This window comes from Stegodyphus dumicola, chromosome 1 (genome assembly GCF_044657685.1).
Source record: "Stegodyphus dumicola isolate Sdum_Otavi_A_Nest chromosome 1, ASM4465768v1".
NCBI classification, from domain to species: Eukaryota; Metazoa; Arthropoda; class Arachnida; order Araneae; family Eresidae; genus Stegodyphus; species Stegodyphus dumicola.
The window spans coordinates 254561829-254850186 of NC_140768.1; the positions used below are offsets into that span (position 1 = coordinate 254561829).

General features: G+C 32.7%; 1 non-coding gene across 1 annotated transcript; it reads right to left on the bottom strand.

Moving 5' to 3' along the window:
- Nucleotides 1-13515: 13515 nt before the first annotated feature.
- TRNAA-GGC (transfer RNA alanine (anticodon GGC)) lies at nt 13516-13587 on the bottom strand. The gene has a single exon. It is a non-coding gene; the product is annotated as a tRNA-Ala (tRNA).
- Nucleotides 13588-288358: the final 274771 nt, after the last annotated feature.

Here is a 288358-nt window from a genome sequence, read left to right on the forward strand (position 1 = left end):
TGAAGGTATAATCAAGATTAACGCATATTGAGAAGATATAATCAAGAATCAACGAATGGCAGCGGAGTATTGCGCTCGCGTCTATAGTGACATTCAGTGCTGATAAATTCATTGGTATATATCACTGTGTTAACATCGGGAATATTTATAGTTGGTGTTTTTGTAATCACTTGTGCTTGGTAATCTGATATTACACCATAGAAAGAAAGGCAAAAACAATAGGCCAGTGTGAAATTTTGCGTTAATAGTGTGAATATTTTGAGATTACATTAAGGGTATAAAGGGGGAACAATGGGCCAACAGGAAATTTTGCTTTAAACTGGATAAATATGCCACAGAGAAACACTTTGGCATGCTGGGAAATGAGTAGTATATAATGTTTCAAGTGGCATAAATGTTTCAAAGCTCTTTAAGTTGATGAGCGATCTGAAAAATCTTCCTCAGACATTATTCCCGTAAAGCTTGAGAATTTAAGCATATGGATAGTCAGATGACGATATACAGTACTGTAGTGGTGTATTGAACGAGTCAGTGCATACATTCCTAACCTAGGAATTGAATATACGGAGTGTCGCTGCCAAGTTTTTCACTCGACAGTTTACCCCTGAATACATCATATCGCAACGTAACACGATGACCCGTCAGTATGCCACGAACAATTTTTCTTTCACCTTGAACGAGTAGGCAACGAATCTTGTGTCTGTTAGTATCACTCTGAGATAAAAACGGCAACTATTGCTAAGGAATAACCAATCACCTCTAGGTAGTAGGCGAGAATGATCCACAGTGTAACGAGAACTCAAAGAGCTGCAGTGTGATTTCGATATCCGCGACATTTCGTCCTCTCGGGCAAGACTATCAACACAAACTTTTATAACGAAATTCTGCCACATTTGAGTGAACATTCACCATTCGTCGAAAGCTAGGGCAAGGCCCCCGAAGTCTAGCTGTTTAAAGGTAATGATGCCTTTGCTAAGGACATTTTAAAAGAAAATGTCTCTAGTCATATTATGCTTAGGCAAAACCGCAACACGCAACCATACATCCAGCCTTTTCGTCGAGATTCTAGCCCAGACGAACTATCAGCGCTAAGCTGTTTGGTTTTAACCACTCGGGCATTAGGGGGACCGCAATTGCCTACACTGTGTAGTACCGAATGAATAGTTTCAAGACTTTTAGAATGTCCTTTATGCCACTTGAAACATTATGTACTACTCATTTCCTAGCCTGAATAGTTTTAGGCATAGTGTTAAAACATTGTTCATCATACTTTACTTTAAGCATTATCTATGTGTAAATCTAAAGTACGCAACAAGAAATTTAGTTTTCCACTAATAATGCTATACATCTTCTCTTTTTTTTTTAAACACTAAAGCTTCTAAAATCACAAATACTATTCATGTAGGCCCCATAGTACTATTCGTGATTTACGATATTTTATTAAACACAAAAATAAAAAAATAAATAAATAAGGATCACGAGAAATTACGTTTATTGTCTTCTTCAATTTTCGGGATAGATAACATGTGCACAAAGATTAATATACCACAGCATTTTTAAGTAGATATCAACAATTTTTGAGCTCTTCATAACCACAACAAGTGACGAGTATGAAAATGTTACCTCATTAAAATATTGCTACGTTTAATTTTATGGGAGCTTGATTTAGATCTTCGCCTTCATTTATTCTCTCATTTGCGAAAAGCCACATATAGGGATTGCAGATGTTTTTGAGCATAAATTTTCCCAAACTTCAAACGTTTATCACAGATTTATACTTAGTTCATAGTGGTAAACGATAAAATAGACCAATGCTTGCATATACTATTTTTTTCCTTTTATGATATATCTAAGTTTTTTTCTATGTCTAGGAATTGGTCTGGAATTATTTATTTGCAAAGTATTCGCAAAGTTACTGTTATTCAAGCTTACTTGAGCTCGACATTGTGTTCCTAAAAGGTGCATTCCTTTAATATTCCTTTTTATCCTTTATACAAAGAAAAAAAAGTTATTTAACTTATTTATCTTACAAACTTCTCAAGTTTAGATTTGCACAATGTATTAAAAAGAAGTAAGTTTTACTGGTACGTGTTACATTGTACCAGTCAACCGGACTTTTACCAAAAAATAATCACTTGCTATTTCTTCGATCATTTGCCATTTTGTTCAAACTATAAAAAGCCAAAATAATTACAGCCTTGATAACAACCATACGCTAATAGCTTTCCCGAGAAAACACAAAATGTCAAAAGTATTTACAACACTTTTAGAAAACATAAATTTTTGATGCTCTTTTTTTATTTTGATGCTTTATTACGTCTATAAATTGCCAAAAAATAGCATATAACTGCAAAAGAAGTGTAATATTCTCTTTTACCTATGATTGATAGTTTGTATAATTAGACAATAAGAACTTTATGCATTCCTTGTCGAATTTGTGAAAGATGCACAAAGTTTCTTTTGCACATTTGCATTGGTTTACATTAATTATTTAACAGCAGGTATATTTTTAGGCATCCGAAACTGCTTCATAGAATTAGATGTTAATTTTTTAACAGTTTTATGCTGAAATCGTATAAGGTATGTTCTTTACTTAAACCTAAAAAGAGCACAAATTTGCACCATACGTACATTGATGAAAGAAAGTGTAAAGAGATATTTAATAAAAGTGTCTGTACAAGCAGGACTCAGGACATGTCATGTAGTAAAAAATACAAATATTAAGAATTAAAACATTAACATAGATAGGATGACATTTTACAAGTACACAAGAATGGCAATGGCACTGCATACTCATAATCAGACCATTTACACTGATAACCCATATTGGTTCAATAAATTCCATATTTCGAGAAGCGATGGTCTAACTCGAAAAAGGGTTGTGATGATGGCTACTGTCTAACAGTTTCTTTACCAAAGTAGTCCACAAGCATTCGCCCCTCTTTCGAGGCAATCTCCCTCGGGCCATTTGAATTGGATAAGTATGCGAGAAGCAGAACACAATAATAAACCACAAACAATTTCTCACATTTAAATAATAATAAAAATTCACCACCTTGTATTTTGGCGTCTTTATTTAAGCTATTTAATGCGCATACATCTCAATTTTCGACCGACTGTGTAATAAGCTAGTTTTTTTTTAACCTTAATTTTTTTAATGAATATTTGCATACAATATACAATTTTTACCTAATTTTAACGAATAGCCAACTTATATTCCAGACGGTAGTTTAAAATATATGTAAATTGTACAGTAATACGAACTCTATGGCTAGATTAAAATCGGAATATTTGAGATTGGTATGTTTAGTTGATGGCGGATGGTTTACTTCAATATAAAGATAAGGCAACATAAAGTAATTTATTTTAATCATTAAGCTTACAAATGAAGATAGAGAGTTTGATTTTATGAAGCAGATACCAGAGAAATTTTGATTAGTTTATGAAAATTGCCCGAAAACTATTGAAGATTTATAAAAGAAAATCGACCTGCATTTACATTACCAACAGCAAGACAAAGAAATATGCTAACAAAGTCATATACTCCATCATTTCAGTCACAAGAACTTAGTGACAGGCCGATGCAGCTATCATTATTTCGTAGTCTTAGCAATTTAGTTACTACTCAATCTATGCAATTTTTTTTTACAAAAAATTTGTAAAATGACGTATATTTGAGCTCATTGATAATTTTATTCAGCACAGTGTACCATATGAAACATGAAGTATATCAAAGAATTATCTTACATGCGCATAAAACACTCAGCACTGCACATAATCTACACTGCGTAGGACTGATACAGCGTAGAATTGTAGAGTTGTTACTGCATATGATATGCATAATAAAGGTGAGCATTCGCATGTCACTGACATCACGTATAAGTGACAACACTATAGGATCGACACGGCAGAGGTTCGACAACAGCATACATTTCACACTAGCACAGCGTGAAAAGTTCGTAATATAGAAAATGTTAATCATACACCGGGGTAATTTTTCATGATTATGCACTGTTGTAATTAGAAACAGTGCATAATCAACTAGAAAAAAATATCATATTATTGTTTTTCAACGTACTTGTCAATACTGCAGTACCGAATTATACAGCGCATGCGCAGTACTGTGTTATACAGCGCATGCGCTGTATAATATTATAATTCGTGCTATAATATCGTAATTCGTCTCTAACTGTATCGTACTCAACGACCCACTGTATGGATTAAAGCACGGTGGGTATTTCCAACACAGTATACTGTATGTTATTTCCAGCGCGCGAGACTGTATAGCGAAAATTCTAAAGATATGTTTATTTTTAAATATTTTTAGATTTAGTTATTCAACTGAATTTTATGCGGCGTAAGGGCGGAGGACATATTTAATTATTAAATTTAGCACACGAAACGTTAATAATAAAAGGACAAAAAGATTTGCAAGCAATCTTACTAAAAAAACTGTAAATTGGTATGAAAAACTGAGAAAAGATGGAAAACAAATAGAAAGATATATGCCAACACTTTAGCACTTCACCGAGAAATCTAAATACATGCTGCTTTTAAAATTTTTGTAATTTTGTTTTTGAACTGTAGATGGCATAAGTACGAAGAAAATGATGCTCAGTAATAAAGATAAAAAGAAAAAAGGAAAGCGGTTAGCAGGAGTGAGTGCAACAGCACATTGGTAGACTGCGAGCTCAGTGAGAGCGTAGAAACACCTTGACAAACCCTTCTGGTCTACTGTAAAAGTCTGAATTCTTTCAGATTTTTTTGATTATTAGTCCACAGGGACTTTATCCCTGAACGATTATTGTCTTTGTTTTGCGATTTTGCGTTGAATCACTATAAATGTCCGTTTCACTTTTCAAACTGTTGCCACCAAATGTTAGAGTCTTGCATTATATTTGAAGAAATTAAATAATGAAAAATCTGCACAATATTTCTCGCATTGTGATAAAACAACGGTACATAGAGCCATCGAATTTTGAATGACGTAATAATCCTCCTACGAATGTGGGCATGTGGAAGACCAAATTTTAAATTTGGAATTTGTTTTATTATGGATTTCATATTTTGTAAAACTTTAAATGATATTTAATAAATAAAGGTAACACACAAAACGTTAAAAAACGTCCCTTTCAACGTAATTTTAAAATCTGCAACCTTTCAGATTTTTTTGTTATTATGTATATATTTATTTATTTTGTGTGTGTATTGGGTGTGCTGCGTGAACTATGAAGCTGATTAATACTCTTCAGGAGAGTTGCAGATAATTTGTATGTTACATTGCATTGTCATAATTGCCATAATTCCCTAAAAATGCATAATTATAGAAAGAGCGAATACATATTTTTGAAAATCTCTTTAATTCGAATTATTTTAGCATCAGCAAAAATTACTATTGTTTTCTCAAAATTCTTAAATGAGTAGTAGGATGAAAATGATATATGCTTTGTTTCAGTTGGAAACTAAGTTCAGTAGGAAACTAAGTAACCCAAGTTAGTAATAATCGCAAATTTAATGTGCAGTAATAATATCGTTCTTACTACTTCATATCGAGAATAGCATATATTACTCTTCTTGAAGAATTCTTAACTTACAAATAAAAAAAAAAAAAAAAAAAAAAAAAAACGAAATAACTGTGCATAGTGAAAATTTTTATGAACTCTTTGTTATCTCTTGACTAGACAGAAATACAACGAGCTAACGTAGGCCTTTATAAATAATATGTGGTCAGTTATCATTGATAAAATTATGGGAAGAGAGGTGAAAATGTCATTCGTGTGAGTTACACATGGTTTGCTCTTTAGCAAGCAAAAGTAATGCGCATCGAAATTCAAATACTTACTTCTTTCGATAAGACTTTTAATCCTTTAATTTGTGAAATAAATGATAGGGGAAGGAGATTTAGAGATGTCTGGTTTTCCTATCTCACAGTTCAGAAGAATATAACGCAACAGATGTCATTTTTATGCTTTCGATCCTCAAGATATAAAAACAAAGAAGAATGTATAATTATCGTTTGGTTTCCGTTATCTTTCCTCTTAATACTTTTACATTTTCGCATAAGATCTTTGTTTATATATTGCTGTTGTTTTATAACCTATTTTGAGATTTCTATCGTTGTGAATGCCCTGTTTCAGACCACAAAAATCTTAAAATAGAAAGCCACCAAAAGGCTTTATGTTTCGGTTGGTTGGTTACTTTGAATCATAAGAAATGTCTTTCATACGTAGAATTGTATAATTCCATACTTCTGTTTGAGTATATTTATGTGGATATCTGTGGATGTTCAATCATTTAGATAAAATCTGACGATATGTAACTAAACTTCCTTATTTTCGAGAAGAAATTTTGAAATGTTTGTAATGCCCATAACCCGAGAAGGAGAAGGAAAAGCCTAGCCAGCGAAATAATTAGTCCGACGGAGGAGGTGGTTCGTTGGACGGAAGGAGAGAGGACGAACAAAAAGACGAGGGGGCGAAGAGGTCTTGGCACCCTGGTTGTTTGGCACCGTGGTCTTGGCACCCTGGCACACGGTCGGAGTTTTTTTGGGGGGGAAGGAGAGTCGCCATTTTCTTTCGTGATGCAGGTTTTGTTTTTCTCATCCGGCGGAGACCATGCCGGACTTACCTATTCATGCTTGTACATATAATGTATAATAATCAAGAATTGTTTACTTATTAAAGTTTATTGTTAAACAAACAAAAAAATGGGTGTCATCTATGCGTCGATCGACGGTGACATGTGTGAAGCAACTGAACCTTACGCTACGGTATAATACAACGATGCTTATCTGTCTCGGCAAGACTACCACAGTCAACTACAATGTTTGTGCGCCTAAGCTTCCCAAAAGATGTCCTCGTGAAAAGGTTTGTGATAAACTCTTCTGATAATCGAATTACAAAACAGAATTATTCAAATAAGTGTTATCAAGTTATCAAACTAGTGTAAACAAATTATCAAATTATAATTATTCAATTCATTTACAAATGTTTATTGTTTCTTCCTTTGGTAATATAAACAAAACTAAGACGATGATCAAATCTTTTCGCATCATTATTACTATTTCTACAACAGTAATGAGGAAGTTTTTGAGGTTTGTAGTCGAAGAAGGCATGAATGTAACAGCTTTAACACGCCCAGGAGAGAACTAGGCTGCATGGCATAAAACTGGAGGATTTAAAACAGGAAGTTATAGACCCCAAATACCTGCTTCCTTTGCTTTGATTACACCCAAGCAACCAATTATAAAATTTGTTTTTAAAGAAAACATTACATTCTCCATAAATTAATACCAACATTCTAAAATTCGTAAACACGTCTTCACGTGATGCATCTAAAAAAGTATGAAAAGTATGTCCTTAGTATACGAAATTATATTCATGTGAAACTGGATCGATCATTATGAATATCCCACATAATCAATTTCATGATTGTTTAATCTTCCAGTATTCAATTGTGATGTAATAAAATGTGTCTAAAATCGTCATTAAATCAAAACTTAAACATACTGGTAACAATCAATAAAGAAACATTGTAAAGAGCACATATTTAATCGTTCTTATAATATAGAAATGCTAGAATTTAAATCCTGATATAAGAATGTGGCCAAAAGAAAAAGTAGGGGTACCTACCTAGATGCCAGGATGCCTCCGAGGAAGTCATTTTAGGGTAAACTTGCTTACACATGAGCCTTTTCGAATAGCAGACTTTTCATATTTTAAGATGGTTAGTTTTGAGGATGCAAGTGAAGTACTCCAAAATTAATATTGCCTGCATTCGACTTCACACTAGCGTTAAAGCATTTTTTAGAAATAATGACATTTTAAAATTGGCTCTTGGAGGGAGATAGCAAAGTAAAATTTACCTCCCAAGAGCGTCTCAGACATGCTCTGTAGGGTTAAGGTCAGAAGATTTGGCTAGCCAATTCATACGGCGAATATAATCACTTTCCACGTAATCGTCGACCAGCGGAGCCTTTTGTGGACGAGAGCTGTCGTCCCCAGAACTAACTACGTCTACGCCCCTGAAAAGTCCAATGTAGGGCCGAAGTCTCTCTGTACCTTATGGTAGCCAGGGAGGGCTTGTCAAACACACGCAAGGGTGTGCGACATGCCCTGAAACATAATGCCTGCCCAAACCATTAGAACTCTACCACCACAATGATCCTATTCCCTAATAGGGAAGGGATGGTATCGTGTTCCAGGCTCTCTCAAGATCAATGTCCAGGCTGAATTTCGACTCATCTATAAAGTGCAGGGTGCTTCACTGAAGTCTAGTCTAAGGCGCATGCTGCTAAACCTTGCGTTAAGGCGCCTTGCTAAACGCGCTCTCCTGCATGCTACAGTGAGCGGACGCAAATGGCGCGTCTTCTGGCAAACAGCGCCTATTTTATGAATCCTTTGGAGAACGCAGACGGTAAATTTCGGATTCCAGTCGCAGCACAGAGCTTACGTCAGAGCTGTGAAGCTGTCGCCACGCTGAAAGTGCTAAATAACGATCCTTTTCCGTCATAGTGGATCTTGATTGGCCATGTCCAGGTCTTCTCGATATGGATACAGTGTCCTGAAACTGTTTCCGTAAGTTGTAGGGAATAGTGGGAGTTATATTGAGCTTTGTAGTCGTCTGCGCTTGTGACTCACTTGCCTCTAACCTACCGAAAATTCTGCATCTCATTCCGTCATTAATATGTTCATACTTGTCTAAATTTGCACATCTAAATTTTATATATCTAAAATATCTAAATTTTGATGCTCATTTTTTAAGGTCTTCGAACTCTGTTTTCTGAGTGTTGTTAACTATACTCAAATTAAGAAAAACAGCGAACTTTCTCTGTTTTGAAAAGCAGTCTAGCCCAACGCTTCTTCAAAACAGCATTAAGCTGTTTTAAAAAATGCTTAATGATTTAATACGGAAATGGTAAATAAAATGGGTTTGAAACTATCTTTGATAGCGTATTTAAATAATGATTAATGATACTGTTGAAAAAAAGGGAAAAGGGAAGTAAGCCAATAAAAATAACACAAAAATCTGAAAGCTTTCAGATTATACATTACACCCAAACGGGCGTTTTTTCATTTACAGACAAATACACGTTTCGAGAGCATTTGGGCTAAAGTCACATTGGTCTAAAATAATTAACATAAATAAACATCTTTAGAATACATTATAAACATAAATACACATTATACATTATAAACATAAATAAACATTCAGAAGTCAAACAACAAAAATTAACGTTATATTTTCAAATTTTCACACTGAAAATTTGAAAATATAACGCTAATTTCCAATAAAAAGTCCCGCTCGCTGGAGATAAAAATGTTTTTTCCCGTACAGTGTTGCCATCACTCGCTTTGAAATCAATGAGCTTGTTAATCAAAAAATCGTTAAAGTTTTACAAAATATGAAATAGACAATAAAATAAATTCAAATTTGCTCGAAATTGCGCACATGTTCGGCTGGAGGACTATGCTATTGAAAATTTGATGACACTAGGTACCATTGTTTTTCACAATGGGAGAAACATATAGACTTTTATGTAGATTCTTCATTATTTAACTTCTTTAAATAATATAGGGAGATAATACTCGGTTGCAACAATCTGAAAAGTAGGACAACCATTTATGACAATCATTCGACTCAAAATGCCGTTTCGAGACTAATAACCCTTCTGGGCTAACGCCAATTAGGGTTAATAAACAAACAAAAAATATTTTTAGCAGTCAGCTAAATTTACAGCTTTTACAGAATTCGTTCGAAATATATACTTGGAGTGATGGTTCGAAATATATACTTGGAGTACTCTGGAGATTAAACTTCTTTCTAAATTTTACCGAAATATAAAAAAAGATGATTTCATTTACATTTTGGATAATGGAGTACCTCTTATCTCAATATAAACACTTTTCATTTCCAGAAAATTCAAATAAAATTCGAAGTTATGTTAAATTAATAACTAACAAGCAGACAAAGCCTTATTTGATTTTAAAAGAACATTTTTTACGACGAGTCTGTTTAAAATTACTTAAGTACGAAAAGTAAAAGTACGAAAGTAGTACTATAGGATCAACGCTAAACAGAACAGAAATCTGCAAAATAGTGCTTCTAAAAAAGAATTTTAAAATTTTGAAACATTTTAGACCTTTATAAGAAAATAAAATTAGAACATACACTCAGCAATTATCTTTTATATATCTATCAAAATATGTGGCCTTTTCTTTCGATATACTGTAAAATATCAAAAATTATCAGATCGGCCTAGTAAACATATTTTGCTAAACACAACAGAAAACACAGTCCCTAGTTGCGACGCAGAGTTGATGATGTGATTAACATGGATGCTAAATTGCAAAGAAATATTGGAATTTGCTTTTATTTAAATTCATTAATATTGTTACGTTCAGGACAAATAACTCGAACTCCATTGAAATATTTTTCTTGACCTTCAAGACCGAGAATATTTTCCTTGACCTTTCAAGAAGTATAATATTTAACTATTATGTTTTAAGCAACGAATTTTTAATTTCGGGTTCATCTTTATTGTATACCATCGATTTTATTTTGTATATAAAATACATAACAAGCAGCATTACATTTGAAAAATTATCGTTGAAAGTGACCTTTGCTTTTATAATGAGGAAAGTAACAAATCGTACCAATCAGATTTACCTCAACGCACATGTAGAGAATGAGACCCTTCATTTATTACAAAAGCAGTTAAATCTCAATTAGTGAGTCAACCTGATGGATAAGCTTCACAGTCGGAAACTATGACCCTGCAAGATCTGTGACACGAGAGAATAAATCCTAACGGATGATCACTTAGATTTAAGTGATTACTTAGGTTTGCAGTTATTCACCTCTACGTTTCAGCTGTTCCTGGAAATTTTTGAGTTATCTGTACGTCCGTTATAGATTATATTTCGCATTGTTTAAGATTTAACGATGCAAGTAGATGACAGCTTCGTTTATTTTAATTCTTGGGCTACAAAAAGTAAACAAAAGACAGATGATGTATGAGGTGTTTTCTCTCTGCTTTGTGCGTGCTTTCATGGTGTAACGGTAGTACACTCGGAGCATATTCGAGAGGTTCAGGTTTGAGTTCCGGCAAAGGCACTGAATTCTTCATGTCCCCTTCCGCATAAAAAAAACCTAATGATTCTACAGATGTTCTTAATGTTAGTTCCGTTGCACTTGTTTTCAACAAAAGGTCTAGTAATATTCCTCCATAATATGAAACATAAATACCAAAAACAACAATGATGTGTCAATTGCATATGTTGTATCTTCTGTATTACAATGTAGAATGTTATCACATAACGTGAATACTGTTGGTTGAATTTTATCGTTTTATTTTTACAGGGATAATGTTGTTGTTCCAAAATGATGGACTTGCAATTAAATGCAAAATGACTGGATACTTGCAATTAAATGCAGCTGTTGGGAATGATCAAAACCCACAGTCATTTAAAGAACACGTCACCGTTGTGCAACGGAGGTGGGCTACCAATTTACACCTGTAAGAAAATTTGCAAAGTTGTAACAAAATGAAGATTGGAAAGTTGACTAAAATAATCACACAGTGAAAAAAAAAATACCTTTCAAAACACCGTCAGCAACATCTTGTTTTAAAATGCTCAATCTTTAGTTTATCTAACCAAGAATCTAGAAGTCTAATCTAGAAGTCTGTTTAAAGGTGGAAAATATATTGTTACGTTTTTCTTTTTCTCTTCTGACACCAGTTGTTAAGGTTCTTTTCTTCCTTCACGTTCGTACGGGGTTTGTAGATTTGGAGTGAATAACGACGACCACGGTGGAGACAGCTTCCTGCAAAGCAGCCGACTCTGCTTTCCGGAGTACAGCTCCCGACTCTGCTTGGTCGTTTTCGGAACTCCACGTACTCTCGAGACTCTCCACGCTACAACTCGCGATGCAATCGACGACGCACGAGCACAGCTCCCGACTCTTCGGTTCAGTCTTTCCCGGAGCTCAACACGCTCTCTCGACGTTGCACTAGCCGCGATACACTAACAGACTCCTTCGGGGGACTCGACGACCCACTCGGCACTCGCTGTCCGGCTGCCAACTCGATCGACTCCGCAGGGATTTACTCTCTAGACGAGGCACACACACTCTCGATGAGAGACACACACACCCTCGATAAAGCACACACTGACTGCGAACCAGCAGGGTTTATATAACTATCGGCTTGTGTTCGGGAACATTCTGAACTAAACCGGTAAGAATTCGTTCCAAAAGGTTCTCCAATTGTCCATGGTATATCGCCAATTTTATCCCCAAATGTCGCCAAAAGGGCTATTTTTCGCCAAACGTGGCAGCCTTGCCTTCCCTTGCCATTTTATGGCAACTCTAAAACTGCATTGCGGGGAAGCTATCTTACCGCGCCTGTACATTTCGTAAAAATATTATGATGTATTACCCTATAAAAATGTTGAGAAGGACTGCATTCGGTTCAGTACCGTATTTTAAAATGAATGATTTTCTGCATTACATGATATACAGGGGGATTCGGAATTGTTAATAATAATAATAATAAATAAATAAATAAATAAAAAACCAATGTAGCGTGATATTTTTCTAATACAGAAAGAAGATAGTATGCCGTTTGTCGTTGTTAATATAAAACTAATGCAAAATTGAGGTCACGTACTAGAGAACTGTATCTGTGACGCTGCTTCTATGCAAATGTTGAGAGAATTCTTTCTATAGCCGCCTGGACGGCATAATAGTTAGGAGAGCTTACTGCGGTGCCGTAGAGCCCTGGTTCGAATCCAGGAGAAGGCATGGGTGTTTGTAAATGTATAGTGTCTTTGCGGCATGGGGTAACTCTAAATGGATGGCGAGCCGAAAACCCTCTCTTGTGGTTTGGTGGCGGGGAAGAGAGGTGACCCTGAACTTCCCCTCCAGAGTGCTCTTCCTCAAACCTGGGGTGGAAAGTAAAAGTCCAACCTCCTTGAGGCTCTGGCAACCATTCATCCATGAAATTACGTGGACAAGACAACAACTCTTTCTAAAACTATCCATGTTACCATGCGGTAACGTGGACACTCTTGTCACTACGTGGTATCCCTTGTTGATATGCACACCACATAATTTGTAATTCCGTCTTCTGCATACACAACTGGAAGCTGAAATCTTCAAACATCAGCCAAGTCTACTAATGAACTTCCGCATATAATCTGATAGGTTGTAGAGTCATTAGGTTAATTGGAAGCAGAAAAGATGAAAAATATGCAACCGCCTTCGCCGGGAATCGAACCACGAACCTCTGGAATACCGGCCCAACGTGCTATCGTTACACCACGAAGGCACGCTAGGGAAGTGGGAGAAATACCTTATGTACTCCCCTTCTTAAAGGGCGACTAGGGTTTTAGGGAACCTATTTGCCAAATCCTGGGTGCGGAGAATCATCATCCACAACCCTTTTAGTTCGGGCGCCACTTGTAGAGACATTAGGTATATTTTTGGAAGTATTAAAGATGAAAAATATGCAACCGCCTTCGCCGGGAATCGAACCACGGGCCTCTGGAATGCCGGCCCAGCGTGCTACCGTTACACCACGAAGGCACGCTAGGGAAGTGGGAGAAACACGTTATAAGGTAACTATCGAACAGGAATTGATAAGGATAGCTAATTGGAACTTCAGGATTAAACTCTAAGAATGTGTATGGGATGAAGGCAAATAATATTCGGACGATATCAAATGTAAAAATTTTTCAATGCTTCCTAGATTGGTATAAGCGGTTAGCAATGTTGACTGTCGTCTCGGTGGCTCCGGTTTTCCCGGAGAAAACACGTATATTTGAAAATGTATAGTGTAACTGTGCGCCGTGGGGACCACAGGCCAAAACTCCTCTCGGGAGGCTTGACAGCAAGGAAGGAAAGATGTAATTTATTTATTTAATTTGATAAAACAAACAAAAAAATATTTAGAAACGTATTTGAAGAGAGAAATTAATTCAGACAATATAATGAAACTTTTTTTTTCTGGTTAAGAGCTTAATGCAGCAGCTAATCCAAAGTCACTTTTAGTAACCCTTGAAAGATGCTTAATATTTTCTCTTTTAACTTCTGAAAACAAAGCAATAGCTTCCATTCAGACTGCATTCTGAATCAGCGCTTCTGATTCAAAATGCAACCTAAATTAGTCATTATCTCGTTGCTGCTTTTAAACTACATAGAGATAATAGCCATTTATCTCATTCATTAACTGAACAAATCAAAATATATACCAGTATATACAAATCATTATTTAAGGATTTGTATAGGGTAGTGATATGTTAGAGTGGATGTAATATAGCAGTAAAAGAAAGGGTAGAACGTTTTAACTTGAAGCAAAACGTATTAGAATATAAATAATATCAGAAATAATTTTTCTAAAAATTCATCGAAGAAATAATTTCTCATTTAATTACAAAAATAAACATTAGAGTGCTTATATGAAAGATAAAAAAATATAATTTGTTAAACCAAAAGTCATTTGTTTTGGTGAACCAAATTTCCTGAATAAAACCTGCGTGCTGAAGATATATAATGAAATGTCGATTACATAACGGAAGGAGCATTTTGATTCAATATAGTATGCAATTTTCATAACATTAATAATTTTACATTATTGTCAGCCAAAAATCTATCCTTACTAAGCAATACGTATTCTTGCCATTGCTTTTGCGAAATATAAGAGTAACTGATGATTTTAGCATTATTTAAATCATTTGCAGTAGTAGTAAATGATAATTTTAGCATAATTTATTATTAATTGAGCCGGCCAGACGGGAAAGTGTTCGTGAAACTGAGTGCCGTATCTAAGGACTCGGGTTCGAATCCTCAAAAAGGCGTGAATTTAAAATTGTCTCTCCATAATAAATTGACCACCGTTTCCGGCCTTAGTAGTGGCCAACGTCTATGACCAATTGTGCCTGCCATTGGGAGAAAAAAAAATCTGAAAGCATTCAGATTTTATATTACGCACAGAGGAGCATTTTGTTTTCATTTACGCATACATACACGTTTCTCGAGCATTTGAGCTAACGCATTTGGGCTAAAAATATTTAAAAACAAGATATCTTTAGAATTTCCGATAGACAGTCTCCCGCGCTGGAGATAAAAATATTTTATTCCGGATAGTATGCTGCCGCTGCTCGTTTTGAAATCTTTTGAGGTCCTTAATCAAAAATTCGTTAAATAAATATTAAATAGATAATAAAACAAATTCGAAATCCAAGATTCGGGTTTATATGTGCCCATATTCGAGGGGAGGACTTCGTTATTCAAAATTTGATGGTTCTAGGTATCGTTGTATTTTCAAAATGCGAGGAACATACATACATTCAAGCAGATTCTTTGTTGTTCAACTTCTTTAAATATAATACAGAGAGATAATATTTGGTGGCAACAATCTGAAAAGAGATACAGCCTTTATAGTCATTCGACTTAAAATTCCGTTTCGAGACTGATAGCCATTTTGGGTTAATGCCCCTTTGAGCTAGAAAAAAAAGTGTTTGATGATCATATAGACAGTTATTGCGTCTTATCAAGAATATAAACTAGGGATGCTTCCCTTTGCTGGGGTAAAAAAGTTATATCTTCTTTGCATAGTTTTTATTTAATCTTGAAATGATGTATTATATTGATGCTTCTTTTAATCAAAGATATTAATGAATTTAAAAATTCATCACGTCTTACGTATTATTAACATATACATATACCTATGTAGCTTTAAAATGAAAAATTATTATTTACAGACAACACAGTAAAGCACTTTTGAAACTGATAAGATTAAATGCGAGATGTATCAAATTAGTTTATTTTTGAATTGGCTTTCATTTGTCTTTTCTTTATGTACATGTTTTGTGAATTCACGTGGGAAGGATGTTTAACTGCTAGATGTAAGAGCCAAAATTTAAGTTTATCTCATTTCGGAATAACATGAGGTGGAGTCGAATATCTTCCATTAGTTACGTGAGTAGAATCTCTCTAGCCTCGTTTAATAGCAAATAAATACTATGACACCTTATTTAGATATCAGATGGAATATGTTATAAGCTATCAACTTTAAGAAGAAAGATGTTTTAAGTGCTAAATGACGAGAGCACATTGAGATTTTATTAAATTTTAGTCAAAATGTTACAATCGACTCTCGTTCTAAATGACAACTGAATTAGATGCAAGAGATCAAAAGTTTTGAATCGTTATTTTTTGGTAGAACCTGCCTAAGGAGCTACTAAAAAGAGTATCAACTGTCTAACCATTGCAAGCATGATTGTTTTTGCATATTTATGCTACTTTAATTATTTATATATTTAAGTGAATAATGTGAAATAGTACCATTGGGTATTGAGTACTGTTACGAATTTTGTACATAGATGATTTTAGCGCAATGAATACACGAATTTTTTTATTTTTCTGTGTAATATAATAAAAGAAAAATCTAAAGGAGATGAGTTATGCCGGAAAGTAAAAATACAGGAGCAGGTCCATTTAACATCGAGAAAATGGGTATCTCGGTAATTTGGAGAGATATCGCAAGCTAAAAACGGCTTGGCGACTTATTTTGTTGCCAAATTTGTCAGTAAATCGCGAAAAGTCGCCAAATGGGGCTACCATTTGGTGATATTTTTGCCTGGTCCCTGTATCACCGGTCAAGTTTTGTAATTGAATAAATGTAATTACCACTGTGTTAGCTATAACCGTAATTCGACCGTCATATTGCTTTCCAGTAATTTCGAGATGCAGAAAGTACTAGAACTATCCTGGCGGCCTGTTGAAAACTATATAAGGTCTGAGAGAGAGTATCTGATCTTAGTTAGTTAGTTGCTATTGATGTGAGTTGTTTGTTTAGCCTAAGATCGGAGATATATCCGGGTTAGCTTTCTCTTTAGATGCGCTTTGCATTGCGTACTCTGCGATTGTACTGCATTGCGTACTCTGCGATTACTTCTGATTGTACTCTGCTATACTGTGGATACCTGCACGAGAATTTCTAGGAAAAATTCTAGAACTTTGAAGTGTTTTATTTGATAAAAATAAATTTTACTAACCTATCATCAGACCTGTGTGCATTCAATCAGCTACGAATCCGAACGCACGCAACAGTACAAAAGACTTCTTGTATCTCTGGCTTTTAAGCATATTTACCTCTTGAAATTATTTTTGCATTCGTCTAAAATGCTGATGCACATCTATGAATAAATCATTAATTTGACTGCGGCTGTGAAAGTGTACTGCGACAAACAATGTTTTGATTTCATTTGGGGAGCGAGAGTTTCTTGATGGGAAAGGAGACTGACGATAAGCAATGGATAAATTGAAGAGATGTAATGTCTTCTATAAGCTGTTACAGCACAATGCTTTGGTTGCTTTCTGATTACGCTAAATGAATAATAAGTGCTGTTTCCGGCTAAACGTCAGGTTGTGAGGTATTATAGCTGTCAGCCATATTATTATATTAAGTGATTCCAAAAAGAAAAAGGATTATTAGTGTCAGCTTAGCAAAGAAGGTCTTGCCAAGGGATATTCCATCATTTATCTCTGATTCAACAATGTCAATTCAATAGAAGCTTACATGAGTGCTTGGGAGAAAGCACATGGCTGCATGGTTTGAAACTGATGCATGCGAGATAGCTGCATTAGACTATCTGATACGAAAGTAAAAACCTCACTAACGCTAAAATATCTCATCAGTTATCAAACCAGCAATGAGGTCTGCATGCGACTGGACATTGCTTATCTTAACATTTTATTAACAGGAGGAGGGGAAAAACCTTACTGCATAAACTAGAATAGATAATAGCGTGACGAGCTACACTAGTGCCTGATAATTATCTGACATAATTGAGAAGGCAAAGTGATCACAATAGCAATTTGAGTGCAGTCGTCGGATATCAGATAAAAAGTTTGAATTCAGAAAGCAATAATTTAGGGTGGGTATATTTCTGATGCATTTTGAAAATCACTAATTATACTGAACAACTAAATTGAACATAATTTTTATTTCAGAAACATAAAATACCGTATACATACTAATTTTTCTAACTATCAAATTTTAACTTCGGGAATTATTTTTGCATAATAAACGTTTTGGTTTTACTGACATGTTGTGGTTATTTTATAAGGTATTTCTCGGGCCTTCTTATAGCATGCCTTCGTTCTGTAATGGTCAGCACGCTCGACGCGTATTTGAGATGCCCGTGGTCTGAGTCCCGGCGAAGGCGTTGCTCATTTTTCATCTCTTCTGCTTTCGAAATAACCTAATGTCTCTGCAGTGGCGCTCGAGCTAAAAAAAGGTGGTGGATGGATGATTCTCCTTATTGGCGATTGGGTCCCCTAATTCCCAGTCGTCCTTTAAAAGGGGGAGTATATAAGGTATTTCTCCCGCCTTCTTAGCATGCCTTCGTAGTGTAGTGGTCAGGACGCTCCGCGCGTATTCGAGAGGCCCATGGTTCGAGTCCCGGGGGAAGGCATTGTAATGACTCTAAAATTTTACCATGTCACAGATAGTGATAATTATCTTAATTCTGTCAATTTTCTTCGATATGAATACCTTTTTAGGATCCACTATATTCGAATAACATTTTATGGTTCCATTCTCGTTTCTAAAGTTGTATCACTCTTCTTTTATCCTGAAAGCTACAGCATTCAGGCTTTTGATTAAGGCTTTTAAGTTTTCTTATAAAACGTCAGAGTCTGGAAATGGGATTTTGAAAGGTAAGTTCCATGTCAGTATTTTATGCTTTATAGAAGCTCTCTAAATGTATAATTATCTCTAATTTTTGCCCTTTTGGCCATTTGGTCTCTAATTCTTGCCCTTTTGCCCATTTAAGAAGTTTTTCATCATCTTTTTAAATATCTTCCATGCATCAGGGTCAGCTTATTTAATACACCTTGAAATTCTGTATCATTCTTTCATCCTCTAAATTGTGGACTAACAGTAGAGACTTCTTTAAATTTGATTACAGTAATTATGAGGAATGAAAAATCTTTTCCATCTATACTCATTGCCTTCTCAAAATTTTTACTAATTAAATATACTTTCGTGTGAAGAGGATATGAGTACATTTTGTGAGGAGTAATGAATGTCTCCCCCCAACTGGCTGGCTGTAGCCGTTTATAGGCGCTGGCCGCTAGTAAGGCTAGAAGGTGGTGGTCTCTTTATTATGGAAGCACTTAATAGGTGGGCCGCCTTTGCCTCCTGAGAAGGAGACGGACAATTTACGTCCAAGCCCTTTCCGGTATTCTAACCCAGGCCTTTCGGCATGGCAATTAGAATCACTTTCCGTACCGAAAACGTTGTAACGTTTTGGGATGTTGGACGACCGCCGTTCACGTGTTTAGCAAAGGCTCCCTGACTGCTATGAAGTATATAGAGGAGCTTTTAGAGCCTTATATTCTGGTCCTAGGTTCCTGTTAATGAACGACAACGCTCGTCTACATAGGGCTCAGCTGGTCAACGCGTACCTGGAAAGTGACGATATTCTCCGCCTGAATTAGCAAGGTCTCCTGACCTTAACCGTACAGAGTATGTCTGAGACATTTTTGAGAAAGCAGATTTATATTACCATGATCACTCGAGGACCAACTCGGATTTGAAAATTACCTTGCTGCAGCAGTGGAATCGAATGCCACAGTGACTCCTCACTTGCCTCCTGTCCAGCAAGGCTGCGTAGCCTGTCTGGCTGTCATTCCAGACAGTTCGGTATAATGCGTAAATTCTTTTGATTTTGCCCACGAGTGTATTACATTAATATTTCATTTAATTCAGCAGCTGCATTTTAAATCATTGGGGTCATGAGGAATGATCGCATTTGTCTACGTGCTGTCCAATATGTTTGCATGTACAGCTAGCATATTGGAAAATCAGTGGTTCTGGTTCCAGCGAGGCTATATTTAATTTTTGACATTTTCTTGGCCCCTTAAAATTTCAGTAATCTCTACATTGCCATTTTAAGCCAGAAATATTAATGTAATACACTCGTGGGCAAAATCAAAAGAATTTACGCATTATACCGAACTGTCTGGAATGACAGCCAGACAGGCTACGCAGCCTTGCTGGACAGGAGGCAAGTGAGGAGTCACTGTGGCATTCGATTCCACTGCTGCAGCAAGGTAATTTTCAAATCCGAGTTGGTCCTCGAGTGATCATGGTAATATAAATCTGCTTTCTCAAAAATGTCTCAGACATACTCTGTACGGTTAAGGTCTGGAGACCTTGCTAATTCAGGCGGAGAATATCGTCACTTTCCAGGTACGCGTTGACCAGCTGAGCCCTATGTAGACGAGCGTTGTCGTTCATTAACAGGAACCTAGGACCAGAATATAAGGCTCTAAAAGCTCCTCTATATACTTCATAGCAGTCAGGGAGCCTTTGCTAAACACGTGAACGGCGGTCGTCCAACATCCCAAAACGTTACAGCTCCACCACGGTAATGATCGTATTTCCTGATGAGGAGAGATGGTATAGTGTTCCAGGCTCTCTCCATGTACAGGTACGCATCAGTGTCCAGGCTGAATCTTGACACACCTGTAAAAAACACAGTGTTCAACTGAAGTCTGAGCAAAGGCGCATATTGTCTGCACTATACTAAACGCGCTGTCTTGTTTGTTGCAGTGAGAGGGACGGAAACAGAGGATCTTCTTGAATACAATCCTATCTCATAAATCGTTCGGGCAACTATAGACCATGAAACTCGGGTTCCAGTGGCAGCATAGAGTTTACGGGAGAGCTGTCAAGCTATATCAGTCTTGTATCGCCGTGCTAGAAGTGCTTTGTGGATCTTGGTCGTCCTTGTCCAGGTCTTCTTGAAATGATTCAAGTCATCTGAAACTATTTTTACAACTTGCAGATGACACTGGGTGTTACATTTAGTTCTGTAGCTACCTGAATTTGGCACTCAAATATGTCTCCAATCTACAGACAATTCTCCATCTCGTTCCGTAATCCAATAATTTGGATAACTTATTTTTCCTGATACCATGTAAAATTTTAAACTGCTAAAAACCCCTCGTACAAAAACTCCTTGCCTTTGAGAAGTCTATAAGCAGCTTCCATTTTATAATATCGTGTAAATACGCCAAAACTCCAAATGATTAGTTCATATCGTTGCAATATGACCAATTATCCTGTTTTGAAAATAAGTATTTCGAAAACTGACTTTTGTTTTGGCTGAAGAAAACTGAAAATTCTTGTGTCTTTTCTATGAAACTGTGTAAGTTTAATCTTGGTGCAAATATCTCAGCTTAAAGTTTTTATAAGCTCGTGAGAAACTTCAACTGATCGCTTTTCTAGGGAAGGTGGGATACGTGTAATATAAGCTATGATATATATTAAATAACTGGTATTTAATTTTTAAAATCATAGGCTAATCTTCCACATTGATTAGAAATGAAGTTTCCATTATTTTAATCCATAATTTTGCATCATTATATATATATATATACTATATTAAAACCATTTATAGGGAATATATTATGTTTACGATCGGGATTTCGTAATTGCTGAGGTAAGTTTTCTCAGTTATGAGCGAAGTGAACATATATTCAGATATTTTGTGAATACAATGTTTATTGTATGTTACTTTAAAATGTTAATTTGTAAACCGTCCCTATTGAGGCTATGGCCGCCTTTGATGGCTGTCGAAATGAGCTCGTCCTGAAGCATGATTTACCTTGCTCTGTCTACCTCTAGTCACCCCCCTTTTGAAGTTTTCACCCTATCTTTTCTCTTTCCCTTTCTCTCTATCTGTCGATCTATCTCTCCATTCCTCTGCCCCCCTCGCAGTTCTTGATTTATGAAAATGCGCGTGGGTCCTTCTCTTGAAATTGAAACCTGATTTATAGTGACAGACAAATCTGATGGTATCGTCGTAATAGTCTGCGGTTTATTATACAATACTGTGCGCCTCTGCGATGACGAGCGCCACCTAGTGGATGGAGGGTCAGTCTTCTAACGCATCTTTGGGAAGAGGATGCTGGGAGATTCAACACTATAGGGAGAAGGAGAGTAATAATAAAAAAATGCAGATCTGAGGAAGTGTGTATTATAAATAAAGCCGAGTTCCTAGGAGTTAATTACTTTTTATTACAGGCAAGGGGAGGAGAATGAACTTCGGAATTTTTAGCCAGAGGTTTGAAAGGTGGGAAGGCGGTAAGAGAGGGGTACATAACTGGGAAATACAAAACCAAATGAGAAAGTGCTAATTTTGAAGGGAAAAAAACTGGCGGGGAAAATACTCGTAGGATAACATCATAAACCTGTCTTTGGATGTAAACTACCCTGCACATATATCACGTTTGAAAGACTGCATTCAGAAATTGCAACAAAACTATGCAATATAATTCTTCTTTATGTTAGCAATATATAGAATAATCTTTTTTAATTCGCTTGATAAAGGAAAAAAAAAGAATTGATTAATGAAATTGGTGTTTTAATCATTTCTTATTTCACAAAGCGGGTAGAAATCTTATAAAAGGCACTGCATTTTAATTAAGCGATGTATATGGTTCGAGTTCAGAAGATCATTGAGCAAATATTTCTAACGTTCCATGTATACTTAATGAACACGTCTTGGTGGAGATTCTATCTGCATCAGTCAATACTATGAGCAACCATTTTTATGAACAATATTCGAGTGCATTGGCAGTATGCGAAAGCTTAGATTGAATCCACACCTAAAATCATATTTTATATTGTTTCTAAATTTATATTATGGATTTCTTGTTCCTTGCATATATTTTCTATATTAGTAATTTTCTTAATTTTACTTTTTTATTATATTTTCTATATTAGTAATTCGTATATTTTCTATATTAGGAATCGGGAGGATTTTCTAATTGCTACCCTTTGCTCTAATTACATCCCTTTGGAAAGAAAATGGGAATTAATTAGCTTCTTATTCATCACTCTCTTTACTGTTATTACTATATGAAGATAATTATTTTAATTTCAGTTGAATTTGGTTTATTTATTAAACGGCAGTATTTACCGCTCATAAGTTTACATATTTATGAAGTATTTTATATTTTATGTTACTATACACACATGTATTTGTAAATTTACATATATATATGTGTAAGAAAAATGAAGAATATATAAAAAATTAAATTAGCAACGTAAATTTCCCTTCCCAATTCTAAAAATAGCAAGCCCTCTCTGCACTGCGTCGTTTCGAGACTAATCTATGTCATATGATTCTTACGTAATTCTGATGATACAAATGAAACCAAAACTCAACCAGCCAATAGTAATTTTACAGGAATAGTAACTATCCAATCAAAATGCTTTGAGAACCAAAACTAACTCAGTCTGACTTAAGATTTCAGCCTGAACATTACGCCTTGCTTTCCACGCTTTGGCCTAGCTGTACTGCTGTCTGTTTGCTCTGCTTCTTTGCTACAAAATTATCAAAATGTAAGCTTTTTGGAACAGGCACATTTAATGTGCCGACTTGTGTGTAGTCGCAGTATGTTGCTGACAATAAAACTGAAGATTTAATTTGCCTTCGCCTTTCATGCTCTTGAAATTATTACATGTATGAAAGACAAAATATGTCTAATTTATATAAATATGTCTTATTTATTTATTTGAAGTATAAATTAAACTAGCAATAGACTCTTAATTTCCCCTCTCGTCTTTTTCTGCAGTGTGTAACGCTGATGCTCTCTTCTTATTGCAACAGTATCAAAAATGTGAATGTTCTTGAAAGTTCAATAAATTATGTCTGCAAATCTGTGACGGAAAAGGCCCAGCAATATTGATTGCGCAGAACGTAGAATATTGAATCCGTAATGAAGAGCAAACTTGGGAATCTAGGCAGATTCATCTTTTATTTCAATTTATATTTGCAGTCGCAATTTAGTTGGCACTCTAATTGTGCTTATTCAAGGACATCTGCATTTTTGGTACTGTTACGATAGGAAGAGAGCAGAGCAAAAGAGCGCCTTAACGGGAAAAGAGTTAGGAGCTAAAGTGCGCCGTTATCCAACATGGAAGCTCACCAAGAGAAAAGTGTGTTAAAGGTGTCAGTGAAAGTTGCTTAATAAGAGAGAGGGAGAGTTTCAGTTCTCGATATTCTGAGTTCAAGTTCCGAATGAGCTAAGTCATCAGCGTTACGCGTTGCAGAAAAAGCATTACAATTTTCAGAACAGAAAAAAGGAATTAAGAGACTATTGCTAGTTTAAATTATAATTTTGATTTACATATTTTTTATTTTACATATAATTAATTACATATATACATACAAAGAAAGAGAGAGAGAGAGAAAAGGTACTTAAAAGGAAGGGGCACAGTTTAATTTTTTTTGCAATGGGAAACGTGTCATACATCTTCCAACGAGTAAAAAGTGAAAATTCTCTGATAGGCATTTTATGTGTGTACTTTTCATTAAGCAACATACTTTTAAGTGATAGTCAGTTCCGAGTCACAGATACTACACTACCTCTAGAGCAGTGGTGGCGAAACTTTTTGTGGCCGCGTGCCCAAAATTAAACCAAAATCCACTTATTTATACCAAAGTGCCAACACTCCAATTAAACCTAAACATGCATTGTTTAATTTTTGTCCTTATTTCGAAAGTCATGAAAATGGGAATTACTCAGAGACAACATGGCCTTTTAGATTAAATCCCCATCAGAGAGCGGTTTACCATGTTTTGCTAGCCACAGTGAAATTTGAAAGGTGGACGTTGTGAAATGGTTTGTTTTAGAAAGATAATTCCAAAAACCAACTTTCTGGTAATTGTAATTCCTCAATTTCTCTCCAATAAACACCTTCCGTTCAGCTTCATCAAATTCCGCCGCAATCTTATGGTTGGTATTAAAGTGCTGTCTGACACTAGATGTTCCACACACAACACTTTCCCCGCACAGAATGCATAATGCTTTCCTATTGTGTTCAATAACTCCAAATGATTCTGTCCAGGTCTCTTGCAAGATCTTCCACTATCAATGCTTAATTTTGTCTTTTTTGCTGGAGTCACTTGTGAAGGTTCAGGACCTGGAGTATAGAAAAGAGCAAAATTAAAAAATGAAGTATTAAATATAAATCAATCATGCACTAAAAAGAGGTAACAATATTAGCCAATAGTAAGGAACTGGATTTTCACTAATCAACAGTCTGCAGATTCAAATATGAACAGGGGACAACAGTAACCGCTAACACGGGGATCTCTTTGCTAAACTTTAAATTTCATATGCTCCTTTTCGGCTTTGTTGGGCTTATTTTGGCTGAGCTTGGCTTCCCTAATACTCTTTCGTGTTTTGTTATATTATAAAACTGAATGTTTTTACATTATATTTGTACATTACGCTTAAGATATTATATTAGATTATTCATAAGTTACCTCAAAATGCTTAGATCTGAAAACTGGAATCTATTTAATAATGAAAGTATTAAAACTCACCAGCAGTCTGCAATCAATTTGAATTCGTTTAACAAACATTAGCTGCTTCAACTTTGGCGTGTTCTTTGCCATGCAACAAACGCTGTAACAAGTAATATGATTATCATGGATCTGTGATATTTCAGTTGTTTACTGAAACGTCTTAAATTGGGTCAATAAATATGCATATCATTTCTATGCCGATATATGAAAATCTTATATCTAGGCTTAGGCCCTGTGCCAGTGGCATTATGCGATAAGTAAGTAAGTGAAACGTTCAAGCACATACTAAAACACTTTTCTAAATTACATGGTATCATTTTATTGTGATTATTGATTAAAGGAAGTAATATTTTAGTTGCGCGCCAGCTAAGGCTCTGCGTACCGACTGTGGCACGCGTGCCATAGGTTCGCCATCACAGCTCTAGAGCTATGGATTTTACTGCTACAATAATTTTATGATCAGATTTTGTTTATGTTAATTTTATTAACAGTTAAATTTTAAGTTCCTTTCCTGTCAAATTCTTAACTTCAACTTACTACTTCCGGCCAGAACGTAGTTTTGGAATCTTGCTGAATATTTAATGAGGAGGAGCGGTATTTAAACTACGAAGTTACTTACAGAGGTAGAGAGAATCAGAGTTTCTGATTTAGGCGCGTCTGCCTTTTTGGCCACACTCTCTCTCAAAGCTGTTTTTACGCTCGGCCGTACTCAAGCCCTTGCTAAGCTTCATAGTCAAATACGTTAAGGGGCCAACTCGATTTGAGTCTTGATAGCTTCGGCTATATTTCTTTAGTTAATCTTAGTTTTAGTTTAATTCTTAGTCCCTTAAGTTCAAGCCCAAGTGAGGGCTTTGTTTGTACACTCTCAGGCGGAGTTTTGTTCAGTCTTATTGGAGTAATAAAGGGTTAGTTACCCTTCTATCTTGTTGTTTCTTGTCACCGAACTTAAACGATTATTCGCTTATCAGTTCTTAAGATTCTTCACTTCCAACATTAACTTAGAATTACAAAGTGAGGAACTCTACAGTGTGTTAGAGGCGACCCTTACACAAATATTTATAAACGCTCAAGAGAAAATATCAGAAGATTTTATAGAAAAACTATAAAGTATAAAAAGCAGACTCTTGTTTTAGAGCAAGGATGTCAAACTCGCGGCCCGCGGGCCGCATATGGCCCATAACAAATATTTTTGCGGCCCGGCCAATATATCGCCAAATAATAATATATAATAATAAAATAACATATCGACGAAGACAAAAATGAAATGTTTACTGCTAAGTAAGTGCGCTCCATCAATGACCGGGAAAAACAAGGGCTTCGTAGCATTACTAAGAAAAAAACTTAGTGAAATTCACGGTTCAAACATTCATCATATGCATTGTATTATACATCAAGAAGTTCTATGCACGAAAGTAATAAATATGGAGAATGTTTTGTCATATATAAAAAAAGTTATAAATTTTATAAGATCTCGAGGTTTAAATCAGCGTCACTTCACTGCTTTCTTAAGTGAGTTAGATAGTGAATATTCGGGTTTGTCCTACTATACCGAGGTACGTTGGTTATCTTGCTACAAGATTCTCAAACAATTCTGGGATTTGAAAGAAGAAATATGTCAGTTTTTAAAAACGAAAAATCAAAACGTAAGTTTGTTTTACGATCCAATATGGATACAAGATTTATCTTTCTTGGTTGATATAACCAAACACTTAACCGATTTAAATTTATCGTTACAAGGAAAAGATCATATCATTACGAACATGTTTAACATAATTAAGGCATTCAAATGTCAACTAGTTCTTTGGGAAAACCAACTTAAAAATGAAGATTTGACGCACTTCCCGACTTGCAGCATGAACAAGTCAAGTTTAGATGATACTTGTTCGTATCAAAAATGCGCAGAAAAAATTGCAAATTTAACAACTGAATTTGAAACGAGGTTTAATGATTTTAGTTCCCTCGAAGACAAATTTTTTTTTGTTTTCTTCGATTTTCTCAATAAGTATTGACTCAGTACCCAGCCATATGCAAATGGAGGTGATCGAGATTCAATGCAACTCAAATTTGAAAGCAAAATTCATTGAAGTGTGCGTGCCTGAATTTTACAAATATTTACCAGCCAGGTTTGAAAATACTCGAAAATTCGCATATGAAATTATTTCCATGTTTGGTAGCACTTATCGGTGCGAGCAGTTATTTTCAGTCATGAAAGGTAATAAGTCTCCTATTAGAAACCGTATTAATGATGCTCACCTTGGGTCAGCGTTGAAAGTTATCACTGCAAACAAATTTCTCCCGAAATAGGAAAGATAATAGCAGAGAAGAGATGTCAAGTATCAGGACGCAAACATTAAATTTTTCTTGTTCTTTTCTATATAAATATATATATATATGTTTATTATTGTATTATTCGAAATAAATCTACGTTTCTATGAATATTGATTTTTTTTTTTTTTTTTTTTCCGGCCTGCCTAAAGTTAAATCTTGTTTGTTTGGCCCAAGTGTACCTATAAGTTTGACATCCCTGTTTTAGAGGATTATAAGATTTTTATTGTCATTCCTTTCTTTCCATCAATTAGCTATGAAATTGCACGTATTTTACAGAAATTTAACTTTCAGGTATTTTATTCTCCTATCAATTAAATTCCGACTTCCATACACAAGGACCCAGTTCCGGATATGAATTCCTGAATTATTTACCAGTGTGGTTTAATTTACATTGGTCAAACTAAGAGAGCCTTAAAATTTCCCGTTAAGGAACACGAGACATATGTTAGGAAAAAGGAAGCACAGAAGTCCTCTGTTGCTCACCATTGTTGGTCTGAAACTCACACTTCCAATTTTTCTGCAGCCAAAATTATTCAAAAAGCATCTTCCATTGGTGAATTGGATTTTCTGGTGGCGTTTCACACACAATAAAAATATTTCTGTTTTAGTTAACCACCCTAATTACAGTCCATCTTTGCCTTGTATACGAACCAGTTGCCCTTAGTAAGTCCTCCACGAAGCCATTTCTTCCCTTAGGCAGATAGCCTTAATGTTCTTTGCCGTAATAAACTAAACCAAATCATTTAATATTCTTTTAGTTTGTAATGACAGACAGATAACCTTAGTGTGCTTTGTCATAATCAAATAAACCAAACCAAACCAGTTTATAAGGAAATTCAGAATGCAAACCGTTGACTGATGAACTTATTTGAAAACCAATGATTTATATGCCAATATACTTTCAAAAGCAGCTGCTAAGTGATTTGTGTAAATATCTACCTCATAATAAAAGGAACGAAAGTCGGAAAGCTATTTTTTAGTTTCAAGAGCTGTTTTAAAGTGTTGGCTTCGTAATAAACAAAACTTTAAATCAAAGTAATTGCAAACAGCAAGCGCTTCAAAAGTAGGCTAAAAATTATGTAAACAAACGCTAGCGAAGCCATGTTATTTACCATTAAGTCCGTCCAATGAAACAGCTGCCGATTCTTCCTTTTGAAGATTACCAAAGTTCAGAAACAATGACTATAAAAGGGCGAGATAAATAAAACATAAAAGAGATTGAAGCTAAGTGACCCTTGTTTTATTATTTTGGTACAAGGATCAAATAAGTGAGATATATTACAAGATAATCCGTTTTATTAAATATTAATTTTGTATGGCATCCGAAGAAAAGAAGATGACACAAAATATATCTTAAATGTGTTGCAGAATAAAATGAAATTGACGAAAAGTAGTAGCATGTGAATATTACAACCGTAAGCTTTATAACCGAGTCCACAGAAGTGTTTACCCGGCCTTTATTTTCCAACCATTGGTCGTTAATTTCCAGTCGCAAAAATTCCTTAAATGATGCAAATATTCTTGTTTTTGAATTTTTAATATAAATAAACTGGTTTTCCCGGTCCCTATGTCTTAGGAATATTAAAAAAAATCTCAAAGCTTTCAAATTTTATATTATGCTCAAAGGATTTTTTTAAAACTTTTTGTGTTTTATCTGTATTATGTGTTACCAAATATCATGTTCTTCGCACTTAAACCATAAAATTCAGTTCAACAGCAATATCACAAAATATTTAAAAAGAGCATAACTATAGAATTTCCGATACACAGTCTCGCGCGCTGGGGATAAAAATGTTTTTTTTTCGTACAGTGTTGCCATTGCTCATTTTGAAATCGTTGAGTTTGTTAATAAAAAACTCATAAATACTTTACAAAATAAGAAATAAATAATAAAACAAATTTAAAATTCAAAATTTGGGCTTCCAGATGCCTATATTCGACTGGAGGACTCCTTTATTCAAAATTTGATGTCTCTAGATATCGCTGTTTTTTCACAATGCGAGAAACATGCATACATTAACGCAGATTCTTCATTATTTAATTTCTTTAGATAGAATGCAGGGCTCTAATATTTGGTGGCAACAATTTGAAAAATGAAGCGCCGTTTTATAGTGGACAACACAAAATGCCAAAATGAAATTAATAATCCTTCTAGGCAAATTGCCCCTTTGAGATTTAAAAAAAAAAAAAAAAAAAAAAAATCTTTATGAAAGTGTTTTATACCCTTAGGGCAAAAGCTCACCGAGGTATTACATACCAAAGTTGGAAATCACATTTATGAGCCATACACAAATTGAACAACTGAATGTTTGCATGCATGTGTAACTCAAAATAAAATATCAGTTTAAGGGAAGTTTATACAAAAAGTCTGTGTATTATGCCATATAAGGAAGTCATGGGGTGTCCACATAATACTTTTTACATTAACAGGCGATGATTAAGTTAACACAAACGATATACAACAGAGTAGAATAGATTGCTTTCCAGTACGTACAATACTTGTTCAAATAGTTTTATAAACGTATTTGCCAACAGAGTTTCAATTTATGTTTATAATCAAATGTTGACGTATATATTTAAATAATATTTATAATCATTACAAATTTAGATATATTTTGGATTTCTTCGCAGTAACTTTCACAGGAGTTTATGAATGAATAAAGCCTTCATTTCCAAATACATTTATAAATAATTTAATAAATATTTATGTATTTTGTTAAAGGCAGATACATGCTTTTTACAAGCATACGCATAAATACCCATACATATTTCATATTTTTATTTTCGACTTGCGCAAATCTTTAATTTCTGTGCATTCATTTTTTGAGTAATTTACAATAATCTGGCATATACCAGAAATTTTTTACATAAGAAATATGTATAAATATAATTTGAATGAAAATTACATGCCCATTAAAAGGTAAGTTTTTCTTCGAAATTCATCAATGGTATTTCTCCCATTTCCATTTTTTCCTCAATCGCAGATAGCCCTTGTATGCCTTACTCTATTTAATAAAAACTCAACCTGACCTATGTGCTTAATTACAAATATTTTAACATGCATAATTTTATGTTTACACTTAGCCATTAAGTTTCAAACATTTGACTTAAATCACGTTTTAGGATACATTCATTATCAAATTCAAATCTTCTAGTAAATATTGTTACGCAATGTCCAGCCTCAGTAAGATAGCTTCCCCGCAAAGCAGGTTTAGGGTTGCCACATTTGGCGAGAAATCGCTCCTTTGGTGACATTTGGCGACAAAATTGGCAATATGCCATTGACGGATGCAAAACCTTCTGGAACGAATTTTTAGTGGTTTAGCCCAGAATGTTCTCGAACACTAGGCAAAAGCTATATAAATCCTACTGGTTCGCGGCAGACAGTCAGTCAGTGTCGAGCCCATCGAGTTGATAGTCAGCCAGTGAGTGCCTAGTCGAGTCAGTTAAGAGTCAGCGAGCTGGTGTCTCGTAGTCTAGTGCCGAGTTGGTCGTCGAGTGCATCGAGAGAGTCTCTTAGTACATCGCGAGTTAGTGCGTTGTCGAGTTTCATCTAAGAGTGTGTTGAGCTTTTAAGAGTGAGAACGACTGAACGAGACGGGAGCTGTACTCTAGTATATCGTCGAGTGCATCGCGAGTGTTGTATCGTGGAGAGTCTCAAAAGTACGTGGAGTTCCGAGAATGACCGAGCAGAGTCGGAAGCTGTACTCTGGTGCTTTGCCGTGAAACTGTCTTCACCGTTATAGCCTGATAATCTGAAGGCTGTGTCGCTGATTGTTTGAGCAAGTTTATAGTAGTTCTTCGACGACTGTAAACATGTTATTGGAGTTGTCTTGAATAATGCTGGCCAATAAAATGTGTTTTTACCTCATCATAAATAAAGTGTGTTTTTACTTGTCAAATGTCATCTTTATTCATTCCAAATCTACGACCCCTTAACGTGAACAGAAAAACGCAACAATATATTTTGGCTGAGCACTCAATACCTCTTTTAGCGATTTTATTCAGTTTAATAATTCTCTAATAATATAGTAAATAATAACTATCCACTTCACATTTAAACATTAACATCATAGTCTTCAGATTGCAATCCGTCACACAATGAATGTTTCTTTTATGCAGAAGTGTCCCGTTTTTCGATTTGTATGGAACTGTCATGTGTCGAAATGATCCAAGCTGTCAAGGGAGCTTCGGATGTAAACAAAAAACACCCTATCTGGAGACCAAAGCCAGGGAGTAGTGCTTCACTGGTACTGCGGGGTTGGCCCCTCCTTTCATTCTTACCTCCATGTTTCAGGGTTGTCATTTTCGCAAGCCGCCATAATTCAGTCATACCCACATTAGACACTCGGACGTTTGATTTCTCCTTTTGTGTGAGGTCAGAGTGTCCTATGTTTATCCAATTATTATATTAAGTCTTTGGAATGAATTTTAAAGCAGCAATTAACAGTAACATAAAGGGATAACAACATGGAAATTATAAAACAGCTACATCAGTTTTTAACTCACTTTATTCTTCCTTTACTTGAAAAGATAAGTGACATTTGTGAGAATTCAAGTAACATATATGTTTGACCGACATTTTTCTTAAAACAAACTACAGCCAGAACTATACTTGAACAGTTCTATGAATCTTTCACCCAACAATAGTGGATTTTATCTTCAATCGTTAAAATGCCCTAATGTGCCTATTTCTAATCATGTGCGTGTGTCAGCCGCAACCCTGATTTTCCAATTTCTTATCAAAAACTGTGCGGCGTTTTCACGCAAGACTACGGGAGTTGCAGAAATTTTCACATTTTGAAATAATATTTCTAAAAAAAAGCAAGTATAAGAACGAGAATATAATTATAAGAATTAAAGTAGATAAAAGAGAAATGGAAACTAACACGGAATGCATGATTTTTTTTCAGAAAATTAAAATTGTGACGCTCAGGGTCATCACGGGATGGTTTTCGCGAGTCAAGGTCTACTGAATTCACATTATTCATCATGTTCTAAAGAGCCTCTCAATTAAAGTCAATACAATTTAAAGTTTATGAGTCCAAAATTTTGACATAAAATAATGAGAAGGTGGTTAGATCAGGATTCGAAAGATTCAAGTCATGAAAAACGCGCGAAGGTTGAGCTTTTGGCTCTCGAACGTTTTTCTTAAGATTAGAAAGATTTGACGTCTCATTTTAAAAAAAAATTATAATGATGGATTCACACTGAAAGAATAAAATTCTCACCGCAGTTTGTAGAGAGAATAGGAGAAACTACGCATATAAAATATGAAATCTTCCTTACCCTTCTGAAAAATGAGTTTCTTCATATATTGCACAAAGCTTTCTTCTGTTCAATTTATTAGCAGTCCCCAATCTCGCTTTTGATCTGCAATCTGCGCTGTTTGGACTGATAAACTCATTTTGGAGCCTTTCTTTTTTCAAGCCATCAATTTTACAGCTAGCATTTCATCCCCATTCGAAGAAGTGGAAAATGCAGAAGAGTTCTCACAAAATATTTTATATTAAAGGTCTCTTTTCTGCTTAAGGTGAAATACTTTTGGACCCTCAGATCATCTATTTCTCAAACTCAATTTTCAGAAATCAGCTTTCACCATCTGTGATGGTAAAGAAGGGAGTCCCCCAAAGATACAGTGGGGTCAATGTTTAACACCTCGTAAGGGCTGCGCATCTAGAGAGCGTCACGCCTTTGCGTATTGTGCACGCTCAAATAGATGGCGACGCCTCAACGTTCAAAATCCATAAATCTCCGGCATGAAAACGCCCAGCACTTCGAAGTTTTTATGTTTCTGAATGACTCCTTCAGGAATTTCAAAATCTGTTCCTAACAATATGAGGAATCAAGTTAAATGATGGCCCGAATATAATTTTTTAGCTTTGTTGTTTGATGTTTTTAGGAGAAATCTTTGTCCTAATTTACCTTGAGGGCATTTTTTACTACGCTACTGATTTTGATTTATTTTTATTTAGAACGACTTATTATTCTTTGATTCTGATATATATACATTTTTTCTCAATATTTTAGATGTTAAAAATGAAAAGTCTTAAATTTTCAAGGTACTAATTTTAAGTCTACTTTAAACTCAGCCTTATCAATACTACCAGCTTCGAGCTTTAATAATATCAGTTTTCGAGCTTTAATAATATCAACACATTTTTCGCATATTAAATATTTTTTACCTAAATATTATGAAAGCTTTAGGTACTTTATACTATTCATTGATAAGTATTTCCCTTTCCTCACTTTTTCAATCGTTTCAGGCATAAAAAATACTTTTTTTTAAATGGGGGGCAGTTGCCTATAGGGGTACAGCTACTTCTAAGGCCAGAAGTAGTGGCCATTTTATTGTGGATGCACCTAATAGGCGGCCACCGCTACCTCCTATGAAGGGACATACAATTTTACATCCAAATGCCTTCTCCGGGATTCTAACCCGGGACCTTTGTTATCGCAGTCAGCCTTCTCTAACCATTATACAGTCTAGGCGGCTAAAAATGCTTAAATATGCCAAAAACTGTACAATGAAACAAATGAATTATTAGAAATATTTCTTTAATACGGAAACGAAAATATACCGAAAGGCTGCAGCTTTCATTCGAACTGAATATGCAGTTCGAACTTAAATCTCATGTATAATAAGAAACTGCTAGTGCTTCTGTATCTTTATGTTGCATGTGGTTCTCGCTTTGCTGTACAAAATCAAGTTATGCTGTCTTTGATTTTGATCAATGGTTGTCTGGGCTTTGCATCGCAATAGCCTTACTCCGCTTCTTACCGTTAGTGCGGAAATCCACCAAGAGGTGATGTTTCTTACTTTGATTTTATTCAGACGATATCTTTCTGACAGACACATACTACTGTATTCATCAGTCTGTCTTATAAAGTATCCGGTGTCTCTCTTTCTTGACAGTTATTTAAGTTTGTTACTATGATATCCTCTGCATAAATGTTGAGGAAGTGTCTTAGGTCGGCATATCTGCCAAATCTGCTTTTAAATCCCCGTTATATTACATGCTCAGTGGAAGCCTTTAGCTTGAATTTTATTATTTTATGTTCCCTCAAGAATTATGCTGTCTCAAGGAGGCCGGGGATCTGACTACACACTTTCTAGATTTTGGGAAGATCTGCATATTTTCTGCATGTCTGTAGCTCATCACACACTATACCTGCAGCAGACACTTGAGCTTTTGTTGGTGCCAGAGTTACACAGCAAACTGTAACAAATCGATTGTTTGAGAGCAGCTCTGAGCCAGGCGCCTTGTAGCAATCATATCATGAACTCCAAATCACGGCAAACTGCGACTTTGGTGGTGCCAAGCTAGAACTCACTGGAGAGCACTATCGTTGGGTTCTCAGATTACAACCGTTTCTGTCTTGGTGGCAGTGATGGCCCTATTTTGGTTAGAGTATTATGTGAAATAGATAGAGACCAGGCAAGCATTTCGACCAGCTGTCTGTGGCGTAGACACATTGGATTTACACCAGGAGTTATGATCTCATTTATGATTGCACCGGTTGTGCTGCGATTCTTGAGCAATATTCCAAGGAGCATTTTAGAACAGGATAAAGCTCGTCCCATATTCAAACGTGCTCTACAGAGTATCGACAATTTACCTTTGCCTGGGGAGATCGTTCGATCTTCCTGTTATCGAGCATGTATAGCAAATAACTGGAAGAGAAAGCATCATCCACTACCAGAACAGATCGTTTCTGAATTGACTGACCAAATGCAACCAGCATGGAACTCCATACCATAAAAAGACATACGGCACCTATACTACACAATGCATGTGTGCTTGCTTGTTTGCATTCAACATCGTGGCGACTGCACTGGTTGTTAATGTACCACAATTTCATATATGAAATGAATCTTTTCGAGTATACTTTAACCCGTGACCTTGAACCATGAATCAAATAAGCATGTTACCTAGACAAATGTTTTGCCTACATTTCATTTCTGTAAACTGAGTTCTTAGTGTTGGGATTTCATTTTCCATCAGTGTAGTTAGTCGTTTCTAATCAAACCATATTCGCGCTTCTTTCTGTGTCGTTTTTATATTCAATGATTTATATGCCTTCGCGTTATTTTTAATAAACGAAATACGGCTTGAAAAAACAGGAAAATAAAGTTAAAAAGATAATTAAAATTAAAAATTCTTTGTAGTATGCTTAGCTCACAGTAAAAGAAAAAATAAGTTTCTGTTTCATTTACCCTTACAAAATTTTCCAGTTGTTTACAATTTACAGGGAGAAAAAATTATCTTCTTTAAAGTACAGTCCAAATATACATTGCAATTTATTACGTTACAAATAGGGGGTAATGGTGTTGGCCTCACTGGCGTGGGCAATATGAAAAATGTGCCAGTACCTTTTTCAAGTTACCTATAGTTCGTCAAGGCACAAGATCACGATAGCATAAAGGCATAAATGTGCTAGTACTATTAAGTTCCGTATCGGGAGGAAAGCAATTCATTAACAAGTGTTCTGGGAACTCCGTGTGAATGTCTTACTCTCGGCGAAATGTCACCAAATTGCAAAAACATACCGGTATCTATTTTCAAGTTGGCCATCGTTTGCCAAGACAAAAGGCTGCCCTCACATAAAGGCATATATGTGTCGGCACCCTTATGAAGTTCGGTATTATGAATAAACCAATTCGCACGAAGGTTGCTGGGACAACCTTGTGAACATAAAGTCTTAATCTCGGTGGAACAGTTGCTTAATGGTGCCGGCATCTTTAAAATATTGTATGAAATCATCCAAGAAGCGGGACAGGAAAATTCTTTGCTTTTAACAGAGTAAAGCATTAGATCTAACAATTATGAATTCACAAGAACTAGCTATGATGCGCTTAAGATGAGTTTAATATGATTTTCAGGTTATCGTTCTACTTTTAGAGTATCATTAAACCTTTTTCTTCCTATGAATGTATCGTTCTTTGCTACGTGAATTATATAATAATCTGATATCTTTTTTAAACCGACGGTATCAGGTAACAAAGCATAGATATCGGTGCCTCAGGAAATTTCCTCAATTCCCGATAACCCATCCGCCTCTGGTTGTAGTATTTCCTTGACCGTGCTTTTATAACAAAACTGTCAGTTCACTAATCTCATAATTTGTAGATCCCAAACATGCCAATTTTTAAAAGGTTCCTGACTTTTATTCATCTCCACAACTGGCGCCAGTACGCGACCTTAGTATTACTGCATCATGAGTATATTAACCGCTGCACCCTAAGATCAGACGAAGTAAACATTTTCAAACACCTTTTCAGCTCAGAAAGTTTGGAAGCGAGAAATCATTGATAAACTTTATCCGAATTTAGGCTTGGTATATCGAAATTGTCGGATGGATACCTAACATATAACAAAAATACACAGGAAGTCTTTTAATTTTTTTCATAGTATAGTCTTAAAAAATATTTAAACTGCAGATAATGTTTTTTTAAAAAATTCAGTCATTTCAAGACAGCTTTCAGCTATCAAAGAGGATCAAGTGCGTTTATTACCTTTAAATCCCCAATTTGTTAAATAATTATATAATATCAAATATATACATTAAGCACCTTATGTCATACTCGAATTGTAATAATTTGGAATCTGGTTGCTTGTCATCACTTGCGAGAATAAGTTTAAGGTCTTATTATTTCCTGCAGTAGCAATACATGCCGGATTGTGCGGATGACAAATGGTATGATAGTATAATGTAAGATAATGTAATTGCTAAAAAATGTAGAAAATCTTCTAAAAATATTTCTGAACTCGAAAGGAGTTTTTGAATGAATTTGTCGGATTCTTCAATTACTCTTAGACAAATATATAGCTAATATATACCAGTTCAGAATTACTGATTTGATTAAAGCAAAATCAGTAATCTAAATAGGTATAATATTAGCATAGCTTAATAAAGACTTGGTAAAACTTAATATCGCAATCGTAAAAATATTTCTTTTTTATTAAAATGTATAAAAATTACCGAATTTTAGAAGCATTTTGAGCTTTGTTTAAATAAAACAGTTTTAAAACCAGTTTTAAAAAAAAAAACACCACTTGCTAAAGTTAATAATAAATGTCCCCCAGAGCTGTTTTTCAGTCGATACTCACAAGTGACTTTTAAAAATTGATGTTGTAAAAATTAGGCATTTCTTTACGATGCATATTTAAAATTAAACGGTTTATTTTTTCAATGGATAATCCAATCTGAACGCTGATTGCGCTTAATAAGTTTTTTAGAGCAGTGCAAGTTTTTCTACGTTCTGTTTGCATATAAACATCCTTTCCGGTTTTGCAGCGTTAAAATTTCTTTCCATTTTACTTCTGTATAAAACTTTTTGCTGCAAAGCAGTAATTAAGGTGCATTACAGTTTAATTGTTAAGGTGGGAAGCAATAGTATTGTAAAAGTAATACTGAGGAACCTATTTTAATGCTAACTAAAAAGGCAATCGCTCGATGGAGCTTTTTGTGTAATGATTCATAACTTTTTCCCATTGAACGAACTCTGTACTTCTATTACAGTTAAAGAAATCGACTTTGAAATTTCATAGCACAAGTGTAGCCCATGATTAGAGAAACTGTGCTTTATGAGTTTAACGCTACACCTTTGTTGAATGGGTAATTACTTTTTGAAAAACGCTGAACTTACATTTTAGGGGAAATTTAGAGGAAAAAATTCTGTTTTTATGGAATTTTTAAAAAGTTGCATTTTTCATACAAATTAAGCTATTGTGAGTTCTTTTACGAATAGAATTCTGTTAAATAGTAGTTTAGTACATAGATACGATTAGGTACTTCAGCTTAAAAAAACTGATGTTTACAACACATAACTTCCTTGTATGCCCTTTTAAATTATACATACTTTTTGCTGCATTTCATTTAAACTTATTTTCTCGAATTTCATTAGAGATATATTTCTCATTCAATTAATTCAGTTCTCAGTTCGCAGCAGAGCAAAGATACATAAAAACTCAAAACATCTTCATTAAAAATTGTAAAATATAGAAAAACACAAAACACCAAACACACTTAAAACTGTTTAAAAAAAACTACAATTAAAATTAGGGTTTCTATGCAAAAACCAGCAATTCGGCCAGGGTGCAAGAAGGCAGATTTTTTTGGCGCACAAAACTGAAAGTTTACTTATGGTCCCACTCGATAAAAGAATATTGAAAGCGCAGAAATTTAATTCGCTATTCTACTGATTTCCAAATGTAAGAAAGAAAAAAAAAGGCGGTTCGTCAGGCTTATGTCTCCACTTAAACTTTTAATTGATTACATTATCTCCTAAGTTTAATTAAAGTTATATATATATATGTAATAGTAAAATTCCATAGTCAAGAATACACTTAAAATTCTAACTGTATGTTCTTTTCCCATGTTCATTTTATGTACGTACACATTGCTTTTATCTGAAAAATTTCAAAAATTTAATTATTGTTTATGCAAAAGCATAGCAAAATTAAAAAGAGTACAAAACTTGGCAGTTTCGGGAACGTGTGCAAGACCTTTGAAAGTGTATTCTGCACTTCATGGAAATGAAACTGATTACATTTTAGGATTGCTCATTAAAATATATTACCAAAACAAAAGTAATGTATCTTTGTGCTGGACTGACAAACACGTTCAGGATATCGAAGCTTTGTTCGTACTATTCGAGATACCTTTAGATTTTGAAATATAAAATTTTTAGAATTCTTGTTCATCACTTTGTTTCAGCTTCACCCACTGATTTGTTTGACAGCTTTAGTGATTTCTCTGTGAACTAGCGCACTGATCATACCTCCAGAAGCAGCGACAGAGATTCCTTCATTGTAATCTGGAGATGGAATAGGAAGCACTTTTTCCAGTCTTCCAATGAGCGGTTAAAATGAATATTTTCGTTGAAATATGATACCCGAAACTTTTCGCGATTACAATAATTCCTTTACTTCGTACAAGGAAGTAAAACACATGAGCTATCAAATATGTTCTCCAGGAGATCCGAAACATGGAGTTTCTCCTTTTCAGCTGGATCTGATAATTAATGCAGATTAATTCCTTGCGCTCCTTTCTACTAAAGAGGAACTGGGGAAAGGGAATAGACCCACTAAACAAAATTTAAGTGGTGATGAATTACCGCCCATCACATTTTCAGTTAGAACACAATGTAGAGGCTACTAGACATTTATAAGCAAAGCATGAAACATGAAGAATAGCCGTGTACTCGCCATGATTTTAATCACGTATCTTCCATTTGATTACTGGATATGTTAATTACTTAACTTACTAAAGTACGTATGGGGGGATACGGATAATTCCTGACAAAATAGCAGCAAATTACACATAAAAACTTTTACATCACAAAAAAAAAAAAAAAAAAAAAAAAAAAAGAGTAATCAGCAATGCACAAAATTTGTATTAGCCAAGTTAGAAAACAATGTGTTCTTACCACAGCATCTCTACTTTAGCCGCCACCTCTAACATAATAATGGATAGGTTCCCAAACTGAATTCATTTAACTCTGTTTGGTGTAAAATAATTCTATTTATTACAGTCATTTAACATTTATCACATAAATCACTATTCGTTATAGTGATTTAACAGCATTTTATTTTATTTATGTTTAACAAGTAGTAAGAGGTCAGTGGGCGAAATACTTAGACGTATAGTGGTAAATATTAAATCACATAAGTGATTTAACATTCATCACATAAATCACTATTTGTTCTAGTGATTTAACACCATTTTATTTTAGTTATGTTTAACAAGTAGCAAGTAGTAAAATGTCAGTAGAAAAAATACTTAGACTTATAGTGGACAATCATTTATGAGTCTACTTAGTTTTTAGTTACCTTTGAAACCTTTGCTTTAATATTGTCTTCTGACTTTCTACAGTATTTTATTGATCGAATTCTGAATCACTTTTATTATTATTCGTTATTCAGAATTCTCACTGTTATTGTACTACATTTTAACTTAGCATCAGTAGCACTTTTTGGTATGATTTAATTAAATTTCTGATTTGCGAAACAAAAGCAAGTGATTAAAAAATAGGATAAGCAATACAGATTCTTGTTCTTTATGTTGTCTAGCTCATATATATCTATTAATGTAACTTTTGTTGCGTATAAATGTTAGCTTAAAGCGAAATGAAGCAATTAGGAAAAGGGAAGAAGCTGATTAGAAAGCGGTATTCCTATGTCTTAGAAAAAGTATTAATTGGAATATAAAGCTTAAAAAAATTGTGATGTTAAGATTAATATTTCTGTGATTGGTTAAAAATGCATAGTTAACAGTAAATTTTTCAAATTCTGAAAAGCTTTGTTTTACTTATGTAAAATATATGCATACAATTTTATTACTTACTTTATTTAAAGTAATTCAGAACTAGCTGAAAACCATGATTCACATGGAAAGTTCAGTTTCCTCTCGAAGACGAACTAGTTCATCTTAAAAAGCATTACTTAAAAATAGTAAAAGTTCATCTTAAAAAGGTATGATGTTATTATTTTTAGTAGTGTTGTTTGAAAATTGGCGAAAACCAGAATATATGGTGAACCGCTTTTCATGTGAGTTTTAATACTTAGGACCAATATAAATTTTCAGTTTTTCTTCTATACAAAAATCTGAGAGATTTGACAGTTTACTAAAAGTCTTCAAACCCAAGTTTGGGAGTGGTAAGATCTTAATTTAAAACATTTTATGACTTACATCTAGTACCCTATAAAAAACATTTTCTAATATTTAATACTCGAAGACGCATCATCCATTTACTCTTGGGCAATGTGGAATCTATGAGTAAAAAATATCTAAAATAGTTCTTAATGGAGGTTTTTAGTTTGGCATTCGATCTGCTGCAATTGATTGGCATTTGAGAATCCTTATTCGAATGCGTTGTGTGAAAAATTATTTATTAAGGTGAGGCGTAAACTATTATTCTTTACCGAAGAACAAAATATAAGGGATTAGAAATTTCTTTTACTGTTTATAATAGTGAGGTTTATAAATATCATCAGTTAGAATACGAATTATACTGTGCGTCACATGCATTGCAAACAATTATATTATTTGTATATAAATTAGATGCATTATGAATTGCATCAATTAAAAATACTAAAAATGAAATAAAGATATGGAATGAAATATATTTACTTCTTTTAAATCACTCATTTTGTTAAGCTTGTTTTGTAAAATTTTAATTTAAAAGATAAATTAGAGTTCTTAATGTGACTTCAAAAATTTCTTTGACAACTGACAATCTGCCAGATCTCCTTTTTATACTGAGAAGGGTGGCAACACTTACCAAGTCGGATGCCGATTGTTTGTTAACTAAGTCCATAAAAACTACTTGTTTCCTGCTGGCCGTCATATTTAATTTTCATTTAATTATTAAGCTATTTTTATTCAATATAATAGTATCTATCTAGAATTGATAAAAATTCCGTTTTAATAGTATTACTTTTATCTAGTTGCAGAGATAAAAAAGGGAAGATTTGTTACAGAAATATATATAAAGGAAACACATTTAAATTAAATTTAGCGCCATTTTAAGTAATTTTTAAATTCTAAGAATACTTGGTTAATCTTGCACAACTGCTGAAAAATTAAATTAATAAATAATTGCAATTATCAAATAAATATTAGTACTTCCCAATTAAAAACAAACATAATAACATAAATACACCAATAGTATTACATAAATAACAATTAATAAATTTCAAGCTAGGCACTACGGTTAATTTTTTTTAAAAATGAGTACATAATTTAGTGAATGAAAATAAATAATGAAGGGAATAAAAATAAACAAAGGCAAATAAAAGTTAATAAGTAAGCCTCATCTATTTATTTGAGCCTCGTCTATTTATTTGAGAAAGAACCATGTTATATTAATGTTTATTATTCTTATTCCTTTCATTAATTTAATAATTTAAGAACCATTTTAGGGAAAAAATAACTTTATCATGCAGTCTGAAATTTATTAATTATTATTTATCCAATCACACTGCTGCTTTTATTATTTTACGTTGGTTTCTAACTGCGAAATACTAAAATTTATTTAGTAATTGTAATAATTGTACTTCAGAAAAATGGGTATAATGATTTCAAAGTTTCACAATGAGGGATCAGTTACCTCATTTCAATTGGTAAAACTAGAACTATATTTCGAAACTTCGATTATATTTTTTATTATTTGTCTTAATATAAGTAATTTGCTGAGCAATATTATCTTGCTTATAATTATTTTAAATATAAATTCTTGTATGTAGAATTTTGTTTGCCTGATTAATTGAATGCAGCAAAGCTCACGAGGACTGCCTGATTAAAAAAGTCTGATGTGTACACCACATGACTTTCTTGTAAGGAATATTAAATTATGCGTATTTTTTCTTGCATTTCATTTAAACTTATTGGGTTGAATTAAATCTACTTCGTCGATAGCGCATAAATCAAAATAGAACAAATGCAGGCTTTAAAATTCACTATATTAGTTTACCATAGCGGTAATCTGACGCTAGGTTCACTTAACAGCGTTACATCTCATTCATTTTATTACTCTGTATGCACAAAATTTATATCATCTAAAGAATGATCTAATCGTTACCACGTGTTTAATTCAAATACTATTAAAAATCTAAAACGAAGTATAAAAAAATTAAACAAACAGCAAGAACAAAATGAAACAGTTTTTCACAGACGATTCAGTATTACTCATTCAAATAATTGAGTTCTCACATCGCGACAAGGCAAAAATACATAAAAACTCAAAATATCTATACTAAAAATTACGAAGTAAATCTTAAACGCTTATTTCGTCGAATAAATTCCAGAATGGATTAAGCATGATTTAATTCGCAATAATAAAGAAGAGGTTATCTTTGTTGTTGTGAAGCTTAGTTTCCCTAGATTGGCAACAATTCGGTTATTCTGCTAAGTTTCAAATGCAAACAAATATGACTGCTATGGTAAAAATAGTTAGGCTTAGCCGCACTTAAACCACTTTTAAATTGTTGATAATTCTACAAATATTGCATGCAGATATACTAAAGGCATAAAATCCTTAACCGGAAGATAGGAACATAATTCAATCATTTTTAAAGCAAAAAATTGCACAATTTACAAACATACAAGAATAAAGAAACTGAGATCACTGAGCCGAGTAACAGAGTGGATATACATATATATACATATATTACATATATTTACATATATTTGTATCCTTTTGGTGCAGCTGATTGCAACCAAAATAAGAGGTTCACATTCTGTTTTACAATTTTTTGGGGGAAAAAGAATCCAGTATTCTGTCCTTATGTACAGATGTCTCTCAAAAACATCGTTAAATTGCATTCGATAGTGGTCAAAATTGATATTTACGTTGAAATATGATAAATTTTGACAATTTTCGCGATTACAATACTTCCTTTCTACTTTGTGCAAGGAAGTAAGAAGGAAAATATCGTTTCCAGATATTTTCTAAGGCAAACTGACTCGATTCACTTCGAGAAGAACCACCAAAACAGTCATAAAAGAGCCTAATAATACGTGTTTGAGGCTAAGTCGAGTTGTAAATGTTTAGAGGGTTATCTGTTCATTTACTGGTTGGACCCAGGGTCGCTTAAGTCCTGGTCATTGGACCACAGAATTAGCTCAAAAATTGTACATTTATTTACTGTTGTTTATCGATTATGGGAAAGGACGCGAGGCTTATTTCATAAAATACTTCGTGCTTTATGGGCTTATTCTAAGGGAAATTAGCTAAACAGTTACAGAATTTCAGAAATTTTTCGTATTGTAGCTGGATATTCAATCTTCTGATTTCAGTAGCAAGACATATTGAGAAAACATCCGAACGGTTGACATCTAATTGTTTTATTTCAGCTTTATTACAGATACCAATAGAATATATTCTGTTTGCTGTAAATTCAATAATATTATTTGTTGTTGATTCAGCAGTATTTTTTATACATTCAAACAGTCAATGCAATTTATGCTATATAATTAATTTAGGTTTCATTGTATTTTTTAGTAGAACGTCTACCTAGAATCTTGTTTTGTTCACAAAAGGTAGTATATACGCTGTTACATAGACGTTTTTCATGAAAAAACTTTTAGAAGGTTATGTTGCACCTGTGTTGTTTTCTGAAGCAGAATGAATTTTGTGCAGAAGGCATAAATCCTGATTTACTGCGAATGAGTTGTCAAATTTCCCTTCTTCCTACAACAACCTCCTCCTGTGACTTACATGACAAGTAAATGTTCAGTAGAATATATAACTACAAATTTGTTAAGCTCTTTGTAACTTCTTCCATTAAAAGTATAATGCCCTTCAATGACCTCTTTTTTGGACAACTTCCATAGTACTTACGAAATCGCTGATCGTGTACAGAAGACGCATATTGCAAGCCGAAATGTAAAACTGCAAAGGAATTTTTTGCTTATTTAATACAATTTATAATACTATTACTTTGACGTGAATGTCGGATTATTCCGCGTACGGTAAAAAGTAAGCTCATATCAACTTCCATTTACTGGAATTTCTTTAAAGAGAAATGGCAAAGAAAAGAAGTATTGAAACAGTGTATCTCGAAAGTAAAAAATCTTCAATATTTTTTTAATTAATCAATTTTTTTCGTTTTCATTTTGAGAGGTAAAATATATTCTAAAACGAAGACTCTGAATACTGTATTAAAAAACTGATATGTACACCACATAACTTTCTTGTACGAAATATGAAATTATACTCATTTTTCCCACTTTTCATTTAAACTTATTGAAATGAATTAAATCTACTTCGTCGATAGCACATAAACCACAATAGAATAAATGTGCTTTTTAAAATTCACTATATTTATTTGCTATAGCGATACTCTGGCGCTAGGTTCACTTAACAGCGTTACATCTCATTCATTTTATAACACAGAATGAAATAATAATAATAATAACAATATATATATAGATATATCTATCTATCTATCTATCTATATATATATATATATCATCTGAAGAATTATCCAAAAGTTCTATTCAAATACTAACGATGTATAAAAGAAATTAAACAAATAAAAAATAAACTGTTTTTCATCGACAATTCAGCGTTGCTTACCTAATGCGGATGCGCTACTCGTAAACATTCTCCTCTGTAGGAAACAGACTGGCTACAGTACTTTCTGCTGATATGAAACACTTATTTCCTCGAATTTCATTACAGATGTGTTTCTCATTCAATTAAGTTAATTCAGTTCTTATTTCGAGGCAAGGCAAAAATAATAAAAACACAATATCTTTATTAAAAATTTAAGAAAAACATAAAACACAATTAATTAAAAAAACAATTTTTACAATTAAAATTACAGTTTTTACGCGAAAACAAGCAATTCGGCCGGCGGGCATGAGGACAGATTTTTCGGTGCACAAAACTGCAAATTTACATTTGGTCTCACTCGGCAAAAGGACACTGAAGGCACAGAAGCTGACTTGATTTGTTGCGAACGCTATTCGGAGTCAATATACGAGATAATTTAATAACTTAAATGATAATTCCAGAATGGATTAAGCATAATTTAATTCTCCATAATAAAAGAAGAGGTTACGTTATTGTTGCGAAGCTTAGTTTCTCTAGATTGGCAATAAATCCACTATTCTGCTACGTTTCTAATGTAACTAATTTTTAAAGGAAAAAAATAAACAATTTAAAACATATGAGAATAAAGAAACTGAGCTCACTGAGACGAGAAACAGAGTGGATATATATATACATATATAAATATGTATAATTTATTTACTAAATAATATTGATTAATTGATTATATTATCTCCTAAGTTTAATTATAGTAGAATTATCTTAAAAGAGTGAATCCATACTAGTAAGTTATATTTTGAAAAATGTTTTGAAGTAACTTGAAAGTAAAATGTTAAAAAATGTTTTAACGGGGAATGGAATTAAATCATGAATAACAAAATTTCAGTTGTAAAAAGGAATAAATTAAAGGCAAGAATTAAAGTAAATGCATATAATCATTGTCATTCATCGGAAATTAGTTGACTTTTCAAGGGGAACAAACCAACTCCCGTTCAATGAACAATAATTAATAAATAAATACGAAGGTGTTTCGTCTTTACTTGAGCAATAAGGTTAAGCCAAACCAGCAATTCAAGTCAGGCCAAATATTTCCGTGAATAGAAGGGATTATGAACCAATGCTGATATTCAAAGAACTTATTCCTATTAAGCATTTTAGCCAATTCAATTTTGCGTGAAAAGCAACTTCTGCAGTAAATTTCGAAAAATACTCGAGTAGCCGTCCCCCGACACCCTCGTGTTTAGGCATTTGAGTTCAATGTTATTTGCAAAAATTAAAAATTGGAAATTGTCATTATGAAATAGCATTCAAAGTAGTTGAAATAAACTTGAGAAAATTACAAAATATAAGATAAATAATGCGAACTTTGTAAAAACAAATCAAAAATAATATAAAAATATAAAAATAAATATATAATAAGAAAAGTGAATGTACATAAAGATATAAAGGGCCAGAAAAAGTATTAATTAATTCAAGTTCTTTCTAGTGGGGAGTGGACAAAGTGTTCTCTTCGCGTCTGACTCAGAAGTGTAGTGTTTCCGAAAAATTCTTAGCGGCAGCGGGGGCTTTGAATAATATTAGTCGGTAAGACTTGGGTGAAGTAATTTATCGTAGTGGGTGTGACTCGGAATTCTTGAGGGATGTATTCTGTGGAGTTCTTATTTGAGTAAAACCGTCTGTTAATTTTTTTTTTTTTTTTTTTTTTTTGAAAATAGTAGTGAATGGAAATTAATTAATTTCTGGCTAATTGTCTTGTCGAAACAATTAAGAATTTAAGAAAGGAAAAAGAGATTTTCACTGTCAAAGAGCTATTTGACAGACTAAAGATTATGAAATAGGCCCATTTTTTTTTAGTAACAGCATAAGTCTGAAGACAATAGCTTTTTACAATATATACAACTGAGTAATTACACTATATACAAATATTTCAACTGATAGTTTCGAAATTTACTTCAGAAATTGCTTTTCACGCAAAATTGAATTGGCTAAAATGCTTAATAGGAATAAGTTCTTTGAATATCAGCATTGGTTCATAATCCCTTCTATTCATGGAAATTTTTGGCCTGACTTGAATTGCCGGTTTGGCTTAGCCTTATTGCTCGAGTAAAGACGAAACACCTTCGTATTTATTTATTAATTATTGTTCATTGAACGGGAGTTGGTTTGTTCCCCTTGAAAAGTCAAATAATTTCCGATCAATGACAATGATTACATGCATTTAGTTTAATTCTTGCCTTTAATTTATTCCTTTTACAATTGAAATTTTGTTATTCATGATTTAATTCCAGTCCCCGTTAAAACATTTTTAACATTTTACTTTCAAGTTACTTCAAAACATTTTTCAAAATATAACTTACTAGTATGGATTCACTCTTTTAAGATAATCCTACTATAATTAAACTTAGGAGATAATATAATCAATTAATCAATATTATTTAGTAAATAAATTGTTATTAACTTACTTTGCAGGAATTGAGCAAGTAGTAGTAATTTATTTTCGCACTAAATGAATTTAAGATCATATACATACATACATACATATATATATATAATAATTTATTTCCTAAACAGTATTGATTAATTGATTATATTGTCTCCTAAGTTTAATTAAAGTAGAATTATTTTAAAAGTGTGCATCCATACTGGTAAGTTATATTTTGAAAGATGTTTTGAAGTAATTTGACAGCAAAATATTAATAATGTTTTAACGGGGACTGGAGTTAAATCATTACGAAGAATAATATATCAATTGTAAAAGGAAAAATTAAAGCATGTAATTATTGTCATTGATCGGAAATTAGTTGACTTTTCAAGGGGAACAAACCAACTCCCGTTCAATGAACAATAATTGAGAAAAATACGTAAATGTTACTTCAAAACATCTTTCAAAATATAACTTACCAGTATGGATGCACACTTTTAAAATAATTCTACTTTAATTAAACTTAGGAGATAATATAATCAATTAATCAATACTGTTTAGGAAATAAATTATTATTAACTAACTTTGCAGCAATTGCGCAAGTAATAATAACTTGTATTCGCACTATATATATAATTAAGGTAAAGAGAACAAACGATAAAAGACCTGTGTGGTCAAAAACTTTGAGCAGTGAGCTGCAAAATTTAGAAAAAAAGTTAAAAGAAAATTCCTAATTCGTACGCCAAAGTCGGTCCGGCCGATTGCAACCGAAATAGGAGGTGCACGTCTACATGTTATAGCAGTCCTATATACAAAATTTCAACTTTCTGAGGATACTCGTTTTTGAGGTTTGCAAAATACACACATACATACATACGTACATACAAACATACGTAGGTATGTACAGACGCCACGAAAAAATGTCTTCAGAATCCATTTTAAATCAGTTTTATAATTTTGGGAGGGGGTAAAAAAGGGTCCTTTATTCTGTCCTTACGTATAGATGTCAAACAAGAACATCGTTCATTGCATTCGATAGCTGTCAAAATGGATATTTTGGTTGAAATATGATACCCGAAATTTTTCACGATTACAATACTTCCTTTTTACTCCGTACAAGGAAGTAAAAATGGTTTGGTGTTCTTTTAGCCAGTGGATTTTTAGCTACGAGGGAAAATTGAGAAAATGGACTTTTACCCAGAATTTCTTTCCTTCACAGAGAAGGGGAAATCGAGGCAGGTTGCAATAAATAAACGTTAAAAAAACGCCCGTTTGGGTGTAATACAAAATTTGAAAGCTTTCAGTTTTTTTTTTCTGTTTTTTTTTTTTTTTTTTTTTTTTTTTTTTTGTTAATTAATTTGAAATAGGGTTAAATTAATATAAATTGTATTTCACTGTTGTTCTACTGCTCTATAGAAGACAAGTTTAGCAAATTATCGCCAAATGTGCAGTTGTGCGTATGGAGTAGCGGAAACTGTTCATTCAGGCCACAGCTGATAGGAGTCGGTTACTTGCACGTGTTCCTTAAGTTGGGGTGGCTAAGAATCCTCTTTCTTCCTTTCTAACTCAAAATCCATGGTTGGAAGAGGACATTACCGTAAAAATAGGGAAGGGGGGGGAATAGGGAAACTAGTTTTGTCTAAATTTAGAAGATGATTAGGACTTTTAGCATACATGGCACATCAAATAATGGCACGATATAGGTATTCGCAAGCGTTACGGAAAAACAACACGAAAGATTGTACATTACTTTAATTAAAATATATGTAGAGGAGTATGAATATTTCCTTTAATGTCTTAAAAGCTTCATTTAAAAGATTTTTTCCGCATTATCTATTGGTGCGAACAGTAAAATTCTAAGATTTTTAGTTTTGGAGAGTTCAGGTATTAATCTTAAAAGAAGATACGGGCAAAAAAAAAATAATTTGAAAAATAAATCATTTAAAAAAAATTCCAAGACGAATATTGAAAAAAAAAAAACTCTCTATCATATTGTATTGTCATAATAAAAAATATAGAAATTGTCTAATTAATGTTTTGTGAATTTAAATATTTGTTTATAAAGGAAGAGAGAACAAACATAGCATTTATATAATGTTGCTGCCATTTTATAAAATGCATTTATAAAATAGCAGGGCATTCCTAGAGTATATTTAATTCCTTTGCAAATATATGCAAAAAAGAACGAAAGTTAACAGCTTGAAATAAATAAATAATTTCCTTTAATTTAATCTTTAGGTAGAAACAAGTCATCACATATCTTTCTAGTAATCTAGGAATTTCCAGACTGGAAATAAATTTTTTCTTAGTTTTAGAAGACAATATAGGTGCTCAGTAAATTCAAAATTTCATTAAATTAATCTAAAATCTAAACGTCAACTCAGCTGAACTAATTGCAAATGCGATTAATATCGTAGGTTTTTATCGTACCGTTTTTTACCGTTTATACGGACTTTTAAATTGTATGCTTTAAATCGTGTTCTTGGCAATGCTAACCAAAATTTGTACCGCGCTGTTATCTGAAGTCAAGTGAAATTATTTTGCTGTGTCCTGTAACCTACTAAAAGATCGAAGAGTCTAGACTGGCCCATACCAGCTTGCTTTAATAGAGTTATGGAAGCTGGCTTGCCGTATACCTATTGAAGCAAGGGTATGTTGGCTCAATGTATAATATCTTTGTTTTATGGGAACACTTAAAGTACTGTCGAGAGTTTTCTAGAAAGGTAGCTGGTAGAGGAAGAAAGGTTGGAGTTAATTCGTAACCTGAAGGACTCTCCTTCTGCTTCTTATAAGCGCCCCTGGGTAAATTCGTACCCTCACCTAGAAAGCGCCCAAGGCCTCAGATAAAAACAGGCGTAACCCCTTCCTTTTAGCCACAATAAAAGTAATGAGCCATTAGATTAGAAACAACAGCAACAATAGGTTGGTTCAGGTGTTACAGACATTTTCATTCAAGTTTTTACCACATATCCAGTGATATTTCCATTGTTTCGTCGGATTGTTAAAACTTGAGAATCCTTTCCATGCGTGTAATAATTTTTTAATGTCATGCGCTTTTTAATTCTGGCATTCTTTTTCAATAACTCTGTTTTACTAACATCTCCTATCTTAAAAATCTTATCTTGCTTATTTGTGTTAAATATTTCATGTGGAAAGATTTTTCTCCATAAGAATACATTTAAAGTTGTTAAATACAAACAGTTCTCATTGCCAGCCACTCTAGTTTCATTGTGTGTTAATAACTACTTTTAAGCAAATGAATAATGTAAACGATCTGATGATCCTTGTATGTCTTCACCAAGGTTAGACACGATCATTTTCGAACTTTTTTATTTTCATCAAATTCAAATATTTTTATATCCAAGATTTAACAAAGCAAAATATGCAGACCAAATTATTACGAAATGCAAGAAATGTCACTAGTTGTAAACTGTTATTCATAGTTTACTTCCTTATTTTATTCTGAGTTGTAAATTAAAGAAGTTAGGATCGAATGGATGATATCACAAAATTACGGAAAAATAATAGTGCATGGAAAGAAGAAGCATAAACCTGGACTGTCTCATATTAAATTAAATTAAATTTAAAATTAAGAAAAATGGCTTCACTTAATTGATTATTTGTAAAATACCCTACTATTTAATCAAACTTTTTCACCCATAATCCACAGGTTGTAATCTTAGAATCTTTTGTCAGTGGCGTAGCTAGGATTCCAGCGCCCGGAGACAACTGAAGAATTTGCGCCCCTTTCTGTGTGTTAAAATGGAAAACATTTCATTAAAAAATCTCGTTGCATCAATTTGGCGCCGCCCTGGAAGCTGCGCCCGGGGACAGATGTTCCCCCTTGCCCCACCCTAGCTACGCCACTGTCTTTTGTTGATTTTGAAATACCATATCTTTTGTTAAAAGTACATTTTGAGGGAAATTCATATATTTTATTGACATTTAGGATTAAAATATTTACATTTAGTCTGAAATAAATAATATCTAATTATAATAAATATACGCTAGAGACAATTCTAATAGAAAATAAGGCAGTATTACTCTTGTATTATTGTTTTTAAAATATTACTTCTTAATTATTTATTTACTTTATGTCCTATAACTCAAGTATAATCAAATTAATTAATGCATGTGTTTCAAGTGTTCAAGCATAGTGTTCAAGGCAAGAAAGTACTCAGCGAACTTCAGTATTCAAATCAAAAAGATGTTAGGTAATGTGTTACTACATTATCATTATTACTTATATGTCAAAGAACACAAGCTTGTTTTTATTGAGCAATAAGCGAAGCATCTTTATCTTTCATATGAATAATATAATGACTATTTGTATCATTACCTGTGTTATTTCTGTACATCTAATCCATTATAATGTTATGAAATCATAATATGTTATAAAAACATTAATCACATAGCTAGGTGTTTTAGTCTTAAATGATCTTACGTAAGATAGTTCCTTAGTTTCCTAATATTTTCATTAGGAGTGGAGAACTTTATGTTTATCTCGGTATCTAATTTCTTAGACTTCCATAAATATGCTCATATTTAAGTTACTCTTAGCCTGTTGTTTGTTTTTCACTTTATTTGTGTTACTGGTCTAGCACTGCATCTTTCGTAAATTGAACAACTCAACTTGAGTAATTGTACCTCGACTATATAATTTAGAAACCGAGAAAATTCCTTTTGGGTCATTTGAATTGCATCATTTCTTACCTCGAGGACATTTGTATAATATCAACAATTTGTGACATCATGCTCACTTCTTACAAGTATAAGCGGAAGTAGCATTCCGAAAGGTCCTTGACAGCCTTGAAATGATGATGGAATTCATTAATAAATCATATTTTACTCAGCAGATCCCCGGGTAAATAAATATGTCATCTTTATAAAATATTTGAGAGTTCGAATTTGAAATATAGGAATCTTCTAATAAATTAGAAAGATAAAAAATGAACTGAACATTGCTAAATATCTTTTGCTTTGCCAGAACTAAATCTGCTCTCCATCTCCTTTTTCACAGATGTCAGAGCTTGTGTAATACTGGAAACCTTTCTGAAAGGCATTTATAACAAAGTCAATGATTTTGTCTAAATAATCTTAGGAAATGAAAACTGCGACACTTCAGTTTGGAATTCAACCGTAGGAAAAAATATATGGGGGCCATATCTAGTGAAAAAGGAAATGAGGAATTCCAACAGTTTTCGTTCCCGATAAGATATTGCTGCTTCTTAAAAGCATAATGTTTTATCATTTTATTTATTATTTTTATTGTACAGATCAGGATTTTTACGACGAGTGTCCTCTCTGAACACCTCAAACGTTCGGAAAAAACGCCTCGTTAGATGTTTGCTCTTCAGAAGTCACTTCTTGGTCACACCAAGCCTTCTACTGCATTTTCAAATTAAAAAGTGCTTTTAAATTCAAAGAATTAATTTCAAGTCATTTAGCAGGAAAAATTTTTCTAAAACTTCATTATTTGGAAGTCGAAATGATTCAATCTTATTTTTGCATGATAAACTAAAATTATACCTTATCATGTATTTTTTATAATTATTCCGTTTCTCTAGTTAACCTTTATACCCCATGCAGTAGATGCTTTTTTTTCACTCTGATTTTATATTACTCTCTAGTCTAGTTACGTTTTAACCGGCCTCTTGTTCAGACATATTTTTATTAAGATTCTTTTCCTGCAAATCCAATTCTTGATCCACATATAGGCGAAAGTATAATTCTAGTTTTGAAAGCTCTCCTGCTGTTTCTTGTGAAATTTTTTGTACATTGTTATGGATTTTTGCCCTTTAATTCCACCCCCTTTTTTTTTTTTTTTTTTTTTTTTTCAGAAATTGGAATTAAATTGACTTCAAATGAAAAAGTGGGAGAACAAATATGTTAATTATTGAAAATAAAGTGAAGGTGTTGAAATGTCATGAAAAACTGAAATTATCTGCATTTATGGGATTCTGTTTCAAAACAAGAATAAAGCAAAAGGTGAAAAAACAAATTATTTTCATAATTCCAATTAAGTTTACCACTGTTCAATCATTATGATAAAATGATCAATCATTATAATAAAACCTCTGCATAAAAGTAATAATTTATTAAAAGCTTAGTAATACGGTGTGTGCATATTGAGAATACGGCAAAATACACTAGGGCTATCTAGCCTAAGGGAAGGAATGCCTTTGTGGAGGACTTTCTAAGGGAAACTGGCTCGTATATACGTTACACATGGAGAACACCACGAAAACGCCCATACAGCCAGCCCCGTTCGCGGGATTCGAACCTCGGACCGAACTACCAGTGTTCAGCGATTTTACCGCTCGGCTGCCTTAGTAATACGAAAAGCAGGTATAATTGCTGAATGTTAGAATTAGTAGTCACCTTTATTTTTTTATGCTTGCTACAGCAAAACTGCTACAACTTAAAAGATAAAAGTATTCATTGTAAATGTAAACATTAGAAAATAAAAGTATGTTCTTTATGATTCGCAGTGCACTGTATAAAAGTTTTACATTAAAAAAGAAATATGTATTGCGATGGATACGGAAGGAGTGAATAATACGTAATTTGCAACTTTTGGTGAGTTAATTTTTAAGAGTTAGCTGAATTGCGGCTTTTTTCTGAACATTACTTCTGTTGGTTGCAGCTAGATCGCACCGACATGTTATTATTATTAAAATAACAGAATAAGTAAACGAAAAATAGTTAGGTAATAAATATAATAAAAAGGCAATCAATGGACATAATAATAATAATAATAATAATAGTAATAGTATTAACAGTAATAACAGTTCCTAATACAATTTTAATTTGATCTAAAAAGCTATATTTTGGTATATCGAACAATCGAAATTCTAAAATGTTATTATATTACTTTTTATTTTAGAGTTTCTTTGACTATTGCACGTAGTTTATTAGTCAGAGTAATCGTACATTTAATCTCATTGACAAGTGCTTGAATTTTAACAAAAGCAGGAAATAGTAGAAGAGATATCCAGTATTGCTGAAGTTAGCAACGAAAAAATTTCCAGGACGCAGGAGCAAGTTCAATTATTTCTCTTCCATATAATATTGTATAACTCAAGAACTCCTCGGATAAAAGGCACTCAAAAATACGAGACGAATCTCATCACAGCTCGTTAAAAGATGGGCCTTTAAAACGTAGCTAAGAAGGCATTTTCAGAAATTCAGAGTAAGCTCATCATACAAAGAAAGCATTTCTCATATTGGAGGAGATAAAATTTTTATAAATTCTAATATTTATTTTTTCCTATCTATAAACAACTGTGTAGTGGACTCGTGTATTTCGAAAAATTACCAAATTTGACAAAATATCTTTAAATGTGTCCAAATTTGCGTCCAGGTTGCCTAGCGAAAGAATTTGAGGATTCCTGTTTTTATCAAAAGCTGGTAATGGCTCTTGAACTAAATTTTCTTGTACTAAAACATATCAAAACATTCAGAAATAATAATAAAAATAAAATATAATTAATTAATTAATTTAATTTAATTAATTTTTTTTAAATCTGAATGGGTTCAGATTTTAACGATCGCCCGAACGTATTTATTAAAGATTTTTACTCTATCACTGAAATTGCAGTCTATCACTTCTGCTGTTACATTCACTTCTGATAACCCATTTCTTTTTGTTGTTTCCGTTTTGCGATTTTGCGTTGGTTCACTATAAATGTCCGTTTCACTTTTCAAACTGTTGCCACCAAATGTTAGAGTCCTGCATTATATTTGAAGAAATTAAATAATGAAAAATATGCATAAATGTATGTATATTTCTCGTATTGTGATAAAACAACGGTACATACAGTCATGAAATTTTGAATGATGTAATCCTACTGCAAATATGGGCACGTGGAAGCCCAAATTTGAAATTTGGAATTTTTTTTATTATCGATTTCATATTTTGTAAAACTTTAACGAATTTTTGATTAACCAGCTCAAGGATTTCAAAACGAGCAATGCTAACGTTGTACAGAAAAAGCATTTTTATCTCCAGCGCGTGAGACTGCTTATCGGAAATTCTGAAAATATGCTCAATTTAAAACTATTTTGCGATATTGCTCTTGAACTGAATTTTATGGTTTTTAAATGCGAAGAACGTGATATGTAATAAATAAAGTTAACAGACAAAATGTAATTAAAAAAAAAAAAAAAAACCCGCCCGTTTTGAAGGTAATTTAAAATCTGAAACCCTTCAGATTTTTTTGTCTTTTTATTATTAAAGTTTTATGTATGTGATAACTTTATTTACTAAATATCACACCCTTCACACCTTAAGTCGTACAAAATTCATTTTAACAACAAATTCAAAAATTCACCTTAAGTCGTACAAAATCGTACTTATCGTATTAAATCGTATCACCTTAAGTCGTACAAAATTCATTTTAACAACAAATTCAAAAAACATTTAGAAACAGCATATTTTTAGAATTTCCGTTAGATAATCTCGCACGCTGGATGCAAAAATGTTTTATTCTGTACAGTGTTATGAGTGCTAGCTTTCAAATTGTTGAGTTTATTAACCAAAAATTTATTAAAGTTTTACAAAATATGAAATATAAAATTCGAAATTCAATCAATAGTCGGGTTTCCAGATGCACATGTTCAAGTGGAGAACCATGTTACTAAAAATTTTATGGCTCTACGTATTGTCGTTTCCTCACAATGCGAGGAACATGCATACATACGTGCAGATTCTTCATTATTTAATTTCCTTAAAAATTATACAGGGTGATAATATTGAGCAGCAATTTCAGCTTTTTAGTGTTAAAGTGATTCTTCGTTTATAGTGATCTGACGCAAAATCCCATTTCGAGACTAATAGCCACGTTTTGATTAAGAATGCATATCTATTTAAACAAATTAAATGTAATAAAAACAAAATATATAAAACTAATTCTGCAGATTTCTAATAATGATGTTTATGGTAATCAATTTGCTATTATCCAGATTTTCTTGGTTAGTTTATTTGTATAAAGCAGCACACAGAGTGTTACGGATGTGTTAGCAGAGGATGTCCTAAACAAAACTGACTCATTTTTTGAGTTACATATTAGTAAAATCAAGGAAACATCCTCGCAGCTAATTATTTTCGTCAGGATTCGATTTTTACCGAGCTGAACTACCAGTGGTGGTGACACTTGCACTAGGAGAAAGGTCAACAGATAAATTATTGCTTTAGTGAGCAGACGAACTAATAGTAACAGACTTTAATGTGGTATTAATGTGTTTCCACTTACGAAGTAATAAACGAAATACTTAAGTTATCGCAGATGCAGTAAAGAGATACCTTTTATAATCAGGTTCTATCAATCTAACTTCATTATAATTCGGTTTTTTTCATAAGTGTAAAATGATAAAAATATAGAAACAACAGTATTTTAATAAAAAGTATCATAAGAGTTTGAAAAATACTCAGTTGCAAAAAATTAGTTGCTTTTAAATTTTGTATTCGCACTAAATGGATTTAAGTTCATACAACATTTGTGTATCTCTCTATATATAGGAAATAAAGAATCTGAAAAGAAATATTTCTTTTCATCGGTATCCGTAATAGTTGGGTAAAATTTGTTTGTATTGGTGTCTTTAATAGACAATAAGATATCCTTAATAGACTATTAAAACAATAATTATGGTAGAATAAATACAAAATAAAAATGCAGTTCAAAGCCTAGTCCACTTGCACACTACAAGCACCAACAAGTGGCGGTAATAATGCGAAATCAACTAAAATAAATAATACCTTTATAATTCATCCCATATTCAATTCGGAATAAACATATGAAAAAACAAAAAACAAAAAGCGAAATACCAGAAGCACACTGGCAAACTGCAAGCAAAAGGACAACCATGTGAAAATAAAAAACGAAAAAAAGAAATTTACATCTTTCGCAGCATCGTCATCAGAGGGTTGGTGCAACGAAATAAATCAATAAATCTGCCTGTTTTTAAGCCAAAAAAAACACAAATTAAAGATATTTGTATATATGTAATATTATATATATATATATATATATATATGTAATTTTTATGTAATAAAAATTACTTCCTAATTTTTTAAGTGCACATTAACAAAACATTTAAATTCATTCGTTATTTTTATTACTCATTTTAAACATGGAATCATCATCAATATACCGATACCGATAATTCAGAACACATTCTTAGAGCCCATTATCATATTTTTAATAGAATGTTTCCTAAAATAGTCGGATTTTGAACGTCAAACCAACTAACGACGCTTTACTGTATTTTTATTTTAATAGTTGTCAAAATGTTTTCCCGTTCTTCGAATATTCGAACTTTTTGAAATAATCTGCCTCATAATTTTTTCAGTGTTAAAAAAGTGTGCATTAATACAGACGAGGAGCGAGGAAAATATTCTGTTACTCTAGGCTTTGATATGGGAAACATCAGCACGTATTTTTAAATTCAAGCAAATATATCTTTACGCCAGTTTCTTCCCGTTCTATTTATTCAGAAGCTAAACAAATATATCATTTTAAGAGAAGAAACGAGCATCATATGCATGCGTATGATTTTTTAGAAACTTTAGAACTGCCAAGCCAATAAATAAAGTCAAAACATTTCTATTATCTACAGAGAAAAAAAGAGCAATAGTTGACTCAGTTATACCAAAATATTGCTCAGTTTATGACAAAAGCTAAATAAATTACGAAAACATATTCTGGCTTCCATAAAGGCAACTTTTCTCAAAGAAAGCAGAAATACGATTAATCAAACTCTTGAGCACGGTCCTAAATTTCTGTTTTTTAGGTTTGTGCTTTTTTATTTTACGTTCAGTTTTCCATTAATGTTAAAACACTTATGTAGCATAATTACAAAATATCAACTATGGGTTACGTTTTGTATAAATTTTGCATTAAAGTATTTAAATTTACTGTGATATAAAGTATGTAAATAAAAACACTCTGAAGCAGAGCTTAATACTCCCCTTAAGTTTCAAGAGTTTTTTTATTTTACATTAGAGGTTCGGGAAAACGGTGTTCATCTGTTCTAAGAAAACTTTAAATACGTGATAAACGCAATATTTATTGAAAATCCAAATCAATTAAAAAAGGATAAATTTAAATATATAGCAGTTGTAATATTTAATAAGCATATAAATCAATTACTTAAAGATAAGTTTAAATAAGTTACAGATATAATATTTATGAATACATAAACAAATTAAAAATGCTTCATTTTGTTAAATTAATTTTACAATTTTTTTAAAAGTTTCTATTAATTTTTAGAAATTAAATACTGACAAAATGTTTTAAAAAATAATGTATTTTATCATTAAAATTAATTAGGTATACGAAGGAAAAATTATTTCTGATATAGGTTTGGGGTACAAAAACTACCCTTGAAGTTATAATATTTACTAACATTTGGAGAAATTCAGCTTCTACTTGGCCTTCATTTCGAGAGAAATGTTGAAAAATGTAAAAAATAAATTAAAAACTCAAATTAAATAATTAGCAAATAAATACTAAAAAAATGGAATAAAATCTGGAAGGTTTCAGATTATATATTACGTCCAAAGTGGAGTTTTTTTCACGGGGCATTCAAAACGGGATTTGAAAAGTGATGCAGCCATTCAAAGTAAATACCGTTAGACATTGTAACGTCTTTGCGTTGCTATGCGACCAACATAATACCAGTAAGAAATTTAAAGAAACCTCGTGCATAAAATATCCGAGCTTGAAAATGCACGCGATGTTAATGTTGATGGAACGCTTCGAAATCGTTGAGTTTGTTAATCAAAAATTCGTTAAAGTTTTATAAAATCTGAAATAGATAAAAAAAAATTCGAAATTCAAAATTTGGGCTTTCAGATGCCCATATTCAAGTGAAAGACTAAGTTATTCAAAATTTGATGTCTCTAGATATGTTGTTTTTTTGCAATAGGAGAAACATACATTCATGCAGATTCTTTATTATTTAATTTCTTTAAATATAATGTATGGCTCTAATATTTGGTGGCAACAATTTGAAAAGTGATTCAGACTTTTATAGCGAACCGACGTAAAATTCCAAAACGAAATTAATAGCTATTCTGGGTTAGCGCCTTTTGGGCTAAAAAAGTACTGAGTCCTTACACATAAGATCCAGTTAATGTAATCGATTTAAAATAAACAGATCTTTTTTAAATTAAAACTTCTGTTTAGATTAAAGAAGTCAATAGGCAGTAATATTTATTCTCAAGCAGTAATTAAAGTAGAAAAATATTAAAATATTTTATTGGTTTAAATTTTTCTTCCACAGCGAGATAATTCCCAATTAAACCTTCCTTAGAAATGATTGGCTTAGTTGGGTACTTTGCCGAGGCCGAAGGCCACGACTTTGCCCTCTGGCGAATTACAGCGTTACCCGAAACGTAACAGCTCTTAGAGTAGATTCATTCTGAGCCAAGGAGGAATATTAAACAGCCTAAATATTTTAGATGCTTTTCCAGGAGTTCCAGTACGGACTTACACTTGTCGAAGCTCAATCCACTATGTATCATATAACGACTTGCGTTCATAGGACCGACAATGTTTGCAATCGAATATTGTAATGCCTCACGACATAACGTCGATTCGAAGTACAATCGACATCAAAACAAAATCTACACTGGCTACGATAAACAGTAATTATTAGCGTACAGTCGAGTTGATAAATTAGCAATGCAATAATGCATACTTAGAAAATGAATGCATACTTTTCATGTGCATAGAGCCGTCTGAGGCATACGATCGATGATGCATTGTATCGATATCAGCATAACATCAAAATAAATGACACCAGTATGCAACTGATATTTTAAAACCAAGGACAAGGCTTATATTTAACAACTTCGCATAATGAAGAAGGCAAGAATTTGATGAAATTATCATTTTTATGGTATGATACCAACATAAAAGTGACATTGTCCCAGGCTCGATAGCGAATTTTCAGCTGCTGTGTTGATCCTGTGTCGTATTTAAAATGGATTCAGAAGAAATTTTTTCGTGGCTTCTGTACGTACGTGCATATGTATGTAAGTATGTATGTATATATCTCGCATAAATAAAAAATGAACAGCCTCAGAACGTTGAAATTTTGTATGTGGCATTGATATAACATGTAGATGTGCAATTCCCTTTTTTGGTAGCAATCGGCCGCATCAAAAGTATATACATCTACTCCGTTACTCAGCTCAGTGAGCTCAATTTCTTTATTCTTATGTGTTAGTAATCTGTGCATTTTTTGCTTTAAAAATGATAGAATTTTATTGTTCTTATCTTTCGGTTAAGGTTTCTATGCCTTTAGTTAACCTGAATGCTACAGTTGTATAATTATTAACAATTTAAAAGTTGTTTAAGAGCGGCTAAGCCTAATTTTTTTAACATAGCAGCCATATTTGTTTACATTTGAAAGTTAGCAGAACAGTGGATTTGTTGCCCATCTAGGGAAACTAAGATTCGCGACAACAAAGTAACGTCTTCTTTTATTATTGCGATTTAAATTATGCTTAATCTATTCTGGAATTATCATTTAAGTTGTTAAATTGTCCCATACATTGACTCAGCATAACGACCACAACAAATTAAATCAGTTTCTACACTTTCAGTGTCTTTTCTGCCGAGTGAGACCAAAAGTAAACTTTCAGTTTTGTGCTCCGAAAAATCTGTCTTGTATCTAGACGAATTGCTTGTTTTTGCGTAGAAACTGTAATTTTAATTGTAAAAATTGATTTTAAAATTTTTTAACTGTATTTGGTGTTTTATGTTTTTCTATATCTTTAAAAATTTTTAATGAAGATATTTTGTGTTTTTACTATCTTTGCCTTGCCGCGAAATGAGAACTGAGTTAATTGAATGAGAAAATACATTTCTAATGAAATTCGAGAAAATAAGTGTTTCACATTAGCAGAAAATACTGTCGCCAGTCTGTTTCAAACAGAGCAAAATGTTTGCGAGTAGCACATGCGCATTACGTAAGCAGCGCTGAATCGTTGTGAAAAACTGCTTATTTTTTAGTCCAAAGGGACTTTGTCCCGGAAGGACTATTGCTTTCGTTTTGCGATTTTGCGTTGAATCACTATAAATGTCCGTTTCACTTTCCAAACTAAACCAACTAGACTCCACCAAAGGTTAGAGTCTTGCATTATATTTGAAGAAATTAAATAATGAAAAATCTGCATAAATGTATGTCTATTTCTTGCATTGTGACAATCATAGAGCCATCGAATTTTGAATGACGTAATTCTCTTACGATTATGGGCACGTGGAAGACCGAATTTGAAATTTGGAAATTTGTTTTCTTATCGATTTCATATTTCGTAAACACACAAGAAAGTAGAATCTTAACTTAGCTTTATTTTACTTTATTACTTAAGGTCCAAATTAAAATACTTCAAAATAAAAGAAGTCTCCCTGACTCAGAAAATGATTGGACGTACAATTCGAATGGCTAAAATACAATCGTTTCTACTCATAAATGGAACACACTTGATCGGACAACCTATTCTAAATCAAAATTCATTAACCAACTTAGACTAAAATCGACAGTATCCTTACTTGAGCAATCGCTTTCTGATGCCAGGCAAGAGTAGAGGCCAAAACCATAGCTGTACTATAAGTCATGCGATTACGATACTTCTTCTCAGTTTAAACTACGCTAAATCAAATCTGCATAAACCACTGGACTGAGCGAAGACGTAAAGAAACAAAACATAAAGGAAAGGTGAAAATTAAATTTAGCTGTTAATTAAGCGGAAATGATATAGCACATATTATCCAGCAAAATTATATAATGAAATAAAAAATTACTTATTTATCTCTGTGTACAGTTTCTGTTAATGAAAATCCAAATTTTTCGAAGGAAATTTTAAAATTGTTACTCTTATTCTTGAATACATCTTAATGTTTCTGTATATACCCACTAATGAAACTTTTAAAGTGCTTCAATATTTAAGTTAGAAATACAAATATAATTAATTAAAAATTTCTAAAATCTAAAAAGCTCCTCTGTTGTTTTATAGATTCTCTCTTTTGAATTTCATGATAAAAATTAGTTTTGGGTGGTGCACAAAAAATTATTTTCTATCAAAGGCGCGTGTATAATTCAATAAGCATTATTTTTTAATTGCAACAAAGGTGCAAATATTTGTAAAACTATCAGTTGCATTACAAATTGCACGAATTAGATGTATTATAGATAGCAGAAATAAAAGATCACATTAAAAAGTAAAGTTTTAAATTATGAAAAAGTGCATATATTGCTTTTACTTTGCTTAGTTGGTTAAACAATGCACACTTTTAATTTGAGAGATGAAGAACTTGGTATGATATCGAACTGCAAACTTCTAAACTCTTGTAATTTTTAGGCAGCATGTTCGACAAATTAAAGATGTTATGTCTTGTATAACGGCAATACTATCAAAGCCGTGTGGATAATAAATGCATAGCGTAATCTAATGACAGCAAAAAATGGAAATGGTTAAATTATATAAGTTTCAGAATCGAGAGTATATTTATGTTATGTCAATCAAAGTAAGAGATTATTTATTTAAAAATAAAATTTTGTAAAAATCGCTTGAGAATGATAATTTTTAGCTTTCATTTATCTTTTAAGAAATAACTGAGATTGCATTTATGTAAATTATACCTTTGGTAGTGCAACAATGGAAAAATGTTACTTCTAAGTGCACTAATTCTTTCTAAAATTTAAAGCATTTTCTAAAAGAATAAGTTGAAATAAAAGTTTTTAGAAATACAATTTTTGGCACTCAAAATATTAATATTAATGGTTTTCAGACCTTTTTACATGGGTTTCAAGGAAGGTAACAGTAAAATTATTACCTAAATTTTGGTAATAATTGGTAAACAGATTTTTTTTTAATTCTGAAATTATTTTTGCATGCCGTACTCAACAATTTGAATAATAAAAATAAAATTAATCCCGTATTTCCGATATTTCGAGTTACTTAAGTATGGCTTTATTTTGTTTAAAAAATGTCACGATCTTAGCTTAATTCGAACAAAAATATTTGCAGGCTTACATGCATATCTAAAAAAATAGGTTTCTCGGTTTCTGTAGGACGAAACAAAGAAATCCTTAATAAAAAAATTGAAAATTGAGGTCGAGTTTTTCTATGCATACAACCATATGATTATTATACAGTTTTGAAGTCACGAAAGGTATGACACCGTTTTAATAAATAAAAGGGGAAAAATACTTCATTTTAAAAGGATGCATATTTGGTAGGATAATGGATCCAATCTGACCTATTGTACACATTTTTCTTCCTCTTTATCAATCACGAAAACTCAGTTTTACTCAACCTACAGTCAGCTCTTAATTCCTCTAAGATTTTACCAACTGACAACCAAATTTGGCTTACTTATTCACGTTTTTAACCTTACATGTCAAACGCAATGCTATTCAGCAATCATAATTCCATATACCAGCCGTAGGATAAGTGATGATTTAGCGATGAATTTTTGTTTATACCGATAGTTTCAAAGCAATCAAATCTAGTGGCCATTGATGTGTTACTGAGAATTTACAAAGTAAACTTTTTCGTCTGTGTAATTAATCTAATGATACTTCCGAACGAAACAGAGTTTAAAAGGTCGCTCCAGAATTTTTTTTTTTTTTTTTTGCTTATCTGAAATGATTTCTTAAGGGATGGTTGCTTTAACCAAATAATGAAATCAAATGAATACTTAAATATTTGAAAGAAAAATTATTAGAATACTCAAATCTGAAATGACATTATTATTATTTATTTTTATTAGGTTTCTGAATTTGGATAGTCTTAAGATATCTGTAACCCATTCTAGTCAGTTAATAAACGATGACTACTAATCAGATAGAGTTGCATTCAAATCCGTGAAAAAGCACTGACTATTCTTCCTACACTGCACGTGAAGAAGGGAAGCACTTAAAATTCAACGATTCGAAAGTCTTTGCTCTTAGCTTGAAGATGGCATTTAGGAAAAATCGTTGTTTACATTTTGCAAAGTGTGCTTGACCATAAGGTGCCGAAACTGGCAAAAAAAAAAAAAAAAAAAAAAAAAAAAAAAAAAAAAAAAAAAGCTGGATAAATTAGTATTGAGATATATTGCTGAAGACAGGCTTGAAGTGTAACCACTGGCACAGATATTAGGTCATTTTGATGCTGGAGACGTGAAAAATGGTGCAATGCCCTCGCCGGTACTCGAACCTGGACCTCTCGAGTAGGCGCCGATGTGCTAACCACGGAGGCATGCTGGAAGGAGGAAGAAAATACCTTATACACTGAGGATTATTTATGAGGTCTTTCATTGTTTGGACATTAGATCAGCAGTAGCAATCGAATTTTATGAAACTGTACACAATTTAACAGTTGGAGAGTTTGATATATTTACGTTAAAGCCACGAGAAATACATTTATTTGGCTTAAAACTTGTTGCAATATAAATACTTTGCTTTACTAAATACTTACCTGCGTTATACTGGCTACAGTTAAATTACTGTAGATACATCTGAAGAAATAGACTTTCTCAGGAAAGTTGTTATCTTACAACTTCAATTCAATCAAATTTTTCTTCAATCAAAAATTTTGCAAAAAAAATAAAAAATAAATCGGATGTAACAGGATTCTGCATTAATGTTTGTTTGTAAATAAAATACTGATTCTTTATACGATGTTGGGTGGATTAAAGATTAAAGATTAGTAAATGCAATCCTTAATCCACCCCCAAAAAAATTCAAGAGCAATTGGTAAAAAATTTCAAGAGCTAACAGCCAACGGAGGCTGTTTTCATGGATGACTTCATAATATTTAGTTCGCACTAGGTGCCCTTCTAGTGATTTATGGTTTGGGCCAATCATCATTTCACGGCAGCTGGTAATTGCTGGATACGCCTGTATTAAAGGAACTAATTTATTTTAGTTTCAAAACAATAATTTTGTAATTAATACTTAAACTCCTCTCTGGAACTAGTATAATAGTTCTGAACTCTATACCGCGAAGATAACAAATGTCCCAGATCGTGCCGTAAGGAATTGAAACTCATTTCTGCGGAAATCTGTTACATTGGTATACAAGGCCTGTTTTTCAATACACATTTCTTTTTGTGTTACAAGGTATTTTTAATTGCACTGAATTACATATGAAAATTCATATTTACATAGTTGAATACTTATCTATAAAGAATTATATGGTATATATACATACATATGCGTATGACAGTCCATTAAATGAATACTACATTTCCTGTATAAATAAGTCAAATGTGTTACATTTAAGGGATGACAATGAATGTGGAAAAAAATTTTTACACTACAGATATATATAAATGACATTATGCAGCACTGTTTTTGATATTTCAAATGTTAAGTTGAAATATTTACTATAATGCAGTGAGCACGTATTACGAGAATTAGCTATACCTAACAATGAATAATACCGGAGGAATAACAATACAAGAATATGTCAGGAAGTTGATTCGATGGAACCAATACGTTAATATCATAAAAGTTAGATAACTATGTAATAGTTCTGAAATGGTAAAAGTGAGCAATACTCTTATTATCACAAGTTGCTTTTAAAAAAGAAATTTGTGTTTTCATTAAATTCACTTTATTTAAAATCTACAGGAATATTTTGTAATATTTAGCAATTTTTTTTGTTGTTATTCAAAATACAGAATGGTCATGAAATAACGTTTTGTACGTACAAGCTTCTAGCGACCGCCAGAGATCGAAACTGAACTAGCAGGATGTAAATTTTGTGATATATTCATCCGAGAATAATTTCAATAACAGTAATTGAGCTCTTGCATTTACGATTACAGAGAATAAATTTTGAACAATCTTTATCGCATCGTCGTGTTATTTGAATGATGGAAAACCACAAATAGTGTTCGAATGGTAGCTGTAATTCGAAAGAATGCCGTCACAATAATACTGGTAAAAAAAAGAAATAGGAACAATAACTAAGGAATGGAAAAGGACATGCAGGAAGCACTTAATTTACATGACAGCAAATAGAATACACTGCTGCTGTCGAAGATTTAATTGCCAACTAATACAGTAGTCGAAGATTTACCTCTCCTTCGAAATCGTAGATTCAAATCCCATCGATTATATAGTAGAAAGCGTTAAAACGGTTCTTGAACCCTTACTTTTGTTATTAATCACATGACTGAAACAACTTCTGCTTCACTGTGGGCCGAATTTTACACAGTTTATAATATATAGATACGAAATTAACTGTTGTACACATCTTGAGAAATGAGAGTACATATTATCAATTTACTTAATTTCAGTAGCCGTAATTCGTTATTTCTTTTATAGTTACATAATTTGTTATTAGCATGTTTGTTAAATGAACATCAAAGTTATGAAACGTTTAATGTTTTTTATTATGTGCATGTATTTAACCTTCCAAATTATATACTACAAGACATATGTGAGACTATTTTCGGTACAAAAAATCGCTTATTTACAAAACGACCTCTCATTACGAAGAGATTAAATATATTAGTCTTAGTCCTCAACGTGTTTGTTTCAGTTTTTTATGGAATCACTTTTCACGTAAAAGGATTCTGCCAACAAATGTTATCGCTGTATCGTTGTATCTCATTTAAAGAAATAATATAACAAATATAAATAATGCACTTGCCGAATATTAAAAGATACCTATGGCCACACTGAACATTGTACTGAATTCTAAAGATTTGCTGCTTTTAAAAATGTGTGATGATTAAGTCATTGATTTGGTGAACCCAAAATACTATATGACAGAGAATACACTACAACCAACGCGATATTATCAAATGAAAGACTGAGAATGGATATGTACATAAACACGCATAGTTGTCATTGTCCATTATATATGAGAATAGGAATAATCAAAAGAAAGTAGTGTTTATAAACATAACAATGAGCTATAAAGTTTATAAACAAATTTATTTGCCAAATTATCAACCAAAAGTTGGTAGTTTACTTAAAGCTCGTTGCTATTCTGTCAATTCCATGTTAAGACATGGTATTGGCGGGAGGTTATGGGTTAGCCTTAAGAGATTTTATTTTTATTTTAAAATCTCTCTTCCTTTTCTTCTTCTTTTTACTTCCTTGCACGAAGTACAGGAAGTATTGTAATCACGAAAAATTCAGGCAGCATATTTCAACGAAAACATCCATTTTGACCGCTATCGAATGCAATTAACGATGTTTTTGCGTGACATCTGTACGTAAGGACAGAATAAAGAACTCTTTTTCCCCAAACGAATTATAAAACGGAATTAAAATGTATTCAGAAGAGATTATTTTCGTGGCGCCTGTACGTACGTATGTATGTACGTATCTCGAAAAACTCGAAAAAGAGTGGCCTCAGAAATTTGCAATTTTGTTTATAGAACTGCTATAATATGCACTTGTGCAGCTCTCTTTTTGGTTGCAATCGGCCGCACCAAAATCTTCGAGTTGTTCTACTATATGCGCAATTGCTGCAAAGTAAATTAATAATAATTTATTTACTAAATAATATTGATTATATTATCTCCTAAGATTAATTATAGTAGAATGATCTGAAAAGAGTGAATCCATACTTAGTAAATTCTATTTCGAAAGATGTTTAGAAGTAACTTGAATGTAAATTGTTAAAAATGTTTAACGGGGACTTGAATTAAATCATGAATAACAAAATTTCATTTGCAAAAGGAATAAATTAAAAGCAAGTAATTTCAAGTTACTTCAAAACATCTTTCGAAATAGAACTTACTAAGTATGGATTCACTCTTTTCAGATAATTCTACTTAGTTTTAGAATTATCAAAAATTGAACAGTTGTTTAAGTGCTGCTAAGGCTAATTTTTTTTACCGTAACAGCCATATTTGCTTTCATTTGAAACTTAGCAGAATAGTGAATTAAGTCTTCCTGCACCTTCAGTGTCTTTTTGCCAAGTGGGACCAAAAGGAAACTTTTAGTTTTGTGCACCAAAAAAACTGCCTTCTTACCTGCTCGCCGAATTGCTTGTTTTTGCGTTGAAACTCTACTTTGAATTTAAAAAAAAATGTTTTTTAACTGTTTCAACTGTATTTGATGTTTTATATTTTTCTACATCTCTCAATTTTTAATGAAACTTGTTCGATTTTTTTGTGTATTTGTCGGGAAGTGACCTGAATTATTTGAATGAGAAATCTATCTCTAACGAAATTCGAAGAAATAAGTTTAAATGAAATGCAGGAAAAATGCGTTTAATTTAATATTACGTACAAGGAAGTTATGTGGCGTATGCATCAGCTTTTCATTTTATTTTATTTTATATTTATAACAAAGTTACATTAATTTACTTTTCATTCCTCTTTACTATTGTAGAATTGGTTGCCAATGTAACAGATTTAACTTTTTGGAACGATGTATAATACAAATATAAATCACGATGTCATTTATATTGTCGCGTTTACTATGTCTACGAATATGGTCGCTTTAACTTCCACATAACCGGAGATTTTACCAGCGTGGTTAACCAAGTTGATTTATTATCCCTTTCAGCCATCAATCACTTGATGTGTTAATGGCTGACTAAAGTTACATATAAAGCAGTCCAGTATTTTCTATTAAACTTCACATTATGTATGGTTCCTGACTAAGATTTCACTGCAGTTAAGAAGATTCTATGTTGCAAACTACATCCGCAAACATATGTGAATTTATCTCTAATTCTCTTGAGATTAGACAAAAAAGAATTTTTCATATTATCATTCTAGGGTTAACAATCAGAATACGACTAGAATGGCTTAGATTCATACTACGTAAAATAATTACCACAATTTAATTCCCACTCCACTAGAACAAAGTGTATGTACGTGTATAATGTGTACGTAAATGGATAAGCAAAATCGCTTATACTCACAGCAGCAAATCTTCAATCTTCAAGTAAGGAAGTTCTGCTATTGTGAGAAACATAAAATGTTTGATTTAGCTTCGACTCATCTTCTCAATAAGCAGCTATTCAAAATATTGCCGTTCAACGTAACATAATGTAATAAATTTATCTTACATTTTTATTGCAGAATTTAACTACTATTGCATAATTTAACTACTACTAACAATAAATTCCCTTTTTAATGCTTCAGACGTTTGGTATATTTTTGTAATATATCTGATCGATATAATTTAGAATATATCCAATCGACAATTTGAATATTTGCAGCGTTACTTTAGTTAATAAAAAGTATAACACTGCATACTGCGCGCTTTCGGAAACGCGCAGAATTGTTTATTTCTAAAATAAAATATATGAAAGGATCAAAGGCCTTCATAAAGGAGCTCTGTCATAAAAGAATTGACACCTGTATACAAATTGACCGCCATTACGAAAGGCAGCCGGAAAATAAACAGTCGCTTTCGCAGATCAGTTTCTAACTCGAAGAAAGCAACTTTCACCAAGGTGTGGATACATTTATGCTTCACAGTTAATAAAAAAGCATGTATTTAATTTCTCAACGAGTAGTAAATTAAAAGCCAACTATCACTGTTATGCCCCCTCATAAAGGTATTTCAGGTTAAAAATTGATAATAAGTAGGTAGGTTTTTTTAACTTAAGGAAAAAGGGTTATTGTTTTCAAATTAAAAATCATTTTTATAACAGAAAGCGCATCAGTATGCCGAGATATTCTTATGAAGAATTTTTTCTCTTGCAATAACGGCCGATTTGCATAAAGAGACAAAACTTCCCTTTAGAAAAATCTTCTACTAGAGGGCTCTTAATTAGTAGATTGACGACCTGACTTGATTGGATTTTTATCTTTATATAACCAACTCAGACTATATAGTGATTAGGGTAGCCTACTGCGGTACTAAAGGACCTAAGTTCGAATTCCGGAAAAGGACATGGATGTTTTTAAATGTACAGTGTCTTTGCGGCATGGAACACTCTAAATATATGACGAGACGAAAATTCTCTCATGTGAATTGCTGGTAGGGTAGAAGGGTGAGAGACGTCTGACCCTCCCTGGGGTGCTCTCCCTCAAAATTGGGGTGGAAGTAGAAGTCCAACTTCCTTGAAACTCTGGCAGTCATTCCTCCATGAATTTCATGGACAAGAGAACAATCTAAAAAGTTTATTGTTGAGCTGAGTTTTAATATATTTCAAGTATTATTAAGTTTTGCAGAATTTATTATAGTATAGCACAGAAAGAATTTGGATGAAAATAAGATATTTTTTGATGGATGAAAATAAGATATTTGGATGAAAATGAGATAAACGTGAATAATTTTGTTTTTTCCGTAACGTTATTAGTTTTATAAATGACATTTTAAGAAATTTGTACATAAAAAGAAAAATATATAGTGCATGTAATATGTACAGACAAATATATAGTGCATGTAATAAAGATGATGTAATAAAGATGTAATAAACAAAATTTTTTCTAAAACTTTGTTTAAGCCTTATTTTCAAATAATTTTCGTTTCCCAGTTTCGAATTCCATTGACTACTGATGTAGATAATATGATAAAAATATTATAATAAAATGTGCGCTATAAAATAAAATCACTAATACAACTGATAATAGTAATAAATACAGCATATAATACTATAATGGAAACAATTGATAAAAATACAATATTATAATAATAATAATGTATTATGAAAACATGTATTATGAAAGCGGTTAGTAAAAATAGTATAGACTAATGTAATAAAAATAGTTACATTGCCTAAGTTACGTTGCGATGAAGAATTTCAGAATTATGTATTTGACTCCAAAATAAGTTAATTAATTTTTTAATTAAAAAAGAAGAACATAACTATAACCGTTCCTAATGTTAGAACTTTTTAATAATATTCTAAATGGACCTTTATTTTCCAGAAATGCATTTTGGTAGCAATCTAAAAACGATCAGATAAATCAAAAACTTTCGTTACAGCTGGAAAATTTTAGTTGGAATTACTAATAATACTTTGAGCCTGAATACTTATATTTAAACAATATGCCTAACTAATATATATATACACTGGTGTGCAAAAATTAAGGACGAGACGGTTTTTTCAATATAACTTTGTACAAAAGCTTTCCAAATCAACACATTTAATACCGTAAGATCCCCAATACGTAAGGACATAAGTAATGTAAGCAACACTTACTAAAAGAGAAATCAGAGGGATAAAAAGAAGCTTTATTGAAAAAGTAGCACGGAGCGCAATGCGACTGAAGGCCGAAACATCCTTGTGATGGGTGTCCAGTAAGAAACATTCGGTCTTTAATAGGAGATATGATCTCCCCTGACTGCTAGGCAGGTTTCACAGTGTCTGCCCATGCTGAGAATGAGGGTGTCAATGAGTTGTTGAGGCATTGCTGCCCATTCGTCTTGCAGCGCCAATCGAAGCTCCGGAATCGTTACTGGTGGTAAGGTACGAGCTGCCAAGCGTCTGCCTAGAAAATTCCATATATGCTCGATGGGATTGAGATCCGGAGATCGTGCCGGCGAATCCATACGTTCAATATCCTCACTCTCTAAGAGCTATTCGGCAGCTACTGTGCGATGACATGGTGCATTGTCGTCCATGAAAAGGAACTGCGGACCCTAAAAAGACCTCTAAAAAGACGCACATATGGAAGAAGAATTTCGTTACAATAACGCGTCCCGTTGACTGAATCTGCGTCGAAGATCTGAAGGTCTACCAAGCACGACTACCAAGCATGATGCTTCCCCAAACGAGAACACCGCCACCTCCATACCTGTCCCTCTCAATGATGTTCGAGGGATGATTGCGGCTTCCCCGCTCTCTCCAGATGAGTATGCGATGAGAATCGCTACTCAGACTGAATCTGCTCTCATCTGTAAGGAGTAGTCGTCCCCATTCATTGTCTCTCCAATTCCGGTGTTCCCGGCACCACAGAGAACGCCTTCTGCGATGGGCAGGCGTTAGAGGTACACACCATACAGGGCATCGTGCAAACAGACCACCACCGTGCAGTCTTCTGGCTACGGTAAAACGCGATATCGGTCGTCCAGTCGCCTGTGTCGTGAGTCTAGCGATTTCTCCCGCTGTCTGCCGCCTGTTTCATCTGGCCTGTAAGGCAATATACCGGTCATCTGCGGGTGTGGTTCCTCGTGGACGACCTCTACTAAACCCAAGGATAGCTGTTCCTGTAGTTTGAAATTGTCTCCAAAGTCGTGAAACGATGCAATTCCGAACTCTGCAGCCACACTTGTCACACTGCGGCTTTCCTCCAACTTCCCAATGATTCGACCTCGGGTAAAAGCATCCAGATGTCGTCTAACAGATTGATTATTCGCCATTTCTCGCTGAGGCAGCAACTCGGTGTGATTTTAACTGCTATACGGCGTGCAATCTCTTTGCCAGAAATACTGATCTTACACGGACATCATGCTTTATACTACTCAGACACTTCCCCATTACGTCTACCTGCATATCTGCGCATGTGCTACCGTACATCACCTTACTTAATCTCCTGATTGGTCTTTCTGTCCGCTCTGCCTCCTCGTTCAGCTGATATGCTAATTTTTCGACTTCGACTTCGTCCTTAATTTTTGCACACCAGTGTATATATATATAAAATATCTGAAAGGTTTCAGATTTTAAATCACGTCCAAAAGGGCGTTTTTTTAGCATTTTGTGTGTTACCTTTATTTATTAAATAGCATGTTCTTCGCACTTAAACTATAAAATGCAGTTCAAGTGCAATAGCACAACATAATTTTAAAAATGAGCATATCTTTAGAATTTCCGATACACAGTCTCGCGCGCTGGAGATAGAAATGTTTTTTTCTGTTCAAAGTTGCCATTGCTCGCTTTGAATTCGTTAAAGTTTTACAAAATATGAAATCGATAATAAAACAAATTCTAAATTTCAAATTTGGGCTTCCAGGCGCATATGTGCAGGAGGATTACAGTATTCAAAATTTGATGGCTCTAGGTACCACTATTTTACCACAATGCGAGAAACATACATATATTTATGCAGATTCTTCATTATTTAATTTCTTTAAATATAACATAGGTCGATGATATTTATTGGCAACAATTTGAAACGTGAACCGATGTATATAGTGAATCAACGCAAAATGCCAAAACGAAATTAATAGACCTTCTGGGCAAATTGCACCTTAGGACTAAAAAAAAGGTATCATCTCTAGTTTGCGGATAATATTTCAGGCAACTGCAGTTTCTAAACTGCTAAAATAAGTTGAAGTAAAATACTCGGATTTTCTCTAATCACGAAAAATGGTTTCTAAACAATATTATAAACTTTCATCAGCAGAAAGGAAATTTTTCAAACCTGTACCGGAAAAGAGAAACCTCAGCAGAATGTTATTACATCGACTACCCCTCGTGCGTCGATATAACTTAACTTACTTCTCAGACACACCCCAAAAGTACATCCTTACTCATCAGCTACTTCTTCGGAGTAGAGAAGAGGGATGGGTGGGGGTGGATGAAAAGCGTGATTCCTGTTTTCAAAATGGAGCTCTGAAAACGAAAAAAGAAGATCCGAAAAAAGCGCATAGTGGGGAAAGGAAACTTATTCTGACCTTTTCGGATGCTGCCAATGATCAGGTCAAAATCTCAGTTAAAAGTGATGGATTTACAGCAATGATGAATCGTCTTTTTGTTGTCTTAGTGCGGTCCGCCTTTGCTAGCACGCATCGGCTACGGATACCGCACGGATCCAGAAAGGGGCTGTATATGCGATGTTGAACATTATTTACAAGTCAGATTCTTCAGTACCTATATTTAAGAGCTTCCAAACTTAAGCAACTAGCTACGTTTTCGAGATATTTCTTTCATTTCTCTATGAAACCTCAAAATACGAAATCTTGTCCAAGCTCAGAAGATCAATCCGCGGAACCGATTAGAATGGATTTATTATATTAAACCAAAGCATATTACGTCTGTCTTTCTAAGGGAAGGGATATCTTCGTGAAGTGCTTTCTAAGGAAAAGTAGCTCATATTCACGTTACACATGTGGGAAAACCATGAAAATGTCCAAGAATCGAGCCTTTTCGTCAAGATTTGAGTCCTGTTTTATTACCGGCGTTCACTGGTCTTATCTGTTCGATCAGAATATTTCATTGAAACGTCTACCTTTACAAATATTACTCCACATTCTTTCTCTAATAAATTCATCTGCTCTGAGAAATTCTCACATATTTCTATTTGGGATCTCGCAGTTTCTCTAGTGGACCCAGTTTCGGCTAACATAAATTTGCTGAACTTGATTCATTAATAACCTTAAAATAAAAGCTATAAAGCACTTTTTCCTTGGAATGTATCAGTAACGTCAGAACATTCAAATTTTCGTTTGTATGTTTTGAAAGGCTGTACACAGGTTTCCACCTATGGACAGCCAGTACCAAAGACTGATCTACGACTATAAACAGACTCTGATTGTATTGTTTAAAAGGAAATATAAATTCAAATCACAATTTAAAAGAATGACAAGTCGCAGGACAAATACTAAATGATAATCATGAATGGAAAATACCAATTTTATACCTTAAAAAGCCTTGTAATAAGTTTGTATTTTGTTTAGTAACATATTTAATAATAATGATATCTTCATTTGGCACACATCGAAAGCGAAGTTTTCTCTAACCTTTGGTAAGTTGTAAGAAGCAGAAATTTTAGTTGTGCTGTGTATCATTATTCAGTTTTATTCGAATTGTCATGTAGGAGGGTTGTCCTAACAGAATCATGCATAACTAAGCTTTTGTAGTGTTTAAGAATCTTTATGGTGAATTGCGGTCTTCCCCTTTTATGCTCTCGTGGTGTAAGTGGTTAGCATGAAAATCCGTTGAAATACGGTATTCACGGAGCTGCAGGATACTGTCCATAATATCCATACTTTAAGATGCCACTATCACGATATTTTTGTACGTTAATGTCTTGCATTCAGCTGAACACAAGGAAAATAAAAACAGAGAATTTTACATAAATTAGGAAATGGCTTCTAAAAACCTATTGCGAAAGCAAAATGATATTATGATAATCTGTTATTTTAACCTAGACCACTTCAAGGTCTTTTCGATCCTCCCTCATTTACAGCCACACAGTATGTCGTCATCATTGCACAGTATTTAATTTATCCATCTGAGTTTAAACTTATGGTTCAAGTGAGCCTTTATTCGTGTGCTTTTCACGAAGATACTTGCAAAAGTAGGAAGTGGGAGAAAAATTAAGAAATCGGGCCATCCTTTACAGCAGTCGTTGCCATGGTTACGACACAACCTGGAGTCAAAAATGATCTTGAATAGCTTACTCTATATCAGACTCTATAGGGCTTCCGTCGGATGCATCTTCAAACAATATTCGATACGGGAAGAAGAAAGCTTAAGTTTTCCCATATTCTTCTTCCTGTAATGGACTGAAAGCGATATTTTCAAGAAAGCTTACTAATATACTAAAAAACCAAAAACATTAAGACTTTTTTTCTTTTACATTCGACTGTTAAAAAAAAAGAATAGTTTTAAATGTCTTCTTAACAAGTTAAAACAGGCATTAAATATAATTGGAAGAATTTGAAAATAATTATAACGTCCTGTATCTGAACCCATACACTTACTGTAATACCTAGCGATGATTGGTGAATTTTAAATGTTGAGAATGCTTGTTTGATACACTCTTATTATTATTATTATTATTACTTAAATCAATCTCCGAGTGAAAAGAGAGTCGAGATAATCAAAGGTGAATTTTTAAGTAGGACTGAGTAATAAGAAGTGGATCCAAGACTGAGTGTTATTCTTTGGAATAGATTCTTAATTTTTAAGCTTTTAAGCACGAGTTCGGTAATTGCTTTCTGCAAGAAATATTTCTGTCGTTAAATACAAATTTATAGTGCTGAATAGGAGACAATCAATTCTTAAGGACCTTTTCCATTAGATAGCAACAAGCATTTTAATAAACGCAGAATTAGAACATAATGGCAAACGTAAAAAAATCTTTAGTCACAATCTTTGCTTTGAAAATAAAAACAATATTTTAAAGGATAAGAGCAAAACATATGTTTTAAAAGTGGTCAATAGGCAACCATTGCATAAGATCTGTACAAATGGATTTTTATCTTTATTTAGGGGGGCCACCAGGGGTCAAGCAGTAAAGTCGCTGAATACTGGTCGTTCGGTCCTGGGCTCGAGGCGAAACGAACGGGCTGCCTGCATGGGCGCTTTCGTGGTTATGTGTAACGTATATACGAGCCGGTTTCCCTTATAAAGTCTTCCACGAAGACATTTCTCCATCAAGGCAGATAGAACTCGAGTGCTTTTACGGTAATCAAATAAACCGAAACCCTTGTTTCGGGTTTTCCATATGAATTCTCATAAAAAGGATCAAATAATGTACAATTAGTGTCACATCAATATTATGTTCATATGTATTTTTTGTAAAAATTTATTTGGCGCATGTTGTCATAAATAGCATTTATAACGCATTATCATATTTCAAAAAATGTAAAATATAATTAAAAGTGTAAAATGTGATCTATAATTTGAGCTTTCAAAGTGAAAACTTCAGCAGAGACAAAACATACGATACTTACTAACAAAGTATGATACTGTGTTATAGGTTTATTAATTGCAACATTTCACTGTATTTCTTAACAGTAAATACGTTGTTCATTTTTTAAATTGCACAAAGCCAGATTAGATAAAATGATTAATGAAAGTCTTTAAAAAATTAAAATCTGAAACGTTTCAGATTTTAACAGTCGGTCAAAAGCGCTTGTTAAGTTTTTTTTACACTGTCGCAGAAATCGCAGTAACAGTCTGCTCTCGGATTCACTCTTGCTAAACCACTTTTTTTTATTGTGTTTCCAGCTTTATTATTAATCATCTTTTTTTTTTTTTTTTCACTTACGCCACATACAATTCAACAATAAAAATCACAAAATTTTTAAAAGCTGCATATTAACATGTGCTTCGAATTCTCGATATTCTTTAAGCCTTGACATACATGTTTATATTTTTCTCAGTATTTTCTCAATTCATCATATCAATATTCCGTTTTATTAGTAAGATGGCTAGCAAAACAATTTTTTGTCCTTTTTATTATTAACTTTATTTATTAAATATCACGTTCTTTGCACCTACGCCACATAAAATTCAATTCAACAGCAAAATCACAAAATATTTAAAAACAGCATATATTTCGAATTCCCGAAAAAGTGTTAGTGGTTGCCACACATATTTTTATATTCGCTATATTATTTATTCCAAAACTAGCCTTTCGCGCCACCAGCCGCCTTAAATGGTGATTACAGAAAAGAAAAGTATAGAACGACTTTAATGAGTTCAGTTAGTGTATTTTCGTAAAAATATTGAGTACTTCTAATTAAAAAATCATTACTTTAATGCCTGCTCATATAAAACATTGAAAAAACGAAGGAGGAAAAACCTTATTAAGAACTGCATTTATTACTTTTGAATTACTTAACTTATTCAATAAACTTCCAGATTGCATTTGAAATTATCTTAGGCTTCACTGAATGACAACAAGGTGACGCGTGGAAGATAAATGTATTTTACTTCCAGCCGCAGCAACGTATTGTTTTCATAAAACCGAGTTTCTTAGTTAAAACTGAAAGATCCTAGCATTTTTCCGAAAAGCAATAGTCTCGTGCGCTGGAGATAAAAAACAATTTATTTCGAACAGTCTTGCCATTGCTGGCTTTCAAATCGTTGAGTTTATTAATCAAAAATTCATTAAGGTTTTAGAAAATATGAAAGAAATAATGTAAAAAATCGAAATTCAAAATTTAGGTTTCCATGTGCACATGTCCGGAAACAGAATTTCGTTATTCAAAATTTGATGGCTCTGTGTACTGTCATTTTTTCACAATGCAAGGAATATACATACATACATACGTACATGTAAATTCTTCATAATTTAATTTCTTTAAAAATAATAGAGGACGATGGTAATTGGTAGAAGCAATTTGAATAGTGATACGTCGTCTATAGTAAACTGACGCAAAATCCCATTTCGCGACTTATAGTCCCTTTTGAACTAAAAAAAAATATATATATATATATATAAATAAATAAATTCTAATCCAAGGCATCTCAACTAGGCGGGAATTTCCCTTCAAGGGGAATTGCACAGTTTCAGGGGGAATGCAATCAGCCTTTTATTTCCCTTTTAATGATTTAGCTTTACTTTATGAATATAAAAACAACTTTTATTCAAGTTTTGGAACTCATCAAACCTTTCTATGTGTTTCTTTTTTAACCTATCATAAAGCACATTGAAAATAAATATAAATTTAAATAAAAGTATATGTAATTTTTGAGTTTAGGAAAGGGGGGAGAAATGATCGTCTAGCAATGGTGAAAACGGGTGCATGGGGAGAAACACTAACTATTCTAATCATTCATTTATTGTCGGGGGTAATTTTTGCCTTTTGTCCCTAAATGTCACTAATAAATAATATCGCCTCTGGCTTATAGCCGCAACGTGTAAAATGTCCGCTGCTGGTATCTTATACACATAATTCGAGAGAACGAAGAAGTGTTAAGCTTGTGAAAGAATTCTCATTTAAACACCTTCTTAAAACCGTTACAAACAGTTAAGAAGCAGAAATCCTTGAGAGACTGGGCTATTTTTCACTTTTTTACGGCTTTACACTTAGCGAGTAAGTAGTTTTCACGCAAATGTTATTTAGAGCACTAATTAGTTGCACTTCGAAGTAATTAAAAACTCTAATTTTTTAGACTTAAAAGTAATTACGCACGGGCGTTTTTCTGAGTCTGGTAGGAAATCTTTTGAAATTATAAAACAAAAACGTCTGAAAGTAAAAGAATTACACACATGCATGTGAATCTTAAATCAATTATTAAAAAATATGCATGATAATTACGTCTTAGAGATTTAAAGTAGAAACACGGGAAACGAAGTATACTGTTTTTACAAAATACAATTTATCCAAAGCATGTTTTCTGCTATTCTATAATTGAGTTTCTCTTTTTGTATATTCTAATCGAACGAGAGGATAACCTGCGTTCATCTATTCCTTTGTACACGGAACGTTAACTCATATATATTAAACCTTATAACTTTAAAAATGTATTTCTTTTTCAGTTAGTTACATCCTGGGATTTTTACTACCAAATGCATAATATATACACATGGACATACGTGTGTATACAAAACGTATAATAGGTTTCATAATAATCGGCTTTAACATTAATAATAGCTTTAATTAGATTTCTAAAACTCTCTTTTAATTTTTGGAACGAGAAACGTGATAAAATCACTGATACCGTTCCTGAGATTCGAACTTCTGACTTTTCAGTTCTGACTGTGCGTGCTTTCACTTACACCACAAAGGATGCCAGATAAAGGAAGGGAAAAATTTCTTATAGCCTGACGACAGTTTAAATATGATGGTTTCAATGATACTGACCAGATAGTAATTATCAATTTAAATTAATTTTCTTACATAGGTTACCGACAAAGTATAAAATGCCGGCATTCTATAGAATACTTAGACATTTTATAGAATGCCTGGCGTTTTTAGGCAAAGTATGAAATCGGGGAACTATTATATACTTTATCTAGTGTAGTTTATAATACCTGGTGTAGTTTATAAATTATAATACCTGGTGTAGTTTATAAATTATAATACCTGGTATAGTTTATAAATTATAATACCTGAGCTTTGTACAGAATTACAAATGCACTGTAGACAAAGTATGGTTTGGTTTATTTTATCATGGCAAAGCGAGCAAGAGCTATCAGCCTAAGGGGAGGGATGGCTTCGTGGAGGACTTTCTAAGCGAAACTGGTCCGTATTTACGTTACACCTAAAGAAAACTACAAGACAAACTATGAGAAAAAAGGTCATGATAAGGCTATTATTTAAAAGATATACATTCCGCAAAAATGTAAATGTTACTTTGAAACATAATGAAAAAGTGCCATTAAAATGCTTATTCAAAATGTATAAAGAAAATGAAAGCTATACGAATTAAATCTTCAAAGCATGCAGGATCTGGATCCCGGTAAATGGCTGCATGGGCACTTTCATGATTTTCCCTATAACGCGAACACAAGCCAACTTTCATTATAAAGTCCTAAAAAAAACCTCAAACCCCCTTTGCAGAAAACAATTGTATGCGTTACCTTATTTAACCAACCAAGTATTACTGAAACCGAACCTGGGAAGAAAAAAAAACAGTGCACTAGTTTTTACTAACTTAGAAAAGTGGTTAAAGCGGTTGAGTGTAGTTTAGTTGATTACGGCAAGGCACACTAAGGCTATCTACCTAAGGAGAGGGATACCTCCATAAAGGACTTTCTGAAGTGTGTGTGTATTTAATTATGGCAGAGCACACTAGGGATATCTGCCTAAGAGGAGGGATGCCTTTGTGGAGGACTTTCTAAGGGAAACTGGCTCGTATACACGTTACACATGGGAAAACCACGAAAACGCCCATGCAGCCAGCCCATTCGCGGGATTCGAACCTCGGACCGAACTACCAGTGTTCAGCGACTTTACCGCTCGGCCGCTGGTGGGCTGGACTTTCTGAGGGAAACTGGCTCGATGCACGTTACACGTGGGGAAAATCACGAACACGTCCATACCGCCAGCTCGTTCATCTGGAATCGAAACCAGATGGGAACTACCAGTATTCAGCACCGCTCGGCCGCTGATGGACTGACAGAGCGCTTAAGAAAATATATTATATTAAATTGGGACATTTCAAAAAGCATACATATGGGCTTATCACTAATAATCATACGACAAAGCCTGTCTAAGTTAATATCTGCCTACCCTAAAAAGAGGTTCAAAGTGTAAATAGTCATTCTAGTATAACGAATATCTTTTCTTGTTATTTAAGTAAGAACAAATTTTTTAGAAAGATCTCTGATAAAATTACTTCTCTCAAGTGCAAATCGCCTTTAGCGCCTTGCCTTAATGCAACTTTACCAGACATCCTAATGCCATAAATTTTAACTGCCTTTTGTGTAAATAAATACAGAAACGGTATAAGGAACCTGAATGGTAAAATTCGCTAGCCAAGGCGAAACGATCGCCAACCAGATAGCAACCCTGTAAATGGCGTTGGCGCTAATTTCGAACTATACGCACGTCAACGATAACCAAGCCGCGATGAATAGTAACAAATCCTCCCGAGACAAAGGCATCGGTATAGTTTAAGTTGATCGAGACAAATTGCGTCCGTCCGGGCTTTTGTTGCAACAACACGTCGGCCATTGTCGGTCTGAATAGTAGTCGTGAGGCGTGAATAAATGCGCCAAGGAAAACGTGATGAATTGAAGCCAAAAGTGTAAGCAGAAGTAATTTCCAGGATTGATGACCCTTGGTAGTCACAACATCACGCACCCGCAGCTGAATGAAGCAAGAATAATTTGACTCATTTACCTGAGTATATAGCGAAGGTGGTATAGCAATATTGCGAATACCCCACTGAGGGGGTGGGAGGAAGAAAAATGATCTTCTGCGATACAATTTTCTTGTTTGAATCTTTTCCCCTTAATATAAGTTTGCAATTTTGGTTCGGTTGGACAATAAGTGAGCATTCATGAATCGCCATTTTATCGGTGCTATCAGCCATCTTCTAACAACTTACCTTGCAGAATACGTGCTCACTAATAGAACCCATTAAATACTTTTCACGTTGTTTTCGATATACAAAGTAACCAGTTGCTGCAATATGTTGATACGTCCTTGGTTATGTATAGCAATTCATAATTAATGTGACTTTCGACTGCTACTTCGATTAATCATGAGTAATAAATTTATATCTGAATTATATGCTTTTGATGCGAAAAGTAATAAAAAAAATCAAGTTTTAATTTGTGCAGAAAAACAGCATGCTGAAATAAGTTCATTCCTCCTGAAAGACAAATTCCTGTTTTAAAAGTCTCCTATAACGAATTAATTTTTTTTTTTTTTTTTCCATTTAGAATGAATCGACGTTGCGGTAAATAAAATGCTCAGTAATAAAACATGTTTTAATATTAAAACAAAATATGCACCTTAAAACATAATAAAATTATTATATTCGAACATGCTAAATTCCATTAAGAAGGATTCCAACAAAATATATTCAATATGATAGATTCTAACAAGATAGATTGCAACAAAATAGAAACTAATATAATCAAAGAATTTTTATAAATCTGCGAAAGTAAATGCGAAATTTTGAGATTTATATATAATCATATTATTTTGAGCAATAGCAAATAGGGACACATTCATTTTTTTTATTTAGAACTGCAGTACGGGCTCTAAGTATTCAGATTCAGTTTGGTTTTTATACAGAAGTGTGAAATTTTGCGACCTGTGCATTTGCTTTGGAGCACAGATATGAAATTCAAATGCATTCTTTCACGGGGCAGAATTCGTGCAGGAATAGTTCGATGCTCATAAAATACTTGCCCCTTATCAGGAATATCTCCATGCGTGTTCATGTGGTGTACGTGGTTAGCACGACCAGTTGATAAGGGAAAGTCCGCGATTCCAATCCAAGGAAAGGTACGGCTAACTTTTGATTCTTCTTGGCATCGAAAATCCAAATAGTCTCTGCAATGGGTACAAGTGACTTAAAGTAATGAAAAGAAATTAACTTACTTACGTGATAAAGTAGCACATGTCCAAACCAGCTGTACATATTTGGATAGAGAACATAAAAAAGTTTGCGAAATACTGTTCTAAGGGGAGAGTCTTTGATTCTGTTTGAGAAAGTTTTCTAGTTCTACAATGTGGAGATTGACAAGCAAGAACTTGAACAATAAATAAATAAATAAATAAATAAAATCTGCATTACTTTAGGCTTAAGATTGAGTTGGTTGCTTTAAAGGTAATCTTTTGCTACATCTTTGTGAATGGTGAATTTAACATAATTTGTATATATAGATTATGCTTTCAGCCAGCAGGTCATTTATTAAATAGCCAGCAGGTCATTAGCCAGCAGGTCATTATAAAACTTAATTAAAAAATCCTGTCGTCAGACACATGCAACAACGAAAAAACTTGCCATCAAGTCTTAGGATCAAATTTCTAGTGGGTTTTTACCTACACTCTATTAGTGCGTACAGAGCTTTTGCTACCAGAGGATATCCGTTTACCGCCTCTCTCAGTGCTCTCCAAAATATCTATACAATGAATGACATATATGAAAATATGTCATTCAAATTGAAATATATGGAAACAATAAAAGTTACGTATTCAATTTTGATGCAAAACTTCAATTCCAACTTAAGTGTAATTTGAACTGTTCTTCTGTTAGCAAAATCGTCGATGACTTCTGAATAATTCGATTGACTTCTGAATTCTGTATGTATTATGTATTATGATAATACGTTAAGGTCATACTAAAACAAAATGCGCATTTTTAAATTAGTCCCGAAAGTTTAACAAAATGGTGGTTCCAAGTTTCTGAAATTCTAAGGTATAAATTGGCATACAATATTTAAAGTTTACATTTAAGGTTATATGCAGTTTCTGTACCAAAATTTGCTTTAATCATCAAATCGGGAGGAAATTTGGTTGAAATCGGTCTTCACCCGTGTGGTGAAGATTATTCCACCCGTGTGGTGACCGGGTGTGAAAGAATAGTCCCAATGTAGCTCATGCATGTCTTAAAAGGCGACTAAAATGGGTACCCAGCGTCTGGGGGTATAGCCGGGCACCCTGCCCCTGGGGATTAGATCAGAGGACTGGTCCTCCAGGTTGGGGGTTGGGCATGGGGCTAACTACTCCACTCCGTAAAAAATCTCCTTGTTAAGAAATCCAAAGATAGAATTAGCCGGACTGCTTCTAATGAAAAACAACGTGGAAATGGCCTAGGGACTTTCCGTTTTGGAACTTGGAATGTCCGAACACTGTACTACAGTAGGGGACTGCAATTTCTTATAGAAGAATTTGACAAAAACTTAGGTGGCTGGACTGTTTGGAAACAGACTTAAGAATTTTAAAAATAACCAATTGGATGTCCATGGCCAGGGATAGAAGAGCTTGGAATTCGAGTCTGAGCAAGACAATTGCCCATCCTAGGCTGTCTGGCCATTGAAGAAGAGGAAGAAGAAAGGTTATTCACATATATCATAATATTTAATTGCTTTTTGTAATTAGTATTAACGTAGCGTTAGTTACTGTTACTATGGAAGTATTTAATCATTTAAAATAATTTAATCATATATTAACCTATCCAGTTAAGCACAAATTTTCGATACGTAAGCAAAATATCAAAATGTATAAAAAATGTATCTATTATTTCTTTTGTAGACGATTAACAGAAATTTAATTCAGTATTAATCTTATGGGAAAGAAATACTGTTTGAGAAACAAAGCAGTTTATTTCTTCAATTAAGACTAACTACAGGTTACTAATTTAAAATGAGATTTTAATGAGCATGTTAAATTCCTATTCAAGAAAGAATTATGTGCTTGTTAGTGAAAGTCATGATAAAGGAAATTTAAACTCAGAAGAAATTTTGTTAATTTAATTTATGTTAAACGGACTTTTACGAAGTTCTTTGCAAGAAACACGATTATACATGCAAAATGTTTTCATGTTGCATTAAACCATTATGCACTGGAAAAATATTTTTTATCTTCGAGGTTCTTCTGTCTTTTTTATTTGTATTTATACATACTTATGTATTATAATTTTGTTTTGCAATTGAATATTCCGGAACGTGATGTACTATCTGACTTTGGAAAGAAGGCAGACGATTTTACTTCTTTGAACAAGCGGAAAAACATTTTATTAACTCTGCGTTAGGCGCGTACAGCTTTCTACGGAATGTAATGGACTTTTTTCATTCAACATTTGTATCTCCAACAACAACAACATTCGTATCTTTTGTCGTTTCCGTCTTTAGGTGTTTTAATAGTTACTTGTTAACGTGTATGGGCACGCGGTTGACATCTGCCACGCCCGTGCTTAATCTAGAGTCAAAATGAATGGCCTTGCCAAATAACAAAACCTTAATTCCCTAGTATGGGCTGCATTTAAAAATTTAGAAAACTTCCTTTGGTAAGAGTTTTAGTTTCCCTTGCTAAAGGACTCATATAAACAGAAATATAGCATTTAGCTTCAAATTCAAAATTTCACAAAATGCCGAATAGACTAGGCAGAATTAATTTCTAGAACTGAAATAAATATTATAAACTTATATTAGGGCATCCCAGACGGTATAGGGGTTACGGTAGGCTACTGCAGTACTGAAGGGCCCGGGTTTGAATCCCGGAGAAGGTGTAGATGTTTGTAAATGTATAGTGTCCGTGCGGCATGGGGTAACTCCAAATATGCGACTAGCCGAAAGCCCTCTGGAGAGGTTGTTGGCAGGGGAAGAGGCGTGAGAGACGCTCGGACCCGTCCCCTGGGATGCTCTCCATCAAAATTGGGGGCGGAACTGAGCGAAGTCGTACTGTCACCTGTGTGATGCTCAAGGCTCTTGCCAACGAGAGGAGCAATCTTGCTCTCCTTGCCACGATGAATTTCGTGGGCTTGTTCTGATGTTAATGTCAGACAAATGAAGTAAGTCACAACACAATACTTATATTGGGTTTTCAAAAAACAAATAAATAAAGGCTAACACATACTAGCCCACTTAGTAGTGCTGCATTTTTTCTCCCTCCGAATATTTAAACTCCGAATTTAACTTTAAATGTTTTGTTTCCATTTAGCAAAATTTCAAGACTAATAACGTCTTTAACAAGCCCTTTCTCTTAGAATGCTAATTATTGCCTGCTGTAGATGTTTGCGTCAAAGATACAAACTTTGTGAGTAAACTGTAGTATGTAATAGAAAGTCCAAATCTAAACAGCATTTTTCAGTTCAAAGTAATAGGTTTTTTGGTTCGCTAATGAAGATATATGAATGTGTTAGAGCTATGGGAGGTATAATATTGTTACGAAATGTACAGGCGTGGTAAGATGGCTTCTGCGCAAAGCAGTTTTAGGATTACCATAAAATACCAGGGAGGGCAGGATGGCCACATTTGGCGAAAAATCGCCCATGTGGCGACATTTGGCGGCAAAATTGGCGATATACCACGGACGGCTGGAGAACCTTTTGGAACGAATTCTTACCGGTTTAGCCCAGAATGTTCTCGAACACAGGCCGAAAGCTATGCTATGTAAACCCTGCTGGTCCGCAGTCAGTTAGTGTGTCTCAGAGAGTGTGCCTCGTCTAGCGAGCAGTGCGGAGTCAATCGAGTTGACAGCCGTACATCGAGTGCCGAGTGGGTCGTCGAGTGCACCAAAGGAGTCTGTTAGTGTATCGCGATTAGTGCATCGTCGAGAGAGCGTGTTAAGCTCTGGAAACGACTGAACCGAAGAGAAGGAAGCCGTGCTCTGTGTGTCGTAGGATGGAGAGACTCGAGAGTACGTGGAGTTCCGAGAACGATCAAGCAGCGTCGGGAGCTGTACTCTGGTGCTTTGCAGTGAAGCTGCCTCCACTGTTATTGCCTGACAGTGTGAAGGCCGCGTCGCTGATTGTTCCAGCGTGTTTATAGTAGATCTTCGACGACTGTAAAAAGTGTTATTGGAGCTGTCCTGATTTACATTGGCTAAATAATGTGTATTTCGATACTTCATCAAGTGTCGTCGTTATTCACTCCAAATCTACGAACTCCATACGAATGTGAAGGAAGAAAATAACGTAACAACTGGTGTCAGAAGAAATAGAAAAATGCAACAATATTATAAAACAATTAAGGGAGAGCCATTTTTGATATTTTGTTATTTGAATAACATATTATTACTACATAGGCTTGTATATGTATATGCGGCTATGCAAGTAAGAAGTTGAACATATGCAGTTGGGCAGACATTACAAATAAGCAACTGAACTCAGTTTTTTTTTTTTTTTTTTTTTTTTATAAATTTAGATGAATTAGTGTTTTATGGTGAAATGAACATGTATATACTTCCAATTGCAGAAATTTTTTAAATGAAAAAATATTAATGTTTTAGGATTTTTAAATATAAACTAATAAATATTTTTTGAGAAAATTTTTATATTTTCGTGATAGCTATACTTATATTTAGGAAATTTTGAACTTGTTATGAAAAAGTAAATCGTACAAAATTTGATTCCTTTGCTGCAAAGAATGGCCGTCCAGACCGGAAAGTGGTTAGTGACCCTGACTGTCACACCGATGGGCCCAGGTGAAAATCTCGGAGAGGGCATGGTTGTAAATTGTTTCTCTTTTGATACGAGGCAAAGCAAATTGTTCCTCTTTTGATACGAAGCAAGTGACCACTGCTTCCAGCCTTCGCAGTGGCCCACGCCTATAATGGCTAATGCCCGCTATTGTGGAAATTTATATATATATATATCTATAAATCAAAAAGTTAAAGTCAGAAAGAAACTGAATATTTTTTTCATGCAATATGACGGTTGATTTTTTTTTCTTTCAGATAAAAATTACCAAAATGAATAAACGCTAATTAGTGCAACCTCAAAGACCTAATCTTTAAATGTAAATTAAAATGGGAAAACAAAATTAAAAGAAAAGTATTTAAATTGCAGTACAAAATTGATCATGATATTTCATTCGAAAATTTGCTGTATTTGACGTCCTTTGACTTTGCATTGAGGGATAGGTCAATAAATAAATTAAAACAATTCGAGACTCATTTTTTTTCTCTTTTAAATACCAATGGTATTCTTATATGATTTGTTAATGTATTTACTTATAATTTCGTAGTATTTGGTATGAAACCGAAAGAAATTTCATACAAGTAATTTGTAATCGTTTAAAATCTAAAAGTACGTTAGGAATATTCCCATGAAGTTTTATTACTTTTGAATCATAATCTGGTATACGTAAAAAAATTCAAAAAAGTACAATATTTTTATTTTAAAATTAATTCAAATAACACTACTAGTTGATTAATATTTTCAAGAATATGAATTCTGTAAAATTATATGAATAAAATCTCTGTTTCGAAAAAAATTATATGGATTAATATTTTTCATAGTAATCTGCGTAGGAATTCTCGTCATTTAATCTCTTAACATTAGAAACCTTTCTCCAAAGAATATTTAATTTGTCGCTACGTACTGCAACGTTTATTTCCTTTGTTCGTATATGGTCTCTGAATATGATCTCTAATTTTAATACAAAATTTCTCTCTTTTTGTCGTACTAGAGTCAAAAACATTTTGTGTGGGGTTTTTTTAATAGCACAAAATTTACGGATGAACGTGTAAAAAGTTATGTTCCATAACTTTGGTCAGACATTAAAATAAATTTAAAAATATAAAACATTCAAAATACTTTTGTAAAGGGAAGTACATGTTTACGGACAACGGTTCAAGACTTATATATTTGTTTATTCGTTTGTAAAGAAAGAAAAATATGAATTTATTATACAAAATACAATGCATCTATATTTTCTGTACGATATTTAATCCTTGGCATAATAAGTGACCTAACGGAAACTGTTATACTATTACATTTCTGTGATTAATGAATAAATTTTATACTTAGATTTTAATATAAATTTATAGTTAATTTATGTGTCTTTAGCTACTAGAACTTTACTGAAATGTTTAGCGACTATTCCCTGGTCTTCTTGCAACTTCTTGCAAGTCCAAAGAAGGGTTAAATTATCCTTTTATTTACTCAAAAAAATACTATAGACTGCCCCTCCCTGGCTTACAGGAAAGCCTTCACTTGGGCTTAAGATTCAAAATAAGTAAAAAACTAATTCTAACTGGCTAAACTTTAGCCGAAGCTGTACAAAAATTACTAACCGAGTTGGCCCGTAATTAAACCTCAGTGGCGAATACTAACAGGCACGTAAGACTACGGCCGATTATAGTAAAATAGGCTTAAAGCAAGGACGTGGCCCAAAGGCAGAACACGCTCTACGGAGAATTTCTAAGCTTTTCTACAGAAGTGATTGCACTTCCCATTAAATACTGGTTCTACTTCATTTACATGAAACGCGATACTAAATTTCATTCTGGCAGGGAGTTGTGGAAAACAAGAATTTAAAGGAAAGGGTTTCAAAATTAAAAATAACTGTTAGAAAATTTAAATAGTAAAGTTTGATGAAGGTGACTAAAGTTTGAGCGCTTTTCAGGGCTTCAGGATAGCAAAATCTTGAAAATTTTACTTATTTTGCACCAGTGTCATTTGGCTTCACGAATTAAAGCAGAAATAATCTTACAGAAAGGCAATCATAGGAAATTAGAATAAATAGAAACGTCGTATGCTTAGAAAACGTTTTATATCAGTGCAATTAATGTAATTGCCGAATAAAACATTTACCGTATTTTCCGACATATAACGCGCATCTATAGTTTCAAGCTATATTTTTTAATTTTTAGGTATATTCGCCGTATAACGAGCACCCAATTTTTCATGAAAAACCTAAAAGATACATGTGCAATGCTGTTATTTTTTTAGGACACATATTCGAAGATTTGTCCCAACCTTTCGAAAAATGGTATACCGAATTGAGAAGCGGTTAGGGGAATACTTTGTGTGTGGTTTAAATGTTTGAGGGTGTAAATATTCCTGCAAAAAGAATGGATTGTATTCAATGCAAGTGTCCAAAAGAATGCTATTGTAGGGTTTTGAGAAAAGGGGATATAATTTGGAGTAAGAATGCACTTCCAACCGGAAAGAATTCGCAGAATAAGGATTCAGATGTTTTCTCTTTCTGTAGTCATGATTTCTGAAGCCTTGATTTTGAAGTGAACATAAAAAGTTTAAATTGAAATACAGTTGATCCTTTTAGTAACGCATATGACACCTGCCAAAAGAAATAACGCAGAACTATTTTCAAATACAAAGTCATTCAGTCTGCGAAAGAAAATGGAAAACAGTAATCGTGCTGCAGCAAGGATGTTTGATATTGGTGAAAGATCGAACGGATAATGATTATTTATTTATGGATCAGAGGGACAGTGATGACGAAGATGAAACAGAAATCAGTGATGAGCCTGAAAATATAACCGAAGAGGAACATTGCGAACTTTTCATGTTATCCGACAATGAAAAGCTTTTAAGTTAAAAAAAAAAAAAAAAAAAAAAAAAATGTCATTTCTTTTAAATAAACAGCATAAGTACACGTAAAAATGTAACGTTGACCTGGAATATTATTTTATATGAAATATATTTGTTAATATTTTTGATTATGAATAAAGTTTGCGAATTTGAAGAGAATGTGGGAAAGAATTATTAGCAGTACTTAAAAATGTGCACTTTCGCCAAGCTCTAATTAACCAAACAAGTTTCCTTCAAGTACATTTTATCATAGAGATAATTCTTAACTTCATCTGGAAATAAATTGTCGCTAGGGTAAAATAAATCACCCGAGAGCATATCTCACATTCACACCTCACCGTTTCACCGTCAGTTGCATATCAATGCAATTTCCGTTGTCTATTCCTTAATTTTAAGTTTAATTGAGTATAGGCTCAAGTTAAAGATAATAAATTGAATTTTGTATAACACAACAATATTGCAGTTTAAATTGGCTACATTAAATTAACATTATGAGGATTTTCAAGTCATTATATATATATATGATTTTCAATATTTATTTATTTAAACTGCGAATAATAATCCCGATTATTTGAATTAATCAATATTTGATCACTTCTTTATTATCAGAGTTATTTTCACTTATCTTCTAGAATGAGGTTATTTGTTTAAGTTGGCAAAAAAAATTCCTTTCTCATTGTTACATTTTTAGTGATAAAAATGATAATTCGCTTTTCAAGTAATAACTAAATTATTTTTAGTGATAACTTTTAACCGAATTCATTTAAAAAAATCTCACTTCACTCTCCTTTTATAACACATATACATAACTGTTTCCATTTTTGTTTTTGTGGCTGAGAACTTGAATATAGTAAAGTTCCCCCCAAAATCAGCTTTTCTAAGGCAGGTAGTCTCGTTGGTCGTCCTGTAAATAAAAAATTTATAATTTAAATTTAGATGCAATTTAGTGTCTCATTCATTTGTATTTGATTTTTTAATTTGCGTTTATATGTTATGATGCTGTGCATTTTCCCAAACAAATTCGTAATTGAGCAATTTTTGAAGTACCAAATTTCTGGTAAATTCGTTAAATGATCCGTGTTTTACATATTTACTTATACATACGCAAATTATATAACTGACACTACAGAGATAAGTTTCCTTAAAATAATTCAATATATTTTTATTTTTTATTGAAAGGTTTTACATATTTTTCTGAAGTTTTGAAAATAAACCCTAAAACGATATGCTGACAAATCAGTGGTGAGAAAAAAGTTTAAAGTTTGTACTTACTTATTTTTACACACGGTGCGTAACACAGCACTGCATATTTTCGAAACATTAGATTAAAATTATCTGAGAATAAAATGCTAGTTTCAAGAGAAAATGTCCTTTAATAGTTTTATTTGTTAGTAAACTAATTACAAAATAACATTCACGAAATACTTGCCTGGGGAGAGACGTCTTCGTGAAGAATTTAAGCGCATCTGTGTGTTTACTGTAACCTGTGAGCAGGAGAGGTATTTAATGCCTCAAAATCCAATGCAAATAGAACGTTTCAGCCATGAACGAACCAATTTAGCATCACTCTTTTGGCTTTTCACTCTGAACATTCACATATGTGAAGAGAAATTTTCACTTGAATTTACAATCATTGTAACCAGATTATATTTGCTGATTTCATTTTTTATCATCAAACATCAACTTTTAATGTAACGCGAATTAATTCATTATTAGTTCACTCAAAATACAGAAAAAATTAAATTAACTTCCATATTCAAAATATATATGAAGGAAATAATAAAATTTACTGAACTGGAGTGTTATTTTCCTGTTTAAAGTACTTTCAATTAAGTGTGTATTATTTTTAATCTCTCTATTGCGAAGTATCTAGCTACGATTTTTAATTTAATATTTATATGAATTAACATTCTAATTAATACAGTTTACATTTTTAGCCCAAAGGAGCGTTAACCCAGAAGGGCTATTAGTCTTGAAACGGCATTTTGCGTCGGTTCACTATAAACGATTATCACTTTTTAGATTTTTGCCGCTAAATGTTACCTTCCTGTAATATATTTAAATAAATTAAATAATAAAGAATCTGCATGAATGTATGTATGCTTCTCGTATTGTGAAAAAATGACGGTACCTAGAACCGTCAAATTAGCCCGAATTTTGAATTTCGGGTTTGCTTTATTATCTATTTCATATTTTGCAAAACATTGACGAAATTTCTGTTTGATAACCTCAGCTATTTGAAAGCGAGCAATAGCAACACTGTACAGGAAAAAAAAACAACAACAATTGAATTGAACTGTATGTAATTTAAGTGCGAAGAACACGATATTTAATTAAAAAAAAATGGTAATACACGAAACGTTAAAAAAGCGGCCCTTTGGGCATAATATAAAATCTGAAAGCTTCCCGACATTTTTTGTTACTTATTTTTGTATAAGAAATTTTGCTTTATAATGTCATACAAAGAAAAATTTGAAAGAATCTTTACGTTATGAAGGATACTTAAAGCTCATCGCAAAACAAATTCTCCCTTTTTTTAAAATTTTGATTTCATATTGGTTAGGGCTTCGTAATTTTTAATAAATACACATAAATTTAGGTCTTAGTTTAAAATTTTTATTTTGATAGTGAGTTTTTCTATATTTCTCTCGGAGATTAAAAATCACTTGCCATTATTAAATATATATAAGTTATTGCAAGTCAGCTAGAAACAAATTTCTAAGAAAATCCTGCTCCATTAATATACTACGAAGCTAAAAAGGGTAAATAAGTATATTATGCCAATATATCCTGACATAACAGAAAGTTATATTCACAGTTATTTTTCTAAAAAGCATATATTTAATTATGTTACTCAAATTTCAAGTTAAGAAGATGATTTCTCAAAATCAATCCGGGAAATTTCAAAAGGCTATCTCCAGTAGGATTTTTATGCAAAAACTATTTTAACACACTTTTTAAATAAAAAACACGACGGCACTTAAAATCTTTAAAAATTTTAATATCAGATAAAAAATACATATTTTAAAGTGACATAAAATTTGCTTTTACGAATTAACATTGACAAGCGTTTACTTAAAATCATTCATATCACGCATCACTTTACGAAGACGTTTTAGAATTCAGTTACCTATAAAATATTAAAATATATCTTATCTCATCTTTTCGTTAAATATATGTATTTTAATATTTATCATGATAAAATTTCTCTCAGAAACTGACTGGTGATGTAGTGACCTTACCAGATTTTTAATTTAAAGATATTTAAAGTGCATATTTTAGGAGAAAAAGGCCCGACTTAATTTCTCGATGGTAAAGATGTATTGCATACTTAAATAGCTAAAGTAATTTTATTAATAAAAAACTTGCCGTTATAGGCAAGTGCCCGCCATTTGTAAAATAATAATAATAATAATAATAAACTATTCGTTATGCAGAAAGCCTTTAACATCTTTATTTAATATGGTTTTATAAAATACAAATCTATGTAATAAAATCATTATTAATGGTTTTACACAATTCTGTGTAAAAGTATCTTTTGATATATTGTCATTAATTTTCAAATATTTACGTCTTATTTTCAAGGGATTTTAATAATACAATGTAAAGGAATTAATAGATTCGATACATTACATTATTTCAAAAATATGTATAGATATAAAGTGAAAATTTAATATAAAACTAAGAATATACTCAGTTAAATATAAAATATGGATCAGAATGGAAATTTCTTTTGTTCAGGTTTAAGCTGAATAAGCTGATAACCTTTTGTATTAGCATTGAGCTTACAGTAAATTTGTGTATTTGTTTATATTAATACAGTTAAGCTTTAGTTTTAAGCTTATAAAGTTTGAATGCTTAATTATAAAATGATGAAATGCGATATAATATTAAGAAAATTTTTTCATAATTTTAAGCTTTTTAAGAATGTTGAGAATTTTATATTATGCTTTTAGCGTCGAGGCATTGTATTTGCTTTCTAAAGATGTTCTTAATGATTGTATTATTCAATTAACATAATTGAATTTTTTCTGTTCATTGAAGTATTTGTTAGAATATATATGTTTAAATTTTACCTGGCACTGGAAAATTATGCTTTTGAAATTTTTTAAAATTTCCTGTCTGCTCATGTTTCTTTTAGAATACCGAAGGAATTTTTTAATAAATTTAAATATTAGGTAGGTATCTTATATCAGAAACACTGCATTATTGAAAACAATATGAATATCAACTTTCGTACCATATTATTACAATTATTAGTCCAAAGGGGCAATTTGCGCAGAAACGTTAATAATTTCGTTTTGGCATTTTGCGTTGATTCATTATAAACGGCGAATCCCTATTTAAATTGCTGCCACCAAATAATAGAGCCCTGTATTATGTTTAAATAAATTAAATAATGAAGAATCTGCATAAATGTATATGTTTTTCTCGCATTGTGATGAAATAACGGTACCTAGAGCCACAAATTTTGAATAACGTAAGTCTCCATCCGAATATGGGCCAAAATTTTGAATTTGTTTTATTATCTATTTCGTAGTTTGTAAAGCATTTATGAGTTTTTGATTAAGAAACTCAACGATTTCAAAGCGAGCAACGGCAAAACTGTTAAAAAAAAAAAAAAAATCTCTAGCGCGCGAGACTGTGTATCGGAAAATTCTAAAGATATGTTCTATTAAATATTTTGTGACATTGCTGTTGAATTGAATTTTATGGTTAAAGTGCGAAGAACATGATATTTAATAAATAAAAATAAAACACAAATCTTTAAAAAAAAGTCCCTTTGGGCGTAATGTAAAATCTGAAAGCTTTCAGATTTTTTCATATATTAGTTATATTTTTATTTTATTTTTTTTTTTTAGCCAAAGGGCGTTAGTCCAGAAGGGTTATTAATTTCGCTTTGGGATTTTGCGTTGATTCACGATAAATGTTGGCTCACTTTTCAAACTGTTGCCACCAAAAAATTCCCTGTGTTATATTTAAAGAAATTAAATAATGGAGAATCCGCGTAAATGTATGTATGTTTCTCGCACTGTGATAAAACAACGGTATCATCACGGAGCCATCAAATTTTGAATAACATCATCATCATCGAATATGGGCATGTGGGAGCCCTAATTTGGAATTTGTTTTATTATCGATTTCATATTTCATAACACTTTAACGAATTCTTGATTAACATACTCAACGATTTCAAAGTGAGCAATGGCAACACTATACGAAAAAAAAATAATAATTAAAAAAAAAAAAAAAAAAAAAAAAAAAAACAGTTTTGTCTCCATTGAGCGAGACTGTGTATCAGAAATTCTAAAGATATACTCATTTTAAGATTATTTTGCAATATTGCTGTTGAATTGAATTTTATAGTTCAAATGGGAAGAACATGATATTTAATAAACTGAGGTAACACACAAAATGTTAAAAAATGTTTCTTTGGGCTTAATGTAAAAACTGAATGCTTTCAGATTTCATTTATTTATTTTATTTTGTGAAAATAATTTCTTTATAACCAGTGTTAAATGGGGGCAAAAAGCAAGCGTGTTTCTAAACAGTTACAGCGGCACTTTTAACTTTGTTATAACGTACATTTGAAGAGCGAAAGAACAGTAGGTAACAGCAAGCTGGTAAGAGCAAGAAGTGGAGAGGCACACCAGAGCATAGTATGAAAACTTTGTTCTGAATGATTCAATTCTGTTTCAACATTATTTTGATTGGTTGTTTAAATTTCAACTTTCAAATTTTTAATATTATGATTGGCTGAAGCGTTACGTAAGTGCTTGTATCATTAGCTTTATATAAGAATCATGCGAAAAGGATTAACTTTGAAATACGCAGTTTAAAGAAATTTATTATAAGCATGTTATGATTTGTAGAATAAGAAAAGGAAATAACGAAGCTACAAACTGAAGTTAAGAGGCTATTATAAATTAAAATTTGCCTTTTATCTTGACTTTTATCTCACTTATTTATCTATCTATCTATAAACACGCAATTACATACAAATACATTGTTCCTTAAAATAAGCAAATTCATTCTGGTACAAATATCCCCTATTCTCTTAGAGCTTTTGCTTCATGCATATCGCTTTTTTAACAAACAGTTACTAAAGATGTAACATTTATGTCAGTGAAAAATGATGATCTCTACACTGCTTCGTAATGAAGGGTGAAAAGCGAAAATAACGTTATGTTTATTTCATTAAAACTTTGCAGACAATAATATTTTAATAGTATACGGGTTTAAGACAATTTTGCAAAATGTTTCGATCTCCTGCAATGACTGATATTATAAAAAAGTGTAGGCTTTATTAATTAATTACATTGTGTTACTTCAAGCCTTTCACATCACACAGGAGCATAAGATAAACTTCAGCTTTCGGCAACTAGCCAAATAGTCATAGAAACTGCAGATGTGGGGATCCTGTAGCTAAAAATGATAATAAAATATTAATAGATCTACTTACACTGCAGTTCTTATGTGTCCTGTTACTGTAGAACTTCTACTAACGGAATTAATTACATCCTAAAATGGCTCTAACAATTAAAAAATTCAGAGAATCGAAGTTTTAAAAGGAACAACTTTATAAATGCTCACTGGGGAAGTAAGGGCTTTATTTTTATACTGTGATATACTAAAAAATGAAATTAGGCGAACAATTATATTTTTTAATGTCTTTTAGAAAAGTAATGTAAGCTTCATACAGAAGCTATGCAGACCAATGGGATCGATTTTGACTTTCTCAGGCTGCTCAGCTTATTTTTCATTACCCATCCATAATGCAGAAGACACTCAGCTTATTTTTCATTACCCATCCATAACAAGCTAAAATATGTTTTAAATTTTAGAAAGAGGTGGTCCAGTTTTAAATTTTGATTCACTTCTTTTCTTCCCATCGTTTTTATTATCGCCACATCTTTATCAGTATTTCTCGTAATTCTTTACGCAATTTGATCTACTATCAGAATTTGGTACTCAACATCCATACTGTTAACATCCACATTAAAAAATAATAAGACACATTTGGCAATTTCGGATTTACTTTTTTAATTTTTTATATCCGTAATTGTAGATTTACCTACAATTTATTTGTGAAGATCGACTTAGCACAACATTATTTGTGCGGATTGTGATCTGCTACTGACTTGCCTTTCTTAAAAGCTCACAAGGTATTTATTTTGCCTTGATAGATAAATAAATACATGTGGCTCATGCTAGTCTTGAGAAAACAAATAAAGAATCATATGAAATATATTCAACTTAGGCAAAAATTAGGTACAACTTTGTGAACTTTTCACTAATTCTATGAAGTGTGCGAATAAATAAATCCTAACCCATGGTTTCTTGAGATGGTGGTTAAATAAATAAATCCTACCTTTTGGACGGCCTCAAATGTTTTACACGCGTATGTGCGGCCGGTTAATTTTATTAAGGTTAAGTCTTTATTTTACCGAAAAATCTACCCTTAAGTCTATTTATGGATTTAGAGTATCGAAACAGTATTTGAGATTAAACTCAAAAAATTTTCAGTTTTCACTTTGCTTTTCCCAAAATTTGGGCTGTGTTGTGCCGAATCTCCGATGATTCAACTTAAAAGTGGGACCATTTTTATATCTTTCAGTATTCTATCTTTTTTTCAGTTTTGGAAGGTAAAATTACTCTCCGCAAATGTTACTTCTGTTTATTTAAACCGAGTATTTATAATATTATTTTCTTCAGCGATGATTTTGGTCTTAAGCGATATTTGATATAATTTTCTAGTTTTTTAATAGGCTTTAGAACATTCAATGTCCTTTCCCACAAAAATAAATAATAACCTCGCTCTCCTTTCATGCCGGTTCGTTTACGAAAGGTTTACTGGGATGTTCGGTTTTTGCAAAGCAAGGGAAACCTGTAGTACTTCTGCTTGAAAATATTGCCCTTATATATTTCTGTCATCAACAGTAAAAAGTAGTTTCTATTAAATTTTCAAAAAAAAAATCTGTACGCAATCATTTCACTACTTTTAATTTTATACATCTCTATACATCTCTAACGGGTTTCTTTAAACTATTGCTACGTAAGCTATACATTTCTAAATATCAACAAATGAAATCGGACCATTTATTTGGCCACAAAAAAAAATCCTATTTTATTTTTAAACATTGAATATACGGATAAATTTTAAAGCATTTTAACAGAAGCCTAAAAACCGTTTAACAAAATTTTTTCAATACTAATTTACACTGTTCTTCTCTTAACTGAGAGTGTAGGCTAAACATATTCCACCTTCCAAAATTAGATATGCAATTTCGCTTGGATAAAGTTCATATTAAAAACAGCACACATGGAGATAAAGCATGAGATATGCGAGCAAGATCCTGTATCTACGTCACGATACTCAAACTATATTCACTCCGTTTATATCTAGTATACCTCCAGAAAAGCCATACGCTATCGGAAATTTCCTAAACGCATTTGTCGAGACCCCTCGTCCATGCTTTCCTACAACAGTGAACTTTGCGAGGCTTACCATTTAATCAAGCCCACCCTATAGTGGCAGAAATGATTCTCCTCCGAACCATAATGTATATTATATACGTAATATATTATCGGGTTAGACGGAAACGATGTAACGTACGAGCTGACATTACTATGAATGGGGCACACGGTCCTACTAAACTACCGGCGCTGTGTTTGCCTTAGACCGTGGCCGTAGCATGTTTATGGGTCCTCCGCATGATGTTTATCACACGGGTTCAATGTTAAATGGTCGAAGTTTTGATGGGCGCGCGGCGCGGCGCAGTCAGTGGGGAGGCATCAGTGCCTACAGCAGTGTGAGGATCTTGTTGATGAACCTGCTGCCTCCGAATCGTGATTGAAAGGCTGTCGTTTCGTGACGATTATTTTGTTCGATGGGAATAGAAGGCTTGAGGTTGGTTACTCAAGATGCGAATGGGTTTGACTGCTTATCCGATAAAGAGATCTTCATCGAAGGAAGAGGGAAGGTATAGTTTAAGTTTCGGATACGAAGGATGAGCTATTGTATTCGGTTATTCACAATTTTTTCTTTCTCACATTACATTTCGACTTTTTTTTACAGAACCAAGGAAAAGAAATGACAATAACTTCTGTAATTCTATTAATCAGAATTTCAAACAGAATCGCTTTATGATTCCTGATTTTTTAAACTCAAAGCGTCGAATATTCCTTTATTTTGTTGCAAATGTTAATAAAATCTGGCTTCAGTGATTAATGGTTCAGACGCAGTAAACTGTTTTGAAAACGGAAAGGTTCACAATTATTAGTCTATTTTTATAACATTTTTTAGAGTGAAACGAAAGGATCGAGTTTTCAATAACTATTTGTTGGCATTTGTTGATTTCTAGCATTCGTTGTAATTTACATTATTTAAAACTATATATTCAAACATAAGTATGCACTTCTTTCTTTTACCTGTTTGTATCAATTATGTATAACATTTAATAAATTGACTACATAGACGTGAAAGGAGTTATCGTTTCCCAGTTTGAAGTACAACCTTTTGTAAAAGAGCCCACCAGCGGTCGAGTGGTCAAATCGCTGAGCATGGGTTTGAATCCAGGCAAACGGGTTCGCTGCATGGACGTTTTCGTGGGTTTAACCCATGTCTAACGTACGAGTCAGTTTCCCTAAGAAAGTGCTCCGAGAAATTACCCCTCCCCTTAGGCAGATAGTCCTAGCGTACTTTGACATAAACTAAATCAAACCAATCTGGTCAAAAAGCATTCTCAACACAGCTTCCTTGTTTAAAGTTTTCTCATAAGAACTGCACTTCGGGACAGTATGGTGTTTACTGGGGGATAACTACCATCCCCATTCATTTTGGTTCGAATTCCAGGTAAGCAGTTGACATTTTGTATATATAGTCTATCTGCAGAATCCATCCACATATAAAAGTCTTTTCAAGAATTTAATGACAGAATAAGAGGCGTGTGTGTGTGATTATGGCAAAGCCTCGAGGGCTATCTACTTAAGGGGAGGGATGCCTTCGTCCTTCGTGGAGGACTTTCTAAGGGAAACTGGCTGACAGAGTAAGAGGAAGAAGACATGAATATTTCCCTTCCCCCCGTAGTATTCTCTATCAAAATGGTAATGGATTATATGATGACATGCATAGACTAGGCCTCTCTTTAGCAGCAAAAAGCCTCTGATATAACCTCTTATCACTGTGTTAGTTTATTAACTGGTAAAATCTCACATCGAATAAGAATTAACGTTTCTTTCATAGGAATTGCGTTCTTGACTGTGCTAAATAATAGCAAAAGCATTGAAGAATTAAATTCGTTCGATTTGTTGATTTCCTTACAATTCACAGTTTTAAAAAAGCATGAATTAACGAATTAAGCATTTTTTCCTCCCCCAACCTTATATTATAAACTCAAAATGCTACTAGTTTCGAAACGCGATTTTGCGTCGTTACACTTTTCGTTCGAATTTGTTGCCGTTAAAAAAATGTAAGATGTTATTCTTTCATGCTTAATCTACACCTGTTATTAATAAACAAACCAAAATATCTGAAAGCAACAGATGCATATCTTAAAAATGTTATTATTATTTTTTGTACGTTTTATTCTGATTAATTTAAATAAAAGTGCATTTGATTTACGGTGTATCTAAACATTCAATATTTTACATAAAACATTCAATTATTGCATTGCATATTTTCCCCTTTTTAAACGTACAGAAGATATATAGTGGTTACACATTAGTCTAAATGCATCCTCATCTAATATCTCGTAAAATGCTTTTTTTTTTTTTTTTTTTTTTTTTTTTATTCCACCTGGACTTTCTCCATCGATAATGCCTACTGATAAACCATGTTAAATTTTAAAAGAACCTTTTTGGCGATCACTAAAACCAGAATCCTTTCAAATTTCATTTTGTGTTATATTATTATTATTATTATATTTACTTAGTTTCATAAATTTTTCAGGCCATTCCTCTATTCCTGAATTTTCCATTTATTTAGGTACTTCTCCAGACTTCTTTACTACATTTCACTAATTCAAATTAACTTTTTCGTTTTAATTAATAGGCTTTACAAGTTTTTCTTTGAGCGTGTTTGAAGATGACTTTTCTCTGTGCGTTTTCCTGAGCACAGAGGAATTTTTCTGAGTTTTCTCTGAGCGTATTTGTTTACTTATAATGCACATGTTTTTAGGGAAATTACGTTAGAGTTTTTATAATTCGAATATAATGAGATAATATTGTTTAATTTAAACTACAAAACTTAGTAACTGCTTCAGTTTCCACCTCTGTGTACTTAGAATACTGAACTTATAGCTTGAGCTAGAATTCGATATATAGACAGCTAATATAAAACTCATGATGATTAATGCAAACGTAAACAAGATTTTTTTTTCCTTTTCCAGTTCTCTTAGCTCTTCATTCAGTTATGATTATTTCAATCGATTGAAAAGCGAGATAAAGCATGTTTTCTCGTGAACATTTAATTAGACTTTGTCACGACCAGAAATATGAAAAATCACCTGGGTCCTCAATGAGTAGATGCGCGAGATTCAGTCGACCAGGCGCCAACCTAGGCCGAGTGATTAACCGCCTCTTGCGTATCGGTAGCTTGATATGAGTTCATACCTAGGCGACAGGGAAATGATTTTCTTCTTGTGTAACGTGAATACGAATTAGTTTCCTGTAGAAAGTCCTTGAGAACGCCTCCTTTCTTTAGTCCTGATGTGCTTTTCCCTCTTCAAATAATCTAACCTGACATAACTCTATAGATCAGATTCTCTTGGGGAAGAATCATTCACCCTGTTTCAGTCTGAGCACCTCTGTAGAGTTCATTAATTTTTATTTTAATCAAGAAACATGAAAAATCCACTAGCGGATGGTGGATTTCCAGTACCTCGTGGTGGATTTCCAGTAAGAAGATTTCTAATTGTTAGCTGTATGTGCTAAATGCGTGCATCATTAAGCAGACATGATGAAATGCGATAATTTCTTATAAATTATTAATCTGTAGAGTCATTAGGACTTTCTGATGTGGTAAACATGAAAAATGAGCAATGCTCTCGCCGGGACTCGAACCTGGACCTCTCGAATCCTTTCCGAGTGTACAACCGTTACATCATGAAGTCATGCAGAAAGGAGGGAGAAAATGCCTTATAATAATTATTGTCGTTATTATTATTATCTGAAGCGGGAATGTAATAATTTTTTTAAAAGATTGTTATAAAGTAATTTCGGTTTTAAAGAAGTGAAGCTTATAGTACTACTTTTCGGAGTAGGAAATATAAATCAGCAGTGCCGTCGCCGGGATTCTAACTCTGAGCTTCCAGACTGACAAACGTACTTTCAATTACAACACGAGGGCACGTGGTAAGAAGAGAGAGAAAATACCTTACATTCGCCCTCATTGAAAGAGGGAATAGGGATATCGGGATTCAATCATCAAATGCTGATGGCAAAGTATAATCGTCTCCCACTTTTTAATTCGGGCACATTTAGAGTCATTTAAAATTTTTTAAAGTCAGAAAATGGAAAAACCTCACCGGGATTAGAATATTATACCTCCCTGTTGCCAGCTAGAGGTGCTTATAACAATACCAATCGCGAAAAACGAATCGTGTCACTAAAGCAAGCGGTAATTATTGAGAAAATGTCTCCTTCACTTAATGGGCGACTGGGAAGAGCTGGACCCAGTTTCGAAATTCCGGTTGGTGAAGAATTTACCATCTACCATTTTTAAATTCGGGCACCACTCTTACTTAGTAAACTGTACATTGATATGATAAATTGAGAAAAATAGAAAATTGTACGCCAGCATTTAACACTGTATAAAGAATTCTAAAAGTATCCCGCTGTCCTGTTTTTAAATTTTTTGTGATTTTACTGTTGAAATGTATATGCGAAGAAAATGATGCTTTTAACAATAAAGCTTAAAACACAGATACACGCACACAGCGAGACAATAAATAAATAAATAAATAAATAAATAAAATAAAATAAATTACACCCAAGCGGCTTTTTTTTTTTTTCTTTTTCTTTTCTTTTTTTTTTTTTATGTTTTGTTTTGTTTTGTGTGTTACCTTTATTTATTAAATGTCATGTTCTTAGCACTTAAACCATAACATTCAATCCTAAAGCAATATTAAAAAATAATTTAAAAAGAGCATAATTTTAGAATTTCCGATACACAGTCTCGCCGCGTTGGAGATAATTTCTTTTTCCCCCGTACAATGTTTGCCATGGTTCGTTTTGAAATCGTTCAGTTTTTAATCAAAAATTCGTTAAAGTTTTACAAAATAGGGAATATATAATAAACAAATTCCAAATTATGGATTCCAGGTACCCATATTCGAGTGGAGGATTACGTTATTCAAAATTTGATGGCTCTAGGTGCCGTTGTTTTATCACAATGCAAGACACATACCTACATTTATGCAGAATTTTCTTTATTTAATTTCTTTAAATATAATGCAGAGCTCTAACTTTTGGTGGCAACGATTTGAAAAGTGATAACTCCGTTTATAGTGATTCGACGCAAAATGCCAACACGAAATTCATAGCCTTTCTGGGCTAACGCCCTTTTGGCTAAAAATTAGCCGGAGGAAGTGCAGCAGCAGGCTCGTAGACTGCGAGCTCGGCGAGAGTGTAAAAACTTTAAGAATCGCATTGGACGAGACCGATAACATCTGAAACATTTAAGATTTTCTTTAAAATTTAATTACTTTTTCAATTTTTTTCCCTGTCTTTTTGTATTCCGTCTTATGAAAACTGACTGTTGGTTTGTTAACCATTTCGAAACTCTTCTTGCCGTTAAATGATGGGAAAAAAAAAACTTAATTTAGCAGTTATATATTATCGTCGCTGAGATTCGAACTTCGGATCTCTCAACAGCTAAGCCAGAGATGGGCAAACCTTTTCGGTCACGGGCCCAAAATGAAAAAAAAAAGTAAAGTTTGGCGGGCCGAGATAAATTTTTCTAAAATTTTAAAAACAATATACAAGTGTTGCAATTTAAATATGTTAACGAGATGAATGAAATTGCGATTTCATTTTTAGAAGTTCCTTATATTGAGGTTCGAAGTGGGATGTACTGATCCTAAGGAACGAGGCTAAATGCTAATCTGTCAGTCTACTTCTTAAATAATTCTAAGGTTCATAGTTGTAAACACTTGTTCACATATATAAGATGAAGAAAACATAGAACTGATTTTCTGGGCGTGAGATATTAAATTTGAAAAATTTATTTTCGATAACCGATTCGTAAAACTCTAACTTTGGCATATTTAAAAACAACTGCTTAAGACAATTGTTAGATTGCAACTCGATTAATTTGAGCTGCAAATCTGACCTCACTGCTTCACAATTTACTTTGAAAGGTATGGTAAAAATATCCAATTCTGTTTGACTGGCACTGAAATCTTGAAATCTGCGTTCGAACTCAAAATGCAGTTCTTTTCAAGCCATTTTCATAAATCTTAAACTTCTCTTCATTTACTGAGGGTATTGAATTTAACCTCGGAAAATGAAACAAGTCGTTTTTAGCTAGCTGCCCAACAAACATATTAAGTTTTAGTTTAAAAGCTTTGAGATGGGCCCAGATATTGTCGATAAATTCATTTTTACCTTGCATTTTGACATTCAATTTGCTCATATGACAAAGAACATATGTGAAAAGTGCAAAGTCCGAAAGCCATTCTGTATTCTTCTAACATTTCGCACTCTACAGAACACTGTTTCTCGTGGAAGAACGACACAGTGTCGTCTTTTGGCTGCCAAACTCGTTCGAAAACACATCCTGCAGTTAAGTCATCTAACTTTCGTGTAAAACAGTACATCAGAGTATTCAAATTGCACGGATTGAAGAATATCTCGAAATTGTCTGTGAGTAAGCCCACGAGATCGAATAGTATATTTGCAAGCTTCACGACTGCATCAAGCACGGGACTGCATCAAGCAGATTTACACAGAGCATCTTGATGTATAACACAATATAGAAAAACAGCATTGTACCCGGGATTGTTTTGATTAAAGAGTCCAAGAAATCCAGATTTTTTTGGTCATATTTGGTGTTCCATTAATCGTAATATTACATATATTTGTTATAGGTACTTTCAAAGTTAAAAGCACTTCCTGAAATTCACGGAAAATATCACATCCCGTTGTAGTTCCCTTTAAAGAACGCATGCATGCTAGTCCCTCGGTAATTTCAAAGTTCTCATCAACACCTCTTATAAACAATTCTAATTGAACAGTATCATTTATATCAGTGCTTTCATCCATAGATATGGAGCAAAATTTAAACTGGCCAATTTTTGATGTCAAATTTTTATCAATGTCTTCGATTCGATGCCACCATTTCTCGAGATAAACTTACAGTCTCAAAATTATTTTTCTTGTATGGACATAAAATGTCACAAACGTGGAATTTTTAATGAACGTGCATTGTTTAATGAACACTTCCATCACTGAGAGCTTTAATATTTTTAGCAATATTGTATGCTGCAATGTAACTTGCATGTGTAGCTGCTTCTTGGTTACTGTTTACCTTCTTGAAAAAATTCTGCCGGCCTAATAGTTTTTTACAGACTTTCTGCATTTTTTCTTTCATACTCGTACATTGCTTCGTTATTGGAATTCTTATGCTAAGATGTGAAATGACTAGAAATGTTATATTCTTTGAAGACTGCTACAGCTTCAATGCTGATGAAACACACTGGTTTATCTTGCACAACTGTAAAAAAATTTTTCCAGGTCCACTTATCATTAAAAGCATGGCACTCTGAATCAACTTTACGCTTTTTAGTAGCCATTTTGGGGTTGAAATATTTTACGAATAACCCAAGCAAGCACTAGCTACGCTATAATTTTAATAATTTTACCACTATTCACAACATGGAGGTAAGAAAGGAAGGAGTGGCCAAATCGGCATTAGAAGTGAAGCACTGCTCCAAAGTTTCGGTCACCAGATGGGGTGTTTTTTGTTTACATTCAGAAGCTCGCTTGACAGCGCTCCGATAGCATTTCGACACACGACAGTTCCATACAAATCGAAAAACGGGACACTTCCGCAAAAAAGAAACATTCCTAGTATGATGGATAATAGCAATTTGCATAGTTTAGCGACATTTACGCAAAAATCACATCTTGATTATTTTTCGATAACTAACAATAGCATTTTGATTATGAATTTGTTTCATAAAATTACAGTCTCAAAATTATTTTTCTTGTATGGACATAAAATGTCACAAACGTGGAATTTTTAATGAAGAATGACTTATAGTTGACTTATAGTTTTCGAGTTTATGAATTTGTTTCATAAAATTCTAAGCTGTTGAACTATAAAAATATAGATTTTAGCAAAAAAGTTATGCTTAAAGAATGAAAAATACCTCACCGTACCTTTAAAATTGTATACATTTTTCGATACCCTTAATACAGTATTCGCTACTTTTATTTTATGTTTCAGACGTCAAAATGTTTTAAATAAAATAATTTTTTTTTCACATCCACATATTATTGTAACATGTACTTTTTTAAAATAAGAGTAAATTACTTTACTCGAAAAATATAGTAATGCACAGAAATTAAAGATTTCCACATGCCGGAAATAAAAAAATATGAAATGTGTATGGGTATTTATGCATGTGCTTCCAAAAAGCATGTAGCTGCCTTTAACAAAGTACGTAAATATTTATTAAATTATTTATAAATGTATTTGAAATGAAGGATTTATTCATTCATAAATAACTGTGAAAGTTACTGTGAAGAAATGTAATTATTAAATGTATCTAAATTTAATGGTTATAAATATTATCTAAATATATAATAACCTTAACATTGAATTGTAAATATAAATTGACATCCCGTTCACAAATACGTTATAAAACTATTTAAGCAAGTTTTTTAAGTAAGTAATAATTGAAGAAGTAATAATATTTAAGAATATGTAAGAATATTTAAGAAATATAATAATATTTAAGAAAGTAATAAAGAAGAGTTTTGGAATATGTATTGTTGAAATTAAGGGTAAAAAAATCTAATAAATTCCCCTTGCATTTTATAATAAATCAGTTACAAGTTTTAAATAATATTTAAAAAATAATCCTTACTTTATTCCCTTTTTAGAAATATTCAGAGAAAGTTAAGTACTATTTAAAGTATTTCGCTATTAAATTAAAAGGTGTTGTAATTTGAAATGGACCGAATAGAGCAATAATTATAAACTGACTTATAGTTTTCGATTTAAAACATGCCTTAGAACCTAAAATTCATGTCATATTTGAGAAAGTATTTTAGGAAGAAGCTCTATAAATAGAAAAGAAATAATGCATAATTTTAATAATACAATAAACTTTGATCTTAATTTTTGTAATCCTTAACCGAATCAAATTGAATTACCTTAATTTTTCTTTCTAATGTAATTAACGAAAACTTGTGAAAATATTTCAAATTAAACCATTCTGAAAAAACTGTTCTGTGAAAAGTATAGCATTTAATTCCGTTCAGAATGAAATGTTGTTTAAAAATGTATTCTTTTCATATGCTTAGGACTCTCAAGTATTGTAGAAAAAGAAAATATATACATTTATATGCATATTTACGACGTAATTACTTAAACTGCGCAGTCTGCCACATGTGAGGTCTAATTCACCTATATTGGATTCCCATATGTCTGCTCCGCGAGAAAGAGATAATGCTTGTTAGCGTCAATCCACAGCTATAACTAACAAAAAACTTCCGCTTTAACACTTTACCGATTGAAAACTGTCTGTGCTTGCTATTTCCGTCGATATATGTTTTGTAGAACAAAAATAGTGAAAGTAAAAAGATCATCAATTCTTTGGGGAAAAAAAAAAAAAAAAAAAAGGAAAAAATAATATTTAAACAAAGTAAAAAAGGAGATGGATATATATTTATAATTATATATTTCTTTAATTTGCCTCCGACCGGCAAATTAAAATTCTATCCTCGGACCGGATAGAACTTTCCGGCTTACCGGAGTTGTCCCGCGGGCCGTAGTTTGCCCATCCCTGAGCTAGGCTGACATACTTTCATATTCACCCCACGAAATCGAGCCATAACGAAGTAATTAATTATACCTTAATGTAATATTTGGCTTTGCATTTCTCTGAGCATAACAAGGGAACCGAAAGTTAAGAACTTTTTAACAGTTCTTTTTTAGTCAGTGATTTAGGGACAATCTAAGAATAACTTCAGTCTATTATAGAATTTCAAACGCATAGCCAGCCTCAAGAATTATTATAATGGGTTACAGAACGATAATCAAATAAACAGGCAGAGATAATTTCAGTCGTCAGCAGAAATGAAGCAATATAAATAAATCACTCAGTCCCAAAAATGCAAGTTTCATTCTCAGAGTTGGCAGATCTCATGCCACCGTCGAGGTAATATTTCTTTTAAAATAGCACTCATCAGTTTTATCTGATCTTCAGCATAACAAACGCTCGGTCAGTCACAGAGCACCAAGATTAATTGCTATTGGAAAAAATATTAGACAGAAGCCAAATTACGTAAGCAAACTGCGAGACATCCTGATAGCCGCTTTTTTTATTTTTCACGTGTGTTATGCAGCATAAACGTCAGATATCTGTTTGTTTTGCTCATTTAAATGAAAATTTCGATTTCCAACTCACTACTGTCAAGCAATTTGAAGGCAGTAATAACTATCACGCTAGGTTGGCCCCACTGCGTGTTAAATTGTTTACAGATATGTCGGAATATTTCTTAGCTGCAGTGGGTGTTCCAGACTCTGATGATCGTTTAACGCTGACTGTTAGCTAATCGGCCGTATCTTGTAAACGCTTAATTTAAGAAGCGTGTTTTTTAGATTTTTCTTGAGTTCTTCCTTCATTAAATAAAGTTTCACACGGCTGCTTCAAAGGTGAAGGAAAAAAAATGCTAATTTCGCTGCCTTGTTTTGGAGTCCACCTACAATTGTCTGTGTATTGATTCAACATTTATTTTTATTTTTTCATCTTTTACAAATTGACTATAAAAAATTGAGTTTGCTAACCATTTCGTAACTTTTCTTTCCGTTAAATGATGGGGAAGAAAAGTAATTTAGCAAATATACATTGCAGAAGTTGAGGTAAAATCATCGACAGTTACATAGGCGTAATCTATTCGTCGTTTCATTTTTTGACATTGGTCATCGATAAGTATGACGCACGTGTTCCTTCTTTAAAAAGGCAATAAAAAAATATTCGTCTTTTTCTGAAAATACGTTTTTATTAATTTTTCCTTTTTCCATACTTAGACTGCTAAAAAGAATGTATGTTTGTGTCATTAAGGGTATATATTTCTCATTAATAATGCAAGGTCAATTAAGAAATATGTTGAAGGCAAGCTTTATTTTTCATAATTATGCTTAACATTTCCTAGAGCCTTAAAATGTTTCCTAAAGTATGCAAGCACTTTATTCCCGTGTGTATTTCTTGCATTCTTTTAGCTTTCACACTTTTCATGCTAACTGAAAAACAAGGTGCCAGAAATTAGCGATTTTTTTTTCAAAAGTATGTAATGCTATTAATTATTATAAAATATATTGATTAATAGAGGAAGTCAGGAATTTATAATAAAGTTAAATTAAAAAAATTAGCATGCAAATTCCGAACAGTCTGAAAATTTTCTCAGTAAATAGCACATAAATAGTCCATTTTTGGTAAGTGTGAGTAGTTTGGTTGGCTACTGATATTGTGACAAACATCAGGTTTGACAAAACATAAGATTTATATTAGATAATTTCCCTCTTTCATGAAAACATACTCCAGGGTCCGCTACAACGTCTGGAAAGGACTCAAAGAAAAAACTCGTTAAGGACAACCCCCTTGGGCAGTTCCGTGGACGCAGTGGGTAAATGTGAAAAAAGGATTTTTTTGTCTGAGAAAGGCCGAAGGAATACGTCGCATCACGCGACGGAAAAGCTACTGTCTTTTACCTTTTCTAATTGCGCTGTTCTATTTTACTTTTTATTTAACGAAGAAAAATTTTATTAATTTTCAAAATAAATATTTAAAAGAAAACTTGTCTTAGTATTTCTATCACGGAAGTTCGGCACTTTATAATACCTATAACATTTGTACAGAAATCATTACACCGAGATACCTTAGCAATTCTCTACATTAAATCAAAATATTCAGCGTTTTTGAAATTTCCCAGTGTGATACATAGCTTCCCTTGTATAATGAGACGAATTATGGACACTATTTTCATCCTGCCTGATAAAATCCTAACCAAAGCAAACCACTGCGTTAGAAAACCGAGTTTTTCTTAAAACTAGTCATTTTTTATCTATGAAATTTATTTACACATACCTTTCCAAATTCATCCATTTTATCTTACAACTAGCGGTCCTTCTGTGGTTATCTTTAGTTATTTCCTTTGAGTAAAACTTTTGATTTATTTGCATTTTTGAAAGACTTTTTCTTAAAAACTGAAATATCATATTCATAAGATTAAACCTTTTTATATCTCCATGTGCACGCACCCATCTTTTACTTTTCGTATGGAGAAAACTCGAGTACTATTTTTTGCCCAAAATATGCCTCAGAAAAGTGTCCGCTTAAAACATTCGCATCGTAAGGCGAAAACATCATGGGAGAAAGGAAAGTAAGAAGAAAACATCGCAGTTGTAAAATATCTTGATACAAAACATCGTCGTAGAAAACAAAACGGTTCAAAAACTTCGCAGTGTAAAAAATCGTCGTCAAAATTACCGTGGTAAAAAATAAACCGCCTACAAATCATCACATGAGGAGAACGACTCATACATGAGCTTTAAAAATTCGCATATTTGCGTAATGATTTATGAGCTCAAGTAGGAATGATGAATGTTTTTTTCTTTTACATTTTATATTTTTGATTTATCTAATACAATTTTGTTGAAAAAATTAAGAAGCAAATTAGATTAATTAGATTCAAAGACTGAAAGTGAGTAGAAAAATAATTCAAGGTATAATAGTTAATATAATTTTAAAATTTTCTAGTGAACTAATAAAGGCCATTAATTAATTCATCATTTTTATACAGTTTTGCTGGTAATTTTTCATAAAGAGCATAGTCTAAAAAGAAGGAAGATGATTAACTGCTTCTGGTTATCTCTAATAAAATTGACTAATTAATTATCATATTATAAAATAATGTTAACTGCTATAACTGGCATTAATTTTCTACTCATTAGTTTTTGAATGTTTATTTGTTTCTTTCTGAATGTTTCAGCAAACATTTATTAGTTAGTGCAAAAATAAAAAAATAAAAAAGTCCTCATTCCTTTTTTTTGCTCAAAAATCATTATGCGAATAAATATGCATTTACAACTTTTAAAGCCTGAAAAACTCAATGTCTACGATATTATTGTCATGCGATGATTTGTAGCTGCTTTGTTTTTTACCACGATATTTTGGAGACGATGTTTTTTAACTGCGAAGTTTTTGAATCACTTCATTTTCAAAGACGATGTTTTGTACTACGATGTTTTAGAATTGCGATATTTTCTCTTTGCTTCCTTTCCTCCTATGATGGATGATTTGTACGATGACGTTTTGCCCTTGCTTTTTCTCTGCAACGTTTTTGTCTGAGATTTTTTTCGCCTGTAACCCTCAAAAATTAGTATATGAAAAATACAGTATGGAGAGTTTCGGTCATATAGAAAGGAAATGTTAGGCACATTCTGTTGACTGCTTTTAATAATTTAGCAATGATATGCCCCATTATACTTGAGAATTTAGCACAAGGAAAGTTTAATTATCTTGGAACAACTGATAACTTTTTTGCCTTGGGACTCAACATCACAATAGTGACGGTATTCAAGAAGGAAAAAAATAGTTTATTGCTTAAAACAAAATGTCTTAGAAAATTGACTCTCAAAGTATCTATAGAATCATAAGAGTTTTCCCATTCTTACTAATTGTTAAATGGATTAATTTATTGAATATATTCAATCTGTTTCAGAAGTTCCTCCTAAAGAATTAATTCTCTGTGAAGTATACAAGACTGTATAATACCGTATATTACTATTAAATTGTTTAAAAAAACTGCCTGTTCAAAAAACTGTCCTTAAATGAAAATTCCCACAGACATATCCTGTTTGCGTATATTCATAATATTTAAAGGTACAATGAATGCTCCATTTATTATCCTCCTAAAAATCATTTGTGTACCGTCACCCCAAAACTTCTCAGACTCTCACTTAAAGAAAATGCTGACCTGTTGGCATGATGATAGGGAAGTCAGCTGTATAAATCTGAACCCAGGTCCGAATCCCAGAGAAGACATAAATGTTTGTAACTGTATAGTATCTTTGCAGCAAGAGGGCATTTAAAAGCTATTGAATAAAGTCCTCTCGAGTAAATGACAGTATGGGATGAGTGGCGGAAGGATCTGAAATTCGCTTTTGGGACTGTTCTTCATCAAGAGTAGGACAAAGCGTCCCCTTTCTCACTAGTGTACAACTGGTCGTCATCTGTGGTGTGCCTTGGGAAAGTGTTTCCTGTGCTGCCTTTCTAGCCAATGAAATAAGTAGCAAAGTGTTTCCTGTGCTGCCTTTCCAGCCAATGACATAAGTAGCAAAGTGTTTGGACATTGGAGACAGGGAGAAAGGGGACTATTGGAAAAATGAAAACTTGTTATTCTTGTTATTCTTTTGTACCAACTCATAATTTTTGATGCAAAGAATCTCAACCCATAATTCACAGTCGGAAAAAACTGACCAGTAACAGCCTAAAGAAGGAAACTTTATCAATGAGGAAATAACAACATCGAACTTTGGCGAAATTATTTCCAATGTTCAAGGGTTTGAAATTATAAGAAATCTTAGATGTGTGGATGAGAAAATATGAGAAGATTTAAGTTATAAGATTTTACCAGAGCAAGCCATTCTTAAAGCAGTGAATGGAGGGCAACTATTAGAAAACATAAAAATGTCTACTTCCTTGCATTCACATGAATCTATATTACTAAACCTAAATCAACGAAAATAAGGAAAGTGTCTTGAGGGAAGGAGTTTTGTCCTTCAAGCAAGACGTTACAGACAACTTTCTCTCAGGAATTTGTGGTTATTTTTTAGGTATGCCGATGTGTGTGTCTTCTCATTGTTACATGGCCCCTCTGCGTAGGCTACAACTTAGGAAGTTAAAAAAGTATTATTTAAGAAGTTTAAGAAGATTATTACGTAAGATGCTGGGATGCTCAAAAACAGAAATGCTATTGCCTTCCATTTTTTTCAATAAAATCAGCGTATTCATTACCTAGCACACTTCCATAAGCAAGGATCTAGTCAAGGCCGTCATTGATAAAGTTTCCTTCTTTAGGCTGTTACTGATCAGTTTTTTCCTACTGTGAATTATGGGTTGAGATTCTTTGCATCAAAAATTATGAGTTGGTACAAAAGAATAACAAGAATAACAAGTTTTCATTTTTCCAATAGTCCTCTTTCTCCCTGTCTCCAATGTCCAAACACTTTGCTACTTATCCAAACACTTTACTACTTTAACATAATGCAATCTATAATTCATACACATATCCTTACATCACCTTGAACGTAAGTGCATATCTCTTAAGCCTGTATAAAAAATGCTTTAGGTTTTAAATATATTCTGTACTTATATTTTAATTTTCTGTAAGCAGGCGAATGGCTTCTACTATAATGTATTTCTCCCGCCTTCCTAGCGTGCCTTCGTGGTGTAGTGGTTCTGCACGCTGGGTCGGTATTCCAGAGGTCCGTGGTTCGATTCCCGGCGAAGACGTTTGCTAATTTTTCCTCTTGCCTGCTTCTAAAAAATACCTAATGTCTCTACAGTGGCGCTCGAACTAAACGGATGTTGGATGAGGTTTCTGCACACCCAGGATTTGGCGATTAGGTCCACTGAAAACCCCAGTCGCCCTTTAAAAAGGGGGAGCATGTAAGGTATTTCTTTCACTTTCCAAGCGTGCCTTCGTGGTGTAGTGGTTCTGCACGCTGTGTCGGTATTCCAGAGGCCCATGGTTCGATTCCCGGTGAAGGCGATTGCTCATTTTTCACCTTGCCTGCACCAAAAAAATTACCTAATGTCTCTACAGTACAAAGTGGCAATAATACGAATCATATCAGTCAGTGGATATTTTCTTACCTGCTAGCTTATTTTCTAGTTTATCTTGCCTTACTGCAGTATGATGATTCTTGAGCTAATAATATTTCCCGAGGCTGGCTGTGATGCAAATATTTGTTTCGTTTGTATTTTTACAATAATCATTTTTCTATAACTGCTATTTTCGTACGATACTGGTATGCATGGAAGTCATGGCTGCTATGCTGTATAGTGGAGTGTCTTCTTGTACAGTGATGAGTTTGATTCTGATAGCAAAGTTTCCTTCACTTCTAATCAGATGCGATAAAAACATTATAAAATCAAAATCTTGTAACACCTGCTTTGGGTTCCAAATAACTTGGCTATATCGATACACTATCAACAAGGCATTACGTCTGCTCTGTGAAGTGAATTGCCTTCACCAGTATATCTAATCATCAAACAAACAGACATTAAGTTAATTTAATTTTATAATGCTCTTCCTCTAAGTTCTTAAATTAAAATATACAAATACAAATTTACTAGACAACCTGGATGTGGTTTAAAACTCAAAGCTTCCATTCACAAAAGATATAAAAGACAAAATATTAAATCCAATTTCACTAGAGATTACAAGCTTGTCTAGACAGCGACAGAAATTCAAACACACAACTTACCAAAATGCGGTTTGAACTCAATCTACAAAACTCAGCAAGACCAGCATCAGCGTGGACAAGAGACTTTTTTTTCAATCAAGTAGGGCAGCGGAACATAGGCAAACTTCTCTTACACTCTTAACTAACTTAATTCTAAACATTATAGTAAAACAACTCTCCATTCAATCCTATATAAATTCTGAATTGAACGAACTTCGCGGCGAAAAGAGGCAGAAATGAAAGAGTTAAATTAAATAACATTTCGTTAGTGAAATTTAAACATAAATGCCACAAGCTTATTTGAAGCCAATGTTGCCACATCATCACAGTAAGTATATTCTGAAATTAATACACTGGTTAAGTATGTATATTTTCGTCAGTTGAGTTGAAAAACATCTCATTTTGTTGAGCTTTCGTTTCAAGAAAACACCTGATAAAACAATTACATTTATACTATTCTAGGGCTTTATAGTAAGTCTCTAGATATTTCTACTTCAGCAGAATTTGAGATAAAGATAATAAGGTAGAGAAAGAAACATGTAGAAAGGAATTTAGTGTTTAAAACACTAATTTGTGGATTTGAAACCTCGGTGGCTATGAGGACGCTTTAAAGCTAACAATTATTGGTTTTAAATTATTTAAATATATAAATAAAATGTAATTAATAAAATACGCTTCGTTTCTGGATGAGACATCTTGTCCTTAATTCGAAATCCGCTATTAATTCTGCTAAAGCAATTCTTATTGTAGGCAGTAGAAATAAAGGATGAAACATATGGTAAACCATAAAAGTATTTGTAAAATTTAATATAAAACATACGAGAAAAACAAACGGATTTGCGAAGGTAATTATTTAAGATGTAAACTATTTCGCAATTCGTAAAGTTAATATTTTGGTTAACAATCTGTTTTTTAGTAAGGGATTAAGAATTCTAACATTCTAGTAATGCACTCATCTTTATTAAATATGAAACATGTTTTTAAGCATAAATAGATAATTGATGTTCCCCAAAATCCTTGCATGTGTTTTAATAATCTTTTTTCGTATTTATATTTACATTTTCCTATAGCTCAATGACTTCCAGATTAAGCAGTGTTGTAAACAAGTAAGCGTAAATTCTTATTTAAAAACGTTTTGCAACTTGTGCGTATACGCAACATAAACTGTGCTTAATTCATAACACCTGTTAACTGTGCTTTTTTAAACTAGACATTTTTCTTAAAACTCTTAAGACACTTTTTTTAAACTAGTAGCCGATCCTCAAGTTTTAACTATGTAAATAAGCAAAATATATTATTTTCCCCCATGTGTTATGTTTTGATGACATCAAGTACGTAACCAAAAAATCTGAAATAATATTCAGTAATCTTTCGAATAAATAAATGAATATATTATTTCTTAAAATTTTAAACTTGTAAAATTTCATTTTGAGTATGTGGTAGAATTTAAAATATAATTTTCTCGTTTAATGAAATGAAAACAATAACACCTTTTCGACGTGTTAAATACCATTTATTATCATATTCTCATTGCAGATGATTAAAATTATCTTCTGGTGAAAATAGGGGGCATCGTTTAAAATTTTTGCAGATAAAATATGGACAATATGTTTACGGAAACGAACAAAATTTCTATTTTCATATAGAATAAGTTTTCCTTTTCTTCATTATTCATTCATTATTCTTAAAATTTCTAATAATACTACAGTTTTGAAAATTTTTTTAAATATTAAAAACTATTAGGCTAGTTAAAAGAACTTAAAAACGCGAAACGGAATGATGTCTAAATCTGGCACTGTGGTAAACTCTCAGTTAATTTGTCGTCACAAGCAGTAGCAATTAAAAATTATATAACATTTTTATTTTATTTATTTATTTACTTATTTTGTTTGAATGACAATAATGAGCAACGTATTAGTATTTTGTATAAATAATAATGTGCAAAGACAAGAAACAGGAAAAATAAACGAATAAACTTGAAAAATGTACCGAAAGTAAATTCCAAACCCATAATTAAGTGGTGAATTTCATTTTATAGCTATATTATTTTATAATTGTATAGATTTTGTGACTAGCAGCTGTATTGGTAATAATAATGAAAATATTTTATGCACGATGCTGCAAAAATTATTCACTTTGTTAAATATAAATCTTTATGTAAAATTAAGCTTTAAACTACTCCCATCTAAAATTATTCTGAACAAAATGTTGACAATAAAACTGCGTTTAAAATTTCTGTTAAAATTAAACCTATTTATGTTAAGAAACAGTTACAAATTTAAAGCTTAGTAATAATCGCAGAGGTTGATAGTTATTTTCACTCATAATGAATGTATCGTAAAAATATTTTCGGACGTTTTAAAAATCAGACTTTCCTGAAATCGAAACGCAAACTGTTGATTTGGCGCCATCAAGAATAAGTGTTTGAAGTCCTCTTTTGCGCATAACTCCATAAATCTCATTGGTTTAAGGATCCACCCAGGATGGCAGTGAAAGATTGCTGGGTGAGAGCCACAGGAGAAGCACTAAATGCCTTCAAGGGTCGAAATATAAGACATTATTATCTGTAGGTCTGAATCCAAAATATTACAACTCTGAAACATAATGCGGTTCTTTTAATTTAGTTGTTCTTTTAATTTAGTTGTTCTTTTAATTTAGTATATGGTATAATGAGGTTTAAATAGATTAGAAAATTATCTTTTCCTTGCAAAACTGAAATAGAAAAAAATTGTCTTGCAAAATACTGCAAATAAAAATGGTGAAATAGAAGTTAATTTGTTCGAAAAAAGTTATTTTAAAACTTACCAAGAGTTAACGCAGAGTAATTTGAACATTATTGAAAAATATTTTGTGCATTATAATAATATAAAATATGCAATTTAGAGTTCATGCGAAAAAAAAAACGGAACTCATGGCTTCTACAAATATTATAACTAAGTTTTGACAAAAGGATTCAACTGATTTACCCATGTTTACTAAGTAGAATTTTTCTGTTTCATTTAAGAGTAATGATAAATACAGGTTATATATATACTTCAATTTTTGCAATAAATCTAGTTCATAAATACATTTATAACATGAAAGGTTAAAGCTCTGGTTTCATTTGGTAACGTTGAAATGTTTTCGAAAGGCCTAGAGGCACTGGTATTCAAATTGGCGGCATTTTTACATTTTCTTTTTTAGCTCAAAGAAGCGTTAGCCCAGAAAGCTTATTAGTCTCAAAACGGGATTTTGCTTTGAATTACTATAAATGCCTGAACTCACTTTTCAGATTGTTGCCACCAAATATTATCGGTCTGTGTCATATTGTTGCATGCGGACGGGTTCGTAATAAATTGAATGCACAAGTCCGATGAAAAGTAAATAAAATTTATTATTATCACAACAAATAAAACAAAATGCTGAAATTTCATCCCATATTCGTACAGTATTGCAATATCTCACAGTAGTTATCTTTTAAACTACTAAAACGTTCGACAGAAATCAGAACAGAGAAAACTAATCCGATTTCACGGCGAATTCGCTACATTGAACAACAGCTATTTTATAAACAACTGCAGAACTGAATTGAGAGGTTTTCTTCTCGCTTTTTAGAAGCTTTTTAAATGCACGAGAAACTTCTCGTATTTTCTCGATATTAAAAGTGTACAATTACGAGATGTCTATTTATAAAATGTGCTTGCTCCTGCATTTTTAATTTTTCCGGCTTAGCGTTCTCTTCAAATAAGTCTCGTGCTGCATTGCACGTTAATATAAAACAATTTTAATTAATTCTACTTAAAAATAGATAAATCAATACAGAAATCGTAAGAATATTTAAAGAAATTAAATAATGAAGAATTTGCATGAATGTATGCATGTTTCTCGCACTGTGGAAAAACAACCTTACCTAGAGCAATCAAATTTGAATAACGTCGTCCTCACCCGAATATGGACACTTGGAAGCCCACATTTTGAACTTCGAATTTGTTTTATTGTGTATTTCATATTTTGTAAAACTTTAACGAATTTTTGATTAACAAACTGAATGGTTTCAAAGCAAGCAATGGCAGTACTGTACGGAAAAAAAAAAAAAAAAAAATTATCTCCAGCCCGCGAGATGGTCTGTCGGAAATTTTATAAAGATATGCTGTTTTTTAAATATTTTTAGCCCAAGGACGGAACATTAGCCCAAGTGCACTCGAAACGTGTATGTGTATGTAATTGAGGAAAAAAAGAAAAAAAAAAAAAACTCGCCTTTGGGGGTAATATAAAGCATGGAAGCTTTCAGATTTGTTTTCTGTGTCATTTATTTTGCATCATCCTATATTGTTGTGAAAAATTTCAATGTGAGTTGGTAAAATTTTTGCTTTCTACATTGCTTATATTTACGCATACCTGACCTTGTAGAGACATTAGGTAATTTGGAAGCAGGAAAGATGAAAAATATAGGGGAATAGAACCACGGACCTCTGAAATACCGGCCCAACGTGCAGAACCACTACGCCACAAAGGCACGCTAGGATGGGGGGGGGGGAGAAATACCTTATATACTCCCCCTTTTAAATGGCGACTGGGGTTTATAGGGGACCCAATCGCCAAATCCTGGGTGAGGAGAATCATCATCCACCACACTTTTTAGTTCGGGCGCCCCTGTAGAGACATTAGTTTATTTGGAAGCAGAAGAGATGAAAAATGAACATTCCTTCGCCGGGAATCGAACCACGGACTTCTGGAATACCGGCCAGCGCGCAAAACCACTACAACACGAAGGGACGCTAGGATGGGGGGGAGAATTACCTTATAACCATTTGCCTCTAACCTATGACATATTTACACTGATCATTTCGTGTGTCTCAATTTAATTGACTCAAAATTTTGCTTAACACTAATACTTATATTGCTGTCCTTTCATTTCCTTTCCTCTACTCTCTTCTAAAATTCGATCTCAATTTCTCTTTTTTTTTTTTTTTTTTTTTTGGAATTCATTATTATTAAGAATTTTATGTATACGATCTGGTTGCAATTAGAATTAACTCCGAATTTCTGTAGATCCATAGGCAACACTTAATTTTAAATTTAAGAAATAGAACTAACACCGATTTGGAAGCGTCTGTCAATTATATTGCTTTGGCTCCAAAATAATCATTTAATCATTTGATACTTGATCAACATGTTGTCTGCTAAATAAATTTTGTTGGGATATCTCTTGTCTTTCTTGGTGTTGCAATTTGGGTGGCTAGTAGTGTAAAAGAGTTTTAATATTTGTTTTACCCATGTATTTTTTTTTTTAAAAATGTAGCTGCGATATCATTTATATAATTAGCTTTGAAGAAATCATCTCAGAATACTGACAATGTGAAAGTTTGTAAGCCTTTATTTACTACAGGCTGTCCTACTGAAAAGGGGTCCAATTAAAAGTGTGATAAAAAATTAGAAAAAGAGTAATTGAAACATGGCACACATTTATGTTTGGGAAATGAAAATGCATTACAATTGATGCTGGAAATGATCTTCTCTCACCTGTATACACAGATCAACATGCATTGCATATTCACGTATATTGCTACTAGAGTACTGGGCGTCACTGCCTGATTTCACAGCAGATGTTTTGATGTAACTCGTCGATCGTGCGCAGTTTGTGCTTGTACGCATTACCTTTTTAAGGCGATCCTATAGAAAAGTGTCAAGGGGGTCAAGTCTAGAAAAATGATTCCACAACAGTCATACTCGCTATAGACGTGTGGAATGTTGCCCCATTTTGCTCATACCAAACAAGTGTCAGCTCCTCTTCATCCAACTGGTTCACAAATTCATGAAACAGTGCCTGGCTTAACTGGCGAAAGTAATGTCGAAAAAAATTGACCAGATGATGCGCCGCTGTGATAGTGCACAGAATATGCCCACTTCCTGCGAATAAAGGAATTCCTCGACGACTGCATGCTGGTTGTCGCTACTCCATAAATGTTTGTTTTATTAGTTCACGTATCCTGAAACCACGCTTTATCACTGTACAACATGTGTTCTGGCAGTAATATACACGAAAATGGAGTACAATTAAACTATATATACAGTTGAGGGAAGGTTTCTTCCAGGACCTATTATAATATACTTTCATTTTTCAAACGTAAAGGCATGTTATATAAGAAATTGGTTTCATTTCCTCTTGTTTTAAGGTATTTATCACACTCTTCCCAGGTCCCTACGAGTGGAACACCCTGAACCAGGGCATAAGATATGAATCATTTGTTCAGTTCTTCAGTACCTAGACAGGAAAATAAAATGTACGCGTGTCATATAGAAAAATTTACTTTTTCATCAAATAGTATCATTATTAAATACATTTTCCAAGTAGGAATACAAAAAAAAAAAAAAAAGTTTAGCACTGAATGCGACAAACACTTCTACAGCCTAAATAAAGGTATAAGAGAAAGAACTTTTATTTGTACAAATTAAATTCACTGTTTATTATCTGATGGATTTCTTCAGCAGTGAAGCTTCTAAAACATAAATATTATAGTTTTAAGAAAAAATGAGGTATTATTAGACAGGATGGTAGCTCATGTTTTTCAAATAATATAGAGTTGTATTTTTTTTTGTAGCTGAAAAATTTTGGAATGCGAAAGAAGTGAAAGCAATTAACCAATGAATCGTGAATAAAGCAAAAAAGGTAAAAAAATGGCTCTCCTAAATTGAAAACAGGAAAAGTATTCTAAACAAAATCATAAATTTTTTATAAATTTCTACATAATTACGGTTAGTAATTTCTTTTTTAATTCGTGATTTTTTTCAAGAAATTCTAAATATATTTTTGTATTATTTTTGAAATTTTGACGGTAGACACTTCGAGATATTATACTGTAATCTGAAGTTTTCGGATTACAGTATAACATCTTAAAGTAATCTGAAGTTTTCAGATTGCGATCTTTTAGAGGAGGACTCTGATAACACTGTCCATCGAAGGCCACAAACTGGCAGAGAAGACATGAATCATCTACATATATACTATTTTCCTTCAAAATGGTATATAATGAATGAATAAGAAGTATGGTATGAATAAGAAGAAAAAAGAAAGTAAAATCCGAAAGCTTTCAGATTTTATATTACACCCGAAAGGACTTTTTTTAAAAAATGTTTTGAGTGTTATCTTTATTTACTATCTACATATATACCATTTTCCTTCAAAATGGTACATATGTAAGAATTCATATATACCATTTTAAAACACTCATTCTTCAAAGGAGAAAATAAAATGACGAAAGTAATATTTCTTTTACTAATGACATCTTGGCATAACAGTATCATAACTCTTGAAATATGTTTCATCTAGATAAATGAAAACAACACCAGCTACCAACTTACAACAGGAGCAGGTGAGCGATTTTGCTCCCAAAAAATTGAATGTTTTTTACACCAACACATTTGGTTGTATCTCTGGGACTGCGATGTTAATTTTTTCCGCAGTTAGCTGGAGTAGGAAATTTAGAATAATTATTTTATTCGGATAATAATGAAATGCATGCTTAATGATGCTGTATGACATCCAAATGGACTCACGTGAGTAGATAGAAAATGCGGGTTCACCGACACGCGGTGTGCGGTGTGGGCGTGGCCAATGACGTCACACAGAAGGCGGGGCCAAAGGGAACGTCATCACACTAGGAGGCGTGGTCACGAGTGGAGTTGAGGTGTTTTTAGATTGCTGATTGAGTTGTAGACCTCCTGCTTTTCATTAAAAGTTAGTTTTTTTTTTAAATTGGCAACGGGGTCATGGCGTCCTCTAGGGATGAAAAATGAAAATAATCTGTTTAGGAATTGCTCATGGCGTCCTCTACGGACGAAAAAAGAAAATAATTTATTTTAGAAATTTCTTTTTAAAAAAAAATATATATTCTATTATTCAAAATATAGAATTGAACTCTCAAACAAAATATCTCACCAGCTAAGTAGTTTGAAGATTTTAACCACTAAGCAGATGTGATACATTCAGATTCAGGTAAAAAAGCCTATTTAAGAAAATGGAATTTGAATCGACTCATCAATTTATTCTGATACTTTTATCCTTTCTAGTTTTTCATGAAACTTTAAAACTTATTTCTCAGGTTTTCTGTTTCATAATAACATATTCATTTACTGTCATATTTTTTTAATACTTAACGTTTCTAATTTATTTGTAATATTTTATTTAATTTCCACATACTATTTTTTTCATACCTTTCATAAATTTCAGAATACCTGATTTTTAACTTATACGTTATATTTCACAAACGTTCCCGCACGTGCTGTTTATTTGTTACATTACTTAATTTTAGATGCAATTTCACACTTTTTTTAACGTTATAATGTTCAATATATTCTGAATTTTAACTTCATTTACTTTTTTTAAACCATTCTAGTATTCTATACACACTTTAACTTAGTGGTATGAAATTGTATTTAAAAAGAAACGTTTATTTTTCATGATCTTAGTTCTTTTACTAACTTTTCTACAGAATTTCTAATTTCTTTCACGTGTTTAACAATATCTTCCTTACATTACCGAATATTTTTAAAAAAAACTTAAGTCTATAACTGTTAATTGCTTTTCTTACGTTCATGATTTCCCTTCTGTGTTTATATTTCTTAATTCTAGCTTAACTTATTTTTTATAATGTTTTTATTTCTGTCTCATCACTCGTAATTCCAACATTTTATCCCTTCTTATTCATTTTAACGATATGGATTGTTTTCATTTACTCCATATTCAAATATTTCCTTACAATTTTTATAATACTTGTTTCATTCCTCGATCATAATAGATCATCTACAGGTTTTACTCAGAAATTTCCATTCACAACTTTACAGTTTAATACCATTTATATCTAAATGTATTTCTTTCTCATATAGTTTTATGGTCTTCAAAGTTTCTAACATCATATTTAGTTTTAAATCCCGATTACCTTTAAGTGTGTTGATAATTTTCATTTCTAATTTTACAACCACGTTCAGTGTTTCATCCACACATACCAAAATATTTCTTACATTTTCGGATATTTAGTCTATGTCATATTTCAGTACTTCAAATGAATTTACACTGCTCACACTATTATTTTTTCATGTTTTAGAGACACTAACTATACTAATTTTACTATTTTTCCTACACTAATTGCATCTATGTCAGCACTCATGATAAACTAGCAATTGTTTTGCATCACATGCATAAAGAAATTCTTAAAACCAACTTTTTCAATATCATACTCAAATTACTGTTTTCCAGATAGGAATTACCAGTATTCTTTGGTTTTACTCTGTTACATCTTTTTAAATTTTAACATCTTACTTTTAATTCTAACATACATCTTTTAAACAGTTTTTTCTTTTAATGATAGCCTTACCTTATTTGTTCAAATTAATTCTTTCATTCACCTTCTTTACTACCTTTCAGTACCTTCATAATTCACTATGCAAACGCAATGTCTTTCACTGACATTCTGTTTAATAATACCACAAGTTTCCTTAATTGACAAAAAGCGAATTATTTCTCATTTCAAAATAGAACTACTATATTTTTGCACAAACATTACCTTTATCCATTCAAGCCACCCTTTAACCTGTAACTGACGTAGCGATAGGAAAGGAGATTCTTATCATATGCTCTTTCGACATTTGAGGTTTCTAGAACTTCTTTGACAAGTATATCAATACCATCAGAAAATATACTTAACACTTTTACCCAGTTTAAAGGCAACATACTGTTATAAGAATGGTTTTAGTTAAATTTATAACACAAATAAACGCATTTTGTGCTAAATAGGCATAAACATTTAGATTCAGAATATTTCTTTTTAATCCGATGTAAGACTTGAATTTCATTCATGATACGGATTGTCTCTTGATTTTCTTTTTGTTTACCTTACACTAATAGAAAATTTTTATTTTACAAGTTCAGCTTTTAATGAAATAGAAATAAAAACTACGATACACCTGCTGTTTTTAAGAAAAGCAACTTTGATATATTTCTGGAAATGTAAATGCTTTTAGAGTTTTCTTTCAATAACGTTGATTTTCATTACTTTACTAACTTCAATAATTCTCTTATTAGCTAATATGAATGAAAGAAGATTGTCAAAAATGTGACACAGTATAATTCTTACGAACATATGTACCTTTACCAGCATACAGATATTACCGATTGAAATGAAGAAAGATACAGATATTTTACTCCAATCTACATTAAATTAAAAAAAAATATTTAGACTTTCATACATTCCAAAGAATAAACGAAAACTCAATAGATATTGTCATGTTTGTATATATGAGATAAAAGTTTTATGAATGGTATTTAAAGTAATGCTTAGAACTTCATAAAAGCGAACATTCACTATGTTAATACACATATCATCAGTTATTTACATTAATCAATGTAATATTAATCATTACGTGTACTATATGCATATATATTTAAAGTTTAATTGTCTTACAATTGAATAATTAACTATTGAGAGAAAGAGGTTCATATCTTACACTATTTAATTCACATGGAACAAATTTTTCCATCAACCACATTGAACCACGTTTATTAAATTCGCCAAAGCTCTTTTATTTCTGCATTTTCACACTCACGACACATTTTAAATGTAACTATTGATTACCATTTCAAACACCGATATCATAACTCAGTGTAAAACTACATCATAACTCATTTTTTCCCTACTAACTACAATTTTATATATTCAAGAAGTACATCTAAGACATGATCATTTTCTATGTTCTAGCAAATCGATTCAATTGCGAACATACTATTAAGATTTGCGATTTTAGAAGACTTGCATGTATTAACGATGTCAACATTTCTTCGTTTTTGTAAGATTCGTATCAAACCATGTCGCATTCGAACGTGGTGTAAGAGATCACTTTTTCTTTTAAACACTTGTAAACAATGGATGCAATTTATAAGAAGAGAAGTATCATGCTGTTTCAAAACATCATCATCAGCATATTTCTGTTTCTTTTGACACCAGCAAAATTAAAAAAAAAAAAAAAAAAAAAAAAAAAGGTTCGTGAGATTTTCTTCAAATTCTGTTTTACTTGAACAAATGTCCGAACATTCAATACGATGTAAAGATTCATATTGTTTTAAATTCTTATGCTCACTAAATATTTTTTATCACGATTTACTCTTAAAAGTAACTTTATAAGTTTTCATATCCTTTTTACATGAAAAGAACTTGTGATTATTCACTATAAAATTCTAAGACGAGAAGCTTCGCGACTTTTCAAACTACAAACTTAAATTTCTTAGGACATACACTACATCTGATGCTTCTTTCATGAGATTTCAAATATCTCTTCAGATTAGTCGTATTCAAGAAACCTTACAAATATGTCACATAAGTTCAGCGAATAATCGCTTCATAAACTCTTAAATTTTCAACACGAGTGAATCACTTGAAGCATATACTGCACTGTAAACATACAATACTTAAAAAAATTGTTATAAAAAATAAAAATACATTCATTTCACCAAGAAGCTTTTCTATTTAAATACATTTATTTATTTCCAAAGAACAAGTTTCTGTATTATACATAAAATATACTTAGAATTTTCTTTCATTAGTTAATATCAAATTAACAACAATATCCATTTACTGATATTTGATATACATGTTTGCTTTAAAATTAAAACTAAAATTTCAATATATTTCTATTAAAAAAACATAAGGAAAAAAAAATACTCATAACATCAACCAAAGACAGAAATTTAAATAGAATAGCTGTACTTATATTAGTGCATTTTTATAATCTTCATAACATTTCGATTCAAAAAACCTATTACAAAATAAATGAAACATTTTTTTCTGCCTTAAAGAATGTCTTATATTTTTAAAATTAATACATAAAAATATATCTTCCCCAATATATTTAATTCTATCCTCAACACTTATTATAATGCAATCATGTCTTGTTTGTGAAGGATGATTTACAATACAACCTTCGCATTTAAATAGTTTTGTAATCACTGAATTTAATTCAGTTTTGATAGAGTTTATGAGTTCTTTAAAAAGTTCATCATCATCACTTACCATATCCGAACAATTGTTTTTACATTTGATTTGCAACGGTAAAATAATTTCAAAAATACTTTTATATAAAGTATTAGATACATCAGGAATAATTTCTTTCAATTTTTTTAAAATATCACAGTTTACTTTTAGGTATGTAGGTTTTAGTTTAAAAGAATTTTCATCTTGTTTAAAAACTTGTTGAAAAATACACTCACCTTCTTTGTTGAAAACTACCAACTCATTATTGCAAATGATGCTGGCAGTCGTATAGACAAGGTTAAATTCATATATTTTTGAGGAAAATTCTTGCCATGTTGCAGGAGTTATAACAACACCGCGTGTAGTAGGGTATAATATTTTATTTTGTTCCACACATTCACGTAGATGAATGTTCATTCTGTTTTCAAACTGATTTATGGACACAAAATATCCCCAACCAAGAGTGCACTGTGCAATCAACTTCGAACTTTCTTTTTTCTGTTCTCGATTATTCGGCATGAAGATATTTTCAGGAACAGACTTCAAATAGTGGGCAAACCAGTCATCCTCTGGAAGTTCATCCTCATTATCTTCCAAGCATCGTTTTTTAATTTTCGAAATTTTTATGTTTCGGAATGTGATACTAATTCTAGGATCTTTAACGTCAGGTTGAGAGGGTATTCCGTGCATCCAAAATTGATTCGTTGGGGGTTTCTGCACGTTATCATGATAACATGAAGTCTACAGCGCTTATCAAGGATCTTCCTTCACTAAGTGATGATGATGAACTTTTTAAAGAACTCATAAACTCTATCAAAACTGAATTAAATTCAGTGATTACAAAACTATTTAAATGCGAAGGTTGTATTGTAAATCATCCTTCACAAACAAGACATGATTGCTTTATAATAAGTGTTGAGGATAGAATTAAATATATTGGGGAAGATATATTTTTATGTATTAATTTTAAAAATATAAGAGATTCTTTAAGGCAGAAAAAAATGTTTCATTTATTTTGTAATAGGTTTTTTGAATCGAAATGTTATGAAGATTATAAAAATGCACTAATGTAAGTACAGCTATTCTATTTAAATTTCTGTCTTTGGTTGATGTTATGAGTATTTTTTTTTTCCTTATGTTTTTTTAATAGAAATATATTGAAATTTTAGTTTTAATTTTAAAGCAAACATGTATATCAAATATCAGTAAATGGATATTGTTGTTAATTTGATATTAACTAATGAAAGAAAATTCTAAGTATATTTTATGTATAATACAGAAACTTGTTCTTTGGAAATAAATAAATGTATTTAAATAGAAAAGCTTCTTGGTGAAATGAATGTATTTTTATTTTTTATAACAATTTTTTTTAAGTATTGTATGCTTACAGTGCAGTATATGCTTCAAGTGATTCACTCGTGTTGAAAATATCACAAGTTCTTTTCATGTAAAAAGGATATGAAAACTTATAAAGTTACTTTTAAGAGTAAATCGTGATAAAAAATATTTAGTGAGCATAAGAATTTAAAACAATATGAATCTTTACATCGTATTGAATGTTCGGACATTTGTTCAAGTAAAACAGAATTTGAAGAAAATCTCACGAACCTTTTTTTTTTTTTTTTAATTTTGCTGGTGTCAAAAGAAACAGAAATATGCTGATGATGATGTTTTGAAACAGCATGATACTTCTCTTCTTATAAATTGCATCCATTGTTTACAAGTGTTTAAAAGAAAAAGTGATCTCTTACACCACGTTCGAATGCGACATGGTTTGATACGAATCTTACAAAAACGAAGAAATGTTGACATCGTTAATACATGCAAGTCTTCTAAAATCGCAAATCTTAATAGTATGTTCGCAATTGAATCGATTTGCTAGAACATAGAAAATGATCATGTCTTAGATGTACTTCTTGAATATATAAAATTGTAGTTAGTAGGGAAAAAATGAGTTATGATGTAGTTTTACACTGAGTTATGATATCGGTGTTTGAAATGGTAATCAATAGTTACATTTAAAATGTGTCGTGAGTGTGAAAATGCAGAAATAAAAGAGCTTTGGCGAATTTAATAAACGTGGTTCAATGTGGTTGATGGAAAAATTTGTTCCATGTGAATTAAATAGTGTAAGATATGAACCTCTTTCTCTCAATAGTTAATTATTCAATTGTAAGACAATTAAACTTTAAATATATATGCATATAGTACACGTAATGATTAATATTACATTGATTAATGTAAATAACTGATGATATGTGTATTAACATAGTGAATGTTCGCTTTTATGAAGTTCTAAGCATTACTTTAAATACCATTCATAAAACTTTTATCTCATATATACAAACATTACAATATCTATTGAGTTTTCGTTTATTCTTTGGAATGTATGAAAGTTTAAATATTTTTTTTTAATTTAATGTAGATTGGAGTAAAATATCTGTATCTTTCTTCATTTCAATCGGTAATATCTGTATGCTGGTAAAGGTACGTATGTTCGTAAGAATTATACTGTGTCACATTTTTGACAATCTTCTTTCATTCATATTAGCTAATAAGAGAATTATTGAACGTGGAGTTGTGGGAAGGGGCTGGCACCTGGGAATTCAAAAAAACCCCATGACTGTGAAACTGTGAAGAGAGACCCTCAGGTGTCAGAAAGCTGAGGCTTTCGATAAAAGCCCGTGTGTATGTGTGTGTGTGTGTGTGAAATTTTAATGAGTATTATGTTATTCTTTCCAATATTTTTTAACAGTTATTTCTTTGCAGAAAAGCAGATATTTTGTTTCAGGGTTCAATCCTATATTTTGAATCATAGAACATTTTTTTAATAAAATAAAGTTCTAAATAAATTATTTTCTTTTTTCGTCCCTAGAGGACGCCATGACCCCGTTGCCAATTTAAAAAAAACTAACTTTAAATGAAAAGCAGGAGGTCTACAACTCAATCAGTAGTCTACGAACAACTCAACTCCACTCGAAACCACGCCTCCTAGTGTGATGACGTTCCCTTTGGCCCCGCCTTCTGTGTGACGTCGTTGGCCACGCCCACACCGCACACCGCGTGTCGGTGAACCCGCATTTTCTATCTACTCACGTGCCTTGAAATTGTTCCCTGGGTATCTTTCTCAAAAATTGCTAATCTAAATATTAAAAACTAAAAAGATTTTTTTTTGTGTCGTTGTATATATGTTAGCTGACAAGATTCGAAAGCTATAGTAGATTTAAAGCATAGATCTGATTAGCGCATCTTTTCTCTCTTTGGTTAGCAATTTGAAAATGATACCAAAGTATTAATAACATTTTAGTAATATTTTTTTCCAACCTTTTCATCTTTTTCTCTTCAGATTAATTTATAATCTTTTAAACAATAATGTCTTGTATGTAAATATTCTTGAACTAAAGAATATTGAATAATTCATATATGAATAAGAAGAAAAAAGAAAGTAAAATCCGAAAGCTTTCAGATTTTATATTACACCCGAAAGGACTTTTTAAAAAAAAATGTTTTGAGTGTTATCTTTATTTACTATCATTTCTTCGTATTTAAACTACATAAAATACAATTATACAGCAATATCACAAAATATTTAAAAACAGCATAGCTTTAGACTTTCGAATACACAGTCTCGCGCGTTGGAGATTAAAATGTTTCCTTTCTGTACAGTGTTGCTATTGCTAGCTTTGAAATCGTTGAGTTTCTTAAACAAATATTCGTTAAAGTTATACAAAATATGAAATAGATAATAAAACAAATTATGAATTAAAAATTCGGAATTCTAGGTGCTCATCTTCGGGTGGAGAATTATGTGATTCCAAATTTTATGGCTCTATGCGCCGTCATTTTCTCACAAAGCGAGAAACTTATACATTCACGCACATTTTTCATTACTTAATTTCTTTCAGTTTAATATAGGGCGGTTCTATTTGTTGGAAACAATTTAAAAAATGATTCGCCATTTATGGTGAAACGCCACAAAATGCCGATTTGAGACTAATAGCCCTTCTCAGCTACCACTTCTTGGAGCTAAAAATAATAATAATAATATGTATTATAGTTGAGGTAATATTCGAAATTTACGTTTAATTAAAAAACAGTTGAAGAACACAGTTTATAAAAATTCACGTATATTTATTAAGACAGTATAAATAAAATTTAGTAAATCAAGCGCATGATGAAAACTCTTGAATTTTCAGGTTCAATACAAATTGAGAAAAAAATTTGTAGTTACTTATTATCATTATTATATTTTTTGTTTTTGCTGTTTTAGGTTGAGATCCGAAAGATTTATAGGACGAAATAAAGCCCAAAATTTCGAGTTTTCGGATTCTGCATCTTTTTCAAGATTCGTTTGTTATAAAGATTTGAATTTCCCATCCTTAGTATACCCGTACACAGCTTCCAATTTATTAGAAGTTATTGTTTACTACTTTTATTTTAATACATACATATAAATACACACTGTGACCACAGAAGTTCTTACCAGGCCTTTATATTCGCAATCATTGGTTGTAGACTCTGCTAATTATAGAAATGTTTTAAATGCCATTTTTGTATTAGAAGTGCCTCCGTATTCTTAAATTAAAAGTATTAATTTTTTATAAAATACAAAATCTAACTTTTTATACCTTCTTCCGGTCCCTTACTTAGATTTCGAAAATTTTTCCATTCCTTGTTTTTCTTAAAAAAAAAAAAAAAAAAATCCAACTCCTGGACGACAAAAATTGTCTGAGGAATTTAATATTAACATCGAGAATCACATTCAGGTGCAATGTACAAGTCGAAAAAAGAATTGTTTGCATTTTCATGTATATCGTTTAAAAAAAGAAAATAGAATTTAAAAAATTGTATAAAAGTGTTCAGATTTTAGGGGTTACCCAAAAGGATTTGCTAAAGTTTTTTTTTACTCTCTTGCTGAGCTTGAAGTCTACCAGTCTACTGTTGTACTCCCTCCGCTAACCCATTTCTTTTTGTCTTTTTAGCTTTATTATTTAAAGTATTTTCTTCGTACTTACGTTGTATACAGTTCGACAGCAAAATTACAAAACTTTTAAAGCAGCACGTTCCGTATACAGTGTTAGGTGTTGGCACATATTTGTCTATTTTCGTCAGTCTTTTCTCAGTTCATCATATCAGCATTCAGTTTTCTTAAGAAAATGGCTAAAACTTAATTTATTAATTAAGTATCATGTTCTTTGCATTTACGCCCCCTAAAATTCAATTCAACAGCAAAAATCAGAAAATATTTTTAGAATTTCTGGTCTAGCGCACTGGAGATAAAAATGTTTTATTCTGTACATTGTTCCCGCTGCTCGCTTTCAGATCATTAAGTTTGTTACTCAGAAATTCGTTAAAAATTTACAAAATATTAAGTATAAAATTCAAAATACGGGCTTCCAGGTGCACATGTTAGAGTGGAGTACTGCATTATTAAAATTTGATAGTCCTAGGTACCATCGCGTTTTATAGAACATACATAAATACATGCAGATTTTTCATTATTTAATTTCTTTAAAAGTAATGCAGAGCGATGATATCTGATGGCAGAAATTTGAAAAGTGATACAGCCCTTTATAGTGGAGGACGCAATATCCCGTTTTGAGCCTAATAACCTATTAGGGCTGACTCTTTTTATGGGCTAATTGTCGGTTATAAAAAGTTTCGTGATATTTAGACATTAGTCGATGAGTAATGAAAATGCTTGTACTTGAATAAATGTTTTATGCGACTACCAGACTATAATTGTAAAGTAATAAAACTTCGTGAGAATATTAATACCGCGTTTTTTGGCTTTGAAAACTTATAAATTATTTGTGTGAAAATTTTTTCGTCATGCTAAATGTCATAGAATATTAAATTAAAGACTCGAATAACTCACAAAACTGTATTTCTGAATAGCGTCTGAGGAAAAAAATCAATTACAATTTATTCTAATTCATTTTTTAATCGACCCCTCAGTGAAAATTGAATACGATGTCAAAAATTGCAGATTTAGAATTAAGTGTCTTGGTCAGTTTTCGCCATGAAGAATGAAACAATTTGTATTTTTTTATAAGAAATACAAAATGTTTCTAAATATAATTATAGGGACAAGATAAATATATAAAAAGTTAAAAATTTGTAATTTTTTGCAAAATTGACACTTTAAATTAAAAAATGTGAAAATATGAATATTTGCATTATTTAAAAACATTTTAACAATGGGAATTATTACTATTGCAACCCACGTTTGCAAAAAAATAAAAATCGGGTATAGACTTTTGCGAACACTGTGTATATATTAAAAAGGATGTAGTAGAAAGTATACAGTAGTAGTATCAATTTAACGTGACGAATTTTCTAACAGGAAAGGAAAAATTAAAACTATTGAATCAAAACTTGTAAAGTAAAACAAATAAAAGTAAATTAGCGCAAATACTTGGGATACCAAAGGGTCCGGGTCTGAATCCCGCAAAAGGCATGGTTGTAACTGTCCGTTCCTTCATAAGAGGCAAAAGTGGCCCACCTGTTAGGTTAAAGTGACCACCACTTCTGGCCTTAGTAATGGCCAAGCCGAAGTCGGCTGAGGGCTCGCCATTTGGGGGGGGGGATGTTAAATAATAGTTAATAATTCTTTACTCTTTATTTTGATAAAGCGGCCTAAAGATTTATGAACAGAAGCGCGTTTCTGACATAAAAATTTAACAGTAATTTTTAATTAAACTTTACCCAATTTCTGATGTTTCTCTTCCTCTCTACATGTTTACAGGAAGAGAGAGAGAGAGTAGAACTTCTTCATTCGAACTTATTGCATTTGAGACATTCCGGATGATCAGGCTTGTTTCAAAAGGTGAACTTGCAACAGGAAACCATCAAGGATAGGTCTGCGACTGACCACACAAATTCATATGTGCAGTTCCGCACAGGTTGCAGCGTTCGAACATTTACGAGGTATGAGACGACAGGCTCTGACATTGCAGAAGAAATAATTCGTTCAGTTAAAGCTCCACTTGATATTACCAGAACCATAACTTCATGGCCAATTTCAAGGGAATTTAGCGCTCTGCACCGCGTCTGTCACCAAAGCCTCTCGAGTTCAGGGAGGCTGACGGATCAATGATCCTGTCGCTCCTCTCATATTGTTCAACTATAACGAATCGAAGGACTTAAAATACAATCGAAAAAATAAGAGAAGGTTGACTAATTCAGTCTGAAAACTGTTTCGGACAAGGCAAGAAAACTAACTAAAACTCTCGACTAGAGAGACTCTTGTCGCAAGCAAGATCCTCGCATAAATGAAAACAATAACCTACAATAATCGTTTCTATGCCTTCAGTGCTGTTATGCATTGAATTGGAACTTGTTATAGATTTATTTTAAATATGTGTTTGTTTTATATGCGTAACTTTAACAAATGTAACCAACACCAGCTACCGCATGGGGTTGTGCCATCAGAGTAGAATGTAGTCATCAGTTTCTTTGAAAGTAGCTTCTCTGAATGAAAAAATATAGTATTCTATTACACACTTGCGCAGAGAAAGAAATATAAATGTTAAATTAGAACGTAATTTTACTTTTGTAATAGTTACAATATTAAAATTATTGCATTAGGAAATAAAGCTAGATTATTTATATGACATAGTGTATTTTATAAAAACTGTAGAAAATAAATAAAATTATAGGCTCACGGGGGGATTAAAAGAAGATATTTACGTCTCACTCTTCAAGACACTAGTATGTATCAAAAGAAAAATAATCATTACAAATATGCAGCATACACATTTTGTTGTAGTGTCCGGTGTCGGAGTGATAATATGGAATTTGCGATACCCATCTATTGATTTCGTTAATATTTAGACGTTCCCTTTTGACGAGTCCCCAAGAAATTCACGAGTTGTTTTGAAGAGAGGCCGTCGCTCATTAGATCCCGAGCTGGAGACATTAACTGGAACCGCCCACATGGGTATTCATGAAAAGGGTCACAACAATGGCGGGTTTTAACCTGATGGTTGCGTTTTGTTACTATCATTATTATTTCCTCTACTGTCCAGTTACGTGTTTTTATTCACCTATATATATATATATATATACATTCATAACGTGGATGGGGGTAATAGACGTAAAAAATAATCGCCGATCGGAGAGATTTCGGGATATAATGGCGTTCAAGATATATCTTCCAGCTCATTCTGAACTTACCTGATTGGTTGATAGACATGGGTGTGATTTACAAAATATGACCGAAAGATTGTGATAACTCGTTTAGTTCCGTATCGATAACGGCGCCGAATCTTAATGGAATCTGTATCGAAATGAAGGTTTTGAATTACTTTTCTGTTTGGCAACGGGAATTCACGCTTTCTGTAAATGTTGGTCACATACATATCTTATATTCTTTTTTCTCCATCGTCAAGTTGTAATTTGTTTTATTTAAAAATTTTTATTACCTCTATGGATAATGTTATTTTAGTTGTTGATTAAGTGCTTATAAATCAGGGCAGTGGTAGTCAGAAAAGATTAAAAGTCACTTCGAGAATATTTTATACTGTGCGCGGTTTCTCATTTACATTTACGTAAACAAATTTATTTTAATTATTTATATTTTCAATTATAATTAAAGTCCTAATGGGTGCTTGTTTTAGATTAAAAATTACTATAATATTCATAAAGTCTTTCTAAATGAATGAGATTAGTTCTACATTAAATATCGAAAAATGAATTCGAAGTTCGAAATTTAAATACCTTCTTATTTATAAAATTCGCTAAATCTAAATGAATATGTCTTGTTTATACTTTCAGTGGAGTACATATTTCCAAGCAAGAGTTTCATTTTATCTCTCAGAAATAATTTTATTATGAAAATCGAAATGATCAAACTTATTTGACTGTAAAGTTTTGTCGAGGAAAATTCATTCCTAGGACTACAAAGTCAAATGTACTATGGTTACGAAAGTTCCATTAGTGCCTGAAATATAGTATTCATCTTTTTAGAAGCTAGTTAAAGGTAAAAATTTTGTTAAATTTTAATTAAATTAATTAATTAAAATTTAATTAGTTTAATTTTAATTACTTTCTTACTTATACTTTTAACGTAAAAACGTTTATTTTTCTCTTTGGCTTACATAAAACAATTAAAATAATGTATTTTTAATAATAAAAAATATGTATGAAGCTGATAGTAACTATTAATAGCAGAAAAATAGAAACAAAGATTTATGTTAGTTTATTTCTTTTTAAAAATTTTTGAGATAGTTTAGGTTTAAATTCAAATAACAAATTACCGTAATTTTATTTGTACGAATAACATTTTATCGTAACACTTTCAACCTTAAAGTATCGAGGTCATTGACTCATTTACAATTTTATTTTAATAAGGAAGGAATAATTACGTATTTAAAAATCTGTATGCATGAGTATCTTTTACTGTTACAGTTAGTATTAGTTGCACTGTCTTATACTTTTCTCTTCCGCTAGAAAGATCTCTCGTTTTGCGCTAGTCAGCATTAATGGTATTAAAAATTTATTCCTTCCCAGAAGTCAGCCGAAAATTTAGCGCATCTATTCCACAGCCGAAAGCCATTCAGTAGTGTTGAAATAATCTCTACATATAATAAAAGGAAGAGTCTGTCTCTGTGTGTGTGTCTTTCGCTCGTGCTGTGAGTAAGCTAACAGACCCAGAGGTACGAAATTTGGTACATAGGTGCATCTAGACAAGAGCCAGCGCACCTCGAAGTGATTTTTTTTTTTTTTTTTTTTTCAAAATTCGAATGAGCCTTTTTTTTTTTAATTTTATGTTTTTTGATAAAATCCCATCAAATCGATAATTCTCTCTCATTAAATCAAAAACAGTGACACGCAGCCATTGTTGCTGATATATCACTGTTGTTATTGTTGCTGATATATCACTGTTGTTATTGTTGCTGATAAATGTCACCCGGAAAAATGAGGACGATAATTTTGTGGAGTTTTTAAATTTTATGTTTCGCTTGGATACTGGACGTTTGTCCAGAGAAGGCAAAAAGAAGTTGATTAATTTATTTATTAGGATAATTAATATTTTTATTAAGGGATATTGCTTTTTTAATTGTAATTTTTTTATATGTAATACAATTTTATTGATCTTTTTCCTGATAAAGTTGTTCTGCAGAGTAAAATTCTGTGCAGTTTTTAAATTTAATGTTTGGTGTTCCCTTTAGGCATTTTTTCGGTACAAAGCCAGACGAAGGCTGGCCGCGTAACGGCTAGTGATTATTAAACCAAGGAGAATTTTTTCAATAATTACTAATGTCAAGTAATTTTTGTAAAATTGTTATCTACTTAAGAAAATTTATGTTGGTTTAGTAACGAATTTTCTTTTATATATTCCCAGTGTGCTGAGAGCACAGAATCGCTAAAATAATCCACTTCGCTGATGAAATAATGAGGATTTGGATTTTGTTTCAGATTTGTTGGGTTATGTTAAAGCATACATATCTGTCTTTCTGTTTGAATTGAGGGACAACTTCAAGTAAGATTTTCCAATGGGAACGGCTGATATCATGAGGAAAATCAAAATCTAGAGGTGAATTTCAGCCGGTTGCTATCAGTTACAGCGACTGCCTAAAATACTTTTGGTTCGGCTGCAAGATTGCTAATTATCTTTACAGTTTATTAAATGTCTGTGGCCTTTCCTGAATTTTCTCTGAATTCCTCTTCAGGATGTAAGTGAAGTAGGGTGAACAAACGTATATGAACTGTTGGAACGTGATTTCGCTTTTGTCAGCGAGCGTTTGTTAGTTTCTACCAGCTGTTAATCTTAATAGCGGCTACGCATTCTACCCATCGAGTTAATATTCTGCCGGTGTAGGCTTCTGAGTCAACCTGTTAATTTTAATTGATTTGTTCATCCTCGTACTATTCTTTACAATGTTTCTTTACGGTGTTTTTTCGATTATAAGAGGTTTAAGCCGATCTTTATTGCCAAACCTTGCTACATTAAAAAAACTGATTTGAGTCTTTTGCCTAAAAGTTCTTTCACTTCATGTGAACTTGGCTTAAGAACTGACCAATCACAGAAAAGCAAATACGAAGTGATATTCGGTCAGCGATTTTGCTGAGTCAACTATACATTTAAGCATGCGGAAAGCTCCCTCCTCTGATTGCTTAAACTCTGTTTAACAGATGTGAATGGATTTTTATGCTTTAAACCACAAAACCTTATGACGACAAATTTTCGGCTGGAAGAAACCTTAGCCCTTTGAATGCCAAAACCCTCGAGACAGTCTTTCATTCAAACGACCACAACCACCTGAAAAGGCCGAGATTGCGGGTATGCAGTAGGAGGTGCAGTTTCCTCAAATGCCTTGCAACAGTTTATTGCAGACAGCTTGTCCTAAAAGGCTAAAGAAAGTTTCTTTGTTAGTAAGTAGAAAGGATGTCATCTGAAATCTTCACACTGTTCGTGCATTAATGGACGGGAAGGGGAAGAAACTGACGGCCTGCGTAATGGACGGAAACGAGCATTTCAGTATTTTAGGCATACAAATTAGCGAAGGCTTTGGTCTTCTAAGGGTCCACATCTTCGGGATCGGATTAAGGCCGATAGAGGCTTCGGGTCCATGCTTGTATTCGAAGAATATGACAATTTTGGTCAAATTGCAGCTTCCAGTCTAATATGGAGTTCACTAAACAAAAAATACCCCCATTATTGGCTTAATTCCTATGTATGGTATGGTATCGTATAAAAACTGTTAGTTAATTACCTTCACGATTCAGACTGAAAAAAGAGAAAGACTATTTACTAAAGCAATGATGCGGCTGGAAAAATCATCATAGCCACAACTGCAATTGATTGCTTATGACCTATCACTATCAGGCGTTTGGCGTGTTTTGTTCAACTCGTGAGAGCAAGTAATGAACTCGAAAACAAGCTTAAGAAAAATAAAAAGAAACACTCAATACTCTATCAGTAATTCTAAGGATATGTTGCTGGATTGTTGATTCATTTGATTTTTGAATCCGAAGTACCATATGTCCAGAGGCTATTTATATTACGATTGATGAACTATTTTGAAATCGAAAGATAAGAAAGGATGTGTTCATGGGCACGTATTACCATTGTATGGAAGAACAGAATAATAAAAATTGAGTAGTGTGTTTAATTATCATTGAACCATAAAGTTTATAAATAAATTCTATTTTATTTATAAATGATCAATCAGAAGCGATAATTTACTTAAAGCTCGTTTCTATTCCACCAAATAAATGTCTTAACATGGAATTAATAGGTGGTCATGTGTTGGCCACATCAGAATTTTTTTCTTTTTTTTATGTGTGTGTGTGTGTAACAAAACGCAAAATACCTTTATTTCAAGAAATCAACGGTACAACTTTTTTTCAGTTTAAAAAACGGTGAATTTCCAGTTCAGGTGAAAGGGAAATTAATTTTCGTTTACTTAAACCTAAAACTAATTTTATATTTTTAATCTTCCTTTTCGCTCGTCAACAAACCTCTCGTAAACAGACATTAGACATAACATTGTCCTGGAGGTAATCATCTGTGTTTAGAAAAGATCATCTGTGTTTAGCACTTGTTATGGATAAACAATGGCTAGAGAAGCTCAAAAAGGACAAAAGTACATGAATGTGCTTTTTATTAATGTTTTATAAGCCGCGTACATTGCAAATAATATACAGCGATATATTTTTGTTATATTACGAGTTGCTGAATTAAATGAGAAATGTGTGCTTGGCGTGTTTATTGGCTTTATTTAACGTAAGTCAATGAGCATGCCACATACCATCATGTAAATAAATATTTTCTCATAAATATACGAATAGTATAATCACATAAAAATGCATCACGATAAGCACATACTTACTTATGTTGTTTTATCTTATAGAAATGAATAGGAAATTCAAAAGTATTTATAAACAAATAATAAAAAAATCTAAAAGCTTTCAGATTTTATATTACGCCCACAGAGGCGTTTTTTTTTAACCTTTTGTGTGTTACCTTTATTTACTATATAGCATGTTCTTCGAACTTAAACCATAAAATTCATTTGTGTGTGTGTGTTTTTTTTCCTGTACAGTGTTGCCATTGCTAACTTTGAAATCGTTGAGTTTCTTAATCAAAAATTCGTTAAAGTGTTACAAAATATGAATCGATAATAAAATAAAATAATAATCGAATAATCGAAAAAATCGGTAATAAAATAATATCTAAATTTTAAATTATTGCTCACAGATGCTCACATTCGGTGGAAGATTACGTTACTCAAAATTTGATGGATATAGGTACCGTTGTTTTATCACAATGCGAGAAACATACATACATTTATGCAGATTCTTCATTATTTAATTTCGTTAAGTATAATGCAGGGCTTTGGTGGTAACAATTTGAAACGTAAAACGCAGTTTTGTAGTGGATGGCGTAAAATGCCAAAACGAAATTAATAGCCCTTATGTGCTAATTGCCCTTTTGTTCTAAAAACTATCCGAAATATCAATTTCAAATGGCTTTAAAATAACAAGAAGGTATCAAGACATTTAGAATTCTATTATGTTAACGTTTTGCGCATTTTTTAAATAAATAGGCAAGGGACATCAAAATAAAAAAAAGTATTAGAAGTACTTGGAGAAACTATTTTTACATTCGAAACCGTCACTAATGCAGAAAACCGGTTATTAAATTGCTACAAACCTAAAGTAATGATCTCTGTCTCTGAAACTAGGCCTCCAGACTGAATCCTGGAAAACAACCTCAAGGCATGATACCATTGCTATAAAAATATTTGAGCAAGTTGCACGCACGTAGCATTCGGAACCCTAAACGTGTTCATAAAATTCCGTTTATAGAGAGTATGACTGATAAACATACTCCTCATTTCGAAGATTGGTTGCTATTGCGCTAGAATCCTTTATTACAAAGAGCACATGACTACATATATTGTGTAAATATTATCATTTGGTGTGGTTGGTTATAAATAATAATGATGGCGTGGTTATAAATTGCAATGAAAATTTATTTTATGCAGAAAATAAATTTATGAATTTGAGATGTTTTAGAATTTAAGCTATGATTTTAATAATAGGAGTGGGAGACAGAAAGATTCGATACTAATTTATCTAATATGACGTTAGAATTTTGTTTAAATTACAATAACGCTGCAAATGTTTATAAATGTTATCGGTTGAATATATTACGTTTTTCTTTCTGACACCAGTTGTTACGTTATTTTCTTCCTTCACGTTCGTACGGGGTTCGTGAGGATTTGTCAGGACAGCTCCAAGACACGTTTTTACAGTCGTCGATGAACTACTATAAACACGCTGACACAATCAGCGACACAGCCTTCAGGTTATCAGGCTATAACGGTGGAGGCAGCTTCACTGCAAAGCACCAGAGTACAGCTCCCGACTCTGCTCGGTCGTTCACGGAATTCCGCGTACTCTCAAGACTCTTCATGCTACAACTCGCGATGCACTCGACGACACGCAGAGTACAGCTCCCGACTCTTCGGTTCAATCGTTCCCGGAGCTCAACACTCTCTCTCGACGATGCACTAACCGCGAAGAGACTCTTCGATTCACTCGACGACCCACTCGGCACTCGCTGGCAGTCGACAGCGACCGTGACCTTCGAAGGCCACGCAGCGACCCACTCGCTGCCCGGCTGTCAACTCGATCGACTCCGCAGGGATTGACCCGCTAGACGAGACACCAAATCAATACTAACTCACTGCGGACCAGCAGGGTTTATATAGCTTTCGACTTGTGTTCGAGAACATTCTTGACTAAACCGGTAAGAACTCGTTCCAGAAGTTTCTCCATCCGTCCATGGTTTTTCGAAAAATTTTGTCTTCAAATGGGCGATTTCTCACCAAATGTGGCAACCTTGTCTTTCTTGCTATTTTACTGTAACCCTAAACCTGCCTTGCAGAGAAGCTATCTTATAGCGCCGGGACATTTCGTAACAATATGATAAAATAAATAAACTTTATTTCTCACAATTAGATCTATTATTAAACATAAAAAAGTAAAAATTTAAATTGTTAAAAAGTGCGTTTGCTGTCTTTTGATATCTCAGTTATTTTAAATAATACAGTTTTAATTTTAAAGATAATAAAAGGGTAATAAGTTTTACTTCTGACTGATTGGCAACACTACTGAAATTGACTCTTTCCCAAACTTTATAAATGACGTAACAAAAATCTAATTTTCCCCCCTTCCAAAATCAAAAGTAAAATAAATCTACAGCGGTAGCGTAACGTAGTTTTATTATCCGAACATTTCGGAGTGACCCCGCTTTAACGGTTACAAACGTAACTGCAGTTAACAGTGCAAAATTCTAAAAAGCAGACACCTACAAATTATGTAATCTTAAAATATCAAGGAAACGCAACATACATGTTTAAACAAGTAAAATTATAAAATGGTAGTAGCTACGAGATTTCAGGAAAAAAAATTGACTTTTAAACTTTTCATTTTTCCAAAAGCAATCCAGTAAGTAATCTGGAAAACAAAAGATAAGATTTGACAAAATAAAATTATTGATGTACATGTAGTATTATAGGGAACTTAGGGAGAAAAGAAGCTTTTAGAATACTTCATATGCTGCTGATAAATATATGGTTCTTTTGGTAAATACATGATAGATTTGAGAAGTTTTGTTTGCTGAAAGGTTAATGTCAAACTAATGTGGTAAATCAAACAGTTAATGCGCTTGCTTAAAACTTCATTTTTCACATACTGATGAGGATTACTATCGTTAAAATTCAAACGTAAAACATAAACGGTAATAAATAATTTCATTTCTGAATTATTTATTTCTGCATTCTTATTAGTGAAAAGAGCCGCCCAGGCTGAAAAGTAGTTAGTGACTTTGACTGCACACTAGCCCCTTAGCAGGAACTTGAATCCCGCCCTATCTACCAGTGTTCAGCGGCTTTTATCACTTGACCACTGGTGAGCGATTCTTATAGTTCGTCTAAATAAATATATTTTGCATATGCAATAGAAATAAATACAAGCGTTTATATCAGTACGAGTTTTTCATTTTTATATCAACAGAGACCATTAGATTTTTTCAAAGCAGGAAACGTGAAAAATAAAATAAGCTTGTACCGGAATCGCACTAGCATTTTTCATTTGCTAAACGGGTCGTAAGTTGGATGTCAACTGAACTATTGTGACGCACTATTGTTAGTCCACAATAGTACGCATGCGACACGGAAGTCCACAATAGTACGAATTGTGGACTAATGATAGTACGCATGGAGGGAGGGGATAATTTACTTCATGTTAACTCGTATTATTTTATCGCATCACATAAATGCGATTTTAAACATATTGCAAAAAGTATTTATTTCACATGCCAAAAAGCTTCGGACACTTTTATATTAGTGAGAATTACATTTCTTTAAAAACGCTTCTAAGAAAATTGCTTTAATTTTTTCTAGGTTATAAATCATTTCTTGAGAATATAGTTTACTTTGGAACACATAAACAAGGATGGGATTTAATATTCAGGGATATCAGTAATTTCATCTGGATTGTAGTCACGGCAGAACTCTCTAAAGATGTCTGTCAATCCATTTAGAATGAATAAAAACAGGAAAAACTGAATGAATAACATTTGCATAAAGCCATTCATCAAATCATTCTTCAGTAGGGATATTAGGGTGCTCGGCGATTGGAGCTTTTGAGACAAGGTCATCATATCAAATGCCTTTGCCATCAAAACAAGTAAAGACATTTAGCATATAACTTGGAGGAAACTTGTTGAATTGACTCAAATTTTTTTAAACAAATGTTCTATAAAAGCATAATCAAGTGATATTCTAACATAATAAGTTATGCTGTACTGTAAAACTGAGAATTTGAATATTCATTCAGATCTGAAAAAATAATGTTTTACAATAAATGCTTTAGAATGGTTCGAAATTTTTCTTAATATTTCTCTGTTGCGAAGTAAATTGTCTTTGTTTTTAGTTAGCTTTAAAGGAATTAAAGTGGGTTCAAACTGTACGTTTTGGAAAATGGTTTTATGTATTTGTTTGCATTTGTAAACATTTATTATTATTGTACTACACTTAGTTTTTAAAGCATTCATATTATGTTTTGTGTCATTAAAAATGTGTATATGCTTATTTTCCCTTTTGCATTGCTTAATTAATTTTTTGCTGGTTTTAATTAGCGAAATTCTTTGAAATGCTGTAAACAGCTCCAGTAAAACCGAAAATACTGTTTCTTGAAGCTTGGGAAATAAATCTGTCAAGAAACTGCCTACATTTGTCAAAAGTAGCTCCAAATTTAGCTACCTTTTACAGTGTCTAAATTGTGGCAAAACACTCGAAAGCTACCTACCAAAGGGAAGGGAAACCTTCATGGTGGACTTTTTAAGGGAATGGTGGCTTATATACACATAGGAAAATCCACGAAAACGTTCCTATAGTGGTAGCTCTAAAATTAATAAAAATTATGTTATGAGAAAATCCCCTTCCGCTGCGCCTTTCTAATCGAAAAAAGTACAGAAAAGGGCATGCGTTTAAGGGTAAAAGAAAATTCAGTAATCAGTTTGAACAAAGAAGAGTAAGTCATAATTTTTTACGCTTATTTCTCAATGCAATAGCTTGCGAATTTAATGCATCTTTTGAGCGACGAATTTGTGATGTCTTTTAAGTAACTTAAGAATTATATTGTTACGAAATGCTCAGCTGCGGTAAGATAGCTTTTCCGCAAAGCGCGATTAGGGTTACCAGAAAGTGGGAGGGAAAGGCAAGATTGCCAGTTTTGACGCAAAATCTCTCATTTGGCAATATTTGGCGATAAAATTAGTGATATGGCATAGACGAAACGAGAACATTCTAGAATGCATTCTTAGCGATTTCTATGTTCTCGAAGGTACGTCACAAGCTGTATATACTCTGCCTGAACGCGGAGGAGAGTATCGAGAGCATGCTGACTTCAGTAGTACTGTCTTGAGTTCAGACATTAGCTCGAGAGCGATCAACCGTGTCGGGAGCTGTACATCAGTGCTTTGCCTTGAAGCAACCTTCACCGTTGTAACCTCAAAACTGTGTTACTGATTTTTTCAGAGCGTTAATCGTAGTTTTTCGACGACTGTAAATGTGTCTTTGGAACTCTCCACTGTAATACTGGAGAATCAATTGTGTTTTGATTCTTTATCAAATGTTTATCATCAGTTACTCCAAATCGACGAAACCGTCGAAAGTAACAATATATTAGGGTCTTATTTTTCTAAATATATATTGTGGTTTACACTCTGGAGATCAAGCATGAGTTATTAACACACAATAATCTTTATTCATTATCACTAATTTTTTGAAAGAAATAAGGAAATAAAGGGGTGGAACGCATGACAACGAAATTTGAACAAAGAACACTAAATAAAGAAACAGTAACAGGCAATTGTTATAATCAAAGGCTATAAAAGCAGCATCCAGTAAACGTTGTTATCAGAGGCTATAAAAGAGAGTCATATCTGGCTACTAAGATTTCAGAAAAGATTGCGAGTTGCAAAGTAAAAATTTTCGAAGATGTTAAATGAAAGCAAAAGTGTTCTTTGTTATTTCAATTCGTTTCCTGTTTCCTATTTTTATTTTAGTTATCTTCTTCTCATAGCACTGTTTCTTTCTTTCTTTCTTTTTTTAGGGAAATTGTGCTGAAGAAAGTAAAAATACAAGTTTTATTTGTAATAAATAAAATAACTTACAAAAGCATACATAAATCATTGTAATAAGAATAATTATTAATTATCAGGAACTAAATATAACTGTGGGAAATATTACGAATTTTATTGTGTTGCTGCCCATCATAAGAGGGCTCTCTGTTGTTATTCATAAAACACTAAAAGTAATTTATTTCTACTTTTAAATAAAGTAAGTTTTCTATGATTTTGTTTCAGTGGTGTGGCAACATGCGATTATTTTTATTGTTCAAACAAATATTATTGATGCAAATACGGACTGGAGGAAACGGCGTTCGCCAAAGTCCTCACCTCCATTCTTCTTGCTCAAAAGCAAGATTGCTACAGATTGATGCAAATATTTCTATTAGATTCCTATTGTTATAAATATGCGGCAATAGTTCTTTGTATTTGAATTTATATCGGTATGCATATTTTATATTCCACTTTAATTTTCACATGTTCATTTGTCATTCATTTTGCATTTTTATTGCACTATTGTATATTTTCAAATTTTTAAATTTTTATTTTGTGTCTACCACTTTTCATAAAGGTTTTAATACACTGGTGAAATAAATTAAGATAATTTGCATATTTTATCGAATTGCAAAATGCAACTCTTGTATGGCAAATACGTACGCGTACATATGTGTGTAAGCAGAGCCAGCAGAAAAACAGGCTTTATAATCGTGTGGAGGGTAAGACGAGTTGCGTTCGCTAGCACACCTTGGCGAATGTCTTGGTGTTATCTTACAGCAATTGGTTAAATTCACGTCGGAACAGTAAAAATGAGTAACCATCAACGTTTAGATGATGGAATGAGGTGGCGAATTGTGGAGAGGCTAGAGGCAGGCCAATCGCAAGTCCAGATATGCAGAGAGTTTAATTTAACGCCCAGTGTCGTGTGTAAACTATGGAAACAATTCCAGGATAGTGGAGCCATCGAGTAAAAGTCTCGGCAAGGTCGTCCAAGAGCTACGACGGCCAGAGAAGATCGCCGTTTGTCCATTTTAACGAGGCGTAACAGAGGTCCTACAGCTTCTCAGCTCTCTCGGGACCTCTATGCAGCCACAGGAACCCGTGAAACAAGAGTGACTATTTCCAAAAGACTGAATAAGAGAGGGTTCAGAAGTCAAACAACAAACTGGATGTCCAGTAGTTGTGGAGATCGTAGATCAAATATGAAAATTCTCATAATTTATTTCACCAGTGTAGTTGATTATCTTCTATTGTGTTACATTTTGTATCAATAAAGAATCACTATTTTGTAAATATTTCCAACAGACATTAAGCTACTGCACCTAGTTCCCGGACATTAATGATAAATTTTATTATTAAATTGCCGATAATGAAGAAACGAAATGTTGCCAAATTCAGTGACATTCTGGAATATGGAGAAACCCAGGGACCTGCTACCTACCCTCCAATGTCCTCGAAATCAACAATTATGGCATTGGCGGTGTAATGGTTTGGGCAGGCATCATGTTTAATGGCCGCACACCTCTCCACGTCTTTTACAGAGGCTCTGTGATTGATGTGAGGTATAGGGATGAGTTCTTGGAACCCTATGTTCTCCTTTTCCGGGGTGCAGTGGGCCTCAAGTTCATCTTACAGGAGGATAACTCGAGGCCACATAGAGCTCTTCTGGTCGACGAATTTCTCGAAAGTGAGGATATTCGCCGGATGGATTGGCCAGCCAGGTTTCCAGACCTCAACCCTATATAGCATGCCTGGGACGCTCTGGGGAGGGCAATTGCAACTCATAACCCCCCTCTGAGAACCATCCAGGAACTGAAAACAGCGTTGCTGAATGAGTGGGATCAGTTGCCACAGTCACAGATAAACTGCCTTATTTCCAGTATGGCATCACGCTGCGAGGCCTTTATGGATGTAAGAGGCGACCATATCTCTTATTAACCCATTTTTTTTGTGTCTTCTGCAACCGCTGTTTCAGACCTTCAGACTCCCATGAGTGTTACACACGAACATGTGTGTCTATTATAACTGTTGAATGTTTATTATGTTTGTATTATATCAACCTATTTTCCGACCAAATTTTTTTAAAATCTGTTCAGTAGTTCTAGAGATCGTAGATCAAATATGAAAATTCTCTTAATTTATTCCACCAGTGTGTTGATTATGTTCTATTGTGTTGCATTTTGTATCAATAAAGAGTCACTATTTTGTAAATATTTCCAACAGGCATTGAGCTACTGCACCTAGTTCCCGGACATTAATGATAAATTTTATTATTAAATTGCTGATAATGAAGAAACGAAATGTTGCCAAATTCAATGACATTCTGGAATGTTTGAGAAACGAGGCAACATGAAATTAGAAGCTCGTTGAAGAAATTTCCAGAAACTTAATTTGTTAGGAATATATACATAGGAACATAATAATATTATCAATTAATTTTATGCATAAGCTACAATGGCATTATGGAATCAAATTTATGTATGTGAGTAAAAAATCATATATACTCATATATATAATTACGTTATTGTCAATTTGTGAGAAGCCTTTTTTTTAAAGAGATATTTGTGATGAATTTTACTTAGATGAAGAAGCATTTCATCAAGATATGCATAGTTTCTTACCAAAGCAAAGACTATATCCGGCCATAAAGATGAGCTTCCGTACCTCAAATATCAGCCAATTTTTCTTTCAAAAACTATTCACCGTCCGAACTTAATCTCACAAAGAGAAAGAGAGAGAAAGCTTTGCCTGCTTTAGGAGTGAGAGAAACCCTCGTTCTTAGATGGTGAAAAACAGCTTGGGAAGCGCCCAAAGGATAACCCACCAATTTAAAGTCTGTCTCTCGCTTTCAAAAATATATTTCATGTCATTAATGGGGAGTTTAGGGCGGAGAGGAATAATGCGTCCTAGCAGGTGAGAGGTTCTTGTTATTTATGACGCTGGAGTGACGAGTCTGGACCATCCCTAAGCCAGCTGTCTGTCACCACCCAACCATGGCCCGAGGGGTTACCTACCAAACTACTGTGTGAAGACCTTGGCTCCGCAGAAAATATACGAGATAGAGAAGAATGTGACAACGAACTATCAATCATTAGCGGGGATAAAACTAGTGGAGCTGCGCAATAAATTTTGAGAACGAAAAACTAGTAAAGCAAAGGTGTGAGAAAACAAAATTGTTGCCAGCGAGTAGATTTGGAATCATCGACCTATATCTTCCTATAGATCAAGGATCATGTCATGTGATTTTCGCTCACAAAGGGTCTGACAGTTCATAACACGTACGTTGTAACTTCAGCGTATTAATTATTTAAACACGTTCAAATATTCTTTTCAGTTTGTAATAAAATTTGCTTGAGAATTAAAGAAAATTGCTACATTATATGAAAAACAGGTTACCTTTTCAATGTGCCATAAATAAAATTCGCTATGCCGTCTAATTAAAATAAAACATTTATTCATGACTTTACAACTGATCTTTGAGCAAATGAGGAGTTAAGAATAAATTCTTTGCTCTGCTGTGAGAAGTGCATACCTTTTCGTGAAAATTATTATTTTGTGCTACCTACGTATATCGACTGAATTACATTCTATATATACATATTGTTATTAATTTTGTATAATAAAAAATTTTAGTGAAATTATTTGTAAAATGTAATATCTTTTCTATAACGTAACATGAAAGACCTGAAGAAACGAAGCTTCGCCGGGAAAATAAGGTTACAACGTTCATTTAGCATTGAAGTAACTGGCGGGATAACGTCAAGATGGTGATGGTTTCGGCGACAAATATTTGTCACCAAATTTGGCGATAAATTCGCCAGACTTGATGACTATTTGGCGACATTTTGGTCCAATCCCTATCTATAGCTGTTACGGTCTCCGGCCGCATGTAACTGTAAATGTACCTTCTTTCCAGCAGTTTCGAGAAACTGAAGGTGCTGGAAATTTCTTGGCGGACGGGAAAAACTATATAAAATAAACAGAGAGAGCATACTCAGTTTAGTTCAGAGTTTAGCTGATAAGAGCTGTACGAGTACTTTTATGGAAAGTTCCAGGACTAAAGTGTTTCTTCTGGAAAAATACATTTTATCAAGCTATTACTGATTCTGTATCATTCAATCCATTACGAAACCGTACGCATGTAATAATATATAGTATTTTCATTTTTGTTGCTCCAAGAAACTTAGTAGAACCTACGTGGCATCCTAACTAAGAAATATGGTGGACGATAGCTTGCCACTACTTTCGATTAGCTCTCTTGCCTCTTCTTTAGTAGGAAGAACTTAAAAATTATTGCATTTCCCCATGCGTATTTTTGTAGGGTAAATGTTTATCAAGTTAAGCTGTATTGGAAGATACAGGGCTCGAAATCTGGATTGATTTTTCAAATCTCTTGCTCATAGTAACCTAATAATTTCTGTATAGATATCTAATATTATTATGAAGATATACGAACACTTTTCCATCGTCTGAGAAAACTATTATTTACATAAAAGTTTTCTAACAAGGGCAGAAAAGCAGTTTAATAACTTTAATTAAATTCATAGATTAACATACTTTAAACTCCTAGTATTTGAGAAGAAAGTAGTGTTAAATTAATGCAAGTGGTTAACTGTGGCCAAGGGATTTTCGCAGATGAATATTCTGCTTGTATTAAATAATAACGAGAAAAGTGTATATTCTAATTACAAATTGCGTAATTAGATATTTCGAATAACTTAAAGTTATAGTTCCACAGATAAAACCACTGAATTATGGGAAAAACAGTAGTTTAAACTGTTAAGAGTGGGTAAAAGTTAAGTATCAAAGGGTTGCTCTGATGTTCTTTAGAGATGTTTCCCTTGTGACAAAACGTTTTTCCAGTTACTTAAGTGTCCTTTTTGGAATTCTTAGTATATTCGTAATTATTTATTCCACTGTATAATATGCATTGCTTAGTAATCCAAAGATAAGCGAGGACTAATTAAGTAAAGCAAATGATAAGCAGCATAAGGTTCAGTCGATGACTTGTAAATCATTAAAATGCAGGATTTGAAGACCAGTGTACTTTTTTAATTTCAGGATTGTAATGGTTTCGGGCTTCTGTACATATACTGTAAAATACTTACCGTTTCTGTAAAAAGAATTTTAGGTATTTTATTGTTGAAACGGAAATGTCGGTCAGCCTCCAAAATCGGAATAAATCGCCAAATCGGAACATTATTTTTTTTTGTTTTGTTTTGATTAGGATATTGATCGTATAATATCATTAATTCAATATTTCTTTTATTCTGTAAAATCTTTACCATTTTAAACTTATAATAAATTAGAAAAGAATCAGCAGTTTTTTGTGATAGTTATATCGTAAGACATATTTTGGTTTCCATGCTCGTTTTTTACTTTCCTTTAGTTGAAAATAATAGTTTTCTTCTTCATATCGTCCATTATTTCATGTCTTTCATTTACTTTTTTACGTCTAAAATTTTATATGTATTTAACTTACCATCAATTAAAATAAGCTGAATTTTATTTTACCCTAATGCTCGGAATCCTTCATGCTAAGCGAAAGCCGAAAAATGGCCATTGAATGAAATTATTTATTGGAAACAAGTGGAGATGCATGCCAAATACTGCAGAGGAAAAATGGTCTTTGCTGGCAACTGGTTTCATGATCCAGGATTCCCATTTTCACCCCTTTCTTTCGCTTCATATACTGGTGGACTGAAGAACTACCATCAGAGGATGCACCAAACAAGAAGTTTAATGCAAAAGAAGTTTATTGCTTGTTTTTGATAAATAACACGAAAGGTAAAATTGGTGCATCTGAAAAAAATTCTCAAGATTGGCGAATTACATCAAGCAAAATGGCATTATAAGTAGAATCTATCCGAAACAATGGAATCTGGTAGAAATTTGTAAGCAAAAGTCAAAAGTTTCCTTCTGCAAATTTCAGACAGAGGAGCCACAACTCTAATCGACATTGTAAATGAACATAAGGAAGCACAAAACTTGAAGGAAGTATATAATACATATGTATTTCTGACGGGATTTCCAGAACAAAAAATTAGAAGACGTGTTTTCAACATTTTTTCAGATTGGCTTTTGTCTGCAAATAGTAAAAAAAAAAAGACAAAAACATCTTACCAATTGTGAATTCATATTTAGCAGTACAATGTAGAAGGAGAGAAAATACCTGATTCTATAATAGCAGCAAAAGTAAGTAAGAGTGTGACATCCACAAAGATAAACATTATATTTTATATCCTCCTCCTCCACACAACACTTTTCGTTCTTGAATTTCATTCTTTTCCTATAATATTTTCAGATTTTCGCCAAACTAATTTTAAATGCTGCAAAATTTCACCAAAGCGTATGCGGAGCCATTTTAACAAGGAAGTATACAATTTTTTTAATAACGAATCAGCTTTGCTTGATTAGTTGTTGCAATGCAGAAACAAATGACAGTAACCAGACTGCACAAATGCACAGCGACAATGCACACGTATTTTTAAAACTCTCGTATAGGTAGATGTCATCATATACTGGTATCAAAAGCATAGATTAATATAATTTTTTGACTCTTCTGTTCAAAATGCTACATGACTATCAAATACTCTAAAATAGCAAACCTCATTGCCAGGTACTAAGTATACTAACTAATAACTAAGTAAAACTAATACTAAATAATGATAAAATTAATGAAATACTAAATTCAATAAAGTAGGAACTAAAATAAAGCTATATAATACCACTTTTAGTGTTGTAATTATCTGCATTTTACATGCAAAACGATGTTAATGTTTTGCTTGTAATCTAATTTTTACGTGCAAAGCAATCAGATAAACAATTATGTTGTTATTACCTAATTTTTATATGCCAAACAATCATTAGGATAAAACTTCATATTTATGTGCAATACATATATACATCAAAATCCTATTTTGAAAACTACCTCTTTTCCTACATTCAAATGAAAGAAATTTATAAATTTATAATATTCCTCAAGTAATAATTCAGGAATTGTTATCATCGGTTTTATCGATTTACATTATTTATTCTCATTTAATGTGCATTTATAACCTGGTGCCCAAATATTGTTACGAAATGCCCAGCTGCGGTTAGAGAGCTTCCCCGAAAAGCGGGTTTGGAGTTGCCAGATTCGACGCGAAATCGACCATTTGGCGACATTTGGCTACAAAATTGGAGATATGCCATGGACGGATGGAGAACTTTCTAGAACGAATTCTTACCAATTTGGTCCACAATATTCTCGAAGGCAGGCCAAAAGTTATATAAACCCTGACTGTACGAGAAGTAGCAGTCTAGATGGTTGATCGTCAGCCTGAAGTCAAGTTGATCAGTCTGAAGTCTCGCAATCCATCAAGTTGATCGTCAGTCTAGTGCGTCGAGACTGACGATCAGCGGATCGTAAAGTGCATCGAGAGCGTGCATTAATGAGGCTATCGAGTGCATCGCGAGTTGTAACGCGGAGAGTCTCGAGAGTACGTTGAGTTTGGAGAACCACCGAACGGAATCGGGAACTGTGCTCTAGTGCTTTGCCGTGAAGTTGTCTTCATCGTTATAGCCTGAAAGCTGTTGCTGATTGTTTCAGTGTGCTTGTCGTAATCTTTTGACGAGCTTTAAACGTACTTTTGGAGCTGTCCTGAGTAACACCGCCTGAGAAATTGTATTTTCATTCTTTATCAATTGTTTTCATTGATCAGTCCAAATCCACGAACCCTTACGGAAACGCAACAATTTTAAGAGATAAGCATAAAAAAGCAAAATTCCTAATTCGTTTTCCCCGTAATCCTTAATAATTCTTGGCATGTACTTGCAATAGATAGCAAAAGTGGAAAATTGAGCCAAACAATAAAGATTCGTGCAGAAAAATCAGTATTGAAGTAAACGCAGTTTTCTAGAATGGAGAGAAAGGCCAGTGATAGTGATTACATAGTTTAACAATATGTGGTATCTTTTCGGACAGCCATATGAGCAAGCATGGCTCAATTCACTCCCCTCATGGAAATAATAATGTCACTATTTACTGTTGTTGAGATCTGTAACCCTACTGTTCTCAGAATATTTTATAGATGGAAATGATCTTTTGGAAACGCACATACATGAATTTAATAGCTTTAAATAGCACAGGTCACTCATAGGACTTTAATAGCTTATGAATTCCTTAAATGTGTTGTGTAAGACATATGAGAAGAACTAGGAAACCATTGTGGGCGTAACTGTTAAAACTTACAATATTAGAACACTGTAATTCGAAATCTGAAATATTTATTTGTTCTCCTCCCCCCCCCCTCCCCCGGAAAAAAAAAACACCAAACATTTCCTTATTTTACCAGTTAATTGCAAAAAGGTACATTTTGTCATAAATGTCGCCCAACATCAATATGTTTACCCTTCTTGCTGGAAGGAGGCATGCTGGAAAACAGGGAGAATGTACCTTATGTACTGTTCTTTTTTAAAGGGCGACTGGGGACCCAATCGCCAGATCCTGGTGGTAACGAATTGTTGCCCACTGCCTTTAAAAATTGTAAAGAATTGTACCTTTAAAAATACTACAATTTGTTTCAATGTTGTACCGTATTTTATTTATGAAATACTATTTTTATTTGGAAAAAAAATCCTTACTCTTTTAAGTTATTTTTTTAAAATAAAAAAAATCAATGTACCTCTTACAAAATAATCATCAGTGGTATTTAGTAATAATTTCGATAATAAAAGCATATAGAAAACACATAAATAGTGAATAGGTTCCATTTTTTAAAGAGCTTTGACTGACACAAAATAATCGCCGGTTTTATATCCAGATTTAACGAGTTGCTGTCGCGTTTTCCGTATGCAAATTTAACCAACTTTTCAGCATTCTGATATTGTTCGCAAGACTGAGAAATCAAAATAAAAACCGGTTATTATCGTATCCTCTATAACAGAAAAATACTTCCTGCAGGTTATTCAAAAACTACACGCAGTATCATATAATTGTATGACGGCCCTAATTTGAGGTTTAACTAATTCAAATTAAATATGAATAAAGAAAGAAATGAGCAATAATAACCATCCCAGTGCTCAAATGAATGACATGCTTTTCTAAAGAGCATTCTAAATTCTTCAAATGCTGGCCATGATATTGATTGATTGGTTATTTATTACTTCACATTCATACAGAAATGAATGGCGTCTTTACCCGGAAATTACGTCACATTTCAGTGTCATTTAATGAAGGACTATCGAATGAAAGTTCGTGTCAATCAAACTCTAAGCCGTTCTATCGGGAACATCACACAAACATCAACCATTACACGTGTTTAACCTCAATGAAGTAGACGTAAATGTTTCATTGGGTAAATAATAGGATCGAAACACGAGAAAATGAAGGTTCTCGTCAATCCGCCATTTTCCTCCTTTCAGGTCTTCTGGGTCTGGTTCTTCTTTTGAGATTGAAGTTTGCACAGCTGAATGCTTTTCAAATTTCTATAGCACGGATCGAAATCAGATGGAACAATAAAATAAAAATAAAGATTTGACTGTCAGCTGTGATTGCTCAATAGTTTTTATAAGCAAACGAGATTCTGCTGCATTTCCTTCTTTTACTTTTTTATAGAAAGCTTTCCTTTTAGAAGAAGACATCAGATTTGACTTATTCCATTCATGTGACAATCACGTGACAATGATACTTGGGAAAATATGCCTGCTTATGCAAGAAGAGAATATTCTAATAGAAAATATTATTTTTTATGCGGGCTTTTTAATCACCGACAAAACAACTCATTGGCGTATGGCATAAATCTCGATGTACTAACCAGCAGTGATCCGTAAACTTTTATACTACTTCATAACACTACGATTCTTAAAGCGAGTTGTTTTTAATATACAGCATTTTTTTTACTTGCATATTTCGTCCCATCACATTCTTCTCCTAGCTAGTTTTTTTCAGCGTACGATTTAGTTTGTTTATTGCAAAAGTGCAAAATGTGGGCTAAAATGGAAAGTATTCTGCATAATTAAAAAGAACATTATTGAAAATGCCTTTGAAATACATAATATGATAATATTAGCATATTTTGTTGTGTGCTTATTAATGTGCTAATTTATCATTTAAGCAGTCTGTTCAGAAATTTTCTCTAGAAATAAATATGATATATATTTATAGAAAGGCTAGATTTAAGACTTACTCGATCAACGAGGACTATTATAATGCGGTAACCTTTTTTTCTAACCCTAAAGAGAGAGTACTAAATTTGCAATGTTTTTTTATAATCCAGTTATATTAAATCCTAAAAAGGGCTCTAAATTTAGTCTGAATCTTTACTATCCGCATAAGCGAATAATTTCAGCTTTCAATAGATAATAAATGAACACAAGAAACTAATAAAAAATTGATCACAACATTTTATATTTTTTAAAATTCTATAGAGGTTTTTATTAACTGGTATTCTGAATTAAGAGAAGTCTATCAATAAACTTAAGTAACTTTTTCGTTTCTGGTGCCGAGTTCCTATCTATATTTAGTAGATACTAGAAAATGAAAAATAAAATACAAATAAAAAAACTAATTTTAAAATTCATCCCGTATTCAATTTGAAATAAATCATACGCAAAAATCACAAACGAGAGGCACAGTTGCAGACTGCAAAAATTAATAGGGCAAAATATGCCAAAACCAAAAATAAAATACTAAATTTACTTCTTTCGCTGCATTGTCATCACAGAGTTGATGTAACGAAATAAATAAAGAAATAAAATAGCCGGATTCTGAACCGATAAAGAAACAAATTAAAGTTTAAATTTAAAAAATAATCTTAGCAAAACAATCACAGTAATCTGTGTCATTATTAGTTCGTCTCCTATACACCAAAGTAAGCAGTGCAAAATATTGGAAGTTTATAGCATCAAGAATATAGGAAAATTTAATAAGTTTTCGAAATAATAGATAAATTAAAAAAAAATTTTAGTAGATCGAGTTCAAAACTTGCAAACATAATAAATTCAGTACTTAAAAAAACAAACTATAAGGAAATTTTTAATCCAATGTTTGAAAAAAAAAAACTATATGCAAATTTTGAAAATACACAGGCTGGGTTAAAACGTAGTAATAACATTAAATCATAAACAAGTAAAAAGATTTTAAAATCTAATAATAATTTTCAGTTTGAGTGGACTGACTCCAAAAACATATAACACAGAAATAATCCAAGATATGAAGAAACAAATGAAAATTTGATCTAAAAATATAAAATAGAAAATAAAAGAGGAGTTAGTTCTTAAAATCTGTAACATAAGAGACACAATAATTTTATATGAAGAAATATATTCGTCTATACAGTAGCAAAGCCAAAATGTGCAAGGTAATGAATTCAGAAAAACTATGAATTTTAAGCTAATTAAACTCAATAAAAAATTCGAACAAACTTCACATTAACGATAGCCTTGTCGCTGTGATCTGTATAACATTTGAAACTCCTGGCTACTACATCGATCGTCGAGCTCGGTACTGAATTCTAGAGTAGACGCGAATGTCTGTAAATGCATAGTGTCTATCGATATGATGGCACTCAAAATACAAGATGAGTATAAAATCCTCTCGCGTGGTTAGGTGGCAAAGAAGGAGGGGTGGGAGGCCTTTATATCCTTCTTCAAAACGGAGACGGAGTTGGACAAAGTCGTATATGTCAACATACACTTAATGTTTACAACTGAAATTTTCACCTGTATGATGAAAACCTGTATGGTACTCAAGACCCGTGAAAACAGCATACGTAATCTTGCACTTATTGCTGCTATAAAATTCATCTATTTTTTTCTGATTAGCTCAGACAAGCCTTAACTGCAGCCACAACCTTTTCAGATTTTAAAGATTGCGAAACATATTCGACAGTTAATAAACAGGGTACAGGAAAAACAACTAGTAAACTTAATTTAACAGTTTAAAAGAATTTGAGTTTCATTTTTACGATATTTCCCTAAAATGGATTCTTTTAATTTATTAAAATAAACTTTAAAGAGTGTTTTTCTAACTTTTGGTAACACTGCCCATTGGGAATTTGAAAGACTGGAAGCATCTTTCTGTTTTGTAAATCATTACAAGTAGTGAAATTTGGTGGAATTGCTGAATAAAAGAAGCTATCAGTTGAAAGGTATGCGCATAAAAATAAAGGGCTCTTCCCTATTGAAGGTGACCACCTTGATACCGTCTCGAAAATCTGAAATTAGAAAGGTATGAGATTACATCAGAAATTTATTTTAAATATAATGATGCCGTTAATTTTTTTATGTTTTTAGTATTAAAAATATAAGGACCTATTCAACTGATTCAATAGGTTTACTAATTGCCTGATAAGTAGTTACATTTAGGTACACAGATTTGGAATCAGACATCTCCACTACTCCTATACCTTCGACAGTCAGCTATGGTCTCTTTTCACTAACTGTCTGTCATTAATAAATAACTGAGACATTATACAATGAAACTTCGCAGTACAGATAGTGTGATAGTATACTGGCAAATAGATACAGATAGTGGGATAGTATACTGGCAAATAGAGTCAGATAGTGGTATAGTATACTGGCAAATAGATACAGATAATGGGATAGTATCCTGGCAAATAGATACAGATAATGGGATAGTATACTGGCAAATAGATACAGATAATGGGATAGTATACTGGTGGGATAGTATACTGGCAAATAGATACAGATAGTGGGATAGTATACTGGAAAATAGATACAGATAGTGGGATAGTATACTGGAAAATAGATACAGATAGTGGGATAGTATACTGGCAAATAGATACAGATAATGGGATAGTATACTGGCAAATAGATACAGATAATGGGATAGTATACTGGTGGGATAGTATACTGGCAAATAGATACAGATAGTGGGATAGTATACTGGCAAATAGATACAGATAGTGGGATAGCATACTGGCAAATAGATACAAATAGTGGGATAGTATACTGGCAAATAGATACAGATAGTGTATCCCACTATATAGTATACTGTACAGATAGTGGAACAATATACTGAATTTAGTATACTGGCAAATATGCAACAGAAGTAATTATGTAGACAGTAGTAACTTTCTGGGAGCTCGAAGCATCAACCGAGAATCAAACCACAGATCTTCCGACTGCAACTGGTCTTGCTAATTAATTACGTCGTGACAAAAAGGCCTGGCTAAAGACGATAATTCTGTACATTTTTCTCTATTTTAAAATGCAAATGGGAGAATGAAAGAGATCGTGCCGATCAAATCCAGGCGGGCACGAATTATCATTATGAATCTTTATTACAGCATATTATTACAGTTCGGTGCCCAGTTTAAAGATTTTTAGGATTTTCAGACCACGAAATTTGAAAAATCAACTATGTCATCACTGGGACTAAAACCATTGATCAGTCTACTGATGTGTTAACCACTTATACCAGGACAGAATGTAATGCGGAATATGATATATTCTTATAATTTAATATTAAAACTTACAGTTTTCTAATTTATTTATTATTTATTATTTCTAGTTATTTATTAATTTATTTATTATTTCTAGTTATTTAGTTAATTTATTATTCACAGCCACTAGCTGTTGAAATCCGGTATCCAGGCATGGCTAAACTGCGATTTATATACCTACATTTTAAGTTCAAGTTTTCAGTTTTCAATAATTTTATGTTCGAAATATCGTTTTAATTTCAAACGAAATAGTGCAACCACTAATAGTCAATAGTTTCCCTTGACAATTATTTTTATGCACAAATCCTGTTAGTCTGAAATCTTGTTTTAAATAATTTTCGTGTATCGAATTTTCAGTTTCTTCAAAAAGCTGTGAGCCTCATCTCACTTCTTATAGAATTATAAATTAAGATAATCGTTATTTCTGTTTCTCAGATTACTACGCCGTTCTTTACACGACTGCAAAGCGTTTTAATTCATCTTTAAAGGGCTGCTATGTTTTTTACCCTTAATGTTTACAGCTGAAAGTATTGATAGTTAAAGCTCTTTTTGTTTTAGCCCAAAGGGTTATTAGTTCAAAAACTCCATTAATCTCAAAACGGAATTTTGCGTTGAATCACTATAAAAGTCTGAATCACTTTCAAATCGGTGCTACAAAACACCGATCCATGTAGTAATCAAATTTTGAATAACGTTGTCCTCCACACGAATATGGGCACCTAGAAGCCCGAATCTTGAATTTCGAATTTGTTTTATTTTCTATTTCATATTTTTTAAACTTACAAGAATTTTTCATTAAGAAACTCAACGATTTTAAAGCGAGCAGTGGCAACATTCTGTACGAAATAAAATATTTTTATCTCCAGCGCGTGATAGTGTCTATCAGAAATTCTAAAGATATACTGTTTTTAAATATTTTTAGTCAAAATGCTCTTGCAACGTGTATGTGTTATGTATATGAAGAAAAACGCCGCTTTGAATGTAATATAAAATCTGAAAGCTTTCAATTTTTTTTTCTTTTTCCCCGCTAGCTAAAAGGAGCGGGAGCCCAGAAGGACTATTAGTTTCGAAACGGCATTTTGCATATCATATTTTTTAAAACTTTAACGAAGTTTTGATTAACAAACTCATCTTTTTCAAAGCGAGAAGTGGCAATACTGTGCGGAAAAAACATTTTTATGTCCAGTGCACGAGACTGTCTATCGGAAATCCTAAAGATATGCTGCTCTGAAATATTATGTGACATTGCTGTTGAATTGAATTTTAAGTTGTTTAAAAGCGAAGAACATGATATTTAATAAATAAAGTTAACACATAGAACGTTAAAAATAACTTTCTTTATGGCGTGATATAAAATCAGAAAACTTTCAGATTACTTATTGCATAATGTAACGTAAAAATCTAAAGAAACGAAGCTTTGCCGAAAGAGAAAAAAAAACACAGTTGCAAGTCTATAAAACACTGAGTAAATGGCTATCTAGCTAAATTGGTGACATACCGCGACTAATTTTTGCCTCGAAATTTGGCGATAAATTGCCAAAAATAGCTAAACTTGGCGACCATTTGGTGACATTTAGTCCAGTCCATGAATAACTGTAATTAGTACTGTAATTTAATAAATGTAATTAATCTAGATATGCAACTGTAACCGCTTTCGGCACTTAAATTGTACTTAACCGTATATCTCTTCCAGTTAATATATTTTTTTAAATTTACAATTTTTCTTTTCTTGAAACCAGCTGACAGTTACAAGAGTTAGATTTTTGATCTTAAGATCCAGAAGAAGATACTTGGTTTTCTGTGTGAAAACTTATTACCTCGTACGAAATTTCAAAATTTGTATGCCCGAAAAGCATACGTTCCTGAATGCAGTGGACAGGAAACAATGATTATTCATTCACATCAAATCAAGGACATAAGTTATAAAAACATCTCAATAATCACATTAAGTTATAAAAATGAAATATCGTTATTTAATTATTTGAAACACGTTATTCTATTCCAAAACTGTTTTACGTCTTTATGTATCTCGTTGCAGCTTTTCAAATTTTGTAAGTTCTAATATGGGACTGCTGCCTACAAAAAGTTTGCCCCCCCTTAGAATATACTAACGTTTTCCTTGCTATAAAATTTATGAAATTATTTGGAATGCATGCGTTTTATGTTTATACGAGTCTGAATTGTATGGTCCGATAAGACGCGCTTCCTTTAATACAGAAATTTGACTTTTTTTTTAATTTGCAGCAAATTTGGTGGGAAAATTATATAGGAAATTGTTAGGATAATTTTTGCCACCACGTACAGTTACTAAACATATTTTAAAAACAACTAGGTAGGGCCCTATTTTCTGGAAAATACTTAATTGCCTTCATTGATAAATAAAAATGTGCTGCTCTTATGTTTTGAATGCATGGGATATTTTTAGGCATTAGTCTGCTCTGTCATTTATTATTAGGATAATTTTCCCACCACGTACAGTTACTAAACATATTTTAAAAACAACTAGGTAGGGCCATATTTTCTGGAAAATACTTAATTGCCTTCATTGATAAATAAAAATATGCTGCTCTTATGTTTTGAATGCATGGGATATTTTTAGGCATTAGTCTGCTCTGTCATTTATTACCTTGAAATAAACTCACATCTATTGCAAAGACTTTGACAACCTATTTGTACATTTTAAAATTTCACACGACACCATGAGCGATGTGAGAAGGATAAAGAAATGTGAAGCTAAAGCGTATTTGCATTAAGTTAATTGTTATATATTTGCTGTTGCAGAAATTTCGCGTTCGCCTCCTGTTGCTAGTATTGTGGAGAAATAATTACCCTATTTCTAAAAATTGAAAACATTCTTAAATTAAAAGTATATTATAAAATCATGAGCTTAAAAAACTGTTATTTGATCTTAGAATGTAGATTTCAGTCTAACATTTTAATCAAGCTGTTATGACAAAGCTACTCGCTTAAAAGTTTCTCCACTGGATATTACAGATATACAAAATTGAAACTTTATTAATTTTTATTTTACTATATTTACTTAATTTTGCTTTGGCTGCAGCCCCTCCGGGCTTGCCCGCCAGATGAGCGAACTGCAGCGAAAGCAAATTTATAAGTTCTATGCACACCTGAAGAGAAAATGTAGGAAAGCATTTCACTATGAATGAAATCAGTTCATTCTCTCCAAGCAACAACCAATTCGCAAATAATATTTTGTTGCCAAACTAGAGAACAAAACTGTTGATACTTTAGATTAATACATATGACGTCATGATTTAAATTTAATGTAATGTAACAACTTTTTCTCAATATCAATAAAAGAAATGAAGTGACAGTAACATACCGTATCAGTTATCTTTATCTGAAACGAAAAAGCTGCCAACAGCAGCTATTTATTTAAACTGCTGACATTAACGAAAGGTTTTCGACATATAAATGACGTCACATGAAATCGTGTGCTTTTTTCAACGTCTAAACATGACTTTATATAATTCTAATATATTCAATGTTTGGAAATTATTATTTATTTCATATTATGAGAAACTTACAAACAAATTTTTTATTAACAAAGTCTACGATTTGAAAGCGAGTAGTGGCAACATTTTTCGAAATAAAGCAGATTTTTATCTCCAGCGTATGAAATTGTTGCCATTCGAAAAAATGAGGGCACAAATTAGTGTTTTCTGAGTTTTTAATTAATATCTTGGCTGATTAAAGTCGGATATAAGAATGGTCGAAATAGCTTCTCACGAATTTTTATAATTAGGAAACTCAGCTCTCTCGAAACTCAACTCTCTGCCTGTTCCGGAGCAGACGATGTTACAAACAAACAAACAGGTAGTCGCCCAGATTTTAATAGTATAGATATTAATTAATTATTAAATATTAAAACCAAATAAATAGCAAGAAAAAATTGTTAAGCTACTATTTCATTTTATTACCATATACAGATGTGCGTACTTACTAACAAAGGAAAGGCTTAATTTCTCAAGATTTATATTGGCATTTATTTCACTAAGTCGCTTGCAATAAATTTTCGTCATAAAGAAGCATTTTTACTAGGACTCGAAGTCCGCTTATTAAAAATAATATATACCTCTTCCGTTTAAGAAATTAAGTTAATTTCAGTTTTAAGCCAAAGAAAACTAACACATTATTCTGAAAATGCTACAATAAATAATATAGTAAAATACTAAAATGGTTCTGACGTGCTTAAAAAAAAGGATTTAATTTCAGTTGCAAGAGAAAGAAGAATTTATTCTGAGAAAGCTACAATAAACAATATAAAATACATTTGAAGTTCTGAGAAGAATTCTGTTTATTTCAACCAAAGAACTTCAACCGGAAAAGTAAAGCTTCGACGACTCAGCAATGCCAAATGAAAACGGTGTAGCATGGTTTGTGTTTGCCAAGAATGCACCTTTACAGGGGCTCTCACTAAAGTTATTTGATTCTAACTGTAGTATAAAAGAAAGATTGAGTGCAAGAAATATAAAATATTTTTCCGCGTGCATTAGATTTGAAGCAAATGTACACCATTTCATGGCAAATAGAACGTTAAAAGCAAGATTTAAAAAAAAATCTCCATTTCACCTTTCTGAAGACTGGAATATTAACATGATAATTAAAGCAAAATATCAAATCTGTAAAATTGGTATTTTAGCAGAAACATGTAGATTATATTTGAATCTGGACGTTGCAGAAAATTTCAACTTTTATTGAAAACCGAAATTCCATTCAAAACTAAGTTGGAAACTTTGATAACGTAAAGATAATAGATTGAGATTAATTTTATTTGTTTAAATATTACTGAAGTCATATTAAGGGATATTCACAATGAATGCAGAATACCTATTCACAACCCTTGTTTTAATAACATGCCGGTTGAAATAGATTAGGTTATGTACATTGGTAAGGTTCACTAGAACAACATTTAAAAAGAGAGGTTTCCTAAAGGTCTTTCTAAGGGTAGCTGACCTGTATTCACCACCAGCAAAGAATAAACTTATCTTATACAAACAGACAATTTATTTATTGACAAACTAATCTTAAAGCAATTATCAGTGTTCAGTTATGTCCTGCCTCATTTTTGGTTCCGTAACACTTTTCAGTCATTAAGAATATTGTGTATAGGGATATTCCCTAATACTTAGCCGACTTTTAATATAAATAACTCGATGAGTTGATTATTGCTATTTCTCAGAAGATGGAATTAATTTTTGCTATATAGCATTCCAAGAACTGGAGAGATAATTTATAATAATCACTAATTTTTTTTTTTTCCACTCATGTTGAAAAATGAGTTTTGCAAGTCAAATTTAATGTTTTAAATTGTACAGCATTATTTTTGTAATGAATATCAGGTGACAACATCAAGTGGTCAACGAAGTACAAGCGTAAGTCATGATGGTCTATGTAGATAACTGTTGGTCTACGTTTGATAATTTATAAAGTTTGACTTTGAAACCATATGTTAATCAAAATTTCTTAAACCTTAGTAACATAAACTAGTCTCAAACTCCTAACAGACGTAGAACGAATTATCACTGGTCTGAAGTAATAACAGAGTTTTAAAAATGTTAAGCAATCTTTTTATTAAAACAGAACCCGAGCATAAATGCAGGTATCGTGCTTGATAAGATCAGCTACCACTTGTGGCGATGTAACTTAAAGTAACATGTGATAGGTGTGAGCAGGTCCGGACACCCAGGCGGCTTGCTTACACTAATCGGGTATCATCCGGGTCACGCAACTATCTCAAGTTACACTCTGAAGTCAAGACATTATATATTGGGCAAAGTATCAGATTATTCTGCATGCACTGCATACAGTAGAATATACAAAATACAGGTAACAAATATCAAGACACAATACATTTCATACTACTTTTGATGGAATAACATTACTCTAAAGCCAATTTCAAAACTTTCAACTAAGTCTAGTAGTCAAAGACTACAAAATTGGTTAAACTTGAAATTGGCTCAAACTTCTTACCGGCGTGAAAAATTAAATATTGGCACCAATAATGCAAAGCCGAAGAATTATAATCTTATTAGAGCTAGCGAAACCTAATAATGTGGCCTAAAGAAGCATAGACATGCAAAGTCTTTCAGTCCAAAACTCTCGACTTGAATACTCTCTGATTTGCATTCTGGTAAGGAAACGAAAGAGAGAATTGATAGTAAAGGTTGAAATTATAAATAACCCTACTAATTTAATTCTAATGTTCTAGATAACAGCTTCGGTTTTCGACAGTTGGAAAGCAGATAAATGAGTTGACGTAGAAAAATGCCGTTGCATAAGGTTATCCAGTTTATTATCTTTTATGCATCTTTTTTATCTGACATATAATTTATCCCAATCATTATCATTATTATTACGCCCAAAGAGGCGGTTTTTTCCATTTACATACACATACACGTTTCGAAAGTATTTGGGCTGATGTCTCTTTGGCCTAAAAATATTTAAAATCAGCATACCTTTAGGCGTAATGTAAAATCTGAAAGCTTTAAGATTTTTATTTTATTTCATTTATTTATTTAATTTTTTAGTTTTAAAGATGCTACTGACTATCCAGGAGTGAACTAAGTAATACTTCTTGTGGGCGAAAATTCTACCCGGCAGGTTACCCATAAGTTCAGCAAACAACTCTCGCATCATAGTACCATCACATATGATTCTATTGGTAAATCGGTAGCTAAGTGTACTGAAACGGGTAGTGTGGAAGACAAGAAGAAAATTGTATGTCCGAAAACAGCAACTGTTGAAAAGACGCCGACATTAATCACGGTGTTTATGGTCAAAAGCACGACGAAGAATACATGCCTACTTTCAAGGGAGACAGGTGTAAACCTTGAGAGCATGCATCGAATACTCAGTGAATAAATGCCATCCCTACAAGATGTGATTGCTCCACCAAATGGATGAAGGTGATCCTGAATGCAGATTTATTGTCAGAATGCAGATTCAAGAGCCGGATTTCACAAGAACCATTTTCTTCTTTGATGAGACCATATTTTAGGTTTACGGCAGAGGTCAACAAGCGATATTAGAGTAAGGATAATCCATATTGAACTATGAACAGCAAGAGAGTGGGAGATCGAAAGATTATGGTATGGCATGCACTTTTAAACAGGATCATAATCGACGGAAAACTTAATGCTGAATGGTACCTGGATATGCTGGAACATTTTATAATAGCTTTGGTGGCCAACCATGGAGGAAACCCTCCACCTTCTTCCAGCAGAATGGAAACCTTCCACACATTGGAACTGCAGCAATGGCGTGACACAACCTCTTATGACACTGGATTGCGTTCATCTGAACCTCCACATTCATATGATCTAATCCCAACAGATGTTTTTTTTTTCTATGAGTCACGTGAAAACCAAGGTGTACGATGAGAAAGTCGACAGCTTGGGTTGCCTCAAATACCGCATCATAGTAAGATGTCATGTTATCACTGCGGTCCAAAAAGTGTAGGATGGTTGGATGGACTGGATTCACCTGTGCATAGAGTTTGAAGGGAGTCGCACTGGGCATATTCTTTAAAAGAAGATCTATGTCATTTGCTATTAATATTTAAGCACTGTAAATTCTGTAATATATGTCAGTAAGAAAGCCGCCCAGACGATACAGTGGACAGAGGAGCCTACTGTGATATTATAGGACCCAGGTTCGAATCTCGAAAAAGGCATGGTTGTAACTGTCCGTCCCTTCATAGGAGCTCCACCTATTAGGTGCTTCCACAATAAAGTGGCCGCAATGTCAGCCTTAGTCGTAGCCAAGCCTAAGTCGTCTAATTTCTCGCCAATTGAAAAAAAAAAAAAAGTTAGTAAGACACCTATAAACGAATATATTAGCTATATTGTGACTTTTGGTGAACAAAAGTTATAAGGATTTTAAGTTTTACTAACGTTTATTTTATTTGAAACTTTACTGTACCCTCTTATTTTCCACTTCCGCCCAGAATAAACGCGGGTAGTTTCAGTATGCAAATTGAGCGCGCAAACTGTAAGTATTTAAGTTGTGGCTTTTAGTCAAGAAGAAGTTAGAGAGAGAGACTTCTCGCCACCTTACTTCACGTGGCTTTTCAGTCAGTTGCTGTCCGCCTTTAAGGCCAGAAATTTAGTCCTCTTGTTATTGAAGACGTATTGTAGTTTTCCCGCATTCTGCGTACTACATACATAAAAATCTGAAAGGCCAATCTTAGTGATATTAATCTGTGTCAAGTATTTGAGTTTAGCTCTTACTTAAATTTATTTAGTTTGTAGTTCTTATTTTTTTACGTTTAGACCACAAGTACTGGTCTCTGTATCCCGAAGTGCGGGATTGGCTGTAAACTGTGAGAACAAAGGGTAATTAAACCCTTCCCTTTGTCATCTCTTCTACAATTTCAAAGGACATAGTTTAAAGTAAACTCACTGTTCTACTCAGGACACTCATATGTTCGCCAAACAGATTAGAAGAAATAGTAATCCTGATAAAGAATGTACATTAGCTGTACAGTTTATTCAAATAAAAGGTAGTTGTGCTTTTATTAATTAAAAAAGAGCAAATCCCAAAGAAAATTTCTTAAATTATTATGAACATTTTTGAGAAACTTATATGCTTAAAAATTAGTATGTTTAATATATTTTATACCCTTCTTAGAACTTGAGGACTATAAATTTGAGATCTTCATTTTGAAATGCACTCCGGAAGTCAAAATGCTACGAGTATTTAAGTAAAGAAGACAGAAAATCCAAAATTAGCGAAAACAACAACAACAACAAAATTTATTTACGCAGACCAACAGTAATATAATTGGTCTCTAGGAAAAGTGTTTATAGCAAAAGAGTTTATACGATTAGAAAGCAAAATTTCTAAGATTTACATAACAAATTTACACAATTTATATCTATATTCGATATAAAATTCAGCATAAGTAGTGCTTAGCATATTTAAAAGAATTATTTATATTATTTTACATGTGTTATTATTTATTAGAACGAGTTAATAATACTGCTATGAACTGAATATCCCTGCTGACCAAATAGTCCATTGGTAAAGAAAAGATGACGTGTACTGAAACTTTACTGCCTTCAACGTAAGGGATGAAACAAGCAAAATAAATACCAGTATCCCTATAGATATTGCTCAACATTTTCCAGTTGACAACTTAATTAAATTCAGTTCTAAAAAAGATATAGCGAGGCAAACGAAACTCGGAAATAAACGTTCAAAATAAACAACAGTAGATGCCAAAATTGACATTTAATATGAGTACCTTTTTCAGTGAACTAAGGACCTCGATATTTGATTTACTTGCACTTACAAACTAATCCAATCTGCTATGTAGCTTCCTAATTTTTTAGTGTTATAAAAGTAGAAATCTTCCTCACCTTCATTTCCACTGATTCCAGAAATTCCAAATCAGAGGCTCAAGAAACCTTCAAAAGTCTGGTGATACTTTCCAAAATGTCACCAGCTATATACTAAATTAGGCAAAGTTTAAGGTTTTCATTTATGTTTAAACTGTTTACAACATTCTTAAATCTTTATACATTAAAACACAACAACAAAAATCGCTGTATGACACAATAACGCAAAAGCTATTTGCCTAGGGAAGGACTATAAAGTACCTCGAACTTCACTTTAAGGCCCACCGGCGGCCGAGCGGTAAAAGCCGCTGAACACTAGTAGTTCGGTCCGGGGTTCGAGTTCCGGCGAACGGGCTGCCTGCATGGGCATTTTCGTGTTTTTCCCCATGTGTAACGTGGATACGAGCAAGTTTTCCTTAAAAAGACCTCCACGGGGCATACCTCCTTTTCCGTGTAGTTCCCAAGGGCGGAGCAAGTAACAAGTATATATATATATATATATAAAAGAACTTCACGTTACTCGTGGGGAAAGTCATCAAAACACTCATGCAGCTAGCCCTTCGGCGAGATTAATGAAAGAAAAATGACTAGCAAAATAAAAAGCAATTATGTACAAAAACACAAAGAAATTATATACAACTTTACAACATATTAGGATAAATAAAAAACAATTTGTAATAATGAAAGCAAAAAGTAAACAAATACTTACTCTGTATTGACATTAGGTTAATTGGAAGCAAGGGAATTGAAAAATGAGCAACGCTTTCGCCGGGAATTGAATCACAGACCTCTGAAATACGCGCGCAGCAGACCATCACACCTGGAGGGCATGCTAGGAAGGCGGGAGAAATACTCTTCTTTTAAAGGGCGACTGGGGTTTTATGGGACCCAATCGCCAAATCCTGGGTGTAGAGAATCATCATCCACCAACCATTTAGTTCGGGCGCCACTGTAGAGACATTAGGTTAATTGTAAGCAAGAGAAGGGAAAAATGAGCAACGCCTTTGCTGGGAATCGAACCACGGACCTCTGGAATATACGCCTAGCGTGCAGACTACAACACCGTGAAGGCATGCTAGGAAGGCAGGAGAAATACCTTATAACTCTAACTAGCAATCACACCGAAAATTAAAAGGGTTTACAACCGATAAAATGCCTTTTTTAGAGAATGAATTTAAGGAATCGATGAAAGTTCATTTTGAGAGAGCGTTAGATGGCTATTAGGTTCATTAAATAAAATATACTTTAATTCGTAATACTTAACGTAACTTTATTGCATTATTATATCTGCACACATTATAGAATAATTGTTAGATTATATTACAAGGAGGATTTTATTACAAAGAGTTGTGTAGATGAATTAAGTGTAAAATACTCATTAGCAATGGTCAGCGAATTATAGTAGATTTGCTAACTGGAAGGACACATATGGTTTACAGAGTTAAGTTGGCTAGAGGGATAGGAAGTCACACAGGTAGTGTATCCGTTATGCTAAGCAAATTTGATATATTTGAGGAATAATCTTGTCTAAATTATTCAGCTAGTTCATAGGGATAGCTAAAAGTTGTTCTGGGCTGATATTTTACAAATTTTTGGACCATAGGCATTTAAAAAATAGATTTGATTTCAAATTTTAGAAGCCCATTGCATGATACCAGTGTCACTCGAGCCAAAAATAAAACCCAGCTTGTGACAGCATCAGAAAAATAATCCGGTCTATTTGGATTTGTTTGACCCGGTTTCCGGCGATTCATGTGTCACATCAGATGTGAATTTCTTTCAATATTGATTCATCAGAACTGCAAATATGCTGCACGCAAGGTTGTTATTGATGCCTGCTTGGAGAGTCAATGACAAAGGAAAGCAATCAAAAAGTGATAAACAATCCACCAAAGCTTGAGAAGTGTGTGATATTCAATGATATGTCCATCAAACCTGCAATTAATAGAAAAGGCTGAATTACTCGTACCTCTCTGTATAAAATGCTTAAGGACATCTACGTGACTGAGATAACCATGTACAGACTTATTCTGCTCTAATTCTCTCTCTATATATATTAAGTTTATATATATATATCGTACCGGATTAAGAAATTGTGTTGAGAATAATATTTTTAGAAATTCTCCTTAATTTTCTGCTTAACGTCAGTTACTGAATTTTTTCTCATCCATAAATTCCAAAAGTTATCCCATTGGAATGCATATTTACCTTGCTTTTTGTACCAACTAATTATCTCGATCAATTATCCTGAATTATCCTTGAATATATTCTACGTTTTTTTAGATATTTGTCATTGTTTAGTTGTTGTCATTACTTAGGAAGTGATACAAGGATTAAAGTTTCTGAGTAAATAGATTTGTTTGTAAAGCGTAATAATATAGTGTTAACCATAAACTCATTTCTTTACATAAAATGCAAAAGCATAACACCTCAAATATATGTATCCGAAGAAATTTTTCTTATGTAGAGAAATCGTTTTCGTGAGGAAATATGGACCTGGAAAAAACTGAGTGAAGTGGTTCAACCAATTTTATTTTAAGGGTAGTAACAAATTAAGCATACGATGAAATTATTTTGGAAAGTCTTGTTTGGAAACCGTTGCGATTTAAAGGCAACTCTTCTGTAATCTTAAAAAAATTTTAATTTTTTTAGATTTCAAAGAATTCGCTTTGCTACAGAGAGAGCAAAAAAGCTGTAAAAGAAACTTACAGTGAAAATATTATTAGCAATATAAATGTTATTAGCACAGTGATGTTTCTCTTTTGACTTTATGTTGCTCACGTAAAAAGCATTATATACCACAGATTTAAATGTTTTAGTAATAAATCTGATAAGACTCTTATTATTCTTAAAAATGAAGAATAGGAAAAGAAATAAACAGATAAAATTACATAATTTTACTTATAAATCCGCAACAAGAGATGTAGTAAATGATAATCAAGCTGCTTTTCTTTCCTATGGGCTTTGGCTTATACTAAGGCCGGAAGCGGGGTTCATTATTATGGAGGCACCTAATAGATGAACCACCGTTGCCTCCTATGAAGGGACAAACAATGCCTTCTCCGGGATTCGGACTCGAGCCCTTCGGTACGGCAGTTAGAGTCACTAACCACTTTCTTGTCTGGGCTCAACCACCCAGACTGAGCAGAATTTCGGTTACTGCATTTGTGTATTAATTTAAAGAAAGAATAATATTTCTTAGAAGTAAATGTGCGATTTGTTAGCTACCTAATATGCTACATAATTGTTTTGATAATATTATTAAATTCAAGAAAATTACAGATATTTGATGCACTTGTATTTCTAGTTTGAGATATTAATTGTGATCCTCATGTGATCATTTGACTGTTAAAATATATTATTAAACCGCAAACTTCGACTCTTAAAAATTCTTTATTTAAAATTAAAAATCGAAAAGCATGGGAAAGGAAAGACTTTCGAGATTTTACCATTCTATTAGTTAATAATATTGTTAAGTTAGAGATATATTTTGATCCAGCTTAAGACAGACCAAAGCCTTCTTGACAAGTTTTATACTTCCAAGGTGCATAAGACCACGTAATAATTTTTTATAAGTAAAAATCAGCAATCGCATATAACTAACACTTTAGCATACATCTTGTCTACATTTGTAATAAAGGAAGTTTAGTAATCATTTATTATAACGATATTAGACTTATAATTTTGGATAAGTATATTTCTTTGATTTCTTCAAAACTTAATTCAACATCAGGAAAACTAAATATTGCTTGTATCCCTAAATATAATCGTTATTATCACGTAAGTTCATCATTACAATCTTCCTATGTCCCTTATTTCTTCCGCTATGCAATGGTATCTGCCGACAATTGTTTATATTTTGCTAGAAAACGAAATATATTTGAATTATGTGTGTAAATTATATTCAGTTACTCTAAGAGAGTAAAAGCAGAGAAAGCATATAATCACATATATTGCTGCTGTATGACTGAATTTGGTTATTCAAAATGCTGTCTTATTTCATTCAATAACAATATCTTACTGATGCCACGGAATACGTATTATACCGTCGCCAGTCTTAATAGTTTTTGCGTATACGCGCAGGTACACCGTGGGATGCAATAATTCCAGACAAAAAAAAATAACATATTATCTTCAGCTAGACTTGAGACATTGAAAATAGAAGAGTTATATTACACATACTGTTATGTATAAGAGTATACAGGGTGATTCAGAATTCATCATCAATATTTGGTGGGGAGGTAGGGAATGTATAAGAGTATACAGGTGATTCAGAATTCATCATCAATATTTGGTGGGGAGGTAGGGAATAGGAAAAAAAAGAGATTTCACATAGGAAAGTATGGGGGGGGCAGACGAACGCATGGTGGTGTAGAAAGCGCTGTGTATACACTACTTCCATACATAAGCACGACTGTTTGACGTGGGCAGCCACATTCATTCATTCATTCACTCATTATTCGACCGCTGAGCTCTTAGAGACGAAGTTGAATTTTGGCAGCGTAGTGTTTTTCGTTCAACTTTCTTTCGGTCCCGGAGATTTACTTTCACGTCAGATTAGCTTAATAATTGCTCTATCCTCACTTGGATTAACTTGCTCTTTTGGCAGTTGAGAACTTCTAGATCTTCCTTGCCTCTGGTAAGTTGCTTTCGAATCATGCCGGTCAAACTCAGCAGCCAAGTTAAGTAGGATCCTTATGGATTTAATGGATTTTTTGAGACATTTTCAGGCCGAGCGTCCCATTGCAATGGACCTCGACACAGACCAAATTTTGCTGATTGGAGCACAAATTGATGCAGAACTAGAACGGATCGTAGTAGATAAACAAAACCCAAACTCGATCAAACAATTTGAACAATACAAAAAGCTAAAGAAATAACACTTAAATTATTTTATAAATACTATGGACAACACACTCCTCAGGATGTTCCCATCCAAACCCAACCAAAAATACCCGCGGAAGCGGAGCAAACTCATAATTACACTAATTGCATCTCTAACGAGAAAGTCATCACTAATAAGATATCAAAAGGAAACAACACTGAAAAATCATTGAGTCAACCAAGCACATCAACTAAATTCAGTTCAGTGCCTAGCACACCCAGGGAGGATAAAACCGGGAGAGCCTCCACCAAAACTCCTAGCAGACGCACGAAAATCACCAATGGCGCCCGTATACCACCAGTGGCCCAAACACCTAAAAAGCGCCCTCGTACCAAAACCATGGACGAGGATGGATTCATCTCACCAAGAATCACAAATAAAAAATCCCATACAGAATCGGATAATGAAACTGAGGTCCCTACCCACGATAACAAATTCACTCTTCTAAATCCTGAGGGTAAAATGGATTCAAAAGAAAATAATAATAATGAAGGTAATGAAAATGAATGGGAATTTGTCACCCCAAGGAAAATAGCCACTCGCATCCCATCAATAGTTCTCGCAGATTTTACTGCGGATTGGGAAATTGTTAAAGAAAGGCTTAAAGAAGCAGGATAGTAATTAGCGTTTATTCACCAGAAGACTACAATCTTATAATAGATATATTTAAAAAAGAAGGAACACTCTTTCACACCTATATGATGAATTCAGAAAAAACAATTAAAGTTACCATTAAAAAATTACCGCGCAATAGCAACATACCCAAAATGGAGCAAGAATTAAAAGGTAGGGATATCCCAATAAAAAAGATAAGGCAAATTACTAAATTACAAGAAGACGGAACCGTCTATAAATATCCGATTTTTGTGGCGGAAGTTAAACGTAATAAAGCAGAAAATACCACATTGGCACTAAGAATAAAGAAATACACCACATTGTTACCCTCAGAGGCCTTAATGTAGCTGTAGAACCCTACCAAAATAGAAAAGGACCTGTTCAATGTCATAGATGTCAGAGGTACGGGTAATACAAAACAACTCAGCAACTACAAACCGAGATGCATGAAATGTTCAAAGCCCCACGAATCTTATCAATGCACGTAAAAGAAAGGAGAAGCTGCCCCTCGTTGTGCCCTTTGTGGGGGCCCCCACGTAAGTACTTACCGTGGATGTGAGAAATTCCCGAAAATATGGCGCGAACCCTCACAAGAAGAACCAATACCTGCACCTGAACCAGTTCCAGAACTTAATCAGGCCAATTTCCCCACCCTTCCGGGTGCAATATCGACTAACACCACTCCAAGCGTCTCCACATAGCCGAAGAAATCAGAAACCACCGCACCTACCCCACCGCAATCTACTGAGGATACCTACACCCCTAAAGAAACCCCCAAACAGGAAATCACATTCCTTGAATGGTTGAAAATTCACCTAGCAAAGGCCAAGGAGTTTTTCACCAAATTTAAAAATGCAGTATCTTTTAAGCAAAAAATAGAAGTAGGGATGGAAGCTCTACAATACTTTACTAACATAAACTATGTATTTTAGCGACCAATATGATATTAATAACTTAATAGGAGCAATCAATTAAAATTTCCTACTTCAATGCCAATGGAGCAAAGAAACAGCAACAAGAAATCTCAGATTTTCTCAACCGACATAATATCGATTTAATGCTCATTAACGAAACTCATTTCAGAAGAGCAGATAAATTTAAAATCCCTGGATATACAATAATCAGAAATGACAAAACCATCAACTTCGGAGGAGGTACTGCCATTCTTATGAAAAACCATATAAAATTCACAATGATTAAACTTCCTCCTACTTCTAGAATAGAATATACTCCTGTCCTTATCCACAGTGAATCCAAAGAAACCTTCCTTTTCATAGCTGTTCACAATCCACCTGATGCAATTAACCTCCAAGATCTTGATATCCTCACTTCTGCAAACTTACCTACAGTCATAGCAGGAGATTTGAATGCAAAACATACTAATGGCATGCTCGCTCCACTAATGCTAATGGAAGAGGACTCTCTACTTATATTTTCAACAAAGATCTCAAAATTATAGCTCCCACCAATCCTACTCATTATAGCCACAGGGGAAGTGGAGATATTCTCGATATTCTCTTCCTCAAAAACATCAACTAAACCCCACACCTTCTCCAAGTGATCGAAGAACTTGCATCTAACCACTATTATTGCTTCTATCCTACTCCCAAAAAAGACCTCACCAGAATTAATTGGGATAAATTTAACTCCCATCTTACTAATATTGACTGCAATCCTCCTCTCCAGCACTGTGGACACATAGAAGAAGATATCTACAAACTATCCTCTAAAATTAAAACTGCAATCTACAGCTCCAGCTCCATCATCTCACCCGAGAAAAAATTTAAACTTCCAGATAACATCTATGATCTTATAAAACAAAGAAACAGGCTAAGGAAAGATTAGAACATTAATATAGCTCCCAAAATCAAAAGGTAAATTAACTACCTCAACCATAGGATCTCGACCAAAGTCAATAATTACAGATAAGGATGGAACAATATCCTCGAAAATATTGATATAGACTATACCACAGTCTGGTAAATAGCGAATTCCATCAAAAAAGATAAAAAGCACTATCTTAATCCTATTACTCAGCTTGGAAACACCTATTACACAGAAAAAGAAATTGCAAACATAATGGCAGAAGAATTTAGCCAAAGTTTTACTCCGAACCCCCCAGATGACTTAGAATTAGAAGAACAGATCAAAAATATGGTCACCCAGCTAAAAATAATGGAAAATACGAATTACATCCCGTTATCAACTCCTCAAGAAATTCAAAATATCATCTCTAATCTTAAAGTTAAGTCAGTGGTCACGATGAAATCTCTAATAATGCTCTCAAGCATCTTCCAGATGCTTGATCCTAATCAATAATATAATTAATGCCTGCATTCAACAAAGGTATTATCCCCAACAGTGGAAACATTCAATTATCAAAGCCCTTCTGAAGCCGGGGGAAAAATTCTAATCTAACATCTAGTTATCGGTTTATAAGTCTTCTTCCTACAATAGAGAAAATTTTTGCAAAAATCTTAAGCAAAAGGCTTTCCGAACATCTGGAAAAACCTCAAATGATTGAAAACTCACAATTTGGATTCCGACCTGGCCATAGCACCACGCATCAAGTGCTTAATCTTATAGAAACAATATCTCAAGCATTTATCAATAAAGAAGGTGTCGCCGCTTGCTTTCTCGATTTCGAGAAAGCATTCGACAAAGTTTGGCACGAAGGGCTGATTTTCAAATTAACCAACTATCTGCTTCCAAATAGCCTTATAAAACTTATAATCTCCTTCCTCAAAAGAAGAACCTTTCAAGTAAAAATTGGGAACACTCTCTCTCTAAAGAAAATTTTTCAAAGTGGGGTCCCAAAGGGAAGCGGGCTCGCTCCTCTTCTCTTTGCAATTTATGGCAACGACATGCCCACACCTCTGAATTAAAAATTACTAAAATATGCTGATGATACAGTTATTCTTTCCAAATCACGCAGCCCCAGCTGGTCATAGAAAATCTTCAATTTTATGTAAATTATGTCGTAAAATGGTGTAATATGTGGCGGTGGTGAATCAACCTTAACTGCAGTAACAGCAGTGTCATCCTCTTCCGAAGATACAAGAAAAATCAGAATATTAATACTAATATCAAAATCAACGGCCGCAACGTTCCATTTAACGAAAATTATAAATATCTTGGAGTCACTTTGGATCACAAATTTACCTTCAACAACCATATTGAAAATATCCTCAACAAAGCAAACGCAGCCTTCATGGCAATTTACAGTTTAATCGGAAGAAAATCCAAACTAAACATAGCAGTTAAAAGAATGATCTACCTATCTTTAATTCGGCCCATACTCCTCTACGCCGCCCCTGCCTGGGCAACGGCACTGAAAACAGAAAGGGCTAAAACAGAGGTCCTTCAAAACAAAATCCTCCGTTCTATCACAAATGCACCCTGGTTTGTATGCAACTCTTTAAACCACGAAGAACTCAAAATACAGCCAATTCAATCGCAAATTTTTATTGACTCCCATAACTTCTTTACTAAAATTCAAAATTCGCAGTACGAAGCAATAAAATCACTGCAAATTACGATCCTACCATAGAATACATCGTTAAAAGACCCAGAACTATTCATCACAACCCAAATGGTGATAGTGTATGATAGTTGTATGAGTTTCATTGACTCTTTATACAGAGAAAATGGACTACTTTGGAAAGGTAACATGTTGCAGGAGGCAGACAGCAAAAACGTTGAGCAGTATTTACAGACAAATTTCAAATGCTCTCTAAATTAGGATTCACGAAGAATACTCTCATCATACCCTCTATATTACTTTTCAAGTAAACTCTGTTTGCTGATGAATACTGAAGGTATCGTGACGAAATCCTTGATCAAAACGAAGATTTTGATTTGCTGTCACCATAGGTGATTGGTTTGTCCTAAAGGTCAGACCTTTGAAGCAATTCTTGTTGAATGGTATCTTGATGATCACAGAAGTCAGAGAAAATAAACCAGTCTTCCTCAACAAATGTCAGTTAGATTAAAGACGGTAGAAAGATTTAGGAAAACGATTAGTTGCCCTGTTTCCCTTTCAAAATCTTTCGATGAACCGCCTCAACCGTCTTAACTAATAACGTAATTGACAACATGGAGAAGAGGTGTAAAGTTTGCGTTTCTTCCTAAGGGTGCAAGTACTCCACATTATAATTTTTCAGAAATACAATGTTTGTAAAACAACACTGCAAAGTATAAAAAAAATTCAAAAGCTATACCAATGTTAAATTTCTTTGTATATAAAGAAGATAGATTTAATACACATATAATATATCAACGAAAAGACATATATAACGAAAAGATTTCAACATGCTAATAAGTTTTCTTTCTGCAGACATAATAGACATATTAAAACTGTAACTTTTATGAGAGCTTTAAGTACATCGTACAGCGATAGCTTCTTTAGAATCTGTGTCTCCATCGCAGAATATTCTTTTGAGAAGAGAACGAATATCTATAGAATTATATAGAATGTGCATGTATATTTATAGAATTCTGTTGAGAATGAACTTGAGTATCTCCAGAATAATCGATAAAAATAAATCTCATTTCATAGAATAAAAGCTGTTTGTCCCTCAAAATGATCATAAGCAGTTAAACACGATCAGATTTTCCTTCATGGGCTATAGAAAATTTTAATTCCAAATATTGTTTAAGTAAATAATTACTTTTTAGTTCTCAACACAAACTAAAACCGAATGGAAACCTGCTTAAATTTTTAGGTTATATAAATATTAAAAGAAACGATAGGGTTTAGGTGTCATCGATGTTGAAAAAGCTACAATTCAATGAAATAATTAAAGACAACACAAAATTTATTACTTAGATGAAACTATTATTTCTGTAACTCCAGGGAAAATGTTATACTAGGAAATAATAAAAAGCACTGCAGGAAAATATATTTTTAAATTTATGAAGGAATTATTTTCTTAAACTAAATTCTGTTCCAAGCACCATGTTCGTTTATGAGATAAAATAAAGCAGAAAAATCCAAGTACGCTTATTTTTTTCCACGTCTAATAGTCCCCAAAGGGTTACAAAAGAACGCTAATGAAAAACACGGAGGGGTTGGAGGAATAATCCAAGACACATACGGGCCTTTGCCTCATCAAAAGAGGGGCTGCAACTCTTTTCCCAATTAACCGGGTTTGTTAACGAGTTCTTCGTAGGATGATGGCCTGCCATCAACTGTCTGCACTGAGGCAGGCTTCTTCAGACATAGAGGTCGCAAAAGGGTCGTTAGAGGTTCCGAAAATCGAAGTATTTGCAGTCTTAAGGGGCCTCTGATCCCCTTTGCCAGAAATACTCCAGGGATGCGGGTGAGCTTTTAGGGGAAACAAAAAGACTGAAGACGTCAATAAAGGCTAGGATTGGTGGCTGCGGTGAGTCTGTAAGTTTAGCAGTCAATGGATAACTAATTTAATGTTCACTTTGTAATTGTAAGTTTAAAAACGGGTTATAATCTGTGGCATAATTTTTGAAATATATTTAGGTTGTCCATTGGAAATAGTTAAGCTTTTATACGGTAATAAATGGTTAAGCTTTTTAAGCCTTATTCTAATTGTTCTAAAGCTACTTACCGCTCATTCACGACATTAAGCGTTTACGAGATTTAAAGTTTATATGTCTTAAAGGAATGTAGTTCTGTTTTCAGCGTGGTTCTTTTCTCTACACAACAGTGATATATGCGTTATTGAAAATCACATTCTTTATAATTGTACAGTGCGAAAGGTAGCAATCTGAACGCCTTTTAATTAAAAGGAATTTTTAGTCGATATCTGAGTTAAAATTATTTAAATTCTTCATAAGCTGGCAACCATCTGACAACCAAGTACGGAAACGAAAATTTACAAACAGAAATATGAGCAGATTTTACTTTCACTGCTACTTTTGGAATCACGATCTTTTATATTGTAATATCCTAGCTAGACTAGAATTCCTTATAAGCTAGAACACTAAAGAACTCCGTAGCGACTGTTCGCTGAGTCCTTGTAATTAACAAATGTGACAGAAGGGTTAAATTACCCTTTATCTAACTCAAAATAAATGCGCAGATGGCCCCTATCGGGCGTACAATAAGCCTCTACTTGAGCTCTAACTCTAGATAGAAAATTTTATACGAATCTAATGCTAAATAAAAGTAATTAACCGAAGCTGCAAAGAACAAGTAATGGAATTGGCCCTTATCTAAAGATCACCGGGGTATACTAACAGGCACGTACCAGTACGGCCGTAGAACAGTAAGCTTAGACTAACAGCAAGAAAATGGCCGAAAGACAAAACACGCTCTTCTACTTAAGTTACCCAGACTTTCAGCTTAAATACTAATTTCTGCCTCATTTGCGTATATAGTAATCCTGAAAACTCATTCTAGTAAGGAAACGTAGGTAGGAAAATAACTTTACAATATAGATACATCCATTAACTTATCTCTGTTTTTATTCATCACTGCAATTCGAAAACGGATTCTCAGTGACAGAGTTAATTTTTTGTTAAATTTTCCTTCGCTTGCTTAGTCAGATAAAATAAAATAACAGAAAATAGAAAATAAGCACAGCTTTGGTCTTTTTTTTTTTTTTTTTGAGACTTTTACTCATTAAAGCATAATAAATGAAATATATTGAAGTAAATATTAACATTGCTGCCAATAAAAGGTAGGCGTTTGAAGAAATTACAATGTCAGTTCTCAAGTATTTATAACTGTTATTTATTAAATATGAATCAACGATATCTGAACCTGGGATATAGATCAATCTATCATACCCTCTGGGGTCGATACAGGAAAATTTGTGAAGCTAGTGGCTAGGATCTGTACCTAGTAGTCTCGGCCACATGAGTATAAAATCACAAGCCTGGCGATTTCACGTTCCTGGCTGGGAGATACCTTGAAACGATGACCCAGTCGAGTGGGTTGGAGTAAGTCTTGTTCCGTAGAACAAGGCAGTTGGTACTAATAAGCGCAATTTTGACCGACCAGTCAGATCTCCAAGCGTGCATGTGTGCATGTGTCCAAGCGTGCCTGGGGAACGGGAAATGGTTTTAAAGAAATTTTTTTAAGTCTGCCGTCTCGGACTGGGAACCCGGAGCGGTAGCATTATCAGCATGCATTTTACCTCTTGGGGAATTATGGCTGGCGACCCACCGTCTGCCTGATATAGGGGCCTTTCATTTGGGACCAGTCCGTGTAGTATCTCGGTAGTTCAGAGTTAGTTCAACAATTATTATTATTATTATATCTTCAATATTGTTAGACAACCTCTTTGAAAAATTACAGAAGAGTAATCCGGCATTCAGTTTAAAAGCATAAATGTTGTTTCAATAAATCATATAAAGAGCGTGAATATAAAAAACTAAGTAAAATATGTAATAAGCTATTGCAAACTGCAGCTTGAATCGATTTAAATAGTTTTAAAGTGTCCCAGCCTGAAACTTTGAAAGTTTACATGGCGAGGGTGAGACATTTATATTCAACCGCACTCATACGAACACGGTTTAGCAGAAAATAGATTTTTTTAGGAAAGGCGGACAAAAATAATATCGAATTAATGTGATCTAAAGACGAGTCATTTCCAATTACTTTTATATCATCGTATTTTGCTGTTTCATTCTTCTTAGAGGAGAGTGTAAATTTGCATCGTGAATCAAATGATCTCAGTGCACTAGATATTAAGTTGTGAATGGGAAGGGTTGCTGCAAAACTACGCTACTATGCTAAGTAACTATGATACAAAATTATGTTGCAGTGAATGTGTGCTTTTTGCAGTATGTGCCAAGTGAATATGTGCTTTCCATGTGGAAATTTAAGAGGATGATATTCCAGAAAAGAAAACTTGCAGTTTATGAAATCGAAAACTTGCAGTTCTTCATGGGATATTACGAATCTTTTATTTAACTTTTTTGGTTAGTTTTCGGTAAATAGTCATACAATGATCTTCGCACTCTAATCTGTCGCGTAGTTAATTTTCATCATATGTTTCTCCAGCTTCATTAACTGGGTATAAGTTCAATAATTTAAAAGTGATATTTGCGATTATTATGATAATAATAGTATTATTAATAATAATAATAATGATAATAATTTTGCACATACTGATCTCTCGTGTTTTCTATAAGTTGCTTAAATGTTAAATTTTAAAGAGGATCCTTAAGCTAATTTTACGTAAAATGTAATGAAAAGTAACAAACGTTATCCTCATTTATGAAAACAGAAACGAGTCTTCCCTCCTTTCTCTCTGTTAAGATTGGTTTGATGTTAAAGATTTGGACATAATGAATGTTGACCTACAGTCTTAAGCGGAAAGTTGTAACGAAAACTTTAGAAAATATAGAAAGAAAGAAAGAAAATCTGAAAGGTTTTTCAGATTTTAAATTACGTCCAAAGGGGCGTTTTTTAACATTTTGTGTGTTACCTTTATTTATTAAATATCACGTTCTTCTCACTTAAACCATAAAATTCAGTTCAAGAGCAATATCGCAAAATAATTTTAAAATGAACATATCTTTAGAATTTCCGATATACAGTCTCACGCGCTGAAGGTAAAAATGTTTTTTCTGTACAACGTTGCTATTGCTTGCTTTGAAATCCTTAAGTTTGTTAATCAAAAATTTGTTAAAGTTTCACAAAATAAGAAATCGATAATAAAACAAATTCCAAATTTCAAATTTGGGCTTCCAGATGCCCAAACTCGCAGTAGGATTACGTCATTCAAAATTTGACGGCTCTAGGTACCGTTAGACACAAACATACATTTATGCATATTCTTCATTATTTAATTTCTTCAAATATAATACAGGGCGATAAAACGTGGTGACAACAGTCTGAAGAGTGAGACAGACATTCAGAGTGATTCGACGCAAAATCGCGAAACGAAAACAAAAGCCCTTTTGGACTAATAAAATCGAAGATCACTTTTAATTACTAACTAATTTAAATAATACAGAAATGTTAATATATTTCACTATAGATTTGTAAGCCTGCCATTGCATACCAGTGTTATAAATATTTGTTTTTTGCTTTTAATTGCCAAAAATAGTTACCACGGGCCATCTGGGAAATGGCTTCATCAAAAATGATCTCATCCTCTTTTAATTTGGACAAACCGTGCTCTACTTCAACATAAAACAATTCAGTATTTATTTATAAAAGAAAAAAATAAGAAGCACTTGAAACAGCGGAGTAGATCTTTAACCTTCAACCCACTCGGAACTTGAAAATCGCGACTAACCAATATTCGCCTCTGGCAAACTCTCTGCGGTTGAGAGGAGAGCGGAAGAGAAGAGATCCGTAGCGATTTCACATCGTCTCCTCATTTGCCACAAACAACCCCTTTTCCTTCTTTACTTGTTACAAGCCGCCTCCATCCCCTCTATGCCTTCTTACAAGCTTCGTTCATAATACGTGCCGAGCTCCTGACACCGGCGTGACGTTAGCAAAAGTTTATGACTCTCATTTTGCATTAGGACTTGAATGACTTTCTCCCCGAGTTTTCTCTCTATATCTGCGCCTGTATCTTTTAATTACTCTCTAAAGACGACAGAGCAGAACATAGGAGGCAACACAATACCAATATATCTGGCTCGCGCTTTTGCCTTCGAGTTATATATAGGGTACATAATGAGGAGAAAAGTGGACCGAGTCTGGTTCATTGATAGATTAGGCACATCAGGCTTCCTCTGTCAGTTGTTTTAGACTGATGTTTTAAATCTCAGTGTAAAATAAAATGTTTTGAAACGGTCTTTCTCAGTTTTTTTTTTTTTTTCAGATAAAAGTGCCTACTTTTATACTGTACAGGTTACATGCATGGATGGCTATATGATTATGGACAAAGTGATTGGTGATGCCATTATATATATCACTCGAGTATTATGCTTCAAACCACTGAAGCAGAATGATTAATATTGATTAATTTATAGTTTTGATAGGACAACATGAGCGATAGTTTACACTACATGTTTCATACTTTACCAAATTTTAATAATAATTTTTCAATCAAAATTATATATTAAATGGATTCGAAATTTAATTAACTGTGGTTAAAAGCAGATAAAATATTTGCATTCTCACACGAATAACACTAAATATGTAATACGTTCAGTATACGGAAAACGTCAATGAAATTAAATTTTTTCCAATTCCTTTAGGTAAATAAGGCATAAGTCCCTCATTATGATTAAATTTGGTTTCTTACGGTTATGAAATACATATATATTTCTTTACTGTGTTGACAGTAATGAATGGCTTGAAATTAAAAATCCTATCATTAGACATATTTTTATTGGGGAGGGGGCGGAAATCGTGTAATTTGTGTTTCGAGAAGTTGTGGTAGGAAGGAAGAAGTATGGAATAATCGTGTTCTATTTCCCACGGGGGTCATTGGTCAAACTGAAGTGAAGCTTAAACAAATAGCCTTCGTGTATTTTACACAGATTAAAGAGTCAATACATTTCATGATATTTCAGATTATCTTCTAAACACCACGAACAGATATTTACTATCTCCATTAAGCGATTTTCGTTTCATGGGAGAATAAAAAGTGCTTCCACTTGAAGAAATATCTATTGCAAACGATCTAGTCAAATAAATGCTCAGCCACTGCTTAAATAACAGCCTTTTATTTATTAAATAAGTGCATGCGGTACATACTTTTCTTAATGTTTTGTATCTTTAACTTCAACAACTAATTCCTAAACTAAATCCTTAAAACTCTACGTAAAATTGTTTCAGGTATTAAACTGAAATCTGCATGCCAAGATCAGACTGCTATTTTTTTAATCTCATGATTTTCATATTTTCTAAATTTAAAAAATACTTTTTAAATTTTAAAAAATTTTGTCAAATTGTTCGAGATGTTTAAAATATAACCTGACGTTTTCAGATTATAATATTTTACGTTTATTTCTTATATTTATTTATGTATTCGCTATGCATGTGTCAACATTACAACTATAACTAAAATGTCCTTGCTTTCCAGGAATCGAATATATCTTGCACGTTTTTCTTAGCGAAATTTCTACACCAGATATTTATCAAGAAATTGTCTTCTCAAATAATGATTTTTTTTCAACTTATGGGATTAAAATGAAAAATCAACTTTTTTTAATAATTGGTAAATTTAGGGTTTGTTTTGATAGGTAAAAATAATTATAAATTTAAAATTAACTTGATTTAATTTTAAATTTGAAATAAATGAATTTTTATTGCCATTAAAAAAGCATTGCAATGACATCAAAAGGCATTATGCATTTTGAAGATTAAGGTGATAAATTAACAAACAGTCATAGCGCGACTGAAAGCTGTTTATATTATGCGCAATGATCTTTTAATTACATGCGGCACAATGATTACAAACTTAAAAATTTTACTTTTTCGAAATTCTGCGTTTAATTTTATAGAATTTAAGAATTTCAAAAATACTCTTTTACGATATTTTCTTTAACTATACTCCCATCAGAAGTTCTTAGGAAATTTTCGCTATGCATGATTTTATGTAAAATAAGCAAACGAATCAAAAAGTCCTGAATTCTAGTAAATATTAATAAACCAAACCAAGTGGCACTGAGTTTTATATATAAATATATACTTTTTAACTTTTGGTGCTACCGATTGCAAACAAAAAGGGAGGTACACAACTACATATTATAGCAGTCCTACGTGCAAAATTTCAACGTTCTGAGGCTCCTCGGTTTTGAGTTATGCGAGGTACATACATACATACGTACGTACGTACAAACTTCACGAAAAAAAATCTCCTCTGAATCCGTTTTAAATCAATTTTATAATCCATTTGGGAAAAATGAGTCGTTTGTTCTGTCCTTACATACAGATATCAAGCAAAAGCATCGTTAAATTGTATTCGATAGCAGTCAAAATGAATGTTTTCGTTGAAATGTGATATCCGGAATTTTCGTGATTGCAATACTTCCTTTAATTCCTAGAAGGAAATAGAAAGAGCAATAGTTCCAAATGATAACAGCTTTTAATGTGTGTCTTGAGAAAAATATGTACTTCACATTATTATTTTAGACAAAAATAAAACAGTTTTTTAATAACATTTTCATCAGCTGAATAGAAAACCTAATTACATCAGTTCAGTGTTTTGCTAGTTTTTGACAGCTGTTAATTATATAATGGAAACTTCGGATTCGTACCTTGAGATCGCCTTTTTGAAGTAAAAAAAAATTATCCAGCATCAAAAAAAATTTTTATTAACGCAATCCTTTTAATAATAACCCCCGTAAAATTCATAAGTTTTAACATGTGTTTAAAATTCATCGGAGAATGTAAAGGACAGTCATAATCGTCAATTGTTGTACATGTTAAACACATTTTATATTAAGTGGCACTGTCTTTGGCAGATTAATTCGTAAAGTACATTTTTTAAACGTTAAAAATATGTTGTATATTTACGTCGAAATAATCGACTAAAATATAGTTAATGTGATAATAAACAATAATCAATGCAAGAAGTTTTCCCTAAGGTCAGCTACAAAGTATCTACAAAGACTCCATTCTATAATTAAAAACTTATTTTGTCAAAGCCAAAAAAAAAAAAAAAAAAAAAAAAAAAAAAAAATTTGTCTTGAAAATAAGAATGACATTTTTCACCGACAAATGATGCTATAGCGATACCGGAGAAATGGCATTTCATTATAGATCTACATGACGATTAGTCAGGATCATTCTAAAATTATATCATTACAAAATCCAACACATACAGTAACTGAAACTAACCGATTTCGAGAGACGTTTTGTAGTTGCAAGTAATATGTTAAATAATGAGGACTGGCTGTATAGCGTTCTATGGACTGACAAGGCGTACATTTCGCTGAATGGAACTGCAGCATCTGAGGAAGAAAGAACAGACACACGATTGTGAAACCTGAGCCAAAACTCGCAACATGATGAGGGTTCACTTCATCAAATTATCATACTCCCTTTTCCTTTGAGTAAATTCACAACATACATTTTGAACTCTTTCTATCACGTTCAAGTAGTATGCATTACTTTTAAAGGACAGAATATTTCCTTCCCTTCAAGAGCAGCAAGTCTTCTCTAGTGCAATATTCATGTAGGAAATAGTGTTCCCTCACAAATCCCCCAATATCTACTGCTCCCGACATCTGATGATGGCAATGTCATGAATGGATTCTTCCTAAATGAATGGCCACCGAGCTCTTCAGTCAGTACTCTCGTGGCTTTTGGTTGTGAATCTACTTGAACTTACCGCAGAACAGAGGTTGGCCAACTCTATCAGCTCCACTGGAAGAAATTATTAGCCATCATGGCGAGAAGAAAAATTGAGCCCTTTTTAGCGTTGTGCAGAGTTTTGTGCCACGTGATGCCCATTCTCAAAAATGGCAGCCATCACACTGAGCATAAGTAAACATATTTGCGTTATGATCAATATTCCTGGATCACCCTGTTTGTAAATATCTGTGTCCTCCTTACTTGTAAAAACTTCTCACGCAATAGAGCGCTACTTATCGGTAAAAAATGTAACCATTCTGGAAATAAAAACTTTCTAAAAAGATTCCGGGTCTTTCTATGCATTTCTGGGAAAACGCATCGTGCTATGGCTATACGAATTACTGAATATTTACTTTTTCTGTTATTTTTTAATCACCGAGTATGGATATAGTTTCAGATGTAGAAAATTATATATTAATAATACTTTCATATAAAAAGCTCTAAAATGTGTATTATAAAAATAATATTACTGAAATTAAAGATTTGAAATAGTTTAATTTCTATTTTATTTCCAAATTCTTATCCAATTTATTAAGATTCTAAAGAACAACATTTAATTTTAACAAACGGAAATATTTAAATTTTTAACATTTACATTTCAAGAAACATAACATTTAAAACTACTTGTATCTTCCTACGAACTGTAATTTTTGAAATAATTAGTTTACTTTTAAAACTTTATTACTTATAGTAAAAATTTTAATAAAAACATTAAAGGAAATGTGTTGAATAATTCATAGTAAAGTTTTTGAAAACAATATCTTGAATTATTGCTAGTGAGATTTCTATTGCTCTAATGTATCATCGCAAAAGAAACAGATTACTGATTCTTGATTTCTCTGTGAAGTTACATCCGTATTCATCCATGGTTTAAGCAGTTTTATAAAAATATAGTTTAATATGTTGACTGTTTTATGAAAGTATACTTACTCCTGGCAGTCAGCCACATTCACTTAAATCCCGTCTCTAAGGAATTAGACCTAACTGAATCCTCTGTAAGGCTATCTACCATTAGCTATGGAAAGAACAATAGGACTAACTACAAGCAGTTCTGGCGTTAGACTTTTTGCCACCCGGCGCAAACTCTGCGACCTTCGGAATTCTGCGTTCGGTTTCTTTCTAAATTCCGAAAATTTTGCCGCACCGGTTATACTGGCTCTGGCCTCAGTGTTTGCACTGGCACCGGGCCTGGAAACGAATAATACTGTAAACGGTTTTACATGAAATAAGATGTATTTCTTAGTTTCTTGACAAACTTAAGTATGCAAATTTAATTTTGGTGAACGGTGCCCACCAACTACCGAGTGAACAAGACTTTAACCAAGCCATCATTGAAAACCTCTTTTTAATGACCAGGCACTTTATTTAATAGCCATTAAAAATAATTCTCAATTCACCTTCTCTCCACTTTAAATCCTATTACCACATCATAAACTATGCGAAAATATACATAAAACATTACTACTGACAATAAAATTATATATAATAGTAACACTAAATCACATTCGATAAATCTTATTAAAGCCCATCATTTCAAAAAAAATCCTAACAAAGGTGGTATCCCACCTAAATTTAGTATTCCAAATACAAACAGTCATTTATTTTTAATCCTACTTACATCCATTATTCTTACAATTTCTTCTTCCAAAAGAAGAACTGCCACACTTAATAAAATAAAAGAATAAATAATTAAATAATATACTCATAACCCTATCTTTTCAATTTGACATATAATCAATCAACCAATATGATGAATAGAAGAATAAGCAAACAATCGTTTAATTCTTCTCTGAGAAAAAGATCCTACTATCCCAACAATTAATCTTATTAGCCTTGCGCCACTACAAGGACCGGAAGTGGTGGCCATTTCATTATTTAAGCACCTAATAGTGGCCACTTTTTCCTCCTATGAAGGGACGGATAGTTACAGCCATGCCTTCATCGAGATTCGAACCTGGGGCCATCGCTACAGCAGACAGGGTCATTAACCATTATATCCGCTGGGTGGCGGGAGGGGAAGAAAGTCAGTAGCTTAATAGCATTAAAAGAAAAGAAAGGCTTATTTACGTGTTCCACCCTAAGGCACTACACGAAAGAGAAAGATGCCTTCATGGAGGACTTTACAAGAGACACTGGCTCGTATTAATACGTTACACATCTGGAAAATCACGAAACCGCTCATGTAGCCAGCCCGTTCGCGGGATTGGAGCCAAGGACCGAACTACCAGCTTTCAGGGTGTGTGTGTGATTATGGCAAAGCCTCGAGGGCTATCTGCCTAAGGGAAGGGATGCCTTCGTGGAGGAGGACTTTCTAAGGGAAACTGGCTCGTGTACACGTTACACATGGGGAAAACCACGAAAACGCCCATGCAGCCAGCCCGTTCGCGGAATTTGAACCTCGAATCGAACTACAGCGACTTTACCGCTCGGCCACTGGTGGGCCCCACTAGTGTTCAGGAACTTTACCGCTCGGCTGTCTGATGGGCAAAAGAAAGGCTTGGAAAGAAATTTTATTTACATCCATTCCTCATTTTAAAAAATAATATGGTATTCGAATACATCGTGAGTTGATTCTATAATGATATTTCCCTTTCCTAATAATAAAAATGACTTAAAGTTTCTCACTCTGCTTTTTTTAATTCTTGAAATTTTGTGTAGATAATATTTAAAGGTTTAATTCCATAATATTTATTGACTGAAATTTCAATATCAGGTTTTTAACCTAATTCTTTTTGTTTTTACTGTTAAAGAATTGAAAATTTTATTACTTTTCTTATTTTGATGCTAATGATTTTTTTCATCTTATTTCATGTTGCAGCTAATTTTTATGCTGATTAATTTCATTGTTAAGTCAATATTAATATCACAGAATTCAAAATGCATGTTAGTAACTCAAATTTAATTCTGAGTTCTACGATGAAAACATTCATCGAGAAATATTTTTAAACATTATGCGTATTTTCACTAGTTGAATGCAGAACACTATTTATGTTCTTTATTTGATAATAACTAGGGCATGTTTTCCTAATTATATTTTTAGAAAATCTTGTATAAACTATCTTCATTTTTTTTTACGTTTCTTTGTATGAAGCACTTCGATTATTAAATTGTTAATTTAACGCAGCCTTTTGCTGTGTTACAAACTGAAACATATGAATGCGCATGTAGATATTTGTATTTTATGTACATAAATGTTTGCACTTATATCTGTGTATTCCATGCTAAGTATATTTTTTTACTCATTCAGAAATTATATTTATTTTAATGAGAAAAAAATGCTCAAGGTAGCAACTGTTTAAATGAATTACTAAAGAATGCTTCAAATATCAATGTCGGTTTCGAAACCGCAAGTGGCTGAGCGGTATAAGTCGCTGAACACTGGTATTTCAGTTCAAGGTTCGAATCGCGGCGAACGAGCTGGCTGCTTGGGCGTTTTCGTGGATTTTTCCAGTAACATATAGCACAACTGCATGTTAACGAGCATTATATTGAATGAAAATACAAAAAGTATTCTCATATAATTTTTTACTGATTTTTGTAAGCAAAGCAGTTAATTTTAATGTGAATGTTAATTTTCAGTTAACTTAGATCCGGATCCGTTTTTCTTATCTATCGAACGTCATTCTGATTTTTACGACAAAAGGCAATTTCTTAATTTTACCATGGGAAATATTTTCTACTCTTCTTCTGCTACTTTCTATCGATTGCCTTTGATAGAATGTAGATTCGGTTGATGATAGAATATTTTCTTTTTAACGTTCCAAAAATACAATACTTCGTCAGATCCATAGCAAGAAATTTCTCCGGAATATTTTGGAAAAAGGTTTTTATACCTGTCTCCCTTTCTGCTTTACCTAGAAATTTAGCTGTAGATGTTGATATGTGACTTATGAATTTGTTCTGGTAGAGATCAGCTTTTACATTATGTAGAATCAAAATTGTTTTTAATAACATATAAATGGATAACAATTTTAACGTGCAGTTCTTCAAATATTACTATATTTCATCTATAATATGTTTGCTCTTTTTGTGTGTATTCCATGCCAAGTATAGTTAAAAAAATACATCCATTTTTACCTGAAAAAAAAAGGACTGCTGTAAGGAATTCTAAATTTGGGCTTGCACTTTACTGTACATATCAGAAGAAAATGATTTGGTATTTTGCTCCATTATGAATGATATTGTTTATAGTGCTTTTAGATATTTTAATTCCAATTTTCAACATTGTTTTTACCTTGCAAATTGACTGTATAGTTCTTCGGAAATGGCCAAAACATAGCTTTCTGTCCAAAATTTATTTACTTAAATTGTTTTGAGTTTGTAAAATATTTGACTTAAGCAGACATACACGTAATATGTCAGCGGAAGTCAAGATAATATGAAAGCTGTTGTCAATCATTTTTATGTTTCGTGCTTTACAGTTACTTGATTAATTAAAATCGCTCAAAAATAAACAAACAATATCTATACTTCATGACACTGACATTACATTGACGTTGACGGGATAATCTTACATTGACGGGATAAAGCTGGCCACTAGTAGGAAAATCTTAAAGAAATTAAGAAACTTCTTAACAGCATGCCTAAGAAAAAGCAGAGATGCATATCCGAAAACTTAAGTCACAAATCTTAAATCCCTTTTTGGGATTCTGACCCGAAGTTAATCTACCTTCCTAATCACTATACTTGACCTATCCGTGTTGTGTTATTTATAACTTCTTAACTAGACATCAGCATACTGAAACTATGTTAGGGGCTTTTACTTATTAAAAAAAAAAAAAAAAGATGAGAAAGAAAGAATGTTAAATTTCTGGTAATTTGATGTTAAAAAACTGTAACTTCAGTTCCTATTTAACCCATATTTATAATACCTGTATTTAACTGAATTGCAAAATGTATGTGGCCTATGTAAAGTGGATGTAGATATCAAGGAGAAGGTGATTATAGGTAACACTAATAAATGGATAAAGATAACTAAAATAGACAGACATAAGTAAAAATATATAGTCTTTAAAGAACAGTGATGTCACTCAAAGAAAATGGAATAGAAAGAAAAAGAATTATCTTAATTGTTTTTCATTTTTATTGGAGTTAGGTATGAAAATCGAAGCAAATGATATGGTTCAACAACAATAATACGATAATGCTTAATACGTTATTGTGGATTAAGAATATTATTTCACATTTTAGGGCATTTATCGTACATCCGATAATCAAAGAGAGAACGTGTGTTACGAGTATGATACTGCATACATCTACATTCAAATTCTTTCACATTTGCTTTTTAATTTTGTCATATTGTACTTTTATTTCGTTTGAATAAATCTGGCATTTTGTTAGGGGCTTTTACTTATTTCATGAACGGTCTTTAATAAAGGGATCAAAGAAGAATTTTAGATTTATATTTGTGTTCAAACTTTAGAGTCCAGTGAACATTCCTGTCATTTCTATGGGTCTATATATTATAATATAGCAATTATGAGACTAACCTATATGGAATCATCAGAGATTCTAATCCAGGATCCCAATCCCTTCATGGACTCAGACCACTCTTTATCTTACCTACTAGGTATGGGGAAACGTAGCCCCCGGCGGTATGACTTATTTTATCGCATCAAAACGACGTATAGCCACCAGGAAAAGAGCGCTACCGTTACTTAACATTTGTCATGTATATTCGGCCTCCTGGAATGGAGAAAGAGGGGATGACGGGGGCCGCCCCTTAATATCTCGCGGTCGCCGGCGAGAAAAGCTGGAGAGAGACTGGATGGGGGGAAGGAAAAGACATCCTCTCAGGTCAGGCATTCGTCATTTTCGCCGCGGCCAGATGAAGTTTGCCTCATTTGCACAAATTCGCGAGTCGTTAGAACTGCGGCCTGGAGGCTCGAAGATGCCCTCGCAGTTGGGGAGGAGAGGGATGAATTGTGGCTTCTGGATGGAAAGAAGAGTATAAAAGGCGGCCATATGCAAATTTATACCCTCTTTTAAGAATGGTGGTGGTTTGTTTCTTCGGGTCGAGCGGAGGCGGGAAGTGACAAGATGAAATACAGTTATGAGACGTTCATTTCTCTTGATGAGATAATGTTATAGACGCACAGACTGGGGCCCTATTGCTCTCCGGGGACTCTTCGGTCGTTGGGGGGGTAGAAGGAAGGGAAATCATCCTCCAATACCTACCCTCCTCGCACCATTTCATTCTCTTTGCAGCAGTCGTACCTTCAGGGAGGCATAGGTTACGCATTGTGGTGCTTGGTTAGTTCATTAAAGGGTAACGGGATTCTAGTTTGGGTAGAGCCCAGATGATGGCCGACGAAGTCCAGATTGAATTCGATGGACCTTTGGTGGGATGACCAGGATGAAGGTTTTATGACTGGACGTATGATGATGAGAAACAGATAAAGGGATGCGGTAGTCAGGCTGTAAAAGGCTTAAGCTCCTTTCACGAGTACTGAATGTCCGAAGTCTGGTGTGTAATATGGAGTATGTCTGTTATAATGAGAATGAGAGGATTGATGATCGCATAAGATCACCAAAATGTAATATACCCTGTCGTACTTGATATCACAGGAGGGTGCAATAAATTATTTAAGATACTAAATAGTGCATCTAGTACCTCGGACCGGAAAAACTAATTTCTGAACATAAAATCTCAGACGCTGCTTCAGTTTTACCTACTATAATGCAGTTATCATACTAAATTTTCACATCGCGTTAATGGCAAATATATTTTAATCTGGTGACCGTATTCTGAAACTGCGCATCTATACTTATTTTTAGAAAGATAACGGGTTATTTATAATCACACAAAAAACAGCACAATAACTAAAATTATACATAAAACGAAATTCAAAACATTATGCCTAGATCTAATTTTCGAATATATGATGCTAGATGGAACATTTAAAGCGTGTAAAGCAACTGAGATAGTTTATTGAGCTTAATTTATAACAAATTTAAAGCTGGCATTTGTAAACTAAATAATTTTTTTATTAAAAAAGCGATAATTAATGCTAAATAAATGCTTTATTATGTTACTTTAAGTTAGCGCGTATAATTAAATGAATGTACTAGAAACTGTAAGACTGCACTCGATATCGGTTTAAATTAAAATAATTTCCAAAAATAATAAAAAATAGCAATCATTATTATTTTTTGCTGAAAAACAATCTCGTCATAGAAGTCCTGAGAAAGTTTGAAAAACTGATCAATTTATTCAATACGTCAGTCAGTTTGTATTTAAGATGGTGCATTTTGCATTGTATTAAATTTTAAAAAATTCTTTTCAAAAAATCATACTTGGTTTCAACTTCTTGAAAGTCAAGGAAATAAAAGTAAAATTTATTCAGATGTTCTACACCACATTCCGATAAATTGTTAGCAGAAAATCTGGTATATTTATAAATCTTTCTAAATCCAGCTTTAACAACTTTATTTTGCATTAATGTTTTGCCCTTTAGTAATGCACTCTATTTCTAAAAGTGAAGTTTACTTAGTTAGGTTCTGTGAAACAAACGCCACCACGATATCATTTAATAACTATTTCCTCAAACTCTGTCCTTTCACGCGCATAATTAAAACAACAGACAAATAATAATTCAAAGACGTTTCATATAGACAGATAAACAAAGAGCATGGGCAACATGCGAATTCTCTACAGAATCGAACAGGTATTACCTCAGTGTACTAATCAGATAAAGTTTGAAAAACTGGAATTGGAAATTCAAAGAAGTATGCAAAGAATATTAATTCTTAGTATCGATCTCGTTTTAAAGATTTACATCATTCAGATAATTTACACCTTTGGCCAAATAGCCGGACAAGTCACGTAGTTTCACACTTGGTTTTAAGTGCAAATGACATTGTGGATTCAACAGAATATTTGTTATTTCATTAAGAATTAAGTCACTTTTATTTAATATAAAAACATCTTTCGGTTTCCTTAGCTTAAAATTCCGAGTCATTTTAGAAATGCTTAGTCTAATAAATGATTAATCTGAGTAAATGAATTAAGATCGCTAAGAAAAAATATCTTCGTTTAAAAAACTTAAAAAACATTATTATTGCGCAAAATTAATTTTTTTATTAACATTGTGTTAAAATTTGATATTAATTAATACTTTTTAAAAATTTTTCATCCTACATTCTACTGTTAATACTATGCAGATATTTTTTTTTCGCTTCTATTTCAGTAGATTAGAGTTTTCTTCATTTTTTTCTTCCCCTAAGTAAAAATCGGAAACCTACGTTATGCGTTAGATACCATACAAATATGGATCCTTAGTCTTCACCATTAAATATTACATTCATAATTTTTCTCCTTATTTATTTACACTCTTAATTATTTTTTACGTATTCAATTTTGCTATGACATCTTTATTTCATGCAATTTTAATGTTCTATTTCTGTCAAGTTTTTAAAATTTACGCGCCTTTATATCTTCATGAATTATCAAAGTCATCTTATTCAAAATATAAATATTTTCATGAACAAAACTGGAATTGCTGTAAGCAATCATATGCAGTCAATTCCAGTTTTTCAAACTGTAACTTAGTGTATTGGGACAATACCTGTTCGATCCTCTAGGAAAGTTTCTGATGCCCCGTGTACTTTTAACTGTTGACTATTTTAGTCGTTAGTGTATTGGGGGATGACCTGCTCGATTGTGTAGTGAAGTGATGCCCCGTGAACCTTTATCTGTTTGCCTGTGAGTAGTTGTATTGCTGGAAATTGAGACTCTAGATCAATTTCGAAAATGAAATTGCTTATTGTTTTTCCAGAAGTTTTAATTAGTCCAAAGGGACAATTTGCCCTGAAGGACCATTAATTTCGTTTCGTCATTTTGCATTCGTTCTCTATAAATGTCGGTTCACTTTTCAAATTGTTGCTACCAAATATTATGGTCCTGTAATATGTTTAAAGAAATTAAATAATGAAGAATCTGCATAAATTTATACATGTTTCTCGCAATGTGATAAAACAACGGTACTTTGAGCTATCAAATTTTGAATAGCGTACGTTTTCACCCAAATATGTGCATCTAGAAACCCAAATTTGGAATTTGAAATATGTTTTATTATCTATTTCATAATCTGTAAACCTTTAACGAATTTTTGATTAACAAATTCAACGATTTCAAAACGAGCAATGGCAACACTGTACGAAAAAAAAATTATCTATAGCCCGCGAGACTCTGTATCGGAAATTCTAAAGTTATGCTCATTTTAAAATTATTTTACGATATTGCTGTTGAACTGAATTTTATGGTTTGAGTACGGTTGAGAACATGATAGTTAATAAATAAAGGTAACACACAAAACGTTAAAAAAAAAACCCTTTGGGCGTAATGTAAAATCTGAAAGCTTTCAGACTTTTTTTTTTTATTTTTCAAAATTTTGATTGCTCACAGCAATTAAATAAAATAAAAAATAAAACCTCTGAAAAAACATTACGAGGACTTACTCAATATCAATTACAACAAATGTTTCAATGATTAAATTTCTATTCAAACTTTACTCCTATAACAGAAGACCACCCTTATAGAAGAATAGTGATCTTCTTAATTATAACTTATATTTTCTCATCTTAGTCAAAGCACGACAATTGCAATAAGATGATAACAAAAATTATTTTGTATTACACGCATCTGCCATCTATTATGTTACAACTCTCCGCTACTCTTTTAAATTTAATTCTTTTTTTAATTTCCAAAACAAATACTGATATTTTTCACTCACTTTATATTTAAAATATATGCGGTAGTATTAATGTTAAGCTTAATTTCCCAGTTTGAGATGTAGATAGCAATTTTGACGTTTTTAAAACATTTCCATTAGAATGAAATCGAGTGAAGATTTCAATGGTTCTTTATAGCTGTATTCTTCAGAAATGGTGTAGAAAAACATTCCTCGACAACGTGACCAGTCCACAGATTCAATGTCTTTTAATACGCATCAACAAGCACCGTTAAGTCTGAGCATTTAAAATCGAAATTTAAAAATCAAATCTCGAGTGCCCAAAAACGAAAGACTAATATCTCCATTTGACAAACTCCATAACTCTCAGAAAAATCCACCTTTTCCTTGCGAAAAAAGAAACAGAGCAACTGGCAACATTTATTTCCCGTCTTCCACTTTTTCCCCACTCTCATTTTTAAAAACCTTTTCCGATTCGTATCGTACGTATTAATGACTCTTTATAATTATCTGTCTCAGCATTCTGCCTTTCTGGACATTTTTGCAAATGAGTGATGACAAGGCGTTGCTTTGAATCTTCAACTCTCATACTCAGATTATTTTTTTCTCCTCCTTCCTTCCCCGACTTTCTCGTCGATCCCCCCTCCATTTTAACACAACAACTAAAGGCAAAGGAGGCCTTATTTGAATACCTAATCGCCAGTCTTTCTTCCCCCCGCTTTACTTAATACAGGGAATAATTCCCAGGAATAAGAACTGACAGTCCGTCGGGTCTAATTCCCTTTTGTTTTGGTGGAACGGAGCCGTTCCTGCAACTTAGCGAAACACCTTTTGACGCAGAAACGTTAAAAGACTGCATTTAATTGAGAAATGAGAGGTTTCTTCGTTAAAGAAATCTCGAGTTGCCCAAGTGCATTACGACTGTCTGATCGGATTTATATAGCCTGGAGCATATCCTGAAGAAGCGAGTTTCACTCAAACTTAATAGAATCGCTCTCTTTGGGGTGTCAGGTTGCAATCAGAGACATTTGCATAGGGGAAAGCCAATTTTTTCATCTCTTCTCTAGGACATGCACAAGAGAACATTCTAATAAAAGATTAATAAAGCGTACTGTCGAGATTTGTTTATGCCGGAACAGTCTTTCTTTTGGTTGTCTTGGAGAGTTTGTCTCGATTTCGGATTAGAAATGTCGAAAGTAAATTAAAAAAGGAGGCAGGATCTCACTCAACTCTCTTTAGAGATTAGGAAGTGACATTGTTCAGGTTTTAAAGCAGCGCTAGTTTATGTTCATTCTCCGTGAATCATTTCATTTTTATTATTTTTGCAAGTATTTATTCGTTCAGGTAAACTCTGTTCAGTAAAACAACTCAAATTTAATTGTTCATGCTTTGAATATTTTAGTAGAATATTTTGAAGAAAGAGGATAAAATATTTTTTTTCCAATTTCAAAGACAATAACAATCAAGAACGGAAATGCAGCGTATTAAACTGTACACAGAAAATTAATAAAATATCGGTGTCAAAATTAAAAATAATAATTTACATATTTATACATCCGTTACTTGAATTTTTATAGGTTTCATGGATGAGAAATAGATAGTTACAAAATTAATATTAAAAAAATCTGAAACCTCCTAAATTTTATTTTATGCCAAAATTTTATTTTCATTTACATACACGTTTCGAGAGCATTTGGGCTAATGTTCCTATGGGCTACAGATATTTAAAAAGAGCCTATTTTTCGAATTTCCGATAGAAAGTTTCTCTTGCTGGAGGTAAAAATCTATTTATTCCGTACAGTGTTGCGATTACTCGCTTTAAAATCGTTGAGTTTGTTAATCAAAAAGTTTTACAAAGTTAAAGTCATTCGTTAAAGTTTTACAAAATATCAAATACACAAAAAATTGAAATTCAAAATCCCAACTTCCAGGTTTCCATATTGAGGCGGAGGATTACGTTATTCAAAATTTGATGGCTCTATGTACCGCTGATTTTTCACAACGCAAAAAACATGCATTCATTCAAGCAAAATCTTCATTATTTAATTTCCTTAAATATAATACAGGGCTATAATATTTGGTGACAACAATCTGAAAAGTGATTCATAATTTTATAGCGACTCAACACAAAAACCCCTTTTCAGACTAATAGACCCTTCTAATAATTCTAATAATAGACCCTTCTGGGCTAACACTGCTTTGGGCTAAAAATTACTGCATAAAATAACACGATTTTCTTTTGTTTAAAACAAAGAAAGAACAATATTATAAAATATTCTTCATTGAAATAAAATACGTAATTTACCTATGCATGATTAAATCGAACAGCTGCTGACCTGTTGATGTTTTTTCTGGTTTCGAATCCCAAGAAGGTAAGAATTTGATGTACTTGATGGAATTTTTTTGTGTTTTTTGCAAGAGTCGATGCAAAAAGGCCCTTTTTTATAATTTCTTTTCAATGGGAAACAGTTGCCTTAGAGACCAAGTCATATAAAAGCATGTTTTTAAAAGAAGCAACATTTAATTGCTTTTCCACGATAGTTCGGAATTTTCGAACTTCGTTCATTCGGAACATTTTATTCTTTTATGCGGTTTTTATAAATTTTTTCTTTAAAACTCGGTTTTATGACTTCACTTTAATGTTTTCTAGATTAAGCTAGGAGTAGTAATATATTCAATTACTTTTTCGCAAGGGTGGAACGTTCACAGTACTCAAAACGATAGAAATTTTTCAGTGTCATACAAGGACAGCATTTATATAAAATATATAGTTGAAAGCAATGACTATACCCTAGTTCAAATTTTCTATATACATTCCTTTTAAAAAATTGCATTTATTAGCAGTTCGCGCAACTTTTGAAAGATTTCGTAGAAATTCACTGGTGGATAAATTTTCCTAATTTTTTTTAAATCTGGAAAACTTTGTTCTTTAATGTAAAATTTCACTTAAAGAGAACGTAGGCTACAAGATGAGAATCTGGTAAGCAACGAAATGATTCTTAGAAGATTTTTTTTAAATTTACAGCTGAGAGATTGATGATGATTGCATTGTGTGAAGAGATAATAAAAATCCATTACCTGATTCAGCCTTAACTGACATATGTCTTAACATTTACTAGATTTTAACGAATGAATGCTCTTCAGAAGTCAATTGTTTTGCTTCTTTTCAGAATATGCAAGTTACAAGCTTTCCTTTAACGAATCCTTTATATATATATGGGATATTTCGGCAGTCGTGGTGAAGATTGGCATCAAAGTTCAGGCATTTCTTTAGCAGAGTGGTAGGCCGATATCCAAAGACGATACAAATTGATTTAGCTTTTAATGGCCCATTTTTATTTAATCCAATTAGCAGATAATTTTTATTTTATATGAAACTTTCTAAATTACATATCCATAGTGATTTTAACTAAGTAGGATTGAATTTAAACTTTCTGCGTCATAACTAATTCTAACAAAGGAAAGAAAGATGGACAAAGCAGCGCGGAATCTTGTAGCAGCGATATTAGGAAGCAGTCTGACTGAAAAATGGCGCGTACGTAATAGTAGCGGTTACGTAATAGGCTAGCAAATTCTAGAAGGTACTGGTCTAGGGGGGGATGTTCCTGAATTGCAGAAAGTTAATTAAAAGTTGCGTGTTCGCGTAGAGCAAAACCATCGTATTTTTTTATATATTCCTCTATAATATAATAATTGCCACCGTGTATAAGAGGTGTAACACAATATCAAAGCAAATCCAATTAAAGAGAGAATTCATAGCAGAATAAACTTGAAAAATAAAAATGCAAAAAGGAAAACATACAAAGTTATATAAATAAAAATTAATGTCCTTTCATGGAAACTCCAATTCAAAACTCATCAGGCGAAAAATGAATTAAAGCTTCATAAAAGTCCATTAATATGTTTCGTTCTCCTGGTCCATTTGATATCAAAAACCGTAAAAAGATTTCATCAAATTTATATTAAAATTTTTAAAATTTATATTAAACCGAAAACTCGAATTTCAAATGTACCAGAAAGGCCATACAATTTTACATTATGTATACTGAAATTTAAAAAAAAAAAAAAAAAAAAAAAAAAAAATTGGTCTGAAGCCAATATATATATGCTAATCCAAAATTCAAAAGCAAGTATAAATAAAGAGTAAAACTAATAGTCATTTAAACAAAAACTAAAAAATTGGGAGGTCCCCAATTGTGCCAAACTAAACATTTAATACCAAGGAAACGAAAAACTATACATAGAGATTTTTGTAAATAAAAAAAAGTTAAATCTTGGCCTTAAACAGCTAAAAATTGAAAACCTATTTGAAACATTATTTAAAAAATATTTAAAAACGCAAACTTACTAAAATCTTAACACGACCTTCTATGTGCAATCTAACTGAATTTCTAAAGATGACCTATTCTATGTTTTTGCTAAAAAAAGTAGAATTCAAACTGCCCTAGAGAAGCAAATATATTGTAATTCTTGGAAAAGGTATGCAATAAGGTTTCAAAGTGTCCAATAGCAGAACTAATAAGTATTTTAACATGTGTTCAAAATATCCTACCCTGTTACACTTTGTGTGCGGGGGAGTCAATGGTAGGGTGCTGTCTGTAGAAATTATTACCGACGAGGAAGGGTGATGGTCAGCCCAAAATGGCGGCGTAAGAAACTTCTAAAAGAAGCTGCTCTCTGCAAAATCTTAAAGCCCGAAAACAGAACTGGCTCAAAGTTGCGGAAAAGGAAAAAAGTGTATATTATAAAAGATAAAAGTCTCCTGAATACTTCGTACCAATCAAAATAATTAACAATACTGATTATATCTGAAGCTTTCAGAAGTGAGGGTTTATCAGGCTGACGCCAATGTTTAAAATCAGCGGGAGCTCTAGAGAGGCAGGCTTCGGCACTGATGGATGATCTATGAAATGTATCACAACATAATGCAGTGTAACTGTTTAAAAATTTAGTCAAAGTTTGTGGAGACATTAAGTAATTTTTGGAAGCAGGAGACATGAAAAATGAACAACGCCTTCGCCGGAAATCGAACCACGGACCTGTGGAATACGCGCCCAGTGCGCAGACCACCACACCACGAAGAAGCTGCTCTCTGCAAAAGAAAAAATACCTTATATACTCCCCCATTTAAAGAGCTACTGGGGTTTTTAGGGGACCCAATCGCCAAATCCTGGGTGTGGAGAATCATCTTTCACCACCTTTTTAGTTCAGGCACCACTGTAGAGACATTAGGTAATTTTTGGAAGCAGGGGAGATGAAAAATGAGCAGCGCCCTCGCCGGGAATCGAACCACGGACCTTTGGAATACGCGCCTAGTGTGCATATCACCACACCACGAAGTCATGCTAAGAATACGGGAGAAAATAACTTATATGCTTCGCTTTCTAACATCGCAGAAATGAGATATATTAGTAACCATTGCCTCTAGCCATTATTTGGTAAGCGCGTCGGGAATGTTTTGAAATAATTAGTCCTGAAATGCTTTATGTTAAAAGAGTTATTGTACTTTTAATGGTTTTCCTGTCGCGAGTGTTTTATAAGCAAAAAGAATTGCTTATATAATTAGTGTAATTTTTAACAGTATAAAGAGCTCTGAAGTTAGTATTCTATCCAGAGAAAAATAAAATTTTAAGACATTTTGCCAAATTCCATGTGCGACGCACCCACATCTAATAACAGATGTCTGGAATCAAGCTGGTTTTAGTGAAAATGATTCAATTTCTGGGACACAGATTGACTAAAAAATAGAATTTTAGTATACAGAGACAGTTAAGTAAATATGAGCCTAGCCTAAATGATTGGAAAATTTCTTAAAACTGTATGTATTCTTCCTATACAGGCACAAATACATTGATACACATGCGAAAACAAAAATGAAAGTCAAAATTTTAATAATTATCAAATTATCTCTCATTGGAATTTAAATTAAAGGAATTTTTTTATTTTTTTAATGATATTGCTTACAGCTATGTAATATCGCTATTTGTTTCACATTTAAATATTTGTAAATTTTCTTTAAAATTGGTTCCAGTTTGCCATGCATTTTGTTTTTAATCTCATGTTTATCCATTATTACTACTGTACTCTTAGGTCTTCAGATGCTTGTGAATTTTCAACTGTTTTTGTGTGAGAAAAACTCTCATTATTAAATGCTTTCTTATTATTTTCCAAAGCAAACTTAAATTTTTACGCATATATGTGCGAGTGCATAAGATCTTGTATGAAAACAAATATTATTTAGCTTCATAATTGTTTTGTAGAAAACATCCTAATTTTTTATACAATAAAAACGATAATAATAAATAGGATTAAATAGGATTTACGCTTTAAATGGAATACAGCAACTTCATTTCTATTATACCTACGAACTTAAAAATACAAATTTAAGAAAAACTCATTGAAAAAGCAGTGAACAGCACATAGAATTTTTACAATTAAGTCATTGTTGCATATAGAGCATTTCATGTAGCTAGAAATCCAACGCAATTATTCCGCCGCCGAATGAAATCCCGAAGAACACATTTCCGGAACATACCTAACGTCCATCTACCCCAAGAACCCCATCGCTCATCCAGGGATGGGGTCTGGATAACTCCATTCCAGGCTATCAGATGTCAGGCACCAGGAATGTCAAAGATCCGTCAGAAAGCTGGAGAAACATCCGTGACTGATTCACCGTCAGAATATCCGGCAACGAATAACGCAATCTTCAAGATAGCATCTCCACTCAGAGTTTAACTTATCTTTCCTTTATCTTTCAGATTCGGAAGGACGACGCTCTCTCGCTCCGGACATCGCCAGTTCCTTTTATTCAACGGGCGAGGAATTTTCTTTGACAAGAAAGTCTTTGAAGCAAACTGTAACAAAAGTACTTGGATTTTTCTCTTTTCTCACTGTTTCCTCTTCACGTGTCTGTAATTTATATAAGTGGACAGGAGAAATCTTAGCGAATTGATTTTATTATTTTTGCTTTTAAACGTGCCATATAGACTTAGTTTGGAAATGTAGTTGCAGTATTCAATAAATATTCAAATAGACGTTCAATTTATTAATTAAAAATAACTGATTCGCAAATTAAGTACGATAAAACTCTGTAGAGATATTGATAGCTAAAGAACGAAGGTGAGATAGACTTTAAGACATAAATAATGGAAATATAACATTCAAATGCTTTTTTCATTAAGAAACTGAATACAGTAATTTTATACTTATTTGCTTATATGTATTGTAAGTAGTACATAACGCAATATAGAGGAATAATATTGGACAGTCAGTTTTGCTGGAGAGTTTTAACTACAGTCATGATGCAAATGCCTGCTTTATTTCAACCTAACTACAAAAACACAACTAAATAGGTCTACAATTAAGTGTAGAGTTTACAATGTCCATGTTAGAGTTTAAAAGTTCTACATACTAAATGCTAATTCACTGGAATTAGAGACTTAATATTTAATTTATAAGCAGTTATTTTTATGTCTTGAAAGACAATTCGATTCATCTTAACGCTATTCTTCATTAAAAGATTTCCAATTTCGTGTTATTGAGCAGAATCTATACTATTAAAAATCGGTGCGCGTCTGCTCGTTTGTTTGTTTGATTGTGACATCATCTCCTCCGAGACGGCAGGAAGTTGAGTTTCCAGAGAGGTAACCACCCTCCCCAGTTTCCAGAAATTCATGATGAGCTATTTCGACCGTTCGTATCTTCGTACGGCTTTAATTAGGCGAGATATCAATTAAAAAATCAGAAAATGCTTATTTTCGCTTTCATTTTTCCTAGTAGTCTGGAGCGCCGAATCTTAAAAATCAGTTTTATTTCGAAAAGTGTTGCCATTCTCGCTTTAGTTTGTTACTAAAAAATTTGTAAGTTTTACAAAATAAGAAATAAAAATAGAATTCTCAAACATTAAACATATTATTATTGACATTGAAGAAAGTACGCGATTGCATGTGACGTCACAGTATGTCTAAAATTTTTCTTTAATGTCAGCATTTTAAATAAATAGCTGCTGTTCGAACTTTTTTGTTTCAGGTTAATAAGGTAATTGATAAGATATGTTATTGCTAAGTTAATTCTTTTATTGGTATTGAGAAGAAATTATTATATCACATTAAATTTAAATCATGACGTCGTGCATATAAGTATTAACTTGAAGTGTCAAAAAGTTTTGTTTTCTGATTTGACAATCAAAACAAATTACTAATTAGTTATTGCTTGGAAAGAATGAGCTCATTTCATTTACACTTTTTCTTTTCAGGTATTCATAGAATTTATAAATTTTGCTTTGGCCGCATTCCTTTCATTTGGCGGGGCTTTCCCGATAATATCAGTTTAAATGTTTGCTGTATATAACAAAGCACATTCGTTGAACTTCACCAAGTATCATATATTGATATCTATCGTTACTACATTAAAAATTGCGATATTCATTAACTAACTTTGTAAAGTATTTCTCCCGCTTTTCTAGCGTGCCTTCGTGGTTTAGCGGTTCGACACGCTGGGCCGGTATTCCAGAGGTCCGCGGTTCGATTCCCGATAAATTTACCGATATATGCATTCGAAAACTCATACAGCATCCTTTAATGAAAAATAAAAATCCTTCCAGGGTATAAAAGCTTTTTTTGTTTCATCAAAACGTTCTTATATCTCGTATATAAAAAAATCTCATATGGTTTCCTTGTACGTATTAAATTATGCACTATTTTTGCTGCACTTCATTTAAATTCGATTTCCTCGTTTTATTCTAAATTAATTAACCGATTTCTCAAGGCAAGTTTAAAATGACATCAAAAATTGCAAATTTTGAAATTAAATATCTCGGTGAGTTTTTGCCGTGCGGAAGTACAAGTTCTAATTTTATTCTTTTTATAATGACATAAAACTTTCCCAAATATAAATAGAAGAACCAGGAGACTGTATTAGATTTCGTCATTTGTCAAAAATAATTTTTTTTTAAATTTGACATTGTCATAAACATGAATAATTTCTTTATTTAAAACGCTTCGGTATTTGGGAATATATGACTACGACCAACGATTGCGAAAATGAAGGTAGAGTAAGAAATTTTAAACAGGGTAAAGGACGGATATATTTTTTATACGTTTCATTCTGCCGATTGGAATGAAAAAGTGTACAACTTAGATGCTATAGCAGTCCCATACACAAAGTTTCAGCATTAAACGGCTCAGTACGTTCGTACAGATGTCATGAAAAAAAAATCCCTTTTGAATCTCCTTTAAATAAATTTTACAATCCAGGTTGGAAAAAACAGTCCTTTATTCTGTCCATACTTACAGTCGTCAAGAAAAAAATCGTATAAATGGGTTTTCTGAATTGTTAAAACAGATATTTCTGTTAAAATATGTTACCCGAAATTTTTCGCTTATTCGTACAAGGAAATAAAAATAAAATCACATTTTTTAATAAAAAGGCACACACTTATTTAAAGTCAGTTGAGATCTGAGTTATTGATCATACACGGAGTTAAATTCCGTGAAGTGGTTAAACATTTTATTCACGATTTACTAGATCTTTCCAGCTAGCAGTATCTGATCTTTCAACCCCTACTTTAGGATTTTTCTTGCAAAACCTAGGGAGCTTGCAACACTCACAACCTGCCAAAAACAACAATTCGGATTCCGAAACAGGCTATTACGAGAATTATATTTTGACAACGAAGACCACTATTTTATTATCATCGTGAAAAATCTCCTCCGGTTCACGCTTAGTTGCACTGTTAATAAGAAGACCTGTGGAGAGCAGATGCGAACACTTGTATTCATTTCTTCATAGAATGTGAGGCAAGCAGTTCAAGAGATCTGTCATGCCGCTTGCTGTGAAAGGCTAATTTTCCCATCAGCAAATCATGCGATGGCATAAGCTTAATAAACACAATGATGTTCTCAGCCAACAATTGCTATTTAACGTCTCTTCAATGTCAAAGATGCATCCTGTTCACATTTTTTCAACCGTTTTATATGGAATATTTTCGGTGGCATCAAGACAAGATGAAATAAACTATCTGAAAATTTAAATTTCTATCATTTTACCATTTCTGCCAAGATGCAGAACAGTATGGAACTGCAATATGCTAGTTCGTGTTTACTTCCTTATGTAGGGAAGAAGCAAGAGCAGAAAAAAGCAAATGGAAGGTTTTCGATTTTACAGTCCAGAAGAATCCTGGATCAGATTATTCACGAACTGGATATAGCAGATTCATCGTACTGCATTTCTTTTTAAGCATGCAGTTCTCCATAAATTCGCTATATGAAAAATCATAACAAAATGGTCTGAATGACAGTATGTCTGTACGTAATATTGTCTATTAATGTATAAACTGTATACATCATATAAATGTCTAAGTTGTTTTAGATCTCATCACCTAGCAACATTCAACATGGTAATCATACGTGAGTTGACAAGTGCGTCCACGCAAAGTAGTTCGCCCATACTCTCTCCCGGATGTTGGTTTAAAGCCTGACTATGCTTTCAAAATTATGTAGTTTAGTTCTTAAAAGCCATAAGGCAATGATAAAGGAATAAAGAAGACCTTTGAAATAAAAACCTAAAAGAATGAGAAAATAAATAAATAAAAATATAAGGTTATTAGTTTTTTTTTTTTTTTTTTTTTTTTTTTTTAGCCAGAAAAGTGAAAATAAGCTATACTTTCGCCAGAATTCGACATCATGGTTAGTTACACCATGACAGCGAGCAGGGGAGAAGGCGAAAACTCTTACATTCGTCCCCTCTTAAAAGTCCACAGAGGGGAGAGTAAATTAGACAAATCCAGGTATTGACAAATTATAATCCATCACATGTTATTTGGGCGCCAGTGAAGAGCCACTCATAATTTTTGTAACCTGGAAATCTTGAAAAATCAATTATGCCGTCTGCGCTCATGTATCTTCTGGCTACTGACCGGATGAGCATTCCATTTTACCACAAACCGGGGGGAAAGAGGTAATCCTATATAAAATTAAAACAAGAATAATGTAAAATAAAAATTTCATATTAAAGGTCCAGCCCCTTGGAGTGTTTACTACTGAAGTTTTAAAAAGTTAAAAAAAAATATTTAAGAAATTAGAATTATACAAATCGAAAATACTGAAAAGAAACTGCGATCTGATTTTTGCATACAGATTTTAATTTAACATCTGAAACTATACTAATTCAGAAGTCAAACAACAAAAATCAGCGTTATACCTACAAAATTTTCACAGGACTAGTTTCGATGGCTTTACCGAACCATCATCTTCAGCTGCAAAACCGCAAATGAACAAGATAGGAAATAATGATTAGATAAGATAAGAAAGCCTGGACAAGAATAAGCAAGTGGCGCCATCTGTTGGCGAAACCAGAACTAAAACATAATTTCTCTAAAAGCCGAAGGCAAATTTGGATTGGAATTAGGATCGTTAACTAGAACAGAAAGATTTTTATGAATGTGAAATGTTCAGTTCAAACTGGATTTTCTAGAGGCATTTCACATTCTAGAAAATCCAGTTCAAACTGGATTTTCTAGAGGCATTTCACATTCATAAAAATCTTTCTGTTCTAGTTAACGATCCTAATTCCAATCCAAATTTGCCTTCGGCTTTTAGAGAAATTATGTTTTAGTTCTGGTTTCGCCAACAGATGGCGCCACTTGCTTATTCTTGTCCAGGCTTTCTTATCTTATCTAATCATTATTTCCTATCTTGTTCATTTGCGGTTTTGCAGCTGAAGATGATGGTTCGGTAAAGCCATCGAAACTAGTCCTGTGAAAATTTTGTAGGTATAACGCTGATTTTTGTTGTTTGACTTCTGAATTAGTATTTATTCGGCGTGTTATTGTGTCTTAATTATCTGAAACTATTTTAGCTAAGCTATTACGATAAGCCTAATAGTATAAAAATTAGTCTAAAGATATAGAAAGTAAAATCTTGTGTTTAAAATGAGCTATTCAAAATAGCAAACTCAAACAGTAAGAAGGGAAAAAAAATAACGATTCGATGCTCATTAATAATGCCCTTGATGAATGCGCTCTAAACAGAAGATCAAGAGCGGTGAGCAAAGATGGTAGAAAAGGAAGGAAGGTAAGGAGGAAGCCCAAAAGAGCAAATAATCAAGAATCTGCAGGAGCCAGATCTTCAGCTAGAGCAGGAGCGACGAAAGAAGCGAATAATCACGACTCAGTAGGACCCAGATCTGCGACAACTGGGAATTCGAGGAAATAATTCATATAATCTGCTTACTACATTAAACAGATCCTCGCACTGCTAGATGAGAAAAAATATCTCCATCCATTTGCGAATAGGAGTGGTCAGTTTCTCTAAGATGCGTCTGTTAATTTAATGTTTTGTTTTTTAAATACTAGACGGAACAGAAGCAAATGAGGAGCACACATATATATACATACGTAGCACACATATATGCATAAAATAGATCAAAGGCGTTTCCAGTAAATAATGAAGGAAAGAATGCTAGTATTTACCTTGATGTTTGGGGATTTATTTTCCTGGATTACTTGCACGAGGCTTGTAACAAGTATTTCCTTTAAGTGGCAATAATTTCTATTTAGCCAGGGTACCAAACTCACTAAATGAACAAATAGCTGAGTGTCGTTCAGGATGCTTAAGTATTGTATGGATTCATTAGGTTAGGTTGATTTAGAAATGCAAACTACATGAAGATTATCTGCTTAAGAGGAGGAATGCTTTCATGGAGGGCTTTTTAGGGGAAACTGTCTCGTATTTATGTTACCTATGAGGGAAAACTACGGAAACTCCCATACAGCCAGCCTGTTTCGGAGTTGAATTATCAGAGTTCAGTGACTTTGCCTCTTAGAGTAAGTCTGTACGGAATTGAAATGTGTAATCTATGTGGAAATTTCACTTAAAAACATTTTCCTTCTTGCGTTTCATTAGTTCAGAGGGATTTGAGTCCCGAAGGACTATTACTTTCGTTTGGGCATTTTGCGTCGGACTCCTATAAATGTCGGTTCACTTCTCAAACTGTTGCCACAAAATGTTAGAGTCCTGCATTATATTTGAAGAAATTAAATAATGAGAAATCTGCATAAATGTATGTATATTTCTCGCATTGTGATAAAATAACGGTACCTAGAGCCATCAAATTTCGAATGAGTTAATCCTCCAACGAATATGAGCATGTGGAAGATCAAATTTGAAATTTGGAGTTTGTTTAATTTTCGATTTCCTATTTTGTAAAACTTTAACGAATTTTTGATTAACAAACTCAAGGATTTCAAAGCGAGCAATGGCAACGTTGTGCAGAAAAAACATTTTTATCTCCAGAGCGTGAGTCTCTGTATGGGAAATTCTAAAGATATGCTCATTTTAAAACGTTTTTGCGATATTGCTGTTGAACTGGATCTTATGGTTTAAGTGCGAAGAACATGGTATTTAATAAAGAAAGGCAACACACAAAATGTTAAAAAACGCCCCTTTGGACGTAATTTTAAAATCTGAAACATTTCAGATTTGTTTTCTTTTTTTTTTTCACTGGTTTTGTAGCTTTTACAGCATTTAATACGGTAGTACGGATACGACTATGATATCTGTCCTCCTGTTAACGTAATAATCTATTTGAAGTGATCCAATCATTTATAATCATCGTGTAAATAAAACACAGGAAGACATCAGGGATATCAATGGATATGAGAAGATGTTTCTTAATTTTTTTTGGAATAATATCTATTTTGATAAAGATTTGCTTTCTTCAGAAAAGAAATTATTCCTTTCATTGTTAAAGTGTACTTGTAATAGTATTTTACTTCTTTTATGTGAAAGTTTACCCAAATTTAAAATAAATTTTATTACTTTATTTCTTTTATGTACTTTATTTCTTTTATGTATTTTACTTCTTTTATGTGAAAGTTTACCCAAATTTAAAATAAATTTTATTACTTTAATTGAATTATGTCATTAAAGATATTTTTTACTGAGCTTACTACAAGGTTCCCTCTTTTCAATTATACAGTTCTCAACTCAATGTATTTTTTTTACAATGTTTTCTACCTTTCTGTCTTTAAATTAAAACGGAATTAATTTTATACGTCTTTTCGAAAATTTATTGAATTTTTTATTGCGTATAGAAGATGAAATGATTTGAAGACTCTTTTTTAAATATAGGTGTCATTATTTCATTAAAATTTATTTAATTTTCGTAATATAACTTTTAATTTGTCAAAAATATTTTGATAAGTCACTATTTTAAATACACTTTAGACTATTTTAATTATTAATAATTAAGAAACAAATAAAGGCAAATGAATATTTCCTTGCCTTCATTAAAATTATTTTGAAACTAATCTGTTTCTTTTTTAGACCATATCTCCGTTTATAATCATAAATAAAGGCGGAAATTTAAGCTTTATTTTGCTCAGTAAAATAAAAGAGGTTCTTGACATTTTTGTATGCCAGCTCAAATGAATCAAAATGTTATTTGTTGAGTGTCTTTCTTTATGTCTTCTGGTGTTAAGAAATGTCTAAATTATGAGAAATATACATTAATTACTACAATAACGAAGTATATTTTAAGAGGTCCTAGATGGAATTATACGTTTTAACATGCGCTGACATGGTCTTCGTTATTTTCAGTTTCTTAGACTTTATTGGAATGACAGAAAATGCAGAAATAACACTAAGCAATTTATTTCCGTCTGTATATCAAATTATGTATGTCATTATTTTCTTCATTTAATGTCAAGATATTTCTCAGTAGTTTAGAAAGTTATCCATTTTTTTTCAAAGCTTGATAAGTTTAAATTTGTTAAAATATTATTCTTTAATACTAATCTGCAAATAAATAATCAAGGAATATCCTTGTATAAATTCATGTTTTAATGAGTAAGAAAAAGATGATAAAAATTCATCGAAATAAAAGGTCATTTCATCTTTCAAACTCCTCCACAATGGCAACCATTTTGAGGTAGGCAACAACTGTGTGCTTTAAAGTTATAAATTAAACTACGAATAGTACGTAATAGTAAGGTTGACACTTCTTTTATTGCTTTAAAGAATATATTAAATTCGTCTAATGTTGTCATTTTTTGTTGCACTACAAATGTTCTCTATACACATGGGCAGTATATAAATATATAAAATAAACCGTAGTCCTGTATGTTTCTTGAGCGATCACTCACATCTATGAGAAGTGTGTAATATGCGGTATGTTTATTTTATTAGGTTTGTCATATCTTCTTTTACTAATTTCTACTCTCTACTCTGTTTGCTACAGTTAATAACCATTTTCGAAATTTTGTAATTTATATTATCATATCAAGATATTACAAGCGTTTAATACAATTTCATTTATCAAAGATAAAAAAAATTGAATGGAGAATAGGATTTTCTAGATTTACTTTATAAAGTATTTCCCCATGCGTTCGTAGTGTAACTGGCAGCATACTCGACGCGTATTCGAGAGGCCCAGGGTTTCGAGTTTCGATGAGTGCACTGCATATTTTTCACGTCTCCTGCTTCAAAATAACCTAATGACTCTACAACGTTATATGTAATAAGTATCGTTACGTTAAATGTAGTTAACTTAAACATAGCCCAGTATCAAATATACAATATTTTAATTACTATGTAATAGAGGATGTAAGTTTGGGTTATGCAATATGGAAAACATTAAGACAGTCTTTCTGTTTCAGTTACCTTGGTGTATAGAGCCAGTTTCCCTTAGAAAGTCCTCCACAAAGGCATCCCTCCTCTTAGGCAGATAGTCCTAGTGTGCTTTGCCATAATTAAATACACCTGTTTCAGTTACCTAAGGATTTTAAAAGAGAAAAAGAAAGATCTGTACAATCTCTTCTAATCTAAAGTTACATTTAATATGAGAACTTTTATAAGAAATCAAATTAGATATAATTTATAATGCTTTTATTTTCCGTAGTAGTGTATAGACAAAAATTATATGAATTAATGACAAAGCCTTTCATTATTTGTAATATATATTTTACTTGATACGAAAAGTACAAAGGAAAAGTAACTCAAATAGTTAATAATATGAAACATTCCGCAAATGTGCGGATTATCAAACTAAACAGAAAAATAAAAAATAACAAATTATCAAACTAAACAGAAGTTTACAGTATAGGCTTGAATACAAAACAATCTCACGACAGCTGATATTATCACGACAGCTTGAATTTCTGAGCTTGACTTTTGAGCTTGACTTGACAGCTTGACTTTTGAAGGGAAAAAAAAAAGAGTTTATGCACTTAATAGGACTTAAAAATAATAAAGCAGTTTAATAAAAACATTATCTTATATCTTAGATTTACGGTTTAAAATGCATTGTCCATGAAGGAGGAATAGACATTTTTTAGTTATAAGGCTTTATATTAGCAAAAAATTGTAAAATACTTTAAAATATTAGGGTGTTTACAAATACTTATACATAATTTCCGGATATTTAAAAAAAAAACGCATAAAATACCTTAAAATATTAGAGCATTTCCGAATACTTATGCGTAATTTCCGGATATTTAAAAAAAGCGCCTATGACCATTAGCAAAAATGTAATTACACATACCGTCATCTTTAAAATTTAAAACCAGAATTCCGATATCGAAAAAGCTAATCCTAGTTAGTAAAAAAACTAGATTAAGTAAAGTTCATTAATTTTATGCAATGCTAATTCCCCACTTCCTATATGCGAAGCCAATTACTTCTTAAGCGACCTTTGCAACAATCTCTTGTAATCAAAGCTAGACTTCTTGATCTAATAACAAAACTCAGGTTTCCAAGTGAACTTTTAATAATTAACTCTTTCTATTGCTTTATCGGAAGAAGCAGTGTTATTATCGTGCCATTGAGGTTTAGTTCACCGATAGCTCATTAAAAAGGCGCATTTTTGCGGAATGAACGGGCAATCCAGTTTTTATTGAGTCTTCAGTTATGTTAATCACTAATAATAATACAGCATTCCTTCCCCATCCTTAAAAATATTTTTTCCTGTTTCATATTTACGCCTTTCATATTTCGTTATTATGTTTGAAGTTTCTGGGGGTGTATTTGTCAAGGAGCCATTCAAACGATGGCGAGACGAACATTTTTCTCCTAACGTCCAGCTTGTTTGGGCGAAATGGTGATTACATAGCGCTTAAGTGCCGAATCCCATTTCTTTGCCCGGACCGTAAATATCCGGCAAAACGACCCAGAATGTTCACCTCGCCCCAGAAAGAAAAAGGTTTATTTAAAACCCTCGGAACGAAGGCAAAACATTGGCGCACTTTATCCTTCAGCGGACAAACAAAATTTTTAATTTGAATTAATGGCTTCTCTCTCTCGTCTTTAATAAGAGCATACGTTATTTTTCGGAGGCAATATCATCCGATTGCTGTCCCCCCGACAAACGTAAGATTATTGGCCAAAGAAAAAGTGCTAAAAATCGCCAATAAAACTTGAGCACCGATAGTAAAACATAGGAATAGTCCTCCGCGGAGACGGGAGCTTGGAATGTCTGGAGGAATAATCTAGCCAAAGTGGTTGCGAGGAGGGGGGTAAGGCGATAACCTATCCACACGGGGACATGATTAAACTTTGTAAATCAGCAGCTAATTGCTTAGGAACGTGCCGTCCGGCCTTTTAAGTCATCCCTCAAAGTTTGTTCTGGGGACTAAGTGTCGTACTAATCGCTTCCCACCTTGGGCTTGATGGTAATGTACGACTGAGAGAGGCGTGGTAATGTCCTTCGAAACTTTGTTTCGCGGACACCGCATAAAAAGTTCGGATCATTGCGTAAAAATGAAATTCTCCTTGATCTAATGATTAAAAGTGTGGTCTTGAATTAAACTGAGGCGAATGAATTGGATAAAAGAGGATGGAGAACAATGAGTTAAACTTTGATGGTTCTCCGCCAGGGCATTTGCCTGAATTGGTTTGGAAATGCACACAGCTCGTTATTCGGTGGAAGGAAATTGTCTCTGGAACTTTCGCACTAGTCCAGTGAAGTTTCTATCCACATCTTTCTTTTTTTTATTTTCAGCTGCAATTGAGAAAAGGATGCTCTGTGACTTCGTTTGAAATTCATTAGAGATACTGTTCTTCTCGAGCACGTATTGCTTATGTTAGTTGCGAGAACTTTGTTGAATCTTTGGGGGTAGAGTTTCTAATAATGCAGAAGTGTTTCACGTTTATGAGTTTAAACTGGAAATATTTTTGAGTCTGTGAAACAAGTCTTTTAGATTCTGAATAGTGGCCATTAGGAACTTCGTCTCAATTAATATTTATGGCATGTTTACAGATTATAGATTTCTAGATTTTTAGTTACTTGAGGTTATTTGAATCATTACGGGATAACTATAACTAATATATCAGTATTCAATTTTCGCTTTAATTTAAACTCAGTACGTAAAGTATTATGATAAAAACGCTTAAAACTATCAAAACAATTAGCTCATTTCTTTATAAGGTATTTCTCTCATTTCCCTAGCGTGCTTTCGTGGTGTAACGGTAGCACGCTGGGCCAGTATTTCAGAGATCCGTGGTTCGATTCCCGGCGAAGGCGGTTGCATATTTTTCATCTTTTCTGATTCTAAAAAAATCCTAATGACTCTACAAGTGGCGCCCGAACTAAAAGGGTTGTTTATGATGATTCTCCTCACCCAGGATGTGGCGACTAGGTCCCCTAAAACCCTAGTCACCCTTTAAAAAGGGGAGTATATAAAGTATTTCTCCCATTTCCCTAGCGTGCCTTCGTGGTGTAACGGTAGCACGCTGGGCCGGTATTCCAGAGGTCCGTGGTTCGATTCCCGGGGAAGGCGGTTGCATATTTTTCATCTTTTCTGCTCCTAAAAAAATCCTAATGACTCTACATCTTAAGCCACAAAGTACGTATTTTTTGAGACAGTAAAAAAATGCGTATATGCAAAAATGCCTATGTTACGTATATGCATGATAGCCATGTTTAGTGCAGTACATGAATAACTTTGCTGGAACATGTTACCTCCTAGATGCAGTTTACCACAATCAATGTCTGTCTATTTGTACTTCAGTGTCGCTTCTATTCATTATTAATCTTTAAATTTTATTGTGTTTACTTAATTTTTGTATTGTATTATGTGTATTTCAATTTACATATTGTCTTAGTGTATTGACCTGTTAAGTAGTAAGTGCGTTGTGTTATATTTTCAAATTAAGTTTGCGGTATAATAGTAAATACATATATAGAGCTCTCGGCTAGTACCATGAAATATTGTGTGCAAATGTTTTGTAACAGTTTCTAGTATTGTGCAAAATGCAACAGTTTCTAACAAATATTCGTGGCCACAGAACCAACTTTCTGATAAGCACATTGTATATTGATTGTTATTTTGTAGCATTCGCCATTTTATTTCAGTGTATGTACAGTATTCCATTAAGTATCTTGTATAATTTTTTTTTCTATTAATGTGAAGTGTAATAGTTTAGGGTCGTATAACGATAAGTAAGTGTGATGTATAATAGTAGTATTGAACCAGACTTTCTTGGTTGTAGAACTTTGTAAATGTGTATTGAAATGTTTTGCTGGATTTAATGTTTTGAAATGACTCGAATTCTAATTCTGCTACAATGTATTATATTACTAATTTCACTGTGACTGTTTCCAAAGGTTATTGTCTAGTGTTCTTTTGATTAGTTTTAGCGTTACAGTATAGCATCATGTACAGAATTGTCTACTTTTCTGATACGAGCAGTGTATATGTTGTGTTCTATTTGTAGTATCAGCTTTACTATGTCAGTGTGTACTTTTCTGATACGAGCAGTGTATATGGTGTGTTTTATTTGTACTATCAGTTTTACTATGTTAGTGTGTTGTTCAGTATTATAGTAATATATTGCATAATATGTTTTTTCATTAGTAATGTGCGGAATTATAGTAAGTGTATAATAGTAAGTCAGTGTGATGTTTAACTGCAGGCTTGAAATTCCATTGTTAGTCTTAAATTTTAGTGTTTTTGTTTTACTTTTACCAGTTTTGTATCAATGCAGCTTTGTGCTTCTAAGTATTTTTTTTTTTTTTAATCTATGCTATCAGGAAGGTCATATGTATTCAAGGTAGTCCTTTGTATTCCCTATCTAGATGTGACTCTGTAATCTTTTTTTCTTTTTTTTTTTTAATTTAGACTTAATAAATGTCTGCAGGGCGGACATCATACTGCAAGGGCTTGTCCCCGGTCAATAGTCCTCCTTAGCAGTGTAAAAGTAAAAAAAAGTAAAAAAATGCGATATAAATATTTCTCAGAAATTTCTCTTGAAAGAGAAAAACGGGGGAACTAAATTAAGCAATTTTCATTAGTTTAAGGAAAATATTTGTTGCTTTCATACTACTCTTGAAATAGACTAAAACTTTATAAAGTTTATATATTCTGAGAAGAATTGTCTGGTATGACCACAACGGATTAATTTTGCATCTGGAAGATAGTACTGGGTATATGTAACAGAGCATTTTAAGTGATAGAAAAAGCTCAGTTTTACTATGATTTATCGAACCTCAAACAATCGCCATGAAACTCCTCAAGAGCAGAGGTATGTGATTTTTAGTCAAACTCAAAATTTTGGAGCAACGTTTAACAATAATTAGAAGGCACTAATTAGATTTGCGCATATATGACTTATTCAAGTTGGTTCAAATGATGAGCCAGCAGCATATCTTTTATTCAAGACTCATATATTGAAAAAAAAAGTTATAACATATCCCATTTATATTGTTAGATGTCATTCTTGAGCAATGATTCAGTTCTGGTTAATAACAACTACCCTTCAGTTAAGCAATTAAAGTGGCCCCTCATATATTGTGGTTTTAAGCTTTGAGCGTTTGATCATGTATAGTTCTCAAATGCAAAATATGTTCATACATTTTGAAGATGTAAAACAGGACATTCTTTGTCATAAGCAGAAATATTCCGAAATATACGAAAATAGTCTGAGCTTTGATGTAGATTTATATGACTTAAATTTTTCGTAATTTTATATGAATGCTTTGATATTCTATTTAGTTATGTATTTCTATGCTACAACACTGTTTACTCGTTAGGAAAGAGAATTTTTACTTTCCTGCTATATTATTTTAACTATTTCCTTTGGAATGTCTCACTTTTATTTGTCTACGTAGTCCCTAAAACGTCTTGTGGAGGAAAAAAAATGAATAAATCCTGACTGTTATTATCAACTCAAAATGCAGTAGTATTTATTGCATAAGAAGTAGTCATAAGAATTAAATTATCCATTTAAAATGTAATTATCGTTACCTATATGGTAGTATTTGTATATCCTTTAAACTTCCTCCTAGGTTCTACAGTTCATTTTAGTTCTTTAATTGCTTCCAGACAATTATTAAATGACTAAAACCTTCTGTTTCAGTCTTAATAAAAAATCCTTTCTAAATGGATAAATTTCAGAATTTTTAACTTTGCAGTTTTTTTTTTAACTTCAAGGAAAGAAAGATCTTTAATTGCTAACCTCTTACGGAAGTAAACTCCTTAATATGTTAAACATGAACCTAATGTTTTGAATACTTGATGTAATTTTGGTTAATTCCTTATGAGGCTCTTTTATAAAGATAACTATTAACTCGGCTGTTCCCCCAGCCCAATGTATTAGACTGCCTTTTCTAATTAATATGAGCATGAAATTTAATCTACTTAATATTAGTGTTTCCGTTTCTTATAGTTAATAATGCTGACTGCATATATAATAGTAGTAACTTTCGTAGAAACCTTTCGACAGTCTGAGTCACTAACTACTTTTCCTCTGGGCGGTTCGTGGAAACTGATTTAGAAAAAAAAAAAAAAAAAAACTTTATTAAAAACTGGAGGCGACATGGGACAAGTTAAATGTCAGATAATAAAGTTAATATCAGTAAATATTTTTAAGCAAAATTCGACATTAATTGCACTGTTTTTTTAATGGCAGATTGTGAACAGTTACAGTGTAACCCAGTCCATTAATCTATAAATGTCAATTTCATTTTATAAAAAATATTTTCTTAATGATATGTTGGAGAAAATAATAAACTATTAAATATTTAAGAGAGGATGATTAAGTAGTTACAACTAATATCCAATTGGATCAACTTCAACTTTCAAGATAGTTAAGAATACGCTTTGGCAACCGCTAATATAATATCTCTTTTCACTAATTTACTAAATTTTGCGACATCTTAATACAATAGCTACTTTTAATATACGTTTCGTCAAGTACGTTTTTGTAATTGCATTTCGTCTATGAATATTCCGAAATTTCTCCATAAAAAATATCTAGGACCTGCTTTGTGGTCATTTGATGACATCTCTATTGCATTCTCAAAACACGTGTTCTAAAATTCTCAGATGCTCCTGAAGCATAAACTGTTAATTAAGAATTATTTAGCAAGATTTAAAAAAAAACATCCACAGAATATCTCTTTAAATTACGTTACTTAAGTCTGAATATGCAGATAAAGATCACTAAGAGTCACTGATTCATTGATGGTCTGCATATGAAATTCATACTCTAACAGCTGTGTTTATGCTAATTAGAAAAGTGGTCTAATATATATGTGAGAAGGGGACGGGAGTTTGTACCTCAGTGGTACATAAATACATGACTGTTAAGAACAAAATCAAAAATGCTGTAGAAACTGCTGAAAGGAATATTAGAACAAGAGCTTATGAGATGTAAATAATTGTTAAACTAATTTCGAAGTAGAAATTTTTAAAATGACCTTTAATGAAAAGCAGCTGTTAATAAAGGAATTTTGTAACAACAAGTTTCACAACACATATCTCAAGACCTTGTGAATATACTATTTATTATATTTAATTTAAACTTTGTTTTAATAAGTAAAACATGAAAATTGTAAACTAAAAAATTAATTCAACTAAGGAAAGTTTAAAAAATTTAGAAAATTTCATAGGTTGTTTTATATTTCTTTTGAAGGACTCCCATGCAATATTTTCAAAACTGCTCAGAGCACTTACTTCAAATATTGTGTTTATACTTAATGATATATTCAGCTGACTAGAAATTAGTGACAATGCTGCATTGAATTAAAAACATCTATTTTCTGCATCTCTGTTTATTTTGCCTTAGTCTACTTTACCTCATTTTCTTTTTTCATAAAACGATAGATCATTCATTTATTTGGAACCAAAGAATGAATCGAACTAAACATACAAGAGGTTGGATTCACATCAGCAACTGGTTTTGAAAGAAAGGAAGCAATTTTCGTGAGTGAATATTCTAATTATTCGAAAAATTCTAGTTGTCGAACACAGAAAGTATCTAATCACTAATTTCTCCAGCATAGCATGCAAATTAAAAACAAATTAAATTTTTAGATATCCTATATTAATGTAAGTAATTGTGCCATAATCTTTGAATAATACGAAAGATAATAGAATAGAGGATGTAAAATAATATAACAAGAAACAAAAATCGAAGTTTTTAGAAAACGCTATTTTAGAAATCCTGAGATACCCTCTGTGGATTAAGAGTCACTAAACTAAGAGAAATAAAGGTCGTTGAAAGAAGTCACATTGAAAAACCAGTGATATGATTGAAACATATACTATCGTTGAGATCATTGACTTTCAGAGATAATATTGTTGAATCAGATCATACTGGAACAGGAGTTCAATGAAATAAATCATTCTGTGTTGGCAGCATAAAAGTATTTTGAATCATTCATTTTAAATTCATCTGATATTGATTTTTAGGTCAAACTTAAAGCGGAATCATTTATTTTAGATATAAATCTAAAGCACTTTCTTTGCACACTATTCATTATACTTTGTACCTGGAAAACTTATCTCATTTGCATTATTTGACGACATGACAACCAAAAAACGAAATCAAAAGAAAGCGATCTGGACAGCAACGGAATAGCCAAGGTTAAACGAAGTGAAGTGGAAAGCACAATAACCACGGGATCGAGACCTACTTCCTTGAACAGACGTTTTTCTTGCAGTTTGAATGACAGCACTCACCACAAGCTTTTCAAGACAGCAGCAGAGAAATGATGAATGACCATGACAGCTGCATTTGGTTCATTTGAAAGGTTCATCAAGTAGCTCTTTGTGTATTTTTAATTGATACGATTTTGTGCCGTTTTCTGCTGTTGGTTCAAACTGGTGAATAGATAGATCATGTTTTTGGAATATCTGTTTGTTCTCTTTTCCGGTTTGAAAGGGGTGGTCTCTTCATTCTAAGAGTTACGTAAAAGTATCTTTTAATTGGATTTTTTTCTGTAATACATTTAAGGTGATTGAGTTACGCTGTTTCCAAAATGTGCCAATTATACTTTCATTTAATTAATATTGAAAGGGAATAGATGTAACAGCAAATTATCCAATCAGTTTCCTTGCTGCCTTTAATAAGTAATATGAGCAGCATCGAATAAATAATAGTTGGTTTAAACTGCATCAAAATCAAAAAAAAAAAAAAAAAAAAATATTCCCACTGTTATTTATAGTATGTTTTCATGTTCCTCGCATTCATAAAAAACTTTTGTTTGTTTATTTATTTCCTTTAAGTGGAAAAGTATGTTTTGTTTCTTTATAAACTTCCTTAAACTCAATCATTTAAAGGCATCATACTACTCTTACTTACATTTTCCTTGCTAAAAATGTATAGCAATATCGTTAATGCCACTCCTTTTCAGACAGAATCATCAGAAGTACTGGTAGAAAAGAATTGAAAGAGAAATAACAAAAAAGGAAAGAGATAAATGAAGATAAAAAAATGGGAGTGCATAAAGTGTTTAAAAAAATTCGGAATATCTTTTATAGTCAGAGTTTTATTTGATTCAGGCTATCAAAAGGCACCGGAAGTTTCCACAATGTGTAAATCGTTTCTTCAAAGTGAATGCATGAGGCAAATCTGCTAAACTAAATGAAGATTAAGATATTAATTATCAGTTGGGAAATTTTAGTGATACAAATGCATTTTTCCTCAGTGGATAATTTTTGTGTTAGTTTCCTTGACCAAATGGCTTTTCGTTTTATTTTCGGGCTTGCAGTGATAGATTTTAAGTGTAACAGGTCTCAGTTTTCCTTAATTACTTACATACAAAGTTTTATTAAATTGTACTTCGCATTTTCGCAGCAGTGAAGCTCGGCATAGAGTAACATTAAACTTCTGTAAACCTGACTAAATGCTCAAGAAATCATAGTAGAAAAAGAACACAGTATCAGACCCCAAATGACTCAGCTTTTATGTTTTTGATTTTTCATTTTTAATGAAAAATTCGTATTTACTGTAGAAAGCAACGGATTTCAACCTATTGCATGAAAACATAGGAGATATGGGAAATCACTCTTCATTATCAAAAGATACTGCAAAATAGCTGCCCATAACGCTGCGAAAACAGTCTTAGCGGATTATACGTTATATTATATATTATGATTTATATCTATAATTATTATGATTTTAATCGCAGGCGTATGTAAATATATTATAGTACATATATTTAAACATATTGTACTACGTGTATTTTCTGGTCACTATTACCCATTTTTTTCTGACAGAAGAATCCCGAAGAAAATTCCTCGATGCAGCACAAATAATAATAATAATAATAATAATAATAATAATAATAATAATAATAATAATAATAAACATTTATAAGCTTTCAGATTTTACATTAAGCCCAGAAGGGCGTTTTATTAACGTTTTGTGTGTTACCTTTATTTATTAAATATCACGTTTTTTCACTTAAACCATAAAATTAAGTTCAAGAGCAACATTGCAAAATAATTTAAAATGAGTATATCTTTAGAATTTCCGGTACACAGTCTCCCGCTGGAAATATTTTCTTTTTTTCATTTTCGTACAGTGTTGCTATTGTTCGCTTTGAAATCGTTGAGTTTGTTAATCAAAAATTCCTTAAAGTTTTACAAAATATGAAATAGATAACAAAATAAATTCCAAATTTAAAATAAATAAATAAATAAATTGATGGCTCTAGGTACTGTCGTTTTATCACAATGCGAGAAACATACATACATTTATGCAGATTCTTTATTGTTTAATTTTTTTAAATATAATACAGGGCTCTAATATTTGGTTGCAACAATGTGAAAAGTCAACCGACATTTCAACGCAAAATGCCAAAACGAAATTAATAGTCCTTCTGGGCAGATCGCCCCTTTGCACTTATAATATAAACTATATAAAGAAACTATTATTATTTAAAATTATTTATTACTTTGTAGACACATTATGTATTTTTGGAAGCAGGCAAGATGAAAAATAAGCAAGAGCCTTCGCCAGGAATCGAATCACGCACCTCTGGAATACGCGCTTAGCGTGCAGATCACCACACCACGAAGGCATGCCAAGAAGACGGGAGAAATACCTTATAACTTTTAAAATCAAATACATTAAAACTGACCTCAAGAAATTTGCTGGTCACATTAGCGAAAAGAGTTATTCCTTTTAATATTGAAAATTTTTATCTATAAACTATTGAGAAAAAGAGCCAGACCCAGACTTTCATTGCTAGATTGTATGGATTATATCTTACTAAAAGTAAGTTAGTTTTACTAAATTCAGTGGCGTAACAGCCCTAATGGGCCAAGGCCTGCAGTGCCCTAAATCTGATTTTTTGACCGTGGCCCCCGGTGGGCGTAAGCATATGGCCTGAACAAGTGGTCAGCTTGTCGCAGGACCCCCAGTGTTTAGTCCCCAACCGAACTTGGTACTCATTTTATCGACCCAAGTGAGGGAAATCAAGGGATGAAAGGCTGAGTCGATCTTGCCCAGCCCGAGAATCGAAACCCGGACCTGTGGTGCTGCTGCGCGATGCGCTAGCCACTGAGGTTCTGGGCCTCAGATTATGACTTAAATATTATTAAATTTACTAAATGAGCTCTCGCCAAATGCAAAGTGGCACTGAAAAGCATTCTAATTAATCACACAATCCACTCTGAGCTGTTGTGCCGAACGATGACGAAAAATGAACATATTTAGTAGTACTGCCGTAAACATTAATTAAGATTTATCCAAGAAAGGGTTTTTCAAAAACGTTTGTCTCCTTTTTTTGAGGTAGATAGGATTTTACAGTATTACATATAAGGATGTTTCAATCAAAGTTTCCTTCAGAACCCCCATGCTCAAATTTTACAAGATTTTATATTTACCCAAATTTTAAATTTCAAATATTATGACATATTTCAAATGAATACTTGTTTTCTTTTTTTTTTTTAATTGCAAGAAATATTAAGCTAGAGGAATCTAACGTCTCCTAAAATGAAGTAGCAAATTTAAATTAATAGTTAACGATATTAAACCGTCATTCATGGCCCTACCCAATTTTTTATTGTACTTAATGTACCCATTAATCTTAAAAAAAGCTGAAAGACCAGCCATTCGTCAAACAATTATCTCAAGATCGTCTAGACATGTTAAAAAATAAATATAAGTATTTCGTAGAAATAAAGCTAACAAGAATTTTAATAGATAGAATGAAATTTATACTAATAATTCTTTAGTAAAATTGTGACACGTAATTACTCTTCCAGATAACAAATTAAACTATTTAAAATAAAAATTCATTCTACAGTATTCAATACTTAGAAGTATCAGACGTATTTTATGCTCTTTTCTTGTTAAATTTCCTTATAAATGATACACTGTTTTCGAGAACGTAACCTAGTTCTACCCTTCTGCAATTTACCAAGCCTTTTTTTTTTTATTAAAGTTTAAAAAATCCTTAATTTTAACATTTTTGCTATTACTTTACTAACTATTACGAAGTGTAATAATCCGTTATTTTAACCATGAGCGCAAACTGTTAGAGTAATAACTATTTCTAAATAAATGTTGTTATATTAATTATTATTTGTAAATTTTTATAACCATTATTACCGAAATATTTATAAACTACTAGTATAAATTTAATTATATGCGATACTGCACTAAATTATAGTAGATTATCAATATAGTCTGATTTAGATTAATGATATTAAACTTGAAAAACTCTCAGTTAGTTATTATAGCTGGTGTTATCCTTTTCCTTTCAAAACCTATTATCATGATATTTCACAAAAATCTTTAAGATTGAAGAAAATATGTGGTCAAATTAAAGCCAATTATAACATATTTCATTTTGACTTTAAAGAAATTAAAATAATTTTTTTTTATTCTCAATAAAAGAATAACTTTCTATAAAGCATACGCTGGCTGTAAAATGAAAAAAAAAAAAAAAAAAAAGTTAAATATTGTAAATTTGGTAACAAAACAAACCTTGTCGAGCGCAAAAATTGTAAATGTAAAAATATTAAAAATAACAAACATTATTACTAACATAGAAGCAATTTATAATTAAAAATCCCCTTTTGAGATAACTTTGATTTGAACTATCAACTAATCTGTCATCCAAATTCTATACATTTAGCCTTTAAGAAAACAGGTGATTACTCCCATACGTTTAAATGACTACCATAGTGCTGAAATGAGATTAAAGAACATATTTGTACATGCGAATTTAGACTGAGCATATGAATTTACTGAGCATGTAAAAGAACATATTGGGAGAAGGCAAGGTGTTGTGAAAATGGTTTATACGTTATGATTAAATGACGGATTTAAAAAAAAAATGATGCACGTATATGGGCGTTTTTCCGTCAGCACAATTTTTCCGTGGCACATTTTTTAAAATCTCGAAGACGGCTGTTAATATTTTTATTGCTTTTATTTTGTCTCTCGTTGTCTGCTTTGTGAGAAAGTTATCCTGAGAAAAACTGCACAGAGTTTTGAAATTTCTTTAAATTAAGACTGTCTATAAGCCTCCGTGTAGAGTTTAATTTCTGACGAAGAAACAATACAATAATTTCTTTTTTTTTTTCTGTTGTTTAAGCACTGTTGTTTTGAAAGGATGCTTTTTAAATATATCGATTTATATTAGTTATGCCTTTAATATCGGGAGATTAATTCTTAACATAATTATTAGCTAAATATTCTTTCAAAATTTAAAATGGAATCTGAATGCGAAGATGAGATTACCCCTTACATAATTTTTAAAAATTGTTTAACATTCAAATGTTTTTATATTTAAATTTTTAAGCTTTTGTTAATAAATACATTTTTAATAGACTATACTATGATGATTTCATTTTGCTTTTTTTAGCAGTAGAAGTGCTATTTGTCTGGATCCTCACTTTTTTTGGCATCACTTTTCAATAAAAGGATTTTGCCACCAAATGTTATCACAATGAATTACTTTAAAAGAAATAATATAGCGAATATATAAGAAATAATTGCATAGCAGCACTTAACACTTTATTTGGAATTTTAAAGATATGCTATTTTTGCATATCTTTGCATTTTGAGATTTTACAATTGAGTTTTATATGACGTAAATAAGGAGAAGTTGGTATCCAAGAGAAATTGGTTAACTGCGAATTCAGCGAGAGAAAAAAAAATCCTCTTGTGTGATGTTAAAATCTGAAGCCTCTCAGATCTTTTTTGTATGCTTTTCCTGAGGGTGATTTTTCACGTGCTCTATTTTTTCGTGGCAGTTTTTAGCCTTAACCCTCTTTTACTAAGATGATAACTTTAATGATATTCTAAGTTCCAAATGATGTCGGATTATATAATATAAATCTATGAGTGCGATTTAAACCGCAATATTAAACTTCTTACTTTTCGTGCCCAAAATGAAACCCGGATCATCTGCGTCTCATCTTTTTTAATCTGATTATTAAACATAATGCTTTCTTTAATTTAGCTCGTCTTATAAAAAAGTGAGAGATTAAAACTATATGGTAATGAAAATTGCATGTCTGTAAAAAATCTTGTTATGGTCTTTTTTGAATATAAATGTGGCAATTATTTACTACACGGAAGCGTGGGAAAATAATACACTTTGCTGTTGTTATAGTTGTGATCCAAGCATTTGAAATAGAAGTTGCTCCACTTTCTGACGAGGAAAAAACACGAAAGCACGTGGCTCATATAAAATAATAAATGTAGAAGTTCGTAATATGTTTTATGCATTATTTCACTGTAAAGCGAATTTATAAAATATAACGTCCTGGAAATTTCTATATTATTTATAAATTATTTATAAATATTATTTTAACAATCTACTGGAAAAAGTTTATTAAACTTTTAAAGTTTAATAAACGTTTTGTATAAACTTTTCCCATCTACACTTATTGTAGATATTAAGAGATATAAGATGCTTATTGTATTGTAGATATTAAGATACTTATTGTAGATGGGAAAAAGTTTTTGCCATAAGGTTTATGGCGCGTGATAAGGAAGGTTTGCTTATTATCAGATGCAATAAAATATTTTTCATAACTACTACTTTTTTGCTATATTTATGTTTATCAATGATTATTTTGGTTGTTATTATATAATGTATAACATTGTATAACATTGTTAAGGGGACTCGTACACCTTAAAACCCATAAGATCTTCGAATATGTGACTGTTGCAAGAATTAGGATAACTTATTTAATTTAAAAGTAATTACTTCCAACTTTTCACAGCTGATTACATAGTATAGCTGTTTTCTGAAATAGTGATCAGAAAGTTTGTGTTGCCACAAAGATTTTTATAATTTAATCCACTTTTTGACGAAATTTTTCGTCATGTTTCCATCTTGCGCGCACAGTTTAAAACATTCTGTTGCATAATTTATTTCCATATTTAATATATAGCTTTTATAACATTTAGAAACTACTGGGAACCAAAAATTCTAAGAATTTCACGTTAAATTTTTATTTTATTTGGAGTCAAGTTTATAAAATGTATTTTATTAAAAAAATCTGTAATGTTTTCGTCCATAGAATTTTTTAATATTAAAAAATCCATCATATTTTTGGTTCAGCCAAAAATTAGGGCCCATATAAAGAATTCCATCAAATTTCAAGTATGTGCCATTACCTATTTTTAAATTATCGTGCGCGCAAGGTGGAAACGTGACGAAAAATTTTGTCACAAAGCGGATTAAATTAAAAAAAATTTGTGACAACACAAATTTTCTGGTTACTAGTTTCCAAAGCAGCTATATTACGTAGTCAGCTGTAAAATTTTGGAAGTAATTAATTTTAAAATAAATAAAATATTCCAATTCTTACAATAGTCACATATTCGAAGGGTGTTAAGAGGTTTAAGGTGTATGAGCCCCCCTTAATACAATGTTATATAACATAATGTACTATGATGACATATATAACATCGATAATAATGACCATAATATGACCTTTAACATAAATATTACCAACTGAATAAATCACATCTATGGGTCATTATATGTAATAAATTCCATATTACCATATTTAAGCAGAAATAAAACTTGCCTTTTTTTTCCTATATTTTTGTTCTAAAATTCTGTAAGAACTTACAGAACGAATTTTTGTTTAATTGTCATACTATAAAGATAAAATACAGAACAACGTAAATTCTAAAAAATACAGAACAACGTAAATTCTAAAAAATACAGAACAACGTAAATTCTAAAAAATACAGAACAACGTAAATTCTAAAAAATACAGAACAACGTAAATTCTAAAAAATACAGAACAACGTAAATTCTAAATAAACTACACAGATAATTGCATTGTGTATAAGCTTAAGTACCACTTATTATAATAGCCTTGTCCCGTGCATCCCGTGCATTTTATGTGCATTGTACTCTTTTCCAATAAACTGTAAATTTCTTACAGCTCGTTTTAAGTGATTGTTTAAACAGAATGCAACGAATTCGTAGCTGGCAGGAATACCTTTAATTCTAATCAGAATCACTGCTGCTATTATCAGATATTTATCTACATTTTATTTCTTATTTTTTATCCTTAAGTGTAAATATTTGACCAAATGCCAAAAAATATATGTAAGATATTATCTTTTCCATCCACTTAAATTTATCTTAAATTTCCACCAACTAAAAATCAATTTATCTTAAACTTTTGTTTTGACATAAATTTATCTTAAATTTTCTTTCTTGAAATGTTTTAATGCAGAAGTTTTTGCAGGTATATAAGTTAGAATGTCATAGTACAAAATTCTTCATGAGAAATATTTATCCGGATAAAAATAGAAAATGTTTTCACAATAGACGAATCTTGGGTGTTCTTAAATGATTGCAATAAAAACAGATCCTCTTAATTTCAGAGGAGAAACAAAATCTTAAAACATGGTTAAAGGACTCTAAAGAAAATTTTTCTAAGGAATTTAGGACTGTTGCCAGTTTTTCTTATAACGTCAAATTAAAAATAAAGACAACAGAGAAAAATATTAAGGTCAACTCCACATATTAAGAAAAATATACTTTATACCCAATTTTCAAATATGAAATACCTTCTGTTTACACATAATAACATCAATCAATAGATTTGTATCAAGACAAAGCAAGCAGCGACATTCAAAATCTACTGTTATTTTCCTGGAAAAAAATGAAACCAGAAACCAGTGTCAAGGTTTACTTCACTCATATCCCTATTAATATTATTCCTATTAATATCCTAATTACTTCACTCATATCTTGATCTATAACCAACGTATTTTTTCGATTATGAACTTTTCGATTATGAAACGTCGGGTTGTTCAAACGTCGCCGTACAACGTCCTTATATTTTGGAAAGTTGTACGAGAGCAATGGGATAAAATAACCTCTTCCGATACAGGAAAGCTTTATTGTCTTAGAAATTACTGTGTATAAAGGTAGTGAAGAATAACGGTTATGCTGTGTGGTGTGTTGAATTATGGCAAAGCACACGAGGGCTATCTGCCTAAGGGGAGGGATGCCTTCGTGGAGGGCTTTCTAAGGAAAACTGGCTCGTATACACTTTACACATGGGGAAAACCACGAAAACACCCATGCAGCCAGCCCATTCGCGAGATTCGAACCTCGGACCGAACTACCAGTGTTCAGCGACTTTTACCGCTCGGCCGCTGGTGGGCTGAATAAAGGTTATGAAACAGAACATTTAAAACATAAGAATTTTAGGTAAAATATTTTAGTATTTCTACTGAAAATCGTCGAAAAAATGAGCGAGCAGCCTTTATATATTACTTACTAGTAATTATGAGGAACTAATATTTAAAAAAATTTTGTGTATATATAAACAGTTTCCTCGCATCATGTGAAAACAGCTCATCAGCAAATTTTTGTTCTAACTCGAAATAAGGGTCATTTTTAGTCCCGCATATTATACTTATAATGTCAAATTGAATTAAATTTAAAAGATTTAAACTGAGTCGATATTTTCTGACAAGTGACTACTGTTACTGTTGAGAACTTTTTGGAAAGTTAATGCTGTTTATCATATAAATTGCGAGCCCATTTATCTCATATTATCTTCCATTAAATATTTATTACTCATTACTCATATCAAAGAGCAAACTTGCTTGAAAAAACAAAAGTTTTTGATTTCGTTACATTTCAGAGCAATGCGACAACACACTGAAATCTTTCATATGCGTGACGCTGTAATGACAAATGACGCATGACTCGAGACTCCATCCTAGAAACAGTAACAGCTAATTATACTTAACGTAAATGTATCAGTTTTGATTTAGAAAGATATATGTGTAGCACTTGGTAAAAGAAGTACTGAATTTCAACTTTTTTTTTCAATTTTTTTCAGAATAAATGAGAAGAAAATGATAAAGAAGTAATTTAGAAATTAATATCGCAATTAAATATTTACAGTGTATTTCTGTACATTTTTAAATGAGAAAGATCTTTAATATTTTATAATATATCAAAACAAAAAAAAAAAATTCTCTTCGAAATTAGGCTCAATTTGCAATATAGAACCGATTTTACAAACAGCTTTGTCTTGTAATATATAAATCGAATGTATATATTTTATTTATTAATTTACGTAAACGCTTGTTATTTTCTTTTTTTTAATTTAATGCTTCTGGGGTTTATTATTTTAAAATTTAATTATGTTTGTGTTCCCATTCTAAAAACGCTGTTGTCTTAGACATATTATGTTTGTAAACTCGTCGCAGATTATGATTATGAATAATTTTTCCATGGCTATTTTTCCACTTTTTAGAACGGAAGTTGGAAGTTATTAAATATACATTATTCTTTCCACTTGACTGCAAACTTTGAAACGAATGAAATCTTATTTGCTTAAAACTCTGGGTTTAGAAATTATTAGAATTATATTGGAATTAAGCATATTTATTAGAATTAGAATGCATTGTTAAATGATGTTCTCAACAATGGTAGTTTGGTTCGGGGTTCAAGTCCCGACGAACGGGCTGGCTGCATGGGTGTTTTCGTGTTTTTCGCCATGTATAACGTGGATACGAGCCAGTTTTCCTTTAAAAAGATCTTTACGGGACATCCCTCCCTTTCCCTGTAGTGCCCAATGGGGGAGTAAGTAAAAAACAAGATGTTCTCAGAAAAAAAAATGGAAGTCTAGAATATATTTATTTGCAGTTGATACGAAATTACTGTAAAGAAGTCGTGCTGTAAGATAAGTCTATTATAGAAAAAGCTTTAAGGAAGGCAAGTGAGGCTGACAAAATCTCGAATTACTCAACATACCAATTGCTACTTACAAGTTATGGATGCTGAATGCATAACGAACAGTGTGGTACGACTTGTAATTAATATAATTGGCACTTGTTTTACTACAAAAAGTATTCACAAAATAAAAAAAACTCATCATAAACCCTGAGTTGTTTTCGCCAATGCAATTAATTCATTTATTTGTGATATGAATACATAAGTTTTTGTTATGATTTTGATTGATTAATATCGATCCATTTTATTTTGATGGCATGTTTTTTGACATTCGAGGCTAACTGACCCAAATAGCGATTAATGATCTCAAAATGAACTTGCTATACACCGTCAACGTTGTTATAGTTTTCATACTTTTTGGCAGTGCTTTCCTGTTAGTATTTACATTATTGGCATACAATGTAATTTTCTTACCATTCAAATGTCTTCTGGAATGCCTATATTATAAGGACAGTCAATTATATAAAAGATATATTTTTGTGATTTATCACTAATCTCATGATTTTATGAAGGAAGATAAATTTACTTAGTTTCCCTTCAAACTGCAATATTTAGACATTGATTAGTTTCCTTCTGGAACATCTTTAGATGATTGAGCTAAAATAAGTGAACGTGTTAAAAGTCAGCCTTATATATACACAGCCTTATATATATAGGTTGAACCAGAGGTGTGTACTCATATGCCAGTTAAAGGAAAATTAATAAACAGGAAACAAACGACAAAAAACCAAAAAAAGGTAGAATATCTGAGGCTGACTTATACTATTTTGTTACTTTAACATGCAACGATACAAGAATTATCTGAGTTGAAGCAAAAGTTTACTATTTACGTCTTTAAACCAAAACCTGTTTAAACGTTAGTTGATGATTCTAGTTAAATAACATTAAATTCTGAAATACAGTGTGATTATACTGGTGATGTTTATATACGGCTGAATTTTTATTTAAAGAACACTGTACGCACTAATTGCCATTTCATAAGACTATCCATTATGACGTATAAATTATTGTTATTATCATTGTTGTCGCATTTTTTGTATTTTATATGTGTGATTATTATCTTATTATCTTATTATGACCATTTTTGTTAGTTTAAAATTTTTATTCTCTGTTTAATTTAGGGTTTTGCTTGTTGAGGGAAAATATACCTTTTCTTTAATTTGTTTTATCAAGGTTATTTTTTTTAATTCGGTTTTGTATCCTTATCTATTTATTTACATCATTTAGCCGATACGCAAATTTATCTAAATATAAAATCATTAACGTTAATATAATGTACTTTTTTAATTATACATATACCTTTAGGAATTAACTCTTTCTTTAAAAAAGTAGTTATTTGTCCCATTTTCGAAATTGATTTTCATTTTAATACAGCTCTAATTGCATTCCTTGTGTTTTGACAGATAACAGCATATATGTCCTTTATTTTTTTAAATCTAATGTAATTTCGATTATATTCCTAAATTTTTGAAGTTCAGAAGACGTATTTCGTGTGTTATTTGCTATAAATACTCTATATTTTACTTTTCTCTAGTACTTAATTTTTTATAACTTTTGTTCATGTTATTACTCAGTAAAGTTTGGGCACATGATATATACTGATTCACTTTTGCTAATTCCCCAGTCTTTATGATCGAGCGGTTTTAGCGCAATAATTCAATGTAATTATTTTACAAAACTTGCTTTAATTGTGTGTGTGTGTGATTATGGCAAAGCCTCGAGGGCTATCTGCCTAAGGGGAGGGATGCCTTCGTGGAGGACTTTCTAAGGGAAACTAGCTCGTATACACGTTACACATGGGGAAAACCACGAAAACGCCCATGCAGCCAGCCCGTTCGCGGGATTCGAACCTCGGACCGAACTACCAGTGTTCAGCGACTTTACCGCTCGGCCGCTGGTGGGCCCTGCTTTAATTGAGTTTCATACTTAATACACACGAAATATTTCATTAAGAATACGTTCAAAAATACCTTTATGGTCACAATTTCAGGAGTGAATCAATAAAGTAAGCTTAGTGTTTTCGATAGCGGAATTACAAGAAAAAAATGCACTTTCGTACAATCAATATTACTCGATGTATTACTTGTTAAAATTTTTGAGTATCTTTAAAATTCTCTAAAATGCACGCCGCATTTTAAAAGCATGTTGAACTTCAGAAAGATAGCTTTTACTTTTGAAAAAGGTTAACTTAGAAGCAATTTTTCAGACTACCATTTGTATAAATTCTAGTGTGTGAAATAATATGATTCGTAAAATTTAGATTTTATAAATGCCTTTTAACAAATGTTTCTTATTGTACTTTTCATCAGGTAAGAATGATTTAAGCTATACAAAATGAATTTTTTTCTTTTTCTCGGAGTTATTTTGCATTATAAACCGGCTGCTCCAGGCCCAAAAGTCCTTTAATACTTAAGGGCACCGATTATATACTGTGTCTACCAAACTCCTTACTTGGTTTTTATTTTAGCAACCATTGGTCATAGACATATAATTCCAGTTGCAATAATTTTTAAAATAGGCAGATATCCACGCATAAAAATTCAAATGTTTCGGCCTTTTTGAATTTAAAGAAATTTGTTTTCTAATAATTATAAAATCTAATTTTCCAAAAAAAAAAAAAAAAAAAAAAAAAAAAAAAAAGAAGAAAAAAAAAAGAAAAAAAAAAAAAAAGAAAGAAAGAAAAAAGAGAGAGCAAAAGATTTTAGAATTCTTGTTCTAAAAAACACTGGCAGGTTTCAGTCTTGGCACATAGCCAATATTATTTGCATTAATTAAAAGTAAAAATATTTGTAGTTTAACGAACTTTTTACGATTACCAGATTATTATTCTAAAATCGTAAAACTTTATGAGAATGTTAATAATATTAATATTTTTGACAGACTCATAAATTACTTGAGAAAAAGATCTTTCGGAGTACCAAACGTAAATTATAAATAAAGACATATTTTTGTGATTTATCACTAATCTCATGATTTTATGAAGGAAGATAAATTTACTTAGTTTCCCTTCAAACTGCAATATTTAGACATTGATTAGTTTCCTTCTGGAACATCTTTAGATGATCGAGCTAAAATAGATATGAGATCTTTAGATGAACGAGCGAAACAATTTATCCATTTAAGGGAGAAATAATCAATCACGAATTGTCCTTATTTATTTATTTAACACTTTCCCTCAAAGCAAATAGAAGATGTTCTTTGAAATGGCCGATTTTAGAATTAAATATCTCAGTCAATTTTGATCTTACGCGAATCAAAATTTTTGCACTATACAGAGGCGGTTCGCATATTTTTTAGACGATTTTGCTTTTGTGTAAAAACAAATCTTCTGCTTAGAAGTTTTTTTTAACTACAACTACATTTTTGAAAGTATAAATTATCGTCTGCTTCTTGATAGTTTCTTTTGCGTGCAAAATGTCGCTTTTAAAGAAGCAATGGATTTCCCATCCATTGCTTATGTTTGTATTCTTTTCGAAGAAAATTATTCATACCTAAAGTTATTAAAATTCGTATCTTGTTATTCGTATCTAGTAGTTGTGAAAGCCATGGTGTATCGATATCTAAACCTACGATAGTTAATGTTGTACAAAGGAAATAAACTTCCAAATTTAGCTTCAAGTGGGAAAACCGTTCCAAATATATATCCAAGGAAAAAAAGGAATGTTTCGAAAGATACAAAAGTAAGATCTTTAATGTTAAAAGGAAATTTGCGAAGTCAAAGAACAACTGCAAAATCATTGAAATGCTCGGTGTCAACCGCAAACAAAGTGATCAAAGCTGATTTGAATCTTAAAAAGGCGAAAAAACATAATGTGCGGCGTCTTTCTCCACGACATACCGCCGAAAGCAGAACACGCTACAGAATTCTCTATGAGAAACAGTTATCTAGACAAAAATGGAAAAATGTTTCCACAAAGACGAATCTTGGATATACGTAAATGACTGCAATAAAAAGAGATCCATTTATTTATCATCAAAGAGAAGGAACAAAACCGTTAAAACATGGTTCAAGGAATCTAAAGAATTTTTTTCTAAAGGATTTATGAATGATTGTTGCTGAATTTTCATATAGCAGCAAACTGAAAGTAGAAAAATTTTAAGATTAACTCCACATGCTATAAAAACATAGTTTTTACTCAGTTTTCAAATACGAAAAAATTTCTCATCACACACATTGTGATCAATCAGTAGAATTGCATCAAGACAAAGCCAGTAGCGACACGTCAAAATCTATTGTTAATTTCCTAGAAAGAAACGGAACAAAAAACAGATATTAAGGCCGTATCCTTCACTCATGTCCCTACTAAACCTCCTGTTCTATCATCAGTGTTTTTGCGGTTTTGGACTTTTAAAAAGAGGGCTGTCTTATAAGGTATTTCTCCCGCCTTCTTAGCGTGCCTTCGTGGTGTAGTGGTCTGCACGCTGGGCGCGTATTCCAGAGGTCCGTGAGGTCCGTGGTTCGATTCCCGGCGAAGGTGTTGCTGATTTTTTATCTCTCCTATTTCTAATTATCATAATGATTCTACAGTCTAAACGTCGACTACTACATTCTTAGACTTTGGAAAGCTGTTCCAGAGCAATGGGATAAAATACCTCTTCCGATACCACAAAAAGTTTTATTGTCTTAAAAATTACGGGGTATAAAGGTAGTGAAGACCAAGATTTATCAAACAGAATATTTTAAACATATAAAGTTTAGGTAAAATATTTCTGTAAGTACAATGAAAGTCGTCTAAGAATGTGCGAACAGTTTTGCGTAATATACTATGCATAAATATAGGAAATGGAGGATCCTATAAAGGATTAGATTTCATAATTTTCACAAATTTGAATTTTTCTAAATGTAAAAATTACAGAATGGGAGTCATTGAGTCATTTAAAACATTTTTCTAGCTGTAAATATATGTTTAGGATAAACGATTGCGAAAATAAACACATGATAAGAAATTTTGTGTATACGGTATATGTGATTAAGAAATTTTGTGTATACGGTATATATGATGAAAGAGGATGCTGTTTAATGCTGTTTAATACTTTACAAATACATTTTAATTAAAATTTCTACATAGAAATATCAAGCAATGAAACTTTAAGTTTAATCGTCGATTTTACTTAGTTTAAGACAATAAATGTCCTTAACCTCTGTCTGACTGCAACAGAATACAGAAGTAACATTTTGATGCAAGATTAAATTTATGAATTATTGCTTCCTGCTTTTGTTTTTAATTTTCTACTTATAGAGAAATCATTTACTGCTCATTAAAATTTCTGTGAATGCATAGTTCATTTACAGTCATACGTCATTAATTATTCCTCAGTTTTTTTTTTCCTAAGTATATTCTATTTATTAAAAAGCTCTTTCTTCTGATGTCATTTTAATAGGCAGTTGTACTCTGGGAGTAATTATAAAAAGTCTTATGAATTATAGTGCTTCATTTCATGAAAAGACCATTGTGACAATTTAGAAGTTGAACTGGGAACATTTGATATCGTTAACAATTTTTTTTTTATTTTTCTACTTTAGTTTTGATGCGCAACAATGTCACATTCAGAAGAATAAAGTATTTTATTTACTTCCATCTGATAAAAATATAGCTTCAAATTATTGCCCATAACTGATTTAGCGAGAATCCATTAAAGTTGTTTTCAATTTGAGACTTTTTTTCCGTTAGTCTGAACCCAAATTTATTAATCAAATATAAGATTATCTCCAATTTAGTCATAGATTTCTTCGATTTAAAGATAATCTTTTATGAAAGTTAGTATCATTTAAAGGCATGCCAAAAATCTCATTTTATGATAAAATACATGGTATTTTCTTTTGCCTGTGTTTCTTTAAACACCTCCTTAATTGCGATTTACCCACAAACACACACTCACACACATCCATATATACTATATACATATATTCGGATAAACTGTTATTAATTAAAAAACTTTAGAATATTTCATCAGCTGATTTCGAATACAGAAACACAAGTTTCTTCAGTGGAAGGGGGATTGTAATTGAGTCTGATGTATCCTCCTCTTCATAACGTTACACTAGATTTAATACGATTCTCTTCTTTGTTTATTTTTTCTAGTATTGGTATATTTTTCGAGTTTTTATAATTTTTAGGTTTTTGTTTTCGCATTTCTTTAATTGTTATTTTGTATTTTTAAAGGATATTTTGAAATTTATTGGTGCTGAATTTCAATAATATTTTTAGGTCTTTGTGTAAAATGGATTCTAAATTTCTTACTTTATATATATATATATATAGAGAGAGAGAGAGACTTAAAGATTCTAAAGTAAATTGGAGTCAAAGCGAATTTATTCCTCAACAATATTAATATTAGCAATCGTGAAAAGAGGTTTAACACAAAATCTAAACATATAAAAATTAAAATAAGAATTAATAGTAGTACAAACTCTAAAAATAAAAATGAAAATTCAAAAGAGAAAAAAATACAAGATAAAAAAATATAAAAATACTTAACATAATAAAAAGGACAAGATAAAAAATATAAATACTTAATATAATAAAAAATACAAGATAAAAATATGAAAATACTTAATACAATTAAAAAAATACAAGAATAAAAATATAAAAATACTATTATACTTCAATCCTGTAGCTATAGCGCAGGACGGGTATAAAAATTTGATTTTAATTTTAGCTTCGTGTTTAACGCATTTAGAAAACGAAAAAGCAATTTAAACAGAAATTTACACATAATGCAGCTAAATTTAAATTTAATATATAGAGTATATTATACCGTATATTCCGGCGTATAACGCACATTTAACACAAAAACTAAGATAAAAATTTGTTGGTGCACGTTATACATCAGACATAAAAATGACATTAAAAAATAAGACAAAAATCAGCGCACAAAAATTAGATTTTTGCATGCACCTAAATGTTGTTTATTTAAAAGAAATGACATATCTTAGGAACTTAAAAATTTATGCCCGTCTTCCGTCATAATCTTCAGCACATCATTGAATTCTGTTTCATTTTCATTATTATTGTTACTCTGAGTCATAAATAAATAATCACCATCTGTTTCCATTCTTCACCAACACCAAACATCTTTGCTACAGCACATTTCCATGTACTTTCGCAAACTGAATGACTTTACTTTTGAAAGCATCACTGTGTTATTTCGTTTGGCAGGAGCCATATTTACTATGAAAAGGAAAACTATCATTGCAAATCTTTTTACATTTACAAATCTTTTTTTTTTTTTTTTTTTTTTTTTTTTTAAGGGACTAATTTTGATTTTTAGCACTTTATTTTTTGAATGCATTAAATAAAAGGGAAAAAAAGGGTAAAATAAAATGTGTGGATTTATTTTAAATAAACTAAGTCTCCATTAATGTGAATGACAAAAAAAAAATGCGAAAGAAAAATTATAGATTCTTATTTTGCTTTCTTTTTTAGAGCGTCCTATATATAGGACAATGGTAAAATCCACTATTTTATGACGCTAAAACATAACACCGCTTTGCAGTGAAATGGTTACGTCCGTTACATCCCCTCGCTGTAAAACATGGAGGTAGGAAGTCAGAAGGAGTCGCCCTAAACAAGTTTCTCCGTAACCTGCTCTGAAGCACCGGCGATCCCTACGTGGTGACCAAAACATTGGGTCATTTACCATTGAGTTCTATGGGATTTGACGCGTTCGGGTGTAAATATTTTGTAATTACGTCGCAAATATACATATAAATGTATATATTTTCTTTTCTACAACACTTCAGAGTCCTAAGTATATGAAAACAACATATTTTTAAACAACATTTCATTCTGAACGGAATTAAATGCTATACTTTTCACAGGACAGTTTTCTCAGAATGGTTTAATTTGAATGAAATATTTTCACAAGTTTTCGTTAATTACATTAGAAAAGAAAATTAAGGTAATTCGATTTTATTCGGTTAAGGTACAAAAATTAAGATCAAAGTTTATTGTATTATTAATATTAAAATTATGCATTATTTCTTTTCTATTTATAGAGCTTCTTCCTAAAATACTTTCTTAAATATGACATGATTTTTTGGCTTCTTTTAAATCGAAAAATGTAAGTCAATTTATAATTAATGCTCTATTCGGTTCATTTTAAATTAGAGAATTATTAGGAATTAAATAGTATTTGACTTTCTCTGAACGGAATAAAATAAGTTTTTTTTTTAAGTATTATTTAAAACTTGTAACTGAGTTATTATAAAATGTAAAGGGAATAATTCTTTTAATTATACTTATCAGATTTTTTTTTTACCCTTCATTTCAACAATACATATTCCAAAACTCTTTATTACGTTCTTAAGTGCGCATCTCATAGCATTTGCTTTACAATACCTTTTAACAGATTGCTTTCCAATACGAACAATTCTTGCTTAAATAGTTTTATAACGTATTTGTCAACAGGATTTCAATTTATGTTTACAATTTAATATTAAGGTTATTATATACGAGGGCTATCCAGAAAGTAGATTACGTTTTGGAATAAAAAAATAAACGAAGTATAGGAAACAAATTTTATTATATACAGATGAAAGCCACACTCAAATACTACTTTTCTACATAGTCACCATACAAATTAAGGCATTTATCGTAGCGATGTACGAGCTTGGAAATTCCTTCGTCGAAAAATTCGGCCGCCTGCGCCTTCAACCACTTCGTTACCTCTTCTTGCAGCTGTGCGTCGTCATCAAAACGCTGCATAGCCAGCCACTTCTTCATTGCTGGGAATAGGTGGAAGTCGCTCGGTGCCAGCTCGGGACTGTACGGCGGATGAGGAAACAACTCCCACTTAAAAGATTCAAGAACTTTACGAGTGACATTTGCCATGTGGGGCCGGGCGTTGTCGTGAATCAACAAGATCTTAGAGCTCAACATTCCTCTGCGCTTGTTTTGAATTGCTCTTCTGAGTTTTTGGAGAGTTTGGCAATACCTTTGAGAGTTTATTGTAGTGCCTCCTTCCAGGAAGTCCACCAAAATTACACCTTTTCTGTCCCAAAAAACAGTCGCCATCATCTTCCTTGCCGACATTGTTTGCATGCATTTCTTGGGTTTTTGGGGAGAACTTGTGTGCCCCCACTGCATTGATTGCAATTTCGTTTCACAGTTCACATGTTTCACCCATGTTTCGTCACCAGTAACGATGCGATCGAGTAAAGAGTCACCATCCTTATGGTAAGCGTCCAAAAAGTTCAACGCTGCAGCCATTCGCTGATTTTTGTGGTCCTCTGTCAAGATTTTTGGAATCCATCTTGCACAAAACTTGTGGTAACCAAGCTTTTCGCTGATGATTTCGTGCAACAAACTTCGCGAAATTTGTGGAAAACTCAAAGAAAGTTCCGTTATTGTGAAATTTCGATTTTCACGGACTTTAGCATCGACTTTTTCGAGAAGTTCGGCGGTCACTATGCTGGGTCTCCCACTTCGATCTTCGTCGTGAACATTGGTTCGGCCATTTTGAAATCTTATGACCCACTGACGCACTCCACCTTCAGTGATAATGTTGTCCCCATACACTTCACGAAGCTGCCGATAGATTTCTATCGGTTTACAGTTTTTTGCAGTCAGAAACCTTATTACTGAGCGCACCTCGCAGCTCGCGGGATTTTCAATTAACGCAGACATTTCAAACCGTCACAGTATCTGAATGGAGCACAGCACGAACCTCTCACTAGCACGGCTAGATGCAGACTGAGCTGCGCAACGCTCTGACCCCAAGATGGCCGCGCTAGCCCCGCCCCTAGCGGACACAGACGGAAACGTAATCTACTTCCTGGATGGCCCTCGTATTTAGATAATATTTATAATCATTATAAATTAGATACATTTAATCATTAGATTTCTTCACAGTACTATCACAGTTGTTTATAAGTGAATAAATTCTTCATTTCAAATACATTTATAAATAATTTAATGAATATTTAAGTATTTTGTCAAAGGCAGATACATGCTTTTTGCAAGCACATGCATAAATACCCATACATATTTCCTATTTATCATTTCCGTCATGTGCAAATCTTTAATTTCTGTGCATTCACTATATTTTTCGTGTAAAGTAATTTACACTAATTTAGCATACACCCGAAAGTTTTACATAAAAAATATATATGAATATAATTTGAATGAAAATTATAAGTATTATTTTTAATACCCACTCAAAGGTCAGTTTTTCTTCAAAATTCCCCCACGATGGCATCTCTCTCTTTAGGCAGAGAGCCCTTGCATGCGTTACTCTATTTAATAAAAACTTAATCTGACCTGTGTGCCTAATTACAAATATTTTAACATACATAATTTTATATTTACATTTAGCCATCAAGTTTCAAACTTTTCAAATCTTCTAGAAAATAAATTTTGGCAGATCTCTTTTAGCAATTTTCTTAAAATCTGTATTTTTGTAGTGCAACAGCTTAGAATTTTATAAAACAAATTCATAATCACAATCGTTGTTGTTAGTTATCGAAAAATAACCAAGATGTGATTTTTGCGTAAATGTCAGTAAACTATACAAATTGCTATTATCCATCACACTATGAATGTTTCTTTCATGCGAGAGTGTCCCTTTTTCGATTTCTATGGAACTGTCGTGTGTCGAAATACTATCAGAATTTTGTCAAGCGAGCTTCTGAATGTAAACAAAAAACACCCCGTCTGGTGACCCAAGCTTCAAAGCAGTGCTTCATTTCTAGCGCGGAATGGCCCCTCCTCCCTTTCCTACCTCCATGCTGTAAAATGTAGCTATCAACTATTTCTTGTCCTGCGTCCCCTTTTGTGAAGAGTTATATTTAGCATCTGAAAGCCGTTCCTTTGTATGAAAGAAATTTAATTTTGTGAATGCTTGAAGAAATAGACGATGACTGCACTAAGATTAGACACAATATTCTAGAAGAATGGGTCTAAGATATTTGTGACGAAAACGCAGCAGGAACTATAGAAACAGCAGGAACTGTGGAAATTTTAGTAGGAAATGAAGATGATGAAATATGTGCTTCAAAACATGATTGGAAAGATTGCGTTCCTAAATATTCATGTGCTTCAGAAATATTTTCTCAAGATTCTGATCAGTCTATAGCTGATTTTGCTTTTGGAAAATCTCCTACAGAAACTTTGATATCGCTGAAAAAATGAAAGACAATGCTGTTATTGACAGTAACAGATACGCTGGGCAGAAAAATAGTCATAATTTTTCATTGAAAAAACAAGAACTTAAGCTATTCTTAGGTATACGCTTTTTATAGTGGCTACCACATTTTACCACGTGAAAAAATTTACTGAGAAGATGCGCCAGCACAGGAACTATACTAGTTAGTTGAGCAATGCCACGAATAGATATTTTGAAATCAAGCGGTACATTCATTTCATTGACAATAACACCATTGATTCGGACCGCTATTGTAAAGTACGTCCAATTTATGATTTACTAAATGATGCTTTACAACAATTAGGTGTATTTTCCGAACATCTAAGCATTGATGAAAGAATGGTGAGCTATTTCGGTCGACATGGTTATAATATGTATATGAAAGAAACCGAAGCTCTTGATCTTCTAGAATATCGATGGGCTATATAACAGTCAGCTATTTGAGATTATCAATATATAGGAGTATTCAAGATAGAACATTAGGCGCACAGCAGAGAAATCCGAGCTTCTTGAAAATGCAAACTGATCATGTGATTGACAAAAACAGTGATGGACGCCAACGTCGTTGTCAATTAAAAAACTGTACTAGGAAACCGGCAACTATTTGTAAAAAATCCAATAGTGCTTATGTTCGAGTTGTTTTTTACCATTCCATTCAAAAGAATGTGCTTGAAAGAAAATATTGCCCTGTAACTTCACAGCACTGGATTTGACCATCGTCCTATATATAGAACCGCCTGTAAACTCAAAGAAAATAAAAGTTTCGTATGTTTTTAAATTTTTTATCTTTCCTTACCTATTTAGAAATCAAAATTAGAAATTTCAAACCAAAATTTTCATTTTTTCTATCATTGGTAAAATATGGGTTAAAGTTCTTAGTAATTTGAAGTCTCACTACTGATTGTGCTCTGTGAAGGAACTGTACCAGTACTTTTGTGGAAAGTTCCCGAACTTTGAAGTGTTTCTTCCGATAAAGTAAATTTTATTAGCTTATCGTCGGACCTGTGAGCATTCGATCTATTACGAGCCCGTACGCATATATATGCATAATTTAGACTAAATAATATATACGCATAATTTAGACTAAATATAATGCTTTCAAAATGCACTTCTGATACTGTGAAAATATTAAAAAGTTTTTTTTTCCAGCCATCAAAACATTATTATTATAAACGATTTATAGTGAAATTGCAGCATTTGATGGCTCTTAAAGATTTAAAGCATCGTGAAAATGGACTTAACGAACGACGAATGAAAGCGTATTCTTAGATTATGAAACGTGTAAATTCGTCAAAAGCTGAAATGAAACTTTACCCAGTTTGACAATCGTTATAATGATAGACAAAGCCATTGTATGAAACCTGATGCATTCAAATTGCTTTTTTCTTTCGAAAACAGACCGCTCCCTTTATCCCTTCCGAAACGCTGAGAAAGCTAATCAAAACAAAACAACAAAAAGACAGCATCTATAAGGAAGGTAACAAGTAGGAAAAAATGAAAAATTATATTATGAGAATTTCGAGATATTTGCGATAGGGAACCTGCCAGGTGATTTATCTGCCGTGTATGGTTATTAACACCTTCTCCCATTCCGCCTTGCTTGTGCTTTTTCAGCTGGAGAAATACTGATCGCTAAAAAATGATAAGGTGCTGAACCGGAAACCTCTAATTCTAACGAATAGGTCACCTGTTACAAATCACGTGCTGAGTATGCTGGGTCAGATGCGTGATTTCCATTCCTGCAATAATGATGAATGGGAATTTATGAAGAACATTAATTGCTAGTCATCATGATCTTATATATATATATATGTTTATCTAAAAAAAAATATGAATTTTTAATTCTAATTCATCAAGATTAGAGTTTTAAGTTATTTTGAAAGATGATCAATTTTTAATGGGGATCATCAACAATGTTAAACTTGCTTAAATGTGCCTACAAAAACGCGTACTGACTGTGCTTATTTGAAAAAGCTTGCAGAAATATTTAATTATGAACTAAAAATACAGCGAAGAAATAATTTTAATTAATATGTTATCATATAATTAAAAAATCTGATGTGGATACCGCAAGACTTATTTGTAGGACCTATTAAATTATACACATTTTTTGCAGCTTTTCACTCAAACGTTTATTACCTCGAATTTCATTATACATATATTTCTCATCCAATCAACTCAGTTCTCACTTCGCGGTAAGGCAAAAATACGTAAAATCTCAAAACATCTTCATTAAAAATTGTAAAATACAGAAAAACATAAAACACCAAATGCAGTTAAACTAATTTAAAAAAAAATTAACATTAGAATTACAGTTTTTACGCAAAAGCAAGCAATTCGACCAGCAGGCTATTGTTCGGTACAGACAACTGAAAGTTTACTTTCGGTCCCAAACTGCATATGGACTACATATGGAGTGGAAGATGCATATGGACTACAATTTTTGAAGTGAAACTAAGCAAAATAAGTTTTTCAATTATATGTTTTTTGCAATATGAATAAGAAGTATCCTATATATTCTCCATATCTGAAGGAAACTCTGGCTCAGACAACGTCTCTTATCCAGACCAGAATACGTGTTTCAAGCCCCCTTAAATATGGACAGTAAACAGCTGGCGTTAACTAAGCACTATGTGGGGCGCTATTTCTTATAACAGCAGGACATCTTTAGTCATCCTCCGTACACATTTAACAGCGCAACTATATGTTGATACCATCCTGCGGCCTTTGCCCTTCATGGCACGTCATCCTGGGACCATTTTCCAACAAGATAATGCCAGGCCACATACCGCTCGCATATTTGTGGACTGTCTCCGTGCGGATGATTTTCTTCCTTCGCCAGCAAGGTCACCAGACCTTTCACCAATCGAACTTGTGTGGGACATGGTAGGCCGCTAGATTCGGGCACCCCAAAATATCGCAGATCTGGAGCGACAACTGATGAATGCCTGGCAGAATGTGTCGCAGGATGACATTGGGAATCTCTACCACTCCTTGCCTCGACGAATTCGAGCATGCATTGCCGCCAGGGGCGGTTCGACCAACTACTGATTTGAATACCCAATGGGTGATTGTGAGCCGTGAGCAGATACTATAACCGTGATTTTTTAATCAATTTGTTATCTGTGTATGAGCTATACACATATTCAATTTCATCAAAACAACCACTTCCTTCATGGTGCTTCGATTTTTTTGCAAAAGAGCGTATATAAAGGAATTAATATTATGTCTTTAGGATTAAGTATCTAATTTTAAAGCCAAAAAAATAATATTACTTCTTAAAGTTGAAGGACTTTTTTAATATTTTCCTTTTTTAATCATAAACATTCTGCGATAAGATATTGGAACAGGATGTATTTCCGGGTCTAATACTGGCCACTTAACCTTTGCAGTTTTTACAAATTCTTGAATCGATTCTGTTATGGAATAGATTTTCCTCCTGGAAAATTATCTTTTCAGAAAGGGTACACTTTGTTATGGCTTTTAATATGCAGCAGCACTTCATTCCTGTCATTAATAAATTACATTTTTGTTTCGTGGCGTCGAGTAATTCCATTCCAGACCGAAAGAGATCATGCACCTGTAGTTTTGTATGACATAAGTTTTATCCCCTACTTTAAATCATAGCAATAATATTAGAATCTTTCTGGTTTATTAAAAATAAACATATTTTTCATTAAAATAATGAGTCTACAAATATAGCGTCATTCTGAATATTAGGTCTTAAATCTTAGAGTAATAGATCTTCGAAAATCTTCATTGTAAAGTGTAGTCATTTAAAAGTAGATATTTTTAAAGCATTTTGGACATATAAAACGTCCAGACTATTTTAGTTTTCATTTTAGGCTCTAGTTACAGCTTGAATCATATTCACCCACTTTTTGCGACGATAAAAATCATGACAAATAATTCCTTTTAAAACCCAGATCTTAACAAATGGCAGCATATTTCGAATGCTATCTTGTCCTTTTAGTTTCATTAATTTCTTTTTCCTCTGTTGCACAATAGGATTTTCTGATACTATAACATGTATTATTTGTCTCCCACACTTCTTTTAACCCTATAATTTGAATAACTGAATGAAGATAGCATTAATTCACCACTAAGCATAATGAAATAATATATAAACGCTTGCATAATTTAATAAAATTGTTATAATTTATTATTTTTAACTAAAATTATCACTTGCTTAGGTAGTGTGATTTATACAAAATGCTCGTCCAAAAACCCCAAATTCCTGTTTATTCATAATTCTATTTTTTACTGTTAGACTGAAAGCATGATAACAAAGAAAAGTAACAAGTATACCATCTTCTTTAAAATAAATAAGGATGAAAAAAAAGAAAAAAAAATGTTTTCTTATAATATTTTGCTGAATTTAAACTTCATTCAACTTAAGTTTCACAGACAGAGTCATTGATTTCTTTATCACTTCTACGTTATGTAAGTTTAATGGCTGGGATGTGTTTGCTATTTTCATGTAAAATATCAAGTTTAGTTCATTTTCTGTCATACGTTAATCAATTGTATATTTGTTTTATTATTTATCTGCTTCATAGCTAACTAGCTTGAGAAAGATTTGACATTTGAAAGAGTTGTGATCAAAGATATTAAATAGTATCTTTATATCAGACTTTGAGAAGAACTACTCTCATAAAAGCACATGTTACCAATAATAATAATAGAAATAAAAATTAATTAACTAAATAAATTAATTAATAAAATTAATTAGTTAATTAATTAATTTTTATTTCTCGCTATGCATTAAAAGGTTTCTTCGGAATTTAATTCTGACTTTGCGGAAACCCTAGTGAAGCATCTTGAGACATTAGGGTTCCGCGTTCCGGTTGAATACAAGTAAGGTACAATAAATATTTAACAATGAAACACATCTGAATATTCTCCTATCCTTCTCTATTTTTATTTTTATGGAGGGTTCTCCAAGAATTGGAGGTCACAAAAATTTTAAAATATATTGAAAAGAGCTCGAGCTTACAGTTTTCACAGTAATATATGTTATTAATAGCTCTTCATTACTTTTCGAATTTAGCCGAATAGTAACATATCAGTACTCTTTGAATCAAACCGAAATATCGTTACTGAAAAGGGAATATTTGACTTTTGCATTAATGCATATACTTTAAGACGGATTATCAATTTTTAGGATATTTCAGGTTCTGTTTTATCAGTAATGTTCTCCAAAATATAACGTACAAGAAGCAGATCAAGTTAATCGTAAACCACATTTGGGATCAGTTATGTAGATTTCTCTTCAAAGATATTAATAACTTAGTCTGCCATTTGAAGAAGTACTATCTACTGTATGTAGCTCATAAGCGGATTGCCACCTCATACGCGGAAGTCTTAACTCCAGTGCAGAAGAACATTAACTCTTCTAACAGATCTGATCTCACATAACGTCTCAGGTTACTGACCGTCATACATATTTCTCGCATAAAGTCACACCCACAAACTACCTTTCGAGTCTGATGCCTAAGGATTACTTTTCTGGAGCAATAAAAGCACTTGCATACTGATTTTCATCAGTAATTACTCACAGAATGAGTTTTTCCTGACCACCGTGCATATCGTATATCGCAAAGAGCTATATCATTTTAGAGACGTAGCAGTTTTATCTTGCGATTTCGTTTCATGTGCAGCATGCAACCATTTGACTGCTTGGAAGAGTCGAAATTAGACAGAACGACTCTTATCATTTCTTTAAAATAGAAAGGTTGTCATTAGATACCATATGAACGTTTATGTCTTATAACATATGTATGAACATGCGAAAGCAAATGGACTATCCCAAAGTGTTGAGTTTATAATTTTGAGTGAATAAATCTAATTGAATTTAAAGCTGAATTTCAAACACTTTGTTTCTTAAGGTGTGTAAAAAGTGTAGAATATAAATTAAAAATGCCTCATTTGCAAAGTACACAAAAAGGTCTTTTAAAAACATATAAAATTTTTGGAGTTATCTCACGTATTCCGAGGTCTGGACAGTGTTTGTTCTTGGCAGAAAAAGAGCCTATAGATAAAATTATGTCAGAGTTTCCGAACAGCCATATGAAAATTTTGCCTATTATCACAGAAAAGGCTAAAATTTTACCATTATTTTTATATTCCATATTGCATCCGTTTTCAAAAGGCCAGTGCAGTATGCTGCAGAACCGACGCTAGGCATTTTGCCACAGTATCTGTTAGTCCTAAATTCTGCTGCCGGGCGCCTCTCTAAATTCTTAAAATTTTGCCGCTCCTAAATTCTATCGCCCAATTCTTGCTCTAAACCAGGGCTTCTTTTTTCAGCCGTTATCCCTATATATCACTGAGATTTTTTTTTCGCAACTCCAGGATCCCCATAATATTTACGAAAATTTTGTAGGACCCTATAAGCATTGCGCAAATCCGACACACGCGTGAGTGAAACTGTCAGTATTTTCACTTGTACTGTAATGTACTATTGCCGTTTTAAGTCATTAACTTTAATTTCTAGTTTTAAGACATAGACCAATGCAAAAATTTTAAATAAATAACAGAAGAAAGGACAACATCACGTGCAAAGCAAGGACAATGAACGTTTATATTATAAAAAGAATGCGTCGAAACGTTTTCGTTTCTTCTTTGTCTGTATTGTCTTATCTTTATCTATTTTTAGATACATTGTGTAAAAATATTTGGTAATTGTAAAATTATTATAATAAGTTAAAGAAATATCAAAATTGCTAAAATTTTTGGCGACCCACAGTTTAAGGAACTCTGCTCTAAACTATAAAAATTTTGCCATTGCTCGGTGCTTCAATAAAGTCTAAAAATTCTACCGCCCAGTGCAGCCGAACCAGGGCCTTGAGTCAAAGGATTTGAATGAAAAATTATAATGTCCTCCAACACGCTGCACCTATTTTAGTCTAATTTAGGCACAGTTATTTCTAATTTGTTTGTACTAAGATGAAGAATTAATATTTATAACTAAAAAGTGCATCATTATCTACAGAAAATGGTTACAATGTTTCTGTTATTGCCAAAAAAGAAATTGCATTGTAGAAATGGAAGCTATCATCTTTGCCGAAATATTAGTTTTTTTTTTTAATTCTTCATATGTTTATTGGACGGTTGTCTAACAGTTCAATGCGTCATCTCTTTTCATGTCATTTAATGGTTTTTATAAATATTTTCATTAAGTATACATGAAAATATATGAGGGCTTTTGGATCAAGAAACCTGAAAAATCAGTTATGCCTTCAGCCCGGTTGCAAACCACATAAGTCTCATGCTACCGCCTGCACAACGATTTTACACGTGGCAAAATGCAATAATTTTTTTATGCAAATACTGCCTGTTAAGAAATTCTAATTAAACTAGGATTTAATCGTTACCAAATCTACTGTCATCATCGTAACCAAATCGCAGATACAAACATTTTTCATGTTTGAAAAGCAAGAGAAGAAGCATTGCAGATTAATGCCAAAAACATTAATCTGCAATGCTTCCTCTCTTGTTCGCACTCTTTTTCATGCAAATAAGTCAAAAAACATATTGTTGCGTGCGTACGGGTTCGTTATGAAATGAATGCACAAGTCCGATGAAAAATGAACAAAAATTTATTATTATCACAACAAAAATGCTTAAATTTTCTCAAATTATCATGCAGTATTACAATATCTCACAGTTGTTATCTTTTAACTACTCAAATGTCCAATAGAACGTAATTCAAAACAGCTAAAGAAAGCTAATCCGCGAATTTGCTACAATCAACAAGAGCAGTTTTCTAAACAACAACAAACTAAGCAACTACTACGAACTGAGATGTTTCCTCCTTTTATAAGATTTTAAAATCACGCGCTAGAATTTTCTAGTACTTTCTCGAAATCAAAAAGAGATATTTATTTATTTAATGCACGCGCTCTTGTATTTTAAATTTTCCGGCTTAGCTTTCTTTTAATATTCGTCACGCGCTGCACTGCGCGAGAAATAAAACCATTTAATTTATAATTGAACTAACAATAGCTTTTTAAATACTAAATTCGTAGCACTGCCCCCTTCCCAAAGACTGCACGTCCCGGGCAGTACAATCCCTGGAAAGGAAGCCAAACTTACAACTGAGGCATAAACATTACATTACAAACAACATGAACAATAAATGCAATAAATAAAACAAATCAAATGCTATTAAATACAAAATACGAATGAAATACTAAATGCATATCAAATACTAAATACAAATCAAATCAAATACACATTTAAAAACAAAAAGGACCATGGTCTTATACTATTTACAATTATTTACATTACGCACTATATAGTAATGAGCTAACCTGTCGTAATGAACGACTTTAGGTTTATAGTTCGAAGACTTACTGATCCGACCCACGACGTCATTTAGCCTGTTTAGGACTGTGTGCGAACCATCCCAAGGTGATTGTAAATCAGGCCTGACTCCTTTTCGTCGAATCGGGTTCCACAACCACACCTTGTCTCCTTTGTTGGATCTATGTCCAGTAGCTCTCGTGTTGTACCTGGACTTCACTTTCTTCGTCGCCAAGTTCACTCGCTTTCGTGCGGAACAGTGCATCACTTCAAAACGGGCCTTGACATCTTGGATGTGTTCCTCAGGCGATGAAGGCGCATCCGTACGGCGATCAAACAGGTGGTCACAAGGCAGACGAAGGTCTCGACCGAAGAGCATCTGTCAGGGGGGGCCCACGAGCGATGCGTAGTGCAGGGAGAAAATTTTGCCACCTGCGCATGACGTCATGTGGGTGACAGTCGTTAGTTCTCGGCGTTTGTTTACATTCGTTGCATTTGATCTGTGATACATTTGATTTGTGTTGTTAATTTGCTTTTATAAGTAGTCGGAAATGGCAAGTTGTGCTATAGCGTTGTGTCAGAATTATAGAAGGAAAACTAAAAGTCAAGGCATCACATACCATCGTTTTCCAAGTGATCCAGAACTTCATAAGTTATGGACTAATCGCTGCAAAAGAGCAGATAATTTCAACATCGAAAATGCCAGAGTATGTGCTCTTCATTTTACACCTGATGACTACGTACGAGATCTAAAGGCAGAATTGCTTGGTTCAACTCCTAAAAGAGGGCTGAAAGCCAATGCTGTTCCCACTTTACATCTTCCGTCATCATCATGTGAAAATAACTCATCAATAAAGTATATATGTTGTGCTTCAAAAACTGAACCTAATCTGGAGAGAACGTTTTCTAACAGGAATGAGTCATCTAAATTTATGCTAAAAAGGGATAGAGCAAGCAGGTGTCAGGCTCGGGGAACAAGGAAACGAGCATTGGAAAATTTAGCTTCCCTTTCCCCCAAAAAGAAAAAACTACAAGCTGATAAGATAGACTGTGCAACTCAGTTTACATCCAGTGACACATCTCATTTAGTTGAGCGTGTGCAAATCTTAGAAAAGGAAAATAAGAGATTAAATGTGTTGTGCAGTCAATTGAAAATGCAAAAGAAAATTATTTTTACTGAACTTACTGCTTCTCGTAGAAAATTGCGTAGCTATCAGAAAATGAGCAGGAAAGTAACAAGCAAACAAGTACATAGTGCAGTTAAAAAAATTTTAGGGACAATTTTTACGGACAATCAAATTCGCTTTCTCATGTCAAATAAAAAATATGTTAAGTGGAATGCAGATGACATTTGCAAATCTGCAACACTTAGGGCAGTATCCAAAAGATGCTATAACTATCTCAGACAAAAAATGGGATTTCCATTTCCTAGCATTTCGACTTTGAAGAGATGGGTATCTTGTTCATTTCGCTGTTCTTCTGGTTTGTTACACGATGTAATTCATGTTATGCGTGCTGGGGCATTACAGATGACAGACAAAGAATGTATGTGTGTTCTTTCATTCGATGAAATGAACGTGGATAGTAGAATCTGTTATGACCAAGCAGAAGATAAGATTGTTGGCCCACATAGAAATGTTCAAGTAGTAATGGTGCGAGGACTTCTTGCAAGCTGGAAGCAGCCAATATATTTCGACTTTGATACGCAAATGACGGCAGAAATATTGAAAGATATAATAATAACATTAGCAGAAATTGGATATTATGTAGTTGCAGCTGTAGCTGACTTGGGTGGTAGAAATCGTGCTGTGTGGACAAAACTTCAGATTACTCATCTGAACAGCAGCTTTTCACATCCCCAGGACTCTAGTAAACGTGTGTGGGTGTTTGCTGATGTGCCACACCTTTTGAAACTTCTTCGTAATCACTTTTTGGATGACGGATTAATGCTTCCGGGAAATAAATTAATTACAAAAGAACCTATCGAAAGATTGATATCGATGGATTGCAAAGAAGTGAAAATTTGCCCAAAGTTGTCCGTAAGTCACATTTCTGTTAAAGGTAATGAACGCCAGCGTGTGCATTTAGCTGCGCAGTTATTTTCAAACCATACTGCACAAGGTATCCGCTATCTTATACCAGAAGAAGAGGAAACTGCAATTTTTTTTGAATTAGTGAATAATTCATTTGATATTCTTAACTCCAGGAAACCTGTCTCTGATACAGTGTTATCTTGTGCGTATGGGATACATGAAGAAATCCAGGAGAGAACCTTAAAGAAATTTTATGCTTTTTGTGAAGACATGAGAGTGGGCAAGGCAAAGCACCTATTACCATTTCAGAAAGGATTTATGATGTCGATTACATCACTGCTGGGGTTATTTTCTGATTTGAAACAATTAGGAGTTAAATACCTTTTAACTTCCAGACTAAATCAAGATTGCCTGGAAAATTTTTTTTCCCGAATCCGCGGTCTTGGCCATTTCTATGATCATCCACTGCCCGTAGACGTGAAGTATCGAATGCGTCTTTTATTGTTAACTAATAATTCCTACCAGATTTCACTTTCTAACACATCTTCTGTTGCTCCTGATGAGGAGGAAGATGCATACATTACTTCCAACTTTTTTGGTAATATTTTACCTGACATGACTGAAGCTCTGAAGATGTTAGACGGTGAAACTGAGATGAGGGATATTGTTTTTGATAATTCTAGATTGACCCTTGCAAGTGAACCTGCAGCTGACTGCTCTGTAGAGGGTTTTCGGTACCTTGCAGGTTACATAGCCTACCGTGGAAGAAAATATGACCATTCTTTGGGAACACCTACAGAACAATTGCTCCATCTGCCTTCAGATGAACAAGTTGGTTGGATAGAAACGCTTTCTCGTGGTGGTTTACTTGTTCCATCTGAGGAATGGTTAAAAAAAATAAGTCAATTTGAAGTAGTGTTTGTAAGTGAACATGGGAAAGATGGTCTTTCAAGAAATAATAACATTATGCAAACTATGTGTAAAAAAATTGCACAAAAGTTTCCTGATGTGCATAATGAAATCATTAAAATATATGTTAAGACACGAACATTTATACGCTTGAGGTATTTGAATACAGAAATGAAAAAGAAGAAAAGAAATAAGGCTGATATGAAAAAGGCACAGAAGTGGATTGCATCATCTTTATAACTCCTCCTCATATTACATCCTACTCATATATGAAGATACTTTTCAATAGCAGCCAGGACAGCGATTGATGATGATGAAGAAGTTCAAAATGTTAATGAAAATGAGTGTAAAAAATCATTGCCAGTTAAGTCAAATGCATATGATTCTTTACTACACAGTGTCGAGTTTGAAGATAGTGTACCAGAAAACATTTCCCATGCATTTACAAAGATGTGAGGCTTCTTATGACATGATCCCAACAATCAAAACAAGCTTTCGTGTTTTAGGGAAAGTATTCTGCCACTGCAAATATCCTCTTCGCAAACATTTCACATTGGCAAATTTAATAATATTTTGTCAAACAATTTTTGGCATTTTAAAGAAAGAAACTTGCTTTAGAAGACTGTGTTGTAAAATTTATAAGTGAATACCATTAACATTAAGTACAAGATGTCTGAAATGGAACTGTAATGCTACCAGATTAGAACCATCATTTACTTCCAGATATGTTACAAAAAGGGAGCTACAGAATGTCAACAAAACATGCATACAACTTTAGGTACTAATGTTGCATCATATGAGACTGTGAATGTTTGATATTGAAAGTTCAAAAACAAGGGCTATGGCTCAAACAAGGACTCAAAACAAGGATTACTAATATTTTCTCAAACAATTTTTGGCAAAGAAAGAGATTTGCTTTAGAACAGTGTGTTGTGAATTGTATTAAAATATCATTGTGTACAAGGTATCAGAAAGAGAACTATCACACTACCGGATTAGAACCACCACTTACTTCCAGATATGTAGCAAAAAGTAAGCTACAGAATGTCAACAAATCATATGTACAGCTTTAGGTACTAATGTTATATCATATGACACTGTGAAGGTTTGGTACCGAAAATTCAAAAATAAGGACTATTACACTCAAGAAGCATAGTACTAGAAAATAGTGTACCAAAAAACATTTTCTATGCATTACAAAGATGTGAGACTTCTTACGACATGAAATGTCTTTCCCAACAATCAAAACAAGCTTTCGTGTTTTAATGAAAGTATCCTACCACTGCAAAAATCTTCTTCGCAAACATGTCACATTGACATATTTAATCATATTTTATCAAACAATTTTGGTGTTTGAAAGAAACTTGCTTTAAAACACTGTGTTGTGAAATGTGTAAAAGAAATATCATTTATCATTGAGTACAAGGTGTCTGAAATGAAACTATTTCTACTATAGTTGTGTTACAAAAAGTCAGCTACAGTATGTCACCAAATCATGTGTACAACTTTAGGTACTACTGTTATGTCATATGAAACTGTGAGAGTTTTGTATTGTGAAATGTATAAAACAAATATGTTATCGAATACAAGGTGTCTGAAATGAAACTATTTCTACTACAGATTAGAATCATCTACTTAACTACTCCAAAATAGAATCATTTACTTAACTACTACATCTATTTTAACTACTACAGAATAGAATCATCATTTACTTCCATTTGTGTTGCAAAAAGTCAGTTACAGAATGTCACCAAATCGCGTGTAAAACTTTAGGTATTAATGTAATGTCATATGAAACTGTGAAGGTTTAGTACCGAAAATGCAAAAACAAGGATTATGACATTCAAGGAGCAGAGAACCAGAAAATATTTTTCATGCATTAAAAAGATGTGTGTTTTCTTATGACATGAAATGTCTTTCCCAACAATTAAAGTAAGCTTTCGAGTTTTAATGAAAGTATCCTGCCACTTCAAATATCCTCTTCGCGAAATTTCACATTGGCATATTTAATCATATTCCGTATATAGGATTAAAGAAAGATTTGAAATTCGAATCATATTTTGTATATATGATTAAAGATTATGCATTTTAAAGAAAGAAACGTGCTTTAGAACACTTTATTGCAAAATGTATTTGAAAAAGAGAGACTTGCTTTAGAACGGTGTGCTCTTAAATTTATAAAAAAATACCATTAAGTACAAGGTGTGTGAAATGGAACTATCACACTACCAGATTAGAACTATAATTTTCTTCCAGTTCTTTTGCAAAAAGTCAGCTACAAAATTTCGCCAAATCATGTGTACAACTTTATGTGCTAATGTTATATCAAATGACACTGAAGGTTTGGTACCTAAAGTTCAAAAACAAGGCTTATGATACTGAAGAAGCAGATCACTCTGGCCAACCTACTGATGTTGATGAGGCCCACCTACGAGAATTTGTTGAATATCAATATGTAACCACTCAAGGGCTTGCGTATGGTCTCGAGAGAGTGAAAGCTGAAGAGTTAGACATTAGTGCCATGTCCATTAGTTGCGCTGAGTATCTCGTAGATTTGACGCACAAGTTCAATTACTGGGTACTGCATGAGATTACTTAATCACACCTGCAGCCACATCTTGCTGGTGCTATCTTCCATTCTGCGCAGGATGTCCAAAATGTAGTTGATCTGCTTTTGAACTCGTGGCCACCAAGTTTATGTGTCGATGATTTTGAAAAACTACCAAAATGTTGACAGAAAATCATAGATTTGTCTGGTGATTTGTACCCGTGCTATATATACTACCTTCATGTTGTTGTTTTTTTCTAGTTTTATGAAGAACGTTTTTGGTGGAAAACTTTCTTTACAACCAGATAAAATAACTATTTTTTAAATGAATTTATGTAGTTTTCATACATAACTTTTATGTAATTTTACATTTATTTTTCATTTTACTTCTATTTTAATTTTTTATCATAATTTTCCTTTTATGAAGTAGACTTATAACGAGATATTTAATCTCAATGTCGTGTTTACCAATAGTGACTACTTGAATGATTAGTTGATAAATTTGCTTATCTAAGTTAATTCACATGCTTTGGTTACTTTCTTTACATCTCAAAAGTAATTCTATGTATTGAAGCAATGTCTGGGTTAAGCATTGAGACATAGTAAACTGATACATGCTTCAGAAGAAAGAACAATTTATCGGCCACACTATGATGCAAACATCGATGAGCGAGCGACATATTTCCTTCAATGTTGTTTAACTGATGCATATGCCTGATGTAATTTAATTGATATAACTAAGTGAACTTACACATACCTGACCCTGAAGGAAAACAAATCTGTGTATAATGCTGGAATACAAATAGCGAAAGAGTAAGTAAGATATTCTGTTCAGTGTTATTTAACTGCTGCATATGTTTTAATTTTGATTCCATATAACTAGTTTTTAATTATAAGAGAAAGAAAAATAATTCAATATTGAACACATATTTTGAGTATAACAAAAGTATTTTAAGAAACAACCTGTTAAAAATACATTAGTCATTAAAAATATTTAATTTGTGTACAGGCTGAATTGAAACTAACATGTGGTGGTGTATTTAATTATGGCAAAGCACACTAGGGCTATCTGCGTAATAGGTGTGATGCCTTCGTGGAGGACTTTCTCAGGGAAACTGGCTCGTATACACACTAAGGTGTAGGGCAAGTTTATTATTGTGCGTATATGTGTAAGAAAATGTATTTTAATTGTTCCATTTTTATTGTATGGAAGAAAGAATAGGATGGCATCCTATTCTTCCTTCCATACAATAAAAATGGAAGATTATTTACCATAGCAAATAATCACGGTCAGGATAAATGTTATATAGAAATCTTGGGAGTGTAAGGGATTATAAGAGTACTTTTAGATTATACTGAAAATATATGCACTTCTGCTAAAATCTGAAGTGAATCAGTATGAAGTGACTTTAAAAATAATGTGATAAGTATACTATTTAAAAGTATAAATGACGAATATTAAGAAATTTGTAGAATTTTATGGTATTTAAATATGAATTTGTTATGTCAAATCTTTTTATATATATTTTTGCTTGAGATATGTAAATTAAACTGAAAATCACGATCATATATTTCTCATGGAATGTCAAAGTTCATTTGTATTAAAAAAAAATGCATGAGCAATGAAATTAAATAGAATAATACTTTTTGATTATGTTTTTACCATGGTCTTAGGAATTATGCCATCATGTGTTCTGTTCAACAAAATTTCTTTAGTGCAAACAATACTACGAAAAATATTGAAAAATAGCTTGTTTTACAATATTTATTTCCCTCAATTAACTTAAATATCGTTTTTCATTTCCTAATGCTTTCCTTTATGATAAGAATTTAATGTTTACAATTATTTTCAGCATTCGTACGAATTCTGTGCATAAAATAAACATTGCTTTAACAAAATACTTTATCGGAAAGTATATACCCGGTATTTCCGGTGTATCTACCACATTTAAAATGATTATTTTGCTTTAGTTTACATTACTTCCATTACGAAAATCATGTAGCAGACGCGTCGGCCGATGCGTCTTGTCTCCCGGGTGACGTCACTACCAGCAACCAATGGCACGCTTTTTCCGTTCCTGGCCTAACCTTAGTATATTAAAGAACCTTGAGCATCTGTGATGGAGAATAGCTGGTAGTCTTGGTTTCTTTTCGACCCTAGCATGATTTCGGCAGTTTCTCGAGCTGGTTCTTTCAGACAAAGCGTCGGCATTTCCAGGTGAGGATCCCTTCTTAGAATGGATAGTCATGTCTTCAGATCCTGAAAGTAGTTTGTTGTTTTTCAAGTCTAAGGAAAAATTGTATTTCCTTAAAAAGTCCAATCCGAGTATGCATGGATCTGTAATATCCGCCACATATGCCGTGTGATGGTAGGCGGCACTTCCAAATGTGATTTTCACGTTTAACTTCCCAGCTATGTCGATCTTGTCACCAGACGCAGTCTGAAGGGTAACACCGGATGGCGTCCAAATAAGTTTATCTTTAAACTGTTCAGCTCCATCTTTCCTAATGATGGTGACATTAGCGCCTGTGTCAATGATCATATTGCAAGGAACTCCATCGATATTTCCATTGATGACAGTCCGTTACTGTTGCCACTCACTCTAGAAATCTTGAGTGCTTTAAAACAAGGTTTTTCTTTATCTAGCAACCTCCGTTCCATGATATGGTCATTAATTTGTTTCCTGCGTCTTTGCTGAGAAATGGTCTCAATTTCCGTACCCTGGGGTGTTCTGCAATTCTTTCGTACGTGGCCTTCAGTTCCACAGTTCCAGCACTTTGTTTTCTTGTCAATCCTTTTCTGTCCCATGGCATTTAATTGTCTATTTAACCGGCCTCTCTTATTTTCTGTGCTCTGGGATGTTCTGCAGTTCCTTCCTACGTGGCCTTCAACATCGCAGTTCCAGCACTTTAGAGTTGGTTTCTTCTCACCAATATTCCGTCTAAAGGCATTCACTGGTCTTGTCAAACCATCCGTTTTATTATCCGTGCCCTGGGGTGTTCTGCATTGCCGTCGTATATGCCCTTCAATACCACATTTCCAACACCTTAGAGCCACTTTTTTCTCACTCCTACTCCGTATCAAAGCATTGACTTCTCTAGCTAAATCATCTAAACGAGCCATCAGTTGATCCACTGGCCCGTGGACTCGCATAGCTCTGACTGGGTAGCGATCTATACTAGTTGCTTGCTGGGCTGCCTCGAACTTCATGGCGTACAACAGAGGCGTACTCAAATGTCCAATAGAACGTAATTCAAAACAGCTAAAGAAAGCTAATCCGCGAATTCACTACAATCAACAAGAGCAGTTTTCTAAACAACAACAAACTAAGCAACTACTACGAACTGAGATGTTTTCCTCCTTTTATAAGATTTTAAAATCACGCGCTAGAATTTTCTAGTACTTTCTCGAAATCAAAAAGAGATATTTATTTATTTAATGCACGCGGTCTTGTATTTTAAATTTTCCGGCTTAGCTTTCTTTTAATATTCGTCACGCACTGCACTACCCGAGAAATAAAACCATTTAATTTATAATTGAACTAACATTAGCTTTTTAAATACTAAATTCGTAACAATATATATCTGATCTGCATCAGAACTCTTTTCCTCTGCTTTATAGAAACAAATTGTTATTTACTTTGAATTTAAACAATGCGTGTGAAAGTCGCATATAATGCATTCAATTTGTTTATTTAAAATTTATTGCCGACTTTTCATGCGAAACTTTAATAAAGTAAAATTTTTCCAAGATTTGGCTGTTTTCTTACATGTCATATCTTCGTATTATATCAGGCTCATGTGTTGTAAGTAATAGAAGTGGTAGCTTAGGAATGCTGTAAATTGCATACATTTCTAGATATAAATGATGTTTGCAGTATATACTATATTATCAATAGAATGACGAACTACTCAAGACTAAAAGGAGAATTTTATTTCAAAGGTATGCCCTTTAATCGCATTGATATTTCAGTGTAAGAAATATCTGGATCAATTACATTTAATGTCTATATATTTCCTGTATTTCTGTCTATCCCTATATTTCTGCTCAATTAAAAAAAATAAAGATTCGACTATGTGCATTATGTTTTATATGCTAGAATAAAATCGAGAGAAATGAGTATTTTGGAATTATTAATTCTTTGCATTGTCTATTTGCATGTGAGTATATCAAAGATTTTTTTAAGTAATAAAACTTTGCGCAATAGTATCCTTTGGCTATTGTTCCATAATATAGCATTACTAGCAATCTTAACAAAACTTGGAGCTTTCGTATTAATACCTTCAACATTCTGAACACTGGGAGAATATAATCAGCTTCAATGTTTACGGTATTCAAGAGATTTGAATTTTTTTATTATTATTATTGTTCTGCCCAAAAGATTAATTAAAAAAGTGACTTTAAGTTATTTCCCATGCTCAAAATGAAAAGGTTTACTTTATGTTAAATAAAGAGATGCAATTTGCAAAATTTATTATCAAACTTGCGATATTCTTTATTTGCGTTAGAGTATTCAGCTTTCAGCTACTAGCGCCTTAATGAGGTGCTTGAATGCTCCAGCTTTACTTTCATCGTTGAGTGACAGCATCTGTCACTGCTAGTTAAGTGTTAAACTTAATAACATAATATTTAATATTGTGTTCGTCACAAGTTAGTTATACTGATTATATTCACTATGGAGAGGTAAAAAAATTATTTTCCTGATTATCAAGGTAAATTTAAAAAAATCTTGAGAACTAAAATAATACAGAGAGCGTAGATATGATGAGCATATAGTAATGACAGGGACAAACACGGCGTTAAGGAAACTTACAATGGTCCAAATGTACAATAAAATAAGCTCACGGAATCTAAAAAATATTTAACAACTTAAAAAGTTGTAAGAGAACATATTGGCTCTGTTTTGAAAATAAAACATTGCTCTAGGAAAAATAAGATCTTGTTAATCTATATAAAATTTCAACTGATAGTAGTAAATCCATGGTTAACGCAGTAATGTAATTCAGTTGCAGAAAAGTATTTCTTCTTATTATTTTGATACTCTCGATAGCAGAAAATTTAATTAACATAGAAGTGAGACATAAAACTATGAAAATGCATTATATATTACTCTAATAATATGTGTACCCCTGGAATTTAAAGAAACTCGAGTCCTTATCGGAATGGAAGTTTTCAAATCCTGAGTAATTGTTTGGGATATGCGTAATTTTTCATACAAAACTGTTCCAGCTTGTTTTCGTCTAAATCTAAAGAAAGTCTAAAATTTAAAGTTCTATCTAAAGTTCTTTAGATCGTAAAAATCTAAAGAACAAAGTCTAAATTTGCTTTCTAACAGGAGCATATTTAAATTTGGTTAATCATGTTCAATATTATTTAAATCTGCTAATTGGAGTGACTAAGGGCATGTCCAATTCCGAAAATTTAAGTGGAGAGTCCTAGCTGTATGATCTAAAGCGTTAAAATTTTAAAACATATGGGAAAATTCTATGTGCCTTCGTTTGAAAGTGATAGTCTAAAATGGCTGTATAGTCACTGTTAATCCTTTTCCCTCTCATAGGGATAGTAGGATCTCTAAATTTCACGATATAATCAATCAAAGCAACATGAAATTTTCCCCATGTCTTATTATAGGAAGAAGACAGTTAAGATTTTAGTTAGGCATTCCGTGCGTAATATATTTTGAAATACAGAATATTAGTTTATCAGCCCATAAAAATTTCCTGTTGATTAAAATTCCACATTTTATTTTTCTTTTCGTATTCATTTGCTACGCAAGAAATTTTTGCAAGAGTAGCTTTGACGTAAATTTAGTGGTGTTATGTATTTGTGTTCTACAAATCACTAATGCATTTATGTAGTAGATGCCTTATTGAGCTCAGCAGCTCACTATGCTTCCTTTTTGAGACAGCAATCCTACATCTCTTACTGCCAGCGAGTTTAATTTTTCCTTCTTGTAAATGAGTTTGTAAAACGATGTTTTGTCACTAATATTGTATATGGTCAAGATTCTAAACACAAATCCTCTCGATGCATTGAATAATTTTTCACTTGAAGTAAACAATTTGACGAGAACTTATAAGTTACTCTCTTTGAAATCATGTCAAGTCACTCATTTTGTTTCAAACTTGATGTAATGTTTTTCATATCTGAAGTTATAATGCACCTACACAAGCATGAGAATATAAGCAATGCGTCTGCACAAAAAGCTAGTATATATGCCCACTTTTGTTTCGTAATCACCTGAAATGAAACTTACTTTTTTTAAGTTGGAAGTTTCCATTACTTTATACATCTCTTGTATATGACATAATGAATTTATGACGCATTTCATGCTGTATATTATACACCTAAGCTAAGATATATCTTTCTGATACTCTTAATTGAGTACTATCATATGCATCAAAATGATAAACCGAAAAGGAGAATGATTTGCCATCCAAGACCAAAGCATTAACCAAAACACAAAACCAAATCATTAATATATAGTAAAAACATTACACATTAATCCTAACAATACAGCTCTGTAGAAATAATATACAGCACTGTAAAATATACATATTCCTTACCATTTTCTAATTTATTTAAAAAAAGAAAAACATGTTATAATTTAACTGAAAGGCAAATTAGATATTATTTCTCAAAACAGAAAACGAAACTTAGTTTCAGTGAATAAGCACGAATTAGGATCCCCACAACATGATGTTACTATATTCACAATGTCTGTCTATGTGTATGTATGTGACCATTTTTTCGTCCACGAAAACTCTTATATGAGACATCCAAAAATTTGTTTTCCATAAAAGCTTTCTACATTCTTATAAAGAGTTTATTATATTTTGAATAAAACTGGATAACTGGAAGTGGTACCTTACAAAACTCTCTAAAAGTTTTTAATGGAGAACCGGAAGTGATACTTTACTTGAAACCCATTAGCAGTTTTTGATGAAAAACTACATTAAAACATAAGCCAAAACTTTCAGTTTTAGTACTTAAGACGAGAATAACATATTTAACAGGAACAACTTATTGGATACTTATTGGATTGATTAATGAGAAGCGATACTTTAGTTGAAATTCAGAACATATTTTCGTATAAAAATGTATTATCTGTACGAAATCTGTAGAGATAAGAGGTCGTTCACAGACAAACAAGCTACTAGCGAAAGACTAAAAAATCATCAGCCGAATAAACAAATCTGTATTCATCACACCATTGCTTTCCTATACTGGGAAGGATTCCCTCGGGAAAGGATGGAAAATTTGGAAAGAAAAAAAGATAAGTTGTTTCATTTCTTTAACCACTCAATTTATTTTATGTCCGAGTACAGTATTTGCTATATTATGTTGAATTTTATCTCAAGTGAGGATATTATATATTTATTCAGCAAAGAAACGTGTTAGTTTAATTATGCATCTATCTTGAAGAATTTTATATTGAGTGTTAAACATGATTCTATGAATTTAGTCCAAGAGATTGTACTGAATAAAATTTTGGCAATTTTGAAAAATAAGTATTATCAACTTCTGTCCACGTGATGCAAAGAACAAAGTGAGTAATCTTTTTGAACATAGCGTGTAAATGAATTTTTACGTTTTCTATGAAGAATGTTTGTTAACTGTTTTGTAAAAGTTAAACGGTTAAACGCGTTGTAATTTTGTGCATTGTATATTTAAATTAAAAGCTAGCACACTATAACTGAGTTTAGCAAAAGTTAGGTTCTCCAAGCAACACTTACAGAGCTAATTAAAATTAAGTTTAGAACATTAGGTACATATTCTTGAAATAGGGTGTTTATGAGGTTTAGTGTGTCCAAGCTGCCAACTTTGTAGATTTTGGTTAACAGGTACTTGCTGAAACTGTGCATAAATTTACATGAACTTTCACGCATTACAATGCTGGAGAGCAGGACTTTGAACCTGGATTCAGAGAAAGTAAAACATGGAAGGATTTTCTGAAAGCGTGAATGGTAAGTTCAAACGTTTAAATTTTTGTATGTTTGGGCTAAACTTTGTTTCCTTTCAGATTCCTGAAAGAAGATGAGATACGAATTGAACGGTAGAAATTGTCTAAGGAAAATCCCAACTTATATAACAATTTAAAATTAGATTTGGGCATTTAATTAGATAATTGTAAAAGTTATCTAATGCTATTAGATTTAGAATTTAAAGTCTTAGGAAAGTCGCTGAGGGCCTATGTTGTGATTACTCAAATTCTAGTGGGTTAAAGTGTAAGGTTCTTATTTTGAAATAATCAGTTGTTGTGATTTGGACCTTTACTTTTCTTTTTTCAGTATTCCTCTCCAGAATGCAAATTCACCAAAATAAAACAGTTGTGTATTTAAGTTGAGGTTTTTGGTTTTTGAGAGAGACGGTATTTCTAGCATGGTTAAATTCTGCCAGGTCTAGTTAAATGTTACTCTTTTAAATTTGCATTCTTTCGCCTCTAATACATTAATTTGACACGCTGGTAATTTACTGAGCAAGCTTTTAGTTTAGTATTTAACTGTGTAGCATTAGACCACGGATCAATGCTTAATTTGAATTGACAGTTCTCATCTTAATTTGCATTTGCACAAGCTGTAGTTATTTATAACTCAGTCGTACTCTTTTAAATAAAAAGGTTGATTTTAAACCTCAGTATGAATTTGCCATACAGTCTCAAACATAGTGATAACTCGTAGCTCAGCTGTTAGGTTACAAGACTAAAGTACTAGTACTAGACCAAGTATAACCTTGCTGCTTCCTAAAAAAGCTGCAAATAGAAGTTCATCACCAACTTTTCAATCAACATTCGTTTATTATTGAACTTAATTACTAAAAAGAATTTATATAACTGTAAAATTATAATTCATTAAACTTAGGATAAAATTAGCCTGTAAACCACAAGTTGACTACATCAAATTGTTAAAAAAAATTACGAATCATATAACTTTAACATGAAGGAATCTTTACAAATAATTAGTAAGGAACATCAGTGGGAGTGGGCGGATAACATATTTTAATTTAACTTATTGTAGCGTAAAATATTCTTCAGTTGTTTATTTTTATGTTCGAATGCGTGTAAAGAAGGATCATAATCATCTAAGAATATTTTTTGTTGTTAATTATCCTGTCAAAGTGATGTAATGAATTTTATTTTCTTGACAGGCCATTCGATTTAAAAAAATCATGGATGATTTAATTTTTTAACATAGCATGATTTGCTAAATTACCAAATTATATGCAAAAAGCAAATATCTGTTCATTTTATTAATAATGAAATTTTTTTTAAAAAGTCATAAATCAGTCATGTAGTTTCAGGAATTAACGCGTAGTTCACAACGGATTAGAGATATTAATGCTTTCAATGAAAAAAGTGCTTGCTTGCTTTTATTTAATCTCTTCCTACGGTTAAAAGAATTCTGAGGTTAGTGTAATTGGTATACATCTGTACAAGACTATTAATATTCCTCTAATTCCCTTTAAATTAGCAGAATTTGTATATAAATGCACACATTCAGATCAGGAATGTAGCTTTGAAAGTGTTAGAAGTATTTAATTTGAATAACACTTCTTCCGAAGTTCCACATGTACCCAATAATCGGATTATTTAAGACTCATTATTTAATACTCCGCATCGTTTTATTCAAATAGTGCCGCATATTCATTTGCTTTTAAATGAAAAATTTAGTCGTTTGATTAGAAATGCGTATTTACGGGGATTTATATATATGTATGCATCAGAGATTTTAAAAGAGAATCAGGTAAAATAACTTGCATTGGTAAACATATTTTACATAAATTAATTCTGACATAAGCATATCATTGTTATAACTTTAAGTGTCGAAACTAATCTTTATTTTAACGCATTAAAACATTACATTGAGTTGATTAATATATACATACACATATATATTTGAATTATAAAATTTTGCAGCTCAATGAGCAAAATTCTTGACCACTAAGGTCTCTCTTGTTCATGTTATCTTTCTAACTTCATATTTGAATTGCAATATGTAGCCAATGAAAATGTCTTGACCAAAACTTAGATCTCAAACAGAATATAAATACAAATTTGAATTTTTTTACGTATGTTTTATGTATGTTTTGATAAATGTTTAGTAACAAAATTTAAAATATCTTAAAATTATTTTTTAATTTCGTTAATAAGATTTTTCATTTTATAAATAAAAAAAATAAATAAATTCTGTCCTATCAGCTGAAAGCTTGAAATTTGAGTTTTAGACCACTGTCCTAGATAATTCTAGGGGTGAGAAGACAAAATACAATTGCCCTCCCGAAATCTTCTCAGACATATTCTATAGGGTGTAATCCTGGGGATCTGAGTGGGTAAACCTTGATGTTAATATCATCACATTCGAGAAAATCATCTGACAAATTAATACTATGTAATGCCAAACTAGCTCTATGCTATCTGTAAAAATATAATGAAGATTAACTGTGCATTAAATAATATACACAATTAGAAACAATTAGGGGATATTATGATTTTGGATATAAATTGCGGATGAGGAAATGTTTTGGTGACTGATATATGATTTGTAGTTATTGTAAGATATGAGAAAAAGAAAAACCAACGAATAAGCAATAATTACCTTTTATTGACTAGATTTTTCGGCAAACAAAATTACACAATTTGTACATATTATGCAAACAAATAAATTTGTGATTTCTCGGATGCGAATGAGTTTCAATAAGGGCTATGGTTTCCTTTGATAGAAAACAATGTCTCACACATACGAGGCATGGAATCAGCGAGGTTATTAACGAGGTATTAATGAGGGAGTGGGGTATTCTCTTTCACTCTTGTAGAAGGGCCCACCAGCGGCCGAGCGGTAAAGTCGCTGAACCCTGGTAGATCGGCTCGAGGTTCGAATCCCGCGAACGGGCTGGCTGCATGGGTCTTCATGAAATTCAGGTTTTAAAACTTATTTTTAACAATGAATATTAAGTTTATGTATTGTTTCTTGCGTATGGATTCGTAATAGGCTGAATGCACGCAGAAGCGAGGATAGCTTTGAAATTTATTTTATCAAAAGTAACACTTCCCAGTTCTTGAACTTTCTACATAAAATAGTTATAGCTCTCCACATGATCGCAGAATACAGTCAGTAGTTACACTTCAAACTTCTATGAACACGCTGCAAAATGCATCCATAAAGAGGAAGCTCACACAGAGATATCTCAGTACTCCGAACTTACTCTGAACTAAACAACTGAGAAACCGCTGCTCTCTTCAAACTTATATAGTTTTCACCCGGCCGCTGAGATATTTCCAATATTTTTCATTTCTTGAAATTACTGGAAGTCATATAAGGATCGAATATGGTTACAGCTACATATAGGATCAATTGTAGTTATTCAGTTACAATATCCATAACAGTTTTACAGGGACCAGATCAAAATGTCGCCAAATGGTCCCCAGGTTTGGTGGTTTTTGGCGATTTCTCGCTAGTTTAGAGAGATAGTTATTTACGTAACATTAAATAGACATGCCCCTGTATTCTTATTTTTCCGCAGAACATAGTTTCTCGCAAGCTTTCATGTTACATGATACAGAAAACAACAACCATTTCACATATAATTTTACTAAAATTATCTAGCTATGTACGAGTTAAAATCAGAAGCATGTAGAGTCTCGGAATGGCCAACAATATAAATTTGAAACTAGATTCCAAAAATTAAGTAAACAATAATTACATATTATTTGCTGATGTATAAAATATTACAAATACACCAGCTGGAAGTAAAAACAAAACAAACAAAAAGAGTAAGTTTCAGGTTGTTCAGTTTAAAACACACCGCACTTAATGTTATCACGAACGATTAATGCAAATATACACTCAAGTTTGTGAAAATTGCAACACCATGAAGGACTTACTCGAGTGAGCTGAAATTTTCAGGAAATGCAAAGTAGCGCATGATATGCAAATGATTAGAATTGCAAATCCGTAGAGCATGCGTATGCTGAGCAGCGCCCTCTGAACGGCTGATGGATCCGAATAAATAGACGGCTGTAGCGAGGCGTGTATGGTTATCGGTGGTTATCTGCTAGTGGTAAACGTTAACTCAATCTGTACTTATGCCTCATCGACGAAAGAGAGCGAGATTTGAACAACTTACAGAGTTTGAACGAGGGAGAATCATCGGCCTTCGTGAAGCTGGATTGTCGTATCGTGCAGTAGCCTCTCGTGTGCAGCGTAACAGCAGCACAGTGATGCGCGTTTGGAAGCAGTGGACGGACGAGTGTCGGACAACTCGGAAATCCGGGAGTGGACCCCGAAATGTGACGTCAGCTCGCGATGATAGACACCTGGTCCGCATGGCGCGGACGGACCGTACAGCTTCCTCTAGACAATTGGCAGCACTGTGGTCAATAGCTACAGGTGTTTCATTGTGTGCTTCATCAATTCGTAGACGTCTGCTGCAATGTGGACTGCGCGCACGGACTCCTTTATACAGGATCCCCCTAACGCACGACCATCGCCGCCTGCGGCTACAATGGGCCAATCAGCATAGAGACTGGCGTGCTGATTGGCAGCATGTCGTGTTTTCTGACGAATCCCGCTTTAATTTGTGGTACCATGATGGCCGCATTCGTGTCAGACGCTATGCCGGTGAACGCCACCTTCCGGAGTGCATTATCGAACGCCACAGTGGACGAACACCCGGAGTTATGGTCTGGGGCGCCATAGCATATCATAGACGATCTCAATTGCTACGAATTGTGGGCAATCTGAACAGCAACCGGTATATCCGTGAAGTTCTACAGCCCGAAGCTGTTCCCTTCCTTCAAAGCTTGCCAGGCGCTGTATTTCAACAGGACAATGCCCGCCTTCATACTGCTCGGATTGTTAAATCCTTCTTTGCAGCACAGCAGGTACAGCTTCTTCCTTGGCCTGCGTGTTCCCCGGATATGTCGCCAATTGAACATGTGTGGGATGTCATTGGTCGGCGTCTTGCTCGTGATCCTCGTCCTGTTGCGTCTGCAGACGAACTTTGGGTACGCGTACAAACGATATGGAATGCTCTTCCTCAGTCAGACATTCAAACTTTGTTTGACTCCATGCCACGTCGTGTAGCAGCACTTATTGCGGCGCGTGGTGGCCACACAAAATACTGATTCTGATCTCTTGTTCCACTCAACTGTGTATTAAATTGCATTCAATTATGACGATTCCTTCTTGGTGTTGCAATTTTCACAAACGTGAGTGTATGTTGCTGCACCTGGGAAAATTCCTTAAATACTGTTTTTCTTCAACTTTTGGGAAGACATGAACATTAATTGATATGTGACACGAATTTTCTTTAAGTGACAAAAATTGTTGAGAATGTCGTCTACCTATGAATGTAAATGAGACAGACAGCTGGTTCTTTGGTGGAAAGTCTGCAAGCTGGATATTAATCTTTTTTTTTTTTCCTCCACTCTAAGCTATTATTGAGGTAAAGAAACGGGAAAGCAAAACATTTGTTATTGCAGTCTATTCCTTTTAATTATTGGAATTCGATGTGGTTTGTGTAACTATCCCCCTCATTTTTAATGAGATATAAGTTTTTCTTTAGTGTCTTTTCCTCGAAACTAGGTTTTGCTCACTGTCACTCAGGCAACCAATTTCGAGGAAATTATGAGTACTTTTATTTTAGGCAATTTTTTTTAATTGCTCCTCGATTTCACGCTAATTTACACGAAATTTGAATAGAATGAAATAAGATGAAATTTATTGGAATGTGATATTACTGCTATACATAAAAGTCATATTTTTAGAAATTCATCAGTTTCTGTGATTATTTACCTGTATTTGGAACTGATGATTTTGCTCGTTCTTGAAGTGGCTTAGTAAATATATGCACGGTTGAAATCGAGTTTTAACGACCGATAAATGAAATTTTGAATTAATTTGCGAGTAAACTTCTAATACATAATTTAGAATTCAGTGTTTTTTTAGAAATTCTTTAATTTCTGTATTTTGAGCTGATAATATTGCTCCGTTCTAAAGGGGTATAATGAATTTATGTGTAACTGAAACCAGATTTTGATGACCGATAAATAAAATTATACATTACTTCGTGAGTAAACTTCAAATACATCATCAATAATTCACCATGTATTTTGGAATTCTTTAATTTCTTCAATTACTTCTCTGTACTTTAAACTGATAATCTTGCTCGGTCCTGCGATGTAATAAATTTATATGTAACTGAAATCAGATTTTAAGTACCGGTAAATAAAGTTATACGTTACTTTACGAGCAAATTATTGATAGTTCATGGACATCATTAATAATTTCAATATTCTGTTTATTGGTTGTGTAAAAAGTATGAAAGGGCTATCTGCCTAAGGTGAGGGGGGTTTTCTGAAGTAAAATCATATTCATAATTGCACATTGGTAAGAACATGAAAATGCTCTAGCAGCCATTTCGTAAACCAGGATTTGAAATCGTGTGTATTGATATTTAGTTTATTTCAAAGCACACAATGGTTTTGGACTAAGACGGCTTCGTAGAGAACTTCTTAAAGAAAATTTCAAACCCACTCTTGTGGAAAACCCCGGAATTATACTGAATTACTTGTGTGAGAAAAAGTCTGGTAAAGAAAATCTACAATTTTCTTTAAAATTAATTAATCGAGTAATAATAATTTCGAAAATATTAACACTCTGGCACTTTATTACTTTAATTTTGCTGAAATAAGGCAATTTTAAAAGAAGAATAGTGAATATAGGATTCTTAATTTCGTTTAGTAAAAAAAAACTCTATCAAATTCTAATTAACATTTTATATTTATCTAGATTTAATATAAAATAGAATTCAACACGAATAAAAATCACTTTAATGAAATAATACATATTTATAAAATAATTAAACTCTTTGATATCGAAAAAAATACTATAATAATCAAACATAAGTCCCTGCCTAAAGTCTATAAATTGTCTTTTTATTCTGAAATACAGAAAAGACTCCATACCCAGTTTAATTTGAAATACTAAGTTTAAAGCGAATAAAATGTAAATGCAATTCAAATACATTCTTAATGCCTATGCGATTATCATAATCACTTTACATTTCTCAGTATAGAATTGGTTTTCTATTCAGAAAGTCAACCTGCAGTGTGGATCACTATTTTATTTTCTAGCCTAGAGGATGTAGAATAAAATTCCAACAAAAGCTGGAGGAACGTATACAAAGATTAAAAACTCCTCTAGCCTTGAAGAATGGCACAAAATTGTCGCATCGTATTTCACACACATTTCTCAGGGATTGATGCTAAGATACCATGACCATAATTTCTCTTTTCGAACCCATCTGCCTCTTTTTATCATTTAAAATAAAACTGGAGATTTGATCCTTCACAGCAGGTCCTAAAAATAATAAAAATCCATACAAGGACATTTATATATCCTTTCTTTCTTACAGCAATACACACTATCACTGACGGGGAAAAAATCAGTCCTTTTCTCAACCCATCTTGTCCTTTGTTTACTTGACTTTGAGTGATGGTACGGCGACGCCTAATACAGCTTTACTGCTCCAAAAAAGAGAAGGGACTCTTGCTATTTCGCTGGAGATAATTTATTCTTATATATTGAAAGACCACAGCTGACAAAAATGACCATAAAGTATTATATCCCCTCCTATATGTAAACGTGGCGTATCTGAAACTTTTTTTTGCCGTGTCTTCGTACTTACCACCTGTACGGTAACTCGGACAATACCCGGGCATTTAGGAGAGCATTGTATCTGCTTGTGTCAGAATCCGTCGAGACACGGGCAATGGTAGTGGGATTTGATCTGGTATGGAAGCGAGCGATGAATTATGGGAGAGCTCTCGGCTTACGGCTACTGTTCCTTGAAAACTGTAAGGCTGTAATAGATCAACGCGGACATCAAAGAACCAGGGAGGGGTTGTTGCTATATTGCGGAATATATATGAGCTGTTTTGGGGTGGAAAATTTTCCCCTTCCATAGGTAGGTTTTTCATAAGCTACAAGTGCTATTAATAAGAATATTTATGAAATAAAAATGGACATCCTTCAACAAGGAAGTAAATATTGCTAAAATATTAAAATAAATTCATTTATAATTACGTTTATTTTCATAGACATTAAGAATAACGCCTCCTACGAAGCCTTTGAGAGGCTAAATGAAGTATAATTTTCTTGAAATGTGAATCTACAGAACATTGCGCTTACCCCGGAATTATACTGAATTATACGTAATTCGGAGTAAACAACGTTCTAAAACGGTAACATTTCTTTCTGGTTAAGATCCAGATAGTGACCTTGAACTTTAGTACTTTAATCATAAAATGAATAGGATTCCTTATGGACTAAAGAAGATATTTTTTCTAAACTCTCAAAATTTTAAAAAAAGTAATTTTTGCAAATGTTTCTCTATGTATAAGATCTAGCGAAAAGTATAACTGAAGGTTTCTACATAACTAAGATTCACCAATAGTCGAGTGAATAAGATTTTTGAATTCTACTAGCTTGATGTGTCTTTAAATCCCAATAAAATTTTGATTGTATGGGTTTGTGTTAGCGTGAATACGAGCTAATTTTCTTTAGGAAAACCACGTAAATATACACCTACCCTTATGGCAGATGGCTTTTCAATGCTTTGTGCTAACTAATTGATAAATAATTTACTTATGAACACTCTGTAGGAAAAAAAAGGAACTTTTCTATGTTTAGCAGTCTACAGGTCCGACTTACGTAACTCGCGTGCTTTATCTCAAAAGCGTGATATGGAATATATATTAAATTAGTATATAGCATTGTTCTAACACAGATATTTTGACACAAAAATTGACTTTTTCTGAAATGACACAAAGAGCGTTTTTTTCCATATTTCGATTCTATTACTCAAATTACGCCTAAACACTAAATTTTATAAAATTTGGTGAGAAACTTGATAAGTAATTCAAAAATTTATCTTGTCGTCCTTTTTTTCAGTTTGCGTCAAAAATCACTTGGCGAAATTCTTAATTTTTGGTAACCTATTTTCCTTTCTCTTTCATTGTGCAGGAGCAGAAAAAAAGTACATCGTTCCTTCTTTCCAACAATTTTCTTTATATCTATATATATAATTTATTTCCTAAACAGTAATGATTAATTGATTATATTATCTCCTAAGTTTAATTAAAGTAGAATTATTTTAAAAGTGTGCATCCATACTGGTAAGTTATATTTTGAAAGATGTTTTGAAGTAATTTGAAAGCAAAATGTTAATAATGTTTTAACGGGGACTGGAGTTAAATCATCACGAAGAATAATATTTCAATTGTAAAAGGAAAAATTAAAACATGTAATTATTGTCATTGATCGGAAATTAGTTGACTTTTCAAGGGGAACAAACCAACTCCCGTTCAATGAACAATAATTGATAAAAATACGTAAATATGAAAGTGTTTCGTCTTTACTCGAGTTATAAGTTAAAGCCAAACCGGCAATTCTAGTCAGGCCAAATATTTCCGGGAATAGTTGTTACTCAAAGAACTTATTCTCATGAAGCATTTTAGTCAATTCAATTTGGAGTAAAAATCAATTACTGTAGAGAAATCCTGTAAAACTCGAGTAACCGTCCCCGACACTATCATCTTTATGTATTTGAGTACTATATTATTTGTAGAAATAAAACATTGGAAATTGTCATTATGAAATCGAATTCAAAGTAAAGTTGAAATAAACATAGAAGATTATAAAAAAGATCAATAATGCAAACTTTGTAAAAACAAATCAAAGAAAACATAAAAATAATATAAAAATAATATAGAAAATAATATAAATAAGATCAGTGAATGTACATGAAGATATAAAGGCCAGAAAGGTATTAAGTAACTTACATTCTTTCTAGTGGGGGAGTTGGCAAAGTGTTCTCTTCGATATATATATATATATATATCTTTACATTATATAATTTATTTACTAAAGAAATATTGATTATATTATCTCCTAAGATTCATTTTAGTAAAATTATCTTAAAAGAGTGAATCCATAGTTAGTAAGTTTAATTCCGAAAATTGTTTTAAAGTAACTTGAATATAAATTGTTAAAAATGTTTAACGGGGACTTGAATTAAATCATGAATAACAAAATTTCAATTGTAAAAAGAAATAAATCAAAAGCAAGTAATTAAATTAAAAACAAGTAATCATTGCCATTGATCGGAAATTAGTTGAATTTTCAAGGGGAACAAACCAACCCCGTTCAATAAACAATAATTAAGAAATAAATACGAAGGTGTTTCGTCCTTTACTCAAGTAATAAGGTGATGTCAAACCGGCAATTCAAGCTTGGCCAAATATTTCCGTGAATAGAAGGGATCAAGAACCAATGCAGAGCACCAAAGAACTCATTCCGATTAAGCATTTTCGCTAATTCAATTTTGAGTGAAAAGCAATTTCTGCGGTAAAATTGATAAATTACTCGAGTAATTATCCCCCACACCCTCGTGTTTATGCATTTTAATTCAAAACTATTTGTAAAAATTAAACATTGGAAATTGGAATTATGAAATAGAACTCAAAGTACTTGAAATAGACACTAGAAAAGTACGAAATATAATGCAATCTTTGCAACAACAAATCAAAAAATAAAAAATAAAAATTGAAATTTAAAATATATAATATATACCTGTATAATAAATCACCAAATGTTTGCGAATTTTATTTAAATTAAATATAAATTTCGAACTATGAAATAAGGAAACAAGTAAGTTTAATAAAAAGTGAAATACAATTAACATAAAGGTGTTAAAAATTTTGATTGCTAATTTTTTAAAAACTGCTCGCACGATTTTTACAAAACTTGACACTTTGGAATAATTTGAGCCGTAAGATTCAAAATGTGGACAAAAATTTATATGCCATTTCAGAAAATGTCCGACCTATATTAGAACAATATATGTATAAATCTAATATACATCTTAAATTGTGTTTTGACTCAAGTTAAATTTCGGCAATCCGCCCAGTAGAACAAAAGGTATAAAACTGTTTTTTTTTTCCTGTACAGGGTACAAAATATTAAGTTTATTACTACGGTTTTCAAGATTGCATCAAAATGTATCTCAAATAATTTTGAAGACAGTAACAATCTTGAAATAAAAAATCAAAGTATGCAACAGTTCACTTCACAAAACGCAGAAATATATCCTCAGATCCACAGTTACGTGATATTTTGACGGAAGAATAAATTTAAAAATAGCAAATGATATTTCTTGTTTCAAATAATAAGCTATTGCTAGAAATTTTTCTTCCTAAATATTTGCTTTTTTAAAATTCTTTATCGAAATCGTTAAACGCTTTGCGCTATTGCTGCAGACATTTGAATTTGATAATACACCGGTTAGAGTTTCTGAGTCAGCTTAGATTTAATTGTATAATCTTTGACCACTAGTCTACTTTTCAAATTTGAATTTGACTATTATTTTAGTTACATCTTCACAAGTAGTGGATGACTTTATTAGCGCAAGAAGTGCATTTATGTTCAAATCTTTGTTTTCATAAAGCGTTTAAACCTGGGAAATTTCTGTACTTACTTTCAGACACCACTTTAATTCTCTTTGCGTCTATTAGGAGTTTGTAACAAGTTTATACTCTCAAAACAAGCTAAACTCTACAGTTTTACATTTAATCATTAAATATACTTAGTTTAATAAATATATTTAATTTCCTGAAAGGTGAATTAGCTGGAACGCTGAAGTTACTCATTTAGAAATTTTCTTTTTATGATAAAACAAAACAGCTGAAAATTAATTACGCCCTGCCAGTTTTTGTAAAACGATATATTATGCGTTGTTTACGCTGAAATTACACATATTTTTGAAATGCATATTTTAAACAACGAATTTATTCTATATTAATTGTATTCAAGGGAAAAAATTACAGCTTTTTTCGGCAATTAATCCAAAAGTGTTTAACATAACCTTTTTAGTTTTTAAAAGGCATTCTTCCTTTAATACATGAAATCCACAATTCAGTTTTATTAACAGGTGAATTTGATTTAAGAGATAACATTATTATAATTCGCCTTAACAATCAAAGGAAAAAACTATGCTTTTGGTAGATATCTCCTATCATTCTAATGAATAGAAAACTATAACCGTCAGTCTTGAAAAATGGTCCTTTGAGAGCTTTATGCATAATTACAATATAATCATGCACAATGTGATGCATTTTCAACATCCTTCACCTTTACATTCATACCGTATTGTTGATCGTAATCAGCGAATATAAGACTATATATATATAAAGCAAAAATTGTTCATTCCGATGCACTTTCTTTCGGCAAGTGCTTCAGCATGCCCGTAACCTACCCCCCCCCAAAAGAACAGGAAGACGATCATTGGGATTCTGCAAGAACTGAAAAATCGAAAACACATCTATGAGTAATCACCGCAAAATTTTGCATATTCATCCGTTTACGCAGGCGATTAATGAGTCCCAAGGGAATGGTAAAATGATCCCAGAGTGGGCGGGGTTGCCAAAAACCCCTGGCAGATGTTCAACCTGAATCCTGACGTGGATGAAATGGAGGAAAAAAAAAAAGAAAAAAAAGCACATAGATCAAAATATAAATAAATAAAATACATGAAAGACCGAAGCCAACGAAGTGTGACAGCCAACGCAGAGAGAAGCCAACGATTATCGCCAAAATTACCCTGTTTGATTGATGAAATGCCATACGGGAAGAAAAGATTGAACCGAGTAGTTGGACCGAGTGGGGGAAGAGAGCATGATAATAACAATAATAGTAATAAAAAGAGGGAAGAAAGGAAAGGGGATGATGATAAATAATAATAAATAAAAAAAGATTGAAAGGGTGAGATGCTGCGGCCGTCCTACATTTGGCAAGCGAGATCAGGGTTGCTGGTCTCCGGAGATCATTTCACGCCAAATTCTGCCAAACTTCGCCACATACGAGTTTTAAATGCGATTTGTTTTACCACGCAATTACTCGCAGATTAATATTTCTTACCCTATTACTATTTCGAAAGAGTTTTATTGGAATATTTTATCATAGCATTGCAGATTGTAAAAAGAGGATAGAGGACATCTTTATAAACACTACTATTATTACAAATGAATACTTTTTTAATCCCCGAAAATTGGAATAATCACGAAAAGTATTTTATTGAAATAAACCTTTAATAATTTGATAGGATTATTAAGAGGGGAAATTATTAAGTAAATTATTTTTTAAATCCTGCAGCAGTTTTGCTATGTTAAAATTTAAAAATACCTACATTGTTATGTCTTAACTCGATTATATATAGGTTGAAGGCACATTGAAGGTACCATTGACACTGACACGATACAGGTGCAAACATCATGTTTCACCTATAAGTTTTGGGTATTTACCTGGAGACTAATATAGATGCATCTCCGACACAGCCAGTACTTCAGGGAAAATATTCAGTATATCCTATCTTAAAATAAAATTTGTAATGATTTAAATGAATAATTGGTAAATATGTATTAAATGCTCTCAGTAAATATGTATATTATTTTATGAATCTGTAGGTCCCAAGTATTCTATTCATATTACCGTTTTTCCAAATCAGTTAAAGGTTAGCTGCTTGTTCTTCAAAGATGTTGCGATTAATAACTTACGATATATTTTTTGTCCAATATATTTTTATTTCCAATATTTGACCAATATATTTTTTGTAATATATAAAACTTTAAAGTAACATTTCCTGAGATATACTTACTTTCTGTAATACACCTGATTATATAGTACCCATTCATCTATAAGTGGCAAAGAGAGTAAGACTAGTGAATAGTTCTAGTTAGCCCAAAGAGGTAATTTGCTCAGGAAGGCTATTAATTTCGGTTTGGCATTTTGCCTTGATTCACTATAAACGGCGAATCACTTTTTGAATTGTGGCCACCAAATATTACAACCCTGTATTATATTTAAATAAATTAAATAATGAAGAATCTGCATAAATGTATGTATGTTTTTCACATTGTGATAAAACATCGGTACCTAGAGCCATCCAACTTTGAATAACGTACGACTCCACCCAAATTCCGGTAGCATCTGGTAGTCCAAATTTGGAATCTGTTAGGATTTTCCTCATGTGTAATGCGAAAGTGAATTAGTTTCCTTAGAAAACCCTTCGCGAATACATTTCTCTCGTTAAGTTAATAGCCCTTGTATATTATAGTTAGGTAAAGAAGCCATTCTTCTGAAAAAAAGTTAAAATTCACAAAAGATTTCGAAAGAAAAATTTATACCTTAAAGAATGTGCAACAAAGCGCTCTGTAGTTGGGAACCGAAGCTGGGACGAATTAAACATGTGGGTCCATTCGCTGCCAGAAAGAACTCTAAAAGTATTGCATCGGAATATTGCATTCAAAAATTAGAAATTTCTCTATTTTTAAGATGCATAATCATTAAAAAGCCAAGACATTTAAATTCCCGCCTACCTGACAGCTCATAAGTAAATAATTAAATCTTGAGGAAAATTTGATGCTGAAGAAGTAGATGTAATTCAGTCTCCTAAAATAAAAAGTTTTAAAAAAATGCCAAATATTAGTTATTCCCATTCAGTAACTAGTTCTTATTTAATTTTTCTTCTCATATTAGATTTTAACCCTTTTCTTTTCAAATCGTTCTATGATTTTATGCAAAGGATACGCGGGTTTAATCACCCTCTAAATATTTGAAACCCGTTGGTAATACTGCACCTTGATATACTGTATCCGAAAAAAATATATATCCAGACGCTTTAATCTTCTACATTATTTTAAATCAATTTGCAGTTTTTCTTCTATATATGGATTAATGGCTTGAAATCAGTGTTTATAAATATTCAAACGTCCATCTCTGACCAGTCAAATCAGTGTTTCATTATAATTTAAATATTTTCCTTATCATTCACATATGAATATAAGTTGATAATACATGAATAAATGAATATAAGTTGATAATACACTTGACAAAATTTTGCTTACCTTTCCTATTTAAAATCCAGACCAATTTATAAAAGAAAAGATAATTATATAAATATTCCTGTGAGTTACACGTAATGGAAAATGTGAAAAACGTGTTGCTTAATTTGATCAAGCTTCAGTTTGTTGTTATCATTATTTACTTGTTATTAATCTGTAATTTTAAATGGAAATATTTTTAAAAGAACAGTTTAGAAAAGTCAATTTGTCTTCCAAACAGTCACAGTGCAAACAGTCAAAAACATTCCTTACTATTTCCAGAAATAATGGCAAAATATGATTGATAGTATTATAAGGTATTTCTCCCGCCTTCCTAGCGTGCCCTCGTGGTGTAGTGGTTCTGCACGATGAGCCGGTATCCAGAGGTCCGTGGCTCAATTCCCGGAGAAGGCCTTTGCTCCTTTTTCACTAAGTTGTAAGTTCTAAGTTCACTTTTCCCACTAACTTTTTCGCTAAGAACTCTCTTGCTTCCAAAAATACCTAATGTTTCTACAGTATTAATAAAATATGGTGAAAGAAATAAAAAATATCACAGTGTAATGAATAAGTAGGCGTAATTATGGCAATGAACAGAAGATATTCTATTGCATGAATAAATAAATAGAACAGATCATATTGCATGAATAAATAAATAGAAGATATCATATTATCTGAATAAATAAACAGAAGATATCATATTGCATGTGCCCACCAGCGGCCGAGCGGTGAAGTCGCTGAACACTGGTAGTTCGGTCGAAGGTTCGAATCCCGCGAACGGGCTGGCTGCATGGACGTTTTCGTGGTTTTTCCCATGTGTAACGTGTATACGAGCCAGTTTTCCTTAGAAAGTCCTCCACGAAGGCATCCCTTCCTTTAGGCAGATAGCCCTCGAGACTTTGCCATAATCACACACACACACACACATATTGCATGTATTCCACACAGATAGATTCTGATGTGCGAACATACTTTGTACAGGGCTGAAAGCTGCCCGACCGGAACAATGATTAGTGCCTTGTATGCACATGTATATCTCTTTGTTGCATTTTATAAATGCCGTCTGCTCAGCCGGGGCTGCCCAGGGTTGCGGCCTGGTAGATAGTGGTTGACTACCGCCGAGTTGGTAACCAATTCTGCATGGATGTATCTATACCTGGGTCAGAAGTCAACTCAGCGATTTACCTTCCCTAACCACTATGCCGTCTGCGCGGCGTAGTTACAGTTAACTACATTTTTATGTAGTTCCACTGTGGCTCTGCTATTAAAAAGAAGTAAAAACTAAATGGCTGAAAACTGAACGGCAAATAAGACACAGAAATTTTCGAAAACTGAAAACCCAGAAAATACCTAAATAGGGTTCAGATTTCCTAGTGTAATGCAACATTTAATTTACATACTGGAATATTAAAAAATTAATTGCACCAGTACTAATATATTCAAGATATTATTACGTCGGATTGATTTCTTTTGTAGCTACTAAAATTAAGATATAGAAAAAAAAGTAAGTTGAACTTCGGTCGGATTTGTAACTGCAGTTTTACTGTAACTGTTAATTAACGCTAATTTCATTCTCTTAGTTTGTGTACAATTGGATTAATTTACATATACAACAGTCATTTGATTTAAATATTTTCATGAGATACAAATGCCAGATTTATCCCAAAGAAGAGGAAAATATGAGTGAAAAACAACTGTTAATGATGCTTACAATAGCAAAATTAACCATTTTTCAATCAGATAATAACTGATCTATCGCAATTATATAACATAGAAGAGAAGGTATTTTCATACAACTAAATAAAAGTGATTGTTAAAATTTATTTTATGGGTAAAAAATCTATCACAAATTATAACATTTTAATGGAAAAAATTCATGGTTTTACATGACTTCATTTAAAATTACATTTTTGGTAAAAGATGTTAAAATCTGTTGCCTCTGATTATTGAAAATTTAATGTTAAAAATATTTTGTAACTAGTCAAGCTTATTAACTTCGAAAGCTTTCCTATTGGGTATTTCGCTGTATCTGAAAACGACTGTTAAAAGACTCTTCAAATACGATTGTTCCGTCACCAATGTTATCGATTTTTGTCTTAAATGTGTCAGACTTCGTAATTGAAGATCCAAAGTGTCTGAGTGGCTTTCCATCATTCAGAAAGTTAAAGTCATTTCCTACAAATGTTTATTGTGCTTTTTCGTGTCTTAAAAAGTGGCAGTAAAAGACAGCCATTGGGAAAAAAGTCTACATTCTTCATATGGTCTTGCTTATAAAGAGCATATTTTATGAAGAAGTGAATGTCGTCAGTGACAATTTGTAAAAGAGACAAAAATGATATATTAGTGGTAGGTATTACAGGAGCATGCTGTTTGAGAAACAGATATATAGTAATTTAAACTTCCTTAAAGTCTTCAAATTCATACTTTATTGTTTTGATAGTGAATTTAGAGATGGGTGTCAAAGCAAAGTAGTAATCTTGTCTTATTTTAAATTTTAACCCTGAACAAGTTTTTAGTGGGTGATAATGACAAATTTTAAATTACTCCAGATATTGCCTGTCATAGTTTTAAAAATAATTACGAATATTTAATAATAGTTATCAGTTAACTGCTGATGAATGAGCTAATAATAATTTAATAATTTCTTCATTTTATTTTACTGTCAATGGTTCAGTGTTCAATAAAAATATTCCTTTATAACAATAAATGCTATTTTTATGCTATTGACTATTCATTATAAAGCTTTATTAATTGCAATATAATCTTCAAAACAAAAACAAATTAATTACATGTAGAATAAAAGAGTTTAATTGTTATAGTAGTTAAATGTACGAAGCATGAAGACATGGGAAACCACAGTAGGACTACCTGCCTAAGAGAAGCGAAGTTTTCATTAATGAAACTTGAATTAATTACGGACAGACACTTTTGCCTCTTGAGAAAATCTATTTACTGTCATTGGCGTAAAACATTTTTATTTCTAACGTTCTTAAGAAAGAAAAAAAAAAAAAAAAAAAAAAAAAAAAGAATTAAAAAAAAAAAAAAAAAACTCAATTTAAATCAGAAGTGACCAACTTTTTTACTTTCAACAGCAAATTTAAAATTCCATATTGACGCCTTGACCACACAATGAGTAACTGAGCCAAGATTTAGGCTTGGTTTGGTTTATTTGATGAAGATAAAGCACTCAAGAATTATTGGCCTGATATGAGGGATGCCTTCGTGGAGGACTTTCTCAGGAAAAGTGGCTCGTATATAAGTTACACAGGGGAATAACCACGGAAACTTCATGCAGCCAGCCTGTTCGCTGATTCGAATCCTGGACAGAACTACCAGTGTTCAGCGACTTTACGGCTCGACCGTTCCAATATTTATTTAGGAATACTCATCGTAGAGCAATGCGATTCATACGGAGCAAGATATTCGCGAATGTAAACTTTGAATGATATTAGAATTTGTGCATATTCCAGAAACAGTAAAATTTTTTAAACACGAGAAGGAGTTTTATCAGTAAAGCAACAATAATAAATACTTTTATTTATATCACGGGGAAGGGGGGGAATTAATTTTGGCAGCCATTGGCTCAGAAGTTCTTTTCTGCGGAGCCTGAATTACAGTTTTACTCAGAAAATAATGCATTCAGAATAACATTTTAAATTTCTCATGTGCACAAACTTGTGATTAGTGACGACTCTTTTGTAGCTGCAAATTATTTCTCAAAACACCTGTAGGATAGATAGTTGCTGTGTTGAAGTAACAAGTAGTTATTATTCCGGGTCATATTCTTAAATATTTTAGCTAAAAGGAATCATTATTTATACTGTAGCATTCACAAGCATTTTAAACTGACCATTGCATGTACGGGAATTGTCCACCTCTAATTTGAAAGCTAAATATCAGAATAAAAGACAGAACTAGAAACAAAAGGCATTAAATAAAATTTTCATCACAGATTTTATTTACACTTTCTACAAAGCCCCTGTTTGAAACGTGCCTGTAAATTCGTAACTATAAAAGGAAAGCATCGTGACCACCAACATTAAAATGCGCTCTCACAAATGCACGACTTACATAAAGTGATAAAGCTATGTAACAAAAATCGGATGTGTTGTTTGTTCACATCCGATTTTTTCTTGTGCGGGGTATGAAATTATGCACATTTTTTGCTGCACTTAATTTAATTTTATATTCTCGAATTATTTTAATTTAATTAACCGATTTCTCAAGGCAAGTTGAAAATGACATCAAAAATTGCAAATTTTGAAATTAATTATTTGGGTTTATTATTTGTCATACGGGAGTCATATTTCTAGTTCTATTTTTCTGTAACTAGAAATTTATGAATACGACCCAACGATTGCGAAAATAAAGGAGGATAAAGACTTTTAAAATCAGGTAAAGGGTGAATGTGTATACATATATATATATAATAATTTATTTACTAAAGAAATATTGATTATATTATCTCCTAAGATTAATTTTAGTAGAATTATCTAAAAAGAGTGAATCCATAGTGAGTAAGTTTAATTCCGAAAATTGTTTTAAAGTATCTTGATGTAAATTGTTAAAAATGTTTAACGGGGACTTGAATTAAATCATGAATAACAAAATTTCAATTGTAAAAAGAAATTAAATTAAAAGCAAGTAACCATTGCTATTGATCGGAAATTAGTTGGCTTTTCAAGGGGAACAAACCAACTCCCGTTCAATGAACAATAATTAAGAAATAAATACTAAGGTGTTTCGTCCTCTACTCAAGTAATAAGGCGATGCCAAACTGGCAATTTAAGTTAGGCCAAATATTTCCATGAATCGAAGGGATCAAGAACCAATGCAGAGCACCGAAGAACTCATTCTGATTAAGCATTATCGATAATTCAATTTTGAGTAAAAAGCAATTTATGCAGTAAAATTGATAAATTATTTGAGTAATTGTCCCCCGACACCCTCGTGTTTATGCATTTTAATTCAAAATTATTTGTAAAAAATTAAACATTGGAAATTGGCATTATGAAATAGAACTCAAAGTAATTGAAATAAACATTAGAAAAGTACGAAATATAAGAAATATAATGCAATCTTTGCAAAAACAAATCAAAAAATAAAAATTGAAATTTAAAATATATGTAATAAGAAAAGGCAATGTACATGAAGATATAAAAGGCCAGAAAAAGCATTAATTAACTTACGTTCTTTCTAGTGGGAAGTGGGCAAAGTGTTTTCTTCGCGTCTTACTCAGAAGGGTTGTGTGTCCGAAATTCTTTATCGGCAGCGGGCGCTTTGAATTATTTCAGCGGCGAAACTTGTGTGAAGTAATTTATTGGAGAGGGAGTGACTAGGAAATTACTCACTATGGATTTACTCTTTTTAGATAATTCTACTAAAATTAATCTTAGGAGATAATATAATCAATATTTCTTTAATAAATAAATTAACTTACTTTGCAGCTATTGCGCAAGTAGTAGAATAACTTGCACTAAGTGAATTTCGTGAATAAGTGAATTTAAGATCATACTACATATATATATACTTTTGGTATTGCTGATTGCAATGAAAAAGAGAGATGCACAAATAGATATTATAGCACACACAAAATTTCAACGTTTTGCGGCTAATGGTTTTTGAGTTACGCCAGATATGTACTACGTACATACATATGTATGCACAGAAATCACAAAAAACTCTCTTTTGAATCCATTTTGTACCCATTTTACAATGCGTTTAGGACAATCAATCCTTTATTCTGTCTGTACGTACAGATGACACCCCAAAAAAATCGTTCAAATGGATTTCGGAAAGGTGAAAATGGATATTTCTGTTGAAATATGATACCCGAAAGTTTTCGAAATTACAATACTTCCTTTACTTCGTACAAGGAAGCCAAGAGACAAATAATTTACAATTAAACCCTCGGACTCTTTGATGAAACACTTGTATAAAATGAATGCATGTAATTAATCATTTATAATAAATAAATTTTGAAACATTATTTTGTATCATTTGCAGCATATATTTGATGTACTTACAGAATTAAGTAATCCAGGTAATATAATAATAAAGCTATCAGTACCTTATCAAGTGAACTAAGTATTGCCTGATTCAAATTTAAAATAAAACACTTAGCTAAGCTTGTCTCTTTTCGTGGCTAAAACTTCCCACAAAGCGATGCCTCGCCAAATATTTGACGACCATGAAATAAAAACCCGATGTTTGGTTGGCTGACTGTCGTAACGGTGGTGGGGCTTAAGTCCCGTGATGGAGTGATGGGGGGAAGAAGGATGGGGCGGCCGGGGCACAAAATTTCGGAACGGTCCAGCAGTCCATCAATGTCTGAGACAGCCAGAACTAGTGTCTCTCGGTGGCGCGGATGTCCGCGTAAAAAGGACATATTTCAAATTAGTCATCATTCAGTTGACAAGGCCGGGTCATATTTTATCTGTCCGGTAATGTGGAGGTGACGCTTGAAAGCTCTCTGCCCGATCCCCCCTTCGAGATCGACCCCCTCGAAGCTTCAAAGCTCGACAAGGGGCTACGCAGCTTGAACGACAGCGTCACAAAGCTGGTTGACATATGAGATGCCTGCTTGCTTGCTGTAGGTAGAGCAAGACAGAGAGAAAGAGAGAGCGCAGTGCAGCGATTTTTTGCCTTAGCTTTTTTGAAGAATTTTTTTTTCGTTTTCTCTGTTTTGCTCCGTTTGTTTCGGCATGAGATTCGAAGTAACTGGAATTTACACTTTTCTGCAAAGTTCGACATCCGCGGAATGGGCTACAAAGCGATTTCTGTTACAAATATGTTCACTTGAAAGGTAAAACTTTTCCACCATTTGACCCACAGATTCCTTTATCATTTCTTTGGGAAAGAGACTGGTTCAGATACAAAGACTTTGATTGATAGCCCATTGTAAGCTAGAATTAAATGAGTGGATATTCGTAAATAAACAGCAGCTCAGATGCCTTTAGTCACATTTTTTTTCTTTTCAGAAAAGATCTAAAATATAATATTAAGTAAGGAAAATGGAACCATCAATAAGATTTAAAGTACATCATATTCGTATCTGAAGTAAAATATGAATATGAACTATTTACTGTTCAGAGTTATTTAAGTTCATTAATGGAATGCTTTAATAATATAAAAAAAATCTGAAATGTTTCAGATTTTAAATTACGTCCAAAGGGGCGTTTTTTAACATTTTGTGTGTTACCTTTCTTTATTAAATATCATGTTCCTCGCACTTAAACCATAAGATCCAGTGCAACAGCAATATCGCAAAATAGTTTTAAAACGAGCATATCTTTAGAATTTCCGATACAGAGACTCACGCGCTGGAGATAAAAATGTTTTTTCTCCACAACGTTGCCATTGCTCGCTTTGAAATCCTTGAGTTTGTTAATCAAAAATTCGTCAAAGTTTTAAAAAATAGGAAATCGATCATAAAACAAATTTCAAATTTCAAATTTGGTCTTCCACATGCTCATATTCGTTGGAGGATTACGTTATTCAAAATTCGATGACTCTATGTACCGTTATTTTATGACAATGTGAGAAATATACATACATTTACGCAGATTTTCATTATTTAATTTCTTCAAATATAATGCAGGACTCTAACATTTTATGGCAACAGTTTGAAAAGTGAACCGACATTTATCCGACCGACGCAAAATGCCAAAACGAAACTAATAGTCCTTCGGGATTCAAATCCCTTTGGACTAATAATGTTAACATAATCTACGCATTGTACCTTTTGTGTCATTCAACAAGAGCTTTAAAAGAAATTTTTAACTATCATGTTTTAAAATTTTCAAGTTTTTGAACTACAATAACGTAAATAACTTGGTAGAGGATGTTTTCATTGAATGGATGCTTCCAATCTTCTTGTCTTTGCAATGAGCGATGCTTTGATAACGTATGGGAATTATCGTACTTCGTTCCATTTCTCAAAGGCCGAATAGGTTGATTTTGAACTGTTTTAGTGCTTTTATTCTTTTTAATAGCAATAAAAGCCAGTTAATCTTATAAAATCTTCCATTGAGGGAAAAATGTAGATAGTTTGTACTTGCGTGGTAAAGAGTTACAGTTGTAAACTGCAGTAATATGATCACCTTGAATAATAATGTACGTTTAAAAAATGACAGTTTACTGCGTCCTCACTTTTACGTAAAATTTTACAAAATTCAGCTTGCAACTCGGAGC